At 42.4% G+C, this 223,166-nt stretch overlaps 9 protein-coding genes and 1 long non-coding RNA gene across 22 annotated transcripts; 9 read left to right on the plus strand and 1 right to left on the minus strand.

Annotated features, from left to right (window-relative positions):
• Positions 1-1,024: 1,024 nt before the first annotated feature.
• Positions 1,025-11,081, minus strand: GPR182 (G protein-coupled receptor 182). Its single transcript, XM_072134930.1, has 2 exons — positions 10,445-11,081; positions 1,025-2,963 (listed from the first exon to the last, which is right to left on the minus strand). The coding sequence occupies exon 2, from the start codon at positions 2,940-2,942 to the stop codon at positions 1,854-1,856; it is 1,089 nt and encodes a 362-aa protein (XP_071991031.1). The 5' UTR covers positions 2,943-2,963; positions 10,445-11,081; the 3' UTR covers positions 1,025-1,853.
• A 22,042-nt stretch (positions 11,082-33,123) lies between these two features.
• Positions 33,124-46,914, plus strand: LOC140117825 (retinol dehydrogenase 7-like). Its single transcript, XM_072134932.1, has 5 exons — positions 33,124-33,268; positions 34,439-34,767; positions 42,319-42,577; positions 45,453-45,616; positions 46,111-46,914. The coding sequence occupies exons 2-5, from the start codon at positions 34,455-34,457 to the stop codon at positions 46,323-46,325; spliced, it is 951 nt and encodes a 316-aa protein (XP_071991033.1). The 5' UTR covers positions 33,124-33,268; positions 34,439-34,454; the 3' UTR covers positions 46,326-46,914.
• A 4,716-nt stretch (positions 46,915-51,630) lies between these two features.
• LOC140117826 (retinol dehydrogenase 7-like) lies at positions 51,631-81,457 on the plus strand. Of its 5 annotated transcripts, none has more exons than XM_072134933.1 (5): positions 51,631-51,759; positions 62,586-62,923; positions 64,665-64,923; positions 78,866-79,029; positions 80,264-81,457. In XM_072134933.1, the coding sequence occupies exons 1-5, from the start codon at positions 51,632-51,634 to the stop codon at positions 80,491-80,493; spliced, it is 1,119 nt and encodes a 372-aa protein (XP_071991034.1). In that variant the 5' UTR covers position 51,631; the 3' UTR covers positions 80,494-81,457. The 5 variants fall into 5 exon arrangements, with proteins under 5 accessions (XP_071991034.1, XP_071991035.1, XP_071991037.1 ...); XM_072134934.1 differs by lacking the exon at positions 51,631-51,759 and adding an exon at positions 53,932-54,103; XM_072134936.1 differs by lacking the exon at positions 51,631-51,759 and adding an exon at positions 57,173-57,295.
• A 2,407-nt stretch (positions 81,458-83,864) lies between these two features.
• LOC140116520 (retinol dehydrogenase 7-like) lies at positions 83,865-94,188 on the plus strand. The gene is made up of 5 exons (XM_072133034.1): positions 83,865-83,985; positions 86,084-86,417; positions 87,970-88,228; positions 90,461-90,624; positions 93,514-94,188. Exons 2-5 carry the CDS (start codon positions 86,108-86,110, stop codon positions 93,732-93,734), a joined length of 954 nt encoding a protein of 317 aa, XP_071989135.1. The 5' UTR covers positions 83,865-83,985; positions 86,084-86,107; the 3' UTR covers positions 93,735-94,188.
• Positions 94,189-100,282: 6,094 nt separating this feature from the next.
• Positions 100,283-110,289, plus strand: LOC140117827 (retinol dehydrogenase 7-like). Of its 2 annotated transcripts, none has more exons than XM_072134939.1 (5): positions 100,283-100,409; positions 104,126-104,446; positions 106,312-106,570; positions 108,425-108,588; positions 109,328-110,289. In XM_072134939.1, the coding sequence occupies exons 2-5, from the start codon at positions 104,134-104,136 to the stop codon at positions 109,546-109,548; spliced, it is 957 nt and encodes a 318-aa protein (XP_071991040.1). In that variant the 5' UTR covers positions 100,283-100,409; positions 104,126-104,133; the 3' UTR covers positions 109,549-110,289. The 2 variants fall into 2 exon arrangements, with proteins under 2 accessions (XP_071991040.1, XP_071991039.1); XM_072134938.1 differs by lacking the exon at positions 100,283-100,409 and adding an exon at positions 103,663-103,880.
• Positions 110,290-112,750: 2,461 nt separating this feature from the next.
• LOC140117831 (retinol dehydrogenase 7-like) lies at positions 112,751-119,884 on the plus strand. 2 transcript variants are annotated; one of them, XM_072134942.1, is made up of 5 exons: positions 112,751-112,831; positions 115,085-115,416; positions 115,888-116,146; positions 117,153-117,316; positions 119,065-119,884. In XM_072134942.1, the coding sequence occupies exons 2-5, from the start codon at positions 115,107-115,109 to the stop codon at positions 119,283-119,285; spliced, it is 954 nt and encodes a 317-aa protein (XP_071991043.1). In that variant the 5' UTR covers positions 112,751-112,831; positions 115,085-115,106; the 3' UTR covers positions 119,286-119,884. The 2 variants fall into 2 exon arrangements, with proteins under 2 accessions (XP_071991043.1, XP_071991044.1); XM_072134943.1 differs by lacking the exon at positions 112,751-112,831 and adding an exon at positions 113,199-113,330.
• Positions 119,885-120,581: 697 nt separating this feature from the next.
• Positions 120,582-161,529, plus strand: LOC140117828 (short-chain dehydrogenase/reductase family 9C member 7-like). 2 transcript variants are annotated; one of them, XM_072134941.1, is made up of 5 exons: positions 120,582-120,730; positions 128,411-128,747; positions 129,422-129,680; positions 137,347-137,513; positions 161,120-161,529. In XM_072134941.1, exons 2-5 carry the CDS (start codon positions 128,432-128,434, stop codon positions 161,344-161,346), a joined length of 969 nt encoding a protein of 322 aa, XP_071991042.1. In that variant the 5' UTR covers positions 120,582-120,730; positions 128,411-128,431; the 3' UTR covers positions 161,347-161,529. The 2 variants fall into 2 exon arrangements, with proteins under 2 accessions (XP_071991042.1, XP_071991041.1); XM_072134940.1 differs by lacking the exon at positions 120,582-120,730 and adding an exon at positions 123,872-124,028 and having other exon boundaries at positions 161,120-161,528.
• Positions 161,530-163,973: 2,444 nt separating this feature from the next.
• On the plus strand, positions 163,974-182,442 carry LOC140117833 (short-chain dehydrogenase/reductase family 9C member 7-like). 5 transcript variants are annotated; one of them, XM_072134947.1, is made up of 5 exons: positions 163,974-164,096; positions 173,100-173,433; positions 173,814-174,072; positions 176,063-176,229; positions 182,013-182,442. In XM_072134947.1, the coding sequence occupies exons 2-5, from the start codon at positions 173,121-173,123 to the stop codon at positions 182,237-182,239; spliced, it is 966 nt and encodes a 321-aa protein (XP_071991048.1). In that variant the 5' UTR covers positions 163,974-164,096; positions 173,100-173,120; the 3' UTR covers positions 182,240-182,442. The 5 variants fall into 5 exon arrangements, with proteins under 5 accessions (XP_071991048.1, XP_071991052.1, XP_071991049.1 ...); XM_072134951.1 differs by lacking the exon at positions 163,974-164,096 and adding an exon at positions 165,931-165,951; XM_072134948.1 differs by lacking the exon at positions 163,974-164,096 and adding an exon at positions 168,278-168,329.
• Positions 182,443-189,274: 6,832 nt separating this feature from the next.
• Positions 189,275-210,173, plus strand: LOC140117832 (retinol dehydrogenase 7-like). 2 transcript variants are annotated; one of them, XM_072134945.1, is made up of 5 exons: positions 189,275-189,418; positions 198,490-198,823; positions 199,202-199,460; positions 205,626-205,792; positions 209,854-210,173. In XM_072134945.1, the coding sequence occupies exons 2-5, from the start codon at positions 198,511-198,513 to the stop codon at positions 210,102-210,104; spliced, it is 990 nt and encodes a 329-aa protein (XP_071991046.1). In that variant the 5' UTR covers positions 189,275-189,418; positions 198,490-198,510; the 3' UTR covers positions 210,105-210,173. The 2 variants fall into 2 exon arrangements, with proteins under 2 accessions (XP_071991046.1, XP_071991047.1); XM_072134946.1 differs by lacking the exon at positions 189,275-189,418 and adding an exon at positions 194,805-194,897.
• A 4,356-nt stretch (positions 210,174-214,529) lies between these two features.
• On the plus strand, positions 214,530-216,354 carry LOC140116521 (uncharacterized). Its single transcript, XR_011852789.1, has 3 exons — positions 214,530-214,696; positions 215,905-216,007; positions 216,123-216,354. It is a non-coding gene; the product is annotated as an uncharacterized lncRNA (long non-coding RNA).
• The last annotated feature ends 6,812 nt before the right edge of the window (positions 216,355-223,166 follow it).

The following is a 223,166-nucleotide window of genomic DNA, read 5'->3' on the forward strand; positions in this document are numbered from 1 at the left end:
GGTAACTCTCTTCATAAACACTTCTATTACATGCAGGTTTATGCTTCTCTATGAACCACATGTAAGCCTTTCTCAGAGTTTCACATAGTTTCTGAATGCAGCATATATTGTTACAGACTAAAGTCTGTTGGATTGATGTAAACAGAAAGGAAGGATGTCGCCTTGTAAGTGGGGGGTTAAGGTTACGGAAGTTGCTTGGGCAGATATGGGTCTTTTATAAACAAAATCATGATTAACATATCCTTTACATTACAGGCGTATACATCAACTCCCCAACATATTCCCTCATGAGAATACACCCAGTGTACAGTTCTGAACATTATGTACATATGTGCTTACTAGCTGCAGCTATTAAACATTATACATACTGTATGTTTTCAGATAATGAGATGCAAAGATTTGTGCACTTAAAAGGGTACTGGGTGGGGAGAGAGTGTAGGCACCGCAGCCCAACAAATTTAATATACATTAAATATACATAATTTACCAGGGGTGCACCATCAATGAGGAGAGGTGAGCCTCTTGCCTCAAGAAGCACCACCTGAAGCAAGATGGGGGGCACAGTTTTTTTGCTACAAAACAGGACCTGCAACTTAAAAATACTCTCTTTTCACACCCAATGTCAGTAGGGGTGTAAGACTCTGCATGGAGAATCCACTTACTAAAAAAATCAACCTAGTAAATTCACATAGTGTACAAGTCCAGTTTCGGGAAGGCAATGGGCATATGTTTGACACATGGTTGGGCAGCTCCAGAGTGAGAAGACTAATAAACAATTTGACTCTTCAAAGGCCGTCTAGAAGTGAAATACATTGTGCACATTATGATATTGCAAAGAAGTGGGATTTTATGCCAGAACTGTGGAGTTAAAATTATGTTCTGCTAACGAAAGAGCATAATGAATTTTCATTTATAAAATGTAAATAATTACAGAATCAAATAATTGGGTTTTAAATGAATCTTAACAGTTTGTTTGTAAGTTAGGATATTTGAGGAATTACACTGAGACAAATCATTTATAGTCTGCAAGTTTTCCAACTTTTTAATGAAAATACACTTATACATATATGATACAGTGACTTCGTAAAAAATATTCAGTATGTACAATTGATTTCTTAAGGTTGTCCTTCGCTGAGGTGATAAATACGGCTTAATACAGAAAAGTTGATATTTACATTTAATACTGATGGGTGAACTGCAACTTAGTCAAACACAAGTTGATCCAAGGATGGCTTCTGATTGCTCTTTGGTTTGGGATTTGTTATAAAAGGATTACCCTATTTCTATATCCCTTAACAGGGAGGGGGGGGGGGGGGCTTGATCTGAAAGGGGTCCTCACAGTATTCCATCCTGGCCAAACATGGCTACAAAAGGAATACACAGCTCTTTGCGGAAGAGTACGATAATGTCCCCCTCCTTGCGCCACCTAATATGTCACTTAAAGGGGGAAATAATCTTGATACTACTATTATTTAAGTGCTTGCACACCAGAAAACTGGCATACAAGCCCTGGTAAATCTCTCTCGATGTACAAGTCCTAACCATCCAATTGGAGGCAAAGCTATGGCCTTTTCTATGCAAGTCATGAAAAGCTGAGATTTACCCTTTTATTGGGACTCTTCTAAAATGTAAAAGAACCACAAATTAATTTTCATGAAAAGAAAATTCATGGTTGATCTTTCAATTGTAATAAAAATAGTGAGTCAAATAGATCATTCCAGATTTATCACCTGGAGTCTTGTGCCAAAGTAACAGATTGGACTGGATTTGATTTGGATCTTGGAATACAAAGGCATAATACCACACCATATCAAGAGAAAACCTGAAGCGATCACTTAGAGAAAAGCTTAATCTTACATGACTTTATCTTCTGAGACGTGGACTATATTTGTCAAAACAGCAGGTTCTGCAGTTATCACAACAGAATGATCTGTGATGGACGTGGATGGTTCAGCTTGGTTGGCATTGCCTTGTTTCTCCTTAGGAATGTATTTAACCACTGCATTTATAAATCTGCCTCTAAAGTCCTTACTGAAAATATTGTAAAGTATCGGATTGGCCATACAATGGAACAATGACAAACAGTCAATGATGTCATAGAGGAAGTAAAAAATAGCAGTGGCATGGCAGTTTAGATAAATGTAGGATCCATGTAGAACTAGCGCAATCTGAGTAGAATGGTAGGGAAGCCAGCTGAGGAGGAACGTCAGAATATAGGCATAGATAAGCCGACAATGTCTGTTGCTTTCTGGTCTTCTGGACTTCCTTATATGACAGGCTGTCAACACGTTAAAGATGAGGATAATGATGAAAGGAAGGAGAAATCCAAGAATAGTTGTCATTAGGGTAACAGCTAGAGCCCATTCATCATAAGTCTCAAGTGGTGCCATAAACATACATTCAGGGTCTATGATATCCACTAATTGCATATGGATAACTTCTGGTATGGGAAATATGGCTGATATCACCCATATCGCTATGCAAACAGCCATACGGATTTTCTGTTGGTTTTGTTGCCAGAAAATGGAGGAAGATGTTAATGTGAAGTATCGGTCCACACTCAGAGCAGTAAGGAAGTAAATGCTGCTGAACATGTTTGCAAAATAGAAGTAATGGGTAAATTTGCACAGGAATTTTCCCCATAGCCAAGTGTAATCGAGCATTGCTTCCAACATCCAAAACGGTAAAGAGAAGACCACTCCAAGGTCAGCCACCGCCATGTTGAGGATGTAAAGATTAATGGAGCTTTTTCTTCTTCTTGACTGCCAGTTGACCCATACCACTAGCAAATTTCCAGCCAGTCCAAGAACAAACGTAACAAGATAGAGAATGAAGAGGAAGACCTTCTTTACACCTTCATCCAAGTCAAGTGCACATAGTGAATATGTATTGTTGAGAAAATCCAGAAGCTCTGTAAGGTTGTGATAGTTTTCATCAGCCATTACTAGTGATGGTAATAGAGCCTGAAAGACATGGAATAGCATTTAGAAAGCTGATAGTTATATAACACACACATTACCTTCACTAAGTTTTTAACCTAAACTACAACTGCAAGTGAAAAGTGTCACCAAGTCATATTATATACTCATATTCAATAAAATTGCATTAAAAGTAAGACTTGTGTTAATCCAGCACTCGGATATGTAAAGATCTGTGAAATCTTGGACAAAAAAATTTCAACTGTCAATTCAAAGTGTATTTTTACAATGTCATGGGTTTCAAAGAGGCAATAGACTCGCAATCATAGCCACAGTATTCACAGTATAGCAGGAGGAGCTGAGCAGATTGAATACTAGAAACACAATTGTTGGTGTATTATACTATGGGGGGAATTTATTTAAAACTGGTCTTAAAATTCCACTGTCCGGGGGCCTCTTCACAGATCCGGGTGCAATCTGCTATAGTCTCTGCCAACAGTTTCAGCGAACAGAGCTGCTATTATTGTATCTATTAATGGCTAAATGTTAAGATATCTGGGCTACTTTGTTTCCTCCATGAAAATCAGCAGAAAATCTCTTGAAAATCATCTTTTAATCATTCATTCTGTGTAGGTGGGAAAACTCTCCCCTACTGTAGATCCAGTTCCAGACTGTCTCTCCCTCCCCATGCTCTCCCAGCAGTCTCCCCCTCCCCCTTTTACCTCTGAACCCCCAGTCCAGTGAAACAGTCCTGGTATTCAGGCTCTGTCCTGTCCTGCCTCTATGCGGGGAGTTGTTGCACGGATACTTACCTTTCCATGCAGCAGTTTTTGTCTTCAGCTGAATGTAGCAGAGTTAGCAGGTGATGACATTGTGTGATGATGTAGTCTCTGCTTGCAGCCTTTACTGCTACACACAGCAGATGCAAAGTAAGAGGATCTGCTGTGGGGTAATGTGGAAAGGCGAGTATCTGTGTTTTTTATTTTACTGAGAGGACACTTTAAGAGGGACACAATAGGGGGAGCTCACAATAAAATTGGGAAGCTGCTTGTGGGGGCACAACAAGAGAGGGCTTTAATATGAGGGGGCTCTACAATGCGACGGAGCTGGGGGGACACAATATGAGAGTAAGATAGAGGGCACTGAGGGGAAAACTACTGGGTGGGGATGGAGTAAGGCCCCTTTCACACTTGCGTTTTTCACACGCGTTTTCTGCGCGTGCTTTTGATGTGCAGAACTTGCATTGCACTCTGACCCATTGTAACCAATGGGTCTTTTCAGACTTGCATTTTTTTTCACTCACACACGCGCGTTTTTTTAACGCGCGTTTAAATCTCGACATGCTCTACTTTTGCAAGTCATGCGCGTGAAAAACGCACCATACAAGTCTATGGAGATGCATCAAAAATGCATTGCACTCTGAGACACTTGCTAGTGCAATGCAAGTGCAATGCGTTTTTCACGCATCAATTGCCATAGAAAAGATAGAGCTCAGTCCTGAGTCCTTTCACTGAGACACTGAACAAACACTGACTGAAAACTGATTGCACTCTGATGCAAAATGTGCGTTTTTCACTGACCAAACCCTGATCGCAACCTGATCAAACTCTGACGTAATCTGCAACGCAAGTGTGGAAGGGGCCTAAGAGGTGGAACAAAAGGTGTGTCTTAGTTAAAAAGACAATTCAGTGGCGTGCATCTTTTATCCCTCTTTCTCTGACAAAAGTTGGAAGGTATGCGGTCTCTGCCTGATATAATCTAACTGCAGCAGAGGAAGTTTTAGCACACAGTGGGAGGGCTCCTTTCACACTGTAATAACCTGTGTAGCTGCAGCAGGGAGGGGCTCTGGTATTACGGCCAGATCCCTTCTGACTCATTAGCATCATTTTAAAAGTTTTTATTTTTGAAAAAGGGAGGCCATGGATAACTTATATAGGAGTATTATGTCAGTCACAGTGTCTGGTTTATCATGCTGGATTTTGATGGTAACTTTCCCTTAATGTTCATGATCAGAGCATGAATTCTTCTTAGAGTGTCAGGCATATTAAAAAAATATATTGGTAGGGGGTGTTACATAATTTTTACTTTTAATTGTTCCAATTTTTTAAAGAATGTCACAAATGTGAGCATTGTCCAGAATACCCTGGTTAGTGAAGTGTTAAGTAGCAAATCCAAAAGGAAGTTAAGGAGTTTCCTGTCTTTGAACTGTTGTGGTATGTCAATTATTTGGGGTCTCTGCAGAAATCAAAATATGCGATGGATGAGGGAAATTCCTTCATTTGGGAATCTTTTTTTTTTTTTCTTGTTGACTATCAAAGAAGACAGCATGCACAGAAATGATTGGGCTTGTAGTTAGTAGACCATAAGAATGGGCTTAGATCCATCGATTAGTTTATGATAATGTGTGCAGACATAATGAAGCTAAACACATTTTAGGGTAATGCTGGTTTTTTTTGTTTTTTTTTTTAGAAAGAATAAAGAAAATTAAGGGGGGTTGTAAGATTCAACTTGTGGATTGTTAGAATTTTTGCAATTGTTCGAGTTATGCAAGTTACTGTATAAGACTACACCTTAACCAGTGCTGAATGACAAAAGGACTATGATAATATTCATAATATCCATGGCATACCCCAGGAGCTTTCCGGCTCATTAACATAATTTGATTTTAGAAGCAAGGAGACCATGGATACCAAATCTGAGAATATTACTACAGTTAGAGCCCCTGGTTTCTCAAGCTTGATGTTGTTGTTTGTTTATGATCTTTTATAAATTAACCAAGATCTAAAATAGCATCTCTCTGTAATGTTCAGTTTTCCAGACAGTGTCACTCCGGGGGAATACTTTCTGGAAGATTCATAAACAGCAGAGGCGGGCATGATGGGACCCACAGGCTACGTCCAGCCTCCTTAAGTATTTATAATCGGCTTCCGCAATTGCGATTGTGTTGGGGTGGTTACGTGGGCCTGGCAAATATACTTACCCGGATTGCCAGAGCCAGATCCAGGACTCGTGCTCCTGGCCCGTGTGCTGCTGCTGCAGCTGACTGATTGTGTAGTGGCAGAGCAGGGAGTAATAAAAATCCCTGTTCTGCTGCTATGCACGGTGCCCGCTGATGGGTGCTTTACTACAGGACAGAGGACCGGAGAGATCAGAAGAAAGGTGAGTATTGTGTTTTGTTTTTTTTTAATTAAAATATGCACTACCCTAAAATTGAGGATGGAATAGGGGGACCGAAAAAGGGGTTTTTCTAAAAGGTGGTATAAGGAGAGGGGGCATTATAAATGGGTATAATGAAAGGGGACATTATGAATGGGGCATAATAAGAGGGTTTGGCACACAGTGGCTCAGTGGGTAGCATTACAGCCTTGCAGTCCTGGGTTCAAGTCCCACCCAGGTTAACATCTGCAAAGAGTTTGCACTTTAAAACATACTGGTAGGTTGATTAGACTGTGAGCCCCCTGGGGACAGGGACCGATTTGACAAGCTCTTTACAGCAGTGCGTAATATGTAGGTGCTATATAAATAAAGAATGATTATTCTTATAGGGGTTTATAAATGGAGTCAAATGAATAATAAATGAATGGGGGTAGTGATGAGAGATAGGGGGCATTATGAATGGAGTGTAATGAGAGGGGACATTAGGTTAGGGTTAGAACTGAGCTAAGTATTTTAGTCTGGCCTCATAAAACCATTTTGCCCAGCCTTGATGAACAGGCTGTGGAGTCCTCAACAGTAGGATGCTCTGTGATCAGACAGTTTTTGGTTGACTTTTTCAAAATGTATATGCTACATATTTTCATGAGCAAAAATCATAAATGTCAACCGTAATGCAAAAACACCCCACAAATGTCCGATGTTTTGCTACTTTCTTCTCCTGCAGTGAGTAGTGTGTTTCTGAAAGCCTTTTCAGGTCCCTACAAAACAGATGGATAAGGAAAGGGGGCTAAAGAGTAAATTCTTGCATACATAGTGAATATTTCACTTGATAGTCGTATCTGCAGAGCTGAATTATCTAGTGATTATAAGAAGTTAAGGCATTAGGAGCTTCTTGCCTGTCAGCTGTTAGTTTAAACACAACTTACTTTCATAAGGTATATTGTAACATTTACTGTTATCATCAGCACTGATAAACATTTTTTAAAGGTAATTTAAAAAGAAAACCTACATTAGAAAACTTTGCCCCCTGCATCCTCGGATTTAATATCCAAAAAGAAAATGTTAAAATTAGGCCTTCATTTTCTCGCTTCCTGGACAAATTGTTGCTATGCTAGTTGATGGATATATGAATTGGACATGGGATGTATGTTTCATATATATAGTTCTATAATAAAAGCTGTTGTACTATAATCATCAACACTGCCCCTTAAAATAACAGAACCATAATACATTCCATAGATAAAAAAATAAGAAACTAAATTTCAAAAGGAAGATAAAAATGTTTCATGTTGATTGATATCTGTTAGGTGCTTTGAGAGTTATTTTCACAAGGCATTCCACAATGAGAGGTCAGGCCCTCTAGTCCCAGCATTACAGCACAGGAGAGGGGAACGTGCGGAAATATTTAATTGCTGAGAGAAAAACAGAAATGTGCAGGCTACATGTGCTCCAACTATCATGATGTATCACTGCCACCACACACCATGTAGGGGCTGATTTGGTATTTCATGGGCCACAAATCAAAGTTATGAATAGGGCAAAACAAGGGGCTTTTCCTCCCTGCTCTGGCCATTGCTTTAAACTCCATTGCTATTCTGAGGATATCAATGTCCTCCGTTCGTCCATCACTAGGGTCACAAGCTATTGTTTGAGCTGCTTATGTTTGAATTGTTTTGGGTTGCCTTTGACTCCAAGGCTTTCGTTATCCTGTGCCAAGTACTTCTTACAGTTTCATCCATTCTTGGAAAGACCCCTAAAGTTACACGTTTTACGTTATAAAATATGGCTCCCGCTGCAGCTCCCAGTCTCCATTGCTTTAGGTCCCGTTGGATCAAAAGTGTGGACGTTCATTCTACATGTCATCTCTGTCTCCAGTGCTTTAGGTCTCCATTGCTTTAGGTCCTGTTGGATCAAAAGTGTGGATGTTCATTCTACATGTGATCCCTGTCCTTAGTGGTCATATCTGCTTGAACCAAGGTTTAGCTCAGCAATCACATGCAGAATGAGCATGACTTCAGCACCAGATAATGAAGGCTTCCAATGGAGCCTTTGGAGAAGTATATTTGTTTTACTCTTTTAATTTCTTATCTCTCAGGCCAGAGGCATAATTATAAATGACTGGGACACATAAAGAACTTTTCACTCCACTCACAAACACATTCTTTCCATACATAGGACTTCTGACAATCCACCCTGTGTTGGCTCATGCGTTCTGTTCCCTTTTGCTTGTGGATGCAATGATAGTTATATGAGAAAGACAATAATACCAGCACCTCTAGGTAGCGAAGATTTTCTTTTATTTATGAGGGGTATTCCCATTTCTGCAATTAAATGGTATTGTTTGTATTATAAAAAGTTATACAATATTCCAATATACTTTGTGTCAATTCCTGATGGTTTTCTCTGCTTGCTGTAATTCTATAGAAAGCTTCAATGTTTACTTCCAGTGGACAGAAATCTGACCATGGTCACACAGATGCACGGATCATTGGTATTATAGAGAGTAATCAGAGTTGTGTGATATAACCAGCTGTGCACCTGTGTGACCATGGTCAGATTTCTCTCCACTGGAAATAAACATAGAAGCTTTCTCAGCAAGCACAGTTCTAGAAAACTGTGAGGAATTGATGCAGAAAGCATGTTGGAAACATTTTATAATATAAACTATAAGATACATTTGCTGAAATGGGAATACAACTTCAAAACCAAACATAAACAAAGTAGCATCCACACCAGACGCATTTTGGCTTGCGCTAAGCGTTCATCAATCCCTCCATGTAACATAGACAATTCTCTGTTGTATTTTATACAGGTCTTTCTGCTATCTATGGAGGGAGACGCAGAAGTTCTATGTACAGTAAGTAAAAGATGAAATGTGTAGATAATGGTGACAATGATATCACAGCTTGTGTCTCTGTGGTATAGGATTTTATCAAAATCAGTCTGCAAAAAGTACTGCACTAGAACCAATCTCAGTTATCCGAATTAAATATATGTCTCCAGATGCCTCCAAATTTAATACACGTAGCACCTACGAATGGAAATGATGCAGTACCCCCAAATGAAGTACATCCAAATAGTATGCATGCAGTGTTTCTTTATGAAATGTATGCAGCACTCCCACATAAAATACCTCCAAATGCGTTGACTCCAAATGAAATTTATGCTTTGCCTCCTAATGAAATACATGCAGTTCCATACAAATAAAATACATGGAGTACTCCAAAATGAATATACTGTATACAGAGCCCTAGTACTTCCTTCTACCACTCTCCCCGGTCCTCTTCCACCGTTTCTTTCAGCCAGTGTCCAGTGAATTCTGCAGGTGGGTTAATGACATCATTGTGCCATCTGATCCATATAGAGAAGAAGCCCTTCAGGGACGTTTCTGGAATCTATTGCATTAGCATCTTTTAAAGATGCAAATGCAATTGGTTTTTACAATGAATGTCAAGTGAACCAGGCCATGTGGTACGGGTCCCGTTAGCACCTGCTGCAATGGCAACTGTGGTTGTATATAATACGGAATATGTCGTCAATTAAATCTATATATTGCAATTTTGTGAGTTTTATAAATACTTCTATTAACTCTTGTTAAAAGTCTCTCTGGTACAGGGGCTTGGGATATATACATCCAATGGAGACGTGTGATGGTGCCATACAGTGATATTTTTCACCCAGGCGCATTTGGAAAACAGTCTACTGCACTGTCTATTTAAATGGCTTTATTAGACTATATTTAGTTTATGACCAATTTGACAAGCTTTGTGCAGCGCTGCGTAGTCTGTGTGCGCTATATTAATAAAGAATTATTATTTATTAATTAGAAAGCGTTACTGCAGCAAACTGCAAATGTTGTGACAAAGTATAAAGCAGAGATCATCAGCAAAACTACAATTCCCATTCAATACTAGTCAGAACCTGCTGGGAGTTGTAGTTTAGCAATAGCAGGAGAACTACAGGTTGAAGACGAGTGGTATAAAGCTAAAATAATCATCACAGTAAGAACATTGTGTCTATAAAGTGGCTATACCCTGCAGATACAGTAGTTACACACCCATAAGCAATGATTTGTACATCAATGTGGACTTTATTACACAATCATAAAAATCAAGGTATAAAGCTGCATATACATAAAATTGTCATGAAAACCTCAGTATGATCTGTAAATCATAATGTAATTCACCACCTTTATATCACAAATGCAGATTTTTTCTTATTTGTCTTAAATTCAGAAACAGGAGAGACCTGATGTAATAACCATATTAGTGCAATGAAGGGGTGTACTAATACTACATGCAAGATGTAGAATCGGTAACCATTTGTATAATAGAACAGAGTTTACTTAATAATTTAGAAGGGGTTCTTACCTGTGAAGAAACTGTACCAATTACTTAGTATTGAGTTCTGTCTTACTCCCAGCTCTTTAGTTCTCTCCGTCTCGGCAGCAAGTGACATGGGCTATTTTACACTTGTTAGCAGCACTCACATTCAGGAAATGATCCTATATATCCTGAAGCTGCAATCATTGCTGTGGCTCTTGTAGCCCAGGATATCCTCTTATGCAAAGGCAAACACCTTCTAAGATTCTCCAAGCCATAAAAACGGGTCGGTCCCTTTGTCCTGGTGCAAAGAATGTAGCTAAAAAGAATTTCTAAACAAGCAAGTCTTTCCTTTCTCCCATGGAGCACATAAAGAGATTGGCGTATTTATTTTCATTCTTTCTATAGCTTACGCGTGTGATTCACACATTGGCTTGAGTTTTCATGCTGTGATAATTACCCTATTCTACAGCACAAATATTTTACTAGATATTTCAAAGGACTCCATAAAATCTGCAGAGACGACTAGAGCTCTATTGTGGAGATATGTTTTTGTTTCATATAACATCATTTATTAAGTGATTGTATCCTTCCTGGGAAGCTCCACCTTTAAATGTTTAGATTAGAGTAATGATTAACTAGCAGTCTCTTAACATATTGTTATTAGATCTATGAATCTATTATCTTTACGTCCAAGAGCGGAGTAAGACACAACTTAACCCCTTTGTAAAAGGATGTCTTACATTCAGAAAATTCCATTTGTTAGCTAATGCAGAGCCAAAATTTGGCTGGAGCTCTGGTGGACAGTTTACTACTAAGTATTATACATTCTCAACCTTGGCTTTCCCAAATCCTGTTTGTTTGAAAATATGATGTGGACTATTTTGTTTGCAGGATTCGGTACTGCTACCTTCTGGTGACTTCTTTTTTGTATCCATGCTGTTCAGAAATGTCATGTTACTAGGCTTTTTAAAAGTCAGACATCAATATAGATAGACCTGTCTTATTTAAGGTAGCAGTCGAGGCATGGCTGTCCATTTTCTGACCTGGAAAACGGTTTAGCATATTGCTATTGCCTAGTGCTCTGTCATAGCAGAGCATACATGGCTTATAACTAAATTTGGCTAGATACGCCTAAAAGGTGTCCTGCAAATAAAAATTCATTCATTCCTGACCCTTGTTTATAGTCTGCAGTTGGGAGTCTGTACCTTTTAAAATATCAAATTCCTGGTTGATGTAGAGGGAGCTGCCTTATTTGACGTAGCACTAGAAGATAAGTTTTACTTTTTACACCCTAGAAAACGGATTTGCATATACCTTGCCAAGTGCTGTGGGCAGCAGAATCATTACATAGAGGACATTCCCATCAAGTCACCAATGGACCTCTTAAAATCCCCATTACCCGTTCTAGCCTCATGACTAACCAGCCAATGAGGATGTCTTCTTATACAGTCAATGACCAATCTGCACCAGATAACTGCTTCTCCTCAGGAATCGATCTAATATTACATATAGATCAGGGATTTGCCACTTATGAAGTGAGTGTCCCCAAAGGTGGAACCTCCTTGTAAAGTTACAAATTATTATATTTTCATAAAAAATGTATTCTACTGAATGTGTTTTCAGATTATGAAATAAACTAGGAATAACTTATTTAATAAAAATAAACCAGGGACACTTACTCATAGATCCGGGCACCATTACTATGGTAATCTTATACTTATACTTATCCATGGTCTCCTTCCTTCTAAAACTAACTTTTTAAAATTATGCTAATTATGCTAACCTCAGTGATGTAGCTTTTACAATGAGCAGAACAGGTCTCCACTCCCCCTGTACTTCCTGATGCTGCTAGACTACACAGGCAAAGGGAGGAGGGGAAGGGGAGACTTACTCTGCTCATTGTAACAGCCTGTGAAGCTACAGCACTGAGACTCTCTGGTAACACCCCCAGAGGCCTTTATACTTATTAGCATAATTTTAAACGTTGGTTTTAGAAGGAAGGAGGCCATAGATAAATGTAAGAAAATTACCACAGTAATCCAGTGCCTAAGTAAGTGTCCCTGGTTTATCATGATGGATTTTAATGATAGATTTCCTTTAAAGATAGAATGATATGTTGTATCAGTTAAAGAGTTTGCCTCTTTTTGGACAGCCTAGAAATCTTCTGATTAGCACCATTTAAGCTTCAAGAACTGAGTCAGTTGTCGAAAGGAAAGCTGGCGTCAGCTATACATTTCCACATTCACATCGGCCAGTTTCCAGAGCATAAAGTGGGCATGCACCCTAATAAGGTATATGGAACAATAATATCTTTTAGAGACAGCTGGGAGTCTTGTAAATTGTCCTTTCTTTCTTTCTTTCTGCTTTTTCATTGGAGATTTAGAAGCACTTTATTAAATCTTTTAGATCATGTGGTGCAGGGTCAACCCTCTTCTTTAGATCCAAGACAGGCTTTGAAGAAGGGGCTTGACCCACACTCCAAATTCACATGTACATTGGATTTCTGCTATGTTCACATTAGTTGTGTTATCATATTGCTGTTATAGATGTTGTGACGTCTAACAGCAGTACCAGGTAAGCCCCTCGCAGTGTATACACTGCCATACACAGGATTCTGCTGGCCTTTCATGTATGGTGGTAGGTGCTGTTTCTGCTTTTATCTATTTAGTGATTATAAGCTAACTCTGAATGCTCAGTCATCTATAATACAGAATACAACCAGACCACCTACTGGACCCCTCAGCATACAGCTAAGAGACATAGCAGGGGTTAAAATAAACAAATGAAACTGAATCTTTATACATAAAATTATATAACAATCTGCTTGGCTCCCCTTGCTATATAACATACTGCCTACAGATATGACATTATCTATACAGTAATCTCCTCAGCATCTGCTCTATAACATGTTACCCGCTAATACAGCATGTGAGATGTAACCGATTACCATTCCCCTGCTCCAGGGCACAGAGGATAAGAGCTTAGAGTCTTGGGGATTTAATTAATTTATTTTTTTAGCATACATTTTCTGCTACATGTTATTCTTAAACAATCCCTTTTATATTTCGTACTGAACTCCATTTACGTGCTTTGTTGTATAACAAAAATGTAAAAACCTACTTAACAAAATTAAATGGATAGGAATTCAGGACAAAAAGTCACATGAACGAAATACCTGAACCCTGCTCAATTTATCAATGCTACTTTTGTTCGAAAACCTATTTCGCAGATCAGTTTGGGCCAATAAACAACAACTCGGAGCTCATGATGTAAGCTGTACAAAGGACTGTTGCTTTCTGTTCATCTGGTGTGAAGTACTGAAGTGCCCGCAGTTCTACATGTGACGTCTCAAGCGTTAATAACAGTACAGGTCTTCAGCAGAGAATGTGTGAGTTTTTTCCTGGCATATTTCCAATTACTGTAAATGGGATAAAGAAAGTATCTGTCACTGAAAATCATTCCAGCTACAGTGTAGACACAGTTCTGTTATATCTATATAACCAATTTGTGTGTTTTATTTAGGCCTAATGCACACTAATATATTGCAGTTTCATATTGTACAGTGTTATAATATAGTGCCGTCTAAGTGCTGTCCATCCAAACAATTCTTCTGTGTTGCCCATTTAGATGCCAGGTTATTGAAGTATTTTCTCTAGGAATATATGTAGCTCCTTCATGGATTTTTCCAATATAGACTTCTATCCGATCCACAAGATCCCTGGGAATCTTACCACTAGGGTTTCCAGTGATCTCAACATTAAGGGCCCAGAAGTTCCCTTCTACCTACAAAATTCATAGTGATAAACCGGGGACACTTACTCATAGATCCAGGCACCATGACTGTGGTAATCGTCTTCTATAGAGCGGAGGAGGAGACTGTGAAACGGCCTGTAAAACGAGAACACAGAAGGGGCTAGGGTAGCCCCTCAGGCTCACTAGCATAATTTTACAAATTCAAGAAGAATTGTACAAGAAGGCCAAGGATAACAAATATAAGATTATCACAGTCCCAGAGCCTAGATCTATGAGTAATTGTCCCTGGTTTATCATGATGGATTTTGATGGTGCTAATGCACATGCTCAGCCAACACTTCATTCACTTCAATAGGACTTCTACAGTCATGGCCATAAGTTTTGAGAATAAGATAAGATAAGATAATCCTTTATTAGTCCCACAGTGGGGAAATTCACAGCGTTACAGCAGCAGAGAGGGTAAGAATGATACAAATGTTAATTTTTACAAAGTCTACTGCATCAGGTTTTACAATGGCAATTTGCATATACTCCAGAATGTTATAAAGAGTGATCAGCTTAACAGCAATTAATTACAAAGTCAATATTTGCCTAGAAAATGAACTTTTCCCCCAAAACACATTTCAACTTCATTGCAGGCCTGCCTTAAAAGGAGCAGCTAACATCGTTTCTGTGATTACTCCATTAACACAGGTGTGGGTTTTGAGGAGGACAGGGCTGGAAATCAATCTGTCATGATTAAGTAAGAATCACACCACTGGACACTTTAAAAGGAGGCTGGTGCTTGGCATCGTTGATTCTCTTCTGCTAACCATGGTTATCTCTAAAGAAACTCGAGCAGTCATCATTTCACTGCACAAAACTGGCCTAACAGGGAAGAGTATCGCAGCTAGAAAGATTGCACCTCAGTCAACAATCTATTGCATCATCAAGGAACTCAAGGAGAGAGGTTCCATTGTTGCCAAAAAGGCTTCAGGGCATGCAAGAAGGACCAGCAAGTGCCAGGACCGGCTCTGAAAAGTGTTTCAGCTTCGAGATTGGGCTACCAGCAGTGCAGAGCTTGCTCAGGAATGGCAGCAGGCTGGTGTGAGTGCATCTGCACGCACTGTGAGGCGGAGACTCTTGGCGCAAGGCCTGGTGTCAAGGAGGGCAGCAAAGAAGCCACTTCCCTCCAGAAAAAACATCAGGGACAGACTGATATTCTGGAAAAGGTACAGGGATTTGACTGCTGAGGACTGGGGTAAAGTCATTTTCTCTGAGGACTCCCCTTTCCGATTGGAACATCTGGAAAACAGTTTGTTCGGAGAAGACAAGGGGAGAGATAGCACCAGTCTTGTCTCATGCCAACTGTAAAGCATCCATTCATGTGTGGGCCGGCTTCTCAGCCAAGGGAATTGGCTCTCTCACAGTCTTGCCTAAAACCACATCCATGAATAAAGAATGGTACCAGAATGTCCTCCAAGAGCAACTTCTCCCAACCGTCCAAGAGCAGTTTGGTGATCAACAATGCCTTTTCCAGCATGATGGAGCACCTTGCCATAAAGCAAAGGTGATATCTAAATGGCTCAGGGAACAAAACATAGAGATTTTGGGGCCATGACCTGGAAACTCCCCAGATCTTAATCCCATTGAGAACTTGTGGTCAATCATTAAGAGACGGGTGGACAAACAAAAACCAACAAATTGTGACGAAATGCAAGCATTGATTGTGCAAGAATGGACTGCTATCAGTCAGGATTTGGTCCAGAAGGTGATTGAGAGCTGCCAGGGAGAATTGCAGAGGTCCTGAAGAAGAAGGGTCAACACTGCAAATATTCACTTGCTGCAATAACTCATTCTAACTGTCAATAAAAGCTTTTGTTACTCATAATATGATTGCACTTGTATTTCTGTATGTGATAAAAACATCTGACAAACACATGTAAAAACCAGTGGGCAACAGATCATGTGAAAATATAATAATTGTGTCATTCTCAAAACTTATGGCCATGACTGTATAACAAGATTGCCCTTTAGTTCTATAGAATGATTGGATCGATTCAGCCTGTGTATCCCTGCTCCAATCACATATTCACATATGTTTGCTCTGTAATTATTGCATGGCCCGATTAGAGGCCAATATGTCTGAACAACACATTGTAGGACCTACTAAGCCCCCCCTATTGTGATCCTATATTTTTTTAACCCTCCTCCTCCCTCCATTGTGACAAGTATGTTTGATATGCAACTGATGGCAACTGAATTGTGACCACTGAAGTATAAGGCTTCACAGGCTGCCAAGGCTTTTTAACATATTCCAAACTCCCTCCGCATGCAACACAACTGCAAAAATAAAGACCTTAACCAAGCATTTCGTATATCATACAATTCAATATTGTATCGGGGAACAACCATGGGATCAGGGTACAGGCACTGAAACAGGATTCAGGGAAAAGTCTCAGATACTAGTTTGGTGTTTCAGATCAGTTTCAGGGTTTCAGGATGAGCAAACATAAACAGACAAAGGTACTGAAAGTCACAGGAGAAAGTATAACTAGCCCTGAGTAAACTGGGGGTTAGGTATTTTTTCCAGTTCCTGGTTGCCGCCCAAGCAGCTGACTGGCTAGGTCCTGCATCATTCAACCCATAGCTGAGACTAACACTGAGCTCCAGAATAAACCACTTCTTGGCATAAATTTTTGTATAAATGACATAAATTCACTAGCCACTTAAAGAGTAACTGTCATTTCCTATAATTTTTTATGTTATGTGGGGAGAGTGTAATAAACAATTTTCTACTATCCTTCACTGATAAATTCTGCTTAGTTTGTAAAGAAATAAGCTGCAATGGTTTCCCTTAGTAATGGTTTTACTTCTCTGTTGTCAAGGTAGATCAAGATTGAAGATAGGACCCTCTCTTTCCTCTCCTGTTTGTTTACACAACAGTGAGTGTTAACCCTTTTTGGTTTTAGTATGCTATGATAATTATTCTTAAACACCAATCTGAAAGTGAATGGGTTATTCCTCTTTTCTCAGAGCTGTGTAAACAAACACAGGGCAATAAGATTTAGGTTCATAATCCACTCCATGGAAACCCACTATATACTGTAGGCTGGAATACAGATCTCTATGCAGACTGTTTCACTATGTAATATCAAAAATAATCTCAAATGATAATGCTTGGTAACATGTTCACCTCTTAAGTGGGTTCCTATTTTACTGAGTGAGACAAAAAAAGACACTTTTTGTTCACATGGTGCAACGTTGTGTATTGGCTATTGTCTCTGGTGTGGTGCTGTGTCTAATCATGGAGAATTAGGTTGGTGTTGTGAACTTTGTTCACCATGCAGTGCTGCAGAAAATCGTGGCATGCAACAATGAAGACAATGGAAGTGGTACTCACGAAACAACTGTTCTTGGATGTCAATATAGATCAGAGTGGTAAGTTGATGGCAATGGCCCATTTTGGGCACTCTTGTGCTTTGTCAAGCCGTACAAAATAAGCACACAATATGCCATCAATCTGTCTGTTTTTACCTTCGTGTTCTATGACTATATATCCTATAAAGAAGAGTTGCCACTCCCATGGTCTTCATTGTTGCATTTCCATCATTCTTTTCTGCATGCTGGTCACCACCGTCTTTCTTCCAAGATAATCCTGAGCATCTTTTTAGAAAATGGTGCCATTATTATTTTGGGTCCCACAATAAATAAAACACTCAAATAATTATTCTTCCATATTGTTTTTCTCCAAGAAACAAATTTAGATTTAGATGTTAACAGATGTGTTCTGTTTAGAGAAAACGTGTTGGTCGGGAATTTGGGTTCGACGGGTTTATCCAAATTTCACTACAAAGTTAGTTTCAGGACCCAGTCTTCAGGCCAAACTTTGACCCAAACATGAACCCCATTGACCCAGATTTCAACACCCAGAAATGGCTTTGAATGGGGGTAGAAGGGATTAGATGGCTGATTGTGGGACTAGCCACGGCAGTTGCCCTTCTACAATGGGCTAGGGAAAGTACTTAAAATAACAACATAGCATAAAAAAACAAAGAGAAAATCATTTCAGAAAATTAATTGAAAAAAATAGTCGGTGGTTTAAGGCGCTCTGGGTGTTCAGACCCAGTTATTATCTCTCTGGTTAAATAACCAATAGGACAACTACAAACCCTGCGGTTAATGCAAATCTGGGTGTACAGATCCAGTTATTTACATAGTGGATTAAAGTGGAAATTAAAAAGTAAGATACCTTTCCTCTGGTGATGTGGATTGTCAAAATTTCAAGTTCCAGCAATATTGAAAGTTCAAGTTCAAGATCCAACAACAAAGAATTAAAGTTCAAGTTCAAGTTCTGGGAAGAAGATGAGATGAGAAACAGCAATGTACTTGCCAAAATCGGCAAAGTGCCATTGAGATGTATGTGGCTGGAGAACCCCTTTAAGGCTACTGTGGCAACACCCATAATCTTGAAAATAAAAGAAAAGAAAATTAAAAATCACAAATTAAAAAAAGTCATATATTATGTTAAAACTAAAATTCCCAACACATTCCCTTTTCTAAATGGTTTATCATTTTCCCTTTTCTATGTATTTCTTTTAAATCCTTCCATGCTGACTCCATTCCTTTATAATCTAGATTTCTAGGTGAAGAGGTTGTGTAGTTTGGTTAGTGACTATCTGAGCTTTAAGCCCACACCAATGTGATTGCTCCTCCTGGTCTTCCACGCACCATTATATTGCTGGCCTCCCAAAAATAGTAGACACTACCTTAAAGCTTCTGAAATATTCAGCTAGCATTGTTTGTCATTATGAAGTGCAGCAATAGAAAAGGCCAAACCTCATAGATGACAGAAATTGATTCAATCTATTTATTTTAATATGTAATAAATACCTTAAACAAAGACCATCCAATAAAAACCTTAATTGCAACATACAATATATATTGTAACATGGTTGGGGATGGGGCAAGTATGGAATGCTCCTCAGTACACTGGAATCAAAAGAGGTCAGGGGGCAAACTGTGAGTGTAGAAAACAATTCCTGGAAGTTTTACTTTTAAGAAATTGTTGGGAAGGAGGGAGACAGGAAGAAGAAATATCAATGATACAAGGAAGCAGCCAGCAAAGATACAATACTTCCGGAAAGGATACCATTCAGCACTGACCCTAAGAACACAAATCTGCTGAGTAAGGTAGATGATAGATTTGTTAAGTTCATGGAAGAAAGAAGCGAGAACACTATGAGAGGCTTCTTATAAGAAAAACTTACAGATCTCAAAAAAATCTTGAATATAGTGAGAAACAGTGGTCTTAAAGGAAGGTAAAAGTATCCCATAATATGAGATAATTGAACCATTTTTTCAACCGTTTAACTGGTTGAAAAATAGAAAGAAATCAGCACCTTAAATTAAGGTTGTTTCCTTCTGTAAGAAAAATCTCAGCCAGATAATTGGAATGTATTTTCCCCCTTTATTGTTTTCAGTGAAAAAATAAAATTTCAAAAATATGTTTGTTAAATCAGCAGAATAAATAGAATGTTTTTGTTCATATAATTAAAAAAAACTCTTTGCAAGTCTGTTCAATGTATATTTCATGAGAACACAGACTTGCAGTGACAGGTTGATTTGTTGACTTTTACGCCATTTACACCATTATTAAATAGAAAACAAAAATCATAAAAATCCATGGCAGTTTCCCTTGAATTGATAAAAAGAAACAACCTGATGATAAACCAAAAATTGTCAACCTTGTGGGTAGATATAAATGTCACATAAATATAGAAACCCCTATAATAACAATTGTGTACGTAGACTCCATACCTATCCTATCCAATACCTGCATATCTATCTTGGCATTGTGATGTGCCAATGTGCGGGATCATACGGTGTGCAGGCGTAGCCATGATGGTGGCTACCTACAGTATGTGCTTGACTCTTTGTGATTGGCAAGGTCCAGTGTTTTGGTGAGCTTGGTGTTTGCTAGCTTGTGATAGCCTTTGAGTATCTCATTGATCTGCAGCAGATGTTGTTGCATCTTAGGCATTGGTATGAGCACTCATTACTTCTGTGTCTCCCCCCGGATAAGGATAAATTCATTTTTCAGGATGGAACAAGTAAAATAATGCCTCTTTTTGCTACCTTGGAAGACAGTCTCCTTAACATGATGTAAAGAAATGATTATAACAAAACTTAATGCCATGAGTAACAAAATGGAGCTTAAATAGTTTGATTTTATGATTCACAAAATTGTATGGCCTCTCTAAAGTATACAAAACACAAAGCATGTATTATTATGGCCCAAAATCAAGGACGTTTTTGCCTCTGGTTCACTCAATATTCAAAATTTATCAGCATGGCTGTGAACTAAAACTTATATTTTTATTAGATATACCTTAAAATATACAAAGGTCACAGGTTGTGAATTCTAAAAACAACAACAACAATCCGTACTATAGACGCCGACCTAGGCGACTATACTGATCACCACAACCCCCGAAGGTTGTGGATCAAACAATGGGGATACCACGTACCTGTAAATCACGGTGCCATGCACCATACCATCCAATAAATACCTTGCAAAGAGGAAATAAAAGATGGTTCTTACCACAACTGGTAATGGTCTGTAGTTGTGTCCAGTGGTCAGCTGTGCTGTTTCCAAAGTACATGTATTGACGGGAGCATTAAGATGGTAAAGGACATACCTGTATATGTTGGAACCAAAAACGTCACGAACTGTAACAAGGCTACAACTGTCCCTGTCCCCAGGTGTGATTAGCTCCCGCCCTGACAAGGGCAGTCCCAATAACTTGCCCTAGTTTAGAAAAAAAACACCCTGCATTCCCCTTCCCTGGCGCGTTTCTTCCTGCTGTAGATTCTTCAGAGGGATTGCGGTGGAATCAATAAAACATGGGGTCTCCAATGTAGAGGAGCATCCCTTGGGGTGTAGTAAATAGTCTGATAAACCCAAGTGTAGGGTCATCTACTGGGTCCCCGTTGTGGAGCCCCAGGCGTTGATCCCTATCTGATGGTGTAGGGATAACTGTCCCCATCAACTGACGGATAATATATACTCTCCGTAGTACATCCCCCTGTGGATCACTCATTAATCGGAGATCCTATCACACACATGTCCGTCCGTGGTGCCAGCTGCGTTCTGTAATTACCGCACGAGCTGCCCTCACATGCCGGCAGAACTTCCGGTCATGTGATACCGGCACGTGATCACCAGTCACGTGATCCGGTCACATGACCGCTCGGGGGGTGTCTAATGTGGTTGTCATGAGTGCATGACGCTGTCATCTGTGAGAGCATCAGCTCTCTACTGATGATCCTTACACAGTTTAAAATGGCTAGTAAAACTTAGCGACCAGATCGGCTGAGCAACAAGTGTCTGAATAAGTGAAAAAAAAAAAAATGGAGATTTATTCCTTTGTTTACTCAGGGTTACTGATGTAAAATACAAATTAGTCATAAGGTATTTTTACTAGGATTATTGGGCTGGTGGTTAATCTCGGCGCTGTTGAGGGGGCCCAGTCCAGAGGTGAGGATATATCACCTGACACCTCCCCCTTAGGTTAAAACACGATCAGGTTCATGGTTAAAACTCCATATGTATGGTCACAAACTACAGAGCAGGCAATACCCGGTCTTTTCCTTACCCGGAGGTGGGGAGATGTAATGTTGTATCTGTAGTTGGATCTTGTGGGGAACTATTTTTAGAGGAAACATGTAAATTGTAGTTGTTCATTTAGTCCTCTTGGTGTCACTGTCCCCAGTCTGTGGATCCACTTGGCCTCTACTTGCAGAATCCTCTTGTTCCAGTCCCCTCCTCTCTCAGGGTATGGTATTATGTCAATACCCACAAACTGTATTTGTTTAGGGTCCCACCCATGAATCTGATGCATATGTCTGGCTATTGGTGTGTCTCTGTCATGCCTTATGTCCCCTAGATGGTCACCAACTCTTCTCCTGAACTCCCTATAAGTTTTTCCAACTTACTCAAGTCCGCAGTTACACGTTGCCTTGTAAATCACACCCTTCGATCGGCAGTTGATGAAGCCACGTATATCAAAGGTTCTACCAATTACATTACTGTAAAAAGTTTTGGTGGTTTTGATGTAGGGCCAAGTGACACAGTTTCTCCCACACTTACAACAACCTTTAGGACAACGATTAAGCCATGACCCCTCTGGTTTTGCAGGAGAGAAATGGCTATGGACAATCCTGTCTTTTATGGATCGTCCTCTCCTGAAGGTGATTAACGGTCTGGGGCCAACCATTCACCTTAATGTCCTCATCTAGCATTAGTATTAGCCAGTGTTGTTCAAGTATGGCTCTCGCCTCGTTTGCTCCATTGTCGAAGGTGGTAACTAGTCGGGACAATGTTGGAGACCCCTCATTGTTTTTGGTGGTGCTCACAAATAGTTCTGTTTGATTAAACCGTGAGGAGTGTTGGTAAGCGGAGCGGAGTACCCTGTCCGGGTATCCCCTTTCCCTGAACCGTTTCCTAAGGTCACCCGCTTGCTTACTGTATTCCCTGTTGTCACTACAGTTTCTCCGCATGCAGAGATAATGGCCTTTGGGTATCCCTTTTGCGAAGTGAGAGAAGATGATGGCTATCCCACCGCAGGAGGAAATTTGTCGCAGTTGGTTTGCGATAGATGGTTGTTGCAAGCGTGTTTTGCTTAGTTCTTGTTAAAAGTACATCTAAGAACGGGAGTCTGTCAGGATTTGTCTCATAGGTGAACCGCAGCCCTATAGAGCTCCTGTTAAGGCTTTCTGCAAAATTTTTGAAGCTTTCCTTATCCCCTTTCCATAGTATAAATATATCGTCGATAAAGCGGAGAAATATCTCCGCTCCATCAATCCCTGGATATGTGGTGTCACCAAATAAAACCGTGGTCTCCCACCAGCCCAGGAGCAAATTGGCGTATGTGGGGGCACTCGGGCTCCCCATTGACGTGCCCCTGAGCTGGTGGTAGATCTTGCCGTTAAACAGAAAAAATTAATGTTTAAGTGAAAATTCAAGCAAGCGTAAAATAAACCGGTTGTGTTTAGTGAACTGGGTGCCTCGACTTGAAAGAAAAAATGCCACTGCCTCTAATCCTTTGTCGTGTGGGATAGACGAATAGAGAGCCTCTACGTCTATACTGGCTAAGAGGTAGTTGCTCCCTATATTGATGCCTCCTACGTGTTTAAGTAGGTCAGTCGTGTTCCTTATATAGGTAGGGAGTGCCAGTACAAATGGTCTGAGGACTTTGTCTACGTAAATGCCGATGTTTTGGCATAATGATCCCACCCCCGACACTATGTGGCGGCCTTTCAGTGGATCAAGGCCCTTATGCACCTTCGGTAGGGCATAGAAGGTGCTGCATGTTGGAGTCCGGGGGAACATGAATTCAAATTCAGCATCAGTAATGAGTTCGTCTCTTTTTGCCTCTAACAGAATCTGTTTCAGTTCCGTTGAGAAGCGTTCCGCGGGGTCCCTATCTAGTGGATTGTAGCACTGTTTATCCTCCAATAGGTTCAAACACATCTCTTTATATCTGGGGGCATCGAGTAAGACGAGTAAGTTACCCCATTTGTCTGAGGGTTTAATGATTAAATTCTTGTCTCTCTCAAGTCCCTGTAGGGCTTGCATTTCTCCCTTGGACATATTGTATCTCTTACTGATGTGTTTGTTTGCCAACTTTTGGAGGTCCCTTGTAACCACCTCAACAAATACATCCATACAAGAGACCTCCCCTTTGGGTGGCATTTTTGTGCTCCCCAATCTTAAGTCGGTGAAAGGTCCTTTACCCTCAAGGTTAGTAGTGTCCCCCAGTTGGTAGAGCAATCTTACATCTTCTAACATGTTTGTAGGTATCCCGAGTTCCCGGCTTTCCCTGTCATCCATCCTTTTGAAGTGCTTACGCCAGTGTATACGTCTGGCAAATAGATGGAGGTCCTTTACCCATTCGAATATATTAAAGTCAGACGTAGGTACGAACGATAAACCTTTATCTAATACTCTTTGTTCTTCAGGGGATAATATCTTACTGATATATTTATGGTCTGGGAGGGTATGTTTTTTGTACTGTGTTCCGACTCCGCAGGGGGTAATTGTTCTCTAAAAAAGGTTGCGACGTGACCTGTGTTGATCCTGCGCCACCCTTTCCTCTACCTCTTCCCCCCCTTCCTCTCGATCCCCGTCCTCTAGATGATTTGGGTTTACCTTCTGTATCTGAGGTTTCTGCCTCAGTGGAGGAGTATTCGGTTTCTGTCTCCCTAGTCGTCTGTCTTGTGTTCAAAATGGTGTATGCGGGGTTCTCTCTAAAGTCCTGAAGATCCCTAGAGAACTGCCGATGTTTGCGTTCCTTCAGGTGAAATTGGAACTTTTCAAGTGTATTTTGTAGTTGTAGTTAAAGTCACTTTCTGAACTAAATTTACGTACTACGTCAATTTGTTCCTTCAGTCTTTTTTCCAATGTATCAAGATTCACCCTCTCCTCCTCCAGCAGTATCTGCATAAAACGTAGGGAGCTAGCAGTGGCTTCTTGCTCCCATTTATTTATGAGACTACTGCTCTTAAACCTGTTACCTGGGGTGAGGGTGATTCTGAGACCTCTTGGAACAATCTTGTTTTTGATGTAGTTCTCTAAACTTTGTACCTCCCACCAGGATGTACATTGATCTTTGTAGGTTTTAGTCAATTCTTTGAAAGCTGAGTTGTAGGTAGGGGTATATTTTTTAGGGGTAAAGGCTTTGTCGGAGAAAACCTCATTCACTTCAGAGAGCCATTGTTGCTTGTCAATGCCGGTCGCAAGAAAACCAGCCATACCGTGTGGCTAGCAGTCAACAAAACACAAAGCATGTATTATTATGGCCCAAAATCAAGGACGTTTTTGCCTCTGGTTCACTCAATATTCAAAATTTATCAGCATGGCTGTGAACTAAAACTTATATTTTTATTAGATATACCTTAAAATATACAAAGGTCACAGGTTGTGAATTCTAAAAACAACAACAACAATCTGTACTATAGACGCCGACCTAGGCGACTATACTGATCACCACAACCCCCAAAGTTGTGGATCAAACAATGGGGATACCATGTACCTGTAAATCACGGTGCCATGCACCATACCATCCAATGAATACAAGGAAATAAAAGATGGTTCTTACCACAACTGGTAATGGTCTGTAGTTGTGTCCAGTGGTCAGCTGTGCTGTTTCCAAAGTACGTAGTACGTGTATTGATGGGAGCATTAAGATGGTAAAGGACATACCTGTATATGTTGGAACCAAAAACGTCACGAACTGTAACAAGGCTACAACTGTCCCTGTCCCCAGGTGTGATTAGCTCCCGCCCTGACAAGGGCAGTCCCAATAACTTGCCCTAGTTTAGAAAAAAAACACCCTGCATTCCCCTTCCCTGACGCGTTTCTTCCTCCAAAAATTATGATTTTTACCTACTGTATTTAATCCCAAAAAAAAGCAATAAAAAGTGATCAAAAAACATATGTACTCTAGAATGAAACTGTTGCAAAGTACAACATGTCCTGCAAAAAAAAAGCCATCAACCAGCTTGGGAGATGGGGAAGAACAAATTATTGATTTTTCCTCACATTAGGGTTTTATTTGGCAAATTTAGTAAAACATGACAAAAAATATTCAAGTATGGTATTGCCGTAATCGTATTATCCCATAGAATAAAGATAACATGTTTATTAGGCTATACGGTGAACACCAAAAAAAAAAGTTAAAAATCCAGTACAGAATTGATGCATTTCTACTCCTGCTTTAAAAAAAGTAAATAAATTTTCAACAATGGGGGATACCAACCACAAAATGGTAATACTGGCAAAAGCATCTCATCTTACAAAAAAATGGCGTTACATGGCCCCAATAACGAAAAAGCTAAAATTTTATAACCTACAAAAGGAGTGAAACTAAATCCTGTTAGGTGCAGGGCGCCCCTTCCCTTCTGCGCCTTGCTGTGCGCCCATAAAACAAGTAGCTGCCACATGTGGGGGGTCTCTGTACTCGGGAGAAATTGCATAACAAATTGTAACATGGATTTTTTTCTTTTCATCTTTTGGAAATGTGTAAATTTCAGCGCTAAATGAATGTATAACCCGCCAAAATTTGACCATTCTAAATTTCAACTCCATTTTTAATTAATTTACTATGAAGATCTCAAGGGGTTAAAAATCTGCCTAAAAGTTGTTTCTGATAGTATGAGGGGTGCAGATTTGAAAATGGGTTGATTATATAGGGGTTTCTTAATGCTAAATATTTAAAATTCCATTCAAAACAGTAATTATCCCCCAAAATTGCCAATTCTGAAAATACGGAAATAGGGATATTCAACTGACATCAAAATAAATTATCCAGATGTTTCCATAATTATGAAAATGTTAAGTAGACATATGGGAAATGTTATTCAGCAACTTATTTAGCTGGTAAATCTATCTGCCTGAAAGCGTGATGATTTTGAATTTCGAAAATGGCACATTTTTTAAAAAAAATATTTAATTTTTCCTTTTTTTCATAAATAAACTCAAAACTCAAAACCTCATAATTTCTTAAATATGTAACAGTATTTAAAAGTTATAACCATATAAAGCGACGCAAGTCAGAATCCAAAAAATGAGGCTGAGCCTTAAGCTACAAAATGGCTATGTCCTTAAGGGGTTAATGATATGATGTGGGATTAAAGCCAAACCAATATATCTATTCCAGAAGGAACAAATTCCCAACTGTAGACAGCACTGTTCCAATGCACACAGATAAAAAAGGTCAGTGCTCAACACTTCTAAGCCACAATTCACATTCAGTAGGTAATCTCACCACCTTCCCTTCAGTTAGAAATTGAGGATTTCCTAGGTTTCTCCTGCCTTTTCTTCGTTCTCCTGAACACTGGATTCCAATGCACCCCTGAACCACTCCCGTGTCCGTGGTGCACTCTTAGTCCTGTGTCAGAAGATAAACGAACAAATAGTGCAGAATCCCAAGGTTCAAGAAGGTTATTTTATTGTATATACTCACAAAGTGGAGTTAAAAAGCACGCATGTAACAGTGTAAAAAACGCCAAACACCTCGCCCTTACACTTTTTTACACTGTTACATGCGCGCTTTTTAACTCCACTTTGTGAGTATATACAATAAAATAACCTTCTTGAACCTTGGGATTCTGCACTATTTGTTCGTTTATCTTCTGACACAGGACTAAGAGTGCACCACGGACACGGGAGTGGTTCAGGGGTGCATTGGAATCCAGTGTTCAGGAGAACGAAGAAAAGGCAGGAGAAACATAGGAAATCCTCAATTTCTAACTGAAGGGAAGGTGGTGAGATTACCTACTGAATGTGAATTGTGACTTAGAAGAGTTGAGCACTGACCTTTTTATCTGTGTGAATTGGTTACTATAGTGGGAGAGTGCAGGTTCAGTAGCTCCTCTGTTTTTTCTTTTTTGTCCCTGTTCTTTTTCCGGAGGTCGAACTTTTTGCATATTTAAACTGTTCCAATGCGGTTGCGTCTCTTTGGTACAGCGCAGGGAATGGGTTTAGCTGAGAGAGAGGCTATTGACTAGGGTTATGGAGCAAGAGTTCTCCTTAGGGAAACTTTGCCAATTAAAGCCTCCTTATAGCCATTGATGCTCCACTAGCGGATTTTGGGAAACATGCAAATATGTTTTCTAGGATGGAACAAAGAAAACCACGCCTCTTTTTGCCATCTTGAAAGGCAGCTCCCTTAACACCAAGCATGAGCTACAAGTCTAATAACATGATGTGGGATTAAGCCAAACCAGTTTATCTATTCCATAAGGAACAGATTCCCAACTGAAGACAGCACTGTTTTGACATGGCTACATCTCTTCAGTACAGCATAAGAAACTGGTTTGTAAAATTAGCATTTTTCCCCCAAACCCCTAGTGGATGACCATAAGTCTCCACACACCTACAAGCCAGCCTTCATTGGTAATACTCTTTATTTAAATAGGAGAACAAATATTTCTTGACCCGATGCACATTTTACAATGAAATAAAGATTTAGTATTTTTCGATTTGCAAATTTACGACTCCTGTTTCCTCTATTCTTGGTCCGTGCATGATCAACAAAAGTAAATTTCCTTTTAGAAAGTTTAAGTAATCTGCTTCAATAACTTTTAAAACTAAATTCTCTTTATATACTCTATTAGAAAACATTAATGTCATTGCTCTCAGAAGGAAGCAGTTTTTGCCTCCACTTATAAACTAAATAGAGAGATAGAAGCAGGTCGCTATATTTTTCCTTTAACGTCTTAACTTTTAACCTGATTAACCAATTAAGCATTTGCTCAGTCTCACCTCTGCTTTCATTACCGATTCAGGTAGTACTCTGTATGTCCTGACCTTTAATGTTATCCCACACATACTAATTAGTAGGGGTGTCCGTTGGAACAGTAGGGTCCGCTAGGTATGGCACCAATCAGGATAGTGAAGGATATCAGTGTGAAGCAGAAAGCCACATCTGTGTACTTTTCTATCTTCAGAAGTTCCATAGTGAATGGAGTGGCAGAGCGCATGCATAATCAGATAATTATGTAATCCGAATCCTGTGGAAAGGAGATAGTATTAAATCTTTGGCCAGCCCCTAGTAGGCACCTGGGCTAAAGTGGAAATACTGTAAAAGGCCCACAACATTTACTATGTGGCATAGCAGTAGGTATCTTTTCTTTGACAACTGATCAGTGAAAAACTCATTGCACTTGCTTGTATCTCAGAGTCCAATGTGCTTTTGATATGTCCCCATTGGTCATTTTTGGCAAAACCCATTGGACCACATTTATTAAAGTGTTTGTGCCAATTTTCTGTCTGACTTTGCACTAGAAAGAATATACAAACTTCTTGCACATGTATTTATAATGTGTTTGCACCAGTTTTGTGTCATGGCTGCACTGGGTCTGACAAGACAGAAACCATGTGCACCTAAAGGGGTGTGTAAGTGCTTAGTCGGACTGTGCTCCACAATTCTGCTTGACGTGCACCAAATTGTATCTGCAGCACAATTCTGCAGCATAAACAAAGTGCACCAAAAATAAAAATGCATTCTGCTGGAGCAGTTCAGGGGGCACCAGATTCATGAAGACTGTGTGACACATTTCATGAATCTGACAAGCTACACATACAGGGGTGCACCTGCCATTTCTCAACTCTCCTCAGGTGGCGCGCCTCCTGCTGGACGATGGGGCGGCACCGGGCTCCCGCCCCCGGCCAGCACCGTGCTTCCGCCGGCCGACATCGAGCTCTCGCCCTCCGGCCTGCCGGCATCAAACTCCCAGCAACACCAAGCTTCCCCTCCACACACCCGCACTCCTCTCATACCTCCACTCCTGGTTTTCCCCTCCGCTCCTGGTTCTCCCCCCTCCGGCTCGCCTACATCGCTCCCAGCTCCCCTCCCCCTCTGCATTTTATCCTACATGGCGTTACACTGTATGCATTTTATACTACATGGTGGTATGCTGTATGCATATATTATTCTACATGGTGGTACACTGTGTGCATTTTATACTACATGGTGGTACACTGTATGCATTTTATACTACATGGCGACATGCTGTATCTATATTATTCTACATTGTGGCACTCTTTATGCATTTTATACCACATGGCGGCACATTGTATGCATTTTGCATTGCTTTATATATATGGGGGCCGTCTCTCTATGGCTCGCCTCGCGCAGCCAATCGCCTTGGTTCAGCCCAGTGGACATAGTGCAGTTTGCGCTATTCTTGATAAATGTGGGCCATTGAATACAAGTCCCAATGCAAGTCCCACAGTACACACGCATGGGTTATGGCTGGTCATGGCTATAGAAGACCAATATAATAGAATCCTGAATGCTAAATGGATTTCACTAATTTTTTATCTCACTCTACCCAGAATAAATGTTCTGATGTTCTGTTCAGATTGCAGGAAACAAAAAGAAATGAGTAGACAAAAAATATGAGCTATACCCAAAGAAAAATATTTATACAAGTAAATTAGGACACCACCTACAAGTTGTCCGGTCAGTTATACCTTTTCCTTTTCATTTTAAGGAATGTCTTACATAACCTTTTGCTTTGACATATGAAGAGACTTCTTTCCGGCTGGGAGCTGTCTGTGCGTACTATTGTGTTGTTTCTATAGTCAGTATATTGTTTGTTATTCGGAACAGAACTGAACACGTAGTATCTGTCTCTTCTTGTGAACTTTGCTCAGCAAGTTTAAACTTCTGTTACATATTTAACCCATTATTATAGTTCTTCTCTTTATGTGCACAGGTTTTTAGTTATTTCTATATACCTTTTTTTACTCTATTTATAACTGAATAATCTTAGATAACTTTTTATAGTTTCCAAAATAGGAATATTCTAATAAATAGGCTTTTCTGTTTTGGGCAATCCCTTTTTAACACTCAGTTCATGAACGTACTTTGACTTTCAAAGCTGTAGACACTTGGCTGTAAGACTCCACTCGCCTAAACATTGGCCCTGGTAGTTTCCATAAGGAGAACTCTTACTTCCTGACGCTAGTCACAAGCCTCTCAGTCAATCCAGTTCCCTACGGTGTAGGGTTGAAACAGTGAAACATCGCTGTCTTCAGTTGGGACACAGTTGGTTCGGTTTTAATTTCGCATCATGTCATAAGGCTTCCTCAATTTCATGCTCGATGTCAAGGGAGCTGCCTTACAAGGTAGCTAAAAGAGGTGTGGTTTCCTTATCCCATCCTGGAAAACTTTGCATATTTTCCCAGAATCCCCCTAGTGGAGCATCCATGGCTATAAGACTCCACACCCCTACACAGTGACCTTAATTAGCAGTCTCTGTAAGGAAAACTCTTACTTCTCGACCCTATATTTTATGATGAGTTTTCGAGAATACAAGCTCTCTTTGACATCCCAAAATTCACAGCATTTTATACACACTAGGTAATATCAAAGGATATTACATCATAGAGAAGTGGGAAATATTTAAGAAAACTGTCTAATAGAAAAACTGTCTCTGTTACCCATATCATCCAACTGTAGCACAGCTTGTTCTTAAATGCTATTGGAAAAAAGATCAGGGTTTTTTAATCTGTTGCCATGGATGAAGTGTAATATTGAAAAATATATTCTATAAACCTGCATAATCACTTTAAAGGGGTTGTCCCATGTTTAGGAGCATGGGATAACAGGGTGATCGGTGTGGGTCTGAGTGCTGGGACCCCCACCGATCACGAGAACAGGACAACTGTGATCCAGAGAACAGGGATTTTATTCTCACTAATGGGTTGACCAGAGACACTATGGATTCAAGCAGTGAGTAACAAAAATGTTGCGCCCAGTTTAGGTAACACTATACTATGGAAGAATGTATGAAGACATCAGAGGAGATCAATGTCTTGTTAGAGTGGTCTGTAGTCGCCATTCATGACAGTAGTCATTTATGTAGGTTTTAGGCAGCTAGAAGAGAAGCATCCTGTACATATATCCATTTACAGATAGGGGGAAAATACACATAAAATAAGACAATGCAGGGTAAAAACATTGTCATATTAAACAATAGGAGTGAGGGCCCTGCTCGTGAGCTTACAGTCTATGAGGGTAAACGGGTGACACAAGAGGTATAAGAGCTTGTATAATTGTCCAGTCATTCTTTATAAGGGAATGAAATAAAAATATTTTAATAAATAAAAATGCTGCTACTAATATACAGAGACCAAGGTTAATAGGACCGCAGCAAAGTTTGGAGCTTGGTGCCTGGTGTTTCACAGATAATAGATGGGAGGAGTACACAGAATTGGTTAATATAAAGAGAGTTAAAGTTGCATGTAGTTAGGGAATGTGATAGGCCTGTGTAAAAAGATGGGTTTTAAGAGCATGTTTGAAGCTTTGATAGCCCGAGGAGAGCATTCTAGACAATTGGTGCAGTTTGGGACGAGCCCGGGAGATGTGAGTGGGAGGTTCAAATAATGGCTGCGGAAAGACAAGAAGTTCCATTTTGAAAAGATAAAGTTTGAAGAAGAGAGGAGATGATGTTAAAGACAACAGAGAGACAGTCACTGGTTTTCCAAAATAAGGCAGAGGTGATACTACGTGCAAATTTATATAGCTGGGTATCATCAGCATAAATATGAGACTGAAGACCAAATCTTCTGATGGTTTGTCCAATCCGGTCTATGTAGAGGGAAAAGAGAAGAGACCTAGGACTGAGCCCTGTGGAACCCCTGACAGTGAGAGGAAGAGGAAAAAAGGAAAATCCAGTGAAGGAGGCACTGAAAATGCGGTCAGGGGATAGTAAGAAACCCAAGAAAGTACAGTGTCCTTCAGGTCAATAGAGCAAAGCATCATTAGGAGGAGCTGCCGGAACACTGCATCAAATGCTACCAAGAGATCTAAAAAAACAAAGAGAATAGTGCCATTTGGATTTGGCAGTAAGAAGATGACTGGAGAGCAGTTTCATTAGAATGCATTGTGCGGAAACCAGATTGTAGGGGGGTCAAGGAGGGAGGTAGCTGACAGAAATTGGGTTAGTTGAGAACAGACAAGGTGTTCCAGGAGTTTGGAGATGAAAGGGAGTTAAGAGACTAGTCAGTAGTTCGTAGCACTGGATGGGTCTAGGGAAGGTTTCTTTAATAATGGGGTAACAACCGCCTGCTTGAAGGAAGAGGGAAAGGCACCAGAAGAGAAAGAGAGAGAAATTGAATATTTTTAGTGAGGTGAGAAGTGACCACTGGGCAGAGGGACTCTACAGATGTGATGGGTAGGTGTCACTAATGCAGGTAGTAGGGCGAGCAGAGTAAAGAAGCCTGGACACTTCTTCCTCTGTAACTATCTGCAAGGAAGAGGTACCAGAGGGAAGGGGTTAGTGGAATGGGAAATTATTCCCTGATAAATTTTAGTGTCATAATATTCAGAGTGTACAATGCTAAAAGTTTTTCATGGTTAATCTTCTCATTTACATTTGTTTTAGTGTGCCGGTGATTGTGGTCTTCATCAGATTTATTACCAACTTGGTCCGACGCCAGTACAAGGTCATATGATATGTGCTGGCTAATCATTTGCAGATTACAGGTGGGACATGGAAGAGACTGATCCTTTCCCAGTCCTTCATGTGACATGGAGCTGTCATAAAGAAATAATAAGTAAGGTAAGGCTGTTACTTCGATATGACATATGACAACACATTCTATCAGTATCACTGGATTAGTGATAAAGTTCTTCTAAAGCTACCATGGTGCATTCAGTCACAAAAATTATTTAAGAGGAAGAATAGAAGCTCTTATGTATAAGCTCCTCTCAATTTCATTGTGTTGCAATAGGTTATTATTATTTTCTTTATGTTTCCATGTTAACTTCATGCCCCATTATCTATTTTGGATTTGAGGATACAAAGACAAGATACCTTTCGCTGACATTTCATGCAATGACATCTACAGTACGTCTCATCAAAATGAAAGTTTCCTTTTTCTACTTTGATCACACATTGTAATGTGCTGTAGAAAAATCCGGAAAACCCCTGTATCTTTAAACTTCTGTACCAATATAATGTCACAGCACTGTCACATCATGACATAGCGGAGTTGATGTGTGACATCATGTCAAAACAACCTTGTAACATTGCAGGAAGAGCACAGGATACCTGGAACAATCAGTAGGACTTGTGTCCAAGAGCGATAAGCATTAATATTTCAAGAACGGCTTCTATGGAAACAGGCTGAAATCTATTACTTTTGGGCTCTTCTTGTGTTGAGATTTTGCCTAGTAAAATGAATGAGGGGAAAACAGATAGGGTTTTCTCCCTTTTCATATATGGACGTTGTACTAAAAAGTGTAGGTATTTTTTTTTTGCATATTCCTTTCACTGGACTTATATTTTTATGCTGATATTCCAATCCTTGTTCTTTCCTTCTGGATCTTCTCAGCTAATAACTATACTTTTATTAAGGGGACATTCTGATCTTGAAAAGTGATGGCCTATTGCTAGGATAAGCATGTGCGATGACACTAACCCCGGCAATAGAATTGTGGTCAGACCACAGATCTTGACCGTACATTGGGCGGATTTCAAAGACCGACCACAGTGCCAGGGAGAGGACTCTGAGCATCATAGTAATATGAGTTAGGAGGAATCCATTCTTCTTCTGTAATCATGATTACAGTTTGTCGAGGAAGAAGGGATTCCTTACATCACATATGAATATATAATATGTGTTTGTATTTATTGTATTATTTCATGTTTATTTAACTGCACACAATTATTAATTTGTATTAATTTTTCTTAATTTAGTTCACACCTATCACTTTGTTCACATTGCAGTATCTTTATCTCCATCATGTGGCTCCATCTACTGGTATTAGTGGTAATCATTTTCCTGTACAGATGGTACAGGTACAGCCTGACCTTAGAAAATCTATCAGATAAATACGTGCTGATAACCGGCTGTGATTCAGGATTTGGGAACCAGCTGGCAAAGAGGCTGGATGAGCTTGGAATGAGGGTGCTGGCCACGTGTTTGACTGAGCAGGGAGCAGACAACCTGAAGAAGGAGACCTCTAGCAGACTGCAGACAGTGATCCTTGACATTGCAAACACTAGTAGTGTCCATTCTGTTGCTACATGGGTCTCTAATATACTTGGAGAAAAAGGTGAGTTTACCAAGATTATTTCAAATAAAAAATGGATTTAAGAAACTTTGGTAATGTATCATTTACCCTTAAAGGAAACCTACCACTTGTAGTGGCAGGTTTCTGATGAAAATACCGGGCACCAGCTCAGGGTGAGCTGGTGCCGGAGCTTATTTTTGTTAGTGTTTTAAACCGCGGTATCGCGGTTTAAAACACTTTTTAAAATTTATAGCCGGCGCAGGCAGGTACGCGCTCGGCGCTTACCATGCGCGCGGCTCTCCTTCACTTCCTATGTAGCCGCGCGCACGGTAAGCGTCGAGCGCGTACCTGCCTGCGCCGGCTATAAAGTTTAAAAAGTGTTTTAAACCGCGGTTTAAAACACTAACGAAAATAAGCTCCGGCACCAGCTCACCCTGAGCTGGTGCCCGGTATTTCCATCAGAAACCTGCCACTACAAGTGGTAGGTTTCCTTTAAGAACAAGAATCAAAACAATGGGGGTCAATGTTAGACTCGGCTGCCACTTCAATTCATTTCGGGGATGTCAAAGCAGGATCTTTGTGCTGTTGTTGCTATAAAGTGTATGATCTTAGTGTTTGAAAGATCTACCATACTAATATAGATAATGGCGCAGGGAAAAGTATTGATCCTCCACTGTACACACATGACACTATACTACAAGTACATTACTCCTATGCAGTACATGCCTATTAAAGGATTATATTGTTTATTCATTTGTTATTTACATATACAGTCATGGCCAAAAGTTTTGAGAATGATACAAATGTTAATTTTTACAAAGTCTACTGCATCAGGTTTTATTATGGCAATTTGCATATACTCCAGAATGTTATAAAGAGTGATCAGCTTAACCCCTTCACGCTCCGCGGCGGATATATCCGCCACGGAGCGCAGTGACTTAGCGCTCAGTGGCGGATATATCCGCCACGGCGCTTATGCCGGCTCGGCTCTGGATCAGAGCCGAACCGGCATCGGGAAACACGGGGTGCCGGCTGTAACTAATAGCCGGCACCCCAGTGTAACACCCGCGATCGGAGTTGTCTCCGATCGCGGGTGCTTAACCCGTTAGATGCCGCGGTCAGCGCGACTGCGGCATCTAACAAGTATCTGGGGGGTCTTTCCCCCACGATCGGCCCCCCCGAAGCGTTTTCGGGGGGCGCCGATCGTTGCTATAGTAACTCTGGGGTCCGATCTGGACCCCAGAGTTACTAGCAAGAATTGCCAGTAAGATGGCGTCTGTGACGTCATCTTACTGGCACAGTGCCAGCCTATGCAAGTGCATAGGCTGACACTGATAATACTCTGCAATACATGAGTATTGCAGAATATTATCATGAAGAAGCAATCAGAAGATTGCTTCTTCATGTCCCATGGTATAAAAGTGAAAAAGTAAAAAAAAAAGTTATTCAATAAAAAAATAAAGTCATAAATCACTAAAAATGCCCCAAACCCCCAAAACATATAAAGAGACATATAACTCAAAAAAAAAGTCTAAATCATAACACAAACCCCACATATATAGTATCACCGCGTCCGTAACAACCCGTAGAATAAAAGTAAATCATTATTGAACCCCCACGATAAACGCCGTAAAAATAAACTGTTATAAACCCTCCAAAAATTATGATTTTTACCTTTTCAATCCCACAAAAAATGATATAAAATGCGACCAAAAAACCATATGTACTCAGACATGATACTGGTGCAAAGTACAACATGTCCCGCAAAAAACAAGCCATCAACCAGCTCCGTAGCCAAAAACGTAACAAAGTTATGCCACTTGGAAGATGGCAATAAAAAAATTATAGATTTTTCCCCACATTAGGGTTTTGTTTGACAAATTTAGTAAAACGTAAGAAAATATATTCATGTCTGGTATCCCCGTAATCGTATCAACCCATAGAATAAAGATAACATGATTATTAGTCTATACGGTGAACACCAAAAAAAAAAAAGTCAAAAATCCAGTACAGAATTGATGCTTTTCTACTCCTGCCCTCAAAAAAAGTTCCTAAATTTTCAACAATAGGTGATACCAACCCCAAAATGGTAACAATGGAAAAAGCATCTCATCCCGCAAAAAAAATGCCGTCACATGGCCCCAATAACGAAAAAGCGAAAATTTTATAGCCTTCAAAAGGGGCCAATGAGGAAACTAAAATCCTGGCAGCTGCAGCGCCCTCCTTCCCTTCTGCGCCTCGCTGTGCCCCCATAAAACAAGTAACGGCCACATGTGGGGGGTCTTTGTACTCAGGAGAAATTGCAGAACAAATTGTATGGTGGGTTTTCTCTTTTTATATTTTGGAAATGTGTAAATTTTGGTGCTAAATGAACGTATAAGGGAACAATATGACCATTCTAAATTTCACCTCCATATTGATTCAATTACTATGAAGATCTCAAGGGGTTAACAATCTTCATAAAAGCTGTTTCTGATAGCTTGAGGGGTGCAGATTTGAAAATGGGTTGGTTATATAGGGGGTTTTGATGCTAAATATGTAAAATTTCATTCAAAACTGTATTTATCCCCAAAATAGTCAATTCTGAAAATCCGGAAAAGCAATATTCTATTTGTAAGCCGCGTGACGTCAAAATAAATTATCCAGATATTTCAGAAATTATGGAAATGTAAAGTAGACAAGTGGGAAATGTTATTCAGCAACTTATTTAGCTGGTAAATCTATCTGCCTGAAAACGCAATGATTTAGAATTTCGAAAATGGCAAATTTTTCAAAAAATGTATCATATTTTCTTTTTTTTGTAAATAAACGCAAAACTTATCTGCCAAAATTTACCACTAAAATGAAGTACAACATGTGGGGAAAAAACAATCTCAGAATCGTTTTGATAAGTAACAGTGTTCAAAAGTTATAACCATATAAAGCGAAGCAAGTCAGAATCCAAAAAATCGGGCTGAGCCTTAAGCTGTAAAATGGCTGCGTCCTTAAGGGGTTAACAGCAATTCATTGCAAAGTCAATATGTGCCTAGAAAATTAACTTTTCCCCCAAAAACACATTTCAACTTCATTGCAGGCCTGCCTTAAAAGGAGCAGCTAACATCGTTTCAGTTATTGCTCCATTAACACAGATGTGGGTGTTGATGAGGACAGGGCTGGAGATCAATCTGTCATGATTAAGTAAGAATCACACCACTGGACACTTTAAAAGGAGGCTGGTGCTTGGCATCATTGTTTCTCTGCTGTTAACCATGGTTATCTCTGAAGAAACACGTGCAGTCATCATTGCACTGCACAAAACTGGCCTAACAGGGAAGATTATCACAGCTAGAAAGATTGCACCTCAGTCAACAATCTATCGCATCATCAAAGATTTCAAGGGATGAGGTTCCATTGTTGCCAGAAAGGCTCCTGGGCGCCCAAGAAGGACTAGCAAGCGCCAGGACCATCTCTTAAAAGTGTTTCAGCTTCAGGATCGGGCTACCAGAAGTGCAGAGCTTGCTCAGGAATGGCAGCAGCCAGGTGTGAGTGCATCTGCACGCACTGTGAGGAGGAGTCTCTTGGAGCAAGGCCTGGTGTCAAGGAGAAGGGTGAAGAAGCCACTTATCTCCAGAAAAAACATTAGGGACAGACTGATATTTTGCAAAAGGTACAGAGAGTTGACTGCTGAAGACCAGAGTAAAGTCATTTTCTCTGATGAATCCCCTTTCCGATTGTTTGGAACATCTGGAAAACAGCTTGTTCGGAGGAGACAAGGTGAGCGATACCACCAGTCTTGTCTCATGCCAACTGTAAAGCATCCTGCAACAATTCATGTGTGGGGTTGCTTCTCAGCCAAGGGAATTGGCTCTCACAGTCTTGCCTGAAAACACATCCATGAATAAAGAATGGGACCAGAATGTCCTCCAAGAGCAACTTCTCCCAACCGTCCCATGCCTTTTCCAGCATGATGGAGCACCTTGCCATAAAGCAAAGGTGATAACTAAATGGCTCAGGGAACAAAACATAGAGATTTTGGGTCCATGACCTGGAAACTCCCCAGATCTTAATCCCATTGAGAACTTGTGGTCAATCATCAAGAGATGGGTGAACCAACAAAAAACAACAAATTATGACAAAATGCAAGATTGTGCAAGAATGGACGGCTATCAGTCAGCATTTGGTCCAGAAGTTGATTGAGAGCGGCCAGGGAGAATTGCAGAGGTCCTGGAGAAGAACGGTCAACACTGCAAATATTGACTTGGTGCATTAACTCCTTCTAACTGTCAATCAAAGCTTTTGTTACTCATAATATGATTGCACTTGTATAAAAACATCTGACAAACACACATAAAATCCAGCGGGCAACAGATCATGTGAAAATATAATATTTGTGTCATTCTCAAAACTTATGCCATGACTGTTTATCCAAATGTTCAGCTGCAAGTAATGTTCTGTTCACATGGGTATTTAGTTCATATTGTCTATAGAAAAAATTCTAAAATAATGGAGCTCCTATACAGTAGGGATATGTATTTCGTCCAAGTTTTTACCCACCTACAAAGAATAGAGAGGTTTGTAATTTTTATTGCAGGTACAAGTCAACTGTGAGAGACAAGCTAAGAAAAAATAATTAATTAGCATTTTATTGCATGAAATAAGCATTTTATATCATAGAAAAACAGAACGTAATATTTGGTACAGAAAAAAATTACAGAGGTCGGATGTTTCTGTCACGGGTGTCCCTGCAATCCATGCTGAAGATCGCAGGCACACCCATGCTCCCTGTGGCGGCGCTGCCCCATCCCCTGGCCTGCACTCACCACTCCACGCTCCCGTCCAGGTTAGGCTGTGCGCGCGTCCCCGCTCCCTAGGGCGCGTGCTGGCACTCGATAATTTAAAGGGCCAGCGCACTTCCCTGATGGATCTTTGAGCTCATAGCCTAAGAGAAAGCTTCCTTGCGATTGTTCCTTGTATTCCTGTTATGACCTCGGACCTGACCTGTGACCTTGCATCTCTACCGCCAGCCCTGACACCCAGCCTGTTCCTGACTACGAGCCTGAGTGTTGATTTATGTACCGTGACCTTGGTTGCCATCACAGGCTAGTCGCAGCTGTGAAACAACCTGTTGGCACCCTGTCGCAGCAAGTCCATCCCGCTTTGCAACGGGCTCTGGTGAAGATCAGGTGCCACTTAGATTCCAGTCCCAGGTGTCGGCTAGTACCATCTCCTGCGGTGGTCCAGGGGGTTCACTGACCCCGAGCCATGACAGTTTCCTACATTTCTTGACCAAGGTTGCACACAGTACAGCAGGGATTTTGGACCAGTCCTCCAAATGGATCTTCTTCAGATCTGTCAGGTTTCTTAGCTTTCGCTGGCCAGCATTGAGTTTCAACTCCCTTAAAAGATTTCTGATTGGGTTCAGGGCTGGAGACTGGCTAGACCACTCCAGGACCTTGAAATGCTTCATACATAGCTGCTCCGTAGTCCTCGCTTCATACAGAGCTGCTCCCTAGTTGCTCTGGCTGTGTGTTTTGGGTTATTGTCATACTGGTAGACTTATCTTCAATGTTTTTTCTGAGACAAGGAATTTTTTGTCCAAAATCTTGTGATACATGGCCCCATTCAGCCTCTCTTCAATATGGTGCAGTCTTCCTGTCCCCTTTGCAGAAAACCACCCTCAAAGTATGATGTTTTAACCCTCACATACTCACCCTTTTTCTTCCTCTAAACACAGTTGATAATAAATAGTTCTATTTTGGTATTATTTGACCACATTACCTTCTCCCATGCCACCTCTGGATCATTCTGATGGTCAGTGGGGAACTTTAAACAAGCCTGGGCTAACCCTGCATGATTTTTATCCATGACAGCGTAGTGTGTTACTAATGGTAATCTTGAGAGACTGTGAGACTTTGTTCCAAGCTGGCTTCAGGTCATTAACCAGCAGTGGCGTAACTAGAAGCTGATGGGCCCCAGTGCAAAGTCTGTGCCAGGCCCCCCGACTATAATGTATGGTTTATAGTAATAGTCTTCTCATATGGGAAAGTGACACCATAAGGGCCCTCTGAACCTCTTGGGCCCGGGTGCAACCACAACCTCTGCACCCCCTCAAGTTACGCCCCTGTTAACCAGGTCCTCCTGTATAATTTTTGGCTGATTCCAGATCTTCTCAGAATCATCCTTACCCCACTAGGTGAGATCTTGGAACATAGAGCCACAGATTTGAGGAAGATTCATCATTTGTTTCTTTCATTTTCTAATAATTGTGCCAACAGTTGTCTTCTCACCAAGCTACTTGCCTATTATCCTGTAGCTCTTCCAAGCCTTGTGCATGTCTACAATTGTCCCAGGTGTCCTTAGACAGCTCTTTGGTCATGTCCATGGTTGAGAGGTTAGAGTGTGATCGATTGTGTGGACACGTGTCTTTTATACAGGAAACAATTTCAAACTGATTGAATTAATACAGTCAATGAGTGCAGAGTAGGAGGAGCTTCTTAAAGAAAACTTAACAGCACTGAGAGAGACAGAATTCTTGCTTGTTGGTAGGGGATCAAATACTTATTTCATGCAATAAAATGCTAATTAACTATTTAAAAATAATACAATGTGATTTTCTGGATTTTTTTAGATTCAGTCTCTCACAGTTAAAGTATACCTACAGTAAATAATACAGAGCCCTCTATTTTTTGTAGGTGGTAAAGTTAGCAAAATTGCCCTGGGATCAAATACTTATTTTCCTCACTATACTTTTCAATGTTATTTCCCACAAATGTTTCTTCTGTGTGAACTAGCCGTTACATTGTTTCCCAAATGCCACCATATTAATGTCACACAGTAATTTGCTCCATGGCAAAACCTTTTGACACATATGAAAACTTGTCCATATAATGTTTTTTTTTCTATATGACCAAAGCCGCCTATTGTCACAGTAAAACCACTTAGGCTCCATTTGCTTTTTATTGGGCTTTTGAATATAGGGGTCACAACATTGTGATTGTCCACCATCTACAAAATAACATAACTTTAAAACTTGGGCCAACACCTTTAAAGGAGTTGTCTAAGACATTGGGGCACATTTACTTAGCCGGTCCCTGTGATATCCCCGAGGTCCGTTGTCCATCAAGGATGAAATCTGCCGCGATTCAACAAGTTTGTGCACCCGAGATCCTGCATGTGTCGCTTCCCCGCTCAGGTCCGCTGGAGTACACCTTCTCCTTCTCGGTGTATGTGAGTGCATGTTTTGCGACATCCGCTCAAAATCCCGCGATTTGTGTCGCATAAGAGTCACCGCAATTGCACCAAAATCTGATCGCGTGCGCCAAAAACCCCTGTAAAATGCGTAGCAAAACTGCAATAGTCGGGAAACCCGATGGAAATGCGGTCCGCAGACCCTTAGTAAATGTGCCACAATCTATGTCCATGTACATTATAAACTTATGGAGGCCATAGGGGGGCATAAGCCAGACTATTATTTTTATATAATGTGGATATCACAATCTCCTGAACCCTTTGTCCTGGCCTTGCTTTTCAATAAAGATGTATGCATTAACTATTGTATATTGGCACATACATCTACATAGTTTTTTTTTATATGTTCCTTATATTTTATCTTAGATCTCTGGGGCTTGGTGAATAATGCTGGAACTGGCATGCCTGGAGCCCCTAATGAATGGCTATCAAGAGAAGATTTTGCAAAAGTTTTGAATGTGAATCTGCTTGGTCCAATCGATGTGACCCTCAAACTTTTGCCTTTATTACGCAAATCTAAAGGCCGCATAGTTAATGTTTCAAGTATTGTAGGAAGAGTGACATTCTGCGGGGGAGGTTACTGCATTTCTAAATTTGGAGTTGAGGCATTTTCAGACAGTCTGAGGTAAGATGTCCGAATTCTTTACATTTACAATAGTCTAGAAGAAAAATGAACTGCAGAACAATTAAGGACTTGGTCTTCTAGAGGGGTGCCCTCAGTAAATAGTTTCAGCTTCCATTTGAAAGTTATGAAATGTATGAATTCCATGGGTTTTTTTTTATATGTGTTCAAAGTTCCGCTCAAGGACTCCTTACAGGTCCGGCGCCAGCACCCAGAAAACCGGGCAAGTGCCAGGGCCCACAGCTGCTGGGAGGGCCCACTCGTGGCCAAACCCTCATCCCCAGCAGCCTGGCTGTGCCGGGTGCTGACGCCGTAAAGCGGCGCTCTGTGTGCTGCAGGACGCTGCCATGTGTCTCTGCAACTGCTGGCAGGAGGAGAAAGACGGCGAAGGGGAAGCTCTGGACCTGAGCAGAAGACTCAGGTGAGTACTATTCTTTTATTTTGAAGGATCACATTTACTAGTTCATATGGGGTGAGGAGGGGTCTGTATATAATGAATGGGGGTGAGGAGGGGGCTGTATAAAATGAATGGGGGACAAGGAGGGGGCTGTATATAATGAATGGGGGAGTGAGGAGGCGGCTATATATAATGAATGGGAAGGTTAGGAGGGGGCTGCATATAATGAAAGGGGGATGAGGAGGGGGCTGCATATAATGTATGGGGGGTGAGGAGGGGGCTGCATATAATTTATGGGGGATGAGGAGGGGGCTATATATAATGAATGGGGGTGAGGAGGGGGCTATATATAATGAATGGGAAGGTTAGGAGGGGGCTGCATATAATTTATGGGGGATGAGCAGGGGGTTGCATATTATTAATCCATGGGGGTGTGCATATAATTAATTAATGGGTTGAAGAGGCTGTATATAATGAATCCATGCCATTATGCAAGTTTACTCTAAAAGGGCCCACTGAGGCTCGGTCGCCCAAGGGCCCCCTGGAGCCGGCCCTGACTCTCATCACACAGGTGATAAATCAAATGGGAAGAACACAGGGAGCAATTTCACGTCCAGGATAGTAGAGGAAAACAAAAACACTCCTATGTTCACGGATTACTCCATATACTTGCTTAGATCTCCCAGATACCCAGACTATACTTCATCCGAATCCACTAAATGAAAGACATAGGCAGTACCATAGTGTAGATTATTCAAGGGTAATTTTAATATCTTTTTAAAAGTTAAACTCACAAAATGACTTCATAAAAAGGCCTATACCATAAGAACAAATGCTGAGCACGCCAACCAGTCTTAGCCCGACCCAGGGTTTTGCCCAATTGCGGCTTCTTCCGGGGCATGGAGTAATCCGTACAAGGGTGTGACCATAGGAATGTTTTCATTTTCCTCTACTATGCTGGACGTGAAATTGCTCCCTGTGTTTTACCGATCTACATAGAGACTTTATTAGGACAATGTTTTGGTGTGCAGCTCCTCCGATAAGTATCCTCTTTTGTCAGTAAATTGCAAGATTTATATTGCATGTTTTTTTATGCACAGCACCTAAAGTTAATGCAACATCCCCCGCCTGACTTACTGGCTTGGAGGCAGCCGGATTCCCTTGGTACCTAAGTGGCTGGTTTAAGCACGGCCTAGTGCTGGCTATGCCACGGTTGCTTGGTTCAGGTGAAGCAGGCCTCGTCCACTCTGGGCAGATCTGCTAGGCGGATTGCAAGAAGAAGGCGAAACTGCAGTTATTTGGAAGTAGTTATCCTTAGGCTACGTTTGTAAGGGATCCTCGGGTAGAGGGGAAGCCCGTGATCTCAGTGGCAACCAGGGATCAGACTTAGACAGGAGATGTAGAACATCAATTCACAGTTCCTTTATTCAAAAACTCGAACACGGCAATGGCAACAGGGCGAGGTAAAAGCCCAACCTGTCCAGGTCCAAGGTAGGTGGTTGCATAATGTCTGGCAAAGGATGCTCACAGTCTACTTTCAGTAGCTTTGGGCTGGAGAAGTTAAGTGCTGCTTTTGGAGCAATCCTAGGCAGGCTCTGTTAGGGATCAGAGTTGCAGGAAACCTGCAGGCTTTGGACAGGATTCAGGATTATTAAAGATAACTTCATAAAGTAACCACTTAAAATGTAGGATCAAGTTTTCCATACTTCACCTACATCTTAGGGATATTTAAAGTGTAAAAGGTTCGTAAAGGACCCATCTAGTGGGCCATTACAGGAAGATAGCACTCATAAGCTCTCGTGCTATATCTGTGAAAGGGCTGCTAGTTACAGTTAGTTATAATATTGGTTCTCCGGTACCATGTTCAAATTTGACTGCTATGTTTGCGCACTGGTGATGCCTTTCTAAGTATTCACTTGGAACCTTAAATCTTTATCCCTTCTATATTCAAGCACCTTCTCATACAAGTTTTATATGTGCTAGTCATTTTCTTCAGTAATTGAGCGTAAAGGTTATGTAGTATCTGAAACAGTTACATGAAAAAAATATGTAAACACTGTTAAAAGATAGAAGATCATCCAAGATTCACTTTGCTGAAGCCTTGACAAATTTGTCTAAAGATTCGATTCAGCTCTGTATCCATTTGGTTTTAAATGAATATTGCTCCGATTGTCCTTGGGATATGTATTGCTATATAACCTCTTCTATTCTTTAACATAAAGAACATAAAGATTTTTTCTATGATAAGCCCTTATATCATTTTTTTTTTTTTTTTTCACTTCACCTGTCTTCCGTCCCCAAGAATGACAGGAGTAGCTGGACACCATTTTTTGAACGCTTTGTCCACAGCAAAACAGAAAAAGTTCAGATTCTGAAAAAATTTGCCAGATTCGTGCCAAACTAAAAACCAACAAATAGATATGCTCTTAATAATATCTTAATAAAAGTAAAAGTCACTCAGACTCTAAAGTATTCTTATAGACGTGAAATGAAACCCTTCGGAGTAAAAGTGTCTATTATAGAACCTGGTTACTTCAGGACAGGATTGAATAATATGCAAAATATGAAAGACACTCTAAAGAAAATATGGAGAAACGTTCATCCAGAAATCCGTTATAGCTATGGTGAAGAATATTTTCACAACTGTAAGTAGCAAAACCCCACAAAAAGGTAACTGATGTTTAAGCTATTTGCTTGATAAAATGCCTTATGGAAGGGGAAGTACAGATGGGAGATTGGTAGGATTAGGAATATGAAATAAGAATTGCCCTTTTTACATCAGGGATCGTTTGACTGATCGATGTTCAGAAACTCCAAATTCAAGTGCTGATTAGACCGGTCTCCTGATTCTTTTACTTCTTACTTTATTGCTGTATTCTTTGTCCCTGGCTACATTCTTGACTGTACTTTGCCTCATGATTCTGTACCACACCTTAGTTTTGATCCGGTTATCCTGACTACCCTTGTGTCTGTCTGTCTCTGTTTGAACACATAATCAGAGTAGGGAATGTTGACCAGTTGCCGCCCTTGAGTTAGGACAGAGGTTGTAGGTTAGTTCAGGATCTGCACCTATTACTATTGTTGGCTGTGTCTAAAAATGCAGTCTATTAATTTTTCCTTTTTTTTTTCCTTTTTACAGATGTGAGTGATTTAGAGAGAACATTTCTCTCCTTTAGCAAAGAAGATCTGACACCGGTCACAGACTGCATGGTCCACGCACTTACTGCCGTACACCCCAAAACTCGCTACTCTGCAGGATGGGATGCCCAACTTTTCTATGTTCCACTTTCTTATGTTCCAACATTTCTGGCTGACTTTCTGCTTACCAGGGCTGCTCCTACTCCTGCTCATTGACGATAATAGTTTATTTTAATCAATTTTACATTTACCCTTTATGGTGAAGTTGGTGACTTATTAGGTTGCTCATTACATAATTCAAAGAGAGAACTAATTTAAACTGGAAACTATATGTTCTCGATATAGGTATCTAACTATCAACATTTTATGAGAACATTGCTTTCAGCCCTAAGTTCAACCAAGGAAGGGATTGTATGAGAGAGGGATTTAAGGGAAACAATTATATATTATAACATAACTTTCAATGTTATTTTAATGTAAAAAAGCATCTAGTGCCTAGATGCCTAGTGCTCTACACCAAGATCTCAGCCATGCATTTAACTCCCTGAGCTACCGCTGTCTTCTCTGTGTAGCACTTGGCACAGGTATTATTCCAGAGAATACTACCTTGGAGCTTTTACCAGCACTAAGTGTAGGAAGAAACTTAGTATGGACTATCCATCCCCATTAGGCCCACACAAGGTAACAGAATTGCTGATGCTTGTAGTACTACCCGTGTATTTTAACTCTGCTAACTGTATATATATTATTATTTGTACTGTTTGTCTAATGTGCCCTTAAGCCAATTAAATATAAATGACCTGAATTACTCTTTTATCTTGATCCATAAATCCCCACCTCTGTGTTTGAGTTATGTACATGCTACTGAGTTGGCTTCTCACCCGATATAATCCCGTTATGGATCTGGCTTATATCAAATGACAGCTGGTGGCAACCTACTTTCAGACTTTCAGATTTGTGAGTTGGTGTTGTGCCATTTCTGGGGGTTTTGTGCACAGCTCTAACTCACTTCTTGCACCCCCCTTCGTTCAGGGTGTGTCTATAAAAACAATAATTAATTGACCTTTCGCACCCCTCAGGGAGACAGCAAACCATTCAGCTAAGGTGGTCTTGGGGACAAATGATTCTGTCTGCCTTCCTGATTATAGAGTCCAGTGCCTTACAACCACTAACTGCCTTGGCTTACCTGCACTACCAATCCCCCTACTACTAGCTGGTCTGCTCCCCCGGCTTGCACAGCCTATTTATCTTATACTGCTCCTCCGGCTGTTAGGAAGAGCAGGATCTGCTAGGTCTGCCATTTCTGACACTGACATTCTTACATCATTGCACAATTTTGCTTAGGTTTTCCTTTTCTTGAACCCCTTTTATCCCCTCTGTTTACTGTAACCCAGCTACCTACCCGATCCTCCTGGCTTTCTTCTCCACCCTTCACTTCTATCCCACTTATTGCTTGCTCAATTAGCAGCATGTATTTTGAGGCTGTGAAAAACTTAGAACAGGTCCTCTCCCTGCCAGTGTTTGTGGGTTTGGGAAAGTGAAATATATGGATGGCACATTGGTAACATACAGATGACAGGTGGAATGTTTTTGTGGACATGGATTACAAGACAAACCGCAAAGACTTTGCAGCCTGAATATAGAGCAAATGCTGTCTCTGGATGCTGGTAATTTACTGAACTTTGGCCTCAACCTCCAAATTTCAACGTAAGAGTTACGAAAGGTGTCTGCAATGAAGCTTTATTGTTCATTATTGTTTCCCTGACAGCCCAAAATTTTGAAAATTCTATTGGCACAGGGAGGAAACAATGCATTGTCTGGAGTTACAAAATATACCAGTTCCAACTTACATACAAATTCTACCTAAGAACAAACATACACAACCTATCTTGTTTTTGTAACCTGCTGAGGATCGTCGGGGAGCGGCGATCCGTCCCCATGACAGCCTCAGGTCTTCCGAAGACCCGAGGCTGACTCGTATTAACACTATCATTGCAATATGATGCACATTGTAATGAGTGAGGAAGAAAATCCCCATATACTGCCATACTGCAGTATGGCAGTATATGTTAGGATTGATCAGACAACCTAGGGTTAGAGTACCCTAGGGAGTCTAAAAAATAGTAAAAATAAAAATAAAAAAAAGTTTTAAAAAAATATAATAAAAAAACCTAAAAATTCAAATCATCCCTCTTTCCCTAGAACTGCTATAAATATTAATAAACAGTAAAAATCATAAACACATTAGGTATCGCCACGTCCTTAAATGCCAGATCTATCAAAATATAATAACGTTTCACTGCGTTTGCACTTTTGTGCCATTTTGAAAAATATTAAAAAAATATAAAAAGTGATTAAAAGGTAGCACAGTTCTAAAAAATAATAGCAATGAAAATGTACAGACCCAAAGAATAAATAAAACCTGTAATTTTGGGCACACAGTGAAAGCCGTAAAATCCAAGCCCACAACAAAACTTCACAAATGCGTTTTTTCACCATTTTCATTGTATTTGGAATTTTTTTCCCGCTTCCCAGTACATGGAAATTTAAATACCATCACTATGAAGTGCAATTTGTTGCGCAGAAAACATGCCATCACATAGCTCTTTAGGTGGAAAAATTATAGTCATAGATTTATGAATGTGGAGAGTGAAAGATGGAAGTGAAAAAACTAAAAAGGGCCAGGTCGTTAAGGGGTTAAAGGGGCTGTCTAGGATAAAAAAAATAGTTTTTTTAAAAAAATCTACTGGAAAATTGTGGAGTATTGGAACATTGTATATAAAATCCTTCTGTCTATTGTATGTGCACTGCATTTGTCAGACTCTAAAAGACATTTATATTAAGAGAGGAAAACACAAACGGGTACAATACAGTGTGCATTATTTTGTTATTAGTGGGTGAGATATGCAGATTAGCCTCTCTGTTATCAATATGATTGTGAAAGGCTCATGTGTAACTGTAGAACTGCTAGTGACACCTAGTGGACAATGAGAAAACTGCTATTATCTTTCAACTATCGTTATTAAGTGTCTTTTTTGTTGCAAATAGAACATTTAATTCATATTTCATTAGAGGAACAAAAGTGTTTAATAAAGTATATTGAAAAAAACCTCCTTTGTCACTGTCTTTATACATTTTATATTTTTAAATGATCATCGCCCTTTAATATTAGGAAATTATTCACATCACCATGGCTTTACAAAAGGGGCACTGACAGCCCACTCCATATCTATTTCCAAAAATATGCAGAAAAGACACGGATTAAATTATATTCTGATGCCTTCAGGCTAGTAAATGATTATTTCAGTTCCCTGTCCAACTCTAATAATGATCCTTAATGCCAAAGCCCAAGGTGCCTCTAAATATGACCCATAAATGGACCACCAAAAGACATTAACCTAATAATTCACAAGAAGAATTTAAGAATGTAAAATCAAAATTATTAACAAAACAACTTATTCTAAATAGCGATTAGAGGAAGCAGAACACAGTGTTTATTCTGTGTCAAAAATTATGGGTTTGGGTCTCAGAGGTGGGATCTGGCTGAATCTCCTTGGATGAACTGGGCAGAGTGCCAGCTCTCATCCTTAGCTTGCTGCAGAGCCCTCCTCCGCAACTCTCCAATCATCACAGAGACCACAAGCGTAATTTTGCCGGCGACATGTGATGACTCGTCCCCCTGTGCCGGGTCAAAGGCTGAAGAGACCTATAGCAAGAGGTGAGCCAGCGCAGGCGGATGCATGATGTCATCATGCATAGTCTAGAGAAGGCGCAGAGAGGATAAGAATGTTTTAGATTTTTTTTAGCATATTCTATTGTTGGGCCAACAATGTGACTTATAGGGACATTACTGTAACTACTGGCTACTGGGGATTTTGACTGGGTTATGGGGGCAGGCACTGTGACTACTGTCTACTTGGGGCAGGCACTGTGGCTACTGATTATTATGGGAAGGTACTTGGTCTACAGGCTACTGTGGGCAAGCATTAGGACTATTGATAAGTGAGGGCCAGGCTAGTGGCTACTGTGTGACAAATACTGTGACTATTGACTGCTGGGTCAGACACCCTGACTATTTGCAACTGTGAGGCAGGCATTATGACTATTGGATACTTGAGGTAGGAACTGTAACTATAAGTTTGCTGGTGCAGGAACTGTGTCTATTGGATACTGTGGGGATGGTGCTGTGACTATTGAGTACTGTGTGGAGACACTGTGACTATATTAGCTACTGTGGAGGGGGAGCACAGTGACTATATTGGCTCCAGGGGAACAGCAGAACATTATTACATTTGTAATAAGAAGGTGAAGGGCATGATAATGAAGGGAGGAATAGTTTTATGTTGCTAAACATGCAGAGCGGAGTCTTGACTGGAAGAAGCTGAAATGAAATGAAAAGTAGAAGAAGAGGATGAAAGAGACTCCTCCAATCAAAAACCTCAGCTCACAATTCTGCCTCAATACTCAACACTCAATTTCAGACTGAGCTTGGTTCTATTTTTATGTACGTAGCTACGTTCTGTTGCTGCATTTATTTACTGAACTGGGTTATGACGGTGCATTTTTACTGAGCTGCTTTCTAGTGCTGTTTTCTTTCTACTGATCCTAGTTCTGCTGCTGTTTTTATGTACTGAGCTTGGTACCAAATCACATGTAAGAACTGGTCTTGATTCTTATGCTGTATTGATGTATAGAACTCACTTCTGGGACTTTATTTATGATATGAACATGATTCTGGTGTTGTATTTGTTCTACCTTCTGGATCTATGCATCTATTAGTTAACACTACATTTTTGTATTTATGTGTTGGTAATGGGGCTGTATTTCTCTATAGTAATATGTTAATTAAATCACTTTTAGACAGAAAAAGGTTTATTTCAATATTAAATGAATATAAAGTGAATTTTAAATATTTTAACTGTTGATTGTAATTGTTGATTAGAGTAGGTATTTTTTCTTGCGCCACGCTACACAATGGACTTCTTGCTTCTTATGTTGGGAGCCTGCAGTTAAAAATTTTAGTCCTACTCCTGTGCAAAACCAAACTTCTGCCAGAAATTTTGGTTTGGTATTCATCCTCACCTGGAAAAGCTGTTTGTTGCCAATCAACCAGCTTTTCACTCCCACCATTGACCCTTTAAATGCTGGTGGCTTTTTAAAGGGTTAACACCCACAACCAGTGACAGCAATGATTGCGGTTGTAAGTAGGGTGTTCGGGTTCCAGAACCAATAATGACTAATTCTGGGTCCAATAATGACTAATTCTGAATAAAACATTTGTTGTCTTGATTTCATAAACTCAGTTTTCTGAACATAACTAGAACTTTTAACCTCCCAGAGAGTATTCTCATTTGCCACCCCTGTTAGTAAGGCATTCCGTGAATGCAACACCCTTTTCGGGAAGAAGTATTTCCTTGTGTTTCCCTTGTGTAAGATTAGCAAAACACTTTCAAAGCATGACCTTCTGTTTTAGCATTTCCCCTGTAAAACATGTTTCCTTTCGTGGCTACACCATCCAATGTATGCAATTTTCCATTACTTCTGTATCCTCTATAGCACAGGCTTGGCTGTGTATGATAGACCCTTGCTGTCTCACATGCACATTTTACAGTCTTTGGAGTACAGTAACTGAGACTGAACATCACCTAAGGTATGCTCTGATTTTATAACATCACATTCTTGGTTTGAGGTTTCAACATATTTGGATGATAGTGTTGTCATACAAACAGAAAAGTAAATAATACTACTATATTATAAGAAGCAGTATGGATCCTTTTTCTGTTTTCTGCAACAACAGGTTTTCTTTTTGCTGTAATAACATGTACTATATGATAGAGCATAGAACTTAAATCAGAAATCATTCTTATAATATGTAGCGCGTTAGAATGAATCCTTGTGACCTTCTAGACATGGAAAAGATAATGCTAAATTAGAAAGATTTGGCAATGAGAAAACATATGGTTATTGTTTCTGATTTGGCAAACAGTCTCTGTAGATAGTATATAGAGAAACGTTGCATTGAGGTCTGGTTAAAGAGGATATAGTTACAACAAGTCTTAAGGGCCTCCCAAATCTTTCACAGCCCCATTTGAGAACACTGGTTCTTTAATAAGGAGAGAATAATTTAAATTATGTCTGGGGGGATGTGGTGAACATTTTTGTAATATACAGTATGTCATTAATAAATTCTGTTTCTATTGTTCAGATTTATTTTCTAATATTCTATTTACAGTCTTGTTCAATTTCCTCAGTATTACCTTGAAAATAAGACAGTGGCCCACATTTACTAAAAACTGTGCAAACTGCACTATGTGCAGTTTGTCTGTGTAGTGTGCAGAGGGTGCCAGATTCAGTTGCCCATTCTTCATTAATCTGGCGCTCCCTGCACTGCTCCGACACTTTTTATTTGGTGCACTTTTAATATGGGGCGTCCGGACTTTGCTTGTTAAATCTGGTCCATGGTCCGACTGAGCACCGGAACGCCCCTTTCAGTGCGGTATAGTGCAGATGTGTTGTGGGCACTTCTAAAATACATGTGCAATCAGTTTGCACTGAAAAGAATGTGCAAGGTCAGACAGAAAACTGGCGCAGGGACTTTAATAAATCTAGGCCAATGTTTTATATTAATTTTGGGTCCTAACGACGCTATAGGTCTTATTTTTAGGGGATGTCTTTTATTTCGATCAACAAAAATTCTGATTTAATGTTCAACAAAAAATGTAAATTAGTTAATGTAGTTACCACCAATATACTCTGTTTTAATTTACATCAAACTATGGTACATTTGCAGATCCTGATATTTCATCATCTTCTGGAACCTAATCATAACTCTCCAAACCCTGAATTTCATGTTGAATTTCTTGTGACTCCATTTCTTTTTGAATCATTGGGCCCAATCTCTCATGTTTAGTGAAATCACTTTCCATAAATGAGGCCTTATTGACCAGGTATCTATTTGTAGCGCAATTGTGATGCAGTGGTCAGTGATTTTATCCTATGAATCCTTCACCCATGTCACAACCTCTCTGACTGATCTACTAATGTACGGCATGGGGGTTGCTGTAGCAATGACTGCCGCTAGGTCTTATTTTCAGGAGAGGCTTTATATTTAAAAGCTTGAAAAAAACTGTGCTATGTCTTATTTTTGGGGGGTGGCTTATTTTCAGGGAAACAGGGTATTTGATGTTTCAGGAATTCATCTATTGGCCTAATGCTGGCACACAGTCAAATGCTTTACGGAGAAATGAATGATGGAAGTGAACGGAAATCCTGCAGGCGCACACAGCGAGTTTATTTGACCCAACTCTCTCATGGGAAGAGGGATTACAGGGATATATTCGTTTAGCATACTTTAAAGGGATGCTGTCACCAGGAATGTGATTTTTAGCTGGTGACAGTTTCCTATAGCCTATGATATGCAGATTTAAAAAATAAATTTTTAAGCATTCTGAATCATTTAGTACTTTATAATAGTTTGATTTTCATTGAACTTGATTTTAAATTGAATTTGATTAGTTTTTGAGCCAAATCTGGAATCCACAACATATCTTACAAAATCACAGAATGCTTATAAATAGGATACTAAACATGGTAATTGTAGGGCATATAACATGAGCTGCTTCATTTCTGTGGTGGCATATTAGTATCATTTACATACAATTTGCTTTTCAGACTCGTTCTTCTTTGTAATTCTGCAGTGATGGGAAATTAAGTTGGCATCCTGGCTCAATGTTTTTGTGTTTCCAAATGAAAGGCATTTCCTGCTTACACAAAAGTTCTTTGTCTTCTTATAAGCAGTTGTGCACCTTTGCCAACCAGTCTGTGATTAGAATTACAATCCTTTTCATCCTTGACATCCAAGACACATCTGGAAGCTCCAAGCCCAGACTGCAGTACAGTACATCCCAGTTCGGGAATGGGAGGCCTGCTGCACTTAGTTATAGCGATCGTGCCTGGATGCTGGAGCTCGGGGTACAGCTGCTTGTGTTTCCCAGGTAAAAATCTATAGTTTTCTTATAAATAAATTAGGGAATCTTTATAAGAATGGAAGATAATAAGAGCTGGAAAAGTTCATTACCCGAAGAATACAACATTTGGGCTGATGAACTTTACATTTGCCAAGTAATCTTTAACTCTGCATGAAGCGATTATTTTTTTACTCTCAACTATTTAACTTTATTGGGCTCATTTACTAAGAGTCGCGCTGCTCACTTTCTTCAGACTGTGCACCTTTTTTGGGGATAGGTAGGTGTCGCTGGGATTTTGTCGTACACGATCGTTTTTGGCACAACCGCTCTGGCTTCCATTTGACACAATTTAGGGGGCGGGCCGTCGGATGATTCGACTGATTCGGACTGAGCCCGGGATTTAACATTCAAATTGTGTCGCAAGCCCAAGCACTTACATGCACCAATTAAAAGATGATGAACTCTGTCGGACCAAAGCGGGAAATCGACACATTCAAGATATTGGACGCACGATCTTAGTGAATCGCAGCACAGTGCATTATAGGCGGACAATGCACTTTCGGTGAACTCCAGCAGCCGGGTATGTAAATGTTCCCCTATGTGTTATTTCTGCTTTCTTGTGTCAGAGTGGAAATTGTCCCTGAACGGTGACATAATTGTATGTATAATCCCTGTACTGGGACATCACTATGTCTATTATCCCTGAACTGTGATATCATTGTATGTATTACCCAGGTACTGTGGCGTCACTATATTTTCCCTGAACTGTGGCATCACAGTGTGATTTATCCATGTACTGTAAGGTTGCTGTGTGCTTTATCCATGCACTGTGACAACACTGTGTGAATTGTTCCTGTACTGTGACATCACTGCAAGTATTATCCCTTGTACTGTTACATCACTGAGTCTATTATCCCTGTATGGTGACATAACTTTGTATGTTATTTCTGTACTGTGACATCAATATGTGTATTATGCCTGTACTGTGACATCATGGTGTATTATCCCTGTACTGTGACATCACTGTGTGTATTTTCTGTAATATGGCATGTATTCTCTGTACCTGACCAGGGGCCCGGGAAATAAAAGTAGCCCTGGAAGAGTCCCCAATTTGTAGGTGTGTTCCAGCTTTGGGTGGCGTTAGCAAAAAATTGTATTAATCACATTAACATTGTTATGTAGAAAGCCCAATGAACAAAATTTGCGGCTTTTGCTAGTAGCTAGGCCTAATGTTCAAGTAAATAAGAAGTGGAAAACTAGCATCAATGACATTCTCCTTGTCTTGCTTATATGTGATTAAAAAAATTGATACTTGCTTCTAGGTAGAAGAATATAACTACTATAATGCTGCCCCTATGTACAAGAATATAACTACTATAATACTGCCCCCTATGTACAAGAATATAACTACTATAATACTGCCCCCTATGTACAAGAATACAACTACTATAATACTGCCCCCTATGTACAAGAATATAACTACTATAATACTGCCCCCTATGTACAAGAATACAACTACTATAATACTGCCCCCTATGTACAAGAATATTATTACTATAATACTTCCCCCTATAAATATATACTACTATAAATATATACTACTATATAAACTACTATAACACTGCCCCCTATGTATAAGAATATAACTACTATAATACTGCCCCTATGTACAAGAATATAACTACTATAATACTGCCCCCTATGTACAAGAATATAACTATTATAATTAAAAAACCTCTCCTTTATTAGAGGCCAAACCCTCTGACGCGGGAGAGTTGCTTATAAAGTAATTACCGTATTTTCCAGACTATAAGGCGCACATAAAAGCCTTGGATTTCCTTGGAAATCCAAAGTGCGCCTTATAGTCCGGTGCGCCCTATATGAGGGCAGCGGACCATACTTACATAGGTCCCCGCTACCGGAGACAGCAGATCTCCAGCGGGAACTGCAGACCACGCGGCACGAACAACTTCTGCCGCGTCGGTCTGCAGTTCCCGCTGGAGATCTGCTGTCTCCGGTAGCGGGGACCTTTGTAAGTATGGTCCGCTGCCCTCCTCCACCTCCCCCTCACCTTCCCCACTCACCTTCCCCGCGTCGCCGCGTCTCGTCGGGTCTCGTCTTCGGGTCGCGTCGCGTCTCTTCTCGTCGGGTCTCCGCTCCGCCCCCGGACCTCCGCCACGCCCCCGGACCCTGCGCCTTATAGTCCGATGCGCCTTATATATGGAATTATTCCATATATAAGGTGCATCGGACTGATGCGCCTTATATACCGGTGCGCCTAATGGCCCGGCAAATACGGTAATGAGGAGGGTGTAGACAGTAAAATATTATGTACTTTGCCCACTCATTCATATCAGGAATAACTTATATTCTATCCAGAGCTCCTGCCCCCCGTGCATTATTTTAATGCACATGTTATAACACATACAGGTAATAGAGTGTCCCCTAATTAATAATAGATAAATTGCTTCCCAGACAGTGCCTCCAAATGAAAATTAGACATTGATATCCCCCAATTTATAGCAATACAGGCAGTTCACCCCTGTTAAAAATAAAAGATAGTGCCCCCCTAATTACAGTAGACAGACTCCTCCTCCCAGGGCTGTAGCCAATAGTAATGAGTAAAAGAATAATAATATAACCTCTGCAGCCCCCCAAGTATTGCCCCCTGACGCTCTCGCAGCCACCTCCATCCTTTCTTCTGTGCTGGGTCCCATGAGGAGGATGTTCGACTGATACAAGCACAACTTCGCCCATACGTGGTAGCCATTCTCTCCTCTACACAGGTTGCACAATGACGTCATTGTGTGGTGCCTGAGTAGTGGATAGAGTGACTGCAGTGCTCTGTCTCTGTGTTCATCGATTGTACCCGGGCCTTTGGAAGACACGGGTACACTGGATTATTTATGGGCAGTTGAGGTTGACTGGCCCCAGAAGATTAGGCCCACCAGGGACCTCCCCGGTGGATTACATGGACAGTCCAACCCTGGACATGACTGTGTGTATTCTCTGTACTATGCCATCTGTACTATGACTCTGTATAGGATCCCTGTACGGAGACATAATTGGCAACATTTTTGGCTGCAGCCTGTGTGTGCTTGTGTCAGTCTCCTCCCCTCCACACTCATCCAACTCCCTACCTCCTCCCTGTCATGTCCATTGAGCAGGCAGAGGAGCCCCACTCCTGGTACTCACCATACGTTGCTGACACTGAGCCAGGTAATGTGAATGAAATTTATATAAATTACTGAAATGATTCAGAATGCTGACAAAATCAGCATTGTATAGGCTATTGAAACCTGTCACCAGCTAAAAATCACATGCCTGGTGACAGGTTCGCTTCAAACCCTGAAAGGGACATACCCTTGGCTTTAAGTTTTAAAACAATTATTACAAATAAAATATATTTTATAAATAAATTGTGTCTTTTATATTAACAATTCTGCCTGTCCCCAAAAGGAGCTTACAATCCACAGAAATTAGCAAATCCTAACAAAGGAAAAAAAAACACACGCTGCTATGCACCACCTGGGATTAACCAGGTGCACGCTGTTAGGATCCAGCACATGCTCTAGTCAGGTGTAGGACACATCCAGGTGAGGTGCAGGTAAGGGTCTATTCACACAGACGTGTGTGTTGTACATCCACAACAGAACGCATTTGGTTTCAGGGCAGTTTGTGGCAGTATTTTATTTTGCACCTCTGTATGGCGTCCCTTGATCCGTTGTTTATATTTCACATCTGCAAAGTAAAAACCAATAGTTTACATTACTTGAAAGGCAAAACGCCTAGGGGGACATTTATCTTAAGTCTGGAATCTTGTGTCTAGTCCTGTGATTTTTTGTTTTTTTGGTGAAGGTTTTGCCTGATTTATCTTAGCGGTTGATACATGAGGCATGGGAGTCTGTTGGTTTCTTGAGTCTGAAAAGTCGCAATACAGTCTCAAATGTTTGAGGGCACTGTCACGCGTACCGCTAGCACCGTGTTTACAAGCAATTGGGACGTGCCTCGGGCCAAACGCATTTGCAGTGAAATGCATGCGGTCGGTAAGCAATTGCATATGTTTCACTGGATACGTTAATGAGATTGGGCTGAGGCACCGCCTTCTGCGCTTGTAAACGCAGCGCTAGCGGTATGTGTGACTGCACCCTAAGCATTCCCTTGCCTAGGTCTGCTCTGGACTGCAGTTTATTTGTGCAAAACATTGCCACTTTTTCAGACTTCCACATCTGGATTTTTATAGTACATCGGTAGCAGCAGTGTAAAACTCTTTTGTGGTGAACTTTGCAAAATGGTGAAAAAGTTGCTAATTTTGGTGACACAGGGTCAAAAAGACACAGGGTCTGGCCTATTGATATATTGGTGTTGGCCATTAGACCTGTGCAGAGTAGAACTAGACACTGTTCACTGCTGCACCAGATTAAACATCAATGCAGATTTATCATGCTGTCTAAAAGTAAGAAAGTTCTTAGTAGCTCATGGCAACCAATTACAGCTCCCCTTTAAAATATTCATGATCACTGGTAAAATGAATGCTGAGCTATAATTGGTTGCCATGGGCACCTAAGAACATTCTTACTTTTAGACAGCTTGATAAATCTGCCCCATTGTGTCTGAGGGCGCTTTGTCTCTGCTGTGTCTCTGTTTTGATTTAATTTGTCTCTGTGTCCGCAAAAAAAAAAAAATGAAGGTTTAACATTGCTTTGAAAACATTACTCCAGGTCTCTCAGCCTCATCAATGGAAAAAAACCCTGATGTTTCATCAATTTTTTTGTGAACCCACATCCATTAAAAAAAACAATTGTTTCATAATTTTTTTCAATGGACAAAAATCATCCAATGTGAAAACAATCATTGAAAACAATGGCATTGTAAGGCATCCATAGAAATCACCGAACCACAAATGTGCAAAAACAGCACCAATGTGAAAGAGCCCTTATGCAGAATGATTAATCTGGTGCAGTATAAGACTGGAGTGTCCTACATTGCACATCCTATTATATAATCTAGTTTGCAGTGTCAGAATATTGATTTTTCTGGCATGGCCACACATCTTTTACTGAGGACATGCCTTTTTTCAGACAAGTCCAAAAAACTGCCTAAAAATGGTCTAAGCCCTCATTCACAATTGCGTTTTTCGTGCACAAATTTTGCACATGCTTTTGACATGCAAAACTTGCATTGCACTCTGACCCATTGTAATCAATGGGTTTTTTCAGACTTGCATTTTTTCCGTCTGCTCCGACTCTTCTCCAAAAAGGGGCGTGGCTTTGGCGGAGTGGAAACTCAGACAAAATGGGGGACATTTACTATGGCGTTTCCACCAGTTTTGTGGTGCTCTCACCACATGTTCTGCTCTGAGACCTATTTATTAGCTGGCGGCGCCAGAAAAAATGACTTTTTCCGTCTGCTCCGACTCTTCTCCGAAAAGGGGCGTGGCTTTGGCGGAGTGGAAACTCAGACAGAATTAATATGTGTCACAGCCCTTTTTGGGCGCTGTAAACTGGCGGAAAGTAGACCAAAAGAAAACTGGTCTAGCAGGGACTGTTGGACACATTTCTGGTGCTCGGGACAGATTTTGGTCCCAGGGACAGAAAATAGTCTCGGCGCCAGAAATGTCTCTGCACAGCTCTACAATATTAAATGTGTATCTTCTTTCCCAGAGCAGGTCGGTAACAAAGCCAGTGCAGACACCGATACTTTAAGTAAATGTCCCCCAATGTGTTTTTCACCCATCAATTGCCATAGAAAAGAGACCACAGTCCTGAGTCTTTTTCACATGTGTTATCTGCCCGTGGAAATTGCATTGGAAACACCAAAAAAACATGCGTGAGACACTGAACAAACTCTGACTGAAAACTGATCGAACTCTGATGAAAAATGTCCGTTTTTCACTGAACAAACCTTGATCGCTCCCTGATCAGACTCTGACGTGATCTGCAATGCAAGTGTGGAAGGGGCCTGAGACCTTCAATACATGAGGTGCAAATTACATTTAAAGTGCATTTAAGGTGCAAATTACACATGTATTCTGGAATAGACAGATTGATACACAGCAATCATTGCGGGAGATTTATCGGAAAAGTCTCGGGTAAAACTGTTCTACTTACTCATGGAAACCAATTGGTGCTCAGCTTTAATTTTATAAACAGCTATGGAAAAATGAAAGCTTAGCTCTGATTGGTTGTCATGGTCAGCTACAACAGTTTTACCTCAGACACCATAGCATCCATCTAAAATATCTGTGTTTTTAATATTGTTCTGTTAACATACAGATAAGCTAATGCTATGTTTCATGTTTACAGCTGGGTCATTTCTAAGGGTACACTCACACCGCAGCCGAGCGGCATACATTTTATGGAGGAGGAGTTGAACCCTCCCCTTTCCAAAGAAAAAAGCGGCACACGGCCGCGCACAAAGGGAAAGATAGAGAATGCTCTGCCTGATCACATGTGCGTTTCCAGTGGAATGCATGCGATCGGTAACCAGCACTTGGTGTCTTGAATGTAAACATGGGTTTGACTGGAAACACAGATGCAATTAGTCCAAGTCCCACCCCCAAAGCTTCACTGACGATGGAGCACAGCTGGGGCGTGGAGTAGCCGCACGGTGTAGCCTCAACTCCGGCTACTCCACGCCCCAGTAGCCTCTTATGTAAAGTAGCATATTACCACAATTAAAGATTCAAAAAGATAAAGGGGACTTTATCCCCTAAAAAGGGCTATCCTTACATATATAAGAGGCACCTACCACCTGATCTACCTTAATAGGTAGATCTGTGGTGGTAGGTTTCCTTTAAAGGGATTGTCCCAACTTCATAATTTATACCAATCCACAGGATAAGGGATAACTTCCTAATTGGTGAGGATCCGACAGCTTGGTGGAATGGCAGGCTGAGAATGCAGGCTACCTCTGCAAGGAATGGCTGAATATTGCTGAGCACAGCGCTCAACTTTCTCCAGTTGATACCATATATAGTCTGACTATGAAATGTGTTTTAGGGCTTAATAACTCATCATTTTTCTCAATATGCTATCTGTTATTTACACAGACAGCATACTGAAATTTTTAGTCAGTCCTTTTTGGATTTTTATTGTACCCGCAATCCTTTTTTTAAAAAACTGTTTTAGATTTTTTTTTTTATGATGATTCACATCATACCTCATCATTGGTGAAAAGGAACTGACTGCATACAAATGTAAAATGATGTGTGAATTAGGCCTTACAACACTTTGAATATGATAGAATTTTTGACATTTTGGAGTGTTTCTTCTTAAAGACAATTATGCACTGTAGATATGGTATTTACGCAAACATTGGCTTTGACTACATGTCACTTGAAAAAAGCTCTGCTAAAGACAAATAGAAAACATAATAAAAGCATTTCATACTCCATCTTTTACTTCAAATTTTCTAAAGATATGAAATGGTATGTGTGGGCAATGTTCTTGTTGAGCCGGTTGAGTCTTTATAAGCCTGTCACCCGGCTCACTGAACCTTATCCTGTATCAACAAAAATATGGAAGTGAATGTACAGGGCAATCTGTACAATCTGGCACTCATTACAATGAACTTGATTCATAAGAGTTTGATCATTATTTCATATGGAAATTTAGTTCTGTAAAAAGATATAACTGACCAGTGACTGTCTCTGAAGAGTTACGTCATTAAAACCTTAAGAGCTGATTTATACAAACTGCTAAAAGCTGGAAGAAAGGGAGAAAAAAATTTGACAAAGGAACATTTTTCATGAATAATGTATTTTACAAAATGTACTTTTATGATCTGCATTATTGATGTATGCAATTTGGTTAAAGGTTTAGTTACAGTTTTAAAATTCTCACGATGTCCTTACAGCTAATGAGACATTGTTGTTGTAATAATAACAACCACCACAAGAGGGCAATAAATATATGAAACATAGAAGAGATGGTACGTTATGTGCCTACAACAGAAAGCCAAATCATTTACATATAGAAGGCATTTACAGGCAGTCCCCGGGTTACATACAAGATAGGGACTGTAGGTTTGTTCTTAAGTTGAATTTGTATGTAGGTCGGAACTGTATATTTTATCATTGTAATCCCAGCCAGAACATTTTTTGGTCTCTTTGACAATTGGATTTTAAAAATGTTGGGTTGTCATAAGAACCAGGATCATCAATAAAGCTTCATTACAGACACCTGTGATAATTGTTATAGCTGTTTATTGTAGTCTAGGACTAAAGTACAATACATTACCAATATCCAGTGGTCCGTTTGTAACTAGGGGTTGTATGTAAGTCGAGTGTTCTTAAGTAGGGGACCGCCTGTATTTAAAAATCTTTAAGGACAGGTCCTGCCACAGTCACACGTTGGATAATAAGGTGTAAGAAAACTGTCCAGTGGCCTGAATAATCCCTTTTAGCAATGCTGAAAGCATGATGATTTTACACACTAAGTAAATGAATGTTAATCTGTAATCTGATTGTTATGCACACATTTACTAACTGCTGCCTTATATTACACAGCATTGAGCCTCCATCATCTATAATCATGTGGCTCCCTCTGCTGGTGACAGTGGGTCTCATTCTCTTGTACAGATGGTACAGACAGAGTCAAATACTGAAGAATCTTTCAGATAAATATGTTTTTATCACCGGATGTGACACTGGATTTGGCAATCTGTTGGCAAGACAGCTGGATAAACGTGGAATGAAGGTTCTAGCGTCTTGTCTGACAGAGAAGGGGGCTGAGAATCTGAAGAAAGAGACCTCTAGTAGATTGAAAACCATCGTCCTTGATGTCTCCGATAGTGAGAACGTAGAATTGGCTGTTGACTGGATTGAGCAGCAGGTTAAAGAAGAAGGTAAAGAAGATACAAGCTGTTCATATAATAACCTTATTAACCGTAGGATAGTGGTTTTACTTGAATGGGAATCAGTGAAAACAATTTTTGTGACCAAAATGCAAACATCAGAATACGGCATTATCCCAATCTGAATCATGTGGGAACACTTCTACCCTCATATGGCCCAACTGTACTATAACATAGAACTTCTTTTAACTGGAAAGGACATCTGTTCACATTGGAAGAAGATACTTATGTGTGTCACATCAGGGGCATAACTACAGCGGTAGCAGCCATAGCAGCCACTATGGGGCCCGCAGTGTCAGGGGGCCCCCTTATCTGACCCAACACAAAAAAAATGGATTTTGTGCGCCATTATCTCTATATTGTACTGCACATGTCCATCATAATATGTATATAACATATACTGTGATGTATATATGCAGTATCTGTGATGTATATATGGTGTCTGTATATACCATATGTTGTATACAGACACTATATATATATATATATATATATATATATATATATATATATATATATATGTATGTAGAGTATGTTGCATATGACAATGTATGTCTGGGTATATGCTGTATGTGCACATGAGTGTATCTATATGTGATTGTAACCCGCATGTATGAGAATACTAATATGTATACTTTTTAAGTGTGAACGGGGGGCCCGTCTCTCCTAGTTACGCCACTGTGTGACATATTTATCATCTACACTGAAAGTGAAGGTGAATATTGACAGGTCAGTATCCTATTGTAGAGACCTTCTAAACATGAGGGGGCAAAGGTTTGATTGTTCTTATTTCTGGGACTCCTATCAATCACCAGAAGGGCCCTCTAGTATGCATTTTGCTGTATATCGTATATATATGGACCTTATGACACCTGCATAACACCCATATGCCATTGTAAGCAACATGTATTGGAGTTGACCAATGGACAAATGAACAAAAAATGAGAGCTGCTTTACAAGAAACTCTCCTGTTTTAAAGAAATTGCTTGAAACTGAAAATCTTTTTACTATGGGCCCCTGGTGGTGTAAACATTTTAGTGTCCTCCTGTCTGGGCCTTTTCTATGTTGGTATACGAAGGCTCAGCAGTGAAGTTACTTGGACAATCCACTACAGCCCCTGGCTGCAGCCTTTATTGTGCTGGTATGTGCTGTCGACATGACCTCACCGCTGAGCTGTATAACAACAGAGACTGGAGGTGACAGGTGGAGTTGTGCTGGAGCACAGGTAAGAACCAAGGTTAGTATTAGGAACGGTTCTTACCTCTGGTCCAGCACAAAGCTTAGTATTAGTTTTTTTTTTACACCGCCTGTGGCCAACAGTGAGTAAAAAATGTTTAATGTTGGACAACCCCTTTAACATAAACTTTATTACATGAACTATACAACATACATGTTTCTCAGTTTTGGAAACTAAGTAAATGTACAAAGTCGGTGAAACCAACATTTTTACATTTTATTAATTTTGTTATACTGCAGCTTTCAAAAGTGGAAGGTGTGGAGGGACGTTATAACATATATTGTGCCATTTTTACAATGGAAGGTGATGAGCAATGAATATGTTTATATATTATGGTATATACTGGGGGCTTTATGCATGTGGTGTATGAAAATTTTCAGTGCAAATACACAGAATGTGCACAACACATGGTGTGAACATAAGCATAGCTACAGTAGCGTTGAGTAAGCGTCATTAACTACGTGATGATTGACTTTTCTCATTCTCTATTAATAGGTTTATGGGGACTTGTTAATAATGCTGGCATTTCTATCCCGACAGCCCCCAATGGCTGGCTTCATAAGCATGACTTTGTGAAAGTGCTCAGTGTCAATTTACTTGGGATGGTTGATGTGACTCTAAAGCTACTTCCTCTCATCATAAAAGCCCAAGGACGGATCATTAACATATCCAGCGTGCTGGGACGATTGTCTATAGCAGGTGGAGGATACAGTATTTCCAGATTTGGAGTAGAAGCTTTCTCCGACTCTCTAAGGTACAAGCATCAACACGATTCTGAATTCCATTTTATTGAAAGATTTTATGTGTCTTGAGGAATTTGTCTTTTTGGCGCAGTATCAGAATTATTGCATCAAACTACTCCAGGCAGATATTTTATTGTGGGAGAAAATGTGTTTCGTAAGACTCAGAGAGCGTGTGCGGTAGCAAGTCTTATTGATGTGGTGCTTTCATTTCACCATTCAGGTCATGATTTCATGCATTATGAACCAAACATACCTTGAGAATACTGTAGCTATACTGATGCAGAAACATATCTTGTTTAATTCCCAAAACCAAGAGGTTTTGCTGAAAAAACTATTCTAAAATTATGACAATGAGGCTCTGACACTCCTGTTGCTGGTCATCCAGATCAGGTTGATTATTCCTGTCTGGACAGTGTAGGCAGCTCTGTGTATGTGGAAGTAATGTGTTTATGTATGGCAGCCACCCTGCACCCAGCTTTCCCAAGTTCCTGAATGACATTGCAGCATAATGATCTGCAGCATACTGGGAGACCTGCATGACATCACCGGCTCTTGGGAAGCATTATGGGAGGGGTATGAAGCAGCCTTATTCATTGTGTCGTAATCCTTATCCATGCTGGAGTGCATAATTAGGGTAAGAGCCTCAATATCATAATTTTATTATTGTTTTTTCAGAAAAACCACTTGAATTAAGCAAGATATGTTATGCATAAAAACAAATGGTAGTTCAACACCCCTGCCAATACAGTGGCAAAGGGGTAGTTGCGAACAGTGCCCTCTCCAGGTTAGGAGCTGATAGAGGGAATCGCAAACCATCCAGTAATGTTCCAGACCTGGACATCAGATGTTATCAGCGGTGGACCCTGCCTGTACAGCAAGGGTTAAAGTTATGTGAACTATTAACCAATTGTATTCCTTTATGTGAACTGGAGAGTGAGCCACCACCTGACCAGGAGGTAACAAAACCCATGGACAGGAAGGGGCAAGCTCTCTTCCCAGCCACCTCTCACCAGAGTGAGGTCAGTCTTTTGGAACCCAGCTCTCTTGCAGAGCACGCCTTCTAGAACACACTGAGTGACCACAGACGGTCTCTGTGCACCACTAGCACAGACACACAGCTAATCCCAGGACAAGCTGCAGCATCCACATCTGGACACATCTTCATCCCTGCCTGCATTTACTTCCAGGCTTGTGAATCTATCCCTGAGGACACTCTCCATAACCACTCCAGTAATCCGGAATCTCTCCAGTAATCTGGCATCTGTTTCAAGATCGTTTTGGCCCATTGCCTGCAGTTGTTCCAATAAAGAACCACATTTTGCACAACGTTGCCTCCGTCTGTTCCCTGGATATGGCTGTATTACCACCATGTGCTCCCCATCCATTACCCAGGGACATATATTACAGACAATACATACTAAGGGGTTGCCTGAGGGAGATCCAGTACCTCAGCCCCTCCCTCCATATTTTCTTGCACACACCACCTGCTGGAGACCTGCCAGGCTGTAGGACAGCCCTCTGGTTCCCATACCAAGCACCGTGACCCGGTGGGGGATGTTGCAGTAGATTTCCTTTGTAAAAAAGCAATAGTACAAACTAATACAAGAAATCAGAGCAAAAGGTCTCTCAACTTACTTTGGCTCTTATCTTATCTCCCTTCCCTCTACTTTTTACTCAGAAATTTCTGTTGAGTATCTCAAACATAAACTCATTGAGATTTCAGATTACATGTAAGCTCTATGGAGAAGGGGGGGAGGGGGCAGTAAGTGACAGCAGCCAGATCGCCACCCACCAGATATTAGTGAACTGCAAATTACTGACATATCCTGTAGAGAGAGATACATAATGACACAAAAGTTTTACTTCTTGTGTACATATACTGGGTTCAGGTATTCCTCCAGATCGAGAAGAATAGGAAGGCCAAAGGTAGGGGGTGCTGTCACGGGTGCTCCCACATCCCATATCTCCAGGGTAGTGCTTACCCATACTCCTCTCTGTGCCCCAGCGCTCCGTCAGCTTCCAAAAATTTAAAGGGCCAGCGCACCATTGATTGGTGCTGGTCGTTCCCAGAATCCTTCATAAGCCAGCCTCTCCCAAAAAACCCAGACAGATCTTTGTGCCCCACAGCCTTAGAAAAAGCTTGTTGGATGCCTTGTGCAATTATTTTAAATTCCCGTTGTGACCCCAGTTCTGATGTTGACTTTGATCCCGTGCTGCCTGCCTTGACCTATTGCTACATCCCTGACTTTGATCACGTGCTGCCCGTCCTGACCTCCTGCCTGTCCCCGACTACGACTCTACTCAATGTCTCTGTACCTCGTCTTGGTCGCCACCGCGGAAAAAGTCGCAACTGTGGAACGACCTGGTGGTAGCATGCCACAGCAAGTCCAACCCACTTTGCGGCAGGCTCTGGTGAAAACCGTGTACCACTTAGACTCCGGTCCCAATTGTCAGCTTATGTCATCGTCCGCAGTGGTCCAGTGGGTCCACTACCTCTGGAGACTGACAGTAACATCCAGCCATGGTTCCGCTATCTAAACTGGCTGATTTTACCACCGTTGTGGTCCAGCAGTCCCAGCAGATTGCCACACAAGGTGAACAGCTTGGAAAAGTCACCCCCATGTTGCAGCAATGGATGGCTACTCAGCAACAGCATCAAGTTCCTGCTGCTCCGGTTAGTCTGTCTTCCGCTGAACCTAGGCTGAGACTTTCCATGCCATCCAAGTATGATGGGGACCCCAAGTTGTACAGCGGCTTAATCACCCAGTGCTCCTTGCACATTGAGCTTATGTCAACACAGGTCACGGAATGGTCTAAGGTGGCTTTCATCATCAGCCTCCTCTCCGGGAAGGCCCTGGCATGGGCTACTCCCCTCTGGAACAGAAAAGGCCCAGTCACAGCTACAATTACCTCCTTCGCTGAGTTCCAAACTCTGGCTTCTGAACTATCCTGGAATGAAGCAGCGTTGGTCGCAACTTTCAAAATGGGGCTTTCTGGGCCAATTAAAGACGCACTGGCTGCATGTGACCTGCCGTCTATGCTGAGTGGTCTCATCTCTCTGGCCACTCAGGTTTGCAGCCAGATCTTGTTGCAGTAAGCTCTGCAGATTACCTTTAAAAAAAGCATCAGAAAAGCGAGTGTGGGAGCTTGGTGGCGAGTGTGCATTGATCCGAAGTGTGTGCAGTGTCTTAAGTGTGACTTACGTTTAAGGGACTTAAGTTTGAGGGACTTTAGCAGGTAACTGCTGTATTTTGTGTTACTTTGACTGTAAATTCTTTTTTCTGTGAATATTTCTATTGTAATCCCCATTAGAACAATGGACTCCATAAGTGGCATTGCTACACAGTGTACATCTTGTGCCATGTATGCTTTCCTTGAACAGCCGTTCGAGGGGGAATACTGCTGTGTGGGATGTGTGAAAATTGCTCATCTGGAGGCCCAGATTCTGGATCTAAATGAGCAAGTTTCAAGGCTGCGGGCAATTGACAATATGGAGCGAAGTTTGCTGCTCCTGGAGCACAAACTCTCTGGGGAAGATGGGTGTGGGGAGGGAAGTATGGAGGTGCAGAGTGAGGGGGCAGCTAGTTGGGTAACCTGTAGAAGGCGGGGTAGAGGAAAGAGTTGTAGGGAGTCTAGTCCTGATCTTGTGCACCCCAATAAGTTTGCCAGGCTGGCAGATGAGGGGGATATCAGATCTGGGGTAGCAATGCTGCAGCAAGACGTGGCCTCTAGCAACCAGGGGACTGTCTGCTCCAGTAAGAAGGGTAATGGGAGCACAGGCAAGGTCAGACAGGTGCTGGTAGTGGGAGATTCGATTATTAGGGGAACACACAGGGCAATCTGTCACAAATACCGTGCATACAGAACAGTGTGTTGTTTGCCGGGATGTGTGGGATGTGTGAAAATTGCTCATCTGGAGGCCCAAATTCTGGATCTAAATGAGCAAGTTTCAAGGCTGCGGGCAATTGACAATATGGAGCGAAGTTTGCTGCTCCTGGAGCACAAACTCTCTGGGGAAGATGGGTGTGGGGAGGGAAGTATGGAGGTGCAGAGTGAGGGGGCAGCTAGTTGGGTAACCTGTAGAAGGCGGGGTAGAGGAAAGAGTTGTAGGGAGTCTAGTCCTGATCTTGTGCACCCCAATAAGTTTGCCAGGCTGGCAGATGAGGGGGATATCAGATCTGGGGTAGCAATGCTGCAGCAAGACGTGGCCTCTAGCAACCAGGGGACTGTCTGCTCCAGTAAGAAGGGTAATGGGAGCACAGGCAAGGTCAGACAGGTGCTGGTAGTGGGAGATTCGATTATTAGGGGAACACACAGGGCAATCTGTCACAAATACCGTGCATACAGAACAGTGTGTTGTTTGCCGGGTGCTCGGGTTCGGCATGTTGCGGATCGGGTTGACAGATTACTGGGAGGGGCTGGTGAGGAACCAGCGGTCATGGTCCACATTGGCACTAATGACAAAGTAAGAGGTAGGTGCCAAAAAAAATGATTTCAGGGATTTAGGCCATAAGCTCAGGGCAAGGACCTCAAAGGCAGTTTTCTCCGAAATACTACCTGTACCACGTGCCACACCAGAAAGGCAGCGGGAGATCAGGGAGGTAAATAAGTGGCTCAAAAGTTGGTGTAGGAAGGAGGGTTTTGGGTTCATGGAGAACTGGACTGACTTTTCTGTCGGCTACAGGCTCTACAGTAGGGATGGGCTGCACCTCAATGAGGAGGGTGCAGCTGTTTTGGGGGAAAAAATGGCTAGAAGGTTGGAGGAGTGTTTAAACTAGAGACCTGGGGGGAGGGCAACTACACTTATGCAGGGCAAATAGACAGTGTAGATAGAGAGCTGGGAAGAGTCATAGTCCATGGGGGAGAAAGGGGGGCTGGAATGAGATAGGGGAATACGGACAGAGAAAACCATATAAAGTGTATGTACACAAATGCCAGAAGCCTCACAAACAAAATGGAAGAGCTGGAACTCTTGATGTTGGAGCGGAAGTATGATATAGTGGGTATCAGCGAGACACGGCTGGACAGTAGCTATGACTGGGCTGTTACTATAGATGGTTATAGTCTTTTTTAGAAAGGATCGTATAAATAAATAAGGGGGAGGGGTTTGTTTATATGTGAATTCTTGCCTCAAGCCTGTCTTGCGAGATGACATCAGTAACGCAAATGTGGAGTCCCTATGGGATGAGATAAGGGGAGGTAAAAGGAGTAATAAAATATTACTAGGGGTTTGTTATAAGGCTCCAAATATAATGGAGGCAGCAGAGGAAATGCTGATAAGTGAAATGGATGCGGCTTCAAAGCATGGTGAAGTACTTATCATGGGGGATTTCAATTACCCAGATATTGACTGGGGGGCAGAAACATGCAGGTCCTTCAAAGGCAGAAGGTTCTTGTCAACAACAAAAGACAATTACCTGTCGCAACTAGTCCTGGAGCCAACAAGAGGGGGGGCACTGCTGGACCTTATCCTAACCAACAGACCTGATAGGGTATCAAAACTACAGGTTGGGGGGAACCTGGGGAATAGTGATCATAATATCATTGATTTTGTATTACGCTTTACTAAGAGCGTTAGTGAAGGGGCAACCAACACTCTAAACTTCAGGAGGGCAAATTTTCTGCAACTAAGGGAAGACCTAAAAGGTATAGACTGAGATAATGTTCTCAAAGACAAAAGCCCACCCCAAAAATGGGACTTTTTCTCATATATTCTGAAAAAGTCCTGTGAGAAACACATACCTTATGGGAAAAAGCATAAAAGGAACAACAAAAAGCCTATGTGGCTAACTACCGATGAGGCTATCAGGATTATAGAGATAAAAATAAATCCTGTAAAAAGCAGATAAAGGCCGCAAAAATAGAGACTGAGAGAAATATTGCCAGGGAGAGCAAAAATAATCCCAAATTATTTTTCAAGTATATAAATGATAAGAAACTAAAAACAGAGAGTGTGGATCCCCTTAGAAATAACATGGGGGTCATGGTGGAAGGAGATGAGGAAAGGGCCAATCTACTGAATGTCGCCTTCTCAACTGTCTTTGCCCAGGAAAATCCCCTGGTGGAAGACACAATGAGGAATAATGTAAATTCTTTTTGGAATGTCAACAGTTTAACCCAGGAAGAGGTACGGCCCGCCTCGCAACCACTAAGATTGATAAATCACCGGGGCCAGATGGCATACACCCCCGGGTTCTGCATGAATTATGTACGGTGATAGACCGTTATTTTTAATATTTGAAGATTCACTGAGGACTGGTTATGTTCCACAGGACTGGCGCATAGCAAATGTGGTACCAATATACAAAAAAGGATCAAATAGCGATCCTGGAAACTACAGACCCGTGAGTCTAACTTCTGTGGTGGGGAAAATATTTGAGGGGTTTGTTAGAGATGCTATCCTGGAGTATCTCACTGTGCACAACCTTATAACCCAGCGTCAGCATGGGTTTATGAGAGATCGGTCCTGTCAGACTAATCTTAGGAGGTAAGTTCAAGACTGGATCTGGGAGACGCTGTGGATGTTGTATATCTGGACTTTTCAAAGGCATTTGACACACTGCCACATAAAAGGTTGGTATATAAAATGAGACTGCTGGGAATAGGAGAAAATCTGTGTATTTGGGTAAGTAATTGGCTTAGTGATAGAAAACAGAGGGTGGTCATTAATGGCACATTCTCAGATTGGGTTGATGTTACCAGTGGAGTGCCACAGGGGTCAGTATTGGGGCCTCTTCTTTTTAATATTTTTATTAATGACCTTGTAGTGGGTTTACACAGTCAAGTTTCAATATTTGCAGATGATACTAAGCTGTGTAAAGTAATAAATACTGAGGTCGATAGTTTAGCATTACAGAGGGATTTGTGGAAGCTTGAGGAGTGGGCAAAGAAATGGTTGATGAGGTTTAATGTAGATAAATGTAAAGTTATGCACTTGGGCCATGGAAACAAAAAGTATAATTCTGTTCTTAACGGTCAATTGCTTAGTAAAACTGGAGCTGAAAAGGACTTGGGGGTATTGGTGGATGGTAAACTTAATTTTAGTGACCAGAGCCAGGCGGCTGCTGCTAAAGCAAATAAAATTATGGGATGTATCAAGAGAGGAATAGATTCTCATGATAAAGACATAGTTTTGCCCTTATACAAATCCCTGGTCAGACCACACATGGAATATTGTGTACAGTTTTGGGCATCAGTGTATAAAAAGGATACAGTAGAGCTGGAACGGGTGCAGAGGAGAGCAACCAGGATTATTAGGGGAATGGGGGGATTAGAATACACTGACAGATTAAAAAATTTGGTATTATTCAGTTTAGAAAAAAGACGACTGAGGGGAGACCTCATTACAATGTACAAATACCTGAACGGACAGTACAAGGATCTCTCCAAAGATCTTTTTATACCTATGCCTGTGACCAGGACAAGGGGGCATCCTCTACGCCTAGAGGAGAGGCGATTTTACCATCAACATAGACAAAGGTTCTTTACTGTAAGAGCAGTGAGACTGTGGAACTCTCTGCCGCAGGAGGTTGTTATGGCGGACTCTATGTACATGTTGAAGAGAGGCCTGGATACCTTTCTGGAGAGAAAAAATATCACGGGTTATGGGGATAAAACATTTATTTAATTCTTAAAGGTTGGACTTGATGGACTTGCGTCTTTTTCCAGCCTTATATACTATGATACCATGATACTATGATTGACATATGGTTTGCTGCGCTTTCCGAGGAGCAGCATCTGAAGCAACTACAAGTCAGGACCTGACATTTGCCCCGCCTGGCTACTGTCTTCCAAAGACCCTGTTTGCCACCTCCCGTGTCTGCTACAGAGGAACCAATGCAGGTGTATAGAGCTAGTCTGACCACCCAAGAGCGTTCCAGACGAAGAAAGGAGGACCTCTGTCTTTATTGTGCCAGCCGGGAGCATTTTCTAAGACCTGTCCAGTCCGTGAAACGCACGCACCTAGAGTTATCGGGAGAAGCATCCCTGGGTGAGAGCAAAGCTTCACCACGCTTGAATATTCCCGTTCTGCTCAGTTTTCGGAAAGGTGGCCAGTTCCAGATTTCTGCCTTCTTGGATTTCGGTTCTGCAGGAAACTTCGTGGATGCTGCTCTGGTCCCTTCTCATCTCCTCTGACGGTGGTCCAGAGCCTCTATTCCTGCAAGTTGGAGCGCTACACAAAGAGAGGCTGTCTTTTTATGTACTACCCAGGTCCACATCTTCTGTAATGTTGGGCCGTGGTTGCAGCTCTAGATGCTCGTGCTTAACTGGCAGACGGGGGAGGTTCTTAGTTGAGGACCAGAGTGCCAGTCCCGATGACCACTAAGAATCACTATCCATTGCCGTTGATCACAGAACTGTTTGACTGCCTGCATGGAGTCAAGGTCTTCACCAAACTAGACCTACATGGGGCCTATAGCCTCATCTGTATCCACAAAAGTAACGAGTGGAAGACCGCCTTTAATACTCGCAATGGACACTTCAAGTACCTGTTTATCCTGTTTGGACTCTTTAACACACCAGCCATCTTTCAAGAATTTGTCAATGACATATTTAGAGACTTTTTATATACCTGTGTCATGGTCCATCTCGACGATATGCTGGTGTTCTCTACAGACCTCAAGTCCCACCAGTCTCACGTATGCCCAGTCCTAAGTCAATCGCCTTTATGCTAAACTTGAGAACTGCTAGTTCTACCAGAAGAGTCTTCCCTTTCTCGGCTAAATCATCTAAGACGGGTCTACAGATGGATCCTGCTAAGTTGTGTGCGGTTCTTTAATGGCCTCACCCAGTAGGACTGCGTGTGAGGCAGAGATTCCGAGCTTTACCAATTACTACGATTAGTTTATTCCGCACATCTCTTCTCTTGTGTATCCCATTGTGGCACTCGCCAGGAAGGGCCTAATCCTCGACTCTGGCCCATGGCACTGAAGAAACCTTCTCTAAACTAAAGTCTACTTTTTCCTCGGCCCTAGTTCTCAAATGGCCTGATACGAAGAAGCCTTTCCAGCTGTAAGTTGACGCCTCCTCAGTAGGAGCTGGGGCAGTGCTCACCCAGAAAAGGCCCAAAGGCCGAATTCTCACTTGTAGCTTCTTCTCTAAGACTTTCTCCTCCGCAGAGAGTTATTACTCCGTAGGGGAAAGAGAACTATTGACTATAAAACTTGCCTTAGAAGAGGGATACACAGATCATAAGAACCTCCTCTATCTTCAGACTGCTCAGTGACTCAACCCCCAACAAGCTCGCTAGTCACTCTTCTTTTCCCATTTAAATTTCCTTATCCACTTCCATCCGGCAGAAAAGAACATCAAGGCTGATGCTCTCTCTCGTGCCTCGGATGTCACTGGGGAAGAACTGGTTCCTCAGCATGTTATCCCTCCTGAGCGACTAGTTGTGGCCACTCCAGTGGACCGTTGGCAGCTACCTCCTGGCAAGACCTATGTCCCACCTGCTCTTCGTAAGAGGATACTGACTTGGACATTGGTCATGTGTGGCTGGTACTCTGGGGTGTGTGCAGCGCTCTGTCACCCTCATTTCCTGTTTCTATTGGTGGCCCTTATCTGGTTAAGGATGTACGGGATTTTGTGAGTTCATGAGCTTCCAATGCCTGAAATAAGCCATCTCGTCTCAAACCTGCTGGTCCTCTACAGCCGTTGCCAATACCTAGCTGAACATGGAATCACGTGGCTATGCACTTTATTATGGACCGTCCACCTTCCTCTGGTAATACCACCATCTTGGTGGTAACTGACCAGTTTTCCAAAATGTCCCATTTTGTTTCTCTACCAGGTCTTCTGTCTGCTCCACACCTTGCCAGTCTGTTCTTCCTTCACATCTTCCAGCTCCAAGGACTTCCCAACCACATCGTTCCTGTCCAGAGGGTTGTTTGTTTCTAAAATCTGGCAACCAGCTTAAAGTGAAATTAGACTTTTCTTCTGCCTAGCACTCACAGCCTAATGGTCAAGTGGAAAGAGTTAACCAGACTCTGGGCTGCTATCTCCATTTTGTTTATACCCGTCTGGACAACTGGTCCACTCCGTTGTCCGGACAGAGTTTCTTATAACTCCCTGGCTTCAGCATCTGCCGTCTCTGCTCCATTTTTCATCATTTATGGACTACTCCACTCCCCCTGCTCTTCCTCTAACTGTGTCCTCGGACGTTCCTGCCGTTGAAGAGTGGGTACAGGATCTGAAGTCCATTTGGGAGCAGACTCGTCTTTCTTTGCTACAGGCTTCTGCTCGAACCAAGGTCCAGGCCAATAAGAAATGCAGGCCTCCTCCAATTTTCTCCCCAGATGACAGAGTCTGGTTATCCTCCAGGTCTGTCTGGCTAAATATCCCTGGCTACAAACTTGGTCCACACTTCCTGGGTCCTTTTGAGGTGCAGAGGTGTATTAATCATGTGGCCTATAAGCCTTCCTCCCACCATGGGCATACCAAACTACTTCCACGTATCTCTACTCAAACCAGTCATGCTGAACTGCCTCTCCTGGCAAGTTCCTCCTACTTCTCCTGAGGCTGACTCCACCAAGACATGAAGACGGTGAGAGGTAAGCAGTTCTTTTTGGTTGACTGGAAGGGGTTCGGGCCTGAGGAGAGATCATGGGAGCCCGAGTATAATATCCTGGACGACGGCTCCTGCAGAGATTCCTCCAGACTGAGAAGAGTGGGAAGGCCAAAGGGAGGCGATACTGTCATGGGGACTCACCTGTGCTCCTCTCTGTGCCCCAGCGCCCTGTCAACCTCACTCACCTCTCCACGCTCCTGTCTGTGCTCAGGCGGTCGGGGCGCACGGCCCCACCTCCTATGGAACGCAAGTGGGGGCTTCTGAAAATTTAAAGGGCAAGTGCACCATTGATTGGCGCTGGCCAGAATCCTTCATAGGCCAGCCTCTACCAGCACACCCCGCTGGATCTTTGTACCTCGCAGCCTAAGAACAAGCTTGTTGGATGCCTTGTGCTATTATTTTGAATTCCTGTTGTGACCCCGGTTCTGTTGTTGACTTCAATGCCGTGCTGCCTAGCTTGACCTATTGCTATGTCCCTAACTCTGGTCCTGTGCTGACCATCACCTCCTGCCTGTCCCCGACTACGATTCTGCTCCACGTCTCTGTATCTCACCTTGGCCACCACCGCGGATAAAGTAGCACCTGTGGAACGGCCTGGTGGTACCACGCCTTAGCAAGTCCATCCTGCTTTGTGGTGGGCTCTAGTGAGAACCGGGTACCAGTTAGACTCCGGTCCCAGGTGTCGACTTACGTCATCATACGCTGTGGTCCAGTGGATCCACTACCCTTCGATCCTGACAATGGCCATTGGGTGCCAGCAGAATTCATCATATCAACCATATTAACATTCGTATAATAAACTACATGGTACATAATCATAAACAACTCATTTTTAAATTTAGATACACTTTACATTACAGAGATGTATGCTTTTTTCTGTACCTTGAAGACAGGAATCCTCCTTTAAAGAGATTTGCCCATGAAATAAAGCTCACATTGAAATAAATGTTAATCCCCTAGTGATATTTACATAATAAACATAATCTTAACCTCTTACTTTACCATTTGTCAGTTGTATTGCTCTTTTAGCTCATATAACTCGGTGATGGTCAGTGTAAAAATGTGTGGGTAGGCACTCTCTAAGCAGACACAGATTTCTCCGTGCTATGAGATGCTGTGAGCTGACAATGTACTTAGATAACGGTACAGGGTTTAGCTACACTTTTATTTAGCTTTGAACATTCTACTAGTATCTGACACAAAGAAAAAGAGATGAGACAGATCAGAGATGATGCAATGGATATAAAACACAATGGCACTCTCATCTCTGCTATATATCGCCTATAACACAAACAGAGTTAACACAGCAGAGTCACCTCTGCTATATGCCTCACTCCAAATAAATACCCTATCTCTCTGTAGCTTGTAGAGTAAGTATCCACACACTACTTCGTTCCAGCAAGAAGTAAATGTATCTGAGCTGGTCTTGTAATGCAGGGGGAGGGACAGGAGGCTGAGAGCACTGCAGTGTGCAGACAAGAGAATCTATTCATAGTCGATAAAATTTATGGATGTATCCATAGCCAACCTAAATGTAAACACCGGGACTGATAGAGACAGGTTGGACTTATATCTGTGAAATGCTGTATTTTTGTTAACAACAGTGAATTAGCAAATGTGTAATTGTGTTATGCTGAGTATATTTAAGAATCTTGTCTTTGTGGAATAAAGGGTCCTGACTTATTGATGTGGCCAAAAAGGCTTCTTAAAATACAAAGTCTATTTCTTACTTCATTGAAGTCGAAGATGGCAGATGGCCTGGGCTGCTGTCCCTCTCTTTCTCAGAAGGCTGGTGCCTTGGTCATGGGCTAGGAGCACAGGGTCTATGGCAAAGTATCCCCTACCAGCTTCTTCTTCTGGTTGTTGAGGTAGAGTGGCAGTCTTCTCATCCAAGGTCTGTTCCCTAACTGCAAGGCCCTAAGGACTGGGACTTTTCTCCTTATATACTTTCTACCAATGGTTACATTTTAGAACAAACACAATGACAAAGCATTTTCCCATAGACTTAAATTAAGCAGCCATAATATTCTATGGCAGCAGGGTTAATGGTTCATTCTAGTGTCAATAGGTGATTCACACGTTTTCTTAAAATACAAAGTCTATTTCTTACTTCATTGTACTAGAAGATGGCAGGACTGCTTTTCTCAGCCTTCACCCAATACATGCAACAGGGCTAACAAATCATTCAATGTAAAAAATGTAACACAGGTTATAAAATGACTCTGTAGAAGTGTAGTGCAGTGCCCAGTATAGGTGTGACCCCAACGCTGTACTGGGTGCTGGGTGTCACCACCTGTTGCTGCTCTCCAGAAGTGATGGTAGGACGTGGTACATCCCAATGGGAAATAAGTCCAGAGAGTGAGGGTCAGCAGTGAAACAGTTTCCTTTGTAACTGAAGAAATTCAGATACAAAGCAATACAAGCAAATCAAAGGGCTGACTTCTTTAATCTCCTCCCTGGCAGAAGAAGGGTTCTATGCTGAGGAGAGGCCTGGGTGCTGTCCCTCTCTTTCTCAGAAGGCTGGTGCCCTGGTCAAAGGCTAGGAGCCCAAGGTCTATGGCAGATTATCCCCATCTCAGCTTCTTCTTCTGGTTGTTCAGGTAGACTGGCAGTCTTCTCCTCCAAGCTCTGTTCCCTCCAGTCTTCTCCTCCAACTGCAAGACACTAAGGACTGGGACTTTTATCCTTCTATACTTACTACCAAGAGAGTAGTGGTTACATTTTAGAACAAACACAATGACAAAGCGTTTTCCCATAGACTTACATTAAGCAGCCATAATATTCTACAGCAGCAGGTTTCTAAAGTGTAAAGAATTTTCCAGACAGCACCTGTCAGTCTAAAAGTCAGGCTGTCTGCTTGTCTGGTAAACAAGCCTGTTTTTCTCCTGCAAAACAATCAGTACAGTACATGGAAAATTACTGACTTCTCTGAGAGATAGAGATACACAGTCAGAAAGGTCTCTCAATGTTCATTAACCCTTTCTACTAGTCTATACAGTTACTGTAAAAATAAACAGAATGTATATAACAAAACTCTATAGCTAAATGCAAGTTAACCCTTAAGGTAAAATAAAGTAAGAAGTGCAGAGTTTGCATAGGGGAAATATGACAATGTCTACAAATGTCCAAAGAGCAAGGCTCCTCTGCCTCTGTTATAAGGCACTACTTAGTGTCTGGACTTCATTAGAAGTTCAGGAGCGTGTTCACGTCCAGCTCAAATTAAGTGGGTCCGCTCAACCCTCGAGGCTAGGCAGAACATAACAAAAATTATTATTTTAGTAAAGACAATATTATACAGTTTATAACTAAATGAGTATGTTTTACAGGTATTTAAAAAATGATAATGTGTATAAGCTTACAACATATTCACTGTCTCTTTTCATCAGGCGTGAACTTCGACCATTTGGAGTGAAAGTTTCTGTCATTGAACCAAGTTCATATAAAACGCCAGCTACAGATGTGAAGACCACATTACAAAGCATCCATTCTGCCTGGTCACAAGCTCCGCAATGGGCCAAGGAAACTTATGGACAGAAGTATTTTGAAGTCTGTAAGTAAGATTATTGTGTCACAGTTTTGTTATTGTCAAGGTGCCAGTTAGTGTTCACCCTTCATTGTCATCTATGTAATGGATTCAAATAAAATAGAAGAAATAGAAAATGTACAAAAGAATCAGTCAGGGGCGTACATAGAAATCATGGGGCCCTATAGCAAAACACAATTTAGCGTGGACTCCTGACTCAAAAAAAATAAATTTACTTTTGGTGAGTCAAGACTGGACATATGCGGTACATTGCATTTATTGCTCTCTATTTTCATATTGCACCTCTATACAGTATCTAATGGTAAATTGTCTATATAAAGACTTTTTATTCTGAATTATATCATTGTACTAGTATCAATTATTACCACCATACAGAGATTAATATCACTGCCCAACTATACTGAATAAATATCACAAAGCAAAAAATGGAAAAACGCCATGATCACTGCCACTATCATAATCCAATAACTGAATAATACCGCCATGCTATGACCATTACAACTGCATAATGACTAAATAATACCACCCAACTATGACTTTCATCATACTTCTACCATTACCCTCATAGTGACTGTATAATACAACCTTTCTGATACTGGATAAAAGCTAATACAAAAAAGTATATCATTTTTAAATAAATTAATAAAGACCAACTTTACACAGTGGTGCTAAAGACAGTATAAGTATCTGCAGTATAATTATAAATAACCACTTAGTGTATACGTCTTATCTTCATTTTTTTTATTTATTTATTTGATATCATGATATCATAACTCCTGTTTTAGTCTTGACTTGTAGAGACAATTCTTCTGCATAGTTGAAATTCATAACAACTCCTCTGGCTGTGACTTATTGCTGCAGACTTGGCCACCAGGTGTCTTCAGTTCCATTGAGTACATCCCCACACTGCGCCCCTAAAAATACCACAGTAAATTAGAGTATAATGTATACTAGAAATCCTTGTATTGTAGAGTAGTGGGCTTCCCCTGCCCTACCGTTGCTGATGATGCTTTCCTTTAATCCTTAAAACGTGTCTAATGCTATATTGTTATATACCTCTATCCCAGATAGAGATTGCAATGGTGGACCAACTAGCCTGTGTGTCAGAACCTGTATTTTCCTTTATGCCTATTTTCCAATATCATTCCGTACCTTAACTTACACATTCGATATGACTCTATTTTCCTACACAGCTTTTGTATGGTCTATATTGGTTTTGATATATGCTTTTCATTTCCAGATTGCAGATTCATCCAATACAGATTATCCAAGTGCAACCCTGACATAACCCAGGTGACTGACTGCATGGAGCACGCCCTGACTGCTATATACCCCTGGACACGATATTCTGCAGGATGGATCACCAAATTGTTCTTCCTTCCTGTTTCTTACCTTCCAACTTTTATGGCAGATTATCTATTAGCTTCTCCTTTGTCAAAACCACAAATTTTTCATGCAGATGGTAGTTAACAACTTGATAAACAGATTGCTTCATATTTGGTGCAGAATATTGAAATTGGGATTGAATGATTTATATTTATTCAACCTTTTTAACATGCTTTTGCCTGTCCTGTGGAGGTATAAAATAAAAAGGTATAAAATGTACATTGACTGCCCTCAACCTGAGGTAAAAATGCTGTTCACTTTTTTTCTATCAACAGTAAGTCACAATGGTTTTTGGACATGGTTATAGTGTTATCCAGCAAGTTAGGTTTATTACAAAAATCGTGTTGTACATTGCACTGCACATATATGTTTTGTTGGAATATACAGAGTACCGGCATTAGAGGTTACAAGCATGTAGGATGGAGGATAAAGAAATACAGTTTCTCAACTACACACCTGATACATGGTGTAAATGCCACCAGCACCTTATATTCACAGTACAATAACTTTTTAAAGCAGATGGCGCCATGACACTGGTTACTGACCATCTGGACCCCACGCGAGTTGTTTCTCTCACGGACACCTTTGCGCTTTCCTCTCGTTACCTCAAAGACAAAGATCCTGTAACTTGCAAATATACTTGCCAAGTCCGGCTCTCCCATCACACCTGGGAATATACGCAACTGCAATACTTCTGCAACATCAAGGAAGCAACTCTGGACTTACAGCACTCTCTTTACCCCCTTATCTTCCTCCTCTATCTTGTTGCAGGTTGTTCCCCACTGTAGGTCTGTGCTGGTCCAATGTTTGGACTGCTTTATAATATTTTTACAAAGGATGTCAGCAGTACGAACCTTTATTAAGTTCTCACCATCTATTGACTTTAAATGCTGCAAGAGGAAATCCCTCCCGGCTCTGCATATCTCGGTATATCTTGGTTTTCTCTCTCTGACTGGTTCAGTAGTTGCTGTTTTGGGGATTGTACATTTTCGTTCTTACTTTCTCAATGTCACACTTTGCATTATTAATTTTCCCTTTTTTCTTCTTTCTGTACACTTCATATTAAAAGTTTACTTGAATAAAAATGTTACAGAAAAAAGGTAAAATAACTGAGGTGAAATTATTTTCATATTCCAAAGCCTCTGATGTGGTCCTTGGATGGATTACTCTTATCAATGAATGGAGGGCATGATAGTCTAGAATGTTGTGTGTGCAGGTACTGCTTAATCCAGATATGTCAGGACCTTCTTCAGCAGCAGGTTCTGAAGGGTGGCCACCATGGGCGTAACTACAGCGGTAACAGCCATAGCAACTGCTATGGGGCCCGCAGTGTCAGGGGGCCCCAGCATCCGACCTTACACACTAAAGAATACATTAAATACATATTATGCTGAACATTGTACGCCATTATATGTATACAAAAGTGCACATCATCCAAAGTACACAACATTAATTGGTATCTCAAATAAGAAATTTGGGGGGAAGAGTGAGGAGACAGCAGAATGACAGGACTAGTAATCTCTCCTCTCTAGTCCCTGTCATGTACTTCCCTCATGTGGTCAGTAGCTGCTGGGAAGGATCTGTGTAAATGTATATATATAAATGTATATATCAGTGCATAAATGTGTGTGTATAAGTGTAATACTGATGGATTATTAGTGACCGATTGAAAGCGAAAACTGACGGATGTAAAGAAGGACAAAATGATCAGTGACGTCAATGCAAAATTACTGCCGACACCCTCTCCACCCGCGCTCAGTCCTAATCAGTCGGACTGTTTGACGGCACAAGCCCTAATTTGCATGGAAGCAGCACAGCTGCGCCACAAAAGGGATCACGTGTGCCACAATCCCAGTGCACACACTTCTTAAATACCTGTGCAAGTCACTTTAGCCTTGAAAACAGTGCACAGTCCGACAAAAGTGCAACACGCTACCCTTCGTAAATTTTGTCTACATTAAATTTTTTGTTACTTTGACAAAATACTGTATATACTCGTGTATAAGCCGAGTTTTTCAGCACAAAAAATGTGCTGAAAAATGTCCCCTCAGCTTATACACGAGTCAATACATAACATGCATATTATTTAAAAAATAATAAACGCATATACTCACCCTCTGGTGGCCCCGACGTGCAGCGCTGCTCCTCCGATGTCCGCGCGGGTCCTCGCCAGGCTTCCGCGCCCGTCTTCTTTCTTCTGCTGGCCGCCGCCATTGTTTTTCTCCCAGGCGGCGCCTAGTATGACATCAGCAGCATCAGCGCGTCATACTAGGCGCCGCCTGGGAGAAAATCAATGGCGGTGCCCTACAGAAGAAAGAAGACGTGCGCGGAAGCCTGAAGAGGACCCGCGCGGACATCGGGGGAGCAGCGCTACGCATCGGGGCCACCGGAGGGTGAGTATATACGTTTATTTTTTTTTTTAATGCTGGGCTCGCTGTATATTACTGGGGGCAGGCTGTATATGACTGGGGGCAAGCTGTATACTACTGGGGGCAGGCTGTATATAACTGGGGACAAGCTGTATACTACTGGGGGCAAGCTGTATACTACAGGGGCAGGCTGTATACTACTGGGGCAAGCTGTATTCTACTGGGGGCAGTGCTGTAAACTACTGGGGGCAAGCTGTATACTACTGGGGCAAGCTGTATACTACTGGGGGAAGGCTGTATACTACTGGGGGCAGGCTGTATACTACTGGGGCAGGCTGTATACTACTGGGGGCAGGCTGTATACTACTGGGGGCAGGCTGTATACTACTGGGGGCAGGCTGGCTATATACTGGGTGGGGGGGTCTGTGACCAATGCATTTCCCACCCTCGGCTTATACTCGAGTCAATAGGTTTTACCAGTTTTTGATGGTAAAATTAGGGGTCTCGGCTTATACTCGGGTCGGCTTATACTCGAGTATATACGGTAATCATATTATGCCATGTAATGGTAAAGTGTTTTGCATGGTGCCTTATGCATGAACAATTTAGGCCGTAATCTGATTGCAACATGGTTGTTAACATTTGTATTTACTAAACACAATGTTAACAAAATGTTTTTTGTCAATGTATGTTCCCGGAAAGCCACATTTTCAGCAGCAGCATCTCATTACATTGGGAGCAGGGTCTTGATGCATACAGTACACTGAGGGACTCCATAGATGTGCAGCAGTTTCTTGAAAGGGTTTAATGCATAGGTTAAATAATAGGATTGATTTGTATATCACATAAATGCTACTATTCTATATCCCAACCCCATTAAAAACAGTCATAACAAGTATGATACATTCTCTGACATGTGTGTACATTTACATCACCTGTGTGGAGGAGCATTTATGCAGAAAAATAATTAATCCCAGTCCAATTAACTCCATCTGCTTGCATGCACAGACTGAAGTAACTCCTGAAGATTATAATATATTTTAATAGCAATTCTGTCAAGGATTGGCCAGTTTTCAATGTCTAATTTTTAGCTGTACCGCTCCCTTTCCCACTGCTGCAATGCTGGTTAAAAGAGAGCACAATCCTCTGTGCTGCCGGTGAGAGCTGAACGTGTGCTGTATGGGGGCTCCCAATAGTCTACTTACAGGTGAGTCTCATGCAGTGATGCTTAAGGTTCTCATTTGTTACTATATATTATGTTAAGGAACATTACATTACTATTGTTTAACGCAAATGCTTGCAGGGAATTCTAGAATGTCTTTGAGAGCAGTTTGTCCTTGTGCTATCCACTGATACAATTTATAAGACAAGGACAAATTAATTTCTATGAGCTTATACACACGGTAGTGGTTTCCATGTACAAGTGTATGAGCAGACTGTCTTAGCCGCAAAACTCAGAGCAGGTCCTATTTCTGCTCACTCAGGCTTTATTGTAGTAATCGGCATGTGAGCACGCTTCACACACCAAAGACATATCGGCCACCATCAACAGACTTTGGATCTGTTGATTTCGCCCTGAGTTCATATAAATGTAGCCGCATACAGATGTTGCGTTTTTGAGGCATTGGAAACAAATGCTTTTTTAATATAGCCGAAAACCAGTTTGCAAATGCTTTTGCAAGTCACGCATGTGAAAAAAAGCACCATACAAGTCTATGGAGATGCATAAAAAACGCATTGCACTCTGAGACACATGCAAGTCCAATGCGTTTTTCACTGATCAATTGCCATGGACAAGAGACCACAGTCCTGAGTCCTTTTCATGTGCGTTATCTGCCATGAAAACACCAAATAAAACATACGTGAAAAACTGAGACATTGATCAAACTCTGACTTAAAACTGTTTGAATTCTGAATTTCACTGACCTAACCCTGATCCCATCCTGATCAGACTCTGACATGATACGCAACGCAAGTGTGAAAGGGGCCTATCTGGGTTTTTTTTTCCATTTTTCAGATGGTTGACTACAATTAGATGATGTCATTTTTAAAGCCTGGATCAGTGAAAGAAAAACAGATATGAAAAAACACATGGAAAATAATGGGAATGTGGCAATGCATGAAAATCATGGATTGCATACTGACATAATTCACACTAGTGTAAAAGAGGCCTAAAACCAACACTCAGACAAGGCTCATCATTTTCTTACAGATTTGCAACAAATGAACATGATTTTTCAATATACAAAAATTAAAATGCCCATGTTTATTGTCACATGAAAGCAGATGCTGATACTGAATTCCAGTGAGCCAGCATCCCAAGTTGGCTGTCTGTGTTCGGCTACATTCACACTGCCGTATGGGGGACGTACCGTTCCTTAGCCGGGAGAAAGGTAGGACATATCGTATGTTTCCCCGTGCCCCATGTTTCTCTATAGAGAGGAACGGGGGTGAGCGCACCACAGATCACTTCACTAAGCGCAGCAATTGGCCATAACCACTCGCCATAACAGCATATTCTTCCACATCTTTCATTCGTATCGGCCCCCTGAGGCCACCAATACAGTTGAAAAAAAAGAGCAAATTCACACTATAATAGTAGCTTCTCTCTAGGGTCACTCTGTACAGGAAGAATCGTGGGTCCAGCAGGATGACCTCCAAAGACAGTGCACTTCTGTCAAAACCTTCTCACTTTTTCCACAGTTCAAAACAGCCAATGCAGTGCCACTTTAAAATAGCACTGACAGCAACATCCCTTAAGTTGCCTGGGACTGTAGGAAGATTTAGTGTTTGGTGAACTCTGTCCTGGGGCGATGGCCTGAGTGCCCGCAGAAAGGGCTCTGAGTGCCACCTTTGGCACCCGTGCCATAGGTTCGCCAACACTGTTTTAGGCACTTAATACATCCCTCCCCTGCGCTGGCCTTTGGGGTTGTTGATTGTTTTTGTGGTTGTCTGTTAGGCTGGAAGCACATGAGTTGCAATTTTACTTTGGCACCACTGTTACACATGGAAGCAATGACTCCTTATATCCGATATCACTATGTGTGCTTTCATGCGTGCTACTAATGCTAGAACACTGGGCATGCCTCGGCACAATCACATATGGGTTTCCAGTGAAAAAAATGCGATTAGTTCAAAGTGTGTCCGCACCCTCAAATGCATGGAATGCCATCCACTGCTATGAAATTCAAAACATAAATATTAAAAATGTTATTACATACCCAACCTCAGTATGAATTTTAGTTTAGTGATGAAAATTCAGGATGATTGTATGATGGTTACCAGTTATCACATTGTTTTCCTAGGAAACCTTAAGATAGCATACTGTGATGTGGCTCCTCCTGCTGGCATTAGTGGGTCTTCTGCTCCTATACAGATGGTACAGGCAGAATCAAATACTGGAGAATCTGTCCGATAAATTTGTTTTCATAACTGGATGTGACACTGGATTTGGAAACCTGCTTGCAAAGCAACTGGACAAACGTGGAATGAAAGTGCTGGCAGCATGCCTAACAAAGCAAGGGGCTGAAAATCTAAGAAAAGAATCAAGTCGATTACAATCAATAGTCTTGGATGTTACAGACAGTCAAAGTGTGAGCTCAGCTGCCAAGTGGGCCACTCGTGTTGTTGGAGATGAAGGTAATAACAGACACAGGCTATTAACAAAACTTTAGTATCAATCAATAAAAGTAGAATGTTGTGTCAGAACATCCTATTGGTATTGATGTCACAGCCCCTATAAATGTGTGATCCTGAGTGATATCCAGCATTAGCTTGCTGACTGAGTGTAGGGACATTTGTGTCTGCACTATGTGTTAAAGGGTATTTCCACGAAGAAAAGTTTCTTAAATTTACTCAAAATAACAAAGTAACACATTCTCGAATTCACTGTTATTAACAAAAATACATGTTCCAGATATAATTCCAACCTGTCTCTATCAGTCCTGGTGTACACAATCTCAGTTGCCCCTCGTTTCCGACCCTGTATCTTCTTACTTTAGGATCGGCAGCCATTTTGCTTTTCTGTCTGACGGCCGTCAAGCTGAGATATTCTCTATCTGTACTCCCTGCATTCCAGGACGGGCACTCACTGATACACAGACACTGACTTCCTGCTGGCATGTACACAGCGTGAGGAGAACTACAAGCTAGAGGCAGATAAGTTCTTTATCCAGGGAAGAGGAGGCAGGTACAGCAGATCTGATTGTGTGGTTGTAGCTGATATATAGCCAGAGCGGGAGAGTGTACTTGAGTGTAATATGCATCTCACGGATCTCATCATCTCTGATCTGTCTCGTCTCTCTCTTCCTATGTGTCAGATACTAGCACAATGTTCAGAAGGTAAATTAAAGTGTAGATAAACCTTGTACCCTGATAATCTAACCACATTGTCAGCTCACAGAACTAGATGGATTATAATGTGTCTGCTTAGAAGTCCCCGCCCGCACCCTGAAATCTTACACTGATCACCATTGAGTGCTAGGAGCTAAAAACAGTAATAAAACAAGTAAAATTGTGAAGTAAAGGCTTAAAAATGATCCTTACTGTGTAAACATCACTAGGAGATTAAAATTTGAGAATTTTCTTTCATGGGCAAACCCCTTTAAGGATAAGTGAAGGGCTTGTAGTCTGGAGCTGATAGGAGAAGCACAGAGAAAGTCTCTTGGGAAGCAGGCTGACGTTGATCATTTGGGGAAGTCCATAAACCCTGCTCATTGCTGCTGTTGAAAATCTTTTTGGAGTCAATAGTTTCACACCTGAAAGGACTAGCTATACATTTTGTAGTAACGCACAGTGATGGCAACACACAAACACCCTCCCAGTGCATTAAAATAGTGTCATAAACATGCAATTTGTGAGAAAATGAATTCTATTAGAACTTTTGAAAAAAATTTGCTGACTCGGTCTAAATATGTTTTTAGTGTGTTTATATAAAAAATGAACCAAGTTGATTAGGATTAAAAAAAAGTTTTTTTTTCTGTTTTATACATACCCTATTTGTCTCTGTCAAAACAAAGTCTGTGTAGTCTGATCTCTCCTCCTTTCCATTCATCTTTTACCTCTTGTCTAACCTGATGTATGTAGGCTATAAAGGAGTACAGCTGTAGGACCAAGCAAGCAGGACCATATTTTACAGTATCTCTGTACATTGGTAGAATGTACATTTTATTATATAAACTTTTTATTTCAGGTTTATGGGGCCTCGTAAATAATGCTGGTTTTGGAAATGCCTTGGCTCCTAATGCATGGCAAACAAAAGCAGATTTTGAAAAAGTGCTGAACATAAATTTACTTGGTGCTTTTGATGTGACCGTGAACTTCTTACCTCTAATCATAAAGGCGAGGGGTCGGATTGTGAATGTTTCTAGTTGTGCTGGAAGACTGTCCTTCATCGGGGGAGGATATTGTCCATCTAAGTTTGGAGTTGAAGCTTTATCTGATAGCCTCCGGTAAGCATCTAGTTTATTTTAACATTTTACGGTTTTAATTCCATAAATAAATATATAAAACATACAACGTATAATACCTATCACCAAGATATCTAATCATGTAAACTGTGTGATGGGATGAAACAATGTTGGCATAGTCTAGTAGAGACCTAGGTAGAGTGTGAGCAAAGGGGAGGTTACTTGTTCTCACAATAGGGCTTATTTACTAAGGGTCCACGGCTGCACTTTCAAAGGATTATCCGGCGTTTTCGGGATTTGCGCCGCTGTGCCAGGTATTTGGGGACTGGGGATTGTGTCGCAGGTGATCGGATTGTATGGCAGATGCGCTGGCTTTCATGCGCAGGATTTAACTTTGTGTCGCAAGACAATGCACTTACATGCACCAGTAAGAAGAAGGTGAACTCCATCGGACCTGAACAGGGACGCGACACATGCAGGATATAATGCAAACGATCTTAGTGAATCGCAGCAGAGTGCATTCCGGTCGGACAGTGCACTTTTGTCAACTCATGGGGATCAGGTAAATAAATGGGGCAGATTAATCACGCTGTGTGAAAGTCAGACTATTCTAGTTGGCAACCAATCACAGCTCAGCTTTCATTTTACCAGTGCTCATGAATATTTTAAAGGGGAGCTGTGATTGGTTGCCATGGGCAACTAAAAATTTTCTGACTTTCAGACAGCTCGATAATTCTGCGCAGTGTGTCTCTTGCCTCGGCCCTAGTGCATCTGAAATAGGCTATATTCCCCCAGCTCATGACAAATAACTCATGTTAGCATGCCGCTAGTAGTTTTAATTTGACCAAGGTTATTTAAAAATCTGTTATATATATGCAACATCCCTGCTGATACAAGGCAGAGGGGTTGTTGCGAATATGTCCCAATATGTAGCTTGCAACCTGTGTGGAGTCTGATCAACCCCACAGCAGGTCACTACACAACACGCGGAACACTGCAGCGGTAGATCCTGCCTGGTAAGGCAGGAGTTAATTGTTTAATGTGATCTCATTCCATCGGCCAATCACATCTGTTATCTTATTGTATTGTAAGCTGGGATGCCATTGGAGGAGTAACCACCACCTGACCAGTGGGAGTAAAAAAAACCCTGCTCAGGAAAGTTCTAGAGGCAGTCAGTCAGGGAGTCTAGTGAGGTGAAGCAGACTAGACAGAGAGAGCACTTGATCAGAAGTCTGACAGGAGTCAGTCAGACAGACCAGTCCAGTCTGACAGGAGTCAGACAAAGTAGTGAGACAGTATAGCTCTGAGGAGTTAGTGAGAGTAAAAGGGTATCATCCTACCTCCAAGGGTGATATCTGAAGTAGGACTACTAGGACACAGCTATCTCCCAGCCTGCCCTTGCATCCAGGCTGGTGATCAATCCCTGTGGTTCCCTCTCCAAGTGTTCCCTCTCCCCAGCCTGCAGCATTTGTCAAGACTCGTTTGGCACGTTATCCACTGTTCCTGTTGGTTCCAATAAAGAACTGTAAGTTGTTTTTGTTCAACCTCTGCCTCCGTCTGGTCCCTGCTACTACAGCTGCCATCATCACAGGCACCCTGTCCACCACACAGAGACTCATACTCTAGACACCAAAGGGTTGCCCCAGGGAGATCCGCTATAGCAGCCTCTCCCTCATCATTTCTTGCCAACACCACCTGCTGGAGACCTGCCAGGCTGTAGGACAGCCCTCCGGTCCCCATACCAAGCACCGTGACACTAGCGTGCCTAGGCCGCAACCGCCAGCCACTCAGGTATTCTGGGCCTCGGCTGTCTCCAGGCCCCAAGAAAAGGCTCGCCCCGGTGGGGGATGTTGCATATGTATCATTGTCTCGCTACCTATTGCTACATATGATATACTTTGATGAACCAAATAAAAACTATTGTTAAAAAAAAATAAAATCTGATCTCACATTGACTTTTCTATGGTTAAAGGGGTTGTCCGAGACTTTATAAAAAAAAACAAAGATGGCCCAGAAGGTATATGCGAGGCGGGTGGGTGTCAGGTCCGATCAAAAGCTGAATGCAGTGCTACTACCGCGCCCATGTTTGTTTACATGGGGCACGAACCACAGCTATAGCAGCACAGGACACTTGGAGGGCGCCGGGAAATGAGTACATGTTTATTTTTTAAGCAGCCCCCTCTCGGCCACCTTTGTTTTTTTATAAAGTCTCAGACAACCCCTTTTAAGATATTATGGGAGGCATCTGTCATGAGTCATGTATCTTGTTTGCAGAAGAGAGCTGTATCATTTTGGAGTAAAGGTCTCAGTAATTGAACCAGGTGCTTTCCAAACACAAATAAGTGTAAAGGAACATCACTTAAAGAATCTGGATCGTTTGTGGTCGAATCTCTCCTCACCAATCAAAGACTACTTTGGAGAACAATACTACCAGAAATGTGAGTCAGTCTATTTGTAGAAAGATTTCTAGTTTATGTCCTGCAATTCTTTAAGTTATACAGTATATGTAGTACCAAATGCATAAGAGGTTACACATGTCCAATGTGACCCATAGATTAACCAAGGGTCCTACTGGTGTGCCCTTTAACAAGGAGGCACCATGGCCCCCATATTTTTATAGAATATTATTATTAACTTTGGTAGGTTTATAAGGTAAACTAAATTGCTTTGAAATTTGTGTTAAAACATACACTGGAGATCACAATTGGAGAACAAAGTATGGTCACTTTTGTAAAGGGTACACCATGGTACCAAAATATATTAACCTAAAACCTTTATTTTGCAAAAAAATGTGATGATCATGGAGAACAGCAATGATTGTCACACAGAGAAATATTATAATTACATTTTCTGAAGGTTACAGCAATCACCAACCAGTAGTAAGTATACAGGCCTTTGCCTTGAATGACTTCAGCACATCTGCAGCAGCAGGACAACATTAGTCTCTCACACTGGTCTGGAACAGCTTTACCCGTTTTGCTGTGTGGCTCGGAGCATTGTCCAGCTGAAAATTGTTGGATTGGAGAATCGCACATTGTAATGAATGACTTAAAACCAAATTATCTCGGGTCTTTGTAAAAACCAGGGCTATCGCCGCCACCTGTGAGGTCATTGGGGACGGCGATTGAATACAAGATGACAGCGGCCACACACCACTGGGAATTAAATGCCTGCCAGCAAACGCCCACATTGTATGGAGAGGGCTCATCCAATAAGCCATCTCCATACACCCGCATCCAACATGTGACATAATAGTACGTCAGATGTCGGTAAGGGGTTAAAACAAGTCAATATGAGGCTCAGTATTGTGTGTGCCTGTATGATCAACCTACTATGCCTCGGCTTGCTCTTGAAAAGGATTCAGATGATCTTCTATGGGATCTCTTCCCAGACTTGGACTAAATCATCCGCCAATTCCGGGACAGTCTGTGGTGCAGAGTAACGGTGGATGGAGCAAGACATGATGTCTCAGATGTGCTCAATTGGATTGAGGTCTAGGGAATGATTGGGCCAGTCCATAGCTTCAATGCCTTCATCTTGCAGAAACTGCTGCCACACTCCAGCCACATGAGGAATAGCATTGTCCTGCATTATGAGGAACCCAGGGCCAACCGCACCAGCATATGGTCTCACAAGGGGTCTGAGGATCTCATCTCAGTAACTAATGGCAGTCAGGTTACCAGTGGCTAGCAAATGGAGGGCTGTGAGGCCCTCCAAAAAATGCCACCCCACACCATTACTGACCCACTGCCAAACTGACCATGCTGAAGGATGTTGCAGGCAGCAGATAGCTCTCCATGGCTCTTCAGACTCTGTCCATATCTGTCCTATACGATGTTGTGCTGTGAGCACAATCCCATCTCTGGACGTCAGGCCCTCATGCCATCCTAACGGAGCTGGTTTCTAACCATATGTGCAGATGCATGCATATTTGTGGCCTGCTGAAGGTAATTTAGCAGTGCTCTGGTAGTGCTCCTCCCCTTCCTCCTTGCCCAAAGGCAGAGGTAGTGGTCCTGCTGGTCTTTGCCAACCCACAGCCCCCTCCATGTCTCCTGGTGCACTGGCGTGTCTCCTGGTAGCACCTCCAGCCTCTGGATACTACGCTGACAGAACTTCTTGCCACAGCTCGCATTGATGTGCCATCCTGGATGAGCTGCACTACCTGAGCCACTTGTGTAGGTTGTAGAGTCCGACTCATGCTAGTTTGAAAAGCAAAACATCAGCCAGAAAGCATAGGTACTGAGAAGTGGTCTGTGGTTCCCACCTGCAGAACCACTCCTTTATTGAGTGTGTCTTGATAGGTGCCAATAATTTCCACCTGTTGTCTAATCGATTTGCACAACACTGATTGTCAATCAGTGTTGCTGTTGTAATCAGTGGACGATTTCAGGGTACGGTCACATGTTGTAGTTAAAACTGCAATTAGTTTTGAGGTAGTTTTAGATGATGCAGTTTTGTTAATTTAAGGTGAAAGACATAACTTGAATGGGTGAATTTGATTTTAAGGGGAAACCTGTACACCAAATGTCTTGAACCTGTTGAGTTAATGGGGCTTCTTTACTAAGGGTCGCGGTGCGCACTTTAGTCGGACTGTGCACCTTTTTCGGGGCTATGTTTAAAATGCACCACATCAAAGATGGTGAACTCTGTCTGACCTGAGCGGGAAAGCTGACACATTCATGATTTCAGGCGCACAATCTTAGTGAATCGCCAGAGATGGACAATGCACTTTCAGTGAACTCCCGTGACCCTGTAAGTAAATGTGCCCCAATGTCTTTCACTTGTTAAAATAAGAAACTGCCCCTTAAACCACCACAATACTCATTACGATGCAGTTTTAACAGCAACGTGTGACCTCATCCTCATATAAGTTGGATGTACTTGGAATAATATTGTGTTGTTTAATTGTTCCCTTAATTTTTTTGAGAAGTGTTTGTGTAATATATATTTATACTTGTATAAAACATACTTTTTATTCTTTCAATATTAATTGGAAATTGCATAAATTGGATAAAAAAGGACTGGTTAACAATTGCCAAACCTAATTTTTAGGGCTACTAATTGTAATAGCTAAAGGACCACTGAGCTCTGTGATCCTACAAAAAAGGAGCATGACCTCACATTATGTACCTCATTTGCTAGGTATTCCGTTTCCGGAAATACTGGATTTAGTTATTTTACATATTTGCCTTTGACAGGTAGACTGGAAAAGCTCCAAAACAGGGGGAAACTATGTATGTTTATGTGGATTACCCATCAATAAAATGACAGTCCTCAATTATCTCTGTCTTTATGATATATGATTTTTTTTAAAATTTTTCTCACAGATACCAAAGGCTTGATTTACCTACTTGAAAAGTCCAGCCCCAAACTGTACTATGTCACAGACTGTATGGAGCATGCCCTTACTGCCACACATCCCTGGACTAGATATTCTCCTGGACTAGACGGCAAGCTGTATTATATACCTGTCTCTTACCTACCTACTGTCCTATCAGATTATCTGCTGTGTCGGTCATCACCCAAACCAGCCTATGGTCTGAAGTAATCATTTCTCCAAGCTCTTATAATATAATGGCGATTTCAATGGAGAGTTATGTTATTTGTTTATTAAGATAACCCAAAAGCTTTCTTATTCAGCATTAGAGCTTCCTTTGTACTGAACTCCATTGATGTGCAATCTGTGTATGATTGTCCTAGATGTTTAAAATAGGTAAATACTTACCTTACATTGTTCAGTGGATAAATATTTACTCTGAAGGCTGTTTCTCTTCATAGTATGCTCCATTAGTTGCCATATATCAGGTTATAATGCTTTAGTATTTCTGGGTAAAAAAAGCTGTGAAATACAGCACATAAAAAAGACAATATAGACTGTAATTTGGTTGCAAACACAAGATCTCAAAGTATAACTTTTTTAAATAATTCAATTGCATGTAATATAGTAATAATATTGTTTTTTCACATTCTTTTTAGACTGTATTATGTTTTTTGAATGTATTGACTGTATGTGATTTATTAAAGAAACATTTCTAGGAGTAATTAATACTATCTAGTGTTTTATTGGTACGTTCTGGTGAAATTATTGGAAGTTCAATCTGTTAAGTGGATGTGCGGTTTGGCTAACTACCAGAGCAACAGAGGGTTTAAAATGGTATATGGACAGTGGTTGTCATGGTAAACAACCCATTAGGAGTACATTTTACATCCTGCAGAATAAGTACAATAATAGTACAGAATAGTACAATAAAAAAGTACAATAATACTACAGAGCATAAATCTAATGACCTCAACAATTTATACAGTATATTCTAATTCCAAAGTCTAATTCCATCCCATGTGGCACCAGCAAACATCAGAAGTTTGTACCTGACAGTAAGAATGTTCAAAAATATAAAGTAAATGATCACCGTCAGCGGGAAACAAACCAGAACGCTCGACCTCAGCTATTGAAGCAAGGACTAGCTCTTTTATGGAGCATTCTGACATTGCTGTGTGAATTCAAGTTACGTATAATCAGTTGTGGGGAATTTCTTTAACCACAACATACGCGGTATGATGTTTTTGTCAATACATGATTTTAGGGTTGTTGAATCCCTCCAGATTTTTAATTCTTTAGTAGTCACTGCTTCAAAACAGGCGCGGGCCTGCTCTTCTGCGCATGCACAGACGGCAGGATCGCCGGACGCGTAGCTGCGCGCCGAAGATAGCGAGTAGGAGGGGAAAAGAGGCTACCGGGGCATGGAGTAGCCGGCTCGTGTAACCTCAGATGCGGCTACTCCACGCCCCAGTAGCCGCATAAGTAAATTTGCATACAAGTTTAATAAAAGTTAACAAAAAAGTGTGGGGACGTGAGGACTAACCCTTAAAAGGGCTATCCTCACGTCCCATTGATCCACCTACCACCCGATCTACCTTTATAGGTAGATTTGTGGTGGTAGGTTCCCTTTAAGAATTAAACAATTAACCCTTGATATCTTTGCTCTCCAAGTCGCAAAACATTTGTGCAGTATTAAAGCATGGAAAAAGCAAAGACAGAATAATGAATTTGGCAAAGACCTGGTCTATGTCAAAATCACTTTGAAATGGTGTATTTCATTTGTCACAATGAAAAGGTGCTAAAACTAAGACAAAACATAAATGTACCAGAACAACACCCAACATAGACAAAAGTCTGTTTTTAGTGTTATTTATATGCTAATTTGTTACCTTGATCAAGTGATTCAGAAGACAGGGATCGGACACATGAGCCATGAATAAGGTGTAATCCAAAATGCGTATGGTTTGCCTACCCTTTTTGTGCGTTTTTCCATATTGCTGTGTTTTTAACTCCTTTTTTTCCATGCACAAGGTTTTCATTTTTAAAATGTATTAAAACACAATATAACCTGTATAAATGTAGTATTCCTGTGATCGGACCAAACCAAAGAATAAAATACAGGTGTTATTTGGAGCACACTGTGAAAGTCGAAAAAAAAAAAAGTCCACAAGAAAATGTTGCCAAAGCATTTTGTTCACAGATTTTACAATATTTGGAATTTTTTTTCCTGTTTTCCAGTACAAGGCATGGAATAATAAATACCATCACTGCGAAGTGCAATTTCTTATGCAGAAATTAGCCCTCATACAGCTCTGCACACAAAAAAATGAAAAAGTTATAGATTTGATGCGAAAAAGGTTGCATCCTTAAAGGATGAAATAAAGATACGTGGATTTGTAAGAATGGGTTGAAGTCCACACTCTTAAACCAATAGAAGGACATCCCTATGTCACTGATTTCTGCCAATGAAGCATAGTTCTCTCGAGTGTAAAATGTTAGGGTCCAGATAAATTAACAAGTTTGCTACTGTGCCCATAGATTCCTGTCCAAATTTAGCCTTTGCAATACTGGTTGGGATACCAGTACAACATATCCAGCTTCTTGCACCTGGAGGTACCAAAAGACTCTAATGTGTCCCCAGAATCTTAGATGCTCTTTTGATTTCAGCTGAACAAAGAAGAAGAAGAACAATGTTCATTGTTGAGTCTCATGCACACTACCATTCTCCCTTCCATCATAAGTCTTTAATTTTGACCGAAAATCCCAGAATTCTATACTACTCTTTCTACTCTCTGGCAGAATATCGGAAGTAAATGGTGGTCTCCATGATGGAAATTTAAATCTCTTTATGGAGCTGCAGATCCAGCACATGTGCAGTGAAGCAACATGCATACACCAAGAGCACCAGAGAGTGGTCTCATTGGCCTCATGCAGCTCTTTGGACACACTTCTAGGTAAATATAAGGGTTTATTTCTGAGAATAGGACTTTTTGGTCCAGGTTTATCAAAAGTGAGTGTGTTCAATTATCTGATGCACTCTGCACTGCTCGGGAAGTGTGCACCATTTTATTTTTGGTGAACCTTAAAAGGGGTTTTCCCATAAGATAAAATTCTCAAATTTCAATCCCCTAGTGATGTTAACACAATAAAGATCATTTTTAACCCTTTACTTCACAATTTTACTCAGTTTTATTGCTGTTTTAGCTCATATCAATCAGTGGTGGTCAGTGTAAGATTCAAGAGTGTGGTCGGGAATAAAGCAGATACTTCATGATCCATCCAGTTCTGTGAGCTGACAGTGTTGTTAAATGATCAGGATACAGGTTTATGTACACTTTCATTTAGCTTCTGAACATACTAGTAGTGTACTAGTATCTGACACATAGAAAGAGAGAAGAGATAGATCAGAGATGATGAGATCCATTAGATGCATATTACACACAATGGGGCACATTTACTAAGGGTCCACAGCCGCGAATCCGTCGGGTTTTTCCCAAATATTTCTGCTTTGCGCTGTATTTCACGGGATTGTGGCGCAAGCGATCGATTTTTGGCGCAATCGCGCCGACTTTCACGCGACAGAAATCGGGGGGCGTGGCCATCGGACAACCCGAAGGATTCGGAAAAACCGCGGAATTTAAAAAGCCATTTGTGTCGCAAGATCAAGCACTCACATACACCAGGAAAAAGCAGGTGAACTCCGGCGGACCTCGGCGCAGCAGCGAAACCTGGTGAATATCGGCGCACAGACCTTAGTGAATCCCGGCAGAACCCGAATCAGCGTCGGAGAACCCGCCGCTGGATCGCGACTGGACCGGGTAAGTAAATGTGCCCCAATGACATTCAGCTCTCCTACATCTCTTCTTTTCCACAAAACACTAGATCTCCTGTGTCTTCCTTCCATGATAAACAACTTATCTGTCTGTAGCTTGTAGTTCTCCTCTAGCTGCTGCCTGAGTGTCTTTGTATCACAGCAGGAAGTCAGTGATTGTGAATCAGTCAGAGCTCTGTCCTGGACTGCAGGAGTGGGACTAGAGTGCAGTGAGCAAAGGAGGAAGAGAAAGAAAAGCTGTGTGAAGCCTCATGCAAGATGGCTGCCGACCGTAAAAGCAAAAGTTAAAGGGTCGTGTCTATGGGCAACTGAAATTGTGTACACCAGGAATAAAAGAGACAGGTTGGACTTATATCTGTGAAATGCTGTATTTTTGTTAATAACAGTGAATTAGAGAAAGTGTTATTTTGTTATCCTGAGTACATATAAGAATCTTGTCTTCGTGGGAATACCCTTTTAATGTACAGCATGCAATTCCTGTTGAGTTGCTGTATTAAATGTGTCGTAAACTCTGACTAAGCACTTACAACGCCCCTTTAGGTGCACATTTTTTATGTCTTGTTGGACACAGTGCAGCCACGACACAAAACTGGTGCTAAGACTTCTTATATGTACAATCAGATTAGATATTCTTTTCAGAAAACCCGCACAGACACAATAATAGATCTGGACTTTTATGGTTTATTGTCCACGAAGCAATAAAAAATGTTTGTACATTTTATTGTACTACCAGAGCCACTCCAGCTCTTTCTGCATCACAAAGTACTTCACATAAAACAAATCTGCATAAGAAACGTACATAAAATCCATGTGTATTTGATTTAAAAACTTTAAAGCGCTACGGAATATGATGGCGCTATATACTGTAAATGAAGATTATTATTAGTTTCCATTTTGTGTTTTAGTTTTTTGCTCTTCTTCCCTTTCAAAATCCATAACATTTTTAAATTTTATGATTAAAGAGAGTTTTTTTCTGCATTAGAACATGTACTTCCTAATGGCACCATTCAATATTCCATGCAATGTACTGGGAAGATTCCACACATTTGCACCATTTTCTTGTAGGCTTATTTTGCAACTTTCACTGTGCACTCCAAATTACACCTTCCCTTTCTTTGGGTCGGTAAGATCATGAGTATCATGAGGATACCACATTTATATAGGTTTTTATACATTTTTAAAAAAAATCTTTTGTACAAAATTTTTTTTTTGTTTTGCCATATTCTGACACCAATAATATTTTTAATTTTCTGCTGAGCAAGTTTTTCATTAATTTTGGGACCATACAAACTTTTGATCACTTTCTGTGAAAACGGGATGATTTGGATCTTTTTATTAGTTACGGGGTTCACCACCAGGAATAATTTTATTATTTTATAATATTTATTTTGATAGATTAGAAATTTTGGGATGTGACTTTACATAACAAGTTTGTTTTGTTTATTTTAATTTCTGTTCTAGAATAAGGCGGTACACAGTGAGGCACATTTACTAAGGGTCCAAACACCGCACTTTCGTCGGGTTTCCCGAATATTTCCGTTTTGTGCCGAATTGTTCCGGGTTTTTGGCGCACATGATCGGATTGTGGCGCATCTCCCACAGCTTGCATGCGACAGAAATCGGGGGCGTGGCCATCGGACAACTTGACGGATTCGAACAAACCGTGGAATATAAAAAAATAATTGTGTTGCAAGATCAAGCAATCACATGCACCAGGAAGAAGATGGTGAACTCCGGCGGACCTCGGGGCAGAAGCGACACATGCAGGATCTTCATGAATCGTGTCGGACCCGAATCGCGACAGGACTGGGTAAGTTTATGTGCACCACGCCTACGATGGCAACACTGGTTTAAAGGGAATCTGTCATAAATTTATTCTAATAAAAGATTACCAGCATGTTGTCTAGCAGCTTTACACCTTCCAGACCAATTTTTTCATTGCCCTGCATGGTTCCATCATCCACAAAATAAACTTTGAAATGAGATGTAAATTTACTGCATAAAGTCAAGCAGGCGGAGAGTTTAACATGGAAGTCAAGCTCTCCCTGCCTCAGAACACTTCCTCCTCTGTGATTGACATCATGTACAGGACTAATGGAAATCTGGTTAGTGATTTTGCTGGGTCCATGATCATCAATTACAATGAAGGCGGCGTTGACTTTATACAACCAATTTATACTCCATTCAAAGTTGATTTTCTTAATAATGCCACCACACTTCACAGCATACTGGTAGTGGTTTATTAGGTTTTTCTTTAAGGGGCGGTACGGCTATCCTTGGTACATAATCAAGTAATTGATTCACTTTTACACCATGGGAGGATATAATAGTTGTCTTTGAAATAGGGCCATTGGAGGTAGTGCCCATACGCTCAGGGTCTGCTCCAGGTTTCAGTAGCCCCCTGGTCGACAGAGCCTCAGTGGGCCCCTCTGCAGTGAATTCAAGTGGAGGCATTAAAAATTCTGTAACAAAAACAGTCCCTTGTTCCTTAAAATGTTCCCTAGTTTCTTATACCAAGTAGCCCCCTCATGGTTATTTTACATAAAGCCCCCCTCGGCCCCTATGGATTCATTAGATACAGTTAGATAAATGCCATTTTTGTGTTCTAATGATGCACCAATGATTGCTTGGGGCCCCGTAAGCCTTTTGGTTTTCCCCTAACTAGTAAGATGCATGTATTAAGTCTACCTTTACATACTGTATAAGGCTTGTCTTGGCAGCATCCCTGTTTCTACAGAAGTGCATTAATAACAAAACCTTGTTGCAGGAAGCTACCATTACCAAAAGCTTTTCAACACTGTATATATGGTGCACTGATACCTCTATATTCTGCACGGATCTGCATCCCATATAATTGCTATTTAAACACTAGTTTACAGCCCATTGGGTAAAAAAGTAACAGCTGCTCTAGGCTGGCCTGGTGCCTTGGGTCTGTTCTCCACCCTGTCCTCGTGCTGCCAGATTTGTGTTTATTTTCATGAAATAGCAGATCCACCTCCTTCCCCTGGAGCGTGTTATGTACATGTTCTGCACAGGATCGCCTGGAGTATTGTAGCCTCACGTTATTAAAGGTGAGTTTTAAGCCACTTAACTTTAGTGACAATGTTTACATTAAATATTTCACATAATCTTTCTTTCCACCTTCACGTAACTGATAATAGAGAAGAAATGTGAAAGCTAGTGGTTGTAGGAGAAGAATCAAATTCAATTCAAACAATAACTTTCCACTATTATGTCATATTCCTTACAAATGTATGTAAGGCATTTACACACTGGGCTTTGTTATCCATATGGATCACTTATTAAATGCTTAGTAATAGGAATAACACAGCATTATATGGAAATATATATTACTGTGCTATAATGGCAAGTTTAAAGCATACATATGGAGGGACAAAAAGTCCTATAATGTTCTTGTGAAAGATCAGGTAAAAATACATTATACATATGGAGCCTTACCTCACTATTGAAGGACATTGATCCTATCTAGTCCTCTAAAATGCAGATTTTTAATTACAAAAAAATGTGAGATTTTACATAATAATAATTCTTTTATTAGCACACACAGATTATAAGAGCTTGCCAAATCAGTCCCTGTCCCCAATGGGGCTCACAATCTAATCAACCTACCAGTATGTTTTTGGAGTGTGGGGGGAAACTGGAGGAGAGAACATACAAACTCTTTGCAGATGTTGACCCTGATACTTGAACCCAGGTCCCCAGTGCTGCAAGGCTATAATTCTCTAAGCACTAAGCCACCTTGTTGCCCCAATTTTCATTGCTCACTAAAACAATAATAATGGAAGCCTGATGGAAGTGGTGAAAATGGACCATAATGGCAACTAGTAAATGTCCATTGAAATAAATGGACATTTCAACAAATCATTTAGACTTATGTTATTGTCATATATACAAGATTTGTCCAAAGAACAAAAATATTCGAAATTAATTTGGTACCTTAAAACGGTAATTGGTATTTATGTTGTATTTTATGGGGTTGTACTGGTATTTTAAAGAAAACCTACCATGAGAAATCAGAAGTAGATGTGATGGTAGATGCCAGTGCCTGGCTGGACTAGTACACGCCCCAGTAGCCTCTGCAGTTAATTTACATAGTACCAAAATAAAAGTTAATTAGGTTTCAAGATTATTCAATTACAGATTAGGACAGAGGCAGTCAGGAGGAATCTACCGTCAGATCTACTTCTGATAATAGATTCCTTGTGGTAGGCTCCCTTTAAGTCATCACTTTATAGAAGCCATGCCACTATCAAAAAACAGTGGTGGACCAACACCTGACTCCCTGGCACAGTGATTTAGAGGTAATCACACATGCAGGACTCTCCCCATTTTGACAAATTTATAATTAGCACAATAACATAATGTAGTCAAAATCTTCCTGTTGAAGGAAACAAGATGTACTTTGTAACAGATCAAACAAGTCCAACAAAGCTCTTCAGGCAATAAACATTTGCATGCAGGCTTTAGATCATTATAATTTAAGATCTTATGTAACTTCCCTTGCATTGCCTTGTGAAATATGATACTAGACATACTGTAAAACAACCTTTGTACAATTAACCTGTGTATAAACAGCTTCATTTGAAATCAAAGGTCATTTTATAGCTAAACATTAGAATGTTTTTCCCTTCACAAACAATAGTGCAATAGTAAACATTGTAATAAACTTTTTTGTTGGAAAATGTAGAAAGACTGTGATGACACAACAATATGTATTAGTTCATAACATGGGAGCAGTTCAAAGCAAATTTAACTTCAAGAAGCTACGTACATGGTAATCAATTACCTACACTGTAATTGTCATGAATTTATAGAGAAAGTTGACTTCAAAAAAATAAGTCATTTTGTCTCACTTAAATTTTTAATTTTTACACCACTAACTGCAGTATTGAACAGTGAGTGTGAAAGTGGACGTATCAAGTTATCAACATTTTTTAATCCATTTAGGAGGCAGCCATTTTGTAGCTTAACTCAGCCCCATTTTTTGGATTCTGACTTGCGTCGCTTTATATGGTCATAACTTTTGTACACTGTTACTTATCACACAGCTTGTCACACAGCTTACAAATCAAATATCGATTTTCCGTATTTTCAGAATTGACCATTTTGGGGATAAATACCATTTTGAAAGAAATTTTACATATTTAACATCAAAATCCCCCTATATAACCCATTTACAAATTTGCACCCCTCAAACTATCAGAAACAGCTTTTAGGAAGATTGTTAACCCCTTGAGATCTTCATAATAATTGAATCAAAATGGAGATGAAATTTAGAATGGTCAAATTGTGCCGGTTATATGTTAATTTAGATCTAAAATTTACACATTTCCAAAAGATAAAAAGAGAAAACCCACCTTAGAATTTGTTATAAAATTTCTCCCGAGTACAGAGACCCCCACATGTGGCCGTTACTTGTTTTATGGGCGCACAGCGAGACGCAGAAGGGAAGAAGAGCGACTGCCATGATTTTAGTTTCCTCATTGGCCCCTTTTGTAGGCTATAAAATTTTTCGCTTTTGCGTTATTGGGGCCATGTGACAAAATTTTTTTTGCGGGATGAGATGCTTTTTCCAGTGTTACCATTTTGGGGTTGGTATCCCTTATTGTTGAAAATTTAGGAGGGCAGGAGTAGAAAGGCATTAATTCTGTACCGTACTTTTTTTGACTTTTTTTTTTTATTCGTGTTCACCATTTAGCCTAATAATCATGTTATCTTTATTCTATGGCTTGATACGATTACGGGGATACTTGACTTGAATATATTTTCTTACATTTTTTTTTATTCATCGTGTGGGTTCAATAATGATTTACTTTTATTCTATGTGTTGTTACAGATGCAGTGATACTATATATGTGGGGTTTGTGTTATGATGTAGACTTTTTTTGGGTTATATGTCTCTTTATATGTTATATGGCTTTTGGACATTTTTATTGATTTATGACTTTATTTTTTATTGAATTGAATTTATTTTTACTTTTTCACTGTTTCCACCATGGCACATGAACAGGCAATCATCTGATGCTTGTTCATGATAATACTCTGTAATACTGATGTATTGCAGGGTATTAGCATCGTCAGCCTATGCACATGCATAGGCTGACACTGTGCCTTTAAGATGACGTCACAGACACCATCTTTCAGGCACTGCCAGCAGGCACCTCTGGGGTCCTGATTTTACCCCAGAGTTGCCATAGCAGCGATCGGCGCCCCCCTGATGACGTCATCATATTGTGTTTCCTGCTCTCGCCAGCTATGGTGAGGTGCTTGAAGTAGGAGCTGTTTTGTGATAGCGTCAGTGTCTCCTGCTCCCTGCAATGGTGAATGGCTCCGGCTCCGTTCTCCACTACAGTTCTCATCACTATGCATGTCCTTAGGATGCAGATAATGATTAGAGTAGGGAAAGATGACCGGACAGCAGGACGAGCGTATTGCGGACCCTGAGACATCCGGGTCTCCAGCCAAAGATCTGGCGAACAGGCTTTACATCTTTTCACCTAATAGTGCACCTGCTCAAAGAGGTAAACCAAGAATAAGGTGCCATAATTCTCTCGTAATTTGATCTGATTTTTTGGGGCATAAAACAGTAAAAGACTGTCTATTCTAGATGTGAACTGCCTTACTTTATATTATATCAGTCTCCCCCCTAATGTCCTTCTGTAGTATTAAAAGTAGTATTGAGTTGTGATGGTTAGTACGGTATAATATTTACAGTATGAGTACTGTGAGTAAAATAACATTAACTAATTATTTTTTCTTCATTAAGATCCTGCCATGTGGTTCCTGCTGCTGTTTTTGGTAGTTCTACTTCTCCTGTACAGATGGTACATCCAAAGTCAAATCCTAGAAAATCTGGCAGGAAAATATGTCTTTATCACTGGATGTGACAGTGGATTTGGGAATGTGTTGGCAAAGCAACTGGACAAACGTGGAATGAAGGTTTTGGCTTCGTGCCTGACAGATAAAGGGGCAGAAAATCTAAAGAATGAGGCGTCCAGTCAATTACAAACAGTCATTCTAGATGTTGCAGATGGTGAGAGTGTCATCTCAGCTGCCAAGTGGGTTACTAATATTGTTGGAGATCATGGTGAGTAAAAAATAGGGATATTAAAATAACTAATAACACTTTAAGGCAAATAAAACTAGTGAATGTAAAGTAACATAAATACACCATGTCTATGAAATAGTCACATGCACATGGTGGTATTTTGGCCTTTACGGGTACATGTTGTGCACATACATAAATATGAGGTCCCCTAATGTTTGCGTTCGGTATTTATACCAAAGTCATTTCATGTTACTATGCATCTTGTCAACTTAATTTACCGGGCATTTCTAAAAAATAAGCATCCAATTCCAATAAATAACAGATACGGTAACACCCTACATCCTGGCGACACCTGTCCAATTTCATCGTAGTACATGAATAGTAGTACATTACACCACTAGAATCACAGTGCTAAGTTAAAGCGGCCAGGCCCTGGATCTTGTATCCTGATCTCTGTTACTGGAGTACCACCTGTACTTAGTGAGGGTACTTCTATGGAACCCTTACGTACCTACAGATGCCACCCATCTTATTTAAATTTGAATTCAACAGGATAACATGGAATGCTCCATTGGTTTCTTTATTATAAAAGTACCATATACCATTCAATATGTGCAGGGCCGGATTAAAGTTGGTGGGGGCCCCTGGGTGCAAAATCTGGTGGAGGCAGACAATCTTTTAATTTTCATTAGACATATGCATTTCTGGGATTCGTTTACAAACGCATCCAAAAATGCCACTCGCAAACATACTCTAAGGCTTCTTAGAATGTGTTTGTGCCCCATACTTATGGAAAAATATAGAGCAAGCTTTTTTTCCCGTGGACAGCATGGTACAGTGATACACGTTGTGTTCACCATACCGTTGCCGGACGCCATCTATGGGGACGGATATTTGGCCGCAAATTGTACGGCCGGATATAGATCCCCATAATGTTCATGTGAAAGAGGCCTAAGGGTGCTGTCACATGTTTGCATTTTGGAATCAAACGCATGTGATCACCAATAAGCACTCGTGGCTTGCATTTGGACAATACAAGAAACTGGGAGCTGATTGCGATTGCATGCGTTTGCATATAAACGCATATAAAATCGGCTGCGGCCTGTCACATTTTAATTCAGTTACAAAACTGCAATGCAATCCATAAGTAAGCACCTTCTTTATTTTGGGGAGGTAGGTGCCCTGAGTTATAGGTAGCATGGAGAGGGCCATGTGTTTACTTCAGATTTTATTTAGTACTTTCATTACTTGGTACTAAACTAAAGAAGATAACAAGTTACTTCAACTTTTTCTCTTAATGAGCTCGCCGATCACTCGGTGCGATGAGAAAGTGGGCAAAGTGATCTCTGTGAAGTAACCTAACACTGATTGACTAAAACTAGTTCAGTCAATGAGTGTTAGGATAGGTACACGGCAAGGTCAGGACCAGGTGGTGTCAATCACTCTGCATGCAGCGAAGCTCCTAAAAAGCGTGTTGCATGCAGAATGAGTTGGGCAGGCTGCGCTTCATGGCCGTGTCACAGACGTGTGCTGCATTGCCACTACGAATGGGTAGAACTCTAGAAGGCAAGGGAAGAATGGGAATTTAAAATGTCCCTCCAAAAAGTGGCCCCATTCTATGGACGGAGTAAAAACAAGAAAATGTGGGAGGAGTTAGCACAGACAAATTGTTGTTAGATGGCCTCAAAGGGGTTTTCCCACAAACAAAAGTTAGGCCCTATATCCAGCCCTGAATATGAGCAACCTTTACCTGTGTACCTTTGCAAGAGACTCAGCATGTGTCCTATGTACACCTTCCTAGGGTTGTAAAAATACAACACAACTAAAACTTACCTTACAATGGATTTGAAAGTTTAATTACTCTTTCAGTAAATTGTTAACCACTTATCTCCAATGTCTTCCAGGTTTGTGGGGTCTTGTGAACAATGCTGGATTTGGATTTACATTTGCCCCGAATGCATGGCAAACAAGAGCAGATTTTGCTAAAGTGCTGAACATAAACTTAGTGGGACTTTATGACGTGACTTTGAATTTGTTGCCTCTCCTCATAAAGGCAAGGGGGCGAATAGTCAATGTTTCCAGCTGTGGAGGTAGACTGCCTATTGTTGGGGGAGGATATTGTCCTGCTAAGTTTGGAATTGAAGCTTTGTCAGATAGCCTCAGGTAAGTATAATGTGTGTCCATGTGTTTTGCCAAAGTTCAGCTAATGTATAATCTTATAAAATATAAAATTATACATTAAAAATTTCAAAGAATTGAATATGGTCATATTCCAAAATATTACAAGCTGCACCCTTTATAGTTTTAGGAAAAACCATATACTGCTTACCAATCTGTCACTTCACATGTGCTGGAGATCCACATGGACGTCATGTTGTATCCAGTAGCAAACAAAGGAAAGGTCTCCGCAGTACTTTTATAGTTGCCTTCTGCCATATATAAGTGAGATTTTTGTAGCTTTATATGCAGCACCCATCTGATCCAACAGTTCAAATATTTTTTTGTTTTTCTGGTCTAAGAATATTGATGACTGTTCCATGGTATAGTTCATAATATCAGATCAGTTCTAGGGTGTATGCAGTAGTCTTAGCACTAAACAGAGAACAAAACTGTGCAAAGGCAGGGTTACTGCACAGGTATCTATAAATTCCCAAAATAACCCAAAAAGACTTACAAAGGGTACAGAAAGTATTCAGACCCCTTACATTTTTCACTCTTTGTTTCACTGCAGCCAATTGCTGAGATCAAAAAAGTTCTTTAACATACCTGGATTTGGGGATCCTCTACCATTGTTCCTTGCAGATCCTCTCCAGTTCCCTCAGGTTGGATGGTGAATGTTGGTGGAAGCCATTTTCAAGTCTCTCCAGAGATGCTTAATTGGGTTTAGGTCAGGGCTCTGGCTGGACCAGTCAGGAATGGTCACAGAGTTGTTCTGAAGTCACTGCTTTGTTATTTTAGCTGTGTGCTTAGGGTCATTGTCATGTTGGAAGGTGAACCTTGGGCCCAGTCTGAGGTCCAGAGCACTCTGGAAGAGGTTTTTCATCCAGGATGTTTCTGTACTTCATCACATTCATCTTTCCTTCAATTACAACCAGTTGTCCTGTCCCTGCATCTGTCCCCCGTACCCCAATAGCACCTGCATGTTTCACTGTTGGGATTGTATTTGGCAGGTGATGAGCAGTGCCTGGTTTTCTCCACATATATCACTTAGAATTTAGACCAAAAGGTTCAATCTTCATCTCATCAGATCAGAGAATCTTATTTTGCATAGTCTGGGAGTCATTCATGTGCTTTTTTGCAAACAGTACACAGGCTTTCATATGTCTTTTCATATGTCATTGAGGAAAGGCTTCCGTCGGCACACTCTGCCATAAAGCCCTGACAGGTGTAGGGCTACAGTGATAGTTGACTTTGTGGAATTTTCTCCCATCTCTCACCAAGGCTCTTCTCCGACTATTGCTTGGTTCGGCTAGATTGCCAGGTCGAGGAAGAGTTGTGATCATCCCAAACTTCTTCCATTTAAGGATTATGGAGTCTACTGTGCTCTTAGGAACCTTGAATATTGCAGAAATTCTTTTGTAACCTTGGCCAGATGTTGCCACAATTCTGTCTTGAGCTCCTTGGGCAGAGTGTACATTAATGAGCAAAAAAAAAGAACTTTTTTGATCTGACCAACTGACTGCAAATTAAAAAGAGCAAAAAAATTAAAGGAGTCTGAATACTTTCCATAGCCACTGTACATTTCTTTTATCCCACACCAAATTTTGATTGATTAAATTCTACTTATGTCTTCTCACACATGGAGTAGTAGAAACCACATTCGTATTTATAAACCTATAGAAATTACTAAATGGGAAGCACATGAACAAAAGCTACAGTTATGTGCATGGAGCCTAACAAAGATGATTACAATGTCTTCCTGATGTAAGTGAATATATGCTGCTAATTTGTGGATATACTGTATGTACTTGTAGTTCATGAAGCCAACATGTACTATTTATTGTCTCTCTAATGCAGAAGGGAGCTCCGAGATTTTGGAGTGAAGATCTCTATCATCGAACCAGGTGCCTTTAGGACGGGTATGGCTTCAAAACAACCTCACTTGAAGAATCTACAACGCCTGTGGTTGAATCTTTCTCCAGAAATGAAAGCCTGCTTTGGAGAACAATACTATAATCAATGTAAGTCATCATCTTCTTGTTTCAGGGGTAAGAAATAGTTCAAGCTCTTAAAGTGAAATATATGACAAAAAAGCAGAAAGATTATTATTGAAAAAATTGTGTTTCATGCTTAAAACGCAAGTTTAAAGGTTATAATGATTTTCCTATAGTAGCAATAGCTGAAAACGAACATTTTTTCATATATATTTATTTATATGCAGCTACTTCTGTGTTTTCTGCCTCCCTCATACACCTTACCTTTCTGCCAAGCATTTTGGTTGCTGATTACAGGAAGCAGCTCCATCGTGTCTGCTCTGACCATTGTACACTCTACTCTTAGGTTCCCACACACAGTGCAACTTCCCTTACAGCTGGTCAGAATATCTATAAACCACCTGTGCATGCCAGCTCCATCTCTCTACAATGTCTTAGTTGGGACAGTGAAGAGGGGGAGGTAGGATCAGCACAGTAGTCTGATACACAGAATGAAGACTAATCACTTTCTGTGCTCTGTCTCTTCCATTCTCTGTACCCCCCATTCTATCCCCCATTGTCCTGGGATGAGGGTAGCATCAGCTGAACAGCTTGGCTGAAACATCCATCTTAGCAGGTAGTGTGTATAATGGTGATAAGATTGTAATAGATTATAGACCTATCTGGTGTATCTATTTGGTAACTACAGAGTTACACTTTAACTAAACATATTTTCATCAATTACATCATCATGTTAATGATTTTTATGTTTTGCTTATGCCCACAGATGTCCAGGGCTTGACTTCACTAGTTTGCAAAACCAGCACTAAACTTTACCATGTAACAGACTGTATGGAGCATGCCCTGACTGCTGTTCATCCATGGACAAGATATTCTCCAGGCTGGGACTGCAAACTCTACTACCTTCCTGTGTCTTACTTACCTACTGTCCTATCAGATTATCTACTTTGTCTATCATCACCCAGACCAGAAAAAGCTGTCATGTAAACATATTTTTGACAATTTTTTTTCACTGTGTACCATGTGTATTTAATGAAAATATGCAAGAATAATGAGCAATATTGAAATTCTAAAAAAAATACACGGATTGTGAATTATACCGTTTTGTACAATAATGATTTACAATATGCACTTAATTTAGCTAAAGAACCCCAAAGAATCTTTCATCTCCAAATGGGTTCCTTAACAATTTGTAAAACCTCATAAAGAACATCAACGTACAAAAAAAGATCCTCTCAAAATATCAGATTTTAACCATTTAGCATACATATCTTTAAGACTGATTTTTGACCAAAAAACAGAATGAATACACATTCTGTGGCTCTAAAAGACTCTGGGGAAATGTAACATTACAAATGATTTAAAATATGAGCCATAAGTTTTGGTGTCAGATAAAAATTGATACCAGCAATTTCCATTAGGACCAGACGATTGGCCCCTCAATTTTGGATGTACTTACTGCTGCACACACGCTGTTACACTGATGAGAGACTGGATGTATATTCTTCTGCAAATTGACTGTTGTAACTAATAATAATTAATAAAATTTATATTTTAGTTCTTGGATATGGAGAGTTTAGGACTGTTTTTCAGCCTTTTTGTATGTAAAAGGACTAAGTGAGTCCAAAATCAGCCTAATCCTGAAGTGGTTAAAGAAATTCCCTACAAATATATATTTTGTTGACATTCATTGTCCAATAAACTTGCTTCGTCATGTAGCTAAAAATACCATTGTGTGATATTCATTGAAGAAGTCATATGTGTGGTGCTAAATAAGTTCTTCTCTAACCCTTAGGCCTGTTCCACACTTGCAAGTGTGATGCGATGAACTCGCATTACACTCGCAACGCATGCTGCCCGGATCTCCCGGCCCGAACGCTGCAAACCGGAACTGAACTCAGCATGTCATCACATCACACTCGCAAGTGTGGAACGGGCCTTATGGTGACCAGAAGCTGATCTGGTCCGATCCCTGTCAGCTACAGCTGGATGTCTGAAGCAGCAGTTGACATGGTGATAATGCTATTAGACCTCTTAGATGAATCACTGAATATTCTGATGTATAGTTCATGAAATATGAACTACCTGTATTACTACAAGTGCTTCAGGGTGACCTTGTGGCTTACATTTGTTCTCCACCCAGAAAGTCCTACTCCAAGTTGTGTGTTTGTTTTCCTAAGGTAGAAGATCCCCCTCCTTCCCCTGGAGTGTGTTACACTGTATGTACATGCTTTACGCAGTATCTTCATGTTATTAAAAGGGGGTAAACCGCTTAAATTTACTGCCAATCTTCACGTGAAATATCTTCTTCTTGCCAGCTGCATATAATGGATAATGTCTAACAAATCTGATGATTACTATTTGCTGTATTTTCAAAGGATAAAAATAACAAAAGCAAAACAATCAATAATTTTCCACAGTTCTGTTTTATTCCACATACGTTTTAAACGTGACTCACTTGTGTCACAAGCTGAACCCTTCCCGTTAAGACACAAAATTCTGCACTGAAAGGGGCGTTCCCTTGCACAGTCGGACTGTGCAACACATTTATGTTTATGTTCAACTATGTTAAAGGTGCACCAAAAAAAAGTTGGTGCAAGGAGTGCCAGATTCATGAAGAACGGGCGCCACAATTCATGAATCTGGTGCTCATAGCACACTACACAGAAAAACTGTTCTTTGAGATCCTAAGGGAACACCTCTAGTCTGTACCACATATTTTAACCTCTTATGGATAAAAATATTTTGGCACAGTTTTCATCTATTCGCTGGCAGTCAGTAGAGAGGTAGCAGTGCATGTGTTTTCTCCCTCTACTTCTATGGGACTTTTGTAACTATATGGAAAGAAATAAAAAAATTACTTTATATCGCACACACAGATTACGCACGCCTGCACAGAGATTGCCAGATAAGTCCCTGTCCCCAATGGGGCTCACAATCTAATTATCCTACCAGTATGTTTTGGAGTGTGGGAGGAAAACAGAGGGCCATGAGGAAACCCACACAAACACAGAGAGAACATATACCGTATATACTCGAGTATAAGCCGACCCGAGTATAAGCCGAAACCCCTAATTTCAACACAAAAACTGGGAAAACCTATTGACTCGAGTATAAGCCGAGGGTGGGAAATGCATTGGTTACAGCCTCCCAGTATATAGTCTGCCAGCCCCTGTAGTAGGAAAAAAAATAACACTGTACTCATCTTTCCGACGTCCCCCATAGGTCCTCTTCTGTCTCAAACTGTCTCAGACAGAAGAGGACCTATGATGTCAGATGATGTCAGAAAGTTGAGTTTTGACTTTATTTTTTAGTTGACTCGAGTATAAACCGAGTTAGGGTTTATGAGCACAAATTTTGTGTTGAAAAACTAGGCTTATACTCGAGTATATAAGGTAAACTCTTTGCAGATGTTGAACTTGACCCCAGGACCCCAGCACTGCAGGGCTCTAGTTCTAACCACTGAGCAATAATGCTGCCCCCCCCCCCAAAAAAAAAAGAGAACAAAGTGCTGATTGTGCAGTATGTCTACTGAATATGAATTTGTATAGAAATGGTCATGTGGCTGCTCAACTTATCTGGTCATGTGAGACACGACACAATTTGCACTTTATATGAATGATTATGGATGCTGCACTATGAATATTCTCCAAAATTAAAGTAAGAGTGAACTTCAGAAATAGGCTCGGAGAATCACAAATACCACAAGCAAAAGAAAATCCGTGGTGAGGTGCCGTCCATGCAATATTCTGTTTATATGGGATAAAAACCATTAAAAGTGATATTGAAAACAAAGACACGTTTCAGAAATCAGAAATGGATTCTTTATTAGTTTTTTATAAAGCTTACAAGGTTTTTACAAACTGAAGAAGGATCCGTTATAGATCGAAATTCATCTTTCTTTTTAATATAACTTTTATTAGTTTACAGTAAATACCTCAAAGCCTTAATATTGTAAACACATCACTCCCCTTTGGATGTTCTTTTCTTTGTCCCGTTCCTTAAAAAGACCCCTCACTAGGCTATACTTTGAATTCCCATTGATATAAATGATGAGAGTCACTTTTCCGCTCAATGCTGAAACGAGATTGAGGTATATAGGAGCTTGTTCTTGAGATAGATAATGTTTCCAGAGCTTAGACACACATCTGTCTAAGTTTAACTTGTTAGTTAATATTAGTAGCTTTGTGTGGGTGGTCAGTCCATCATTACAGCCAACAACTGAGGAACAACAACAGCAAAGGCGCCGTAGTGTTTGGAAATTTACCAGGTAAGGATTTTATTTTGTGCTTTTATAGATACAGTGCGAAAATGTGTAAATGTTGAACATATTAACATGACGAGACAGAAAGACACTTAAAAGATGTAGTTAAAGATGTAGTTTTTTGCATGCTAAGACACTGTGGCTACAATCTTCCTGTAGTAAGATGCCCTAGGTTACACAGTTACTGTATATACTTGAGTATAAGCCAGTACAAAAAATCTGCTGAAAAAAACAAACAAATAGTGTACTCACCTTCTGAGGCCATCCCCCGGCAGGTCCTCTTCTATACAGCGATGCTCCGGCATCGTGTCCTCGTGCAGTGCATCGCAGGCATCGTGACGTTAGCCGCTCGCTGATGTTCTACTATGTGAGCCGGCATCGGCACACACTATGATGTCAGCGAGTAGCTGACGTCATGGTGCCTGCGACGGACCGCACGGGGACAGGGAGCTGATGCAGGAGCATCGCTGTATAGAAGAGGGCCTGCCAGAGGGGGCGTCGGAAGGTGAGTACACTGCTTGTTTATTTGCTACAGGCATTATTTGGGGGCAGGGGCTGGCAGGCTATATACTAGGGGTCTGGCAGGCTTTATACTACAGGGGCTAGCAGACTATATACTACAGGGGGCTGGCAGGCTATATACTAAAGGGGGCTGGCAGGCTTTATACTACAGGGGGTAGCAGGCTATATACCACAGGGGCTGGCGGCTATATACTACAGGAGGCTGGCAGGCTATATACTACAGGGGGCTGGAAGGCTATATACTACAGGGGGCTGGCAGGCTATATACTACAGGGGGCTGGCAGGCTATATACTACAGGGGGCTGGCTATATATTACAGGGGGCTGGCAGGCTATATACTACAGGGGCTTGCTGGCAATATACCACAGGGGGCTTGCTAGCTATATACTGGGAGGGCTGTGACCAAGGCATTTTCCACCCTCGGCTTATGCTTAGGTCAATAGGTTTTTCCATTTTTTTTTGGTTAAAATTAGGGGTCTCAGCTTATACTCAGGTCGGCTTATACTTGAGTATATACGGTAAGTGCAAATATTATACAAGTAGTAGAACCATGTTAATATACAATATTCAGATACTATCGATTTGACCTTGAAAGCTCTTCGGTTTGTAAATCTTTGCATCCAGAAATTAGAACCTTGAGATTTCAGCCATCTATCTAGCTTACATTTTATTACCTTGAGATATGATATAAGTAACCTTTGTACAAATCTCCTCTATCGATCACAGTGCCTTGTTAATCATAACAGAAATGTACACAGTGTAGCAATAGTCTGCGCACTGCAAGTCTGGGGGAAGACTAGACATGTGACTGCCAACAAAGAAACATCTCTTCAGGTTATAGTGGCATAGTATCTTACACACAATCTACCGTCATTGATACCTTATAAATCAGAATCAGTAACAGAATACTCTTTGTACCCTGAGGCAGATTCAGGCCCTGTATCTTCTTATAGTCTCCTTTTCCTAAGGATAACTGCTCATGCTGTGGATTATCACACATGAAAATCCAATGTATCCATGCATCCAATACGCGTATTTCATGTGGATTTCCTGTGGCTTTGTCTGCTTAGTGTTGCATATTTTTTTTTAGTATTTTCTGCATGTATTTTACCTGTTTTCTTTCACCTGATCTGACAATAGTTCTAACAAAAATCTGTATTAAAACCACATCATGGTGCATATTTGATATAGATTTGTTGCAGATTTGATGCTGATTTTCACTCTCCCGTAGACTTAAATGTAAAAAATCAATGAGAACGAACAAGAAATGTAACCTGATTATTATTTTATTTTCTGCACTAAGCAAATATTTGTACATTACTTTTTCCAAATCACGTTCCCTTTAATGATACTGTGTTACGCTGCAGATTTTCTGCCCCCAAATCTGTGTATAACATTCTCATGGAATCTGCAACATGCGCAGACAGAATAAAAAAGATGCTTTAAAAATTTATTAATGAGCTGCAAGTGCTCCATGGGGCGTTACCAGAGTCTCCACCAGGCCGCAGCTGCACATGCAACATCCCCACCAGGGTCCAAAGCATGGGGGGCATGTACCCGGGATCTAGAACCCAAAGTGGCTGGCTATGAGGGTGGTTATACTTCTTTTGGATTATACCTACTTGTAGAGGAAAGTGAAATACACAGTTTTTCTTGTAACGTTACATATTAATACTATAACAGCTTGGCTTGACACACCAAAATAATATAAATGAACAACTAACTATATTTTCTTAGGTTTCTTCATTAAGATCCTGCCATGTGGTTCCTGCTGTTTTTGGTAGTTCTACTTCTCCTGTACAGATGGTACATCCAAAGTCAAATCCTAGAAAATCTGGCAGGAAAATATGTCTTTATCACTGGATGTGACAGTGGATTTGGGAATGTGTTGGCAAAGCAACTGGACAAACGTGGAATGAAGGTTTTGGCTTCGTGCCTGACAGATAAAGGGGCAGAAAATCTAAAGAATGAGGCGTCCAGTCAATTACAAACAGTCATTCTAGATGTTGCAGATGGTGAGAGTGTCATCTCAGCTGCCAAGTGGGTTACTAATATTGTTGGAGATCATGGTGAGTGAAAACAAATACTGTATATACTTGAGTATAAACCGACCCGGGTATAAGCAGAGACCCCCTAATTTTAACACAAAAACTGGAAAAACCTATTAACTCGAGTATAAGGGAAATGGGAAATGCATTGGTCACAGCCCCAGTATATAGCCAGCCAGCCCCCAGTAGTATATAAACAACCTCCTGTAGTATATAGCCAGCCAGCTCCCTGTAGTATGTAGCCTGCTAGCCCCTGTGGTATGTAACCTGCTAGCCCCTGTGGTATGTAGCCTGCTAGCCCCTGTGGTATGTAGCCTGCCAGCCCCATGTAGTATACAGCCAGCTAGCCCCTGTGGTATATTGCCTGCCAGCCCCCTGTAGTATATAGCCTGCCAGCCCCCTGTAGTATACAGCCTGCCAGCCCCTGTGGTATATATCCAGACAGTTATGCTTCAAGTAAATTGTTCACCATTTATGTCCAATGTCTTCCAGGTTTGTGGGGTCTAGTGAACAATGCTGGTTTTGGAATTGCATTTGCCCCAAATGCATGGCAAACAAGAGCAGATTTTGCTAAAGTGCTGAACATCAATTTAGTGGGACTTTATGACGTGACTTTGAACTTACTGCCTCTCATCATAAAGGCAAGGGGAAGAATTGTCAATGTTTCCAGCTGTGGAGGTAGATTGGCTGTTGCTGGCGGAGGATACTGTCCATCAAAGTTTGGTGTTGAAGCTTTATCTGATTCTCTACGGTAAGTATAATCTATATCCCTTTGTTTGGCTAACTTGCAGGTAATGTGGATTCCTTGAACATATAAAATGACTGCCACATATCCAAAAATTACAAGAAATTACAAAAATAAAATAGTTAGACAAAAAGCTCCCACGTTTCTTAAAGACCAAATCTAGTCTAGACAATCTGCACTTTTTTAGGGTCAGTAGTTTGCAGGACATTAGTGGAAATCTAACCACCAAGTTGGCTTGGTACACTTAACTAAAACTTTTATTAAAAAGTCGCACAAAACCCCTGCAACCCCTGTTTAAAGTTTTTCCTATGCAAGATCAGGGCTGGGATTTATCTGTGAGCTTTTAACCACAATTTGAACCTAATGCCCCATATTTATACATCCAAATCTGGATTTTAAAGATATATATATCAGGCACAATAATGAAAAATTCTTTGTTGTCTAACTTTGCTAGGCAAGTAGAAAAATCGCACCTTTTGGTGCAAATAAGCAAATGCACCAAAAAAAGTCACAAATATAAGACAAAAAAAAAAAAGAAAAGCCTAAGATAAATGACCGACATAAAGACATATCCCCAAATATGTATCATGCATTGTCAACAGTGTGCAAGCAGTGAGACTATGGAACTCTCTGCCACATTTGCTGTAATGGATGATCATTTGAATATGTTCACAGGGGGGCCTAGATGCCTTTCTGGAGAGCAATAATATCACATCATATGGGAATAAAACTGTTTGTTAGTAGTTGCTGTTGATCCAGGGAGTTTTTCTTCCTACTTTGGGCCAATTGGCATCAGCCTTGCAGGGTATTTGCCTTCTTCTGGATCTTGGCCATATAATTTATAGGTTGGACTTGATGGAATGATGTCTTTTTCTAACCTTTTTTCTATAGATGATTAAAAATGAACATTTTCTGGCAATACTTTCCCTTTACCAAAGATCACCCTCTTTGTCGTGTACTTCGAACATTAAGATCAGTGAGGTCATTACTAAATATCTTTTTTCCTATGCAGAAGAGAACTTCGAGATTTTGGAGTGAAAATTTCTATCATTGAACCAGGTTCCTTCAGGACCGAAATGGCAACTGCAGAACCTCATTTGAAGAATATAGAACACTTGTGGTCAAACCTTTCTAAAGAAATGAAAGCTTACTTTGGAGAACAGTACTATAATCAGTGTAAGTCCTCAAGTTATTGTTTCAGGTAAAGGGAGTGTTTTCTAGCTCATAACGGGAGTCTACCAGCTCCAGAATCATCTCACAAATAAAAGCAGCATTGTTCAATTGCTTGGACTATGTGATAGTCCGGTGACATGGACTGAGCACAGTGCTGAAGACGGGAGTAGGTAAAATAAAGAAAACTCATGTGCCAGTAAATATGCCCTTGATCTTGTAGCACTAAATAGATTATGCATAAATTTAAAAACTAAATTTTCTTTCAAATGACAGATAGCAAAAACACATGCCATACACAATGCTCTTCTTACAAGTGTAATGATTTACCGTCTTTTTCGGACTATAAGATGCTTCTTTAAAGTTAAAATATTTTTTAAACCAATTAAAATATCCCTGTTGGTCCCACTAAAGCACAGCACACACAGCTCTGCATCATCCATACAGTTACACACACGGCTCTGGGTCATCCATACAGTTACACACAGAGCTCTGGGTCATCCATGCAGCTACACGCGCAGCTCTGCATTATCCATACAGTTACACACGCAGCTCTGCGTCATCCATGCAGTTACACACACGGCTTTGCGTCATCCATACAATTACACACGCAGCTCTGCGTCATCCATACAATTACACACGCAGCTCTGCGTCATCCATACAATTACACATGCAGCTCTGCGTCATCCGTGCAGTTACACATACGGCTCTGCGTCATCCATACAGTTACACACACAGATACACACACACAAACAGAAATAGGAACAATCACCACTGTTGCATACATTGTGCACTACTATACACACACACATAAATACACACACAGCTCTACTATACACAAATAAGAAACACTCTGGGAACTACTACATACATAAATAGCTCTACTATACACACATAAGGAACACTCTGGGAAGTACTACACACATTAATACATACACAGCTCTACTATACACATATAAGGAACACACTGGGAAGTACTACACACATATATATATATATATACATACACAGCTCTGCTATACTCACATAAGGAACACTCTGGGAAGTACTACACACATTAATACATACACAGCTCTACTATACACATATAAGGAACACACTGGGAGGTACTACACATATATATATATATATACATACACAGCTCTGCTATACACACATAAGGAACACTCTGGGGAGTACTACACATTTTAATATACACACATAAGGAACACACTGGGAAGTACTACACACATGAATACATACACAGCTCTACTATACACACATAAGGAACACACTGGGAAGTACTATACATATGAATACATACACAGCTCTGCTATACACACATAAGGAACACACTGGGCGGTACTACACACATACAGAACCCTTCCCCCCTCCCCTCTTCTTCTTCTTACCCTGTCCCAGTGCAGCATTTCCCCATTCTTGGCAGTATGTGGTGATGTAAGAAGCATGTGATCGGTCACATGTTTCTGACATCACCGCAGGTGCTGTACCTGTAGGCAGAGGGAGAGAGCAGTGTGGAGCCTCTCTGGGAGATCAGATGAAGTGCTATTTCAGGTCATCATCCAATCTCCATTACAGCGGTCAGGAGGGTCTGGCAGTGCTGGATCCTCCTGACCTTTGCTCTATAAGACGCAGGCACTTTCAGTAGTGGTTGGTAAACTCCTTTTATAGTGTTATATCTGTATTATGCTAAAGTAGAAAACATTTTCTTCAAAAATATGTGAATAATTTCTCTGTTTTGCTTATGAACACAGATTCCCAGGGGTTAGCTTCACTAGTTGGCAATGGCAGTCTCCAACTCTACCATGTAACAGACTGTATGGAGCATGCCCTGACTGCTGTTCATCCATGGACAAGATATTCTCCAGGCTGGGACTGCAAGTTTTACCACCTTCCTGTGTCTTACTTACCTACTGTCCTATCAGATTATTTAATGTGCCGATCATCACCCAGACCAGCACAAGCTGTCATGTAAACATATTTTTATTGATGCTTAACATTTTAGATGTGTGAGAATATGAGAGAATATTGATTGCTATTGTAATCCATATTAAAGGAGTTTTCCCATAAAATAATATAATGATTACCAATCAAAAGACAGGTCACAAATATCATATTAGGGGAGTTTGACAAACAGCCATTATTGAGCTACACCGGATGTACTAAAATCACCTGATGTTTTCAAGCAGTCCTTGACAAAAGGTGAGTGGGTACTGCCCTTGTAATGGCAGGAGTTAAACTTTCATGGGTAAATGCACAAACGGTACCAACTGGATCGACCCATGACATGGCTGAAGAATACCCAGACCTCACCTTACAATCCTGTTGGTCGATACATGGACAGACCACTTAAAAGTATAGGCCTAATTTTTTCACTTCACAAGGTCCATTTTTGGTGACGTGCGGGTCATCAGAGAGAAACTTTGAGCTTTGTGCTTCCCATTCGGTGCCCCGCACCTTCACATTCACTTTTCAGAAAACTGAAGACATGGCATGATAGACCTATGGATTTAAAATAAATGAAAATGTAAGAAATTGGCATGCGGTTGGACAGTTTGTTGCACTTGAATAAACCTTTAACTCTGCATGTGCTCTTTTGATACCACAGAAAAACCTCTGAGACGACCATCAGAAATTGGACTAAAAAATAATCTTCTTACTAAAAATGGATAATTTGTATAGATGTGGCAATGACTGTTATTGTGTGGGAGATTCCTGCATCTTAGTAGATCTAGACCTCATGCCGGAAGGTCAGACCTTGTGCAGATTTCAGCTGTAGTCTCCACCAGAGATAACAGTATAGTAAATATAGTGGGTCAGGGTGTTGATGCCACCCGCCTAAAGTGGCATGCAGGACAGAAAAGCCTCAAAACAGGTAGAGATATGGTTTTATACATGCCTTCACCAGAAAACTGAAGAAGGCATTATATATATCTCCCCAACTGTCTAAAACCAAATGCCAGCCAAAAATGTTTTGACTAATATGAATTATATAAGCTTACAGTTGGCATGTAAAGGTATAATGTTAAGCAAAATAGCTTTGTTGAGCAAGAGCAAGTGCAGTTTGAATACAGTCTTAAAAAGATGCACCCAGCCCTGGAGCCGACTTCAGGTGTTCAGGTTCATTGATGCAATTTTTGAAGCCAAAGCCTGGCGAATCATGCCAAGAGAGAAAGTATGAAGGAGTGATGCTACTCCTTTTCATTTCCATTTATCCACTCCTGGTTTTAGATTCCAATCTGAATTTGTATGCTTACACTTTTTCAACCCACTTATAAACATGATGTGAACTGCTGATCATCCAAAATCAGGCAATGCTTACCACCAGGAATTGCTGAAACTCAATCCTCACCAGGAGATTGTTATCTTCCAATCTGCTACGGAAATCATTGCCTAGGGATAGTGCAATCCAAAAAGTGGGCAAGTATAAAGCATTATCTAAATATTCAAATAGAAGATGCCTTACAAATGTTTTCATTTCTAATAAGTATAGTACTGACACTTTAGTAGCAACCACCAAAAATTCTGAACAGAGCTTTAGGGTGTGGTCACACTGTGCGTTCTTGGTCCTATCTAAGTGCATTTTCAAATGCATTTTTAGTGAGTTTAAAAATGCCCCAAGAAAGCACTTTGGCCATAGCCGTGCAGGCATAGGTCAATGTAAGAGGGGCACACGTCCGCCGCGATGGAGAGGAGAGCCAATGCATTGCGTACGGGCAATAACACGGGGAAAGATAGGACAAGTCCTATCTTTTCCCCATGTATGTGGCTCTGTGCGACCATTGCCATCTATGGGGGATGTAGGTATGGCCGCAAATTTGCAGCCGTACATACGTCCTCCTACAGTCGTGTCCTCACGTTCAGTTTTTCAGATGCAGTTTCCAATGTCCAAATCAGGAGTTGAGTGAAAAAAAAGAGAAGTAGCATCTCTCAATGATATGCTCATTGCCATTATGATCCACACCTGCTTTTGGCTTTAAAAACTGCATCTGAAATACTGAACGTGTGAATGCACCCTTAGGATGATGGCACACATGGCGTTTTGAACCCATTTTTGGCCCGTTTTTAAGCAGTCCGTTTAAAAATGCATGCGTTAAAAACTGTCTAATTGGTCAAACCTGTCAAAAACTGATGCGTTTTTTAACGCATGCGTTTTTAACGAACTGCTTAAAAACGGCTTAAAAACAGGTTCAGAACGCCCACGTGTACCATCACCCTTAGGGCTAAACTGCCCTGAAATTCTCTGGGAGAAAGTTATCATTTGGAAACCGGAGGGTTTTGGACGCTAAAAAGTTGTGTAGTGTTTTATACGACTTTTTACAGTCAAAAGTTGTAAGAGGCATTACTCCCCACTTACCTAATTTAAGCTACAGAATTATTTGCATTACCTGCTAGCGAATTTATGAACTGCCTAGTGTACCCATCCTAAGCCCTGCCCTGTCACGTGTTGGGGAAGTGGTGTGAGGGTGATGCCACACTTGGCGTTTTGAACCCGTTTTTGGTCCATTTTTAAGCAGTCCGTCAAAAAACGCATGAGCTTTTGAAAATGCATCCAGTTTTACTTAAGATAATTGATAAAACCTGTCAAAAACGTATGCATTTTTTAACGTAACTGCTTAAAAACGGACCACAAACGGGTTCAAAATGCCATGTGTGGCATCACCCTCAGGAAAAGAAAATCGGGGGCCATTTATCCGAGCTTCTTCTTGCAAAATATACATAATTGCGATTATTTTCTCCTTCGTACCATCTCCACACCAAGTGGGCATGGATGGGGGGACGAAGGGGGCATAGCTAACGCCTCCTGCCCAATGCCTGCACATTACATAGGCTGTGCTAATGTTTATTTCTTTTGTGCCTCCATTAAATACAGATGCGTTTTTTTAATGTTCATTTCATTCATGGTTCAGTTTTTTTCCGCAAAGCTTATTCAACATCAGTAAGAAGGCAAACCACCTGCTTCCCCAGCATCATCAGTGAAAAAAACTGACTGCAGAATCAGGTTTTTATTGGCGAACCCAAAGACTTCTATAATCATCGGTCATCCGCAAACATGAAAAAAGTAACTACCAATAGTGGAGAGCCGCATATCATGAAACTACTAATACTGGAGACCCCCAGAGCAGATAATAATACTGAAAATCCCCAGAGCAGATAAATACTGGATACCCCATAGCAGATAATAATACTGAAGACACCCAGGGCAGTTAAATACTAGAGACCCCCAGACCATAAAACTACTAATACTGGAGACCTCCTGAGCTGATAAATACTGGAGACCTTATAGCAGACAATAATACTAGAGACCACCATAGAATAAATCTACTAATACCGAATACCCCAAGAGGCTCTTAATATTTTTCATGGATTACGGATCCATGGAAAATCACATAAAAAATATAGGATCAGTGTGCCATCAGTGAAAATCAAGGATAGCATAGTCAGAAAAAAAAAACGGACTTGTGAATAAGCCCTTCTGTCACATTTATATCTTGCACTTTAATTGCTTTTCAAGCGGAAGGAGCAGAACTCGGATGACATTAGACCTTAACGTTTGCATTTGAGAACTAGCTATCTGTGTTTTGTATTATTTACCAGCAAAACATATGTTGAAAGTTCTCAAATGTAAGTTTTTAGTTCCAAATGCATCTGTGATCGGGCAAAATTCCAAGTAAAATGCAAGCTTCAAAATGCAATTGAAGCGCAACATGTGAATGCAGTCTAACGGTTATGGTGCCATCCTACGGGACATAAATGATCCATGGACCATTGTTTGGGCGAGTCGCTGACAGCAGGGCCGGATTAAGGGTGGTGGGGGCCCCTGGGCGCAAACTGGTGGGGGCCCTTCCAGCAATGTTTTTGGAGGTCTATAGCCCTATAGTATGTAGCCTGCCAGCCCCCTGTAGTATGTAGCCTGCCAGCCCCCTGTAGTATGTAGCCTGCCAGCCCCCCGTAGTATGTAGCCTGCCAGCCCCCCGTAGTATGTAGCCTGCCAGACCCCTGAAGTATATAGACTGCCAGACGCCTATAGTATATAGCCGCTAGACCCCTGTAGTAGAAAGCCACCAGCCGCCTGTAAACTTTAGCCGCCAGTTCCCTGTAGAAAATGGCGATCTCGGCGATCTCCCCCAGCGAAGGCAGCTGTGTCTCACTGACACAGCTGTCATCCTAGACCCCTATGTGTGTTGCGGGTGGCCACGGGCCACTGTGTATTGCACACATAGACAGTCAGCGACTCAGCTGAGCTGAGTTTCTGACTGTCGGAAACTGGTGGGGGCCCCTTAAAAAGTGAAAGTGGTGGGGGCCCTGGGGCTCGAGCCCCTCCTTTAATTCGGCCCTGGCTGACAGTAATAAGACTGCTGAAATAAGTCCTGCTCTATCTTTTGTGACATATTTGTGTAAAGTGAATGGGGATGAGTGCTAGCTGTAAAAAAAAAGTAGCACACATCCTTATTTAACGTTTGTGTGCACGTAGCCTTAAGGCAGTTGCACAAGGGAGGATTTGGAGAATTTTGGTAATCGGTGGCCATTTCACAACTAGTTTATTTTCTAAGTTATGTGCATCAGAGGCTTCTACCTCCTCCCTCCTCATCCTGTTGGATGAGCTACATACCCTACAGCAGATTAAGAGTTCTGCCAGAAATAGCACATTAGCAGCAGCCCATAGAACAACTGAATCTTTCCATACGGTAGCAAGATACAATCAGCCCTTGAACAGGTGAGTTTTTGGTTTATTTGGATTTACCTCTAGGTAGTTCTAGAAGTTTATTATTGCAGGAATTAAACAAAAGAAAACAATTATTTTACACTGCTTATGATACATTTAGGGTTTTTACACATGGGCAGAATTTGCAGCAGATTTTCTAATACGAGAAGGGGGAGGGGGGAGTAGAAAAAACCCAAGACCACTTGTATGGTCTAGACCTTTAGACTGTAGTATTCAGTTAGCAGAGTATAAGGCTGTAGTATTCAGTACTCAGAATGCTTGAGTGTGTGTGTTGTGTGTTTTTAATGTTAGTGGTGCTTAGGGATTGGGCAAAATTTGAGTCGTTTGCTGAGCTGCAGCAGCATCCTACTTACAAGTGTCAAATAAGACAGTTCAGAAATAAGTATGCAGGTGATGTGCGCTCAGGAAGAGTCAGATTCAAGCAGTGGAAATACTACAACTAAGGTGTGTATAGAAATAAGTTGTGTATAGAAATATTCTGGGATAAGGGAATTTCTAAGCACTAGCGGGGGCAGTGAAGCAGAGGATAATCTAATCCCTTGCTCCCTCCCTCTCTGCTAGTGACTGCTCTTGATTTGTGTACAGGGGCTGCAGTGCTGACCTCATCTCAGGGCATGAATGTTAGGGATAGTATAAGAGTTACCATTGGTTTCCCGGGCTTTCTGCTGGTGGCTGGGCTGTGGTTAGGGATGTAAGTGTTAACACTGCACCAACCTTCCAATAAAACTGATGACAATAACCATACTATGGCGTCCCGCACCACATAGACAAGTCACACCCAGCTCTCTGACCCTATAGATATAACAGTACATAACCTGAGAGCTGTCTCACACTAGAAGGTTGGTCAGTGAGTACAGTACTGATCTGACACCTCACAGGTGTTATGTCTTCTGCTTCACGTCCAGAATCGTCGTAAAATCTGGTTGCAGAATTTTCTGGCAGATGTGTTCAGCTCTGGGAACCAGATCCCCCTCCTTGCGCCCCTAAAAATACCACAATTACTTACAGTATAATGTCACCTGGATAAAACAATGTCCCACACTTCTAAAGAATCTACATAAGAAACACGGCTTTGCCCCCAGCATATCAAAAAGTACATTGTTACCCCCAAATATATTACTGTACTACAGTCCGTGAATAAATAATACTGTGCCATTAAAAAATATGTGTGTATTACATAGCCTGCCAGCCCCCTGTAGTATATAGCCTGGCTGGTAGGCTATATACTGCAGGGGTCTGGCAGGCTATATACTACAGGGGTCTGGCAGGCTATATACTACTGGGGGCTGGAAGGCTATATACTACAGGGGGCTAGCGGGCTATATGCTACTGGGGGCTGGCGGGTTATATACTACAAGGGGCTGGCAGGCTATATACTACAGGGGGCTAGCGGGCTATATGCTACTGGGGGCTGGCGGGTTATATACTACAAGGGGCTGGCAGGCTATATACTGCAGGGGGCTGGTGGGCTTTATACTGCAGGGGTCTGGCAGGCTATATACTACAGAAGGGCTGACAGGCTATATACTACTGGGGGCTGGCAGGCTATATACTACAGGGGGCTGGCTGGCTATATACTACTGGGGGCTGGCTATATACTACAGGGGGCTGGCAGGCTGTATACTACAGGGGGCTGGCTGGCTATATACTACTGGGGGCTTGCAGGCTATATAGTACAAGGGGCTGGCAGGCTATATACTACAGGGGGCTGGCAGGCTATATACTACAGGGGCTGGCAGGCCCCCCCATACACATTGCCACCCCCCTCCAGATTCTATTAAGGCCCCCCCATACACATTTCCCCCCAACCCCATACACATTCTTCCCCACCCCACCACCCCATACACATTTCTCCCCCCCACCACCCCCAACCATTGCGGCGGCATCGAGTACTATTGCAGCCACTGGCAGGGGCCCCTGATCGATACAAACAGAGGCCCTTGCCATAGTGCCAGGTGTCGGGGCCCACCAGGGGATTCACTGGTACCCCGGCGGGCCAGACCGAGCCTGCACACTGATGTGAACACACATTGGGGGAGATTTATCAAGCTGTCTGAAAGTCAGAATATTTCTAGTTGCCCATGGCAACCAATCACAGCTCAGCTTTCATTTTACCAGTGCTCATGAATACTTTAAAGTGGAGCCGTGATTGGTTGCCATGGGCAACTAGAAATATTCTGACTTTCAGACAACTTGATAAATCTGCCCCACTGACTTCTTCCATATAGTGCTTTCCTTCGCACATAGGTCAAAAATCAGTGCTTTATTTCCGCCACGATATTTCTTTTAAAAACTCCCTTTCTGTACATATATATAAGACTTGTGTGTCTACTGAATTTTTAAAGTATTTCTAAAATAAAAGTTAATTTTAATTCTCCTTGGTCTAAGGACCTTCAGTTTGCAGCAATGTAAAATTGGTAACTGAATGCGGCAGATTTTCAGCACAGATTTAGCTGTGGAAAATTTATAGTAACTTTGTAAGCAGTGAGTTACTATGCTGACAGTGTGGCCTAATATTTGCAATGAATCCATCACATCTGGCTGGATTTACCATAATTATATTTGACTGTAATGTAACATTTGGCCACAGCACCAAATTGTACTGTGCAGATGATACCACATTTCCATATATGGATAAGAAAAGTGAACTGTACACTCTGATCGAAGAACAAAATGGATTACAGATATATTATTTTGTGGCATCAGCAGATGAGATGCTTTTCGTAGATGCTAATCTAATAAGATCCCACAGACTGAGCAAAGTGCAGTGGATAATTCATCATAGTGAATTATGATACAATTGGGGACATGTTTCATAGTTTGTTTCTTTGGTGTATAATAGAGACATTTGGAAGGTCTTTTTTGCGCCTTATGTATGGCCTTTTTTCTTGTGACACATGTTCAGTTTTTCTTATCTTGGCAGGTGAAAATTTTGGCTTTTTTTTTAACTTTTTGTTGCAAATGTCTCAAATCCACATGGAAACAAATCATGTGAGGGGGTTATATGGAGGAGCGGACACTGCTTTAAATTTTGGATTTGAGGCAGTGAACTGCATTTTTAAGCACTGTAGTCACACCCCAGGGAGATGTGATGCCTCACATATGAGGCTGCGGTCACATGAGGATGAGGTCACATGTTGCGTTTTGAAAGACATTACGACAGCTGAGTTGATTTGCCTAATTAAATTACTGTTAACATTTGCGTTTACAACACACGTGTTTTGAACCTGTTTTTAGTCCGCTTTAGTCCATTTTTAGTCATGCGTTTTCAGTCCGTTAAAAAACAGCGGTTATTTTGAAAACGCATCCGTTTTTGTCTGGTTTTCGTAATTATCTTAATTAAAACTGACAAAAATGAATGATTTTTCAAAAAACCGCATGCATTTTTAACAACGCACACGTTTTTTAATAGACTGAAAACGCATGACTAAAAACAGACAAAACGCCACATGTGACCTCACCCTCAGAAGTAAGTAATACATTTTAAAAAGTAAATGGAAAAATGTATGAATAAAAATAAAATGGTTTTAGTGTGCAAAATTTTAACATTTAAAGCATGTGAAATAATACCAATTTACATGTTAAAACTGGGTACATAAAAAAAATCTTCCTTTGTACCTGCCCTGGACCAGGTGCAGATTTGCGCCTAAAAAAGTGGCAAAAATAAGCAAAAAAGTGAAAGGTTACATAGAAAATCTGGAAAATAAAGATAAATAAGGCACTGCACAAGGGGTATGCCAAGGTATACTTGAAAAACGACAGGAAAAGTTGCAGAGAAAAGTCACAAGAAAATTAGACAATTTTAATAACAGAAATAAAGATACAAGTTCCCCCAATGAGTTCCTATCAAACAACAGCACCGACACTGTAAGGCTACATTCACACGAATGTAGCCTAACAGTGAGTATACGTCAGTGCATGGGAGAGGAGGAGGTTGGGGGCTGCCCACCTCCATAACAAATAGCACCACACTGCCGTTCTTACAGCCAAAGATGGCCAACACGCAGCCCCACAGTTTTCCCTGTCCCATGCAGGATTTGTCTGCAGTCTTCTGTTATTGTCATTTGCATGTGAATAGTGATGAGTGGATCCATTCCAGAGCCCAATCTGATCCCAGGTGTTACCAGTGGTCGAACTCTGAATCCAAACTTCTGGCTGAAGTTCAGGTTTGGGACCCACAATGTCTGGCATGGACCTCTTTTTGTGGGCAAATATTATTATTCATATTCTCCAGGACTTTTTACTTTCTTTATTATTGCTGTTTTATAATGTTGTTTTATATTCTTTTAGCATATGTAACATTTTTTGTCTGTATGCAACATCTTTTACTGGCCCAGTACATATATCTCAAAACTTATTGAATTTTATTGCAGGATACAGCTGCCTTACTGATCATGTGGCTCCTTGTGCTGGTGGTATTCCTGCTCCTGATCTTCTTGTATAGATGGTACAGACAAAGTATGATCCTGGATAATATCACAGGGAAATATGTTTTTATCACTGGATGTGACACCGGATTTGGAAATTTGCTGGCAAAGCAACTAGACAAACGTGGAATGAAGGTCCTGGCTGCTTGTCTGACCGAAGATGGGGCAGAGAACCTAAAGAAAGAGACCTCTAGTAGACTGCAAACCATCATACTGGATGTTACCGACAGCAAAAGTGTCAGCTCTGCTGCTGAAAGGGTGTCAAAAATAGTTGGGAATGAAGGTAATTATTTTTTGCTTGTTTTTTATTATTTACACAAAAATATTTGCATGTTTTTTAGTATTTTGAACTAACTTAAAAAAAGGACCAAAAAAAGGGTTTTATATTTTCCCCTGTCTTTTATCCTTCTTCATGTAACTAGAAAGTGACACTGTGCTGTTTTTTTTAAATAAAAAGAAAAAAAAAAGAAAGTGAATCTGTATTTCTGATGCTGGGCAAGACCCATAGAGAAACATCCTTCCTTTCCTTCTTGGCAGAACAAGTTCAGATGTGTGTCACTAAATGTGAAGAAATAAGGTTTTGCAGAACATTGTCACAAAGCCGTATACTATGTGACACGCCAAGTGGTTTTGCGACAAATTGCTGCATTTCAAAGGGTTTGATAGCATATTGCAATTAATTAGTTTAAGTTCACCACCAAACCTCCGATAACGCAAGCAGACACTGCCGCGATGTACACTAGAAATGCTGGAGCGCTCTCAAAGCGGTCTGGCGCATTCATGAGGGGGGCGGTCCGAGGCGCTGCCACAGCCACTCCATAGCCCGGCTGTGACTCCCTAGTGCCGTTTTTAAGGGTGACAGGTCCTCTTTAAAGTGATTGGAGGATCAATTTTTAGAACTGAAGACCCATGTGTTTTAGTAACTTAATAGTCACTTCTATTTTTTCTTCATCACAGGGCTCTGGGGTTTGGTTAATAATGCCGGGTGCATGACTGCCTTTACTCCCAATGAATGGCAAAAAAAGGAAGATTTTGTAAAAGTCATAAATGTGAATTTGATTGGTATGATAGACGTGACCCTACATCTACTGCCTCTTGTAAGGAAAGCTCAAGGACGTATTGTGAATGTATCTAGTGTTTTCGGAAGATTGTCTACAGTTGGCGGTGCATATTGCATCTCCAAGTATGGCGTGGAGGCTTTCTCTGATACTTTAAGGTGAGTTTTTATATAGTCTTTTAACATTGGTTACAGTGGTGCAGATGAACATCAATAAAAATGATTGCAAAGCATTGTATATCCTGTTATTTTTTGAGGAGTGTCTTCTAGGCCTGTAATGCCACTATCCCTATTACACCAGAAGGCAGGTGCAATGGAAAAGCAATCTACTGTATAAATAACTAGGTTTAAAATCTAGGGAGCCTAAAAATACTTCAGGTATGTTTAAGAAGTGGGTTCCAGCAGTCCGTGAAGGCAGCATGGGGCCAGCTACTTGGGGCATGGAGTAGCCTTAGCCACCAAGACCTCACCGAGGCTACTCCATAACGCAAGTAGCCTCTAAAGGTAATTAGTCTATACGGTACATGAAATTGTATATTAAATTCAAATAGGCTAGTTTTTCCAAAATAATAAAAGTCTGTGTCTACTAAATAAGTATATTTCCTTTAAACAAATGAATGCACATAGAAGTACAAAAATGAATCACAACACATTGGGGCTCATTTACTAAGGGTCCGCGGAGAGCATTTTCGTCAGGTCTCCCGACGATTTCCGTTTTGGGCCGCATCGCGCCAGGGATTGTGTTGCATGCAATCGGATTTTGGCGCATCGGCGCCGGCTTGCATGCAATACAAATCAGGGGGCGGGCCGTCGGACAACCCGATGGATTCTGACTGCGCGCGGGATTTAACATTTAGAATTAGACACACACTTACAAGCACCGGGAAGAAGGTGAACTCCGGCGGACCTTGGCGGGGAAGCAACGCATGCAGGAACTGGGGCGCACGAGCTTCGTGAATCGCGACAGACTTAATCTTCGTCAGACCGTCTGAATTGGGGATCGCGACAGGACCCGGTAATTAAATTTGCCCCTTTAAGTATACTTATGTTCGATAAAGCCCAATCCAATTTAAAAATATTCATCCCCTATGGTGAATTCTGTAACAATAGTAGAGATAAATAGAGCCAATCTTTGCAGTCACCACAAGGGTAATTACGTAATGAAAGAGGCTGTACCTATCACCACATGAAAATTCATGGTGAGTATCATAAAATATAACTTTTATTACAGATATATTAAACCGTTTTACTCTTACTAATACTCAAAAAAATTGCTATCACCTACATCCCTAAGAAAGTACAATATCTCCACCATCCAAAAAGCAACAAAAGGTCATAATATATGCCTATTGTGCAGCATGGAGAGACAGACATGTAAATACATACACATCAGAAAAGTATAACCTTATGCGGAGTCATGACCTGATACTATAAAGCAGTGGTGGCGAACCTATGGCACGCGTGCCAGAGAGGGCACGCACAGCCCTCTCTGTGGGCACGCGTACCATCTTCCCGTTCCATTTCCCTGTTAATCACTGCAGCTCAGGCAATGCAGGAAAATCTGCCGCTTGCCGAGAGCTTCAGTGATCTCTCATACTGTAGTCTGCATCTGACCTGCTCTGTGCTCACAAGTGCTGCCTTAGACACAGAGCAAGTCAGTGCCCGCCCCTCAACTCCCTCCCCCTCCTCCCCTGCAGCCGGGAACTCCGTGAGAATGAGGGCAGAACATCCGGAGCTTACACAACGCCCGGTGAGTACATGGAAGCAGCAGCTGTTCTGTGTGCGTTACACAGGCAGCAGGCAGCTTTGGGACACTAAACAACTACAGGTCCTTATTGTTTAGTGTCCCAAACTGCCCTGTATGACAGCTTCCCATGGTCACAAATCTACTGCCCCTGGCTGGATCCCTTGTTGCTGTGCCATGCTGCCAGTGATGCCAGGGTGCACTACACTGCCCTCACTGACAGCATGGCACAGGTGCCCCCCTCCAAATTGAATTCAACAATCCTTCATATTGCCCCTGATATTTGGTCACTGTATGGGGGTAGTGCTCTTCACTAGATGGGGGTAGTGCTCCTCACTGGATGGGGGTAGTGCTCTTCACTAGATGGGGGTAGTGCTCCTCAGTGGATGGGGGTAGTGCTCCTCAGTGGATGGGGGTAGTGCTCCTCAGTGGATGGGGGTAGTGCTCCTCAGTGGATGGGGGTAGTGCTCCTCAGTGGATGGGGGTAGTGCTCCTCAGTGGATGGGGGTAGTGCTCCTCAGTGGATGGGGGTAGTGCTCCTCAGTGGATGGGGGTAGTGCTCCTCAGTGGATGGGGGTAGTGTTCCTCAGTGGATGGGGGTAGTGTTCCTCAGTGGATGGGGGTAGTGTTCCTCAGTGGATGGGGGTAGTGTTCCTCAGTGGATGGGGGTAGTGTTCCTCAGTGGATGGGGGTAGTGTTCCTCAGTGGATGGAGGTAGTGATCCTCAGTGGATGGTGGTAGTGTTCCTCAGTGGATGGGGGTAGTGCTCCTCACTGGATGGGGGTAGTGTTCCTCAGTGGATGGGGGTAGTGCTCCTCAGTGGATGGAGGTAGTGATCCTCAGTGGATGGGGGTAGTGTTCCTCAGTGGATGGGGGTAGTGCTCCTCAGTGGATGGGGGTAGTGCTCCTCAGTGGATGGTGGCAGTGTTCCTCAGTGGATGGGGGTAGTGCTCCTCACTGGATGGGGGTAGTGTTCCTCAGTGGATGGTGGCAGTGTTCCTCAGTGGATGGTGGCAGTGTTCCTCAGTGGATGGGGGTAGTGTTCCTCAGTGGATGGGGGTAGTGTTCCTCAGTGGATGGAGGCAGTGTTCCTCAGTGGATGGGGGTAGTGTTCCTCACTGGATGGGGGTAGTGCTCCTCAGTGGATGGTGGCAGTGTTCCTCACTGGATGGGGGTAGTGCTCCTCACTGGATGGGGGTAGTGCTCCTCACTGGATGAGGGTAGTGTCCCTCATTGGATGGGGGTAGTGCTCCTCACTGGATGGGGGTAGTGCTCCTCACTGGATGGGGGTAGTGCTCCTCACTGGATGGGGGTAGTGCTCCTCACTGTATGGGGGTAGTGCTCCTCACTGTATGGGGGTAGTGTCCCTCACTGGATGGGGGTAGTGCTCCTCACTGGATGGGGGTAGTGCTCCTCACTAGATGGGGGTAGTGCTCCTCACTGGATGGGGGTAGTGTCCCTCACTGGATGGGGGTAGTGCTCCTCACTAGATGGGGGTAGTGCTCCTCACTGGATGGGGGTAGTGCTCCTCACTAGATGGGGGTAGTGCTCCTCACTGGATGGGGGTAGTGTCCCTCACTGGATGGGGGTAGTGCTCCTCACTGGATGGGGGTAGTGCTCCTCACTGGATGGGGGTAGTGCTCCTCACTGGATGGGGGTAGTGCTCCTCACTGGATGGGGGTAGTGCTCCTCACTAGATGGGGGTAGTGCTCCTCACTAGATGGGGGTAGTGCTCCTCACTGGATGGGGGTAGTGCTCCTCACTGGATGGGGGTAGTGCTCCTCACTGGATGGGGGTAGTGCTCCTCACTAGATGGGGGTAGTGCTCCTCACTAGATGGGGGTAGTGCTCCTCACTGGATGGGGGTAGTGCTCCTCACTGGATGGGGGTAGTGCTCCTCACTGGATGGGGGTAGTGCTCCTCACTAGATGGGGGTAGTGCTCCTCACTAGATGGGGGTAGTGCTCCTCACTAGATGGGGGTAGTGCTCCTCACTAGATGGGGGTAGTGCTCCTCACTAGATGGGGGTAGTGCTCCTCACTAGATGGGGGTAGTGCTCCTCACTAGATGGGGGTAGTGCTCCTCACTGGATGGGGGTAGTGCTCCTCACTGGATGGGGGTAGTGCTCCTCACTAGATGGGGGTAGTGCTCCTCACTAGATGGGGGTAGTGCTCCTCACTAGATGGGGGTAGTGCTCCTCACTAGATGGGGGTAGTGCTCCTCACTAGATGGGGGTAGTGCTCCTCACTAGATGGGGGTAGTGTCCCTCACTGTATTTGCTGCTGCTTAGTGATATTATTGGTGATATTGGTCTGTTTATTATCAGTATGGTGGTATTTATCATGTTGTACTGGTAATGGTCATGATACTACTTTATTATATGTCCCTTATAGAGGGGGATTGTCGGTAATTATAGGCTCAATAGCCGGGTTGGCACTCTGCAATGATAGCGTAGACTTTGGTTTGCAGTTTGGGCACTTGGTCTCTAAAAGGTTCGCCATCACTGCTATAAAGAGATGTCAGGTATATTTAGAGGGAGAAATAGTATCTTATGTGAGGATAATTGGGTACATCCTCATGCATGCAGTGTAATAAATCCATAATTACACCTTAGATGAATACATGGTGATCTGTATATGTATCAGTATATCCCCAGACTACCGCATATATAAAAAAACAAAAAGTGCATCAATCATATAGCATATCATACACCCTATCACTCCATGTGGGATCATAGTGGGATCCACTACCAATCCTGGAGGGTAGTGGAAGCCGGCTCAATTCTATCGTTCAGAGGAGTGTATGTGTCCCTTATGTGTCCCTTATATGCTATAATGTCCTTATCGATGCCCAAACTCCCGTCCTAATAAGGACGGTCCACAGCTGTCCCTGAAATATATCAAAATCCCAACATGTTTCGTCTGCTGTAATGCAGATTCATCAGGGGACCAAAAATTGTAGTAGTACTCTTGTTAGATATGATGCTAAAAAACAGAACAGTGTCTCCATTTCTCATACAGCCCGGCATAGTGAAAACCGGTTGCGTGGCTGGCGTGTGCAGGAGTCTACTGCACATGTCCGGCTGTTTTAAATAAGCTGTCGCGCTCAGTCCACTAAATCCTGCCCACTGTCACGTGACTATTAACAATCACGTGATAATCACGTGACCGGTCACATGGCAGCGGAGGGCCGCATCCTCGGTTATGACGCTCAACAGGCTGGGTAAGTATACGCCCAGGGAATCCATCCGCTATGTCACTTGCCCGAAGGCCAAATATAAATAAGATAAAGTCGCCAACATTACTCTATCCACGCTTTATACATATATCAGAGCTTTGTATATGCCCGATATTCGTAAGATTAGCAGGTGCGGATACTTGATTATATTTATCAGTACACAGAAAAGCAATGTAAAATTACGCGACTGAATCTTATTCTATATGCACTAGCAAGGTACAAAACATGATATTTCTGGCAGTAGCGTAGTCACTTATACAAGTGTAACACTGATATAACAATTAAGATGAATATTCATAAGCTAAATCATGGATACAGTGGCCAAAATAGGAAAGTAAATTCAAATCTCGAGAAACATTGCAGCATAGATTCAACCAACAAATAACACATATGGTGAGAGGTTCACTAGATTCATATAGCATAAGATGTAATCATTAAATACATATTTAGTCATATAAAAGTTGAAGAAATTGGTCTGAAGAACAATTGCTATATGGTTGCTTTCAGTGTGATATTGACCTATTGCTAAAAATTATATTTACCTGTTTTGTTTTTTTGCTGTGCTAAAGATAGCTCACATTGAAGTCACTAATCTATTATACAAATATAATCAAGATAAACCAATATCTGCCAGGCAATACTGCTTGATAAATGGGCACACAAGCAAGAGCATGTGTCTTTATGTAAATATCAACACAACTAATGCTAGACTTTTCTCCAGTCATAAACTTGTCCCAATAGAGGCAAAGCACAAACCTATACAACTATTGTACAGCAAAGCACAAAGCTAAAATATGTAGAAATATCTGTGTAATATATTACTGCAATTTGATGAAGTTCTAAGATGTTTCTAGTGCTACATTTATGAAACGCAATATTTAGCTACTAAATGTATGACAGAATTCCATTTTCATGTTTTGTTTGCATATTAGCAAAATTTAACAGCTATCTACCAATACTGGGGGATATGGAGTAAACTATCCCCAGTTAGAATCAAAAAATACAAATTGGTACTATGCTCACAAGCAATTATAAATATTAAATACATTTTATTAGTTATGCAAAAAATTATTAATAACAGCAAATTTACAAAGCATGGTAGTTGTACAATGGGAATACATGATTAAAAACAGTGCATAGCCACATATAGAACAAGCAAAGTGCCATAGGGAATAAAATGAATCCGTATGGAGTAGGAGACCTAGTAACTAGAGGTAGAAGACAGCTATACACTCACCGGCCACTTTATTAGGTACACCATGCTAGTAACGGGTTGGACCCCCTTTTGCCTTCAGAACTGCCTCAATTCTTCGTGGCATAGATTCAACAAGGTGCTGGAAGCATTCCTCAGAGATTTTGGTCCATATTGACATGATGGCATCACACAGTTGCCACAGATTTGTCGGCTGCACATCCATGATGTGAATCTCCCGTTCCACCACATCCCAAAGATGCTCTATTGGATTGAGATCTGGTGACTGTGGAGGCCATTTGAGTACAGTGAACTCATTGTCATGTTCAAGAAACCAGTCTGAGATGATTCCAGCTTTATGACATGGCCCATTATCCTGCTGAAAGTAGCCATCAGATGTTGGGTACATTGTGGTCATAAAGGGATGGACATGGTCAGCAACAATACTCAGGTAGGCTGTGGCATTGCAACGATGCTCAATTGGTACCAAGGGGCCCAAAGAGTGCCAAGAAAATATTCCCCACACCATGACACCACCACCACCAGCCTGAACCGTTGATACAAGGCAGGATGGATCCATGCTTTCATGTTGTTGACACCAAATTCTGACCCTACCATCCGAATGTTGCAGCAGAAATCGAGACTCATCTGACCAGGCAACGTTTTTCCAATCTTCTACTGTCCAATTTCGATGAGCTTGTGCAAATTGTAGCCTCAGTTTCCTGTTCTTAGCTGAAAGGAGTGGCACCCGGTGTAGTCTTCTGCTGCTGTAGCCCTTCTGCCTCAAAGTTCGACGTACTGTGCGTTCAGAGATGCTCTTCTGCCTACCTTGGTTGTAACGGGTGGCGATTTGAGTCACTGTTGCCTTTCTATCAGCTCGAACCAGTCTGCCCATTCTCCTCTGACCTCTGGCATCAACAAGGCATTTCCGCCCACAGAACTGCCGCTCACTGGATGTTTTTTCTTTTTCGGACCATTCTCTGTAAACCCTAGAGATGGTTGTGCGTGAAAATCCCAGTAGATCAGCAGTTTCTGAAATACTCAGACCAGCCCTTCTGGCACCAACAACCATGCCACGTTCAAAGGCACTCAAATCACCTTTCTTCCCCATACTGATGCTCAGTTAGAACTGCAGGAGATTATCTTGACCATGTCTACATGCCTAAATGCACTGAGTTGCCGCCATGTGATTGGCTGATTAGAAATTAAGTGTTAACGAGCAGTTGGACAGGTGTACCTAATAAAGTGGACGGTGAGTGTATACAAGCCTTAGCTTGCTAAGATGGACGGCTCTAAAACAATACTAGAAAGTCATTACCATACCAGGATACCGGGTGTGCACTGTGTAGCCCACAGGGAATTTGTCTTATAACTCTGGTTGCCCTATGATTGGCTGATTGTATTGTAGGGTCCGCTGACCATTCAAAACACAGTCAGGGCATGTGCACATAGAAGGCTTATCTTATTGTTTCTGTGACCTGGTTCCTGTCACATTGAGCATAGAGGTAAGTAACGTCTAGAGTAGATCTATTTTAATGTATTTTTATTATTCCTGTTAGAATAACTGAAGCTTATTAAAGCTAAAATCAGAGGTGCTTTTGATGAAACTTCCAATAACAATGTATATACCATTATATATTTTTTTTTTCTACAGGAGGGAATTACGTGATTTTGGAGTGCAAGTTTCTCTCATAGAACCGGGCGCTTTCCAAACAAGAATGACCCTCTCAGTTGACTTTTTTACAAATCAGATGAGGCAATTTTGGGAAAATCTAACCGCAGAAGTTAAAGAAAGTTATGGCCAGCAATATTATGAACAATGTAAGTGGAAGCGTACATTTAATGCTCTGTGTGTCAAAATCTAACCGTATATACTCATGTATAAGCCGAGTTTTTCAGCACAAAAAATGTGCTGAAAAACGTCCCCTCGGCTTATACACAAGTCGAGCCGTGCGGACATCGGGGGAGCACCGCTGCATATCGGGGCCACCGGAGGGTGAGTATATAAGTTTTTTTTTTTAATGCTGGGCAGGCTGAGGTGGCTGTATACTACTGGGGGCAGGCTGTATACTACTGGGGGCAGGCTGTATACTACTGGTGGCAGGCTGTTTACTACTGGGGGCAAGCTGGGCTGGCTGTATACTACTGGGGGCATGCTGTATACTACTGGGGGCAGGCTGGTCTGGCTGTATACTACTAGGGGCAAGCTGGGCTGGCTGTATACTACTGGAAGCAGGCTGGGAAAGCTGTATACTACAGGGGGCAGACTGTATACTATAGGGGGCTGGCTGGCTATATACAGGGGGGTATGTGACCAATGCATTTCCTACCCTTGGCTTATACTCAAGTCAATAGGTTTTCCCAGTTTTTGGTGGTAAAATTAGGGGTCTTGGCTTGTACTCGGGTCGGCTTATACTCGAGTATATACAGTATTCCTCTTTTTTTTAGACACTGCAGAGTTTAAACATTTCTGTTTTAATACTCCTGATAAAAGGGAATGGGTTGCCCACTGCACTTTTATCGGACTGTGCACATTCTTCATGGCTACAACGGCTTGCACAGGTATTTAAGAAATGTCTGCGGTGGCTTCCATGCAACACAACTTTCAAATTGTGTCGAACACATGTTAAAAGTGCACCACATAAGAGATGGTGAACTCTGTCACGCCACATTCATGATTTCTGGCGCATCTTAGTGAATCGCCAGATGCAGCATTATAGACGAACAATGCATTTTTATTGAACTCAGGTGACTTTGTAAGTAAATGTGCCCCAATGTGTCTATTTCCTAGGAGCAGAAACATAACTGTGTGCCCATAAACCAGTGAAACAATCATCTATTTTGGTGTCTTCTAATGTATGCTTCTATCTTATAAGGGGATGTACAAATCTATCCACAAAACCTGCCATGAATCAGTATGCAGCTACTTCTTATTTGCCGATTCATTTCAGTGTCCAACAAAAGGACATCCATAGACTTTAGCAGGGAAGGCTTTACCCAATGTGGCTTCCTGCACATGAATATGCGCCAGGTTTGGATTAAGGTTGGTGCGGGCCCCTGGATGCAAAGTCTGGTGAGGCCTCCATTGAATGCTGTCCAGATAGGGAACATCAATATACCACCCCCAGCAATCACTATCAGCGCCCACAGCAATAAATACATAAAGCCTCCCAGTAATAACTATATACAGCCCCCAAGCAATAAAAAAATACACAAAAAAAGGTTATAGCCCCTATACCGCTTATTACGCAAACTAGTTAAAAATATTTGCACTTTAAAGGACACCTACCACCAGGATGAAGGATTGTAAACTTAGAATACTGACATACTGGTGTGTGCCCCATCTGGCAGGGTCTGTTCTTCTTTTAGCTTCTTGAGCCCTTGTTTTTCCCCAAAAAATAAATTTTTCTAAAATTATGAAAATAAGATTGTGGAGCTTCTGATATCCATAGCCCCTCAGGCTAATTTGCATGATTTTAAAAACCTTCTTTTTTGTAATAACAAGGGCATTATAATCTAAAACAAAAGCTGCCAGTTTAGGGCACACACAGTATGTCAGTATGCATGGTTTACAATCCGAGCCTGGTGGTAGGTGTTAAAACCTTTCCAGGCCTTGTCATGGATACATACATCCATAACATGTTATACCTGTATATACACACACACATCACATATTATACCTATATATACACCAATTACATGTTATACCTGTATACGCATCACATATTACACCTATATACACACCTATTACATGTTATACCTGTATACGCATCACATATTACACCTATACTGTATATATATACACCAATTACATGTTATACCTGTATACGCATCACATATTACACCTATATACACACCTATTACATGTTATACCTGTATATACATCACATATTACACCTATACTGTATATATACACACACCGTTTACATGTTTACCTACATACACATCACATATTACACCTATATACAAACCTATTACATGTTATACCTGTATATACATCACATATTACACCTATACTGTATATATACACACACCGTTTACATGTTTACCTACATACACATCACATATTACACCTATATACAAACCTATTACATGTTATACCTGTACTAACCACATATATATTTTTTTCTAAATATTTAATTGCCGAATTCCTTTACAAATTAGCCATACAATGGACCTTTAATGTGTTGTATCTTAGTCCACGTTCAAAACCATCTTGTAGAAACTGCAGAATTGAGGCAAAATCATGAAAAAAACTATTCTTAGAGATGCACCATCTTTTGTAAGTGTCCTAAACTGTTATAAACAGCAATAGTTGCAGTTTTCCGGTAAGCTAGAATGGTGCTAATGACAGATGTAGACAGTCCTTCCTGTATTAACCCCTTAGCAATCCGCGGCGGATATATCCGCCAGTGAGTGCTGTGACTTAGGGCTCAGCGACTATATCCGCCGAGCTACTGATGCTGGCTCAGCCCTGGATCGGAGCCAAACCGGCATCGGGAAACACGGGGTGCCGGCTGCCTTTGGGGTCTTTCCCCCACACCATTTACGGGGGGTGCCGATTGTTGCTATGTCAACCCTGGGGTCTGATCAGGACCCCAGAGCTGCCTGCTGGCACTGCCTGAAAGATGGCATCTGTGACGTCATCTTAGCGGGATAGTGTCAGCCTATGCATGTACATCAGTATTGCAGGGTATTATCATTAACAAGCAATCAGATGATTGCTTATTCATGTCCCGTGGTGGAAAAAGTAAAAAATTAGAAAAACATGTTTTTCAATAAAAAATAAAGTAATAAATCAATAAAAATGCCCATAAGCCCCATAACATATAAAGAGACATAACACAAAAAAAAGTCTAAATAATAACACAAACCCCACATATATACAGCAATGCAAAAATGATAGATTTTTCCCACATAAGGGTTTTAGTTTAAAAATTTTGTAAAACGTAAGAAAAAATATTCAAGTATGGTTTCCCCGTAATCGTATCGACCCATAGAATAAAGATAACATGATTATTGGGCTATACGGTGAACACACAAAAAAAAGTTAAAAATCCAGTACAGAATTGAAGCTTTTCTAGTCCTGCTCTCAAAAAGAGTTTTCAATAATTGGGAATACCAACCCAAAAATGGTAACTCTGGAAAAAGCATCTCATCCCACAAAAAAATGCCGCCACATGAGCCTAATAACGAAAAAGCAAAAATTTTAGAGTCTGCAAAAGGGGCCAACGAGGAAACTAAAATCCTGGCAGCTGCAGGGCGCTCCTTCCCTTCTGCGCCTCGTTGTGTGCCCATAAAACGGCCACATGTGGGGGGTCCCTGTAATCAGGAGATTTTCTCTTTGTCTTTTGGAAATGTGTAAATTTTAGGACTAAATGAACGTATAACCGTCAAAATTTGACCATTCTAAATTTCACCTCCATTTTGATTCAATTACTATGAAGATCTCAAGGGGTTAACAATCTTCCTAAAAGCTGTTTCTGATAGTTTGAGGGGTGCAGATTTGAAAATGGGTTGGTTATATAGGGGGTTTTGTTAAATATGTAAAATTTCATTCAAAACAGTATTTATCTGCAAAATAGTAAATTCTGAAAATACGGAAAAAAAAAAAATCGATATTCTATTTGTAAGCCGCATGATACGGAAATAAATTATCCAGACATTTCAAAAATGATGTCCATGTAAAGTAGACATATGGGAAATGTTATTCAGCAACTCGTTTAGGTGCTAAATCTATCTGCCTGGAAAAAAAAAGTGTTGCTTGACACGCGCTTACCTGCACCCAGCAACGGATGATGAACTCCAGTGAGTTCTGACGGACTTCAGCGCAGCAGCGACACCTGGAGGACATGGGGCGCACTACCTTAGTGAATCGCTGGAAGACCCGAATCCTCCACAGACAACGCGCCGATGGATCGCGACAGGACCGGGTAAATCTGCCCCACTGAGATGAGAGAGAGAGGAGAGAGATATTCAATCAGTGTGAATAACTAAAGAGAATTCCTGAGGGAGGTGGGAATAAGGTTGATGAGGATGGCTGTGTGCAAGTCACATACAGCCAATGGGGCTCATTTCCTAAGGGGTCCGCAGCCGCACTTTCATCGGGTTTCCCGACTTTTTCCGTGCATTGCTGGCGGAATTCAGCGCACGCGATTGGATTTTGGCGCAATAGCTCCAGCTCTCACGTGACAGAAATCGGGGGTTGTGGCCGTCGGAAACCTGACGGATTCGGAAAAAACGTAGAATTTAAAAAATTAATTGCGCCGCCAAATCAATCACTCACATGCACCAGGAATAGGCTGGTGAACTCTGGCGGACCTCGGCGCAGCAGCGACACCTGGTGGACATCGGGTGCACAACCTTAGTGAAGACCCGAATCTTCGTCGGAGAACGCGCTGCTGGATCGTGACAGGACCAGGTAAGTAAATGACCCCCAATGTCTCTATTAACTCCCTCAATCTCCCCCTTCCTCAGGAATTCTCTTCAGTGAGTTAAACTTCCAACTGTTTCCTGAGGGAGGTGGAATGAAGAAGCTGAGCCGAGTCACACAGTGGTTTGGCTTAAGAGAAAACATGCCATTGCGACTCAGTGGGTCTCCTGGCAAGGTGCTAGGTACATTTAAAGTGCTTTTAGCTAGATCTGAGAGATGGCGTGTGTTTTTTTTCTTTTTTAAAAAAGCATGGGGAAGGTTACAAAGACTTATGTGGGAACCTGTCGTTAGGTTTAATGGTGAAAACCTGATGACAAGTTCCTGTTAAACGGCATCCCTATTGCAACACCCTCGCCGATGTCAGAGCTGTGTTTGCGAATACGTCCCACCATGTAGCTTGCAGCCTGTGTAGGGTCTGATTAGCCTCACAGCATGTCACTACATAACACTAGATAACACAGATGAACTCTGCAGTGGTAGATCCTGCCTGGCAAGGCAGGAGTTAATTCTTTGATGTGATGTAAGATGTGTCATCCAATCATATGTGTTATCCTAATGTATTGTAAGCTGGGATGTAATTGGAGGAGTAACCACCACATGACCAAGAGCTGAGAAAAAGTGACGGTTGGAGATTTCCAACAGTCAGTTCAGTCAGAGAAGTGAGTCTGATAGGATTCAGTCAGAAAGACTAGCCAGTCAGACTAAGCAGTGAGTTAGACAGAGAGAGGAAAGAGGTGTAACACCCTCGCCGATGCAATGGCGAGGTAGTGCTTGCGAATAAGCCCCATAACATGTCACCACATCATACAGGGGACATTGCAGTGGTTAATCCTGCCTGGCAAGGCAGAAGTTAAATCTGTATATGATGTACAAGTCCAGTATCCAATGATATGTGTTACATCCTGTCTTTGTGAACTGAGAGGTAATTGGAGGAGCAGCCACCACCTGACCAAAGGAAGGTAATAAAACCCCCTGGCCAGGAATGTTCTAGAGAACACTCCGAGAGAAGTCTCTCTCAGGAGAGAGAGGAGAGCAGTCTCTCCCCAGAAGGGAGAAGAGACCGGTCCTAGTCAGGCCCTCTGGGTCTGCAGGACGCATGCAGAGAGTAGTTAGCTGAGCAGCAGCTCAGATGCTCTAGCACACCGGAGCAGTGCAGGAAGAGCCTAGCCCCTGCCTGAAGTGGAGAATAAGACTAGAGTTAGTTTAGCGAGGAAAGGGGTATCACCCTACCTTCAAGGGTGATACCTGAAGAGATCCAGGACCGAGCTGAAGCATCCTCTAAGGACACAGCTGCCTCCCAGCCTGCCCTCTACATCCAGGCTGGTGACCTACATCCTGTGGCTCCCTCCAAATACCTCTCCAGTACTCCACCATCTTGTTAAAGGCACGTTTGCTGCGGTTCCTGCGGTTCAAATAAAGAACTGTAAGTTGTTTTCTTCAACTTCTGTCTCCGTCTGGTCCCTGCTAATACGGCTGCCTTCATCACCGGCACCCTGTCCATCACCCAGAGACTCACACTCGGGACATTAAGGGGTTGCCCCAGGGAGATCCGCTATAGCAGCCTCTCCCTCATCATTTCTTGCCAACACCACCCTGCTGGAGACCTGCCAGGCTGTAGGACAGCCCTCCGGTTCCCCCGTACCAAGCACCGTGACACAAGCGTGCTTAGGCCGCAACCGCCTGCCACTCCGGTACCGCGGGCCCCGGCTGTCTCCAGGCCTCACCTCACAGGGCTAGGCCCCGGTGGGGGATGTTGCAAGTGGCGTCACGAACAGGATATATACTTCTGTGCCTTATCCTGGCACTAAAGACTGTACTTTATTAAGATAAAGACTGTGCTGCCTAACCCTGCTGCCATCCGGGTTTAGGCCCAAGTGCTTGTGTGTTTCTGGAATGAACTGTGTTATACTGCTGCCACGTGCTGTCGAGCGCCGCTCCAGCACTCCAGAGGTTAATCCTGGCAAGAACTGTACCAGCTCTGCTACATCCGGCGCTGCCGCGCCTGAAGATTTTTACCTCAGAAACTGTGGCGCAGCAAATAATTCAAGCCCGCCAAAACCTTCACTGGCGGGAAAACCAGATGACGCATCAAGCTCCACCCACGCGCGAATGGCGCGAACCCCGCCTCCTGTGGCGCAGGAAAAATTAGAGCCCGCCACAGCTCTTGGCAGGAAGGACTTGGACTCCTCCCACTGGCTTGAGGCGGACTTCCTGCCCCGCCTCAGAGAAACGCCAGAACTCGAGTGGATTTTGGACAGTGAGGACAACACCATGTGGGGTCCTCCGCCCTTCCCTCCTGTGGAGCGTCCTGAATTCTATGAGGTACTAGAGACTATGGTGGTGGTCTCTGCGCAGCCGGTCCGGAGACCCTCCGCTGGACATCGGCTGCACCGAGGATTGACTCGGGCCTTCGTCACCAGGACGTGTTATCAAACGGTGACGCAGTACCAAGTTCCACCCGGGCGGTTCCTCATACCTATCCCGGTCACCATCCCGGTACCGCAGGCCCACGTGGAGGCGCCACGTGGGGAGGCCCCGACTCCTGTCGAGCCAACGCCTGGGCCTACTGCGGCTGTGCCACCTGCTCCGAGGCCTACCATTCCTGCTGTTCGGCCTGTCAGCCCTGCTGTGACGGTTCCTGATCCTCCGGCTGCTCCTGCTCCTGTTCCGGCACCTGCCCGACCATCACGGAGATCCGAGCCTGCACCGGAACCACGAGCCCCAGCACCGGCACCTCCGCGGCCTCGAGGCCGAGGTGAGGCCGCCCGCCAGCGACTCCGGGACGCTGTCTCGGAGCAGCGACGCCGCGAGAAGGAGGCCCAACGCTACATGGCCGGCCGGTCTACAGCTGGAGCCTGGGTGGAAAAGAACCGCACCACCGGCATGGTCCGGTTCTTCGATAAGCAGCGTGGCTATGGCTTCGCCACCCAGGACTACACCGGACGGGAAGTATTTATACCCCGCCGGTCCGTCAAGAGGCCTGATCTGCCGGAGAGCCAGCACAACCTGAAGCCAGGCGAGTGCATTGAATTCTCCCTGCAAGAGGGGCCCCGAGGACCTTGGGCGGCTGGTGTGATCCGGATCCCCGACTCCGATGAGGACCACTACTTCCCGCACGACGACTGGTATGAGGACGACGAGTGGCCGGAGTCTCCGAACACTTCTTCTTCCTCGGCTGCGAGTCCCCGGGCGGTGACCCACGTGAATGCCCCATCCACGGTAATCGTGAGTACGGGTCCCATTGCCATCCATGGGCCGGGCATGATCCAGGGCGCCACCCCCACCGTCTCCCCTGCCGGGAGCGTTGCAAGGTCCCGCGGCTCTTCTGTGGGAGAAGACATCCCGGCTAGCGAACCTTGTCCGGAGGTTCCATCTAGGCCCACATCTCCCCTTGCCGGTTACCAATGGGGTGATGACCCGGCCCCGGAAGAACCGGAGCTGGAAGGAGCTGCGGCGCGGCCGCCGGGCCCTGTTTATTTCTTCCTGGACCCCTCCGTGGTCCCTGGCTCAGTTCAGCCCCCGGCTGGAACAGCCGACACCCCGGGCGACAGCGCTCCTCCCCCTGAAGGTCCGGAGGATGTTGCTGCACCTGCAGTACCCGCTACTGCCACCGGGTGTCCCCAGCCGGCACCTACTCCCGCTGAGGACGCACAGGATTCCCTATTGCCTTTGGATCCTGTCCCTGCTGAACCCAGCGAAGGTGCATCTGACTAACCCCTGAAGGGCTGTAGCCCTCTCCAGGTACTTTGTCCATTGTAAATATTTATTTCTGTCTTTTCCCCAAAGAGCCAGAGACTTTCCTGAGACTCTTACCCTTATTTATCTCAGTCAAGAGATTATACACTGTCATGTGCTATGATAGCACCCTTCCTCTGCTATAGCAGAGATTTCTTCAAAGGACTCTGTCCCTCTCCAAATAGAGGAGACCCTTTGCTTCTTCATTGCACTTTTCCCCCACATCAAGGGCTGTACCCAGAAGATGGACTTTGTCAGTAGAGACCTTCTGAGAGACTTTTGCCAGATACTCCAGGGAAAAGTTGCTATGTCTATTGATTATCATTTTGCACTTAATGCCTTCCTTTTAGGGTACGGACATTCTGCTTGCACTTTTTATGCCTTTTCTTTGCAGGAAAAGAGACATTTGCTATCGCGCTACCCTGAGTAGCCTACCTACCTCTGTAACGTTTGTAACGTTTCAAGATGTGTACCCATTGGGCTCCTAAGCCAATGTGAATTATCCTGTTTGCACCCTGTCATATATGCCAGTAGTCTGCATTAACCCTTTCATAGGCTTTTCAGGTTGTAGTGTGGCTGTGTCGGACCGTCTTTCTTGTAAAACACTGACCGCTACCTGATCCCTCAAACCGAGGTTTGCACATGGGGGTAGTCCGTAAACTGCGGGTCCTACGGGGACCGGGGGTGTTACACAGTTAGCACCTGGATACCACCCATACATGGGTAAGGATACCAGTCAGGAGGTACTTGTGTCGCATATGCTAACGCAATGCAGATATACACACTATATAATTGCCGCCAGGGAAGAAGCGTTGATAAAACAAATATACAGGCCTTGGTGCAAGGAGTGGATTACAGGACATGACACCACACCTTTCCTACTGTACAGTTCGGTTTAATGGCGTCAGCGACCAACTGTCATACAGCTATATGTTTTTTTTGTCTCAGTCCGACACCAACCCAGGTGCCTGTCTCCAGGACCATGGGCGGTTTGTCCCTACACCTCACATAGCCTGCACTTCCTAGAAGTGCCCTTAGCCCCCTCTGTGCCCCAAAACATCTGTAGTCGAGCCGAGGGCGGCTCTTTCAATTGCCCCCGGGGTATGTAACACCCTGGCCGATGCAATGGCGAGGTAGTGCTTGCGAATAAGCCCCATAACATGTCACCACATCATACAGGGGACATTGCAGTGGTTAATCCTGCCTGGCAAGGCAGAAGTTAAATCTGTATATGATGTACAAGTCCAGTATCCAATGATATGTGTTACATCCTGTCTTTGTGAACTGAGAGGTAATTGGAGGAGCAGCCACCACCTGACCAAAGGAAGGTAATAAAACCCCCTGGCCAGGAATGTTCTAGAGAACACTCCGAGAGAAGTCTCTCTCAGGAGAGAGAGGAGAGCAGTCTCTCCCCAGAAGGGAGAAGAGACCGGTCCTAGTCAGGCCCTCTGGGTCTGCAGGACGCATGCAGAGAGTAGTTAGCTGAGCAGCAGCTCAGATGCTCTAGCACACCGGAGCAGTGCAGGAAGAGCCTAGCCCCTGCCTGAAGTGGAGAATAAGACTAGAGTTAGTTTAGCGAGGAAAGGGGTATCACCCTACCTTCAAGGGTGATACCTGAAGAGATCCAGGACCGAGCTGAAGCATCCTCTAAGGACACAGCTGCCTCCCAGCCTGCCCTCTACATCCAGGCTGGTGACCTACCTCCTGTGGCTCCCTCCAAATACCTCTCCAGTACTCCACCATCTTGTTAAAGGCACGTTTGCTGCGGTTCCTGCGGTTCAAATAAAGAACTGTAAGTTGTTTTCTTCAACTTCTGTCTCCGTCTGGTCCCTGCTAATACGGCTGCCTTCATCACCGGCACCCTGTCCATCACCCAGAGACTCACACTCGGGACATTAAGGGGTTGCCCCAGGGAGATCCGCTATAGCAGCCTCTCCCTCATCATTTCTTGCCAACACCACCCTGCTGGAGACCTGCCAGGCTGTAGGACAGCCCTCCGGTTCCCCCGTACCAAGCACCGTGACACAAGCGTGCTTAGGCCGCAACCGCCAGCCACTCCGGTACCGCGGGCCCCGGCTGTCTCCAGGCCTCACCTCACAGGGCTAGGCCCCGGTGGGGGATGTTGCAGAGGTATCATTCTACCTTCCAGGGTGATACCTGAAGCAACTCAGGACAAGCTGAAGCATCCTACTAGGACACAGCTACCTCCCAGCCTGCCCTCTGCATCCAGGCTGATGATCTACTCCTGTGGCTCCCTCCAAATGCATCTGAGCACTCCACCATTTAGTTAAGGCACGTTGCTGCGGTTCTTGTCGGTTCCAATAAAGAACTGTAAGTTGTTTTTGTTCAACCTCTGCCTCCGTCTGGTCCCTGCTACTCCGGCTGCCATCATCACAGGCACCCTGTCCACCACACAGAGACTAATACTCTAGACACCAAAGGGTTGCCCCAGGGAGATCCGCTATAGCAGCCTCTCCCTCATCATTTCTTGCCAACACCACCCTACTGGAGACCTGCCAGGCTGTAGGACAGCCCTCCGGTTCCCCCATACCAAGCACCGTGACACTAGCGTGCCTAGGCCGCAACCGCCAGCCACTCAGGTGGCTGACTCCAGGCCCTGAGAAAAGGCTAGGCCCCGGTGGGGGATGTTTTTCCGAATCCGTCGGGTTTTCGTTTGGCCACGCCCCCCGATTTCCGTTGCGTGCATGCCAGCGCCGATGCGCCACAATCCGATCGAGTGCGCCAAAATCCCGGGGCAATTCAGGGGAAATCGGCGCAAATCGGAAATATTCGGGTAACACGTTGGGAAAACGCGAATCGGGGCCTTAGTATATGACCCCCATTGTCTAAAGTGTGTCTGGAAAGAATAGACTTAGACAGATGCATGTGGAAATATGATTTGGATATATAGAGCAGTGTTTTAAAAGAAAGACAAACATATTGGGGCACATTTACTTAGCTGTCCAACGGAGATCACCGAAAGTGCATTGTCCAACGAAAATGCACAGTTCCCCGATTCACTAAGATCGTGCGCCCGTTATCCTGCGTGTCGCTTCCCCGCTCAGCAGCGCCAAAAACCGATTGTGTGCGACACAATCCCAGCGCAGACACCTGTTAAACACCTGTCCAAGCCGTGTAATCCCCGAAAAAGTGCAAAGTCCGACAAAAATGCGATCCCCAATGACTTCCCTGAAAATGAGGGTTGCCATAATACAGTCAGAGTAGTGACTATACAGGTGGACTACTGGAGCAAGACTACCATCTGGTGGTGAATGTGAATACTGTATAACAGAATAACAGATACATAACAGATAAATAGTCCATCCGGCTGGTAGCATCTGTCATACAAAAATGTACTGCATAGCAAAAGGGGAGGGGATTTTAAAGTTTCCTTTGTATAGTTGATGTATAGCTTGAATGGATGAACCCTATAACATAAGGCACAAACTTTAAACCGGCTAATGTCAAGACTGAACATGTTATATCGCCTCAAGAATTCTATGTGTTTTATTTCTACCTACCATTCCCAAGGCATTGCCGAAAAGAGTGTCCAAATTCCTATTCCATGCAAGTTGGCTCAATTCATACTAAGATTTTAGTGTTCTTTGTCTTGAAATATCTGTCCTCTGATGTTAGGATTGTCTTCTCTGGTTAGGATTGCATAGGAATCCTCTTCCCTTGATTCTGAATTTGTTCAATCAAGTTTTGGGTCTCCATTGGTTCTATCTCTACAGGGCTTACAATCTGATCCAGATCAGACATTTTTCGTGATCTCTTGGGTCAATACTTATTTGGACGATATTCTTATACTTTTTCCAGATTGGAGACTTATATTGAACATGTCAGAAATGTACTTTAACCCCTTAAGGACGCAGCCATTTTACAGCTTAAGGCTCAGCCCCATTTTTTGGATTCTGACTTGCATCGCTTTATAAGGTTATAACTTTTGAACACTGTTACTTATCAAAGCGATTCTGAGATAGTTTTTTTCCCCATACGCTGTACTTCATTTTAGTGGTAAATGTTGGCTGATAAGTTTTGCGTTTATTTTCCAAAAAAAAGAAAAAATGATGAATTTTTTGAAAAATTGCACTTTTTTGAAATTCGAAATCATTAAATTTTCAGGTAGATAGATTTAGCAACTAAATAAGTTGCTGAATAACATTTCCCATATGTCTACTTTACATTTTCATCATTTTTGTAATGTCTGGATAATATATTTTGATGTCGCGCAGCTTACAAATCGAATAGCGATTTTCTGTATTTTCAGAATTTACTCTTTTGCATATAAATACTGTTTTGAATGAATTTTTACATATTTAGCATCAAAACCCCCCTATATAAACAACCCATTTTCAAATCTGCACCCTCAAACTATAAGAAACAGCTTTTAGGAAGATTGTTAACCCCTTGAGATCTTCATAGTAATTGAATCAAAATGGAGGTGAAATTTAGAATAGTCAAATTGTGTCGGTTATACGTTAATTTAGCCCTAAAATGTACACATTTCCAAAAGATAAAAATAGAAAACCCACCATACAATTTGTTCTGCAATTTCTCTCGAGTACAGAGACCCCCCACATGTGGCCGTTACTTGTTTTATGGGTGCACAGCGGGGCGCAGTAGGCTATAAAATTTTTGCTTTTTCGTTTTTGGGGCCATGTGACGACATTTTTTTTTTGCAGGGTGAGATGCTTTATCCAGTGTTGCCATTTTGGGGTTGGTATCTTTGCTTGTTCATGATAATATTCTGCAATAATCATGTATTGCAGGGTATTAGCAGTGTCAGCCTATGCACATGCTCACTCCGATCGCGGGTGTTACACTGGGGTGCCGACTATTAGTTACAGCCGGCACCCCGTGTTTCCCAATGCCAATTCGGCTCCGATCCAGAGCCGAGCCGGCATCAGCTCCGTGGCGGATATATCCGCCACAGAGCGCTAAGGGGTTAAAGATTATGTCAAAATTTGTTTGCTAAACTTTCTTAATTGTTTGGAGTTCAAAAAAATCACTTTACCACAGAATCTTTTTGTAAAGACCACTCAAAGTCACAGCTGTAGACAGGGGCGTAACTAAGAGAGGCTGGGCCCCATAGCAGATTTTTGCATGGGGCCCCCATTCCTCTTGAAAAAATGTAAACATATTTTAACACACGTTTATACAATCACGCACATTCATACGCCCATTAAACTCTGTGCGCCAGAAGAAAACCTGGTACACTCAGTTTATTCACGTTTTTTCACAGGGTGGGAGAGATTAATGAAGACCGTGCTCCAATCTTTATTATTCTAGCGCAACCTGCACATTAGTGAGTCATAGAGAAGTGAGCAACTGGCGAAATAAAGGACATATTTATTCACTGGTGCACAAAACTGTACACAATATTCCATGTGTGATCTGACCAGGGATTTGTAAAAGTGCAAAACTATGCACACATTTATGTATTCATATATACATCATATACTTAGACATACAATATATACTCACCATGTATACACATACATAAACATACTATATACACACATACAGCATATACATAGTATATAAATATATACACACAACATATTCATATACACACACAGCATATACATATATGTATATATACACACACAAGTAAGATGGGCAGGATGGATTGGCGGGACACAGGTGAGAGGGTCGAGGGGGCAGGACATAGGTGAGAGGGCCAAGGGGATGGGACACAGGTGAGAGGGTCGAGGGGGCAGGACATAGGTGAGAGGGCCAAGGGGATGGGACACAGGTGAGAGGGTTGGGGGGGTAGCTGGATACAGGTGAGAGGGACGGAATACAGATGAGAGGGCCAGGATACAGGTGAGAGGGTTGAGGGGACGGGAAACAGGTGAGAGGGTCAGGATATAGGTGAGAGGGCCGAGGGGGCAGGACACAGGTGAGAGAGCCGGGCGGGCAGGCCACAGGCGGAACACAGGTGAAATGGGTAGGCGGGCAAAATGCGAGGCGGGCGGGACACAGGCGAGACAGGCGGAACACACGTGAGATGGGTAGGTGGGACACAGGAGAGACGGGTGGGACACACGCAAGACGGGTGAGCAGGACACAGGAGGGAGGGGTAGGAGGGACACATACAAGGTGTGCAGTCAGGTGGGCGGAGATTGGCGATGAGATGGGGGGTCCTAGGGGCCTGGGAGAACGGCAATAATGAACTTTGCTTTCGCTGTCATCCCAGGCACCTGGGCAGTGCAGGCCCCGTAGCAGCCGGCTGTTGTTACGCCACTGGCTTTAGAGAGCCTGGAACGCTGTACTAGTCTAGAAGCCCTTTAGAGTTTGTGGGCTTTTGTAACTACTGCCAAAAGTTTATAAGGAGCATTTGCACAGCTTATAAGAAATGATTTGTCAATAGGACGGTCCTGATTCAATCCAATGTGCATCTGATGGGTTTAGGGGTGGGAGCTGTTTTGTCTAAGGGTCCTGAGTCTCTTACTCATTTATATCCTGCATCCTTCTTTTCAATGAAGGACAAAAGTATTGTAAACATTACCAGAGGGGCTTCTCCCTCCTCTTCCTATGCTCAAAAAGTAGTGGGCCCCAGCCATCAAAAAACTGTGCAAACTGCACTAGGTGCAGTTTGTCTGTAGAGTGTGCAGTATATGCAAGATTCATGAATATTGGCGCACTTTCTTCATGAATGTGGCACCCTCTACACTGCTCCAACAGAGTGCACCAACTAGGGCGTGCAACACAATTCTGTCGGACACTGGATGATAAATGTGTCCGACTGTGCACTGGAACACCCCTTTTAGTTCAGAATTTTGAGTTGCGTTGGGTATATTGCATACATACTTGTGCAAACAATTTGCACTAACAAAATCGTGGATTCTGAGCTCTATCAATTTTATTACTGATTTGCATTATTCCCAGAGAAAAAGAGTTTCCTGGGAGGTTTGTGGTAGATTCTCTACAATGTGTCATTTCATACTCCTCAAGTAAATTCTTGGTGCTAAACTGTTAGCATCCTTATCCATTAATAAAATTCATTGCCTTCATGGCATCCCTGAAAATATTAGGGGTCATTTATCTTTAATCTCTTTAAGTCTTTTTTTTTGTTAGTTTTTCCGGGTTGTGGACTTGACTTTATCTAAGAGGGTAATATATTTGCCATTTGAGTTTAATAATTTACACCATGTTTCAAATTATAATTTTCTCTGATTTTCCTAAATGGTTGATGCAAATGACAGGCCGTCATCGCCCATAAGAGTATAAATCAAATTTTATTGAACAAACCTTCCAATAATAACAGAATAGTCTTCCAAATAAAAAATACTGAAAATGCACAAGCAAAATGCAAATTATTATGCACAACAGAGTAAAACATTTTACAGGTTGTAAAGAACTGAAAATGGTCATTTGTTGAATTTTCAGCATTTACTGAAATCAAAAGCTATTTCAATCCAAAACATTATAACAGGCCAAGTAACATAGGGCCCTTCTTTGGTATCAACTTTACTATTCTTGCATCCATTGAACTTCTGAGATTTTGGAGAGTTTCTACTTGAATTTCTTTGCATGTTGTTGGAATTGCCTCCCAGAGCTGCTGTTTTGATTAGAACGGCCTTCCATACTCCTAGATCTTTTGCTTGATGACAGAGGAGAAATAAGACATGTCATAGGCCCTGGGCTGTATGAATACTAAAGCCCTTCAAGTTTGGAATTCACTTCCTACATACGGTACTAGAATCAAGCTTCTTGGAGATTGGAGGGTGAGACCCTTCTGTTTGCTTTCAATCTGCTGTTTTAGGTCCTTTTATAGAACCTTGAAAGTTCCTGAAATGTCCCTTGTGTTTATGTGAATTGAGAGCATGAACAGATATACAAGGATTTCATGGGTGAAGGTCCTTCAGAGTATACAATTTGGTGGGTGGTTTGGGTGGCCATGGGCCCCGGGCTACCGCTCAAACCGCCTGTATTAAAATCCACTACAGCTTGATGATACTCACAAAATTCTCTATAGAAGTGGTGGCGAACCTATGGCATGGGTTCCAGAGGTGGCACTCAGAGCCCTCTATACGGGGCATTCTTGCCATCACCCCAGGGCAGGGTTTGCCAGACAGCACTCAGACTCCATCAAACACTAGAACAATATGTAAGGTGTTCTGTCTCAGATGCTCAGGTGTTCTTTTAACTCAAGTAAAACATTCATTTTGTAAGTTCGGATTTTTCCATCTTGCAGAGACATTGGAGGAGATTTATCAGGCTTTGTATGTCAGTTTTCTGGCGTACAAGACCTAAAATAATTTCCATTACACATGAACTGCCAGTAATAGCAATTATTTCCCCTTTAGACCACCACATGTGTGTGAAGGGGGTGCAGCCACCAGCAGACTGGGCCCTAGGCATGAGACATTGATACCCCAAGCCTGCAAACTTTTACAGGGGTAAATCTGCAAGCTGTGGAATACTTCTATGCTAAGAAGAAGCTGGGGTAGAAACGTTTGCTGTCTGGCAGGATGGCAGATACATCAAGAACCTATCTGGCATTCATCAAACACCGGGGCACGGGTGCCAGCATATGATAAATCTCCGCCAATGAGTCTGTTAATATTTCCACCAACAACTGTGCTCAGTCTAGGCCCAGGCTCATTTGAACGTGGCTTAAGCCCAAGACTGACAACAACATTGTAACAGAGGTTATGGAAACATACTAGAGACAGAGGCACATTATGGCCACATATAGAGCATAAGAACATTTATCAAAAGGTCAAAGCCACTTTAATAAATCTGATGAGCAGTGGAGCTCCGAAGACAGACATAGAACTGCCCCAATTAGCCTGCCTAATGATAAATCTCCCCCATACTGTATATACACACCAGACACTGTATACGCATACAACATATATATATATCTGTCACGGGTGGTCCCGCGACCCACATCGCGGGTCGCGGGCTCACCCGTGCCGCCCTGCCCCCGCCAGCGCGCCGCCAGCGCATATTACCCGTCCCGGCTCCTGGCTCGCTCCCCTCCGCTGTGCGCGCGCGTCCCCGACTGCTAGGGCGCGCGCGCGGCACCTTCTCCAAATTTAAAGGGCCAGCGCGCCATTAATTGGCGCTGGCCATATTGCCAAAATCTTTATAAGCCTGCCTCTTCCTGTTACCCTTGCCGGATCTTTGTGCCTCATAGCCTTAGAGAAAGCTTCCTAGCGATTTTTCCTGCGTTCCTGTGTATTCCTGCGTTCCTGTGTATTCCTGCGTGTTCCCGCTCCTGTGTCCTGTGTTACCCGAGTTCCTCCGTGTTGCTGTGTTCCGTGTGCCTGTGTTCCCGTTCCCACCTGCCTGGACCTCCTGTTGCTGACCCCGGACTTGGACCTGACGTTGCATCTCTGCCGCCTGCCCTGACCCTGTGCCTGGACCTGTCTACGAGATTGTCATCCGCTAAGGTACCCCGACCTCGGCTGCCACCGCGGGCTAGTCACACCTGGGAACGACCTAGTGGTATCCTGCCGCAGCAAGTCCAACCCGCTTTGCGGCGGGCTCTGGTGAATACCAGGTGCCGCTAGGCTCCGGTTCCGGGTGTTGGTTAGTTACATCTCCCGAGGTGGTCCAGAGGATCCACTGATCCTAACAGTAAGATCCGGCCATGGATCCCGCCGAGGCTTCTTCTCCCAGTCAGCCTGATCTCGCCAACATCGTGATCCACCAGTCCCGGCAGATTGCTGCACAACGGAATCAACTGGAGCAAGTCACCGCCATGCTGCAACAGCTGCTAGCAACCCAGCATCAGCAACAGTCTCCTGAGGTGGCCGCTGCGACTCCTGCTACCCCGGCTTATCTTCCTGCTGCTGAACCCAGGCTACGTCTCTCTCTGCCCGACAAGTATGACGGGGATCCCAAGATGTGCAGGGGCTTCATCACCCAGTGCTCCCTGCACATAGAACTTATGCCGTCGCAGTTTTCCACAGAGCGGTCCAAGGTGGCATTTGTCCTCAGCCTCCTTTCCGGGAAGGCCCTGGCCTGGGCTACTCCTCTTTGGGACAGGGATGACCCGGTTGTCGCTACCCTCTCGGAATTTCTGGCAGAGTTCCGGTCAGTCTTCGAGGAACCGGCCCGAGCTTCCTCTGCGGAGTCTGTATTATTGAACCTGCGCCAGGGTAACTCATCTGTGGGAGAGTACGCAGTTCAGTTCCGCACCCTGGCTTCTGAACTTGCCTGGAACGATGCGGCCCTCATTGCTACCTTCAAGAAAGGACTTTCTGCGCAGGTCAAGGACGTGCTGGCAGCACGGGACCTGCCGTCAACTCTGAGTGGTCTAATCACCCTGGCCACTCGAATTGATGTGCGGTTTAAGGAGCGTGCTGAGGAACTACGCTCTGAGTACCCCCAGGGCCGTGTTAGACATCTTCCTCGCCTGGCACCTGTATTCCAAAAGCCGCTTCAGCCCCCGGCTGAATCTTCTGCTGATGAACCTATGCAGGTGGACCGAGTCCGGCTTTCTCTACAAGAGCGTTCCAGGCGACGTCAGGAGAACCTGTGCATGTATTGTGCCAGCCCAGGGCACTTCATCGGGGCTTGTCCTGTCCGCCCCCAACGTCCGGGAAACGCCAGCACCTAGGCTTCTCAGGAGAAGCGTCCCTAGGTGAGAATAAAGCTTCTCCACGCTTGACTCTCCCCGTACTCCTCAGCGTTGGCACTGGCACCCAGATCCAAGTTTCCGCCTTCCTGGATTCGGGCTCTACAGCGAACTTTATGGATGCTGCCCTGGTCGCCCAGCATCACTTCCCGGTGGTTCGTCTCAGGAAGCCATTGTCCATTGCCTCGGTCAGTGGCCAAATTCTCTCCGTGCCCATCCGGTTTCGCACAGAACCCCTGCTCCTGCAAGTTGGAGCATTACATAGAGAAAGACTGTCCTTTTTTGTGCTGCCCCAGTGCACTTCCACTCTCCTGCTGGGCCTCCCCTGGTTGCAACATCATGCCCCTGTTCTGGACTGGTCTTCTGGGGAGATTCTCCGCTGGGGTCCGGATTGTTCATCACACTGTATGAAGGTTCTACATCCGCTCCCTGTTGGGACTTCTACCTTGTCTCCTAAGCCTTTGGGGGGGCTTCCCGCTCCATACCAGGACTTCGCGGATGTGTTCTCCAAGAAACAAGCTGAGACCCTTCCTCCACATCGTCCCTACGATTGCCCCATCGACCTGCTGCCTGGATCTTCTCCTCCTCGGGGTCGGGTGTACCCGCTCTCGGTACCTGAAACAGCCGCCATGTCCGAGTATGTCCAGGAGAATCTAAAAAGAGGCTTCATTCGCAAATCCACCTCTCCGGCAGGCGCCGGCTTCTTTTTTGTCACCAAGAAAGATGGCTCTCTCCGCCCCTGTATTGACTATCGCGGTCTTAACAAAGTCACCGTAAGAATCGCTATCCTCTGCCGTTGATCACTGAGCTGTTTGATCGCCTACGGGGTGCGAGAGTCTTTACCAAGTTGGATCTTCGTGGGGCCTACAATCTTATCCGCATCAGGAGGGGCGACGAGTGGAAGACCGCCTTTAACACCCGTGATGGGCATTTTGAATATTTAGTTATGCCTTTCGGACTCTGTAATGCGCCAGCCGTTTTCCAAGAGTTTGTCAACGATATCTTCAGGGACTTATTGTACCGCTGTGTTGTGGTTTACCTGGATGACATCCTTGTGTATTCTGCTGACCTCGAGTCCCACCATTCCCATGTACGGCAAGTGCTCAGCCGCCTCAGGGCCAACCATCTCTACGCCAAACTGGAGAAGTGCCTGTTTCATCAAAGAAGCCTTCCATTCCTCGGCTACATTATTTCCGATAAAGGCTTGCAAATGGATCCTGACAAGTTATCTGCGGTTCTTCAGTGGCCACGCCCAGTGGGACTACGGGCTATTCAAAGATTCCTGGGCTTCGCAAATTATTATAGACAATTCATTCCTCACTTCTCGACTCTGGTAGCTCCTATGGTGGCGCTAACGAAGAAAGGTGTCAATTCTCGTTCCTGGCCCCCAGCGGCTGACCAGGCCTTCACGAGGTTGAAGTCTGCTTTTTCTTCTGCATCCGTCCTTACCAGACCAGATACCGAGAAGCCATTTTTTGTGGAGGTTGATGCCTCCTCCGTAGGAGCTGGAGCGGTCCTTACTCAGAAGGGGCCTAGGGGCCGTACTCTGTCTTGCGGCTTCTTCTCCAAAATTTTCTCCCCTGCAGAGAGGAATTATTCTATTGGAGATCGTGAGTTTCTGGCCATCAAGCTTGCCTTGGAGGAGTGGCGTCATCTGTTGGAGGGAGCCAGATTTCCAGTCAGCATCTACACTGACCACAAGAACCTCCAATACCTACAGTCGGCTCAGCGGTTGAACCCGCGTCAAGCCCGGTGGTCTCTCTTCTTTTCCCGTTTCGACTTCCAAATCCATTTTCGCCCTGCCGAGAAAAACATCAAGGCTGACGCCTTGTCCCGTGCTTCGGATGTTATGGGGGAGGACTGTGCCCCGAGATACATCGTTCCTCCTGAGAGACTTGTGCTGGCAGCGCCGGTGGACCTCCGGCAATTACCTCCCGGCAAGACTTATGTGCGACCTGGACTTCGAAAGAGGATTCTGACCTGGGGACATTCCTCTCGTGTGGCTGGGCACCCTGGGGTGCAGCGCTCTGTGGCCCTAATTTCCCGATTCTATTGGTGGCCTGATTTGGTCAAGGACGTTCGGGATTTTGTGCGGTCCTGTACCTCTTGTGCTCGTAATAAGCCCTCACGACAAAAACCAGCTGGTCTTCTGTTGCCGTTACCCGTGCCTACCTGCCCGTGGTCTCACGTGGCTATGGACTTTATTACAGATCTGCCACCATCATCTGGCAATACCGTTATCTGGGTGGTAACCGACCGCTTTTCCAAAATGTCTCATTTTGTTCCTCTGCCAGGCCTGCCGTCTGCTCCACACCTTGCCAGCCAGTTCTTCACCCACATCTTTCGTCTACATGGACTTCTGTTGCACATTGTCTCGGACCGAGGGGTCCAGTTTGTCTCCCGCTTCTGGCGAGCCCTGTGTAATCAACTGCAGATAAAACTGGACTTCTCTTCTGCGTACCATCCTCAGTCTAATGGACAGGTTGAAAGAGTTAACCAGACTTTGGGCTGTTACCTGCGTCACTTTGTCTCTGCCCGTCAGGATAACTGGTCCACTTTGCTACCTTGGGCAGAGTTCTCATATAACTCCCTGGATTCGGAGTCTGCTGGTGCATCACCCTTCTTTGTTCTATATGGAAGACATCCACGTCCACCCCTACCTCTCTCCGTGTCTGCTGATGTTCCTGCTGTGGAAGAGTTGGTAATGGACCTCAAAGCTATTTGGGAACAGACTCGTCAGTCCCTGCTTCAGGCCTCTGCCCGCACCAAGACTCAGGCCGATAAAAAACGCAGGTCTCCTCCCATCTTCTCTCCAGGGGATAAAGTGTGGCTGTCTTCAAAATATGTCCGATTGAAGATTCCCAGCTACAAGCTTGGCCCTCGCTATCTGGGTCCATTTGAGGTGCTGAAGCGTATTAACCCTGTGGCCTATAAGCTGCGCCTTCCTCCCACCATGCGCATCCCGAACTCCTTTCATGTCTCCCTGCTCAAGCCTGTCATCTTGAATCGCTTCTCCAAGCAAGATCCTCCTCCTACTCCAGTGGCGGACTCTACCAACACCTATGAGGTAAAAGAGATCTTGGACATGAAGACGGTGAGGGGGAAGCGGTTCTTCTTGGTTGACTGGAGGGGGTTCGGGCCTGAAGAAAGGTCGTGGGAGCCAGAGGACAACATATTGGATCGTAGTCTTCTGCAGAGGTTCCTCCAGCCTAGGAGGAGGGGGAGGCCGAAGGGGGGGGGGTACTGTCACGGGTGGTCCCGCGACCCACATCGCGGGTCGCGGGCTCACCCGTGCCGCCCTGCCCCCGCCAGCGCGCCGCCAGCGCATATTACCCGTCCCGGCTCCTGGCTCGCTCCCCTCCGCTGTGCGCGCGCGTCCCCGACTGCTAGGGCGCGCGCGCCGCCTTCTCCAAATTTAAAGGGCCAGCGCGCCATTAATTGGCGCTGGCCATATTGCCAAAATCTTTATAAGCCTGCCTCTTCCTGTTACCCTTGCCGGATCTTTGTGCCTCATAGCCTTAGAGAAAGCTTCCTAGCGATTTTTCCTGCGTTCCTGTGTATTCCTGCGTTCCTGTGTATTCCTGCGTGTTCCCGCTCCTGTGTCCTGTGTTACCCGAGTTCCTCCGTGTTGCTGTGTTCCGTGTGCCTGTGTTCCCGTTCCCACCTGCCTGGACCTCCTGTTGCTGACCCCGGACTTGGACCTGACGTTGCATCTCTGCCGCCTGCCCTGACCCTGTGCCTGGACCTGTCTACGAGATTGTCATCCGCTAAGGTACCCCGACCTCGGCTGCCACCGCGGGCTAGTCACACCTGGGAACGACCTAGTGGTATCCTGCCGCAGCAAGTCCAACCCGCTTTGCGGCGGGCTCTGGTGAATACCAGGTGCCGCTAGGCTCCGGTTCCGGGTGTTGGTTAGTTACATCTCCCGCGGTGGTCCAGAGGATCCACTGATCCTAACAATATCACAAATATGATATATACATATGTGCAGCATAATATGTATATAAAGGTAAACATCCTGCATTTTTATTTGCGTCCGGGCAGATGACAGGGCCACCTTGACACTGTGGGCCCCATAGCAGCTGCTACCACTATAGTTACCAACATCACATTTAGAAGCAGCATGTTGGCTCAGTGGTTAGCACTAAAGCCTTGCAGTGATGGGGTCCTGAGTTCAAGTCCCATCCAGGTTAACATCTGCAAAGAGTTTGTATGTTCTCTCCGTGTTTGCTTGGGTGTCCTCCGGGTCCTCCAACACTCCAAAACATACTGGTAGGTTGATTAGATTGTGAGCCCCATTGGGGACAGAGACTAATCTGGCAAGCTCTGTGTAGTTTACTGAAAAAACTCTCGACAGTCCAGCCAAATTTGGCTGGACTGTCGAGAGTTTTTTCAGTAAGCTATTGTGACCTCAGCAAACGAGGTGAAGCCCGTGCCATTTCCGAAGTACAGAGAGGCTGGAGGTGAGCTGGAATAAGATTTCTTTTCACTGAAAGCTCTGTGTAGTGCTTGGTAATCTGTGTGCACCATATAAATAAGAAAAGAAAAAAATTAGAAGTGATAAAAGTTTTATTTTGTATGAGGCTGATGCAAAAATGCAGTCAATTTGAAGCATTATACAACATATTTGATGACATCAAATTCTTGTTCCCTTATCTGCAGCTGTGATGCTCTTAAAGAGTATATTAGGAAAAGCCAGTCCCAAGACTTATGAGGTTCCGAACTGTATGGAGCATGCTTTGACTGCTGTCTATCCTTGGACAAGATATTCTCCGGGCTGGGATGCCAAGCTCATCTACCTCCCGTTGTCATACCTCCCTACTGTGTTGTCTGACTATTGGCTGTGCCGCTTTGCACCTAAACCAGCCCACAAAGTAACATCAACATAACAAATCAGGGCTAAATGTGCTGATACCTAATTGGTTGTAATGTTATCACTGACTCAGATGTCCAGTAATAACCACTTACAGAAACACATTTGTCTAATAAAGTTTAAAATGAATTTGTTATTGGAACTTAATAATGTTATTACTGTGTATACAGTGCTTAAACATTTGTGATAAAACATGTTGTGATAAAAAAAAGCTTACTCTGGTGGGTAGCCCCAACATTGCTTTAGCCAGACAAAAAATTTAGGAAAGAAATCCATAAGTAACCTCATTGCAATATCCACATAAAATTATATACAAAAAAATGATAATAGAATGATGTCATGACCGGGTGATATAAAAAAGCCACAAATGTGAAAGTTAATCTTCATGAGCTGCAATTATTTAGGCAACCACACAAAGAGGCTAAACATCATGCCTAACTTATGTATATAGCAATAGCATTGTCAGTGCTCACTACAGCAGGAAAGAGCAGCCGAGTTCTGAGGGTGCGTTCACACGTTGCAGTTAAAACTGCATCGCAATTAGTTTTGGGGTGGTTTTAGGTGTATTACATATTTTAACAAGTGAAAGACATCAAATCAACGGGTAAATGACATTTGTAGAACAGTTTTCTCCTTCAAAATCAAATTCAACCGTTCAGTTCATGTCTTTCACCTGTGAAATTGACAAAACTGCACCTAAAACCACCTCAAACTAATCGTGATGCAGTTTTAACTGCTACGTGTGACCACACGTCACAGTTGGGTCTCCTGACATGCTGCAGACAGAATTCGGCCACTACATTGTGAAGATTAGGTAATATGTATGCTGTGCTCCTATAGCACTGAACCATGTGCAGGTTGAATCCAGTGGACCAAGCACAGTGCACTAGATGGGAGTCCTTGCATCATATTTCTGCACTGTGCTAGGTCTTTGGGATCTGACCTGCAAATGGGTTTGTTTCCACAGACCAAGTACTTCTGTGTACAAGCGGCCTTATACACACACAAAAAGGATGGCCTCATTAAACTCTATGTATAGACATGTAATAGTATATATTGTTACTGTGATTACTCTGGGCAGCCCATAGCCACAACGTCACCAGTTACTGCCGAACATGCTCAGGGACTGTGCACACAAAGGCTGGCCCAGAGGATCCACATGACATGGCATTTTTCAAGTAATGTGCAGAAGACACTTCAAGTGTCACTTATATGCTGTGCCGCCAGTCCCTGAAGCAAGAAACAATCCAAGCACCAGTAGATGACCAGGCACCTGAAAAGAAAACATGACCAGCAATGGAGGAGACACCAAAAAATGGAAACACATGAAGCTCTTTCTGCTGCTTTGGTTGATGATTTCAGTGATGTCCAGAGCCATTCAGAGAGTTCCTTTTTTAGACCAAATTTGCTATTCAAGATAATGGGGCAGATTTACTTACCTGGTTCATTCGCAATCCAGCAGCGCGTTCTCTGCGGTGGATTCGGGTCCCGCCGGGATTCAAGGTAGTTCCTCCGACGTCCACCAGGTGGCACTGCTGCGCTGAAGTTCCCCCGTAATGCACTGATCTTCACCAAGCCGAACCGAGTGAAGGTAAGCGCGAGTCCCGCAACTTTTTTTTTTTTTTAAATGAGGTGGTTTCCAAATCCGTCGGGTTTTCGTTCGGCCATGCCCCCCGATTTCTGTCGCCTGCATGCCAGCGCAGATGCGGCACTATCCGATCGCATGCGCCAAAATCCCGGGGCAATTCAGGGAAAATCGTCGCAAATCGGAAATATTCGGGTAACACGTCGGGAAAACGTGAATCGGGCCCTTAGTAAATGACCCCCAATGTGGAGACTATAGCTCCTGAGACTTAGGTTGATGCCTCAAGCTAACAGATACAGAAGTGATCCACCTCCTGCTGAAAAGAAAGCAAAGAGGTTACCTTAGAGCCATGCTGGCCATTATCACCCTCCATCTACAACAGCTTGTTTACCCCTTCCTAACCAGTGTTTTTTATATAATATATAAGCAATCTGACTAATCAGTTTAGGTTGTGTTTATTTTGCTTAATATTTAGTCATTTCTACTGTTGTGAAGTTGGTCACTTAGAGAAGAAGAGCCAGCCTTCTCCCTCAACAGTGGTGACACTGGCTGACTTTGCAGATAAAATGTTTACATTTTTACAAATGAAATGCAGATACTGTCACTGCACTAATGAAATGCAGGTACAGTCACGAAACTGTAGCACTAAGAGCATATAGATGAAATTAGTACTAACACTGACACAGCACAGTAGTTCTGTAGGAGGATATGAAATTAGTACTATCACTGGATTGCAAATCAGTATAAACATGCAATTCTTCAGACTGCCCTGAAAAGGACAATTATGAATTATACCTGATTGACCCTCCCTCTTCTACAGCAGGGTCACATGCCCTGTCTGGCCAATCAAAGCCACAACCTAAATTTGGGGTTCACACAGCACTACTAGTGAATCATTAAGGTTGAGGAAGTATTTAGAACGGATGCTACATCTTCTCATTTTCCATCCACTCCTGGTTTTAGCTTCCAAGACAACATGAAAATACTTGAATGTGTAGGCTCATTGTTTTTCAACCTTTTAATTAACAAGATTCAAGCTGCTCATCATGCAGTGCCTCAGGCTACAGAGGTTCCTCCCTTAGATCCTAAACACCACCAGGATTTGCTGGAAGTCAGTCTTCCCCAGGAGATTGTTATGTTCCAATCTACTGCAAACATCATTCCATAAGGAATAAAAGAGGGTAAGTATAAAGCATTACCTAGATATTCAAATTCAAGTTTTAGAATTTGAAACACATGAAGATTTATTATCCTCGATAAATTTAGAATTTTTTTTTAATGAACAAGTTCTATTCCCAATATTACATTGTAAGGATGGTCATTGCAGTTATGTCAGATTTCTGTCTTTAAATGTCTCACAATTGTCACACCTGTCGATTTTTCTGGGAAATTTGTGACTCTTGTGCAACTTTTTGCTAACCTACTTTTCATTTCAGATAACTTACTGCAGATTTATCATATGTTGTGGTAGACAAATGTATGAAATAAGACTTTTCAAAAAGTTGGACATTTTGGTGCACATCCTCTAGGAACTGGTCTAATTTTGTGACTTATTAACTAAAGATTTGCATAACCATTAAAGAAATGAACCTCACGTGCCATATTTATGCTGTCTAAGCCTCTATGATAAATATGATTTGTTACTGTCCAACGCTCTGTCCACGCTATCATCATTCATTTTTCAAATATACATAGGATCCAGTCATGTTCAACAGGCTTAATGGACTTTAAGGCCATATTCATAAGCAGCATTTGAATTGCATATCGAAATTTGATTCAAGCTCAGACAAAAACGCTTGCAATCGGTAACAATGAACAATTTGTTTTGCCATTAAACTTTGTAAAATATAACAAGCCTTTAGGTCCAATCGTAAACGCTCTTGGGAGAAACTGTACCTTGCTAAGCTTGAATTGTGTTTCAAGAAAAAAAAATTCTATAATTTTTATTAATGCAAGAATAGTATTGTAGACTCTGTAGTAGCACCTAGCATCACCAATTTTAATGAATACATTTGTGTGTTTTCAGCCTGCGGCAAAAGTGGGGAGGAGATTCTCCCAACTATATATGCATTTACATGGAAACGCTTGTGACCGTCACTCTTGGCATTTAAACTATACAAATCACTTTCTGCTTGTTCCCCATCGCAAGCATTTTTAAAGGTGTATTGTGAGAATTTTGCTCCCATGGTTGTGTCATAGAAGTTGTTTTTTTTTAAAAATAACACTGTCAACAATGCAATTTTTTACATTTTTTTTTTACTAGGGGTAATGAAAACATTGCATCATAGTTTGCTAACTATATTAACCCCTTCAATCATACTTCAAAAATCCATAACTTTTTATTTTTCTGTGTACAGGGCTGTGTGAGGGTGTAAAATATTGGGGCACATTTACTATTTACTAGGTGAAAACTGCTTGCCCAGGTATTTAAGGAGTGCACCAGATTTGTGTCACACGCAACCGTTTTGTGCCGCAGCTGCACTATTCTTCACTTGACACAAATTTTGTTCTGGTGCTTAGTCTGACCGTGCACCAAATTTATCATGCAAAGTCTGACAGAAATGTGTTGCACGCCCTATGTTAAAGGTGCACCAAAAAAAAGTGATGTACTCTGTCAGGGCAGTGCAGGGGTCGCCGGATTCATGAAGAGTGTGTGGCAGAAATCCTGAATCTGGCGCCGCCTGCGCACTAAACAGGCAAACTGCACATAGTATAGTTTGCACTGTTCTTAGTAAATGTGCCCCATTGTACTTCTTAGTGAGGATATTTGAATATTTCATGCCATGTACTTTCAAGAAGCAGAAATGAGGTGAAATGAGGCAAATGAGGTGAATTTGATAAAAACCCGTATTTGCAACATTTTCCTGTGAGCTCTGTTTTTAGTGCTTTCACTGTGCGCTCCAAATGACCTTTTACTTTAGTCTTTGGGACGGCTCCACGTCAAAGAGAAGCAGGGACATCGGGCAGCACTGACGTGTGCCCTTTTGAAGTTCAGAGGAGTTGAGAGAAAGTCAGTGGTGTGTATGCGTGCCGTCGGTGAGTTATATAGGTTCCTTAGGAATGTGTAAAACTTTCCTGTGATACCAAATTTCTCTAGAACCAACCATATTCAAGGACATCAGATATTATCAAAGGCTTTTTCGACATGTAATGCCACCAAAACTGTGTGTTCTCCTGGTTGCGGGCAGGTCTGCACCCTGTCTAAGACCATCAGGACTTTCCTAATGTTGGTTACTGCTGCCCTCTCTTTTATGAGCCCCACTTGGGTTATCCACACCAACATTGGTATATATTGCAAGAGTATATCTGCCAAGATTTTGGAAAATAATTTTATATCTTGGTCTATCAGGGATATTGGGTGGCATGACCCCGGTTTAATGGGTCCTTTCCCTCTTTGGGTAAAAGTTTTATGTACGCTGTCTTACAGTGTATGGGAAGAGTCTCCCCACGTAGTAGGTTATTAACCCCTTAACGCTCTGCACCGTAGCTCTATGGGAGGTGCAGGGAATTTATGAAGAGGGCTCACGGGCTGAGTCCTCTTCATACAAAGGTGGGGGTTGTTGCATATTGCAGCAAACCCCCACCGCTATTAAGCCTTCCTATGCATTTAAAAGACGGCGGCGCGTGGGCACCGCCGTCTTTATTCCGATAGTTGCTCCCCAAAACGTCATCGGGGGGCGGCGATCAGTTGCCATGGTAGCCTTGGGTCTTTGTTTGACCTAAGGCTGAATGGCTTCTGCAGATTCGTTACAATGAGCCGGTGGCTCACTGTAAGAATAACATGCAAAAATGCCATATATTGCAATACAGAAGTATTGCAGTATATGGTAGGAACGATGTACCCTAGATGGTCTAAGAAATAGTGAAAAGAAAAAAAAAGTTTTAAAAAATTTAAAAAATTAATAAAATATAAAAAATTCAAATCACCCCCCTTTCCCTAGAACTGATATAAAATGTAATAAACAGTAAATATCACAGACACATTAGGTATCGCCGCATACCAAAATGCCCGATCTATCAAAATATAGAAACGGTTACGGCCGGCAGTGATGGCGCACAAATGTCTGAAATGCAACTTTTACACCTTTTTACATCACATAAAAAGTGGAATAAAAAGTGATCAAAATGTTGCACAGACATCGAAATGGTAGCAATGAAAACGTCGGCTCATTTCGCAAAAAATTACATCTCCCACAGCTCCGTGCGCCAAAGTATGTAAAAGTTATTAGCGTCAGAAGATGGCAAAAAAATTATTTCTGCTTTTTTGTACACATTTGTTTAATTTTTGAAAATGTATTAAAATGCAATAAAACCTGTATAAAGTTGGTATCACTGTGATCGTACCGAATCAAAGAATAAAGTAGACGTGTTATTTGGAGCGCACAGTCAAAGTCAGCATTTATGGTGTTTAATTGGGTTTGAGTAATTGTCGGAAGTCTAACGTAAGCTTTGCCCAGATTTATTTCCATAACCATGAAGCTCAGTTTCAAAGGATTGATGGTAGATTTCCTTGCCAATAACTTTTTCAAACTTAGGAGTACGGAGCTGGAGAGGGTGTCAATTTTTGCAAGATGAGCTTATGTTTTCATAGCTACCATATCAATCAGGCATTTTGGGATGCAGGGATACCTATCATGTTTATAATTTTATTTGTTTATATATTTTTTTATTTCGGATCTAGGGAAAGGGGGGTGATATACGGTTCAAAAATTTTTTAATGAAGAATGCAATTGACATGAGAAAGAGACGGTAGATGTAACTGACATTGAAAGCAGTCATATTACAGCAAAAAGTATTTCCTTTTTGGAAATAATGCTCTAAAAATTTTGATCAAGCACAAGTATGATTATGAGAAGGGACGGTGTTATCACCATCCCATATCAGAAGGCTAGTACTGTAAACCATACATTATAGTCAGGGGACTGGCACAGACTTTGCACTTGGGCCCATCAGCTTCAAGTCATGAGTAACAACTGTGTACGGAAACATATTTATCTGTTGTCATTGCTCATGTCACGCATTTATTCTTTGATAGTGTACATGCATCCTGGAAGGCATGGTACAATGGTATGACCCATGAAAAGTTTCAGAATAAAGAGAGGGGCACCTGTGGGTATCCAAAGCTTAAAGGGGTTGTCCACTTTCAGCAAATAATTGATATGGATTGTGTAATGAAAAGTTATACAATTTTCCATTATACTTTCTGTATCAATACCTAATGGTTTTCTAGATCTCTGCTTGCTGTCATAAAACAGGAATCTTTATTGTTTACTTCCAGTGGATACCAATCTGTCCATGGTCATGTGATGTCACACAATTGCACGGCTCGTTATAACACAAAGCTCTGATTTCTCTCTGTGATAATAAAGGCTTGTGCACCTGTTTGACCATGGATAGATTTCTATCCTTGGGAGGTAAGCATAGAAGCTTTTTATTGCATGACAACAAGCAGAGATCTTCAAAACCATAAGGAATTGACACAGAAAGCATATTGGAAATTTGTATAACTTTTCATTACACAAACAATATCAATTATTTGTTGAAAGTTGTAAACCCCTTTAATGCCACCTGCAACAGCCAGCGGTCAACCAGGCATTTAAAGCTGTGGAGGATCTGAACATGATCCAGAGTGACCAGTAGTATAAAAAACTCATACACCCCATTGTCAATTGCCTGAAACAAATGCTGTAGCAGGCGTAACCAAGACTCCGCAGTGGCTGTGAATGGGTGCAAAGCGGAGGTGAGTATAAGTGGCTTATTGTTATGTAGCCCCTGAGCCATATATAGCATTTTTTTTTAATTCCTGACAACCCTTTTAAATTATTAAATTATTAAATTTTTCTTGCTGTATTTTTATAACTCCAATGCTACTGTATTGCCTTATTTGGGGATTTTGTAGTAGATCTTTATCAGTCGGTCTCTGACAGACCATTACAGATCTTGGTTAGAGACAGGCCGTTGAATCCCACACCAGCTCCCAGCTGTCATTTTAAAGGATCATCACCCCCCCCCCCCCCCCTGATAAAATTACAGGGAGCCACAATCCGATCCAGGATGGCACTGTGCAACTTCTTATTATTCTTCTTTTATTTTCTTCTTTCACTGTTAACCCCTTATACTCAGCACGTAATCGTGTTTTTCCACATGGAGTCAGTAAATTACAATGGGTATGGCACCCACTCAACTTGGGAACTGATGCCATAGAATGTCAAAGTATTGCATGATTCGGGAAGTCACCCGCTGCCAAGCAGTACTATAATATGCCTCCTCTGGATAGGGTTAATAACTAGTGGGTGGTTCAAAATTCGGTTATTTTTTTTTTTTTGTACCAGTGAGATAAAGTAGCTGTGGATCCTACACCGAAATAAGGTACAATGGGCAGATTTACTCCTGTTCTATTTAGGCTTCACAATTGGTAGCTCAAAATAACAATCAAAAACTGATGAATTGAGGTGTGAACAGGCCCCTATGTACTACAGTGGCTATTACATGGAAGAGCATATGAGCAGAGTATCTGTTTAGCACATACAAGCAGTTAGTATTTACAGTGCTTAGTTTTATATTTTCATGTCACTTCCATAGTATACATGAGGAAAACTAAAATCATTGCTGCACCCAGAATCTGTGCATCTTACTTTCCAACCGGCTCCTTTTCTGCCTCCTCCCACCTCATCCTGTTCGCTATATTCAGTAGACGAAAAGTTTTGTGGTGTGCAGCGAGAAATGCCACATCATCAGCAGTCCATAAAATAGCTCAACATTTACATCACAAGGTACAATAACCCCAAGTACAGGTGAGGAATTTATTCATTTGGATTTAACTCTTGGTAGTTATATTTATAGAATATAGATATGCATAGATGAAATAGCACAAAAACAAGTACATTTTAAAAAGTAAAAAAGTAACAAGTAAATAGTAAAAAAAAAAGAGTACATTTTTCAAACACTTTATATTGGTTGCAATAGATTTAGGGTTTCTGTATATAGGCTTAATATGCAGCTGATGTTCTGCAGATATTTATCTCTCATACACATGAAAGTTGTTTTCTTCAGCCTTTTTTGCGGATGGCACACTGACATCCTAATCTTATAGGGGTTCATGTACACGACTTAGTTTTTTATGGTTGTAGAAAACTCAAGGCAGGTCTTCTTCCTGCCAGTGTTTGTGGTTCAGATAATCCCATAGAAAGAGAGAAGATATTGTGACAAGCCATCGACACAATGGGGCTCATTTACTTACCCGGTCCTGTCGCGATCCCGCGGTGCGTTCTGAAGAGGATTCAGGTCTTCCGATGATTCAGCAAGCTCGTGCGTCCAACTTCCTGCAGGTGTTACTGCTGCGCCGAGGTCCACCGGAGTTCACCATCTTCTCCCCGGTGCATGTCACTTGAAAGCCGGCGCGGTTGCCGAAATACGATCGTGTGCGCCGAATTCCCAGCGGAATTCGGCGCAAAACGGAAAAAGTCGGGAAACCCTACGAAAGTGCGGCCGCAGAGCCCTTGGTAAATGAGCCCCAATTTGTTGTGCTTTCTTCTATTAAGCACATACGTGTCTTTCTATTGCAGTTTGTTTATATTGTATCCAAAAATACAATAAAACAAGTTTCAACATTGCAGGATGATAGGCTAAACCGGAGAGACCTATTTCTTGTTTCAGGTATAAGTTAGGAGCAATAAATTTACATTACAATGAACACGTTTTCTAAATGTAACAGTACCTACCTACATTAAATACTTCTTGGCAGCTTTACATTGATAACACTATACAATACAACCATAATATGGTAAATTAGCAGTAGCCCATTGCAACAGTAAAGGATACTTGCTCCAGTGCAAGACAGTGGGACTCATCAGTGGGGCTGGTTTTAGACAAAGTGAGGTCCCAAAATAAAACTATTTTATGAACAGTCACATTCAGTAAGAGGCTCCTTTAGTCCTGTACAATAATAACACTTTATAGTTTACAAACAGTATCATGGCAATCTGTAATATGGGAAAGTAGATAGGTGATAGCTAGATACATGATAGAAGATAAATAGATATGAAAGATAGAAGATTGATTGATGGATAGATAGATAATAGATAGGAGATAGATAGGTAGATAGATGAAAGATAGATATTTTTGTCATGCATATATTAAATTGTGGATGTTGAGTATACTTAAGTATTTATATTTAAGCTCATATTTAAGTATCTGCAATGGTTATATGCTACTCCTGTGATGTATGAAGGACTGGACTGGGTGCTTATAGATTTTGCACAGAACAAGCAGGTTGGATATAACTAAGCCATCCTCTGGAATTAACAAAACCTCAATTCTCAACTCCTTTATCAAATATGATACAGTACTATAGTACTTTATTGAGCCCCTGGGGAGAAATTATTTTGTATATAGTTTTCTGGAAATTATGACACACACTTAGAGTTAATATTACAGTTACATACATACACTATGAGAGGCATGTTCTTACATGTTGCTAGTGAAAGCATAAAATAACCGTTTATTAGATTACGTAAAACAAATCCATTTAAGACAACATATACAGAAAAAGTCCACCAATGGTCAAATAACTAAATATTCAGTATTTCTAATTTCTGTATTTTCATGACTATAAAAATTGATGATTCACACTTAAGGCATCAAAACTATTAACTGACACATGCAGAATTATCTACTTAACAAAAAAGTGTGAAACAATGGAAAATCTATCTTATGTTCTAGGCTCTTCAAAGTAGCCACCTTTTGCTTTGATTAATTTTTGGACTGAAGATCCGTCAGTCCAGAAAATTGGGAAAACGTTGAGAGTGTCCCCAATTGCAGTTGCAAAAACCATCAAGCGCTACAAATAAACTGGCTCACATGCGGACCGCCCCGGGAAAGGAAGACCAAGAGTCACCTCTGCTAAAAAGGATAATTTCATCCGAGTCACCAGCCTCAGAAATCACAGGTGAACAGCAGCTCAGATTACAGACCAGGGCACTGGCACACAGAGGTCTAGCAGCAGACACTTCTGTACAACAACTGGTAAGAGGAGACTGTGTGCAGCAGCCTTCATGGTAAAATAGCTGCTAGGAAAACACTGCTAAGGACAGGCAACGAGCACAAGAGACTTGTTTGGCCTAAAGAACACAAGGAATGGACATCAGACCAGTGGAAATCTGTGCTTTGGTCTGATGAGTCCAAATTTGAGATCTTTGGTTCTAACCACCATCTATTTGTGTGACACAGAAAAGGTGAACGAATGGACTCCACATGCCTGGTTCCCACCGTGAAGCATGGATGAGGAGGTGTGATGGTGTGGGGGTGCTTGGCTGGTGACACTGTTGGGGATTTATTCAGAATTGAAGGTATACTGAATCAGCAGGGTTACCACAGCATCTTGCTGCACCTATGATGGAATGGCACTGCTACATCCCTATTAAACACCTCAGACCAAAAACGCCTTCTTTTGAACTAGAACCTCAACTCAGACCACCAACATCTAAACAAACCCTAGAAACTTTGAGGGCAGGTGGAGATCTGTATGTCCAGCTAAGAACTTTCACGGGTGCTCCTGCGACCCACATATTGGGTCGCAGGTGCACCAGTGCCCCGCTCCGTGGCGGCCGCCACTCCCCCATCCTCACTCACCTCTCCACACTCCTACTCCCGTCCCAGCTTCCCAGCACTCCTGTTCCTGCTCCCTAGGGCGCACGCAAATCTAAAGGGCCAGAGCATGGCTGATCGGTGCTGGCCATTTCCCAGGATTCTTTAAAAGCCAGTTTCTCCCTGCCGGATCTTTTCACTATATACCCTTGAGAAAGCTGTTATCTATTACCTGTTCCTGTGTATTGACCTCCAGTTGTGACCCCGAACCTGTTCCCGATCTCGCTCCTCCTCTGCCAGCCCTGACCTGCGCCTTCTCTGACCCTGAACCTTTGCCACCTGTCTTGACCTCCTGCCTGTCCCCGACCACTAGATTGCCTGCCAACTTTGTAACTTGACCAACCTGCTTTCCAGTGGCTCTAGTGAAAACCGGGTGCCACTTAGATTCCTGTCCCAGGTGTCAGCTTGTGTCATTGTCCGCGGTAGTCCAGGGGGTTCACTACCCCAGAAGCCTGACAAAAACTATATATTCCACTTCATATATGTGTTCTTATTGCTCTTTTATAGAGAGAGATCTAAATTATTGAATTTTATTGCAGGATACAGCTGCCTTACTGATCATGTGGCTCCTTCTGCTGGTGGTATTCCTGCTGCTGTTCTTGTATAGATGGTACAGACAAAGTATGATCCTGGATAATATCACAGGGAAATATGTTTTTATCACCGGATGTGACACTGGATTTGGAAGTTTGCTGGCAAAGCAACTAGACAAACGTGGAATGAAGGTCCTGGCTGCTTGTCTGACCGAAGATGGGGCAGAGAACCTAAAGAAAGAGACCTCTAGTAGACTGCAAACCATCATACTGGATGTTAGTGACAGCAAAAGCGTCAGCTCTGCTGCTGAAAGGGTGTCAAAAATAGTTGGGAATGAAGGTAATTCTTTATTTTTCCTTATTTACTTGATAGTTTGCATACTTTTAGCATTTTGAGAACATTAGTTAAATATGGTATGATGAACTTACAATGATTATTTAGGATTTTTTTTTTTAACAAAAGGGTTTTCCTTTACCATTGTCAGTTTTTTCCTCATATTGTAAATATAAAGTGACATGGTGACATTTTTTGTAGGTTTTGGGTTCTGTTAGCATATTATATTGAAGTGGTTTAATAAGAAATTAGAGGGCTTAATTCAATTTGAGGTGAACAAATTTAAGGTGCTGGAGGAATGCATTTGTAGAACTGAAGACCTAATGCGCCTCTACTAAAATGTTTTTATTAACTAGTTTACCACCTCTATTTTTTCTTCATCACAGGGCTCTGGGGTTTGGTTAATAATGCCGGGTGCATAGTTGCCTTTACTCCCAATGAATGGCAAAAAAAGGAAGATTTTGTAAAAGTCATAAATGTGAATTTGATTGGTATGATAGACGTGACCCTACATCTACTGCCTCTTGTAAGGAAAGCTCAAGGACGTATCGTCAACGTATCTAGTGCTGTGGGAAGATTGGCTATAGTTGGTGGTGCATATTGCATGTCGAAGTATGGCGTGGAGGCTTTCTCTGATACTTTAAGGTGAGTTTGTGTAAGACTTGGCGCAGATGAACATCAATAAAAATTTATTGTCATAGGATTTTCTATCCTGTTACTTGTATGTTAAATGTTTGCCAGGTCTGTGATCCCTATTAAAGACATGGCAAATAAGGGAAGCAGTATATTATTAATCCCTTGCCGCCAATGCCAGTTTTTACCTTCCCGAACGGTCCCTATTTTTAGAAACTGACATTTTGTCATAACTTTGAAATGTATTAACATATGCAGATGGTTTTGAGACTGATTTCTCATCACACATGGCACTTAAAATAATTTATGGTTTCCATTTAGTTGGGAAAAAAAAAGGAAATTTGTTCAAAATTCAAAGTTCAAAATTGTCTGCTTTACAGTCAGGCATATACCACAGAAAGGTCATAGAACTAAATTAAAACATAACCTTTATTAATACATATTCTAAAAAAATGTATGTGAACAATAAAGTCCAAAAAAGTCATAAAATACTGGCAGTAGTGTGATGATGTTCTCGTATCCCTGTTACTAGGTACCTGAGAGAAGTGGCGTAACAAGGAGAGACAGGGCTCCCTAGCAGGCTACTGCATGGGGCCCCCCTTCCCACATAAAAAAAATATACATATTAGTATACTCACACGTATAAATAGACTCATGTGCATATACACATACATACAGTGTCATATGCAACATACTCACATACAGTGTATACAGACACCATATGCACATCACAGATAACGCATATATACGTCACAGTATATGTTATATACATATTATGCTGGACATGTGCAGTACAATATAGATATAATGGTGCACATCCTCCAATCTTTATTGTGTCAGGTCGGATGACGGGTCCACTGACACTGCGGGCCCCATAGCGGCTGCTATGGCTACTTCCGCTGTAGTTACGCCCCTGCCTGAGAGGCTGGGAAGACACCCCCAGTGAGAGGCAGTCAGTCTTACACCAACAGCAGTGAAGTCTGCGCAGCTAATATATAAATCAATGAATTTGCAATATTTCTCTGTAAACAGTACTCTGTTGCCATCTAGTGGCCTTCTTGGTAGTTGCAGGTAGCCCCCTACAGAGTAAACAGGAAGAGTGTATATCACCATATCATATTAACTTCCCTTCCTTGACACTCAGGCACTTAGTGGCAACTGTTCCACCTACAGGTGATCAAACAGTGATATCATAGGGGAACATCACATTATTGCCAGTATTTTTAGACTTTATTTGGAAATGGTTGTTCACACATCATTTTTTACAATATAATGGAGGTGGAGGACAGGGGCCACAATATGGGTATAGGGGAGGGGGCAGGAGTACAGAAAGATTAGGCTTCATAAGTTTGGGGAGATAAATAAAACTGAGGGAAGTAAAGGGAGGTAAAAATAAAAGAGGGGGTATTATGCTGTATGTTGCTGAGTTGTATCATGGGGTGTCATATGGGTCCAAAGGGGTGTGGCCACAGGAAGGGACATTGTAATACAGATTACAAACGATAACAAATATGTGGGGGGAGGGTATGTATTTCTGTTTTTTGTATTTTATTGAGTATTTGTATTGGGATGTGCTATTTTATGGACTTGTAATTTATTTATTATTTTTTATTTATTTTAACAGGTTTTTTTAGCACTTTTTACTTTTTTGTACACTTGGACTTGAACAAAAAAATGCTCTGATGTGTTTGTGCATACAGATGCATGTGCATCCAGTTTACAGTCAGAACCGGAAGGGATCTGACTGCTGGAGGCATCAGGCGGCCTGGGACGCCATGGAAAGGAATATGCTAGACTGCGGCGCGTAAAGGCTTTACACCTACAATCAGAGTGATCTCCAATCGTGGTGTTATAGTAGGATTTCAGTTGTGTTATACACCAGCAAGCATGTGAGCCATTCAGCCAGTTCCCGCAGCACCATATTATAACGCCAATAAGCGGGAGGGAGTTAACAATACTTTTGAAAATCGATAACAATATTGATGATTTTTTTCATCTACAGGAGAGAATTGCGTGATTTTGGAGTGAAAGTCTCAATCATAGAACCAGGTGCTTTCCAAACAACAGTAATCCTCTCAGTTGACTTTTATGCAAATCAGATAAAGCAACTTTGGGAAAATTTGCCCACAGAAGTGAAAGAAAGCTATGGCCAGCAATACTATGAGCAAAGTAAGTAGATGTGTATATTTAATGCTCTGTGTGTCAGGAAAACCTAACAATGAAACAACACAGCTAGCACACCGCAAAATTTTGTGTGCATGAGGTCCAAGAACCATCTGTGGATAAACAGACAACTAAGTACCTGACATGGTGTGGCATGTCCTGTGGATATGGGAAACAACGTAATAAATATATTGTAACTTATCTGGAAAATCTACATCCATCTTACAACGTAGGAACATCACTGTGGTGTATACAGTACTTTATTATAATTCAGCAGATGGAGTAAAGCAACAGCTCCTATAAAATGGTCCAAGAACTATAACTATAGAACTATATATTTCTACTTGTATAGATCATGCTAGATGCACATATATGTGTGCAGTCTGTGGAAAGGGGCTCATAGGTTGGCCTGATCTCACAGGCTGAGCACATTGAACAGCATGTGAGTCCTTGCATTATACATCAATACAATGCAAGGATTCCCTTTCTACTGCCTCTAGACCAGTGGTGGCGAACCTATGTCACGGGTGCCAGAGGTGGCACTCAGAGCCCTTTCTGTGGGCACTCAGACCATCACTGCAGGACAGAGTTCACCAAACAGGACGAAATCCACCAAATCTTCCTGCAAACGCAGGCAACTTATGAGATGCTGCTCTCAGCGCTATTTTAAAGCGACATTTCATTGGCCGTTTGGAACTGAGGGAAAAGTGAGAAGGTGTTGACAGAACTGCATTATCTTTGGAGGTCATCCTGCTGGGCCCACTATTCTTCCTGTACAGAGACCCTGGAGGCAGGGCCGGCTCCAGGTTTCAGTGGGCCCCTGGGCGATATAGCCTCAGTGGGCCCCTTAACAGTGAACTTATGTAGCAACATTAAAAAACTGAAATTTAAAATACCAACACACTTCCGCACAGCTATACAGCATATATACACACATCCAGTATATACAGCACATCCGCACAGCTGTACAGCATATATACACATCCAGTATATACAACACATACGCATAGCTGTACAGCATATATACACACACATCCAGTATATATACAACACATACACACAGATAGACAGCATATATACACACACATCCAGTATATACATCACATACACACAGATATACAGCATATATACACACATCCAGTATATACAACGCATACACACAGCTATACAGCAGATATACACACACATCCAGTATATACAGCAAGTACGCACAGATATACAGCATATATACACATATCCAGTATATACAACGCATACGCACAGATATACAGCAGATATACACACACATCCAGTATATACAGCACGTACTCACAGATATACAGCATATATACACATATCCAGTATATACAACGCATACGCACAGATATACAGCAGATATACACACACATCCAGTATATACAGCACGTACGCACAGATATACAGCAGATATACACACACATCCAGTATATACAGCACGTACGCACAGATATACAGCAGATATACACACACATCCAGTATATACAGCACATACGCACAGATATACAGCATATATAAACACACATCCAGAATATACAGCATACACACTGGTATACAGCATATATACACCATACACAGCATATATACACACACATCCAGTATATACAGCATACATACACACACATATACATGCATTTACATATGTAGCAATTCTACTCACCCCAGCTGGATGTCACTTGGTCGGGACTCGGCAGCAGGTGAAGGTGAAGTGGACCGCGTAGGAGAGGGCGGTGGGATCGGACATCAGGCGCGCAGGCCGGGCCAGACACGAGGCGCTTTGCCAGGTCGGGCATGAGGCGGCAGGCCGGGCTGTATTCGAGGTGCTCGGTCGGGTCAGACAGAAGGCGCGGGCAGAGCCGCAGGTGAAGCGGGCGGGCTGGGGAGCGCAGGGCGGGCCGGCAACAGGCAAGGTGGGCAGGGCAGGGCGGGGCTGCTAAGTTCCTTCAGCAGCAGTCAGGGGAGGTAAAGGGACCGGGCCCATCCCACTACCTCTCCGCCCACCTCCTGCGATCAGCTGCGAACCTGGGCCCCGTAATACGGCGCCACATCGTCGTGGTGGGCCCCTTTGGAGCTCTGAGGCCCCGGCACTTGCCCGGGTCAGCCGGGTGCTGACGCCAGGCCTACCTGTAGGTAAGCTATTTGCACTCTTTCTTTCAACTGTATTAGTGGCATTAGGCGGCCGATACAATTGAATTATGTGGAAGAACACGTAGCAATAACTTACTGCTTAAAATGCCACATTGGCACTTCACGTTAAATAAGTGGATTTTCCTTGTAGTTTGGGCACTCAGACTCTAAAAGGTTCGACATCACTGCTCTAGACTAAAGCCATTGTTAAAGTGCCCAAGGCCATTTTATACCCCGATCAGTAACAGTGTGATATCCACAGGAATAACTTAATTTTCCTACATTTCTTTCGGGATTGAGAACTGATAGTTTGAGAGAACCTACATTTGAGAAACCTTAATATCTCCAAAGACATACCATATATAAGAAGAGGAGCCGTGGGGAAGACGCGCTGAGCATCAGGGCCGCCAGAGGGTGAGTTTATAAGTTTATTTTTTTTAAGTGCTGGGTGGGCTGGCTGTATACTACTGGGGGCTGGCAGGCTATATATTATAGGGAGCTGGCTGTATACTACAGGGGGCAGGCTGACTGTATACTACTGGGGGCTGGTTGGCTGTATACTACATGGGGGCTGGCTGTATACTACAGGGGGATGGGCAGGCTGTATCCTACAGGGGGCTGGGCTGGCTGTATACTATAGGGAGCTGGCTGTATACTACAGGGGGCAGGCTGGCTGTATACTACAGGGCGCAGGCTTGCTGTATACTACAGGGGGCTGACTGGCTGTATACTACATGGGGGCAGGCTGGCTACATACTGCCGGGAGCTGGCTGATTAAATACTACTGGGGGCTTGCTGGCTATATGCTGGGGGGCTGTGACCAATGCATTTCCCACCCTCAGCTTGTACTCTAGTCAATAGATTTTCACAGTTTTTGGTTGTAAAATTAGGGGCCTTGGCTTATACTCGGGTCGGGCAGGTGGCAGGTGTGGATCCTAAAACGTGAAAACATATAATAGAGATGCATGAAAAACCGCATCATTTCATTTATCTGCCATATATATATATATATATATATATATACACATGTCTTCAATTACATTTTATTAAATTTGTCCCTGTATGTCCTTGGATACTACTGTTAACATTAATGTGGGGTAAACATTGGGGGAGATTTTTTAATTTTTCTTCGCCAGCATTCTGTTGTAGTTTGCACTAAAAATCTGTCTGCACCACATTTATAAAGGGTTTTATACAGTTTTCTGGCACTTCTTCGGCTAGCTCGACAAAAGGGGCAAGGCCTGTGTAAAGTAAGCCAACTAATAGGAGATGCAGAGTATGAAATGTGTTCAAGTTTCATTTACATAGATTTCTGTTTACATCAATGTGATGTTAACACAATGTAAATGCAATGTAAATGAAAAGTGTGTGAATGTAGGCAAATATTGCATCATTATAACATTTACGTAAATGCAGTATAAACACAGCATTCATGTTGATTTTACATAAATGTGGTTTAAATCAACGCAATGTTAAACTTGACGGGGTACAAGGGCTTTGCGCCAGTTATCTGTAGGATTTTGCACGTTCTTTCTAGTGGAAACTACTTGCACAGGTATTAAAGAAGTGTCCACACCACTATTCTTAATGAATCTGGCGCACCAAGCAGTGTACATGGGCAGAGCACTTTTAGTGAAGTTTCCCACATTCTTAGTAAATGTTCCCCGATCACACAACCTAACATCAAATTCACATTGGCCCACATTTACTAAAAACAGGGCAAACAATATGCAGTGCAGAAGGCACCAGATTCAGGATTTCTGGCACACGTTCTGCATTAATCTGACCCTACCTTGTACTGCTCCACTTTTTTTTGGTGCACCTTTAACCCCTTAACGCTCTGCGCCGTAGCTCTACGGCGCAGAGTTATAAGGGATGTATGAAGAGGGCTCACGGACTGAGTCCTCTTCATACAAAGGTGGGGGTTTTTGCATTTTGCAGAAAACCCCCACCGCTAATAACCGCGGTCGGTGCTTGCACCGTTCGCGGCTATTAACCCTCTCAACGCCGCCGGTAAAGGTAGATCGGGTGGTAGGTGGATGTAAGGGACGTGAGGAGAGCTCTTTTTAGAGCTAATCCTCACGTCCCCGCTAACTTTTGGGAAACTTTATTAACCTAATATGTAAATTTTGTTATGCGGCTACTGGGGCGTGGAGTAGCCGGCACGAGGCTACACAGCGCGGCTACTCCACGCCCCGGTAGCCACATTACTCCTCCTACCCTGTTGTGTGCGGCGCGCAGCCCTCGTCTGACAAGCCGGCTACTGCGCATGCGCAGTAGCTCCGGCCTCGGAGCTGGGACTGCTCAGCCGGCGTTCTGCGCATGCACAGAACGCCATCATATCGGACGAGGGCCGGACACAACAGGGTAGGAGGAGTAACATGGCTACTGGGGCGTGGAGTAGCCGCGCTGTGTAGCCTCATGCTCGGCTACTCCACGCCCCAGTAGCCGCATAACTAAATTTACATATTAGGTTAATAAAGTTTCCCAAAAGTTAGCGGGGACGTGAGGATTAGCTCTAAAAAGAGCTCTCCTCACGTCCCTTACATCCACCTACCACCCGATCTACCTTTATAGGTAGATTCGTGGTGGTAGGTTCCCTTTAAAAAATCAGAGTCAGTGCTCCTCACTCCTCCCACCTTCATAGGGAGATGTGACATCACATTGGCCCACATTTACTAAAAACAGGGCAAACAATATGCAGTTTGCCTGTGTATAGTGCAGAGGGCACCAGATTCAGGATTTCTGGCACACTGGATTTCAATCACGGTGTGGTGAGACACAGTGGCCAACATTTACTAAAAACAGTGCAAACTGAGGGCTCCAGATGAATCTGGCGTCCTAGGCACTGCACCGGAACGCCCTCTTAAGTACAGAATTTTGTGCCACATAAAAGATAGTGCCGCCTCTAAACAAAAGGGTTGTGTGTGACATTTACATTGCATAATTTTAGCCCACAAAATTCTTATTGCACAGCAGCCATGATAAAAACCCACAATAGACTTGTATGACTCTAACCAGAAAAACTTGCCTGTTCATAATAAAATAAAAGTCATAACTTCTTATAAAGATGAGAAAACCAGCTTACCAGGGACATTATGGCCTGGATGGATAGGACCCAGGTTATTTTATTACCCCCTGGTAAAGAGTTTATCCCCTGGGGTATACTTTGGCCTGGGCCAAACTATAACGGGGCTCCATGTTAGAGGGGTATATTCTGGCATGGAGGTATACTCTGTCCTAGGCTACTTTATACCCCTGGGCATACTCTGGCCTAGATGTTAGCGGTTATTTTGGCTTGCTTCACTGGTACTTTATTTCTGCACCTCTTGCGCCTGAATTTATGAACTGTTGGCGCCACAATATTGGTGTTTTCTGACACTCTCAACTTGTTCTATTTTTGGGTGCAAAATTTTGCCGCTGCTTGTCAATCTACCAGTTTTCTGGCGCTTCGAACATGTTTTTTGGCGCAATTTGTGGCACAAAAGGAGAGCCGGGCTAAGGAGTTCTAAACCTTTTAGTCAGTGCACCAATTCATTAATCCAATTCATTGCAAGAGCCAAGTACAAAAATGGGCAAGAAACAAAGCATAATACACTGTATTTCATAACAGAACATTTTCATTCCTCTGCTTTTCATTTCTGCAGCTGTGAAGGCCCTACAGGCATTATTTGGAACAGCCAGTCCTAAGATTTACAAGGTTACAAACTCTATGGAGCATGCTTTGACTGCTGTCTATCCTTGGACAAGATATTCTCCGGGCTGGGATGCCAAGCTCATCTACCTCCCGTTGTCATACCTCCCTACTGTGTTGTCTGACTATTGGCTGCGCCGCTTTGCACCTAAACCAGCCCACAAAGTAACATCAACATAACAAATCAGGGCTAAATGTGCTGATACCTAATTGGTTGTAATGTTATCACTGACTCAGATGTCCAGTAATAACCACTTACAGAAACACATTTGTCTAATAAAGTTTAAAATGAATTTGTTATTGGAACTTAATAATGTTATTACTGTGTATACAGTGCTTAAACATTTGTGATAAAACATGTTGTGATAAAAAAAGCTTACTCTGGTGGGTAGCCCAAACATTTCTTTAGCCAGACAAAAAAATTAGGAAAGAAATCCATAAGTAACCTCATTGCAATATCCACATAAAATTATATACAAAAAAATGATAATAGAATGATGTCAGGAATGACCGGGTGATATTAAAAAGCTACAAATGTGAAAGTTAATCTTCATGATCTGCAATTATTTAGGCAACCACACAAAGAGGCTAAACTTCATGGCTAACTTATGTATATAGCAATAGCATTGTCAGTGCTCACTACAGCAGGAAAGAGCAGCCGAGTTCTGAGGGTGTGGTCACACGTTGCAGTTAAAACTGCATCGCAATTAGTTTTGGGGTGGTTTTAGGTGATATTACATATTTTAACAAGTGAAACACATCAAATGAGCAGGTGAATGACAATTATGGAACAGCTTTCTCCTTCAAAATCAAATTCACCCATTCAGTTCATGTCTTTCACCTTTGAAATTGACAAAACTGCACCTAAAACCGAAGTTTTAACTGCAACGTGTGACCACACCCTGAAAGCTGGGTCTCCTGACATGATGCAGACAGAATTCGGCCACTACAATGTGAAGATTAGGTAATATGTGTGCTGTGCTCCTATAGCACTGAACCATGTGCAGGTTGAATCCAATGGACCAAGCACAGTGCACTAGATGGGAGTCCTTGCATCATATTTCTGCACTGTGCTAGGTCTTTGGGATCTGACCTGCAAATGGGTTTGTTTCCACAGACCAAGTACTTTTGTACATATACACTCACTAAAAGGATGGCCTCATTAAACTCTATGTATAGACATGTAATAGTATATATTGTTACTGTGATTACTCTGGGCAGCCCATAGCCACAACGTCACCAGTTACTGCCGACCATGCTCAGGGACTGTGCACACAAAGACTGGCCCAGAGGATCCACATGACATGGCATTTTTCAAGTAATGTGCAGAAGACATTTCAAGTGTCACTTATATGTTATGCCGCCAGTCCCTGAAGCAAGAAACAATCCAAGCACCAGTAGATGACCAGGCACCTGAAAAGAAAACATGACCAGCAATGGAGGAGACACCAAAAAATGGAAACACATGAAGCTCTTTCTGCTGCTTTGGTTGATGATTTCAGTGATGTCCAGAGCCATTCAGAGAGTTCCTTTTTAGACTAAATCTGCTATTCAAGATAGTGGGGCACATTTACTTACCCGGCCCATTCGCGATCCAGCGGCGCGTTCTCTGCACAGGATTTGGGTCCAGACGGGATTTATGAAGGTAGTTTCTCCGCCGTCCACCAGGTGGCGCTGCTGCGCTGAAAATCATCTGAACGCGCCGGATACACCGAGCTGGACCAGGTGAGGGTAAGCGCTTCCCAAGCGACACATTTTCGGTTTTTAAATGCGGCGGTTTTTCCGAATACGTCGTCGTCCACGCCCCCGATTTCCGTCACGCGCATGCCGGCTCCAATACAGCACAATCCGATCGCGTGCGCCTAAATCCCGGGGCAATTCAGGTACAATCGGCGCAAATCAGAAATATTTGGGTAACACGTCGAGAAAACGCGAATCGGGCCCTTAGTAAATGACCCCCAATGTGGAGGCTTTAGCTCCCGAGACCTAGGTTGATGCCTCAAGCTAACAGATACAGAAGTGATCCACCTCATGCTGAAAAGAATGCAAAGAGGTTACCTTAGAGCAGGGGTCAGGAACCTTTTTGGCTGAGAGAGCCATAAGCGCCAAATATTTATAAATATAATTCTGCGAGAGCCGTACAATATGTTTAAAGGGTCACTGACAGAACAATCGCTCCAGCAATCATTAGGACAACTAGGAGTTCCTCCCTGCTGTACTAAGCTTCCACTGGACCGAAACAATTGTAATTCCCTTTAAAATAAAAAATAGATAATTTACATTCGCGCTTGTGATGCATGACATCTCGTCCAGCACTCTTCCTTCTTCTGCGCACGCCTGAAAGCTGGCATCTCTCATCAGGTGGGAAGAAGCCAGATCCAGTCCATTAAAAAGAGGAAGCCAGAGTCCTGGAAGAGTTGTCAAGCATCACAAGCTCCAATGTAAATTATCTAGTTTTTATTTTACAGGGAATTACCATTGTTTTTGTCCAGTGGTGGCTTAGCACAGCAGGGAGGAACACTGTTACGCACAAGCCTCAGCTGCTGCAGAACCTCCTCATACATGCAAAGACGGCAGGAGTAAGACCTGTCGTCTTTGCATCCCACACAGTCACTTACGATGGACATTGGCGAGATAAGTACCATTCACCCCACTGTTATCAGATGTTATCACCCCACTGCAAAATTCACATGTGCATGTGGCCTAATACTGCACACACATAAACACACAGTACAATACATGTGACACACTGACACTGCACACACATAAACACACAGTACAATACATGTCACACACCGCACACACATAAACACACAGTACAATACATGTCACACACCGCACACACATAAACACACAGCACAATACATGTGACACACTGACACTGCACACACATAAACACACAGTACAATACATGTCACACACCGCACACACATAAACACACAGTACAATACATGTCACACACCGCACACACATAAACACACAGCACAATACATGTGACACACTGACACTGCACACACATAAACACACAGTACAATACATGTCACACACCGCACACACATAAACACACAGTACAATACATGTCACACACCGCACACACATAAACACACAGTACAATACATGTCACACACCGCACACACATAAACACACAGTACAATACATGTCACACACCGCACACACATAAACACACAGTACAATACATGTCACACACCGCACACACATAAACACACAGTACAATACATGTCACACACCGCACACACATAAACACACAGTACAATACATGTCACACACCGCACACACATAAACACACAGTACAATACATGTCACACACCGCACACACATAAACACACAGTACAATACATGTCACACACCGCACACACATAAACACACAGTACAATACATGTCACACACCGCACACACATAAACACACAGTACAATACATGTCACACACCGCACACACATAAACACACAGTACAATACATGTCACACACCGCACACACATAAACACACAGTACAATACATGTCACACACCGCACACACATAAACACACAGTACAATACATGTCACACACCGCACACACATAAACACACAGTACAATACATGTCACACACCGCACACACATAAACACACAGTACAATACATGTCACACACCGCACACACATAAACACACAGTACAATACATGTCACACACCGCACACACATAAACACACAGTACAATACATGTCACACACCGCACACACATAAACACACAGTACAATACATGTCACACACCACACTGCACACACACACAGTACAATACATGTCACACACCGCACACACATAAACACACAGTACAATACATGTCACACACCACACTGCACACACACAGTACAATACATGTCACACACCGCACACACATAAACACACAGTACAATACATGTCACACACCGCACACACATATACACACAGTACAATACATGTCACACACCGCACACACATAAACACACAGTACAATACATGTCACACACCACACTGCACACACACACACACACACACAGTACAATACATGTCACACACACCACACTGCACACACATAAACACACAGTACAATACATGTCACACACACCACACTGCACACACACACAGTACCATACATGTCACACACACCACACTGCACACACACACAGTACAATACATGTCACACACACCACACTGCACACACATAAACACACAGTACAATACATGTCACACACACCACACTGCACACACATAAACACACAGTACAATACATGTCACACACACCACACTGCACACACACACAGTACAATACATGTCACACACACCACACTGCACACACACACACACAGTACAATACATGTCACACACACCACACTGCACACACACACACACAGTACAATACATGTCACACACACCACACTGCACACACACACACACAGTACAATACATGTCACACACACCACACTGCACACACACACACACACAGTACAATACATGTCACACACACCACACTGCACACACACACACACACACAGTACAATACATGTCACACACACCACACTGCACACACACACACACAGTACAATAAATGTCACACACACCACACTGCACACACACACACACAGTACAATACATGTCACACACACCACACTGCACACACACACAGTACAATACATGTCACACACACCACACTGCACACACACACAGTACAATACATGTCACACACCACACTGCACACACACACAGTACAATACATGTCACACACCACACTGCACACACACACAGTACAATACATGTCACACACCGCACACACATATACACACAGTACAATACATGTCACACACACCACACTGCACACACACACAGTACAATACATGTCACACACCACACTGCACACACACACAGTACAATACATGTCACACACCACACTGCACACACACACAGTACAATACATGTCACACACCACACTGCACACACACACAGTACAATACATGTCACACACCGCACACACACACAGTACAATACATGTCACACACCGCACACACAAACACACAGTACAATACATGTCACACACCACACTGCACACACACACAGTACAATACATGTCACACACCGCACACACATAAACACACAGTACAATACATGTCACACACCGCACACACATATACACACAGTACAATACATGTCACACACTGACACTGCACACACACATAGTACAATACATGTCACACACTGACACTGCACACACACACAGTACAATACATGTCACACACACACCACACTGCACACACACACAGTACAATACATGTCACACACTGACACTGCACACACACATAGTACAATACATGTCACACACTGACACTGCACACACACATAGTACAATACATGTCACACACTGACACTGCACACACACACAGTACAATACATGTCACACACACCACACTGCACACACACACAGTACAATACATGTCACACACACCACACTGCACACACACACAGCACAATACACACTGACAGTTACTTCTACACACTTACATCTTCAGAATAGATCCCAAATCCCCCAGGATATCAGTGCAGGGGTCTGTACAGAGGCTGCATAGGAAGCTCAGTGTCTGCTCTCTGAGCTGGATCCCGGCAGACATGAGCTTCAGCCCCTCCCCCCTCCTCACACAGTCGGCTGCTGCTGCAGAAGAGGGTGAGGGACAGCTCCAGCAGCGCGAGGCTCAATCCCGGCAGACCTCGTGGTCATGTGACCGGAGCAACAACGGTATGTACACAATTACTGGCTCCGGTCACATGACCATCCTTGGGCGTAAGTGTCTGCCAGGACTGAGGGAGGAGAGAAGCCCCAAGCTTATATATACACTCGGGGCTTTTTTAAATGAGTACATTTGAATGCGATCTATGGATGCGGCTAGGGCCGCGAGCCAGATGCGGCCATCAAAAGAGCCACATCTGGCTCGCGAGCCATAGGTTCCCGACCCCTGCCTTAGAGCCATGATGGCCTCTACCACCCTCCATCTACAACAGCTTGTTTACCCCTTCCTAACCAGTTTTTTTTATATAATATATAAGCAATCTGACTGATCAGTTTAGGTTGCGTTTATTTTACTTAATATTTAGTAATTTCTACTGTTGTGAAGTTGGTCACTTAGAGAAGAAGAGCCAGCCTTCTCCCTCAACAGTGGTGACACTGGCTGACTTTGCAGATAAAATGTTTACATTTTTACAAATGAAATGCAGATACTGTCACTGCACTAATGAAATGCAGGTACAGTCACGAAACTGTAGCACTATGAGCATATAGATGAAATTAGTACTAAGGCCCCTTCCACACTGCAGATCACGTCAGAGTCTGATCAGGGTGCGATCAGGGTTTGGTCAGTAAAAAATTGCACATTTTGCATCAGAGTGCAATCAGTTTTCAGTCAGAGTTTGTTCAGTGTCTCAGTTTTTCATGCGCGTTTTTGATGCAATTTCAATGCGTTTTTCACGCGCAGAAAATGCGCGTGAAATGGACTCAGGACTGAGCTCTATCTTTTCTATGGCAATTGATGCGTGAAAAACTGCACTTGCATTGCACTTGCGTGTGTCTCCGAGTGCAATGCGTTTTTGATGCATCTCCATAGACTTGTATGGTGCGTTTTTCAGGCGCGTGACTTGCAAAAGTAGAGCATGTCGAGATTTAAACGCGCGTTAAAAAAAACGCGCGTATGTGCGTGAAGAAAAATGCAAGTCTGAAAAGACCCATTGGTTACAATGGGTCAGAGTGTAATGCAAGTTCTGCGCGTCAAAAGCACGCACAGAAAACGTGCGTGAAAAAGGGGCAAGTGTGAAAGGGGCCTAACACTGACACAGCACAGTAGTTCTGTAGGAGGATATGAAATTACCGTAGTACTATCACTGGATCTGCCAATCAGTATAAACATGCAATTCTTCAGACTGCCCTGAAAAGGACAATTATGAATTATACCTGATTGACCCTCCCTCTTCTACAGCGGGGTCACATGCCCTGCCTGGAGAATCACAGCCACAACCTAAATTTGGGGTTCACACAGCACTACTAGTGAATCATTAAGGTTGAGAAAGTATTTAGGACAGATGCTACATCTTCCCATTTTTCTCCATCCACTACTGGTTTTAGCTTCCAAGACAACATGAAAATACTTGAATGTGTAGGCTCATTGTTCTACATCAACTTTTTAATTAACAAGATTCAAGCTGCTCATCATGCAGTGCCTCAGGCTACAGAGGTTCCTCCCTTAGATCCTAAACACCACCAGGATTTGCTGGAAGTCAGTCTTCCCCAGGAGATTGTTATGTTCCAATCTACTGCGAACATCATTCCATAAGGAATAAAAGAGGGTAAGTATAAAGCATTACCTAGATATTCAAATTCAAGTTTTAGAATTTGAAACACATGAAGATTTATTATCCTCGATAAATTTAGAATTGTTTGTTAATGAACAAGTTCTTTTCCCAATATTACATTGTAAGGATGGTCATTGCAGTTATGTCAGATTTCTGTCTTTAAAATGTCTCACAATTGTCACACCTGTCAATTTTCTGTCATGTTCAACAGGCTTAATGGACTTTAAGGCCATATTCATAAGCAGCATTTGAATTGCATATCGAAATTTGATTCAAGCTCAGACAAAAACGCTTGCAATCGGTAACAATGAACAATTTGTTTTGCCATTAAACTTTGTAAAATATAACAAGCCTTTAGGTCCAATCGTAAACGCTCTTGGGAGAAACTCTACCTTGCTAAGCTTGAATTGTGTTTCAAGAAAAAAAAATTCTATAATTTTTTTAATGCAAGAATAGTATTGTAGACTCTGTAGTAGCACCTAGCATCACCAATTTTAATGAATACATTTGTGTGTTTTTAGCCTGTGGCAAAAGTGGGGAGGAGATTCTCCCAACTATATATGCATGTACATGGAAACGCTTGTCACCGTCACTCTTGGCATTTAAACTATACAAATCACTTTCTGCTTGTTTCCCATCACAAGCATTTTTGGTGTACACACCATTATGATTATACCAGGCAATTTTCCAAAATTTTAGAAAATTTTGTTATTTTCATAGGTTATACAATACATTTTCAGCTTGCATGATGCATTTTGAGAGCCTCTAAAGTACCAAATCCCCATCTTGGATACTAAATAGCCTACATAATTTTTTAAAGGTGTATTGTGAGAATTTTGCTCCCATGGTTGTGTTATAGAAGTTGTTTTTTAGAAAATGCACTGTGATAACACTGTCAACAATGCAATTTTTTACATTTTTTTACTAGGGGTAATGAAAACATTGCATCATAGTTTGCTAACTATATTAACCCCTTCAATCATACTTCAAAAATCCATAACTTTTTATTTTTCTGTGTACAGGGCTGTGTGAGGGTGTAAAATATTGGGGCACATTTACTATTTACTAGGTGAAAACTGCTTGCCCAGGTATTTAAGGAGTGCACCAGATTTGTGTCACACTCAACCGTTTTGTGGCGCAGCTGCACTATTCTTCACTTGACACAAATTTTGTTCTGGTGCTTAGTCTGACCGTGCACCAAATTTATGCAAAGTCTGACAGAAATGTGTTGCACGCCCTATGTTAAAGGTGCACCAAAAAAAAGTGATGTACTCTGTCAGGGCAGTGCAGGGGTCGCCAGATTCATGAAGAATGTGTGGCAGAAATCCTGAATCTGGCGCCGCCTGCGCACTAAACAGGCAAACTGCACATAGTATAGTTTGCACTGTTCTTAGTAAATGTGCCCCATTGTACTTCTTAGTGAGGATATTTGAATATTTCATGCCATGTACTTTCAAGAAGCAGAAATGAGGTGAAATGAGGCAAATGAGGTGAATTTGATAAAAACCCGTATTTGCAACATTTTCCTGTGAGCTCTGTTTTTAGTGCTTTCACTGTGCGCTCCAAATGACACTTTTACTTTAGTCTTTGGGACGGCTCCACGTCAAAGAGAAGCAGGGACATCGGGCAGCACTGACGTGTGCCCTTTTTAAGTTCAGAGGAGTTGAGAGAAAGTCAGTGGTGTGTATGCGTGCCGTCGGTGAGTTATATAGGTTCCTTAGGAATGTGTAAAACTTTCCTGTGATACCAAATTTCTCTAGAACCAACCATATTCAAGGACATCAGATATTATCAAAGGCTTTTTCGACATGTAATGCCACCAAAACTGTGTGTTCTCCTGGTTGCGGGCAGGTCTGCACCCTGTCTAAGACCATCAGGACTTTCCTAATGTTGGTTACTGCTGCCCTCTCTTTTATGAGCCCCACTTGGATTATCCACACCAACATTGGTATATATTGCAAGAGTATATCTGCCAAGATTTTGGAAAATAATTTTATATCTTGGTCTATCAGGGATATTGGGTGGCATGACCCCGGTTTAATGGGTCCTTTCCCTCTTTGGGTAAAAGTTTTATGTACGCTGTCTTACAGTGTATGGGAAGAGTCTCCCCACGTAGTAGGTTATTAACCCCTTAACGCTCTGCACCGTAGCTCTATGGGAGGTGCAGGGAATTTATGAAGAGGGCTCACGGGCTGAGTCCTCTTCATACAAAGGTGGGGGTTGTTGCATATTGCAGCAAACCCCCACCGCTATTAAGCCTTCCATTTAAAAGACGGCGGTGCGTGGGCACCGCCGTCTGTATTCCGATAGCTGCTCCCCAAAACATCATCGGGGGGCGGCGATCAGTTGCCATGGTAGCCTTGGGTCTTTGTTTGACCCAAGGCTGAATGGCTTCTGCAGATTCGTTACAATGAGCCGGTGGCTCATTGTAAGAATAACATGCAATAATGCCATATATTGCAATACAGAAGTATTGCAGTATATGGTAGGAACGATGTACCCTAGATGGTCTAAGAAATAGTGAAAGAAAAAAAAAGTTAAAAAAAAAAAAATTAATAAAATATAAAATAATTCAAATCACCCCCCTTTCCCTAGAACTGATATAAAATGTAATAAACAGTAAATATCACAGACACATTAGGTATCGCCGCGTCCCAAAATGCCCGATCTATCAAAATATAGAAACGGTTACGGCCGGCGGTGATGGCGCACAAATGTCTGAAATGCAACTTTTACACCTTTTTATATCACATAAAAAGTGGAATAAAAAGTGATCAAAATGTTGCACAGACATCGAAATGGTAGCAATGAAAACGTCGGCTCATTTCGCAAAAAATTACACCTCACACAGCTCCGTGCGCCAAAGTATGTAAAAGTTATTAGCGTCAGAAGATGGCAAAAAAATTATTTTTGCTTTTTTGTACACATTTGTTTAATTTTTGAAAATGTATTAAAACGCAATAAAACCTGTATAAAGTTGGTATCAATGTGATCGTACCGAACCAAAAAATAAAGTAGACGTGTTATTTGGAGCGCACAGTCAAAGTCAGCATTTATTGGGTTTGAGTAATTGTCGGAAGTCTAACGTAAGCTTTGCCCAGATTTATTTCCATAACCATGAAGCTCAGTTTCAAAGGATTGATGGTAGATTTCCTTGCCAATAACTTTTTTAAAACTTAGGAGTACGGAGCTGGAGAGGGTGTCAATTTTTGCAAGATGAGCTTATGTTTTCATAGCTACCATATCAATCAGGCATTTTGGGATGCAGGGATACCTATCATGTTTATAATTTTATTTGTTTATATATTTTTTTTATTTCGGATCTAGGGAAAGGGGGGTGATATACGGTTCAAAGATTTTTTAATGAAGAATGCAATTGACATGAGAAAGAGACGGTAGATGTAACTGACATTGAAAGCAGTCATATTACAGCAAAAAGTATTTCCTTTTTGGAAATAATGCTCTAAAAATTTTGATCAAGCACAAGTATGATTATGAGAAGGGACGGTGTTATCACCATCCCATATCAGAAGGCTAGTACTGTAAACCATACATTATAGTCGGGGGCCTGGCACAGACTTTGCACTTGGGCCCATCAGCTTCAAGTTACACCACTGATCATGAGTAACGACTGTGTATGGAAACACATTTATCTGTTGTCATTGTTCATGTCACACATTTATTCTTTGATAGTGTACATGCATCCTGGAAGGCACTACACTTCTCATTTTTTGAACATATGTACAATGGTATGACCCATGAAAAGTTTCAGAATAAAGAGAGGGGCACCTATGGGTATCCAAAGCTTAAAGGAGTTGTCCACTTTCAGCAAATAATTGATATGGTTTGTGTAATGAAAAGTTATACAATTTTCCATTATACTTTCTGTATCAATACCTAATGGTTTTCTAGATCTCTGCTTGCTGTTAAAAAACAGGAAGCTTTATTGTTTACTTCCAGTGGATATCAATCTGTCCATGGTGATGTGATGTCACACAATTGCACGGCTCGTTATAACACAAAGCTCTGATTTCTCTGTGATAATAAAGGCTTGTGCACCTGTTTGACCATGGATAGATTTCTATCCCTGGGAGGTAAGCATAGAAGCTTTTTATTGCATGACATCAAGCAGAGATCTTCAAAACCATAAGGAATTGACACAGAAAGCATATTGGAAATTTGTATAACTTTTCATTACACAAACGATATCAATTATTTGTTGAAAGTTGTAAACCCCTTTAATGCCACCTGCAAGAGCCAGCGGTCAACCAGGCATTTAAAGCTGTGGAGGATCTGAACATGATCCAGAGTGACCACTAGTATAAAAAACTCATACACCCCATTGTCAATTGCCTGAAACAAATGCTGTAGCAGGCGTAAACAAAAACTCCGCAGTGGCTGTGAATGGGTGCACAGCGGAGGTGAGTATAAGTGGCTTATTGTTATGCAGCCCCCAAGCCATATATAACATTTTTTTTTTTTAATTCCTGACAACTCTTTTAAATTATTAAATTATGAAATTTTTTTCTTGCTGTATTTTTATAACTCCAATGCTACTGTATTGCCTTATTTGGGGATTTTGTAGTAGATCTTTATCAGTCGGTCTCTGACAGACCATTACAGATCTTGGTTAGAGACAGGCCGTTGAATCCCACACAGGCTCCCAGCTGTCATTTTAAAGGATCATCACCCCCCCCCCCCCTGATAAAATTACAGGGAGCCACAATCCGATCCAGGATGGCACTGTGCAACTTCTTATTATTCTTCTTTTATTTTGTTCTTTCACTGTTAACCCCTTATACTCAGCACGTAATTGTGTTTTTCCACATGGAGTCAGTAAATTACAATGGGTATGGCACCCACTCAACTTGGGAACTGATGCCATAGAATGTCAAAGTATTGCATGATTTGGGAAGTCACCCGCTGCCAAGCAGTACTATAATATGCCTCCTCTGGATAGGGTTAATAACTAGTGGGTGGTTCAAAACTCGGTTATTTTTTTTTTTTTTGTACCAGTGAGATAAAGTAGCTGTGGATCCTACACCAAAATAAGGTACAATGGGCAGATTTACTCCTGTTCTATTTAGGCTTCACAAATGGTAGCTCAAAATAACAATCAAAAACTGATGAACTGAGGTGTGAACAGGCCCCTATGTACTACAGTGGCTATTACATGGAAAAGCATATGAGCAGAGTATCTGTTTAGCACATACAAGCAGTTAGTATTTACAGTGCTTAGTTTTATATTTTCATGTCACTTCCATAGTATACATGAGGAAAACTAAAATCATTGCTGCACCCAGAATCTGTGCATCTTACTTTCCACCGGGCTTCTGCCTCCTCCCACCTCATCCTGTTCGCTATATTCAGTAGACGAAAAGTTTCGTGGTGTGCAGCGAGAAATGCCACATCATCAGCAGTCCATAAAATAGCTCAACATTTACATCACAAGGTACAATAACCCCAAGTACAGGTGAGGAATTTATTCATTTGGATTTAACTCTAGGTAGTTCTATTTATAGAATATAGATATGCATAGATGAAATAGCACAAAAAACAAGTACATTTTAAAAAGTAACAAGTAAATAGTAAAAAAAAAGAGTACATTTTTCAAACACTTTATATTGGTTGCAATAGATTTAGGGTTTCTGTATATAGGCTTAATATGCAGCAGTTGTTCTGCAGATATTTATCTCTCATACACATGAAAGTTGTTTTCTTCAGCCTTTTTTGCAGATGGCACACTGACATCCTAATTTTATAGGGGTTCATGTACACGACTTAGTTTTTTATGGTTGTAGAAAACTCAAGGCAGGTCTTCTTCCTGCCAGTTTTTGTGGTTCAGATAATCCCATAGAAAGAGAGAAGATATTGTGACAAGCCATCGACACAATGGGGCTCATTTACTTACCCGGTACTGTCGCGATCCCGCAGTGCGTTCTATGAGGAGGTGTCACTGCTGCGCCGAGGTCCACCGGAGTTCATCATCTTCTCCCCGGTGCATGTCGCGTGAAAGCCGGCGCCGTTGCCGAAATACGATCGCGTGCGCCGAAATCCCAGCGGAATTTGGCGCAAAACGGAAAAAGTCGGGAAACCCTACGAAAGTGCGGCCGCAGAGCCCTTGGTAAATGAGCCCCAATTTGTTGTGCTTTCTTCTATTAAGCACATACGTGTCTTTCTATTGCAGTTTGTTTATATTGTATCCAAAAATACAATAAAACAAGTTTCAACATTGCAGGATGATAGGCTAAACTGGAGAGACCTATTTCTTGTTTCAGGTATAAGTTAGGAGCAATAAATTTACATTACAGTGAACACGTTTTCTAAATGTAACAGTACCTACCTACATTATATACTTCTTGGCAGCTTTACATTGATAACAGTATACACTACAACCATAATATGGTAAATTAGCAGTAGCCCATTGCAACAGTAAAGGATACTTGCTCCAGTGCAAGACAGTGGGACTCATCAATGGGGCTGGTTTTAGACAAAGGAGGCCATGGGCAAAACTAAAATAAAACTATTTTATGAACAGTCACATTCAGTAAGAGGCTCCTTTAGTCCTGTACAATAATAACACTTTGTAGTTTACAAACTGTATCATGGCAATCTGTAATATGGGAAAGTAGATAGATGGTAGCTAGATACATGATAGAAGATAAATAGATATGAAAGATATAAGATCGATTGATGGATAGATAGGCAGATAGATGATATATATAGATATTAGAGATGGATACAAAAGAGATAGAAGATTGATTGATTGATAGATAGATGAATAGACAATAGATATAGATAGGTAGCTAGATAGAAGATGTATAGATAATATAGATATATATATATATAGTTAGACAAAAAGCTACTCAGAAGAAAGTCCAAGTGGCACAGACCTCGTTTGAAAAAAGTGGGTGCAGTCGTCCTAGGACTGGGCCACGAGTCCTCAAGTTAAAGTATAAAGAAAGCGGGCAGCACTCCAACATAGATAAAAATACAAGGTGTCTTTTATTCCATGATGAGTAACAGTAACAGCTGACTGTTACTGGGTGTCTTTTATTCCATGATGAGTAACAGTAACAGCTGTTACTGTTACTCATCATGGAATAAAAGACACCTTGTATTTTTATCTACGTTGGAGTGCTGCCCGCTTTCTTTATACAGGTGGTCCCTACTTAAGAACACCTGACTTACAGACGACCCCTAGTTACAAACGGACCTCTGGATGTTGGTAATTTACTGTACTTTAGTCTTAGTCTGCAATAAACAGCAATAACAGTCATCAGAGGTGTCTGCAATGAAGCTATATTGTTAATCCTGGTTCTTATGACAACCCAACATTTTTAAAATACAATTGTCACAGAGACCAAAAAAATTGGGGTTGGGGTTACAATTATAAAATATACAGTTCCAACTTACATACAAATTCAACTTAAGAACAAACCTACAGACCCTATCTTGTAAGTAACCCGGGGACTGCCTGTACTTAGACAAAAAGCTAGATACATAAATGGCTAGACAGATACATAGATAGGAAATAGATAAATTATAGAGATATATAAAAGCAGATATATTATAGATATATAGACAGGAGATGGATGATAAGCATCTTCACCCAGGAATTCAACCAAAAATTTAAAAGAGCATTATTATTGCTCTTTAAGGGGTATTAAAAGAGCAATACATCCTCTGTCAACAAAAGTCCACAGGCAGGGAACCTCTTTAGGACAGGAGGCCCTGGGAAAATACCCAGTTTGCCGTCCCCTAACGCCGGCCCTGAGGCCCATACAGGACGATGTTCTTTTCTGTAAGAGAGAGGCAAAACTATTATTTACTTTCCAGACTGTTTTGTACTGTACATGATGAATAGATCACAGCAACCTCTGTAGAGGTGTAGAAGGTCTAGCCCCCAGAACAAGTCAAGGTATTTGCTTACAACTGTTGTACGTTACCCAGAAGAATAACAGAGGACAAGGGAAACGCGACATATGACATACCCCTGACAAAGCAAGGCGAAATGTTGTGTGGTGTCCACCCATTGGTCTGTATATACCTGGGTATTTATTGTGTCCCTTGTGCTCTGTTATTCCACTAGGTAATAACAGAGGACAGGTTTTCTTTAATTTCCTATAATTACAGGTCCAGGGCTTATAGGTGGAACTACATTCTCTGTTTCTGCCTGCCACATCTGACTGTCTCCCAGTGTCAGCCTCAGATCTGATGCAGACGGCAGGAGAAAGACCTTGAGACTATGATGACACCGTACAGGTATGATAAACACAGTGATGTTACAGTACACAGATCACAATGCTCACAGTCCTGCCATATTACAAACACTGATGTCACAATACAGGGATAATAAAGAGAGTGATGTCATAGCAGATGAATATTGCACACATGAATTCAAAGAATAGCACACTGATCAACTGTTACTGAACCGGCGAGTCCTGTCCAGCTATTTTCTAGGCTGCACCTATGATGGAATGTCACTGCTACATCCCTATTAAACACCTCAGACCAAAAATGCCTTCTTTCGAACAAGAACCCCAACTCAGACCACCAATATCTTAACAAACCCTAGAAACTTTGAGGGCAGGTGAAGATCTGTATGTCCAGCTAAGAACTGTCACGGGTGCTCGTGCGACCCACATTGACCTCCAGTTGTGACCCCGAACCTGTCCCGACCTTGCTCCTCCGCTACCAGCTCTGACCTCCTGTTCCTTCTCTGACCCTGAACCTTTGCTGCCCGTCTTGACTTCCTGCCTATTCCCGACCACGAGATTGCCTGCTGACTTTGTAACTCGACCTTGGCTGCCACCGCGGACAAGTCGCGCCTGTGGAACGACCTGGTGGCACCGCGCCACAGCAAGTCCAACCTGCTTTTTGACGGCTCTGGTGAAAACTGGGTACCACATAGATTCCGGTCCCAGGCTTGTGTCATTGTCTGCTCTGGTCCAGGGGGTTCATTACCCCAGAAGCCTGACAAAAACTATATATTTTACTTTATATATGTGTTCTTATTGCTTTTTTATATAGAGAGAGATCTAAATTATTGAATTTTATTGCAGGATACAGCTGCCTTACTGATCATGTGGCTCCTTCTGCTGGTGGTATTCCTGCTGCTGTTCTTGTATAGATGGTACAGACAAAGTATGATCCTGGATAATATCACAGGGAAATATGTTTTTATCACCGGATGTGACACTGGATTTGGAAATTTGCTGGCAAAGCAACTAGACAAACGTGGAATGAAGGTCCTGGCTGCTTGTCTGACCGAAGATGGGGCAGAGAACCTAAAGAAAGAGACCTCTAGTAGACTGCAAACCATCATACTGGATGTTACCGACAGCAAAAGTGTCAGCTCTGCTGCTGAAAGAGTGTCAAAAATAGTTGGGAATGAAGGTAATTATTTGTTTTTCCTTATTTACTTGATAGTTTGCATACTTTTAGCATTTTGAGGACATTAGTTAAATATGGTATGATGATCTTACAATGATTATTTAGGATTTTTTTTTAACAAAAGGGTTTTCCTTTACCATTGTCAATATTTTCCTCGTATTGTAAATATAAAGTGACATGGTGACATTTCTTGTAGGTTTTGGGTTCTGTTAGCATATTATATTGAAGTGGTTTAATAAGAAATTGAAGGCCTTCATTCAATTTGAGGTGAACAAATTTAAGGTGTTCGGGGAATGCAATTGTAGAACTGAAGACCTAATGCGCCTCTACTAAAATGTTTTTATTAACTAGTTTACCGCCTCTATTTTTTCTTCATCACAGGGCTCTGGGGTTTGGTTAATAATGCCGGGTGCATAAATGCCTTTACTCCCAATGAATGGCAAAAAAAGGAAGATTTTGTAAAAGTCATAAATGTGAATTTGATTGGTATGATAGACGTGACCCTACATCTACTGCCTCTTGTAAGGAAAGCTCAAGGACGTATCGTCAACGTATCTAGTGCTTTGGGAAGATTGGCTATAGTTGGTGGGGCATATTGCATGTCGAAGTATGGCGTGGAGGCTTTCTCTGATACTTTAAGGTGAGTTTGTGTAAGACTTGGAGCACATGAACATCAATAAAAATTTATTGTCATAGGATTTTCTATCCTGTTACTTTTTTGTTAGATGTTTGCCAGGTCTGTGATCCCTATTAAAGACATGGCAAATAAGGGAAGCAGTATATTAATCCCTTGCTGGCAATGCCAGTTTTTACCTTCCCGAACGTGCCCTATTTTTAGAATCTGACATTTTGTCATAACTTTGAAGTGTGTTTGTCACGGGTGCTCCCGCGATCCCTGTCTCGGATCGCGGGCGCATCCGTGCTCCTCCGTGTGCCCCCCCTGCTGCCCGGTCTCACTTACCTCTCTCGGCTCCTGCTCTTCCCCGGACTGCCGTGCGCGCGTGTCCCCGCCTCCTAGGGCACGCGCTCGGCTCCTGCCGAAAATTTAAACGGCCAGCGCACCGCTAATTGGTGCACTGGCTGAACACCTCACCTTTAAGAATCCTGCCTCTTCCTGTGTTCCCTGCCAGATCTTTGTGCCTCACAGCCTAAGAGAAAGCTTCCTGGTGATTATTCCTGCGTTCCTGTGTATTCCTGCGTTCCTGTGTGTCTCCGCTCCCGAGTCCTGTGCAGCCGTGTTACCCGAGTTCCTCCGTGTTGCTGTTGTCCGTGTGCCTGTGTTCCCGTTCCCACCTGCCTGGACCTCCCGTTGCTGACCCCGGATTTGGACTTGACCTCACATACGAGACTGTCTTCTGCTGCCACCGTGGACGGATCGCGCCTGGGAGCGACCTGGTGGTATCCAGGTCCCAGGTGTCGGCTACTTCCATCTCCCGCGGTGGTCCAGAGGATCCACTGATCCTGACAGTGTTAACATATGCAGATGGTTTTGAGACTGATTTCTCATCACACATGGCACTTCATGGTACTTAAAATAATTTGTTGATATGGTTTCCATTTAGTTTGGGGAAAAAAAAGGAAATTTGGCTAAAAAATTTTCCATTTTCAAAGTTCAAAATTGTCTACTTTAGAGTCAGACATAAAGTTAGGGCCTGAAATATTTGTACAGTGACATAAGTTTTGTTATTTTAGCTGTTTACAAAAACATGTTTAGAAATACAATTATATATATATAATATGGGCTGAAAGTGCACACTCCCAGCTGCAATATGAGAGATTCCACATCCAAATCGGAGAATCATAGCTCTGTAATGCATAGCCTCCTCTTTTTCAAGGGACCAAAAGTAACTGGACAATGGACTCTAAGGGCTGCAATTAACTCTGAAGGCGTCTCCCTCATTAACCTGCAATCAATGAAGTAGTTAAAAGGTCTGGGGTTGATTCCAGGTGTGTGGTTTTGCATTTGGAATCTGTTGCTGTGACCAGACAACATGCGGTCAAAGGAACTCTCAACTGAGGTGAAGCAAAACATCCTGAGGCTGAAAAAAAAGAAAAAATCCATCAGAGAGATAGCAGACATGCTTGGAGTAGCAAAATCAGCAGTCGGGTACATTCTGAGAAAAAAGGAATTGACTGGTGAGGTGGGAACTCAAAAAGGCCTGGGCGTCCACGGATGACAACAGTGGTGGATGATCGCCGCATACTTTCTTTGGTGAAGAAGAACCCGTTCACAACATCAACTGAAGTCCAGAACACTCTCAGTGAAGTAGGTGTATCTGTCTCTAAGTCAACAGTAAAGAGAAGACTCCATGAAAGTAAATACAAAGGGTTCACATCTAGATGCAAACCATTCATCAATTCCAAAAATAGACAGGCCAGAGTTAAATTTGCCGAAAAACACCTCAAGAAGCCAGCTCAGTTCTGGAAAAGTATTCTATGGACAGATGAGACAAAGATCAACCTGTACCAGAATGATTGAAAGAAAAAAGTTTGGAGAAGAAAGGGAAGGGCACATGATCCAAGGCACACCACATCCTCTGTAAAACCTGGTGGAGGCAACGTGATGGCATGGGCATGCATGGCTTTCAATGGCACTGGGTCACTTGTGTTTATTGATGACATAACAGCAGACAAGAGTAGCCGGATGAATTCTGAAGTGTACCGAGATATACTTTCAGCCCAGATTCAGCCAAATGCTGCAAAGTTGATAGGACGGCGCTTCATAGTACAGATGGACAAGCATACAGCCAAAGCTACCCAGGAGTTCATGTGTGCAAAAAAGTGGAACATTCTGCAATGGCCAAGTCAATCACCAAATCTTAACCCAATTGAGCATGCATTTCACTTGCTCAAATCCAGACTTAAGACGGAAAGACCCACAAACAAGCAAGACCAGAAGGCTGCGGCTGTAAAGGCCTGGCAAAGCATTAAGAAGGAGGAAACCCAGCGTTTGGTGATGTCCATGGGTTCCATACTTAAGGCAGTGATTGCCTCCAAAGGATTTGCAACAAAATATTGAAAATAAAAATATTTTGTTTGGGTTATGTTTATTTGTCCAATTACTTTTGAGCTCCTAAAATGTGGAGTGTTTGTAAAGAAATGTCTACAATTCCTACATTTTCTATCAGATATTTTTGTTCAACCCTTCAAATTAAACGTTACAATCTGCACTTGAATTCTGTTGTAGAGGTTTCATTTCAAATCCAATGTGGTGGCATGCAAAGCTCAACTCGCGAAAATTGTGTCACTGTCCAAATATTTCTGTATATACCACAGAAAGGTCATAGAACTAAATTAAAACATAACCTTTAGTCCAAAAAAAGTCTAGAAATCCTGGCAATAGATGATGTTCTCGTATCCATGTTAATTGGTACCTGAGAGGCTGGGAAGACACCCCCAGTGAGAGGCCGTCAGAACCATCCCAGATTATCCCAGAGCCATGACCATCCACAACCACGATGGATCAGCTCCTGCTGTCTCCACGGAGGAGGCCGCACTATGATGGGGGTGAGCCAATTATGATGAGAAGGGTCACAATATGAGGACAGGGGGCCACAATATGAGAGAGGAAAGGGGGCAACAATATCAGAGAGGAAAGGGAGACACAAAATAAGGGTAGGGGGCCACAATATGAGAGAGGACAGGGGGGCACAACAGGGGCGTCGCTAGATCAAAAGATCCGGGGCCCGTGCCCCGGATCTTTTGTCTGGTGCCCCGGATCTCCCTGGGTCAGCAGGACATCAGCCCCGCTGCCCGGGCATCTTCCCCTCTCTCACCACGATCCTTGTCCTCTGGACATAGATCGTGATGAGACAGGCACAGTACACAGCCTACATTGCTTTCCCTGCAGGACCTGTGATGATGTCACAATCACATGACCAGCAGGGGGAAGCAGTGCACGGAGCTGCACGAGTCAGGTGAGAGGGAGAACATAGGGAGATCTACTGTATATGGGCACATTACAGGGGGATCTATATGGGCACATTACAGGGGGATCTATATGGGCACATAACAGGGGGATCTGTATGGGCACATTACAGGGGGATCTGTGTGGGGCACATTACAGGGGGATCTGTGTGTGGGGCACATACAGGGGGATCTGTGTGAGGCACATTACAGGGGAATCTATATGGGCACATTACAGGGGGATCTGTGTGGAGCACATTACAGGGGGATCTGTGTGTGGGGCACATTACAGGGGGATCTGTGTGTGGGGCACATTACAGGGGGATCTGTGTGTGGGGCACATTGCAGGGGGATCTGTGTGTGGGGCACATAACAGGGGGATCTGTGTGGGGCACATTACAGGGGGATCTGTGTGGGGCACATTACAGGGGGATCTGTGTGGGGCACATTACAGGGGGATCTGTGTGGAGCACATTACAGGGGGATCTGTGTGTGGGGCACATTACAGGGGGATCTGTGTGTGGGGCACATTGCAGGGGGATCTGTGTGTGGGGCACATAACAGGGGGATCTGTGTGGGGCACATTACAGGGGGATCTGTGTGGGGCACATTACAGGGGGATCTGTGTGGGGCACATTACAGGGGGATCTTTGTGGAGCACATTACAGTGGGATCTGTGTGGGGCACATTACAGGGGGATCTGTGTGTGGAGCACATTACAGGGGGATCTGTGTGGGGCACATTACAGGGGGATCTGTGTGGGGCACATTACAGGGGGATCTGTGTGGAGCACATTACAGGGGGATCTGTGTGGGGCACATTACAATGGGATCTGTGTGGGGCACATAACAGGGAGGCTGTGTGGATGGACATCACTGGGGACATTACAGGGGGTTCTGTGTGGGGACATTACAGGCGAGCTGTGTGGGGCTCATTACTGGGGGACATTACTGGATGGATGTGTGGGGACATTACGGGGGACTGTGTGGGGGACATTACTGAGGGGATGTGAAGGTGACATTACTTGGGGGGGGGTGTTTGGAAGACATTACTGGAAGACTGTGGAAGACATTACTGGGAGCTGTGTGGGTGACATTACTGGGGGATGAGTGGGTGACATTACTTGGGGGGGTGTGGGGGACATTACTGGGAGGACTGTGTGGGGGACATTACTGGGGGGCTGTGGGGACATTTCTTGGGGCGTGTTCACACGTGGCAGTAGGAAGGGCCTAGGTTTGATCACACATGAGTTTCCAGTGATGGTTATGTGATGGATAAGAGCACCTGGTGTCTTGCATTTGTTTAGATGCAAACCTGTGAGCGCAGCCTTACAGTATTTTGGGAGAGTGTTAGGGGCAGCAGCAGGACAACACTGTCAGAGTGCAGTCACAAGTTGCAGTTACAACTGCATCACAATCAGCTTTGAGGTGCTTTTAGGTGCAGTTTTGTTACTTTAACAAGTGAAAGACATGAACTGAATGGGTGAATTTGAGATTAAAGGGGAAACCTGTTCCACAAATGTCTTTCACTTGATAAAATAATAAAACTGCACCTAAAACCACCTCAAAACTGATTGTGATGTAGTTGTAACTGCAACATGTGAACGCAACTTCGGAGAAACAAGATTTCGGGACAATGAAGGACATAAGATGTCTGTGCGTTGAACTCCACAGGAAGGAGACGTGGTGATGCCGGGCCTAAGGGTGGTAGCACATGTAGCGTTTTGATCCAGGTTTTAGTCCGTTTTTTGAAAACGCATCCTTTTTTGTCCGTTTTTAATTAAAATAATTGGGAAAACCGGGCAAAAACGAATGCGTTTTTAACAGACTGAAAATGCTTGAGAAAAAACGGGTTCAAAACGTCACGTGTGCCACCACCCTAATAGTGAAGTGGACATGTCACCTGCAGTCACTGGATGTAATTAGTAGGGATTTCTCCTGTGGTTTCTTTAGCTGTATATACCCTCAGTAAAGTTGTTATTGGCACAACCAAATGTGAGGGGGTTATGTACAGGAGGGGGCATTACTGAAAGTCTGATACAAATGCATTGGGGCCTGTGCCCCGAATCTTTACCCACCCTAGCAATGCCCCTGGGGCACAATATGAGAAGAGAACGGATGGCCACAATATGAGAGGAGGACAGGGAGCCACAATATAAGGGGGGCACAATATGATGGGAACACAGTGGGCCACAACATAATGGAGGTGGAGGACAGGGGCACAATATGAATATAGGGGAGGGGACAGGAGTACAGAAAGCTTAGGCATTATAAGTTTGGGGAGATAAATAAAACTGGGGGAAGTAAAGGGGGGTACAAATGAAAGAGTGTATTATATGTTGCTGAGTTGCATCATGGGGTGTCATATGGGTCCTTAGGGGTGTGGCCACAGGAAGGGACATTATACTATGGTAAACTTCAGATTTATTATACAGATTGTTGCGGGCACAACAATAGCAAATATGTGGGGGGAGGGTATGTATTTCTGTTTTTTGTATTTTATTGAGTATTTCTATTGGGATGTGCTATTTTAGGGACTTTTAATTATTTTTTATTTATTTTAAAAGGTTTTTTTTAGCACTTTTTACTCTTTTGTACACTTGGACTTAAACAAGCAATGCTCTGATGTGTCTGTGCATGCTGGAGGCATCAGGCAGCCTAGGACGCCATGGAAAAGATTATGCTTGACTGCGGCGTGTAAAGGGTTTACATCCACAGAGTGATCTCCAATCGTGGTGTTATAGTAGGATTTCAGCTGTGATATGCAGCTGACACTCCAGCAAGCATGTGCGCCATTCAGCCAGTTCCCGCAGCACCGTACTATTACGGCGAAATGCGGGAGGGAGTTAACAATAGTTTTTAAAATCGATAACAATATTAAAGATTCTTTTCATCTACAGGAGGGAATTGCGTGATTTTGGAGTGAAAGTCTCAATCATAGAACCAGGTGCTTTCCAAACAATGCTAATCCTCTCAGTCGACTTCTATGCAAATCAGATAAAGCAACTTTGGGAAAATTTGCCCACTAAAGTGAAAGAAAGCTATGGCCAGCAATACTATGAGCAAAGTAAGTAGATGTGTATATTTAATGCTCTGTGTGTCAGGAAAACCTAACAATGAAACAACACAGCTAGCACACCGCAAAATTTTGTGTGCATGAGGCCCAAGAACCATCTGTGGATTAACAGACAACTAAGTACCTGACATGGTGTGGCATGTCCTGTGGATATGGGAAACAACGTAATAAAAATGTTGTAACTTATCTGGAAAATCTACATCCATCTTACAACGTAGGAACATCACTGTGGTGTATACAGTACTTTATTATAATTCAGCAGATGGAGTAAACCAGCACCTCCTGATAAAATGGTCCAAGGCTGGTTTTAATTAGAACTATATATTTGGACTTCTATAGATCATGCTGGATGCACACATATGTGTGCAGTCTGTGGAAAGGGGCTCACATGTTGGTCTGACTGAGCACACTGAACAGCATGTGTCCTTGCATTATACATGAATATAATGCAGGGATTCCCTTTCTGCTGCCACCAGACTATAGCCATAGTGCCCTTAGGCCATTTTATACCCCAATCAGTTACAATGTGATATCCGCAGGAATAACTTAATTTTTCTACATTTGGGATTGAGAACTGATAATTTGAGAAACCTAAATATCTCCAAAGACATACCGTATATACTTGTGTATAATCCGAGATTTTCAGCACAAAAAAATGTGCTTATACACGAGTCGATAAAAAAAATAAACTTATATACTCACCGTCCTGCAGCCCCAATGCTCATTGCGGCTCCTCTTCTTTCTTCGGTCTTCTATAAGAGCCGGAATAGACGCGGCCATGTTATCTTCAGGCCGGCGCATACTATAACATCATCAGCGGCCGCGTCATAGTATGCGCCTTCCGGCAGAGTGCATAGCCGCCTCTCTGCTGGCTGTTGCAGAAGACCAAAGAAAGAAGAGGAGCCATGGGGAAGACAGGAGGGGAGCTGCGCTGGGTATCAAGGCCGCTGGAGGGTGAGTTTATAAGTTTATTTTTTTTAAGTGCTGGGTGGGCTGGCTGTGTACTACTGGGGGCTTGCAGGCTGTATATTATAGGGAGCTGGCTGTATACTACAGGGGGCAGGCTGGCTGTATACTACTGGGGGCTGGCCGGCTGTATACTATAGGGAGCTGGTTTTATACTACAGGGGGCAGGCTGGCTGTACACTACAGGGCGCAGGCTGGCTGTACACTACAGGGGGCAGCCTGGCTGTATATTACAGGGGGCAGGCTGGCTGTACACTACAGGGGGCAGGCTGGCTGTACACTACAGGGGGCAGCCTGGCTATATATTACAGGGGGCAGGCTGGCTGTACACTACAAGGGGCAGGCTGGCTCTGTACTATAGGGGGCAGGCTGCCGTATACTACAGGGGGCTTACTGGCTGTATACTACATGGGGGAGGCTGGCTGTATACTACATGGGGGCAGGCTGGCTGTATACTACTGGGAGCTGGCTGGCTATATACTACTGGGAGCTTGCTGGCTATATACGGGGGGGGGGGGGGGGTTGATCAATGCATTTCCCACCCTCGGTTATACTCTAGTCAATAGGTTTTCCCAGTTTTTGGTGGTAAAATTAGGGGCCTTAGCTTATACTCGAGTATATACAGTAACCATCACTTTTAGGTTGTGTTTTCTGATGCAGTTTTGTGGCAGGTGTGGATCCTTAAACGTGAGGACATATAATAGAGATGCATGAAAACCGCTTCATTTAATTTATCTGCCATATATATATATATACACATTTCTTCAATTACATTTTATTAAAATTGTCCCTGTATGAAGGCAATTTCCTATGAATGTCACCATTTTAACCCGTAGAAACAAGATAGTTATCTTTGGATACAACTGTTAACATTAATGTGGGGTAAATATTAGGGGAGTTTTTTTAATTTGTCTTTGCCAGCATTTTGTTGTAGTTTGCACTAAAAAACTGTCTGCACCCCATTTATAAAGGGTTTTATACAGCTTTCTGGCACTTCTATGGCTAGCTCGACAAAAGGGGCAAGGCCTGTGTAAAGTAAGCCAACTAATAGGAGTTGCAGAGAATGAAATTTGTTCAAATTTCATTTACATAGATTTCTGTTTACATCAATGTGATGTTAACACAATGTAAATGCAATGTAAATGAAAAGTGTGTGAATGTAGGCAAATATTGCGTCAACATAGCATTTACGTAAATGCAGTATAAACACAGCATTCATGTTGATTTTACATAAATGTGGTTTAAATCAACGAAAACTTGACGGGGTACAAGGGCTTTGCGCCAGTTATCTGTAGGATTTTGCACGTTCTTTCTAGTGGAAACTACTTGCACAGGTATTTAAGAAGTGTCCACACCACTATTCTTAATGAATCTGGCACACCAAGCAGTATACATGGGCAGAGCACTTTTAGTGCAGTTTCTCACATTCTTAGTAAATGTGCCCCGATGTGGTACAACCTAACATCAAATTCACATTGGCAGACATTTACTAAAAACAGTGCAAACAATATGCAGTTTGCCTTTGTATAGTGCAGAGGGCACCAGATTCAGGATTTCTGGCACACGTTCTGCATGAATCTGACCCTACCTTGTACTGCTCCAACTTTTTTTGGTGCACCTTTAACATGGAGCGTGCAGCACATTTCTGTCAGACCTTGCATGATAAATATGGCACATGGTCCAACTGCGCACAGGAAACCCCCTTCAGTGCAGTATAGTGCAGCTGCACGTGTCTCAGACACTTCTTAAATACATGTGCAAGCAGTTTTGCACTGAAAAGAATGTGCAAAGTCCACCAGTAAACTGGCGGATGGCTTTAATAAATCTGGGCCAAAGCTTTTACGTGACCACACTTTAAGGGGGATATTTATCATACGCTGGCACTTGTACGCCAGTTTATGATAGCCCGCCGCTGCAAATTCGCTGGCGGTGCACAGAGGTCCTGATAAATATCCCCCTAAATGTCTTGTTCACATGACCAATTTCTGGTGGAGTGTAGTTGGAAAGGGGTCAGTACTCCTCACCCACCTTCATAGGGAGACGTGACATTGTGACTCAGTCACGGTGTGGTGAGACACAGTGGCCAACATTTACTAAAAACAGTGCAAACTGAGGGCCCCAGATATATGAATTGTGGCGCCTGTTGATTCTGGCATTCTAGGCATTGCTCCGATAGAGTGCACCAACTTTTTTTTGGTGCACCTTTAACATGGGGCGAGCCACAAACTTCTGTCAGACTTTGCACAATAAATGTGAATCACGGCCCGACTGTGCATTGGAACACCCTCTTGAGTACAGAATTTTGTGCCACATAAAAGATAGTGCAGCTGCTAAACTAAAGGGTTGTGTGTGACATTTACATTGCATAATTTTCATCACACAAAATTTTCATTGCACAGAAGCCATGATAAAAACCCACAATAGACTTGTATGACTCAAGCCAGAAAAACTTGACTGTTCATAATAAATTAAAAACTTCTTGAAACTTTAACTTATAAAGGTGAGAAAACCAGCTTACCAGGGACATTATGTCCTGGATGGATAGGACCCAGGTTATTTTATTACCCCCTGGTAAAGCGTTAATCCCCTGGGGTATACTGTGGCCTGGGCCAAACTATAACGGGGCTCCATGTTAGAGGGGTATATTCTGGCATGGAGGTATACTCTGGCCTGGGCTACTTTATACCCCTGGGCATACTCTGGCCTAGATGTTAGCGGTTATTTTGGCTTGCTTCATGGTACTTTATTTCTGCACCTCTTGCGCGTGAATTTATGAACCGTTGGCACCACAATATTGGTGTTTTCTGACACTCTCAACTTGTTCTATTTTTGGGTGCAAAATTTTGCCGCTGCTTGTCAATCTTCCAGTTTTCTGGCGCTTCTAATTTTCAAACATGTTTTTTGGCGCAATTTGTGGCACAAAAGGAGAGCTGGGCTAGGGAGTTCTAAACCTTTAAGTCCGTGCACCAATTAATCCAATTCATTGCATGAGCCAGGTACAAAAATCGTCATTGGCAGGAAACAAAGCATAATACACTGTATTTCCTAACAGAACATTTTCATTCCTCTGCTTTTCATTTCTGCAGCTGTGAAGGCCCTACATGCATTATTTGGAACAGCCAGTCCTAAGATTTACAAGGTTACAAACTGTATGGAGCATGCTTTGACTGCTGTCTATCCTTGGACAAGATATTCTCCGGGCTGGGATGCCAAGCTCATCTACCTCCCTGTGTCATACCTCCCTACTGTGTTGTCTGACTATTGGCTGCGCCGCTTTGCACCTAAACCAGCCCACAAAGTAGCATCGACAGAGCAAAGCAGGGCTAAATGTGGCTGATTTCTATTGGTTGTTGACTGAGATGCCCAGTAAAAATACACATTTTTGGAAATGCATTTGTCTAATAAAGTTTATCATGCATTTGTCTTTGGGACTTAATAATGTGATTTAGTTTATCTGCAAGAAGTGTAAAACATAAAAAACCTGTATACAAAGAAAGGAAATCCCAAAGTAACCAAATGGCACAATCCACATAATAAGGCTCATTTACTAAGGGTCCGCGGACCACATTTTCGTGGGGTTTCCCGAAGATTTCCGTTTTGCGCCGCATTTAACGGGATTGTGCCGCACGCGATCGGATTTTGGCGCATCGGCACCAGCTTGCACGCGACACAAATCGGGGGGCGGGCCGTTGGACAACCCGACGGATTCGGACTATGCGTGGGATTTAACATTTCGAATTGTGTCACAAGACACGCACTGGGAAGAAGAAGGTGAACTCCGGACCTCGGCGGGGAAGCGACACATGCAGGAACTTGGGCGCACGAGCTACGTGAATCATCTTCATCTTCGTCGGACCGTCCAAATCGGGGATCGCCACAGGACCGGGTAAGTAAATGTGCCCCAATATATGCAGATCAACGTTGGATCTTAATATAGGCGGTATCGTCCAGTTAAAAAAACCCACTATACTCACATCCAGTTTCTTCTTGTCGTGGCTCTGTCTTCCTCTCTTCCACACCACGCCCATACACTCTACGTGGCGGGGTCTCAGCCACATGATGTCATAGTGTTGCACTGACGCCAGTGGAGTCGGAGTCACGGTTGCTTATGGTGTCATGCTTGCCACCCAACCTGTGGGGTTCCCTCCTGGCTCCTAGTAATTAACAGTAGGTGTGTCTTTAATATGCACATACCTCTGGCTACTGGATGTGTCTGCCACCTGGATGCTGGCTCCACAATGTTAGGGCTGCCAGCACCCTCTGTGTGACCCAGCTGGATCCGTTGACTAAGCAATGTCATCCTCTGAGCCTCCTGTGCCATAGACACTAGCAGCAGTATCATTCTGTCTGAGAAGTGCAAGGCTGGGTAAGCTGCAGAGGGTGAAGATTCTTTTTTTATTTTTATTGGGGAGCCCTATTACATATCACTTAGGGGGGCTTTGCTATATTACTGGGGCACTGTGGGGCACTGTGCTATATCACCAAGGGGGAGGCACTGTGGGGCACTGTGCTATATCACCAAGGGGGAGCTTTTCTATATCATTTGGGGGGACCTTGTGCTACATTACTAGTGGAGTACTGGGCTATATTACTAAGCTGGTCCTGTGCATTATTACCATGGAGGATCATGTGTTATATTACTAATAGGGTCATGTATTACATTAGTATGGTGGAATGTGGGCCTACATTACTATGGGGGAAGCCATGCTACATTACTATCAGGAGATGCTGGGCTACATTACTAAGTGGGATTGACGTACAAACTAAATTAAGGAATAGGTGCTAAATATGAAATAATGAGAGGAAAACTATAATATTATAATACATATTAAGGATATATTATACTGAGGGGTCAGATGAATTAAATGTATAATGGGGGCACATTGTCATGAGTTTTAAAGGGTTAATATTACAAAGGAGCACTGTGGGGCATAACTGTTATCAAGAGTTATACTGACTGTGATGTTTTTAAGGATGCAGTGTAGAGATGTGGTCCAAATAAACCATGGTCGGGAGAAGTCATAATCACGTTCTGTACCTGATGGAGAAGGATTGTCATTTGTGAGGTGTCCAGAAGGAGACCAGGAGGGAAAATGCCACCAAAGAGGGAGAAGAACACATTAGCAACTTAATTTGAGCAATAAATGGTGTCTGTACTTGTAGCCCTAGTGTGCAATACAGTTATTGCTGGGGGTTTTATGTGCGGTTATTCACTGCAGATATATATTTATGTCTGCAGCATTTTTATTCATTTTATATTAATATTTACTTTATATTCATTGCTGGTAAATGGTGTTTGGTATAATGATTGATAGTATATATTTATATGTTTGTTCAATGCATTGTAGGTATATTTTATATGTATAGAATGTTTGTTTGTTTTCAGGTATTTATTATTATGTACAGTATTTTCAATGGAGGTGTATATTTATGTGTGCTATATTTACTGCTGGTAGGCCTTATTGTAAAAGATTGCATAGAGGTTGGCCTAATTCTTTCTTATGATTTCTAATGGTTTTCTCCTGATTTGGCTTGTTTTTTTGCTGCCGTTTTACAGGGTGTGTGTGGTGGTGATGGGGGGGGGGCAATATTACTTCACTCCTTAAGACAGCAAAATATCTTGTTGTAGCCCTTAGCCCCCCTCATAGCACTTCTGTATCATTAGTATCATTTTAAAAGTTGATTTTAGGAGGAAGGGGGGAAGGTATAACAAATATAAAAATATAAGAAGATTACGACAGTCACGGTGCCTGGATCCATGAGTAAGTGTCCCTGGTTTACCATGCTTGATTTTCATGGTACGTTTCATTTAAGACTATTTCAGGATCTTCTCTGTAAAGCGATTGGTGCCTCCCCAAAATGTTACCAGAACCAACATAACTATAAAGTACTATAACCAGATTACTACATAGAGACAGGAACATAACCAAGATTATTATTATACTGAGAATATATTATAATGTTACCAGAACTAACATAACTATAAAGTACTATAACCAGATTACTACATAGAGACAGGAACATAACCAAGATTATTGACATATGATGTATTTGAATGGAGAAGTTATCTTTTATTTTCTTTTCTTGCCTGACCACCATGTCAGCTTCTTCCAGCTATGATTCTTCTCTGCAGCAACTTAAACATTTAAGATTTTATCATTATTTCTTCCACTTCTTAACACAAACTTCATATAATCATTTTGTTCCCATAGAAATCTCTATTATACCCCAACAGTTGCCAATACTATAACAGTGTAAACATAGTAGCCAGTAGAAAAGAGGTAGAAAGGTAAGTGAAGTGAGGTGAGTGGACACGATGATAAATGAAGAACACATATACTTTATATGGGACAAAAATGTAAAGTTGAAGCAATGAAGTTATATATATATATAGTAAATACTGTATATACACTCACCGGCCACTTTATTAGGTACACCATGCTAGTAACGGGTTGGACCCCCTTTTGCCTTCAGAATTGCCTCAATTCTTCGTGGCATAGATTCAACAAGGTGCTGGAAGCATTCCTCAGAGATTTTGGTCCATATTGACATGATGGCATCACACAGTTGCCGCAGATTTGTCGGCTGCACATCCATGATGCGAATCTCCCATTCCACCACATCCCAAAGATGCTCTATTGGATTGAGATCTGGTGACTGTGGAGGCCATTTGAGTACAGTGACCTCATTGTCATGTTCAAGAAACCAGTCTGAGATGATTCCAGCTTTATGACATGGCGCATTATCCTGCTGAAAGTAGCCATCAGATGTTGGGTACATTGTGGTCATAAAGGGATGGACATGGTCAGCAACAATACTCAGGTAGGCTGTGGCGTTGCAACGATGCTCAATTGGTACCAAGGGGCCCAAAGAGTGCCAAGAAAATATTCCCCAGACCATGACACCACCACCACCAGCCTGAACCGTTGATACAAGGCAGGATGGATCCATGCTTTCATGTTGTTGATGCCAAATTCTGACCCTACCATCCAAATGTCGCAGCAGAAATCGAGACTCATCAGGCCAGGCAACGTTTTTCCAATCTTCTACTGTCCAATTTTCGATGAGCTTGTGCAAATTGTAGCCTCAGTTTCCTGTTCTTAGCTGAAAGGAGTGGCACCCGGTGTGGTCTTCTGCTGTAGCCCATCTGCCTCAAAGTTCGACGTACTGTGCATTCAGAGATGCTCTTCTGCCTACCTTGGTTGTAACGGGTGGCGATTTGAGTCACTGTTGCCTTTCTATCAGCTCGAACAGTCTGCCCATTCTCCTCTGACCTCTGGCATCAACAAGGCATTTCCGCCCACAGAACTGCCGCTCACTGGATGTTTTTTCTTTTTCGGACCATTCTCTGTAAACCCTAGAGATGGTTGTGTGTGAAAATCCCAGTAGATCAGCAGTTTCTGAAATATTCAGACCAGCCCTTCTGGCACCAACAACCATGCCACGTTCAAAGGCACTCAAATCACCTTTCTTCCCCATACTGATGCTCGGTTTGAACTGCAGGAGATTGTCTTGAACATGTCTACATGCCTAAATGCATTGAGTTGCCGCCATGTGATTGGCTGATTAGAAATTAAGTGTTAACGAGCAGTTGGACAGGTGTACCTAATAAAGTGGCCAGTGAGTGTATATCATATACAAAGTATAAATAGCAATTTAGGCAGTTTCAGATGAAAAGGACATATCTAAATGAAAAACTATCCAGAGACATTTCATGATTTATCATATGATAGGATAATTGTGAACTCTAGAGAAAGAAGATTTGACCCTGAAGCATTACACATAAAAAACTTGGCAGCTGTAACAGAGCAAATAGAACACTTAACCCATAACTAGAGCAAGGGGGTGGTTGAGCAACATCAAGGCAACATCTGTGACTCACTGAGCGGCCTAATTTTCTATATGCAGCTATACTCTGTAAACATCAAGGTAAGGGAAAAAGCATAGTATAGGTTGCTATAGTTTATCAAACTGTCTAATGTAGAATGATAAATCTGGCAGCTCCAAAGTCACATATAAATTAAACATGTATTGTAAGTGCTCTTCCTAGCTGACACTGTATAGCTACTTTGAGGAAAATAAATATGTAGGTCTGTATTTTATTGTTTATATAAAAATAAAAGTTTCAGTATACCATGAATGTGAAATTAAGGTTCACTGCACGCTCTATTGCCCAATTTAACCATTCAGCACCTGCAAAAATGCTCTGCTTCCTATGTAAAACATGAAAATAAAGGGTGCACTGCACGGACACACACAAGGTGCACTTATGAATATAAATTAATATTTCTGCTCCCTCTTTGAAACATTGAAAGCATGAACACACTGAAGGTGCACTTATGAATATAAAGTAATATTTCTCTACAATCAGGCCTCAGATTGTCGTGTGTCCTTATGATGTATGCCAATCCACTTACATGGTCCTAGCTGACAGATTCTTTTAAGGCAACATTTACACAACTCTTTGTTGCAGTTCTCTATAAAGAGTGTGCTAGATTTCTTATGAAGAAGTAATGTCAAATGGACATCCGTATCTTCATTTTTTAGTTCTGACATCCCTGTATATACCATATTATTCCAAAATAAGAATAACCCTCTAGGTGGAATCTTCAAATATTCAAACTATATTTTACTTTGGAACGTTTGCTTAACAGTGTCCTTAGGCTGCCTGCTCAAAATAATGGGTGTTACACACAGGAATACCTCCTTTTGGGCTGAAGAAAGAGGGACAAAAGCCCCTCCCCTTTTCCAGAAACAACATCCATTGTCCTGCCCTTTGTCCCATCCCCAAAACATAGTATAATGGCGACCTTAATGGCCCAGACATAGTATAATGCCCCCTTCCCTTCCCGTGGCCAATCCTCCCCCCAAGGACCCATATATTACCCCCAATGCAACTCAGCAACATATGATACCCCTCTAATACCATTCTTTTATCCTCCCTTTGCTTTTGAGGCCTCCTGTCCTCCTCCATCTTTCCTCATATTGTGGCCTCCTGTCCTCTCCTGTTCACGGTTATTAAACAAAAAAAAACTGCTTTCCTTTCTTCCTTCCCCTGCAGTCCTGCTTCCTCCTGGGACAGGAGGAAGGGCAGGGACAGCTAGGTTAAGAGCTACCTCCACACATCTCTTCTACAGAGTATATCAGAGACGTGTGGATGCAGTAGGAGCTGATCCCGCCTCATGGTCCCTGCTCTACAGATCTACAGCTCTCATGGGAGTAAGACAGAAAGACTCAGAAGTTAGTGATGGGTATTTGTGACTGAACCGGGAAAAAGAACCGACTCTTGAACATCTCACAGATATATGCCTGCCTACCCCTTCCCCTGGATCACTTATCTCCTTGTAATTTGCAGCCTCCCTATCTCTTCAGGAAGTGATCAGAGAGTGTCTCTGAGCTCCGTGCAGGGGGAGTGGCTACAGACAAACAGCAGAGAGAGACAGAAATCTCATCTGCACAATGTCACACAGAAATCCAAGATGGCGGCTACTCGTACCTAAATTAGAAGTTAAAGGCTTATGTCTAGGGGCAACTGAAATTGTGTACACCAGGACTGATAGAGACATATTTGACTTATATCTGTGAAATCCTGCATTATTGTTAATAACAAAAATTTGTGAATTAGAGAATGTGTTATTTTGTTATCCAGAGAACATATAAGAAACTTGTCTTTGTTGAAATAACCCTTAAATACCTTTTGAAAAATCCATAGATTTACCCAAAAGCTCATAGATCTATTGAAATTTTAACAATTTCATTCCTATTAGAATAAATAATCCTCGTTAACAAGATAAAAGTGTCTCTCATAGAACCAGGAGCTTTGTAAAAAAAAGCATGAAACTCTCAGTTGATTTCTACATATACAAGTTAAAGCAACTTTAGGAAAATCCACCCATAGAAGTTAAAGAAAGCTATGGCCAGCAGTATTATAAGCAAAGTAAGTAGATGTGTATATCTAATGCTCTGTATGTCAAAACCTCACTTTGTAAAATCTCTGGACTCAGCCATTCCATTCCAGTTTTAACATTTCTGTGGTCTTAATGATTTAAACATAAAGGGGTTTGTCTATGAAAGACACATTTTTACCACATTTTTAACCCCTTACTTTACAATTTTACTCAGTTTTATTGCTGTTTAGCTCCTATTACTCAGTGATGGTCAGTGTAAAATTTCAGAATGTGGGTGGAGACTCTCTAAGCAAGACACTTCATGATCCCTCTAGTGCTGTGTGAGATGATGTGCTGATAATGTGGTTAGATGATCAGGATACAGGTTTATCTACAATTTCATTTAGCTTCTGGACATTCACTAGTATCTGACAAATAGAAAGGGAGATGAGACAGATCATAGATGAGAGATGATGAGATCCATCGGATGAATATAATACACAATGATAGCTCTGCTATCACAGCCATAACATACACTCTCAGCTCTTCTATAACAGCCATAACATACACTGTCAGCTCTGCTGTGCCTCCCTCCCCTGGATAAAGACCTTATCTGTCTGTAGCGTGTAGCTTTACTCTCCCTCACACTGCTTGCTGAAAAGTAGTAGTCTGTGTGTGTGAGCTCATCTTGGAATGCAAGGGGAGGGGCTGATGCAGAAAGGAGCTCAGTGCAGCATCTGACAGGAGAGCAATGTGTCCTGCCCGACCCTAGACTTCTGACTTGGGGTCGGATCCCTGGGCAACCGAAATTGTGTACACCAGGACTCAATGAGACAGGTTGGAGTTATATCTGTGGAATGCTGTATTTTTGTGAATAACGGTGAATCAGAAAATGTGTTACTTTGTTATCCTGAGTACATTTAAGAATTTAAAGTCAGTCTATGAGTTTCACTATGCCTATAACAGAAGCAGAAACATACTTTAGTGTCCATAAGCTATGAAACAATGTAGAGATAAACATCTTTTTATAACTATTTTAATATGCAATGCAGGGGGTTCAGATTTGCTTAGACACCCTGGAAAGAGCTCTAGATCCCCTCTGTAATCACAGCTGATTGCTGCCTCTTTAGCCATGATAGATTCTTTTCAGCATATGTAAAGCTGTCTGTATGCAAATTTCACAAATAAACGGGGCTTCCCCTTGCCCACCACTCTTTTATTGTACTTGCAGATTGTTTTATAAATTTTGTTGTATATTTTTATGCTCCTATTGGTTCAAGGACCGTTCAGACCTCTTTTAATACATTTTATCTACTAAATGTAAATGTCTAATGAGCCATGCATAATCATTTATATGCTTTTGCCTTAGATCTCAGTTTAAGGGGATAGAGGTGGTTATCTTAACCATATATAGGCAGTCCCAGGGTTAAGTACATAATAGGTACTTAGGTGTGCTCTTAAAATGGCTTTGTATGGAAGTTGGAACTGTATATCTTATAATTGAAACTCCAGGCAACCTTTTTTTTTGTCCCAGTGACAATTGAATTTTCAAAGATTTTTGCTGTTCTAAGAGCTTTAGGACAGCTTTATACTTGCTGGGTTTGGTCCATGAACCACAGAATTTGCAGGGTCCTGGTTCACAGACCAAACCCACTCCTGGGGAATGGAGTCTGAGGACCATATTGATATATGATGCATGAGTTCCTGCTAAATAGCAGCATCAACACTGTAATGGTTGCAGTGTTGCAGCTTGAAGTCATGTGCCCAGGAGTGAGGCAGAAACCTGCAAGGTCCTTGATTCATGGACTTAACTTGGCAAGTGTGAAGCCGCCCTTATTATGTTCATATAAAACAAATAAAATAATAAAAATCTAAATCTCATTTATTCCTATATTTTATTTAATACGAATAAAAATGATAAATATACTAAAATCCTCCTCTATTTGTAAAGTCCCTATCATAAAGTGAATCCATTATTTAACTTGCTTAGTGAGCACTGTAAAAAAAAATCCAAAATACATGAAATGAAAATGCTGTGGTATTGTTACCTCAGTTTTTCTAAAAAATTTTTTTAGAAACCCCCATACATACCCTAAATGGTACCAATGAATATTCTAACTTATAATGTAAGCAAAAAGTAGGTCAGTCTTTGAAAAAATAAAAAAGTTGCAGAAGCATTGGCTGAGCCTTGAAGATCAAAGAGTGCTGCACCCTCTATGGGTTAATTAACTCAGGGCTACAATTTCTTAGGGCGCCTTCACACATTGCGTTTTGATTGCATTTGGAACGCATTACAACAGCTGATGAGAGTTAATTTGCCTAATTACATTACCGCTTACGTTTGTTAGCGTAATGTTAACGCACGCGTTAACAAAACACATGCTTTAACACATTGTTGACACATGCGTTAACATCAAGTTTACGATGCGTTTTGTAAACGGAAATGCTAACAGTGATGTAATTAGGCAAATCTCCTCTCCTCAGCTGTTGTATATGCGTTTCAAATGCAATGAAAATGCAGGTCAAAATGCAACGTGTGAACGCGCCCTAAAGCTAAAGTTTCAGAGGAGAGGTATGTCTATTTGGTGTTGGGTCCGATCTAAAAGATGACACCTTTTCATGGCAGATTTAATTTTGATCAAACTGTGTACAGTCCATATGTCCTTTAGAAATAATGCAATTTCTATATTATATATTTATTTATGGTTCTGAGCAGGGGCGTTGTTAGGGTGGAAAAAGATCTGGGGCACGGGCCCCAATGCATGTGTATCAGACTTTTAGTAATGCCCCCCCTGTACATAACCCCCTCACATGTGCTTGTGCCAATAACAACATGACAGTGTATACAGCTAGAGAAACCACAGGAGAAACCCCTACTTTTTCCCTCCAGTGACTGCAGGTGACGCGTCCTTCATCTTCTCCATTAGACATCACCACATCTTATGTTCCCCATTGTCCCTACATCTTGGACAGTGTTATCCTGCTGCTGCCCCCAACAATCTCCCCCAAATACTGTAAGGCTTGCATTTAAACACCAGGAGCTTGTTATCCATCACACTGGTCTCACTAGAAACGCAAATGAGATCAAACTGAGGCCTGTTCTAGTGCCACGTGTGAACACGCCCCAAGAAATGTCCCCCACACAGCCCCACTTACCTCAATGATGCAGGTCTATGTGTTCACTGTGTGTTTCCCCGGCAGGTTATGTGACCATGACATCATCACAGGTCCTTCAGAGCATTATTCCTCCAGAGGCTGCAGCCCCTGCTGGGGAAAACAGTGACTGCACTCCTTCTCATCACGATCTGTGGAGATCGTGATGAGAGAGAGGAGGATGCGCAGGGGAGATCCGGGGCTCCAGCCAAAAGATCCGGGACACGAGCCCCGGATCTTTTGACCTAGCGACGCCCCTGGTTCTGAGGCTGATGCAAAAATACTGTCATTTGAAAGAAACAACGTGAAACCTAATACACCATATTTGATAACATAATATTTTTGTTCCTTTATCCGCAGCTGTGATGTCAGTAAAGAGTATATTAGGAACAGCCAGTCCCAAGATTTACGAGGTTCCGAAATGCATGGAGCATGCTTTGACTGATGTCTATCCTTGGACAAGATATTCTCCGGGCTGGGATGCCAGCTGTACATTTCCACATGTGATTTTACCCTTGGATCAATAAAGCAAGCTTAAGAAAAACTATTTTCTCTCCACTGTGTGCTGGATTTGAAGCTATCCGTTTCACCAAGTCTACATTTATATGGTCAAGCTCCGGACCAGTCCGTGCACCTTAGAGGGAGAGATACCGTCCAAGATTTTGGGGTGAGCTGGGTTTGGGGGCTCATTGCCTTCCGATCTGTTTTGCATCGGGATGCCAAGCTCATCTACCTCCCGTTGTCATACCTCCCTACTGTGTTGTCTGACTATTGGCTGTGCCACTCTGCACCTAAACCAGCGCACAAAGTAACATTGACATAACAAAGGAGGGCTAAATGTGGCTGATTCCTAATGAATTTGTTTGTAATTTTTTCCATTAAAATCCCATTACAGCATGCCATTACGTTCTTATTTGCTCATCGCTGTGTACAAAATTTAAAAAAGTTGTGCTTAATTTCAGTTCCATAATCTTCCTGTCATGGGTGCCCCTGCGACCCATGTACCGAGTGGCAGGCACACCCCTGTGCCTCCCTGTGCACCCAGAGCTCAGCAGATTCTCTTACCTCACTGCAATCCAGCAATGGTCTCCTTGATCCGGCACGCGCGTACGTGCTGGCCATCTAAGATTTAAAGGGTCAGCGCACCAATGTTTGCACCAATGCATTGCACAGGCATGGCTGCGGGCTAGTATTATTTGGATTGGAAAATTCATTGTCTTTTCCACCCTAGTAATATCAGGCTGTGATTGCTTTATTGTATCTGACTACTAATAGAAAATAGTGTCCATCGCTTTTATTCAATTGTTCCATTTAAAAAAAGATGACGTGGGGCTCCCCCCCAACCCCCATTTTTAATATTTAGCTAGCTACATTACAGCAGCTCCCAGAAAATACTGGTATAGGAGAACCTGTGGCTTTTGGGCTTCTCAGCACAATAATATCAGCCTACATCTGCTCCAGTACAGGATTATACCTAGCTCTTCCTGTCACCACTGGTGGTGTTGGGTGTCCTGGTGGGGGTGGCATTACTGTAAACCTTTTTAACTGGCACACAGTAAGCCCTGGCCTTAGAAATGGATGCAGTCTATTAGACAGCAATGTTACTAAGTAAATTCAAGTGAAAAAAACTGAAATTTTTTAAAAATATTTTATTTAAAAAACTTCCCAACAAACTCTGGTTAACCATTTTATTTAAAAAATCCATCAAAGTCAATTGAGTTCACTGTGTACACAGATCTGTTTAACAGGACTGTGTGCACAGGACTGTGTGTACTCTTGAATTACATCTGTATAGCTTGCATTGTCTTGCATATGGGAGGATATAGTTTGTTTGTTTTTTTTGGACCATGCTTGAACATGTAAATTGTAATTAGGTCAAATCTTTGAAATGTTTAACATTTTGCACATAAACCTGCTGGGAACTGAAATATATATATTTTTTTAATTCACAGTTGAATTTTATTGGCTTTATAATTAATAGACTGTGGAAGACATTATATATTGTCAGGCTTCGAGGTTGTGGATGCTCTGAACCACTGCGGACGATGACACAAGCCACAACCTGGGACCGGAGTCTAAGTGGTACCGGGTTTTCACCAGAGCCTGCCGCAAAGCAGGATGGTCTTGCTGTGGCGTGGTACCACCAGGTCGTTCCACAGGTGTGACTTGTCCGCAGTGGCAGCCAAGGTCGAGGTACAGAAACGGCAGGCAATCTTGTAGTCGGGGACAGGCAGGCGGTCAGGACGGGCAGCACAGGATCGGAGTCAGAGACGTAGCAATAGGTCAAGGCAGGCGGCAAAGGAGCGAAGTCAAATGCAGAACCAGGGTCACAACGGGAATACACAGAAACAGCACACGGCATAAACAAAGCTTTCTCTAGGGCTCTAGGCACATAGATCTGGCAGGTATCACAGGAAGAAGCAGGATTTAATAGATTTACCTGAAATGGCCAGCGCCAATTAGTGGCGGGCTGGCCCTTTAAATCTGCAGAAGCCGGTGCGCGCGCTCCCTAGGAGTCGGGGACGCGCGCACGGCTGAAGATGATGGAGCAGCCGCGGCGGGGACCACAGAAGCCAGGGCAGGAGCCGGGACCCGTGAGTCGCGCTTGCGGCGCACTGGCGAGGGGCGAGAAGCACGGGTGAGCCCGCGACCCACGATATGGTTCGCGGGCTCACCCGTGACATATATGCTATTATATCAGACTGTTTGGTGTCATGTCCTGCAGTCTATGTTTGTGTTCACACTGCAATCCCTATTTAGACCCTTAAAGGTGTTTTCCACCAGGGACCTAATTTTCACTAAAACCAAAGCCCAACCACTAGGACTACACAGAGGATTCTGTGCAAGGATTCTGTGCAAGGTAAGTTATAACACTATTATATTGTAATGTTATTGCTTAGAAAAGGCAGAAAGGCACATTTGAAATGCAGCTGTAATGGGCAATCTGCAACCTGCCTTTAGTGAAAATTAGGTCCTTGGTGACAGGTTCCCTTTAAACAGCCATTACTATGTGGGCGTGTACTCTTCCAATCACATGACAGCCAGTATCTCTCTCTTTAAATACACATCACATTTTATATTACTATGCTATGACTAAGGCCGTTTGCATGTATGTATCACTCTTTTAATGTAAAACATTGAAGATTGTTTTAGTCCAGTGCTGGAACTCCTTTAATTTTTCTCCAGTATTGAAAAGTGTTCTCTTACTCTAATCACAGTACTTTTACAATTATCTCATTAACATTTTCATTATGTGCTTTAAAAAATATACATTTTATGAAATGTTAAAATACTGCTATTTTATTTATAGCTAGCTGGCTATGTAACTAACAGAATTAATTTATACAAGTTGCCCCTGC

Source organism: Engystomops pustulosus, chromosome 2 (genome assembly GCF_040894005.1).
Source record: "Engystomops pustulosus chromosome 2, aEngPut4.maternal, whole genome shotgun sequence".
Classification (NCBI taxonomy): Eukaryota; Metazoa; Chordata; class Amphibia; order Anura; family Leptodactylidae; genus Engystomops; species Engystomops pustulosus.

What these genes read in the sequence shown, in the direction of transcription:
- LOC140117832 (XM_072134945.1), top strand. Translation starts at nt 198,511, where the DNA reads ATGTGGCTCCTTCTGCTGGTGGTATTCCTGCTGCTGTTCTTGTATAGA. An exon ending in AAAAATAGTTGGGAATGAAG is followed by an intron (nt 198,824 to 199,201) that starts GTAATTATTTGT and finishes TCTTCATCACAG; the next exon opens with GGCTCTGGGGTTTGGTTAAT. An exon ending in CCAGCAATACTATGAGCAAA is followed by an intron (nt 205,793 to 209,853) that starts GTAAGTAGATGT and finishes TCATTTCTGCAG; the next exon opens with CTGTGAAGGCCCTACATGCA.
- LOC140116520 (XM_072133034.1), top strand. Translation starts at nt 86,108, where the DNA reads ATGTGGCTCCTCCTGCTGGCATTAGTGGGTCTTCTGCTCCTATACAGA. An exon ending in GCTTTATCTGATAGCCTCCG is followed by an intron (nt 88,229 to 90,460) that starts GTAAGCATCTAG and finishes TCTTGTTTGCAG; the next exon opens with AAGAGAGCTGTATCATTTTG. An exon ending in AGAACAATACTACCAGAAAT is followed by an intron (nt 90,625 to 93,513) that starts GTGAGTCAGTCT and finishes TTTTTCTCACAG; the next exon opens with ATACCAAAGGCTTGATTTAC.
- LOC140117825 (XM_072134932.1), top strand. Translation starts at nt 34,455, where the DNA reads ATGTGGCTCCATCTACTGGTATTAGTGGTAATCATTTTCCTGTACAGA. An exon ending in GCATTTTCAGACAGTCTGAG is followed by an intron (nt 42,578 to 45,452) that starts GTAAGATGTCCG and finishes GTATTCTTATAG; the next exon opens with ACGTGAAATGAAACCCTTCG. An exon ending in TGAAGAATATTTTCACAACT is followed by an intron (nt 45,617 to 46,110) that starts GTAAGTAGCAAA and finishes TCCTTTTTACAG; the next exon opens with ATGTGAGTGATTTAGAGAGA.
- LOC140117827 (XM_072134938.1), top strand. Translation starts at nt 103,766, where the DNA reads ATGACCGGACAGCAGGACGAGCGTATTGCGGACCCTGAGACATCCGGG. An exon ending in TAGTGCACCTGCTCAAAGAG is followed by an intron (nt 103,881 to 104,125) that starts GTAAACCAAGAA and finishes TTCTTCATTAAG; the next exon opens with ATCCTGCCATGTGGTTCCTG. An exon ending in AGAACAATACTATAATCAAT is followed by an intron (nt 108,589 to 109,327) that starts GTAAGTCATCAT and finishes TTATGCCCACAG; the next exon opens with ATGTCCAGGGCTTGACTTCA.
- LOC140117826 (XM_072134933.1), top strand. Translation starts at nt 51,632, where the DNA reads ATGCAATTTTCCATTACTTCTGTATCCTCTATAGCACAGGCTTGGCTG. An exon ending in GCAGCAGGTTAAAGAAGAAG is followed by an intron (nt 62,924 to 64,664) that starts GTAAAGAAGATA and finishes CTCTATTAATAG; the next exon opens with GTTTATGGGGACTTGTTAAT. An exon ending in GCTTTCTCCGACTCTCTAAG is followed by an intron (nt 64,924 to 78,865) that starts GTACAAGCATCA and finishes TCTTTTCATCAG; the next exon opens with GCGTGAACTTCGACCATTTG.
- GPR182 (XM_072134930.1), bottom strand. Translation starts at nt 2,942, where the DNA reads ATGGCTGATGAAAACTATCACAACCTTACAGAGCTTCTGGATTTTCTC.
- LOC140117833 (XM_072134947.1), top strand. Translation starts at nt 173,121, where the DNA reads ATGTGGCTCCTTCTGCTGGTGGTATTCCTGCTGCTGTTCTTGTATAGA. An exon ending in AAAAATAGTTGGGAATGAAG is followed by an intron (nt 173,434 to 173,813) that starts GTAATTCTTTAT and finishes TCTTCATCACAG; the next exon opens with GGCTCTGGGGTTTGGTTAAT. An exon ending in GCTTTCTCTGATACTTTAAG is followed by an intron (nt 174,073 to 176,062) that starts GTGAGTTTGTGT and finishes TTTCATCTACAG; the next exon opens with GAGAGAATTGCGTGATTTTG.
- LOC140117831 (XM_072134942.1), top strand. Translation starts at nt 115,107, where the DNA reads ATGTGGTTCCTGCTGTTTTTGGTAGTTCTACTTCTCCTGTACAGATGG. An exon ending in GCTTTATCTGATTCTCTACG is followed by an intron (nt 116,147 to 117,152) that starts GTAAGTATAATC and finishes TTTCCTATGCAG; the next exon opens with AAGAGAACTTCGAGATTTTG. An exon ending in AGAACAGTACTATAATCAGT is followed by an intron (nt 117,317 to 119,064) that starts GTAAGTCCTCAA and finishes TTATGAACACAG; the next exon opens with ATTCCCAGGGGTTAGCTTCA.
- LOC140117828 (XM_072134941.1), top strand. Translation starts at nt 128,432, where the DNA reads ATGTGGCTCCTTGTGCTGGTGGTATTCCTGCTCCTGATCTTCTTGTAT. An exon ending in AAAAATAGTTGGGAATGAAG is followed by an intron (nt 128,748 to 129,421) that starts GTAATTATTTTT and finishes TCTTCATCACAG; the next exon opens with GGCTCTGGGGTTTGGTTAAT. An exon ending in CCAGCAATATTATGAACAAT is followed by an intron (nt 137,514 to 161,119) that starts GTAAGTGGAAGC and finishes CCTTATCTGCAG; the next exon opens with CTGTGATGCTCTTAAAGAGT.